The sequence below is a fragment of the Prionailurus viverrinus genome, chromosome X (genome assembly GCF_022837055.1).
Source record: "Prionailurus viverrinus isolate Anna chromosome X, UM_Priviv_1.0, whole genome shotgun sequence".
In the NCBI taxonomy this organism is placed as follows: domain Eukaryota; kingdom Metazoa; phylum Chordata; class Mammalia; order Carnivora; family Felidae; genus Prionailurus; species Prionailurus viverrinus.
The window spans coordinates 66,068,903-66,357,260 of NC_062579.1; the positions used below are offsets into that span (position 1 = coordinate 66,068,903).

The 288,358-nt window shown below is 36.1% G+C and overlaps 1 protein-coding gene across 1 annotated transcript; it reads left to right on the top strand.

Moving 5' to 3' along the window:
- Window positions 1-19,968: 19,968 nt before the first annotated feature.
- KLHL4 (kelch like family member 4) lies at window positions 19,969-192,717 on the top strand. The gene is given in 12 exon segments (XM_047843874.1): window positions 19,969-20,287; window positions 20,290-20,386; window positions 137,843-138,010; window positions 138,395-138,531; window positions 141,400-141,596; window positions 147,585-147,797; window positions 150,910-151,096; window positions 157,383-157,602; window positions 159,471-159,638; window positions 161,392-161,604; window positions 191,000-191,171; window positions 192,658-192,717. Coding segments are annotated over 12 exon segments (2,151 nt in total).
- Window positions 192,718-288,358: the final 95,641 nt, after the last annotated feature.

The following is a 288,358-nucleotide window of genomic DNA, read 5'->3' on the forward strand; positions in this document are numbered from 1 at the left end:
TTGCAGGGCTGGTTTAGTGGTCAGGAACTCCTTTAATTTTTGTTTGCTGGGGAAACTTTTAATCTCTCCTTCTTTTTTGAATGACAGCCTTGTTGGATAAAGAATTCTTGGCTGCATATTTTTCTGATTCAGCACATTGAATTTATCCTGCCATTCCTTTCTGGCCTGCCAAGTTTCTGCGGGTAGGTCTGCTGCAAACCTGATCTGTCTTCCCTTGTAGGTTAAGGACTTTTTCTCCCTTGTTGCTTTCATGATTCTTTCTTTCCTTTGACTATTATATGCCTTGTTGATGGTTGGTTTTTGTTAAATCCTATCAGAGTCGTCTATGCTTCCTGTATTTTGATGTCTGTTTCTTTCCCCAGGTTAGGAAAGTTTTCTGCTATGATTTGTTCACATAACCCTTCTACCCCTTTTTGTCTCTTTTCATCTTCTGGGACCCCTATGATTCTGATGTCCCTTTTCAATGAGTCACTGATTTCTCTAATTCTTACATCATGCTCTTTTTCCTTAGTATCCCTATTTTTTCCTGCTTCATTATTCTCCATAAGTTTGTCCTCTATATCATTGATTCTCTGCTCTGCCTCATCCTTCCTTTCTGCCATGGCATCCATTTGATATTGCAGCTCATTTATATTATTTTTTATTTCACTCTGACTAGCTTTTACTTCTTTTATATCTGCAAAAAGCGATTCTAATCTATTTCAACTCTAGCTAGTATTCTTATTATTGTGATTCTAAATTCTAATTCAGACATCTTGCTTATATCTATGTTAGTTAAGTCCCTGGCTGTTATTTTTTTCCTGCTCTTCTTTTCGGGTGAATTCCTTTGCTTCATTATTTTGAAGGGAGAAAAGTCATGAGGTTAAAAAAATTTAATTAAAATTAAAAAGGATTAAATTTATAAAATTAGGAACAACAATCAAATAAATGATGCTAGATCCTATGTGTGTTTTGGTGGGCATTGAAAGGGGCTTGATAGATTAGAGAACAAATGGGGAAAGAAAGGAAAGAAAAAAGGAAATGTTTTGAAAATTTGAAAAAAATGAATACACTGTAAGAGAATAAAATGAAATGATGGAAGTAAAATAGAATTTGAAAATATTTCCAAAAATTAAAAAATATAGGAGAAAAAATTGAAGAAAAATGTTTTAATAAAAATTCAAAATAAAAATAATTTTTCTCTTTCTGTATTCAAGAAAAAGAAAAGAAACAAAAAAAAGAAAAAAAAAGGGGAAAAAAAGAATATTTAATAGATGGACCAGCAAACAGACTGAAACATGATTGAAATTACTTCCTTTTCCGCTAGAGTTCAAACAATGAAGCACTTTATAGTCTGTAAACTAAGCAGGCAGAAAGAATTGTGTTCCTGGAGAGTGAGGTTGGCCCAGTTGGGCGGGGCTTAATGTAATTGCCCCGTTCTCCACTAGATAACACTGCTTAGCTTACTTGGGTGGATTGTTGTGGTACATGTATGTGTGTATGCGCATGTGTGGGAGGGGTGAAAATGGCATCACCCAGCTACCCTGTCTCTACTATTGGAAGTCTGTGCTCTCCCCAACCAGCAATCGCTCAACTGCCTTTTGTGTCTGGCCTCTGTCCACTCCCCACTTTTACACTGTCCATGACCAATCCCCAGGCAGAATCTCCCTCCTGAGATTTGTCTCAGATGCGGCTGTTTTTCTTGACCCCTTACTTCTGAGGGACTATGGCTTTGACCTGTTCTGACCCTCTGTGGGAGGGTCTCACTGAGCAATGGCCAGGTGCCAGCCACCCCCAGGAACATTTGTGGGATCATGCTGCTGATGATACCTAGAGATTAGGCTTGGTGCCAGCCCATCCCAGAAAAACTTCATGTGATCGTGTAGCAGCAGCATTTCAGGAATTATGGAAAATCACAACACACATCTGGAATCAGGCTTCACCCTTAATGACCTTGTTCCAGCACCAGCAAATATGGTTGTTCTCCTGGGTCTACTGGGGCCTTTACCTTTGGGTGAGCCACACAGCCTCTACCAAATATCCTCCCAGCAGGGAAACGACCTCTCCCTGTGTGCCCTGAAGTCCCCCAGGGGATTTCACTCTGTTCCTGGGGATTTGCCCTTCCCACCTGAGCTCCATCAGTTATTGAGCTGTGGAGTTTCAGACTCTGTGCTCCCCCTGTTTATAGGAGAAGGAATCTAAACCCTCTCCTTTCTCCTTTCTCCTTTTTATTTCAGTTCCTCCAGCTGTTTCCACTTTTACACTTTCTCTCCAGCTGTTTTGGTTGGGGGGGGGCGGTGATTATAGGGAAAAATCTTTTGTAATATGGCCAACAGGACTGATAGATAAATTCCAGTCCCTGCCTGAAGACTCCCCTTCTGGGTTCTTGTTACCACCTTTCTTGCCTCTGGCACCAAATTACTACTAATGAGGAATGCAGAAGTAACAGACTATAAATTGTCCCCTCTGTTGATGTTCTGGGCTCAGACCTCTAGGGAATGATCTCCTCTGAGCCACTGGTATAAAATAAAATGCCTGCTTTCCAATATCTCCGAGTGCTGCTTAGTTCTTCTGGTGGGTGATCCAGACCAGTTTCCATAACAGTGCTTTTCCCATATTCTCCCCCTCTCTCCATCCTCTCTCCACATGCAAAAACAGCTCCCTGTCCTCCGTGGCTTCTCTCCTCCCCAGTTCACCTCTCCGCGCCATGTACCTGCTGACTTCTGTGGTTCAGATTGTTGTGTTATTCCTTAAATCAGTTTTCCAGGTGTGCATGAGAGTTTGGTGTTGATCTGGCTGTATTTCATGGATGCGAGACACAAAAAACTTCAATGTTGTTCACCATCTTGGCTCCCCCTCGAGAGTACTACTATTAAAAAGGGGTCATACACTGTCCAGGGCCTGACACTCCAGGAAGTGTTTCTGGTGTATGCTGTTTGCACTCTGTTGTTGTGCTTACCTGCTCATTCCAACTAGTCAGCTTTCTGAAGCCCCCTTGCTTACAGTGGTGAAGTGTTTGGACCTTTAAATAGGTGTGCTTTGATTTATTTGTTTAAGTAACACTGGGGAAAAAACAAGGGAGCTTGATCCCATAAAAATAGAAAGAAACGTAATAAAAAATAATCAAACAGAGAATCAGAAAACTATAAGGCTGATTCCAGGGGTGGAGGGGAGAGAGAGAAAAAATGCAGAAGAAAAGAGAAAAGAAGGGAAAAAAGAGAATAAAAAAGGCTGATGCACACACACACACACACACAAAGAAGATAAAAAGAAATGACAAAAGCAAATCAGAAAATATAAGCCCGATTCCCAAAAATAAAAGGAACAAAGAGCTAAGAAGAATTTTTAAAAAGTTGTTTGTTGGTGCCTGGGGATGGTGGCAGTGCTAATCTAGAGGACAGACCAGCTGTGGTGGCTCAGTGTCTGTCTTTCACCAGTAAATTAGCAGTTCCCACAAAAGAAGGACATGTTGGTGTATGTGGGTCTTGCTTCCACTGGGGCTGCTGTTGCTCTCTTAAGTCTCACGTGTTGGTGTTGGCAGCAAAATGGCACCACCCCAATCTCTTGTCCTAAGACTGGGGATCTCTATTCCCACTGTTCAAGCAGTCTTCACGGATTAGTGATGGAAGCCAGGTTGCCTTCTCTTGAATTTTTTTCTTTTGCATCTGGCTGTGATTCAGAGCCCAAAGTCTTAAAGGGACCAGAATTTGGCATATGACTGGGATTCAAATCCAAAGTCTTAAAGGACCCAGCACAGCATGGTTCCATTCCCGTCCTCTGGAGTAGAGCCTCTCTACCTGCTGATAAAAGGCCTTTGACTGGCGCCTTCAGGGTATTGTGTCTTTGGGGAGGCAAAAAACCCTCTTCCAAAATTATTTCAGGAAAGTGACTGTTCTCTCCCATTGTGCCCCAGAGATTGCTACACCATATTATGCACTCTTGGGCCAGCTCCCTCCTCCCCAGGAACTCATGACATGGTTCTGCTCTGGAGAAAGTCATGCACTTCCACAACCTCAGAGTTTCAGTTCTAAAAGCTGTTTTTTAAAAAAAGAACTGGGCACTCAATATTCCTCGCTTCTCAGTCTGTGGTCCAGAGAGGTTTTCCTCTTGTGCTAACTCAATACCACACTTTCACAACCCCTCTCTCTTTCTCTTTCTTTCTTTCCCTCCCTTCCGTGGCTCCACCATTTTATCTTCCCCAATTCACATCCATGTCCCTTGTATTTATCCAAGCTGTTTCCCTTAACCTGTGGAGGTCATTCTGCCACTCCTCAGATGTATTTTCTGGGTTTTCCAAGTAAATCTGATCTCAGTACAGCTATGTTTGAGGGATAAGGAAAACCCAGGGTCCCCTACTTCATCATAACTCCTCTTGATACATTAATCCTTTGTCTACTTACTCAACTAGTTAAAGATCCCTATGTGTCTTATTGAGTTGACTATGCATGTTATCCACCAAATTGGCTATCTTTTCACTGTATTCCACACCACAGTCCTTTCTATTCAGTGTTATTGCACATTCAATTTCCTTAGGTTGAAATAATTTTATTCACCCATTAATATTTCTTTATCCTTTAATTCCCAGATTTCTTCCATGCAGATTACCTAAATGATTTCAATCTGCAGTGATTTCTTTCTTTTTTTAAATATAATTTATTGTCAAATTGGCTAACATACAGTGTGTAAAGTGTGCTCTTAGTTTTGGGGGTAGATTCCCATTGTTCATTGCTTATATACAACATCCAGTGCTCATCCCAACAAGTGCCCTGCTCAATGCCGATCACCCATTTTCCCCTACCCCCCATGCTCCATCAACCCTCAGTTTTTTCTCTGTATTTAAGAGTCTCTTATTATTTGCCTTCTTCTCTCTCTGTAACTATGTTTTTCCATTCCCTTCCCCCATGGTCTTCTGTTCGGTTTCTCAAGAGCCACATATCAGTGAAAATGTATGATATCTATCCTTCTCTGACTGACTTATTTCACTCAGCATAATACCTTATAGTTCCCTCCACGTTGCTGCAAATAGCATGATTTCATTATTTCCCATTGCCAAGTAGTATTCCATTGAATATATAAACCACATCTTCTTTATCCATTCCTCAGTTGATGGACATTTAGGTTCTTTCCATAATTTGGCTATTGTTGAACGTACTGCTATAAGCATGGGAGCACATGTGCCACTATGAATCAGCACTCCTGTATCCTTTGGATATATTTCTAGTAGTGATATGGCTGGGTTGTAGGGAAGTTTTATTGTTAAATTTTGAAGAGCCTCCACACTGGCTTCCAGAGTGGCTGCAACAGTTTACATTCCCACCACAGTGCAATAGGGTTCCTGTTTTTTCACATCCTCACCAGCCTCTGTAGTTTCCTGATTTGTTCATTTTAGCCACTCTGACCCATGTAAGGTGATATCTCATTGTAGTTCTGATTTGTATTTCCCTTATAATGAATGATGTTGAGCATCTTTTCAAGTGCCTATTGGCCATCTGGATGTCTTTGCAAAAATGATTATTCATGTATTTTTCCCATTTCTTCACTGGATTATTTGTTTTTCAGGTGTTGAGTTTGGTATGTTCTTTATAGATTTTGGATACTAACCCTTTATCTAATATGTCATTTGCAAATATCTTTTCCCATTTGGTCAGTTGCCTTTTAGTTTTGTTAATTGTTTCCTTTGCAGTACAGAAGTTTTTATCTTGATGAGGTCCCAATAGTTCATTTTTTTATTTTAATTCCCTTGCCTTTGAAGATGTGTCAGGCATAAAATTGCTGCGGATGAGATCAAAGATGTTGTTTCCTTTCTCCTCTAGGATTTTGATGGTTTCCTGTCTCACATTTAGGTCTCTCATCCATTTTGATTTTATTTTAGGGTATGGTGTAAGAAGTAATCTAATTTCATTCTTCTGCATGTTGCTGTCCAGTTCACCCCACAGCATTTGCTAAAGAGACTGTCTTATTTCCCCTGGATATTCTTTTCCTGCTCTACCAAAGATTACATGGCCATACATTTGTGGTTCCAATTCCGGGTTCTCTATCCTATTCCAGTGGTCCATGTGTCTGTTTTGGTGCCAATACCACACTGCCTTGGTGATTACAGCTTTGTAGTAGAGGCTAAAGTCTGAGATTGTGATGCTTCCCACTTTGGTTTTATTCTTCAATATTGCTTTGGTTATTCATAGTCTTTTGTGGTTCCATACAAATTTTAAGATTGTTTGTTCTAGCTTTGAGAAGAATGCCAGTGCAACTTTGATTGTAATTGCATTCAATTTGTAGATTGCTTTGGGAAGTATTGATATGTTAAAAATATTTATTCTTCCAATCCATGAGGATGGAATATTTTTCCATTTCTTTGTGTCTTCTTAAATTTCCTTCATAAGTTTTATATAGTTTTTAGCACACAGAATTTTACATATTTCATTAGGTTTATTCCTACATATTTTATGGTTCTTGGTGCAATTGTAAATGGGATCACTTTCTTTATTTTCCTTTCTGTTGCTTCATTATTGGTGTATATAAATGCAACCAATTTCTGTACCCTGATTTTGTACCCTGTGACTCTCCTGAATTCATGCATCAGTTCTAGCAGCCTTTTGGTGGAGTCTGTAGGGTTTTCCATGTAGAGTATCATGACATCTATGAAAAATGAAAGTTTGACTTCTTCTTTGCCAATTTGGATGAACTTTATTTCATTTTGTTGTCTGATTGCTGATGCTAGGATTTCCAACAGTGTGTTAAACAACAGTGGTGAGAGTGTACATCCCTGTCCTTTTCCTGATCTCAGGGGAAAGCTCTAAGTTTTTCCCCATTAAGGATGATATTAGCTGTGGGCTTTTCATATATGGATTTTATGATGTTGAAGTACATTACTTCTATTCAGACATTCTTGAGGGTTTTTATTAAGAAAGCATGCTGTATTTTGTCAAATGCTTTTTCTGCATCTATTGACAGGATCATATGGTTCTTATCCTTTCTTTTATTAGGTGATGCATCACAATGATCTATTTCTGAATACTGAACCAACCCTGCAGCCCAGGGATGAATCCCACTTGATCATGGTGAATACTTTTTTTATATGTTGTTGAATTTCATTGGCTAGTAACTTGTTGAGAATTTTTGCATCCATGTTCATCAGGGATAGGGCCTATAATTCTCCTTTTTTTGTGGGGTCTCTGTCTGGTTTGGGAATCATGGTAATGTTGGCTTCATAGAATGAGTCTGGATGTTTTCCTTCTTTTTTTTTTTTGAACAGCTTGAGAAGGATAGGTGTTAACTCTTTCTTAAAATCTGGTAGAATTCCCCTGGAAAGCCTTCTGGTCCAGGACTCTTATTTGTTGGGAGATTTTTGATAACTGATTCAATTTCCTCACTAGTTATGGGTCTGTTCAAATTTTCTATTTCTTCCCATTTGAGTTTTGGTAGTGTGTGCGTGTCTAGGAATTTGTCCATTTCTTCCAGGTTATCCAGTTGTTGGCATATAATTTTTCATAGTATTCTCTGATAATTACTTGTATTTATGTGGGATTGGTTGTGATAAATCCATTTTCATTCATGATTTTATCTATTTGAGTCATCTCTCTTTTCTATTTGAGAAGTCTGGCTAGCGGTTTATCAATTTTGTGTATTTTTTCAAAAAAACACACTTAGTTACATTGATCTGTAGTTACTATTAGTTACTCTTTCTTTCTTTCTTTCTTTCTTTTTTTCTTTCTTTCTTTCTTTCTTTCTTTCTTTCTTTCTTTCTTTTTGGATTCTATATAGTTTATTTCTGCTCTGATCTTTATTATGTCTTTTCTTCTGCTGGATTTTGGATTTCTTTATTGTTCTGCTTCTAGTTTATTTAGGTGTGCTATTAGATTTTACATTTGGGGGGCGCCTGGGTCGTTCAGTCAGTTAAGCGTCTGACTTCGGCTCAGGTCATGATCTCACAGCTTGTGAGTTTGAGCCCTGCATTGGGCTCTGTGCTGACAGCTCGGAGCCTGGAGCCTGCTTCAGGTTTTGTGTTTCCCTCTCTCTGCCCCTCCCCCGCTCACACTCTGTCTCTCTCTCTCAAAAAAAAATAAACATTAAAAAAGTTAAAAAAATATTTTATATTTGGCATTTTTCTGGATTTTTTCAGATAGGCCTGGATTGCAGTGTTTTTTTCCTCATAGGACTACCTTTGCTGCATCCCAAAGGGTTTGGACTGTTGTGTTTTCATTTTCATTTGTATATATATATTCGCTAAGATACATCACATACTGGGTTACAACACAGTCCTCAAACAACATAAAAGAATTGAGATCATACCATGCAAACTTTCAGATCACAGTGCTATGAAACTTGAAATCAAAGAACACCCTACTAAAGAATGAGGGGGTGAACCAGGCAATTAAAGAAGAAATAACGAGATATATATATATATATATATATATATATATATATATATATACTTTATCCTCAATGTTTTTGGATGTATTCCAAACTTTTTCCTGTGGTTGTATGTGATCTATCTTCACGAATGGTGTATGTGCACTCAAGAAGAATGTATATTCTGCTGCTTTAGGATGAAAAGTTCTAAATATATCTGTCAAGTCTGTCTGGTCCAGTGTATCATTCAGGGTCATTGTTTATTTATTGTTTTTCTGTCTAGATGGTGTGTCCATTGTTGTAAGTGGAGTATTAAAGTCCCCTGCAATTACCACATTCTTACCAATAAGATTGCTTATGTTTGCAATTAATTGTTTTAGATATTTGGGTGCTTCAGAAATCAGTGAATAAACTGATTCAGTTAACTGTTCAGTCTTCTTGATAGATAGACCCCCTAATTGTGATATAATGCCCTTCTTCATCCCTTGTTACAGCCTTTACTTTAAAACTAGTTTGTCTGATATAAGTATGCTACTCCAGCTTTCTTTTGACTTCCAGTAGCATGATAGATGGTTCTCGATCTTCTCACTTTCAATCTGAAGGTGTCTTCAGGTCTAAAATGTGTCTCTTGTAGACAGAAAATACATGAGTCATGTTTTTTTTAATCCCTTCTGATACCTTATGTCTTTTGATTGGAGTATTTATTCCATTTACATTCAGTGTTATTATTGAATGATATGGGTTTAGAGTCATTGTGTTATCTGTAGGTTTCATGCTTGCAGTGCTGTTTCCGGTGTGTTGTGGTCTTTGCAACATTCACTCACAGAGTCCCCCTTAGGATCTCCTATAGGGCTGGTTTAGTGGTGATGAATTCCTTCAGGTTTTTTTTTGGGGGGGGAACCTTTTGCTCTCCTTGTATTCTGAATGACAGGCTTTTTGAATAAAGGATTCTTGGCTGCAGAGTTTTCCTAATACACATTGAAAATTTCCTGCCATTCCTTTCTGGCCTGCCAAGTTTCAGTAGACAGTTCTCCTACTACCCTTATGCTTCTACCTTTGTTTGTTAAGTCCCATTTATCCCTAGCTGCTTTCAGAATTCTCTCTTTATCTCTGTATTTTGCCAGTTTCACTTTGATATGTCGTGCAGAAGATTGATTCAAGTTACGTATGGAGGGAGTCCTCTATGCCTCATGAATATCCCCAGATTAGGGAAGTTCTCACCTATAATTTGTTCAAGCACACCTTTGGCCCCTTTCTGCCTCTTCTTCTTCTTCTGGAACTCCTATGATATGGATATTGTTCCTTTTCGTTGAGTCACTTAGTTTTCTAATTGTCCCCTAATGATCCAGAATTTTTTATCTCTCTTTTTCTCAGCTTCACCTTTTCCCTTAACTTTATCTTCTATTTCACCTATTATCCCCTCTACCTCTTCTATACTGGCTGTCCAGCTTTAATTTGTTTTGCACCTAATTACAGCATTTTAAAATTCATCATGAGTATTTTTTTAGTTCCCTTATCTCTGAGGCAAAAGATTCTCTGCTGTCTTCTATAATTTTTCAAGCCCAGAGATTAATTTTATGAATATTATTTTAAATTCTTGTTCAGTTTTATTATTTAAATCTGTTTTAATCAATTCTTTAGCTGTCATTTTTTTTCCTGGAATTTCTTTTGAGGAGAATTCTTCCATTCCATTATGTTTCATTATTTTGGCTTGTTTTCTGCCCCTTATGGGTTTTAAAAGCTTTTTATTTGCATGCACCTGTGAGCACTACTATATTAAAGAGGGTTCATATACTGTGCAGGGCCTGGCCTTTCAGGAGGTGTTTTGTAGAGAGTATTATTTTCTCTCTGTTGTGACTTTGGTTAATTTATCTCCCTACTTGTAGTGATGCTTTGGACCCTCTACCAAGTGTGCTTTGATTTGTTCATTGAAGTAGCCCTGGGAAGGAAAGCAAACAAACAAACAAATACACAAAGAAACAAACAAAACAACAACAACAACAAAAATGAAACACCAGTTATAAGTAAACTACAGGGTGTTGACAATGCTGATGGAAGAGGCCTTATCCCATACAAAGAGAAAAATGACAGGGGCAAGGAAAAAGAAAATAAAATAAAAATTTACCAGACAGAGAAACTATACAGCTTAATGAAGGAGGTGTGGAACATGTATGAAGAGAGTACAGTAAATATGTCTGCTTAAACAAACCAACAACCAGAGTAATCAGAGTAGAGAAGAGGGAGATAAGAAGGAGAAAAGGAAGGAAGAATATATCTATATAATAAGAACTTTCTGATAATTAAATCAGGCAGCACAACAGTGCTGGTCTTGAGGAGGGGCTGTCTGGATTGTCCCTGTCAATCCCACTCTTGTAGATTTGCAGTTACCAGGCAAGGAGTGACATGGTTTGGTGTAGGCATGTCCTGCCTCCACTGTGGGCCTGCTGTCTGTTCCCTGAAGCCACACCTTGCTGGTGAAGGGGAGAAAAAAAATGGTGACACCCCAGTCTCTCCTCCACGGACCAGGAATCACAAACCACTCTGTCCAAACCATCCTCACTGTACCGCAGGCAGAAACCAGGCAGTTTGTCCCATTCCACTGACTCCCACGCCTCACTGACACTTGGCTGGGACTTCAACTCTGATGTCTGTAAGGTTCCCACTTTTTCCAATCCAGTTTTGAGGAAGTGCCGCTCCTTTGAGCAGACATATTCCTTCTTCCCACAGCAGTCTGGGGAGGGAATCACTTTCTCCCACTGTGGACTTTGCCTCTGAACTAGTTACTGAGCCTGGGCTGGCTGCCCTTCTTCCCAAGTGCATGAACAGGACAGCCGGCCCCAGTTCAGGGAAAGCCCTGCAGTTAGAGATTGGATCTTTCTCCAACCTGGTCTGTGGTTTTTCTCTTGTCCATATAAATTCCTAAACTTCCCCAGCCCCTCTTTCTCTTCCCCTTGTCTCTGCAGAAGGGAATCCCTCCCCTCTGCTTGCTTTATCTCTCCCAGTTCATAATCACTTACCTATGGCCTATCATGTTTTCCCATTTGGTCCCTGGAAACGTTTCTGTCACTTTGCTGCCTGGGCTCTTGGAGTTCAAAGTCCTTTGGCCTCAACACTTCTTTCTTCGAGAGATGAGCAAACTTAGGAATCCCTTACTTCTCTGCCATGTTGGTCCCTCCCTGTGACTTGTCTATTTTAAGGGAAGTCCACCTCCCTTTCTATTTCTAGTCTCCACTATAGTATTCAATACATATTTATATTCTATCTTTTGTTTTACTCTAATTGTTTCATGTGTGTATTGCATCACTAAGATTTTTTATGCCACTTGGTGGACAAGCCTTGAATTCCAAATTATTATCTCACAACTAAATACACACACACAGACACACACACATGCACACCACATATATATTCATCTTTTTTCCTTTGGAAATGTATTTATGGTGGCCAGAAACAAATATTAAATGATACAATTTTGACATTTAAACATGGGTTCTGTCTAGGTTTAAATCCTAGCTCCTCCATATACTTCTTGTGTGAACCTAGGAGTGATTATCCTTCCTGTGCTTTAATTTCTTCATCTGTAAAAAAGAGATAAAAATATCATCAACTCCATAGTGTTATTTTTAATTGGAATGTTTTTCAGATTTACTCTAAAGTAGTTCTTAATATGAATGAATTTAGACCAGCGATTTTATAATTTTGTTCCCATCTATTTTTTCTTTCTGTTACTCCACCCTTTTGGGGGTTTAATTTGATTTTATTTTTTTAAAGAAATTTACTTTGGGGCACCTGGGTGGCTCAGTTGGTTGAGCATGTGACTTCGGCTCAGTTCATGATCTCACCGTTCATGGATTCAAGTACCACATTGGGCTTTCTTTTGTCAGTTCAGAGCCCATTTTATATCCTCTGCCCCCCCACCTCTGTCTGCCTGTCCCCTGATCACTCTCTCTATATATATAAAATTTAACAAAAAGAAATTCACTTTAATTCATTTGGGAGATTTTTAATTTTTTTCTATATAATTATTGATTTTTTCCATTATTTTTAGTGGTTTCTTCAGGGAGTATGTTATACCTCCTTTCGTCTTATACCACTGGTTGGTGTTAATATTGCCACTTCAAGTAAAATGTAAGAATCTTGCAATTATATGTATCAATACCAAAATCACATCCTTTGATGTGGTTGTCATATGTCTTATAGCTACATATATTGTATATATAAATCCCACAACACAATATACTATATAAATTGTTCTATATTATGGTGATATTATCCTCTTAATTTTATAAATTAAACTATTTTTTAGATTTATATGCTGTTGTCATAAATAATGCAGATCTTCTCTATCTCTATAATTTTTTCCCAATTTTGTCAATGGTACCATCATGAAAAACTATAATATAGTGTTCAGTTTTCATTAATGTAGACAAAATTAAAAAAAGGAGTTCTCTAATTACATGGAAGTCTTGTGATGCTTTTTAAAAGCCAACTCCACCTCATTTTTTGTCCTTAATCTCTAGTATCCGTTAATCTGTTTTCCAAATCTATAATTTTGTCTTCACAGTAACGTTATACAAATAAAATCATACAGTATGTAACGTTTTGGCTTTTTTCCCTCACCACAATTTCCTCGAGGTTCCCCAAAGTTGTTCTGTGTATAGATAATTAATTACCTTTATTGCTGAGTTGCATTCAGTGGTATGGATACACCACAGTCTGTTTAACAATTCACCTGTTGAAATATGTCTGGGTCATTTCCACTTTTTTTAATATTACAGAAGTTGCACTTAATATTTGTGTACAGTGTTGTGTGTGAAAACAAGTTTTATTTTATCTGAAAAAAACTCCCAGTAGTGCAATTTTTAAGCAATATGGTGGTAACATATTTAGTTTTTAAAGAAACTGTCAAACTTCTTCAGAATGTCTCTACTGTACTATCTTACATTCCCACCAGCAGTATGAGTGATCTGCTTTCTCCATATCCTCACAAACACTTGGTGTTTTCACTCTTCCTTACTTTAGTCATTTTGATAGATGTGTCCTCATATTTTGTTGTGTTTTAAATTTGAATTTTCCCACTGGCTAATGATTCTGAACATCTTTTTTCATGTATTTATTTGACCTATCTATGTCCATTTTGTAGAAATGTGTGTTCATGTCTTTCATCCATTTTTTCATTGGATTTTTTATATTGTTGAGTTCTTTATAGATTATAGGTTCTAATTCTTTGTGGGATATGTGGTTTCAAATATTTTCTCTGTAACTTATCTTTTCATTCTTTTATGGAGTACTTTCACAGAGCAAAACTTGTAACTCTGAACAAGTCCAGTTTATCAAATTTGTCTTTTATAGATCATACTTTTGGTGTCAAGTCTACAACTCTTTGTTGAGCATTAGATTCCAAAGACTTTATCCCACTTTTTCCTAAAGTTTTTAGAGTTCCATATTTTATATTTAAGGGTATTATTCATTTTGAGTTACTTTGTGTGTGCAATGTGAGATTTAGGTCAAGGATTTTTTTTTTTAACTATGATAGGTGTACAGTTTCTTGGGCACTATTTGTTGTAAGAATTATCCTTTCCTCATTGAATTGCTTTTAGAAATTTGTCAAAACTCAGTTGGGCATGTTTTTGTGTATCTACTTCTGTATTCTCTAGTTTGTTCCACTGGTCTATCTGTGTGTGACTTTTTGTGCCAATACAACACAATCTGGATTACAGAAGGCTTTACTCTTGGGTATTGCTAGTGTGATTCTTTTTCAAGAAATTTTAGCTATTGTGTTAGTATGCATGTGGTGCTACAACAAAAATACTGCAACTAGATAACTTAAATAGTGGACATTTATTTCTCATAGTTCAGGAAGCTGGGAAGTCCACAATCAAGTTGCCAGTGTAGTTGGCTTCTGGTGACATCCATCTGTCTGCAAACATCTTCTTTCTCACTGTATCTTCACATAGTGGAGAAAAAGTGCACTTATGCCTCTTCCTTTTCATAAAGACAATTGTTCCATCATACAACATCCGCCCTCAAGAACTCATCTAAACCTAATTAACTCCCAAAGTTCTGACCTCCTACTATCATCATATTAAGGTTGGGGCTTCAACATATGAATTTTGGGGGACATAAACATTCATAATAGCTATCCATAATAGCTATTATAGGGACTGTGCCATTCCTTATTAATTTTAGAAGAAGCATATCTATGTCTAGAAAAAACTTTACTGGAGTTGATAAGAATGTCATTAAGCCTGTGTCTGTGTGTTCCTGTGTGTTTGTATAATTGGTCCCACTTAATGTAGCTATGCAGTAAGTCTTAACATTTTGTCTTCATATCTCACTGTGCAGTCTTGTTTTCTCTCCCGTACCCTCAAATAACCTTTTGTACCCTAGAGAGTGTTGCCAAAAAGGAAAATTCTTCCCAGGGTATTATTTTTATACACATTTTTATGAATAAGTAAGTTGTTCTACTTGACATTATAGTTTTTAAATTTATCTCCATAATGACCTATTTGTCTCTTTTTTATTTTCCTTTTCTAATTTTTTAAAATTTATTTATTTTTGAGAGAGTGAGACACAGTGTGAGTGGGGAGGCATGCGAGAAAGTGGGAGACATAGAATCTGAAACAGGCTCCAGGCTCTGAGCTGTCAGCACAGCTTGAATCCACAAAATGCATGCTCATCACCTGAGCCAGTGTGCAGTGCTTAACCAACTAAGCCACCCAGACACCCCTCGTTTATTTTCCTTTTACTGTATATCTAAATGAAATCAGTATTACACTGGAATATGAAAACAGATTTTCTGTTACCATATAGTCATTTGTTATTTGTTTCATTTTTTCTGTTACAATTTTTCAATGAACATTTTTGTACATGTCTCATGCATATTTGTGAGAGTTTCTCTTCACCCAAATTTGGAGTAGAATCCCTGGGTTTTGGGGCACATGTATCTTCAGCTTTATTAGATGTTGGCAAAATGAGTGTACTAATTATTTAAATGTAACTTTTGTTACATAATCTCATACCCTAGCTGATTCTTCATATTTTTAAGAGTTTTTAATTTGTGTAATTTTCATGGATGTAAAATATTTCATTTTTGTTTTTGTTTGACTTTTTATGACCACTCATGATTCTAAACTTTTCTTTATACTTTTATTGTATTTCTGTTTTTCTCTTATCTTTTGTATTTTCTGTTTAGATATCTTGTCTCCTTTTCATATGTTTTTGGATAAACATAATATACTTTGGCAAAGTATTTACAAAGAGTACCAATTTTCTGTACAGGAAACTGTGTGTGTGTGTTTGTGTTTGTGTGTGTGTGTGTGTGTGTGTGCATATCTGTAGAAGTTTTATAGGAATAAAGTTTACATATTAAAACAGAATTCAGAAAAATGTTTTGTAAAAACAGTTTTTTATCTAATATAAACTTATTGCAGTTTTAAAATAAAGGATAAAAAGGTAGCTTTCTTATATTTTGTACTGAATGAGGTTAGCATTTTTTTTCTCCTTGAACAGCACAAAAAGTGCACTTCTCCACATCTCTTGTTATTTTGCTTTGATCATTATAAACTGACAGCCATGCTTATGAGCTTACCTAGAATAAATAAATGTCATAATCTAGGTAAACTGTTAACTCTAAAAAGAATATTTTTACTTTTTTACGAGACAAATGTAACTCCTTTTAATTCTTACAACTCTTAACCACTCTTCTAATCATTCCATTATGTTCTGTCCATACCATTAACTAGCAAACTACTTCAATGTTGAAGCTATGAATTTTCTTGATTTTTCACAATATTTCAAGAGACTTAAGGATATGCCCAAAGAAATTTTTCCAACAATAAAATTTTCTGAAATAATGGTTTTGTAATGAGATTTGCATTTTTTATGTTATTTATTTCTAGATGGCTACAAATACCTTATAGATTAAATTGTTTTTCTTCTCTTCACAATATCTAAAAAAACTAGGGGAAGGGCATATTGTTTTTTACTTTCTTGTACAAAAAGAATACTTGAGGAGCAGGATAGTTTTTATGACTTTGCTCACACTATAAGTAGGGAAAGGAAATGAGAATATGATCAGCTCAAGGATTCTCTATAGATGACTTTGCTACTTACATTTTATATTTTTATTTATTCCAGGAATGTCGCCAAAGACACATTCTGTGACAAGCCTGGGCTTTTCTTTTCAAATGGACTTTCACTTAAAACATCTCAACTATACGCTAGCTATAAGCCTCTTATGGAGCTCATCATTTCTGCATGACCAAGCAGGCACTAATCAGATTTGAAAGAAATAAACACTCTTAAGTCGAGCTCTTAAATTATTATTAACTTCCATATATTACTGTTTGTTCAGCCTTCATGTTAATTGGATTTGTAATTACTTGTGGAAAGTTTCAAGTAAGTTTTTACATTTGTATATACAGTTTGATCAGTCCTCACAATTCTGTTTTTCTTCAAATGCCTCTTTTCTCTTTCTTCTTCTGGGACTACTATAATATGAATGTTATTATGTTTGATGGAGTCATTGTGTTCCCCATGCCTATTCTCATTTTGCACAATTCATTTTTCTCTCTTTTGTTCAGCTTGATTACTTTCCATTACTCTGTCTTCTATGTCACTAATTCATTACTCTCCTTCTTTCCATCCTGCTGTTAATTCCACCAAGCATGCTTCTCATTTTCATTTATTAAACTCCTTATCTCTGCTATGTTATTCCTTACCTTTGTGTTGAGTCTCACTCATGTCCTCCACTCTTTTCTCAAGTTCAATGAATATCCTTATGACCATTGCTTTAAATTTTCAACCAGGCATGTTATTTATATCTGTTTTGCTTAGATTTCTGGCTGTGGCCTTTTCATGTTCTTTCATTTGGGATAAATTTCTCTGTCTCCTCATTTTGTATGTCTCTCTGTGTGTGTTTCTCTGTGTTAAGAAAGTCAGCTGTGTCTTCTGCTCTTGAAAGCAGTGACTTTCTGAAGAAGAGGTTCTGGAATTCCCTCCAGTGCAGTGTCCCCTGTTAACCAGAACCTGGCACTTCGGAAAAGTATCCTATGTTAGTTGATTATGCTTTGCTTATAACAGAGATCTTGATTCCAATAAGTTTACTTGGAATGTTTACTTATCCAGATAACATAAAGGTAATGCATAATTAGTTTCCAGAACTCATTGATTTTGCCTGGGGCTTCTCAGGAAAACTATCTGAGATTCTCTTCAATTATTTATATGCTAAGTACCAGCAAGAGACAACACATTCATGAAGGAGAGATGATAAAAGCTAACATTGAGACTTAAAATGCCTGTAGGAAAATAGATTGAGAAGTTGGAAATGAAGAGTAATCTGTTTGTAAGTTGCATAAAAGTCAACTATTAATGTATATTTATTTTTTAGTGCCGGAACAAACCTATTATATCAGTCAGCGTTCTCCAAAGAAACTGAGCCAATAAGATGTGTGTGTGTGTGTGTGTATGTGTGTGTGTGTTTTCTCTGTATCTGTCATCTATCTATAGAGAGACATTGGTTTATTATAAGGAATTGGATCATATGATTATGGAGGCAGACATGTTCCAAGATATGGATCAGCAAGTTGGAGACCCAGAAGATCCAATGGTATAGTTTCTATCTAATGACTGGCAGGCTTGAGACCCAGAATAGCCAATTGTTCAGTCTGAATCTGAAGTCAGGAAAAAAAAATGATGTCCCAGCTTGAAGACAGGCAAGAAGATTCCTTTTTATTCAGGGAAGTGTGACATTCTGTTTTTGACCTTAAACTGATTGGATGAAACCCACCCACATTAAAGAGGACAATTTACTAAGTATGTCAACTTAAATGTTAAACTTATCCAGAAACAGCCAAAATTATGCTTAACCAAATACGTGGACACCCTGTTGCTCAGCCAAGTTGACACAAATTTACCATTACACATACAAAAACAGAGAGGAAAAGGAAAGTTATAATTAGATTTATAGAAAACTGTAGACAAAATACATACCAAAACTTTGGAAAAGATATTCATTGTTTACAAGATTTTAAAATCCACTGCAAGTAGAAACTTAAAAATGTCTTCACTTTTCCATATTATGTATGAAGAAACTGTGATTAGAAGTTACTTTTCAAGATTATACAGCTCATTACCATAAAGCCAGAACTAAAACCTAAACCTTACAATTGTGATATTCTTTCTAAGAATAAACTGGTATAATTTTCCCTTATCACCTGTACACTACATGGAAGCTGGGTAAAATTCAAACTAAATTTCAAAATGGTATTGGTGAAAGCATTTTTGATACATGATTGTTATAGAAACACTTGCCTTTGTACAATGTAGTGATTCTGATTTAAAGTACTTTGTACACGGTTATTACTGAATTATATGGCAATTCAGAGTTGATTCAAAACATGCCCTTTTTTTATCCTCTCAGAAAGACTTTTTAAACAACAACAACAACAACAAAAAGACCTTGAATACTCCCTGTGAAAGTAAAGAGCATGATAAGGAGGTGTTTATACAGGCATGGGGCCAGAATGGACTATTCATTTTCAATTTTTGGTTACTGAGAGAGGCACCTCTTCTAACTTAACTAGCTTAGAAAACCACTGCTCTCTTCCTTCAGGTGTGGACTTAAATTACTGTTAATACATCCTCTAGTGAAGAGAGGGAAACAAACCATAGGACTCTTAATGATAGAGAACAAACTGAGGGTCGATGGAGGGAGATGAGTAGGAGATGGGCTAGATGGGTGATGGGTATTAAGGTGGGCACTTGTGATGAGCACTTGATGTTGTATGTTAAGTGATAAATCGCTGAATTCTACTTCTGAAACCAATATTGCACTGTATGTTACCTAACTAAAATTTAAATTAAAAAACACATTCTGTAGTGGGGTGTGTGTGCTTTTAGTCATGGGTAACCAACACTGTCCCATGTTTCTGAAACTATTCAGGTTTTTAAGTAAATATTAATGTAAAAACATTCACATTTTTAGATATTATGTAAAAAAGTAACTACAAACCTGCATGAGAGGACTGATGACAAGATGTTCTTCCCTTAATGAGCTACCATTAAAATTTCCATGAGTACCTAAAAAAAAGATCATAATAAATCCCTTGGTACAAATTCTTGTAGGACAAAATAGTGCATTTTCAGAAGTGCACTAATGGGGAATGAATCTGGCAGGGGTGAGTAGAAGGAATCTATAAGGAAGTGAGTTTAAATACTGCTTTTGTTCACTTGCCTGGGTTTAAGCCACAGCTAATATAATTCAGGTAAGGAAGAAGAAGCTGGGTTAGATTTGCAAATCGAGGTGGGAGGGCTGTGAGCATGCAAATCCAGCAGCTGCAGTGTGTTGGGGTAGCTGCTTTCCTGTGCTAAGCTGTTTTACTACTTTAAGATCTGATCTCATCATCCTGTCAGTGTGAATTCCCACCTACTATTAGCTGAAGTTTTCTGCTTCAGTTAGAAAGCTAGAAGTGTTCACAGGACACCACCACAGGTAGTGGGGGAAGGGAGGGAAGCAAGAAAGACTGCTCTCAGCACTTGTGCTTTTGTTAGTTCTACAGAAGAGGCAGGGAAACAGGAGATAACAAAGGCTCCATTTCCTTTCTCTGAGAGAAGGCTTTTGTCTTTCCTCCAGCAACAATGTCAGTGTTTGGCAAAAAAGAATTTGATGTGAAACAGATCCTAAGGCTACACTGGAGGTGGTTTCGTCATCCTTCTCAAGGATCCTCCCACACTGAAAACTGCCTTCAGCAGGAAGGATATGAGCTTAGAGTGACCCTGGTTCAGGGCACATTGAACAACCACTCTCAGGACAGAAACAGACTGAAAAAAAGGAACAATCCTTTCCATCCCAACATACTAACATCAGTGCCAGGATTAGCCCCTGACCATCAAAGAGCCTTTCAGAATTGGCACTCACAAAACCTGATAGAACATTTTCGAGCAAATGAAGCTACTCCTATGCAGTTCCAGAAGGGAATTTGTTTAAAGAAGCCTGAGAAACACTTAAAGATTTGGAGATGATTGCTGCTGATAATACAGAAGATTCTACAGTGAGGTAGGAATTTTCAATTGCATAGTTGAAATCCATAGAATAGGTTAACTCTTCAACTCTTATTTAGTGTTTAAATAAAAGTGCTATAATTATCTCTGAATTTGTATGCAGCCAATCAACGTTTACAAGAACTCCCTTCCTCTAAGTCTATAAAGGAAAAGAGTAATAATTCATAAGTTTTGATAATTAAAGGGAAATATGTTTTAGGGAAATGAGTTTACTTTTCTGATTCCATTCCAATTCTGTTAAGATCTCTGTTTTAGGGCTAAGAGGTATTTATTAAAATTACTAACTTTTTGTAAATATATTCTGTGGCTTGAAGGTTCACATACTTGTGATTCTCTATGCAAGTATAATGAGTTACATGACTAGAAACTCTGACTTTGTGAGGTAGGCCAATTTTGACAAAATAAAAGCTCTAAGTGCTCAGCACATTCTTATCTGTTCTATAGTACATAGTTTCTGTATTTACACTAAATAAATACATTATCTTTATATGAGAGTACAGAACCGCTTCCTTTGGCATTTGAAATTTATTTGAAGTTGTATTTGTTTCATAGATAGTTTATAACCATGAAAATATTTGACATAAAGCAAGTAATGAAATGGTCCTTATATCAGTGAGATCGTAGACTTCGAAATGGAACACGTCAGCTATTTGAGGATATTAAAATGAAATAAGAAGTGATAATAAAGTATAGCTTCAGTATAGTTCATAAAATATTTGATTATGTCTTCATTTTTGTGCCCACTAACTGAAAAAGAGAAAACTACGTTCTGTATGCCAATCTTGTCCAATATAACTGAAAGGGCGGGCCTATGCCGGCCAACTCCATCTTGTTCTGTGTCCTTCACCTTGACCACGCCTCCTCCCCTTGAGTAACCACCCGCTCACCTGCCTAACAGGACTCGGACCCTTCCCCAGCCAATCGGCTGAGGCCACAGCCATTACCTCACCAACTGCACCTAGGCCCCAATAAAACCTTTGTCTTTTTGAAACTCGCTCTCTCTCCCAGGTATCTCACCTCTGCATCGGTGCAGGTAGGAGATTGAGCTCAGCTAGCTCCAATAAAGGCTCTTTTGCTTTTCCATTGGACTCGGCTCCCTGGCGGTATTTGGGGATCACAAATTCCGGGCATAACATTTGGGGGCTCAGCCCGGGATCCCCAAGACCCCCAAGGGACCCCTGACCCGGAGAGCCTGACTGGCCACAGTTAGTGTCTGTTCGTTCCATCTTTTCTGTGTGAGCTAATTTCTGAAATTCTGGTAGTGCCCGACACAGTCTAAGTGGATGCACTGGAGGACCATGGGCCGGGAGTTTCAGAAGACGTTCCGATCCTCCCTTCTGGAGGGACGTGGAATCCCCTCAAAGGTCTGAGACGAAGCAGGTCACTCCCGCTGGTCAGCATGAGGCCGTCATCTAGCTTTCGGTTTTGGAGGGACGTGGAATCCCCTCAAAGGTCTAAGCTAGCTTTCAATTTTGCTTCCATGGAGTTGGAAGACTTTCTAAGGGCCCGCTGTTTGTCTGATTCTGTGTTTCTCTGTTTTGTTCTGTGGACTTACTGGACAGATGTTATGGGACAGACTCAGACTACCCCTCTACCCACCCTCTTGGCTTATGCCCTTCCTAGCCCCGCTCCCTCCAGAGCCAAAACCCATTCTTGCTTTGCAGGGGACAAAGAAGAAGGAAAACAAGAAAAGTCTTACCCAGCCTTCAGCACCCCTCTACCCTGTCCTACAAGGGAGGTACTGAAGAAGAATTAATTTTTCCTCCCCTGTATAACCCATCTAGGATGCCAGAAGAACACCATCCTCCCCCTCCAGGGGAGGCAGACGCTGTTTGAGAGGGGGAGGCGGAAATGCTCCATTGGGAAGCCCTCCCTTTACCAGGCAAAGGGCTCAAGGGGAGCAATCCGCCTCCACTGCCGACTCCACTATTATGCCCCTGCGAGCCACCGGACCCCCAGACGCAGAGGGGAATCAGCCCTGTCACTATTGGCCTTTCGCCACTAGTGACCTCTACAATTGGAAAGCTCAGAGGCCTAAGTTTTCTGAGAAACCGGCAGGGCTTATTGATTTATTAGACTCTGTTCTTTTTACCCATCAGCCCACGTGGGACGATTCCCAGCAGCTTTTGCAGGTCCTGTTCATGGCTGAAGAAAGAGAAAAAATCCTCAATGAGGCCCGAAAACTAGTTCTGGGCGCAGACGGGAATCCCACCACCAACCAGGCTCAGATAGATGCCTCCTTCCCCTTAACTCGGCCCCAGTGGGATTTCAACATGGCAGAAGGTAAGGAGAGGCTCCGGGTCTACCGCCAGACTATAATGGGGGGTCTCCAAATGGCTGCTAGAAACCAACCAATTTGGCCAAGGTAGGAAATGTACAAGAGGGAAAAGATGAATCTCCGGCTGCCTTTTTAGAATGGATCATGGAGGCATTCCGTACCTATACTCCCATGGATCCAGAGGCTCCGGAAAGCAAGGCAGCTGTTATCATGGCCTTTGTAAACCAATCGGCCATAGACATTAGGAGAAAATTACAGAAAATAGATAGACTAGGAGAAAAAAGTCTGCGGGACTTATTGGTGGTAGCCGAAAAGGTATATAATAACCGGGAGCATCCTGAGGACAAGCAGGCTCGCGCCATGGTGGCTGCCAGCAGTAAGCAGACTCGAAACCTGGCCAGAATACTACTAGCTACCACTGCTGACTTCCCCGAGGAACGAGACCACCGTCTCCGGCAGCTGGCAGATGACGCAAGAAAAGGTAAAGAAACCACCAGTGGGGGGAAGCAGAGCCTGCAGAAAGATCAGTGCGCATACTGCAAGGAGATAGGGCATTGGGCCCGAGATTGTCTGAAAAGGCCCGGCGGGAAGGGAAGCAAGACTGATCGAGTAAAAGTCCTAGAGCTAGATGAACTAAGTGATTAGGGGAGTCGGGGTTCGGACCCTCTCCCCGAACCCAGGGTAACTCTTAAAGTGGAGGGGACCCCTGTTGACTTCCTTGTTGACACCAAGCACAACTTTGGGTCCTCCGCACCCCACAAGGAAAACTAGCCAGCAAGAAGTCCTGGGTACAAGGGGCAACTGGTATGAGCCAGTATTCATGGACTACCCGAAGAACTGTAGATTTGGGGACAGGCCGGGTATCCCACTCCTTTATGGTAATACCAGAATGCCCCTACCCGCTGTTAGGATGGGACTTACTGACCAAGATTGGAGCTCAGATAACTTTCAGACAAGGGGGGCCTCAGGTCACCAATGGCAAGGGCCACCCCATCCAGGTCCTGACCATGAAACTGGAGGATGAATACCGCCTCCACCAGGAGGCGCTCCTGAGAGAGGATAATATAGACAGATGGCTACAAGAATTCCCCTCAGTTTGGGCAGAGACAGGGTGGGGGGATAGGACTAGCTGCTCACAGGACCCCGGTCCTGCTAGAGCTCAAGCCAGGAGAAAGTCCGGTAAGGATCAAACAATACCCCATGTCTCAGGAGGCCCGGAAGGGGATCCAGCCACACATCCAGAGACTACGAAGCCTAGGGGTAGTAGTTCCTTGCCAGTCTCCCTGGAACACCCCCCTACTGCTGGCCAAAAAGCCTCACACAAATGACTACCAACCAGTACAAGACCTCCGGGAAGTAAATAAGAGGGTCATGGACATACACCCAACTTTTCCCAACCCATATACTCTCTTGAGCTCCTTGGCGCCCTCCAGGGTCTGGTATACTGTACTAGATTTAAAGGACGCCTTCTTCAGTCTGCCGCTGGCACCCCAGAGCCAACCCTTGTTCGCCTTCGAGTGGCATGATCCGGAGGAGGGCTACAGTGGGCAACTCACCTGGACACGGCTACCTCAGGGATTCAAAAATTCACCCACCATCTTCGACGTAGCACTACAGGAGGACCTGGGTGAGTACAGAAGGGAGCACCATGGCCTCACCCTCCTACAGTACGTAGATGACATCCTGATTGCTGCCGGCATGGCCAAAGACTGTGAGCGAGGGACCCAGGACCTGCTGGCTACCCTGGGGGCTGTAGGGTACCAGGCATCGGCGAAGAAGGCTCAGATATGCAGGGAGAGGGTAAGTTACTTGGGATATATCCTGGAGGGTGGACAGCAGCGGTTACCAGATGCCAGAAAAGAAACTCTCCTAAAGATCCCTACTGCCACCTCCCGAAGAGAAGTAAGGGAATTCTTAGGATCAGCCGGCTACTGCCGCCTCTGGGTTCCAGGTTTTGCTAAGATCACCAGGCCCCTATATGAAGCTACCAAAGAGGGGAAAACATTTAAATGGGCTGAAAAAGAAGAAACTGCCTTTAATCAGTTAAAAAAGGCCCTCCTAAGTGCCCCAGCCCTGGGCCTACCAGACATTACGAAGTCCTTCCACCTCTTTGTAGACGAACATAAGGGAATAGCAAAAGAGGTTCTAACTCAAGCCTTAGGCCCTTGGAACCACCCGGTGGCTTACCTGTCCAAGAAACTAGACTCAGTGGCTGCCGGCTGGCCACCATGCCTAAGAATTATTGCGGCAACAGCACTCCTAGTCAAGGATGCAGACAAACTGACCCTAGGACAGGAGATCTGGATCACGACCCCACACGCCATTGAAGGGGTCCTGAAACAGCCTGCTGATATATGGATGAGCAACACACGTATGAGTCATTACCAGAGCCTCCTACTCAACCCCCCATGAGTGTGGTTCCACCCCAGTGCAGCCCTCAATCCTGCAACCCTGCTGCCCAACCCTGACCTAGGTGCTCCACTACATGTCTGTGCGGGAATCCTGAAACAAGTACATGGATTCCAGATGGACCTGACCAACCGGCCCCTCCCCAATGCCACTTGTTTCACTGATGGTAGCAGCTTTGTGCGGGATGGACACAGGTATGCGGGTGCAGCAGTAGTCACTGAAATGGACACCATATGGGTGGAGGCTCTACCCTCCGGAACGTCAGCCCAGGGAGCAGAGCTCGTCGCCCTTACCAAGGCGCTAACGTTGGGAGCTAGAAAATGGCTTAACAACTACTGGACTTGGGAGACCCAGTTTTACCAGACCTGCCCAAATACTCCCAGGAGGAGTTACAGTGGATCAAGAAACTCCCCATGGCCCAGGAGATAAAGGGATGGTGGTATACACCTAATAAGGAGCTCGTGCTGCCAGACCGTCTTGGAGTCTCAATATTAGAGCACATGCATCGGTCTACTCACATGGGGTCCTGAAAATTAAAAGACTTAATCCGACATGCCGGAATCAAGATTCACCAACAGGACACCAAAATAGAGCAAGTTGTATCTGCCTATAAGACCTGCCAACTCACCAACGCGAGAGCCACATTAAATAAAAAAGAAACCAGGCTCAGAGGCACCAGACAGGGAGACCAATAGGAAGTCGACTTCACTGAGGTCAAACTAGGAAAGTATGGGTATAAATATCTTTTAGTATTTACAGACACCTTCTCTGGCTGGGTGGAGGCATACCCAACCAAGCATGAAACGGCTCAGACGGTGGCTAAGAAGCTACTAGAAGACATCTTACCCAGTTATGGTTTTCCTGCCATGGTAGGATCAGACAATGGACCAACTTTTATCTCGCAGGTAACACAGGCAGTAGCCAAGGCAGTGGGGGCAAACTGGAAATTACATTGTGCTTATAGGCCCCAGAGCTCAGGACAGGTAGAAAGAATGAATAGAACCCTAAAAGAGACCCTTACCAAATTAACCATGGAGACTGGCGGGGACTGGGTGACTCTCCTACCGTATGCCCTTTACTGGATTAGGAACACTCCTTACACTCTGGGTTTTACTCCCTATGAGATCATGTTTAGCAGGCCACCCCTTATTATTCCCAACCTTTAGTTTAAAGATCAAGAACTTTTTCTTTCCTTGAGAGGGCCCCAGAGGGTGCACGAGGACATTTGGCCGTGCCTTCGTGCCATCTACGAGGCTGGCCCGACCCCAACAACTCATCAGTACAGGCCGGGAGACTGGGTCTACGTCAAGAGCCACCACCGAGAGACCCTCGAGCCATGCTGGAAAGGACCCTACATCATGGTGCTGACAACCCCAACTGCTCTCAAAGTAGACGGCATCACGACCGGGGTCCATCACACCCATGTTCAGCCAGCGGACCCCTCCTCGATCCGGAAGGATTTTGTCATGCGATGAGCCGTCAATCGGGACCAACACAACCTGCTCAAGCTCACCCACCTAATATTGGTAACTCTGTTAACTCTGCATGTCATTGCTCATGCTGCCGGGAGTCCCCACGCCCCCCCCCCCCAAACATCACCTGGCAGATCACAGACACCAGCTCGGGGACAATACTTAATCAGACGTCCCAGAGCCACCCCAGGGACACTTGGATCCCAGAACTCTGCGTAAACCTCCAAACTCTGTTCCCCTTATCACCATAAATGCAGCCAGTCCCATGATTGGATCTGTAAGCTACATGACAAGGGGGGAATGAAAGGGCGGGCCTACGCCAGCCAATTCCATCTTGTTCTGTGTCCTTCACCTTGACCACGCCTCCTCCCCTTGAGTAGCCTCCCGCTCACCTGCCTAACAGGACTCGGACCCTTCCCCAGCCAATCGGCTGAGGCCACAGCCATTACCTCACCAACTGCCCCTAGGCCCCAATAAAACCTTTGTCCTTTTGAAACTCACTCTCTCTCCCCGGTATCTCACCACTGCGTCGGTGCAGGTAGGGGATTGAGCTCGAGCTAGCTCGAATAAAGGCTCTTTTTCTTTTCCATCAGACTCGGCTCCCTGGCGGTATTTGGGGATCACGAATTCTGGGCATAACAATAACTTAACCTAGTAGATTTTTACTTTTTTTTTTCTTTTATGCTATCAGATTTTATTTCCCCATATATTGTAGACACAACTGATAATCTTGGCAATGTAATTAAAGTGAAAAAGAACCATAAAAAAATAAGTATTTTTATATATTTTAAATTATGTAACATTTCAACATGAAGCTATGCTTATTGTTCGGAAATAATCTTCGTTTATTTGATGTACTATGTCTCTACATAACTATAGAGGAGAAGGACCAGCAAATTTGCTTCTAGATATGTTTTTCTTTCCATAAAACTGCCTGACAATTCCTTCCTTCCTTATGTAATATCAGTAGAAAAAACAATATAACATTATGACAAATGACAACTGTGAAAAATAATGCCTTTATAGAAACTCAATCTTCTTAGTGAAATATAAACATGCAAAAGACTTTGTGAAATGACTTTAAGTATAATTTTAGGTTGTTTGTGATACAGACACTATAAGAAGTAAAGTGTGTATATATGAATTCCCTAAATAATTTGTGATTATGCAAGAAAATGCTATATAACTGCTGGGATAGCAAGTTGTATTTAGTACAACTAATTGGACTTTAAAAATAATATGTAATATATGCTTTTAGATTCAGCACATTTTTATGAATATGATTTATTATCAAGTTGACTTACCTACCACACCCAGTGCTCATTCCAACGAGTGCCCTGCTCAATACCCATCGCACATTTCCCTCTCCCCCACCCCCCATCAACCCTTAGTTTGTTCTCTGTATTTAATGGTCTCTTGTGGTTTGCCAACCTCTGTCTCTGTTTCTATTATTTCCCCTTTCCTTCCCCCATGGTCTTCTGTTCAGTTTCTCAATCCACATATGAGTGAAAACATATGATATCTGTCTCTCTCTGACTTATTTCACTCAGCATAATACCTTTCAGTTCCATCCACATTGCTGCAAATGGCATGATTTCATTCTTTCTAATTGCCAAGTAGTATTCCATTGAGTATATAAGGCACATCTTCTTTATTCATCAGTTGATGGACATTTAGCCTCTTTCCATAATGTGGCTATTGTTGAAAGCACTGCTATAAACGTTGGGGTACATGTGCTCCTATGCATCAGCACTCCTATATCCTTTGGGTAAATTCCACAGCGCTATTGCTGTGTCATAGGGTAGCACTATTTTTAATTTTTTGAGGAACCTCCACACTGTTTTCCAGAATGGCTGCAACAGTTTGCATTCCCACCAATAGGGCAAGAGGGCTCCTGTTTCTCCACATCCTTGCCAGCATCTGTAGTTTCCTGATTTGTACATTTTAGCCATTCTGACTGGTGTGAGGTGGTATCTGAGCGTGGCTTTGATTTGTATTTCCCTGATGAGGAGTGATGTTGAGCATTTTTTCATGTGTCTATTGGCCATCTGGATGTCTTCTTTGGAAAAGTGTCTATTCATGTCTTCTGCCCATTTCTTCAATGGATTATTTGTATTCTGGGTGTGGAGGTTGGTAAATTCTTTATAGATTTTAGATGATAGCCCTTTGTCCGATATGTCATTTGCAAATATCTTTTCCCATTCTGTTGGTTGCCTTTTAGTTTTGTTGATTGTTTCCTTTGCAGTGCAGAAGCTTTTTATCTTCATGAGGTCCCAATAATTCATTTTTGCTTTTAATTCCCTTGCCTTTGGATATGTGATGAGTAAGATATTGCTCCAGCTAAGGTCAAAGAAGTTGTTGCCTGCTTTCCCTCTAGGGTTTTGATGGTTTCCTGTCTCACATTTAGGTCTCTCATCCATTTTGAGTTAATTTTTGGGTATGGTGTAAGAAAGTGGTCTAGTTTCATCCTTCTGCCTGTTGCTGTCCAGTTCTACCTGCACCATTTGCTAAAGAGACTGTCTTTTTTTTCCATTGGATATTCTTTCCTGCTTTGTCATAGATTACATGGCCATACATTTGTGGGTCCAATTCTGGGTTCTCAATTCTATTTCATTGGTCTATGTGTCTGTTTTTGTGCCAATACCACACTCTCTTGATGATTATAGCTTTGTAGTAGAAGATAAAGTCTGGGATTCTGATGCCTTCTGCTTTGGTTTTCTTCTTCAATATTACTTTGGCTCTTCGGGAGCTGATTCCATTTCCTCTCTGGTTATGGGTCTGTTCAAAATTTCTATTTCTTCCCGTTTGAGTTTTGATAATGTATGGGTGTCTAGGAATTTGTCCATTTCTTCCAGGTTGTCCTGTTTGTTGGCATATAATTTTTCATAGTATTTTCTGATAATTACTTGTATTTCTGTGGGATTTGCTGTGATAATTCCATTTTATTGTGATTGTATCTATTTGGGTCCTCTTTTCTTTTTGAGAAGTCTGGCTAGGGGTTTATCAATTTTGTTTATTTTTTCAAAAAACCAACTCTTAGTTTCATTGATCTGTTCTACTGTTTGTTTCCTTTCCTTTCCTCTCCCCTTTTTTTTTTGAATCTATACAGTTTATTTCTGCTCTGATACTTATTATTTCTTTTCTTCTGCTGGATTTGGGGTTTCTTTGTTGTTCTGCTTCTAGTTCCTTAGGTGTGCTATTAGATTTTATATTTGGGACTTTTCTTGTTTTTTGAGATAGGTCTGGATTGCTGTGTATTTTCCTCATAGGACTACATTTGCTTCATCCCAAAGGGTTTGGACCGTCGTGTTTTCATTTTCATTTGTGTATAGGTATAGATATAGATATAGATAGATAGATATTCTTCTTTCTTCTTTAATTGCCTGGTCGACCCATTCATTCTTTAGTTGGATATTCTTTATCCTCCATGCATTTGGATGTTTTTTAAACTTTTTTTGTGGTTGATTCCAAGTTTTATAGCATTGTGATTGAAAGTGTGCATGGTATGATCTCAATTCTTTTATATTTTTTGAGGGCTGTTTTGTAACCTAGTATGTGATCTATCTTGGAGAATGCTATATGTGCACTCAAGAAGAATGTATATTCTGTTGCTTTGGGATGCAGAGTTCTAAATATATCTGTCAAGTCTATCTGGTCCAGTGTATCATTCAGGGTCATTGTTTATTTATTGTTTTTCTGTCTAGATGGTGTGTCCATTGTTGTAAGTGGAGTATTAAAGTCCCCTGCAATTACCACATTCTTACCAATAAGATTGCTTATGTTTGCAATTAATTGTTTTAGATATTTGGGTGCTTCAGAAATCAGTGAATAAACATTTATAACTGTTCAGTCTTCTTGATAGATAGACCCCCTAATTGTGATATAATGCCCTTCTTCATCCCTTGTTACAGCCTTTACTTTAAAACTAGTTTGTCTGATATAAGTATGCTACTCCAGCTTTCTTTTGACTTCCAGTAGCATGATAGATGGTTCTCGATCTTCTCACTTTCAATCTGAAGGTGTCTTCAGGTCTAAAATGTGTCTCTTGTAGACAGAAAATACATGAGTCATGGTTTTTTTTAATCCCTTCTGATACCTTATGTCTTTTGATTGGAGTATTTATTCCATTTACATTCAGTGTTATTATTGAATGATATGGGTTTAGAGTCATTGTGTTATCTGTAGGTTTCATGCTTGCAGTGATGTTTCTGGTGTGTTGTGGTCTTTGCAACATTCACTCACAGAGTCCCCCTTAGGATCTCCTATAGGGCTGGTTTAGTGGTGATGAATTCCTTCAGGTTTTTTTGTTTGTTTGTTTTGGCGGGGAAACCTTTTGCTCTCCTTGTATTCTGAATGACAGGCTTTTTGAATAAAGGATTCTTGGCTGCAGAATTTTCCTAATCTACACATTGAAAATTTCCTGCCATTCCTTTCTGGCAAGCTAAGTTTCAGTAGATAGGTCCTCTACTACCTTTATGTGTCTACCCTTGTAGGTAAAGACCGATTTATCCCTAGCTGCTTTCAGAATTCTCTCTTTAGCTTTGTATTTTGCCAGTTTCACTATGCTTTGTCATGCAGAAGATCAATTCAAGTTATGTCGCAGGGGAGTTCTCTGTGCCTTCTGGATTTCAATGTCTGTTTCTTTTCCCAGGTTAGGGAAGTTCTCAGCTATGATATGTTCAATCACACCTTTAGCCCCTTTGTCTCTCTCTTCTTCTTCTGGAACTCCTATGATACATATATTGTTCTGTTTCATTGAGTCACTTAGTTCTCTAATTCTCTGCTTGTGATCCAGAATTTTTTTTAATCTGTCTTTTTCTCAGTTTCATCTTTTTTTCATAATTTTATCTTCTATTTCACGTATTCTCCCCTCTACCTCTTTAATTCTGGCTGTCCCACCTTTAGTTTATTTTGCACCTCATTGGCAGCATTTTTTAAATTCATTATGAGCATTTTTTAGTTCCTTGATCTTTGCAGCAATAGATTCTCTGCTGTTCTATGCTTTTTTCAAGCCCCGTGATTAATCTTTTGACTATTACTCTATATTCTTGTCCATTTTTATTGTTTAAATCTGTTTTGATCAGTTCTTTAGCTGTCATTTTTTCTTAGAATTTCTTGTGAGGAGAATTCTTTTGTTTCATCATTTTGACTCATTTTCTGTCCCTAATGGGTTTTAAAAGCTTGTTATGTATCATGCACCTGTGAGAATTATTATATTAAAGAGGGGTCATACATTGTCCAGGGCCAGGCCTTGCAAGATGTGTTTTGTGGAGATTGTTACTTGATCTCTGTTGTTGTGACTTTGGTTACTTCATCTCCCTACTTGTTGTGATGTTTTGACCCCTCCAGTTGGTGTGGGTTGGTTTGTTTGTTGAAGTAGCTCTATGCCTTGTCACGTTGTCCCAGTGTGTCCCTGGAAGATACAATCTCTTCCTCCCATACGCTCAGATTTCAAAGTCCATTAGCTTCAACTCTGCTTTGTTTGTGAGACGAGGGAACTTTGGATCCTCTTACTTCTCCACCATGTTGGCCCTTCCCCCATTCAGCATATTTTCCTTTGATCTCTTTTCACCATGAATTACAATTTTAAGAACTGCTGAAATTGGAGGTTAATATTAAATGCATTTGACTCTGTGGTAGAGAAATTTAAATTATCCTCTGTGACCTCCTGATAAAATTTTTTAAAGATTCCTAAATTGATATTCCAACATGAGTGTATTTTTACAATAAATTAGTTGATAGAAACATGCTGGATAAAATGTCAAATATAAATTGTCACCAAAGAATGTTTTATATATATATATATATAAATTTCTTTTTTATTTTATTTCTGATATGTTTCATGTTCTAAAGAAATGTTCTGTTAAATTTTCTTTGGTTACAGTAGAAAGTTAATATTTTCTTAAATTAAATAGAGTGGTTTTATAGATGTGCCAAGGATATTTTAAACAAAAGAAAAGGTGTTAAGGAAATTATTAATTAAAATATGATGGATTATTAATGTCATATTAGCTATTCTGTATTATGTCTTAAGGAGAGTTTGAGAAGGAACTTTATATGTCTTGATTCTCTCATGCTTCTCTTCAACAAGACTGGGGACACAGGAGGAAAGGTTCCTGAGATATTGGCAAGAGCCTCGCATTCCCTCTTGTGGTAAACAAACAAACATGGCAGTCCGTGTGGAAAATTATCATACTACTACAAGATGGGCTGTGACTTTCTGGGAAAAGTAAGGGTATCTAAGTTATCCTGCTTTCTACAAATATTGCAGAAAATTAAGAGAATGAGCTAAATTATTAAATTGCAGCATAAATGAATAACACACAATTATTCCTAAAACAGATATTAAAAGCAAAGTATTAAAGTTATATGTAAGTTATGAATCACTAAATTGTACACCTGAATCTAATATTACACTATAAGTTAACTAGAATTTAAATAAAAATTTGGAGAAAGAAAAAAAATAGTTATATTAATATCTTGGCTTGATCATTTTAAAGCCCCAAAACGTTCCTATGTAATTGAGTTGTAATTTAGTACTTCATTTAGGAACAGCACTGTATCATGATCACACACTGTTAAGTATGCACATACCAGTATGCTTGTCATTATCATTTTTTGTTCTAGTTGTCTACTAACTCTACATCTTTGCTTCATTATAACTGTGTTGCTCAGTGTTCTTTCTTTCCTTTATTTCATCCCTAGCATTCTAAAAATCGAAACAAATATTTTAACAGTATGTTATAATCAGGCTTCTTATATGACAAATATTCTTATTTTTGTTTTTTAAGTTGTTTTTAGATTCCAATTATGAGTGAAATCACATGGTATTTGTCTTCCTTGATCTAATTTATTTCACTTAGGAAACTCTTTTACACTGCATTGTTCAGTAGAAACTGTTACTTCAAAGGAAAAAATAAGGAACAAACTATAATTTGTAGTTTATAGAAAGTTTATGGTTAAATCCCTTGGCATATGGTTTAGAATGTATGGTATAAGATTATACAAATTTTTAAATTGCTTTATTAAATTTAGAGTATTTTAAAAAATAATTTAAAATTAATGCAATGATTCCAAACCATTTTATAGATGGAATATCTGATTTTAAATCTTGATTTAAATCTTTGCTACTTGCAGCCTCATTCCATGGTCCTCATGTTTCATTTCTAGCAGTGTGGTATTGTGTATATATTTAAGTTAACATTAACTGAAATGTATTATAATTTGGAAAAATTGGGACTCCTTTCAGTGTAAGGATCTAACAATATGTTAGTTCCATGTTCCTTTAAATACCATAATTAAGCATGTCTATAGTTGTTATTTCTGACATTTGAAAGGCAACTATTTCGGGGCGCCTGGGTGGCTCAGTCGGTTGAGCATCAGACTTCGGCTCAGGTCATGATCTCGTGGCCCATGAGTTCAAGCCCCACACCCGGCTCTGTGCTGACAGCTCGGAGCCTAGAGCCTGCTTCGGATTCTGTGTCTCCCTCTCTCTCTGACCCTCCCCTGTTCATGCTCTGTCTCTCTCTGTCTCAAAAATAAATAAACATTAAAAAAATTAAAAAAAAAGAAAGGCAACTATTTCATTTCTGCATTTGGAAATAGAAATGAAAGACTCAATATGTATGGTATTATTTAATATGTGGCTTCAAGAACAACATATTAAGTATATCAACCTGTACCACATTGCCTAAATGTTCAGACACTTACTATTTTAATTTAAAGTTTATCTTTTAAACTTCTATCTATTCTTTCTGATTTTTGTAAAACACCTCCTTGATAGCAATCTTGTTGATGACTTTCCTATGACTTTGTAAGTAAAAATTACTTCCAAAGCTTTATGTATATTAGTGTAAAATTCTTATATTTGAATAATATGAAAAACAAATCAAGGTAGAGGAGTGGGGAACACTAGATCCTTAATAATAAAAACACTCAGATTGAAATATAATGTCCTATAAAATGTATCTGGAACATTTTTTAGTGCCATAAAAGAAGAAAGTCCTCAAAAAATAATGATGAGGCTATGTCATGTCAAAGGACATAGGCGCCAACTATAAAAGTTCCCAATGGCCAAAGCTAGAACAATGTTAGCAAAAAAATAAAATTGTATTTGATTATAAACCAAAATAAAAAAAAATTGTAAGTACATAAATAAATAAATACATAAATAAAAGACAAATGTATTATGCAAAAAAATTCCATACTATTTATGTACATACTCTGCCCTCAAGGAGGTAGAGGTGAATACTGTGTTTTAAGTGTGGGCAGTACATATTGACTTCTTTCTTAAAAGTGATACAGTATAGAACCACTGCAGGGGTGTAGTAATTTTACAAGGAAGAAACCTGACAAATACTACCTGAGCCAGGTAAGCAAGTTTAACATCAAAAGTGCTTAGTAATTTTGACAGTGTGTACACTTGGTATGATGTGATGAGAATGGCACTTCTGTCCTCTCCTCCCACAAAACCCATAACCTCTCCAGCTAATCGTGAGAAAAACATCATACAAATTCTAGTAGAGGAATATTTAAAAAGCACCTGGTCTATAATTTTCAAAATACTAATATCATCAAAAAAGGAAATCTGAGAAACTTTCACAGTTGAGAGGACCCTAAGAAGACATGAAAAATAAATGGGATGTGGAAGAGAAAACAGACCTTAGTTAAAAACTGAGGAAATCTGGGTAAAAAAATGGACTTAAGTTAATAATAATGTGCCACTATTGGTTAATAAATTGTAACAAAATTGCCATACTAATGTAAGTTATTAATAACAATGGAAACTGGGTGTGGGCTTTATGGAGACTATACAATTTTTAGACTATCACAATTTTTCTTTTTTTTTTTTTTATTAAATTTTTTTTTTCAACGTTTATTTATTTTTCGGACAGAGAGAGACAGAGCATGAACGGGGGAGGGTCAGAGAGAGAGGGAGACACAGAATCGGAAACAGGCTCCAGGCTCCGAGCCATCAGCCCAGAGCCCGACGCGGGGCTCAAACTCACGGACCGCGAGATCGTGACCTGGCTGAAGTCGGACGCCTAACCGACTGCGCCACCCAGGCACCCCGACTATCACAATTTTTCTATAAAACAATATTTTAGCAAGTGCTATCTTAGTATGTAGATTCCATAAGTCAATACTAGAAGATTATGTAGTTGTAAGATTTTGTTGTTTGTTTTCTTTAATTTGTTCTTTGTCAACTGATTAAAGGATATTAAATCAAAAGCAGTGGGCTTTTTCCTATACATTGGCAACAACATAATAAACAGTCTAAAGGCAATCCTAGGAAAGAAAGCTAAAATTATGAGAATATCTAAAACCTGTATGCAATTTCTGGCTCTATCCTGATGATATGGACTGTAGTTACTATTTGTTAAAGGATACATACACCCCAATGTTTATAGCAGCATTATCAACAATTGCTAAACTATGGAAACAGACCAAATGTCCATCAGCTAATAAGTGGATAAAGAATATGTGACATATATATAATGAATATTACAGAGCTATTGAAAAGAATGAAATCTTCCCCTTTGCAACAATGTGGTTGGAACTAGAATGTATTATGCTAAGCAAAATAAGTCAGTCAGAAAAAGACAAATACCATATGATTTCACTCATATGTGGAATTTAAGAAACAGAACATATGAACATATGGGAAGATAGGGAAGGGGAGAGAGGGAAACAAACCACAAGAGACTCTTAACAATAGAGATAAAACAGAAGGTTGATGGAAGGAAATGGGTGGGAGATGGACTAGATGAGTGATGGGTATTATGGAGGGCACTTGTTGTGACCAGCACTGAGTATTGTATGTAAGTGATGAATCACTTAATTTTACTCCTGAAACCAATATTGCATGGTATGTTACCTATGAAACTTATATATATATATATATATACATATATATATTACAAATATATATAATATATGTAAACATATACATATATATGCATGTGTGTGTGTACACATATATGTACATAAAATAAAAAATAGAATGAAAAAATCACAGCCCTGGTAGCCAATATATAAGGTTTAAAAGAGAAAAAAGAAAATTAAAAAAAGACTTAAAAAGAACTACCTAAGGAAAAGTAACTAAAAGAGAGAAAATTAAAATCAAGTTTTGTTTTATCTGCTGTTTTAGGATGAAACAGGTATTACTGATATTTTAAAAGAAAAAGCATTATGTAATGTTTTACTCTGAAACACAGTAAAATAACATGGCATTTTCCAAATCAATATATTGACACAAAATTTACAATTGTCTATAATTTGCACTGGAAGAGAGCAAAACCAGTGATCATGTTTCTTAAAACTATCAGACGTGGGGAAGGTAGGAGAAGATGGCAGAGTGGGAGGACCCTAAGTTTATCTTTTCCCCTGGATACATCTGGATATCACTCACATCATTGTGTTTTAATATAATTTATTCACAAATTATTTTCCATACAACACCCAGTGCTCATCGCAAATAGTGCCCTCCTCCAGCCCATCACCCACTTTCCCCTCTCCCTGACCCCCCATCTACCCTTAGTTTGTTCTCAGTCCTTAAGAGTCTCTTATGGTTTCCCTCCCTGCCTCTCCATAACTTTTTGTTTTTTTTTCCCGCCTTTCCCTCCCCCATGGTCTTTGGTTAAGTTTCTCCAGAATCACATGCAAGTGAAAACGTACGGTATTTTCTTTTTCTGCCTGGTTTATTTCACTTAGGATAATACCCTACAGTTCTATCCACATTGCTGCAAATGGCCAGATTTCCATCTTCCTCATTGCCAATTAGTATTCCACTGTATATATAAACCACATCTTCTTTATCCATTCATCAGTTGATGGACATTTAGGCTCTTTCCATAATTTGGCTATTGTTGGAAGTGCTGCTATAAACACTGGGGAACAAGTGCCCCTATGCATCAGAACTTCTGTATCCTTTGGGTAGATTCCAAGCAGTGCTATTGCTGAGTCATAGGGTAGGTCTATTTTTAATTTTTTGAGGCACCTCCACACTGTTTTCCAGAGTGACTCCACCAGTTTGCATTCCCACCAGAAGTGCAAGAGGGTTCCTGTTTATCCACATCCTCGCCAGCACCTAGAGTCTCCTGATTTGTTCATTTTAGCCACTCTGGCATAAGATGGTATCTCACTGTGGTTTTCATTTGTATTTCCCTGATGAGGAGTGATGTTGAGCATCTTTTCATGTGTCTGTTGGCCATCTGGATGTCTTCTTTGGAAAAGTATCTATTCATGTGTTCTGCCCATTTCTTCACTGGATTACTTGTTTTCTGGGTGAGTTCTTTATAGATTTTAGATGCTAGCCCTTATTCCCATACGTCATTTGCAAATATCTTTTCCCATTCTGTCGGTTGCCTTCTATTTTTGTTGATTGTTTACTTTGCACTGCAGAAGCTTTTTATCTTATGAGGTCCCAATAGTTCATTTTTGCTTTGAATTCCCTTGCCTTTGGGGATATGTTGAGTACGAAATTGCTGCAGCTAAGGTCAAAGAGGTTGTTGCCTGCTTTCTCTTCTAGGGTTTTGATGGTTTCCTGTCTCACATTCAGGTCCTTCATCCATTTGGAGTTTATTTTTCTGTATGGTGTAAGAAAGTGGTCTAGTTTCATTCTTCTGCATGTTGCTGTCCAGTTCTCTCAGCACCATTTGTTAAAGAGACTTTTTTCCATTGGATGTTCTTTCCTGCTTTGTCAAAGATTAGTTTGCCATACATTTGTGGGTCCAATTCTGGGTTCTCTATTCTATTCCATTGTGTCTGTTTTTGTGCCAATACCATACTTTCTTGATGATTACAGCTTTGTAGTAAAGGCTAAAGTCTGGGATTGTGTTTTCTCCTGGTTTGGTTTTTTTCTTCTTCAATATTACTTTGGCTATTCGGGGTCTTTTGTAGGTCCATACAAATTTTAGGGCTGTTTGTTTTGGCTTTGAGAAGAATGCTGGTGCAATTTTGATTGGGATTGCATGAATATGTAGATTGCTTTGGGAAGTATTGACATATTAACAATATTTATTCTTCCAATCCATGAGCATGGAATTTTTTTTTTCCATTTCTCGGTATCTTCTTCAAATTCCTTCGTAAGATTTCTATAGTTTTCAGCATACTGATCTTTTACTTCTTTGGTTAGGTTGATTCCTAGGTGTTTTATGTTTCTTGGTGCAATTGTAAATGGGATCCATTTCTTTATTTCTCTTTCTGTTGCTTCATTATTGGTGCATAAAAATGCAACAGATTTCTGTATATTGATTTTCTACCCTGAAACATTGCTGATTTCATGTATTAATTCTAGAAGACTTTTGGTACATTCTGTAGGGTTTTGCATGTAAAGTATCATGACGTCTGTGAAAAGTGAGAGTTTGACTTCATCTTTGCCAATTTGGATGCCTTATATTTCATTTTGTTGTCTGATTTCTGATGCTAGGACTTCCAAATACTATGGTAAACACCAGTGGTGAGAATGGACATCTGTGTCGTGTTCCTGATCTCAGGGGGAAATCTCTCAGTTTTTCCCTGTTGTGGATGATATTACCTGTGGGAGTTTCATGAATGGCTTTTATGATGTTTAAGTATATGCCTTCTATCCCCAACTTTCTTGAGGGTTTTCATCAAGAAAGTATGCTGTATTTTTTCAAATGCTTTTTCTGCATCTATTGACAGAATAATATGGTTCTTATCCATTCTTTTAAGTGATGTATCACATTGATTTATTTGTGAATATTGAACCAGCCCTGCAGCCCAGGAACGAATCCCACTTGATCATGGTGAATAATTCTTTTTATATTCTGTTGAATTTAATTCTTTATAATCTTGTTGAGAATTTTTACATCCATATTCATCAGGGATATTGGCCTGTTGTTCTTTTTATTCATTTTTTGTTCTGGGTCTGTCTGGTTTGTGAATCAAAGTAATGCTGGCTTCATAGAATGAGTCCAGATGTTTTCCTTAGTTTCTATTTTTTGGAACAGCTTGGGAAGGAGACATATTAACTCTGCTTTAAATGTCTGGTAGAATTCTCCATGGAAGCAGCTGGTCCAGGATTCTTATTTGTTGGGAGATTTTTGATGACTGATTCAATTTTTCACTAGTTATGTGTCTTCAAATTTTCTACTTCTTCCCATTTGAGTTTTGGTAGTGTGTGGGTATTTAGGGACTTGTCCATTTCTTCTGGGTTGTCCAGTTTGTTGGCATATTTTTCATAGTATTCCCTGATAATTTCTTGTATTTCTGAGGGATTGTTTGTAATAAATCCATTTTCTTTTGTGATTTTATCTACATGGGTCCTCTCTCTTTTCTTTTTGTGAAATCTGGCTAGATGTTTATCAATTTTGTTCATTTTTGAAAAAAAAAACTCTTGGTTTCATTGATCTGTTCTACTGTTTTTTTTCTTTTTTGGATTCTATAATGTTTATTTCTGCTCTGATTTTTATTATTTCTCCTCTTCTGCTGCGTTTCAGTTGTCTTCGCTGTTCTGCTTTTAGTTCCCTTAGGTGTGCTGTTAGATTATTTATTTGCGATTTTTCTTCTTTCTTGAGATAAGCCTGGATTGCAATGTATTTTCTTCTTAGGACTGCCTTTGCTGCATCCCAAAGGGTTTGGATTGTTGAATTTTCATTTTAATTTATTCTCTAATTGCCTGGTTGACACATTTGTTCTTTAGTAGGATGTTCTTTAACCTCCATTCTTTTGGAGGTTTTCCAGACTTTTTCCTGTGGTTGATTTCAAGTTTCATAGCATAGTGATCTGAAAGTGTGCATGGTATGATGTCAATTCTTTTGTGTTTATTGGGGACTGTTTTGTGACCCAGTATGTGATCTATCTTGGAGAATGTTCCACGTGCACTCAAGAAGAAAGTATATTCTGTTGCTTTGGGATGTAGAGTTCTAAATATATCTGTCAAGTCCATCTGGTTCAGTGTATCATTCACACTATTTTTTCTTTACTGATTCTGTGTCTAGATGATCTGTCCATTGTGGTAAGTGGAGTATTAAATTCCCTTGCAACTACCACATTCTTATCAATAATTTGCTTATGTTTGTGATTAATTGTTTTATATATTTGGGTGCTTTTGAATTCGGTGCATAGACATTTATAATTGTTAGCTCTTCCTGATGGGTAGACCCTATAATTATTATATAATGCCCTTCTTCATCTCTTTTTACGGACTTGACTTTAAAAGTAGTTTGTCTGATATATGTAGGGCTCTGCAGCTTTCTTTTGACTTCCAGTAGGATTATAGATAGTTCTCCATCCCCTCACTTTCAATCTGAAAGTGTCCTCCGGTCTGAAATGATTCTCTTGTAGACAGCAAATAGATTTGTCTTTTTTTTGTATCCATTCTGATAGCCTATGTCTTTTGATTGGAACATTTAGTCCGTTTACATTCAGTGTTATTATTGAAAGATATGGGTTTAGAGTCATTGTGTTATGTGTAGGTTTCATGCTTATAGTGATGTCTCTGGTACTTTGTGGTCCTTGCAACATTATACTCACATAATCACCCTTAAAATCTCTTGTAGGGCTGGTTTAGTGGTTATGAATTCTTTCGGTTTTTGTTTGTTTGGGAAAACCTTTATCTCTCCTTCTATTCTGATTACAGGCTTGCTGGATAAAGGATTCTTGGCTGCATATTTTTCCTGTTCATCACATTGAAGTTTTCCTGCCATTCTTTTCTGGCTTACCAAGTTTCAGTAGCTAGGTCTGCTATTATCCTTATGCTTCTACCTTTGTATGTTAAGGCCCATTTATCCCTAGCTGCTTTCAGAATTCTCTTTATCTTTGTATTTTTCCAGTTTCACTATGATATGTTGTGCAGCAAACCGATTCAAGTTACGTCTTAAGGGAGTTCTCTGTGTCTCACGGATTTCAGTTTCTCTTTCCCAGATTGCGGAAGTTGTCAGCTATGATTTGTTCAAGTACACCTTCAGCCCCTTTCTCTCTCTCTTCTTCTTCTGGAATTCCTATGATATGGACATTGTTCTGTTGAATTGCATCAGTTAGTTCTCTAATTCTCCCCTCATAATCCAAAATTTTTTTATCTCTGTTTTTCTCAACTTCCTCTTTTTCCAATTTTTTAACATTCTCATTCACCTATTCTCTTCTCTGCCTCTTCAATCCAAGCTGTGACTGCCTCCATTGTATTTTGCACCTCATTTATAGCATTTTTAAATTCATCATGACTTTTTTAGTTACTGGATCTCTGCATGTCTCTATGCTGAGATTCTCCTCATGTCTCTATGCTGAGCTTCTCTGATGTCTTCTATGCTTTTTTTCAAGCTCAGCTATTAATCTTATGAATATTATTCTAAATTTTTGTTCAGTTATATTGCTTATATCTGTTTAGATCAATTCTTTAGATGTCACTTCTTCCTGGAATTTCTTTTGAGGGGAATTCTTCTGTTTTGTCCTTTTGGCTGGTTTTCTGTCCCTTATGAGTTTTAACAGCTTGGTATTAGCTCTGCACCTGTGAACACTCACATCATGGTAAACAACCCACAAGATGACCCAAAGATGGGCAGCATGAACTCCACAACCAAAAGTAGAGAAGAGGCTACATCAAGGAAAGTAGGAAAGGTGGATATATGATTTGAGACCTCAACCGACTGTGGCCCTTTATAGACAGGGGGGAGCTGGAAGCACAGTGAAGGTCAAAAAATAGATCTCATATGGAAGACAAACCCCATAATATTTGTCTTTGAAAGTGAGAGGGGATGAATTTCATGAGTTTTTATAACCAGTGAGACTTAAAGCTTGGAATTCTAAAAACTAGTGAGCTTGGCTTTTGCAGAGCTCTGAGAGGCCTAGTAAGTTGAGTCCCTGTTCTTAAGGATGCAACATGCCAAACAGCCTGAGCATATACAACATAGAACCAAATGCCTGGGACACATGGGAGTGAGAGTGATTTACTCATTACACAGCATGTCCCAGAGAGATAGCGATATCAGAGAGACCCAGCGAGGAACAAAAGTGCTAGTGGGGGCCATTTTCCTTTCCCACCCCTCAGGAAAAACACACAGCCACCTGCAGGAATGAGCACTATGCCCATAACCACTACCTAACATGCTTGCACCAAGTCTTGTCCTCCCACCCTTTAGCTGATCAACACTTTCCAGTCACCCTTTCCTCAGTCTCAAGGCTGCCAGGATTCTCCCTCAGAAAACAAGCACGCACCTTACCAACATCCCATCTCTTGACCCATGTTTTTGTGGGGTCTCAATCCTAGTGGCTGCAGTGGTCACAGCAATGCCTATGATGGCAGTAGTGGAAGGTGCAGAAGCCTGAGGTGCACCTTGTAAATTGCATGCACCACCCACACATGCTGTGAAGATCTGCTTAAGCCAACCTATCTTGGCATCAGGGGCTCCAGGTCATTTAGCAAGCAGACCAGATTGTACCTTGTTAAAATGCACTTTACACCTCCTAGGGACCAAACATTGCCCATAAAAGGCAATGAGTTACTGCAGAAAACCAGACTGAAGGAAAAGGCAGCCAGAACACAACAGGGCACACACAACACACACAGGAGTCATTCCCTGAAGCTCCAGTTTCTGGAAGTAGGGAACAGCGCACTGCATGCTGCTATAAGACTTCTTAATAAGACCATTACTTTCAAGATTAGGAAACATAGCTATGTTCCTAACACAGAGAAACAGATAGAGACATAGACAAAATTAGGATATGGGGAAATATGCCACAAATGAAATAATAGGACAAATTTACAGAAACAGACCTAAGCAAAGCAGATATAAGTAATATGCTTGATAGAGAACTTAAAACAATGTTCATAAAGATACTCACTGAAGTTGAAAAAAGAGTAGAAGACATCAGCAAGACCCTTAGGAAGAGACAAAAAAGAATAAATTAGAGATGAAGAACACAATAAATGAAATTAAAACTACACTTGATGGAACAAATAGGCAAGATGAAACAGAGGAATTAATGACCTTGAAGATAGAATAATGGAAAGTAACCAAACTGAGCAAATGAGAAGGAAATTATGCAAATTAAGCATAGTCTTACAGAAATCAGTGACTCCATTAAGAATAATAACATTTGCATGATAGGGATCCTAGAAAATGAAGAAGGATAAAAGGGCGCAGAACTTTTATTTGAAGAAATAATAACTGAAAACCTTTCCAATTTGGGAAAGAAAACAGATATCCAGATCTAGAAGCACAGATATCCCTCCCCCCACAAAAAAAAAAAAAAAAAAAAAAACTCAACACAGGGAGGTCCACACAAAGACACAAGTAATTAAAATGGCAAAAAGTAGTGATGAAGAAAAAAAAATAAAGTAGAAAGGGAAAAGAAGATAGTTACATATAAGGAAAACCACATTGGGCTATAAGCAGGTTCTTTAGCAGAAACTTTGCATTCCAGAAAGGAAAGTATGATATATTAAAAGTGTTGAAAAGGAAAAATCTTAAGCTAAAAACAAACAACAAACAAACAAACAAAAAATAACCCCTCTATCCAGCAAGGCATCATTTATAATAGAAAAGTAGTTAATGAGTTTCTCAGAAAAAAAAAAATGAAAAGGGATTTTCTCAAACAAAAACTACAGGAGTCCATGACCATTACACCAAAATACAAGAAATATTACAGAGGACTATTTGAGTATAAAAATGCAGCTTAAAGGAGAGTATGAAAAATAAGTATATCTGTAAAACAAGGGGATTCACAAAATAAAAAGATATAAAATATCACATAATATACTACCTATTTTATGTAGAGGAGTAAAGTGTTCAAACTTAAGTGACCATCAACTTAGTATACATGTTATATACAAACCTAATGCTAATCACAAATCAAAAACCAGTAAAAGATAAGTATAAAATAAAGAAAGAAGAATCCAAATACACCACTAAAAAACCCCAGCAAACCATGAAAAGCAGCAAGAAAAAAAGGGTAAGAGAAAAACTATAGAAACGAACCACAAAAAGTAACAAATGGCAATAAATACATATCTATTAATAATTTCCTTGAATATAAATAGACTTAATACTCTAATTAAAAGACACAGGGTGACAGAATTAATAACAATAAAAAACAATCTATATACTGTCAATAAGAGACTCATTTTAGACCTAAAGACACCTGCAGATAGAAAGTGAGAGGATGGGGAAACATGTATCATTGAAATGGATGTCAAAAAAAAGTCCAGGTTAACAATACCTATATTTGACAAAATATATTTTAAGACAAAGACTGTAACAAGTGGGGGTGCTTAGGTGGCTCAGTCAGTTAAGTGTCTGACTTCAGCTCAGGTCATGATCTCTCTGCTCTTGAATTCAAGCCCTGTGTTGGGCTCTGTGCTGACAGCTCAGAGCCTGGAGCCTGCTTTGGATTCTGTGTCTCCCTGTCTCTCTGCCTCTCCCCTGCTTGTGCTCTGTCTCCTCTTCAAAAATAAACATTTTTTTAAATAAGAAAATATAAAAGACTGTAACAAGTGATAAAGCAGGACACTATATCATAATAAAAGGGACAATCCAGAAAGAAGATACAATTGTAAATGTTTATGTATCCAACATGAAAGCACCCAAATACATAAAACAGTTAATAACAAACATAAAGGAACTAATAGATAGTAACACAATCATACTAGATTTTTTTAACACCCCACTATCAATGGACAGATCATCTAAACAGAAAATATACAAGGAAACAATTGCCTTTAATGACACAGAGAAACAAATGGATTTAACAGATATATTCAGAACATTCCATCCGAAAAAAACAGAATATACATTATTTTCAGGTGCACATGGATCATTCTTCAGAACAGATCACATATTAGGCCACAAACAAGTCTCAGCAAGTTGAAAACTATTGAAGACATACCATATGCATCTTTTCTGACCACACCACTATGAAACTGGAAATCACCCACAAGAAAAAAAAAATCTGAAAAGACCAAAAATATATGAAGGTTAAATAACATGTTACTAAACAATGAATGGGTTAAGCAAAAAATAAAATAGGCATAAAAAAAGTACCTGGAAATAACAGAAAATGAAAAAAACAGTCCAAAACCTTCACAATACAGCAAAAGCAGTTCTAAGAGGAAAGTATATAGCAACACAACCTTATAAGAAGCAGGAAAAAAATCTCAAAAAACAAACAAACAATAACAACAACAAACAACCTAACCTTACACTTAAAGGATATAAAAACAACAAACAAAAACCCAAAGCAGAAGAAGGAAGGAAATAACAAAGATTGGAGAAAAAATAAATGATAAACAAACAAAAATAAGGCAGATAATGAAACCATGAACTGCTTCTTTGAAAAAAAGTCATTGATAAACCTGCAACCAGACTCATTAAAAAAAGAGAAAGGAATCAAATAAGCTAAGTTACAAATGAAAAAGAAATGCAAACTGACATTAAAATTACAGTTCTAAGAGAATATTAAGAAAAATTATATGGAAAAAAATGGACAAACTTAAAGGAGTGGATATATTCCTAAAAACATGAACTACCAAAATTGAAACAAGAACAAAATGGAAAATTTGAACACCAATTATTTGCATCAAAATTTATCAGTAATCAAAAAAGTGCTATGAAACAAAATTCCAGGACCAGATGGCTTCACAGATGTATTTTACCAAACATTTAAAAAAGATTTAAGAGTTAGTGTCATCTATTCAAGACAATTTTCCAAAGAAGATTTCCAGATAACTAACAGATACATGAAAAGATGAGCAACATCATTCATCATCAGGGAAATGCAAATGAAAACCACAATGAGATACCACCACATCTGTCAGAATGGCACTGTGGTGGGAATGCAAACTGGTGCAACCACTCTGGGGAACAGTATGGAGGTTCCTCAAAAAGTTAAAAGTTGAACTCCCCTACAACCCAGAAATTGCACTAGTAGGTAGTTATCCAAAGGATACAAAAATACTCATTCAAAGGGTACATGCACTACTTTGTTATAGCAGCACTATCAATAATAGCCAAGCTATGGACAGAGCCCGAGTTTCCTTTGCCTGATTAATGGGTAAAGAAAATGTGAGATTACACACACACATACACACACACACACACACACACACTCACACAATGGAATAATAGCCATCAGAAAGAATGAAATCTTACCATTCACAATGATGTGGTTAGAGCTAGAGTGTATTATGCTAAGCGAAATAAGCCAGAGAAAGAGAAATAGCACATGATTCCACTCATATGTGGAATTTAAGAAGAAAAAAAAAGAGAGATGGAAACAAACCATGGGGGACTTTTAAAGACAGAAAACAAACTGAAGGTTGATGGAGGGAGGTGAGTGGGGGATGGACTACATAAGCCATGGGTATTAAGGAGGGCACTTACGATTAAGCACTGGGTATTGCATGTAAGATATGATTCACTTAATCCTACTCCTGAAATAGTATTGCACTGTATATTAATTAAATAGAATTTAAATAAATTTTTTTCCAAAAAAATAAAAAATAAAAATGAAAAATTAATGTATTTTCTCCTCAAACTATTCCAATGAACAGAAGATAAAGAAAACATTAAAAATTCATTCTATGAGACCAGCATTACCCTGATGCCAAAAGCAGATAAAGACATGACATGAAGATGACTACAGACCAATATCTCCTATGAACATCAATGCAAAAATTTTCAACAAAATACTAGTAAGCTAAATCCAACAATACATTAAAAAAGTCATTTATCATGATTAATTGGTATTTCTTTCCAGGATGCAAGGGTTTTTCAATATCTGCAAATTAATGAATGTGATACATCACATCAATAAGAGAAAATATAAAAATCTTATGATCATTTCAATAGAAGCCGTAAAAGCTTTTAACAAAGTACAAAATCCATTCATTATAAAAACCCTCAACCAAGTAGGTTTAGAGGGAATGCACCTCAACATAATAAAGGTCTTGTATGAAAAACCCACAATGAACATCATTGTCAATGGAAAAAACCTGAGGCTTTCTCTCTAAGGTCAGGAACAAGACAAGAATGTCCGCTCTCACCACTTTTATTCAACATAGTACTGGAAGTCCTACCCACAGCAACCAGACAACAAAAAGAAATTGTTAAGGAAGAAGTAAAACTTTCACTCTTTGCAGATGACATGATACTGTATAAAGAAAACCCTAAAGACTCCACCAAAAAATTACTAGATCTAATAAATAATTTCAGTAAATTCACAGGATGCAAAGTCAATGTGCAGAAATCAATTGCACTTCTATACACTAATAATGAAGCATCAGAAAAAAATATTAATAAAACAATCCCATTTGCAATTGCACTTAAAATATTAAGAAACCTGGAAAGAAATCTAACCAAATAGGTGAAAGATGTGTACTCTGAAAACTGTAAAACACTGATGAAAGAAATTGAAGATGACATAAATGGAAAGACATTACATGCTCATTGACTGGAGGAACAAATAATGCTAAAATGTCTATACTACTCAAAGCAATCTACACATTTAATGCAATACTTATGAAATACTGATAGTATTTTTCATAGAACTAGAACAAACAATCCTAAAATTTGTTAGGAACTCTAGAAGATCCCAAATAGTGAAAGCAATCTTGAAAAAGAAAAATAAAGCTGGAGGTGTCACAATTCCAGACTTCAAGTTATGCTACAAAGCTGGAGTAATCAAAATAACATGGTCCTGGAACAATAATGGACATGTAAATCAATGAAGCAGAATAGAAAACCCAAAAATAAGCCCAAAATTATATCATCAACTAATCTTCAACAAAGTGGGAAAGAATATACAATTGGGAAAAGACAGTCTATTCAACAAACGGTATTGAGAAAAGTGGAGAGCTACATGAAAAATAATGAAAGTACACCATACACCATACACAAATATAAACTCAAAATGGATTAAAGACCTAAATGTGAGAAATGAAACCATAAAAATCATAGGGGAGAACACAGGCAGTAACCTCTTTGACACTGGCCATAGAAACTTCCTTCTAGATATTTCTCCTGAGGCAAGGGAATCAAAAACAAAAATAAACTATTGGGACTACATCAAAATAAAAACTACAGCAAAGGAAACAATTAACAAAAGTAATGGCAAGGTATGTAATCAGAGAAGATATTTGTCAATGACATAACTGATAAAGGGTTACTATGCAAAATATATAAAGGCATTATACAACACCCAAAACCCGGACAATCCAATTTATAAAATGGGAAGAAGACAGGAACAGACATTTCTCCAAAGAAGACATACAGATGGTCAATAGACAAATGAAAAGATGCAACCAAAACTACAATGAGATACTCACACCTGTGATCTCACTCTTGTGAGAATGACCAAAATATAAAACATAAGAAACAACAAGTATTGGCAAGTATGTGGAGCAAAAGGAACCCTCCTGGCACTTTTGGTGGGAATGCAAATTGGTGCAGCCACCATGGAGAACACTATGAAGGTTCTTCAAAAAGTTAAAAATAGTTGTACCCTATGGTCCAGCAATAATACTACTGGGTTTTACCCCCAAAATACAGAAACACTAATTCAAACAGATACTTCACCCTTATGTGTATAGTAGAATTATTTACAATAGGCAAATTATGGAAGCAGCCCAAGTGTCCATCAACTGGTGAATGGATAAAGAAAATGGAATACTATTCATCCATAAAAAGGAATGAAATCTTGCCATTTGCAACAATATGGATGGAGCTAGAGAGTATAAAACTAAGCTAGTTTTCTGGCTAGTGCTGATTACATTTGATATAACAACACTAATAAACAACTGAATATGTAACAGTCACATAAAAATTTAGGCAACACAACTATTTAATTTAGTTTGAAGTCTGTTGTAACATTCAACCAGCCAGTTCCTTAACTAAGACTTTGGTATTCATTTACTATTTCCTTCATTCAACATTTGTTAAACCCCTACTGTATGCATTATGCTTTTTAAGGCTCTCTCAGGATTAAAAGATAAATATGTGCTGATTCCCACTAAAAGCTTATAATATTATTGGGGAGATAAAGTGTATTCACTTAAAAGTTTTCTTGGTCATAAAAAAAGGAGTGTATTGCAAAAGAAGTTTTAAGTTGCTTGGTGATTGAGTCCTATATGCATTCAAAGACAAGAAAAAATTCTGATCAGAGCAACCTTAGAATACTTCATGGAGGAGAGATGATTTGAGAAGAATCTTAAGGAATGGATAGCATTTTGATACAGATGGGGAAGAATAAATTCCAGGTAGGAGGAACAATACAGAGTTTCTTCAAAACAGCACTGAAGTGGGGCACATGGGTAGCTTAGTCAAGTAAGTGTCAGACTCTTGATTTCAGCTCAGGTCATGATCTCCTATTTCATGGAATTGGGCCCCATATCGGGCTATGTGCTGAGCATGGAACCTGCTTGGGATTCTCATTCTCTCTCTCTCTCTCTCTCTCTCTCTCTCTTAAATAAAAAAAATAAACATTAAAAAATGACAGTGGAGTATTAAAATTGAAGGTGTGTTCAAAAGATAAATTTCACTTTAGTTGATGTGAATGATATACGTTGGAGAGTAGTACAAAACTAGGTAGGAAATGAAGGTCAGGCCTAGACTCTGTAGGGTTTAAAAAGACAGGATAAGGACTATCTGGACTTTATCTTAGAGTTCAGGGCTTATTAACCCCCAATTATTAGCTGAAATATTTTGTGTCTGTAATAACTTTAGGAACAGATTCTATTTGCTTTTCTCAGATCTCAAATAGTTTTGTTTCACAGGAAGAACAAAGTAATGAATGGTAGCAAAGAAAGCATGTTAATAGGTATAATGCATTAAGGAAAAACATGTGGTGAGAAAAATAGAAAATACAGTACTCAACATGACATGCGGAATATCTACTTAGGGTGTTTAAATCTAAAAAAAAATGACTTTTTATCAATGTCTGCTTGGATGGGATTCCAGGACTCTGGACAGTTCATGGTTATATTTTAACAAGTAATTTTTAATTTTTAAAAATAATTCTAGTTTTATTTTATTTCTATTGTGGTAAGAACACTTAACATGAGATCTACCCTCTCAACAAAATGCACAATAGAGTATTGTTAACTATAGGCACAGTATTGTATAGCTTATGTCTGGAACTTATTCATCTTGTATAACTGAAACCTTATACCTGTTGAACAGCAACTCCCCATTTCCCATTCCCGCCCCCTAGCCACTGGAAACCACCATTCTACTTTGTTTTTATGAGTTTGATTATTTTATGTACCTCATATATGTGAAATCAAGTAATTTTTGTCCTTCTGTGACTAGCTTATTTCACTCAGGATGATGTCCTCCACGTTCATTCATGTTGCATATGGCAGTATATCTCTTTATTCAGGCTCATATTACATTGTGTGTATATACCACATTGTTTTTATGCATTCCTCCACTGATAGACACTTAGGTTATTTCTTTATCTTGGCTATTGTGAATAATGTTGCAATGAACATGGGAGTGCAGACATCTCTTCAAGATATTGATTTTAATATTTCATGTATGGTTAGACATGAGATTTCTGGTTCACATGATAGTTTTATTTTTAATTTTTCAGGGGGAAGCTCCAAAATGATTTCCATAGCAACTGCACCATTTTACATTTCCACCAACATAGTGTAAGTGTTCCAATTTCTCCATATCCTTGCCAACACTTGTTATCTTTTTTTTTAATTGTTAAATTAGCTAACATACAGTGTAGTCTTGGATTCAGGAGTAGATTCCTGTGCTTCATCACTTACATACAACACCCAGTGCTCATCCCAACAAGTGCCCTCCTCAATGCCCATCACCTATTTTCCCCACCACCCCAAACTCCAACCTGCATCAACCTTCAGTTTATTCTCTATATTAAAGAGGCATGAAGTGATATCTCATTATAGTTTTAATTTGTATTTCACTAATGATTATTGCTGTTTAGCACCTTTTCATGTCCACTGGACATTTGTCTGTTTTTGGATAAATTTCTGTTCAAGTACTTTGCCCATTTTTTAATCACATTATTTGTTTGTTTTTGCTATTGACTTGTATGAGTTTCTTTTATAGTTTAGATATTAACCCCTTATTACATAGATGGCTTGTAAATATTTTCTCCTATTTCATAGGTTGCCTTTTCACTCTTGATGATTTCCTTTGCTGTACAGAAGCTTTTTAGTGTGATGTATTCCCACTGGTAAAGTTTTATTTGTGTTGCTTGTATTTTTGGTGTTGCATTCAATAAATCATTTCCAAGACCAATGTCATGAAGCTTTTCTTTTGCTAAGAGTTTTATAGTTTCAGGTCTTACATTTAAATCTTTAATCCTTTGTGAATTGATTTTTGTGTATGGTGTGAGATAATGTCCAATTTCATTCTTTGGCATGTAGATATGAAGTTTTTTCAACATCATTTGTTCAAGAGGCTGTCCCTTTCCCATTGTATATTCTTAACACCCTCATCAAATATTAGTTAACCATATATGCATTTTTTCTGGGCTGTTAATTTTGTTCATTGGTCAATATGTCAGTTTGTGCAAGTACCATACTGTTTTAATTATTTATTGTAGCTTTGTAGTATATTTTGAAATCAGGAAATATAATGCCTCCAGCTTTTTTTCTTCTTTCTCAAAATTTTTTGACTATTTGTTGTTTTCGTTGTACTTCCATATGAATTTTAGGATTTGTTTCTATTTCTGTAAAAAAATGATATTGAAATGGCAATGAATCTGTAGATAGCTTTGGTATTATGGGCATTTTAACAATATATATATATTTTTTCAACCTATTAACATGGAATATCTTTCCTTTTATTTGTGTCTAATTTCTTTCCTTGATGTTTTGTAACAGTTACCATACATTCTTTTACTTTCTGGTCAAGTTTATTCTTAAGTGTTTTATTCTTTTTGATCATTTTGTCAATAAGATTGTTTTTCTAACTTCTTTTTCAAATAGACTGTTGTTAGTGCATAGAGACACAACTGACTTTTATATGTTTGTGGACTTTGTATCCTGCAACTTTACCAAATTAATTTTTCTACTAGTTTCTTTAAGGGATCTTCATGATTATATATCAGATCATGACATCTACAAACACAATGTTTCTTTTTCCTTTTAAAAAATGTATACTTTTTAATTTATTGAGAGTAGGAGGAGGGGCAGAGAGAGAGGAGAGAGAGAATCCTAACCAGGCTCTGCAGTGTCAGTGCGTGGCTTGATCTCACAAATCCTGACATCATAACCTGAGTCAGATTCTTAGCTCATTAAGCCACCCAGGTGCCCCTCCTCTTGGTTCCTCATTTGGATGACTTTTTTTTTCTTCCCGATTACTTTGGCTAAGACTTACAGAAGTATGTTGAATAGAAGTGATGAGAATACACATTCTTTCTTTGTTACTGATCTTAGAGAAAAAAAAATTCACATATATTGTTTCACTGTTGATTATGATGTTAGCTGTGTGCTTTTCATATAACACCTTTATTATGTTGAGGCAAATTCTTTATATACTTTTTTGATTTTGATATTTAAAAACTCTTATTATCACTTTTCTAAAATTTATTGTAATGAATGAGAGATGTTTGTATCATCCATTAACAAGCCACTTGTATTTTTCAAGTTCCATGAAATGATATATTAATCTTATAAAAAAAGAAAAAAATCAGACAAGTTTTAGCATATTCATATTGAGCATAATTACTATTGTATTGAAGAATATAGTACCTTAGCTGGAAGAGAAAACTACTGATTTTGAATGAAAAATTAAATATAAGAACAAAGAAACCCTGCTGTGTTTCCTTAGGATAGTTTCAATAATCTTGAGCTTTCATTATTACATTGTGTATACATGAAGAATACAATATAGACTACATATGCCTGAGAAATAAAACATAATTTTGCAGAACAGTCATGACAGTCAGCATTATTATATATAAAAAAAGGATAGATGTAGAAGATAATCTTATAAAAAAAACTTTAGAGGTATAAAACCATGTATTTTTAATTTTTTTTTATTTGGATAAAGATAGAAGTATAAATGTCAAAACACCTTGGTAAGTCAATAAAGGTGTTCATTTTCTCTGGGGAAGTAAAGTTTAACTATAAAATCTCTAGGTCAGCAAACTTTAAGTACTCTAATCTTGAAGTACTTCTCATTCCAGGTTAACTAGTTAACAAGTATAATACATCAGAAATTTCACCAAGTATAAGCAAAGAATTATCACAAGGGCCAGGCCAGTGTGGTAACACCCATCTCTTTAAAGATGGAGCTTAGACCTTAAATTGACTTGATTTTCCCATTGCTAGTAATAAGCCTATATTATTTTCACCTCTAAAGTGTATCTACAAAAAAAATTTAACAAAGGAAAGTAATGTAAGAGCTTCTCACTGTGTTACAATGAATTAACCCAAATCAGAGTACAAAGGACTAAGAACATTAAAAAGAGATCATTAAATAAAGGGATCTTCAATTGGTAGCTATAGCATGTTTGTCTTGCCAAGACCACAAAACTAGAGGTCTGAATCTGGGATACAGGTGACAGAAAAAAGTAAGAATTTTAAACCAATGTTGGAAAAACACCCCCTGCTAAATTTCTAAGGTTATAAAAGTTATAATGGAGTGATAGAGGTTGACCAGTTTTAGATACTAGTTAAATGGACTATTCCTGGGACAATTCACTTTCCTAATAGTGCTAAATAGGATCTCAGACTTCCTTGTGCTCAAGAATCACCTGAGGAGCTAGTTACTCAGTATCCACCATCAGAAAATTTATTAGTTTTGAAGTGGGATTTAATCTGAATTTTTAAGACTTCTGAACCAAACTTAAAAACAAACACGTGGTCAGCTATAGCAAGCCAAGTTTGTCAAGATTTCTACAGATACTAATATGTTGACCAAGGTAAACATGAGATAATTGAAACAACAAGGCTTTATATAAAGTATAATAAATTATAACATATAATAATATATTATATTTTATATAAAGAATTGTAGATACATTTGAATCTGAGTTACATTGACAAGTTCTCAAATATTGACCAGGAAAATGCTTGAAAAATAGTCAGAAGCATTAATTTAGCTTAGCATCTTCTCATGTGTAGTGAAATTTATTATGTTCTGTGAAAGGATAAAAAAGGAAGAAAACCATATAACCTACCATTAAGGAGTTCATAATCCAGTTGGAATGGAAAACACAACCTCCTGCCACAAAAGTTTTAAAAAATAATTGCAAGACAACATCTCAGTTTTGATTTCCTAGTGTTTGATATAGAACCTATATGACATAATTAAGATGGAAGTTTTAACGATTCAAGACATCTTGAAATTCCAACGTAGAAAGTTTAATCCAAGGATAAAAACAAATTTCAACCACATGAATTCTTTTTTAATATTATCAGTTTTTCTCTCTTTTTGCTTAAAGTTTTTTAATTTACTTATTATGAGAGACAGAGAGAGTGGGGGGGGATATAGAGAGAGAAGAGAGAGAGAGAGAGAGAGAGAGAGAGAGAGAATATCCCAAGCAGGGTCTATGCTGTCAGCACAGAGTCCCGTGTAGGGCTCAATTCCACAAACTGTGAAATAATGACTTGAGCCGAAATCAAGAGTTGGACGCTTAGCTGACTGAGCCACAGAGGCATTCCAATTGTCAATTATTCAAACAAAAAAAAAATGACAGTTTACCATTACTAATGTCCCTCGATGCTTGGTGAGCTTTCTAGAAGGTTGGTCAATAATTAATAATATAACACGGTATCTCTTATAGATATTTATTAAAAATACTGATTACATTCTGCCACACTGACTTCAGATCTACCTCTACTACTTAGTTTTCATAAGTACTTGGCTGCTTTTATTTTACTTTCTCCTTTAGTTTTTTGGTACTTCAGAGTTGCTCTCTTCACCTTCTGGTTTCTTTGCTCTCTTCATGAGCTAATGCATTAAAATTACATAGATTTAAAGTGAAACCCCAAACTGAAAAACAAAAAAAAATTATTGTCATTTTTGAACAAGCTAGAAAGGGGATTAAATATTAAGCCTTTCTTTACAAATTATGTTCTGAATAAGATCATTTAATGTATTAAATAATCGCCTTTCAGAAGCATTTGGATGATCTTAATAATTTGGCTTGCTTAATGATGAAGCAAGTTTGATAGCAATTACATACATATTGCAACATATCAATGTGATTTTTATTTCTATATAAAGTATTGGGTATAAACTTGATCTTGCACATAATCAGAGCAAGTATATATGCTATGATTATTTTCATAACTACTGTGTATACGGAGAAATAGGAAATTTCTTCTTGAATTTTTTCATCTCTTTCAATTGTGTCTAAAATAATTGTATATTTACATACATCTTAGGATTTTACTGTAGAGATGACTTTTTTTCAATATATGGAGTTTAATGTCAAATTGGTTTCCGTACAATACCCAGTGCTCATCCCAAAAGGTGCCCTCCTCAATACCCATCACCCACCCTCCCCTCCCTCCCACCCCCCATCAACCCTCAGTTTGTTCTTAGTTTTTAAGAGTCTCTTATGCTTTGTCTCTCTCCCACTCTAACCTCTTTTTTTTATCCTTCCCCTCCCCCATGGGTTTCTGTTAAGTTTCTCAGGATCCACATAAGAGTGAAACCATATGGTATCTGTCTTTCTCTGTATGGCTTATTTCACTTAGCATCACACTCTCCAGTTCCATCCACGTTGCTAAAAAGGGCCATATTTCATTCTTTCTCATTACCACGTAGTACTCCGTTGTATATATAAACCACAATTTCCTTATCCATTCATCAGTTGATGGACATTTAGGCTCTTTCCATAATTTGGCTATTGTTGAGAGTGCTGCTGTAAACATTGGGGTACAAGTGACCCTATGCATCAGCACTCCTGTATCCCTTGGGTAAATTCCTAGCAGTGCTATTGCTGGATCATAGGGTAGTTCTATTTTTAATTTTTTGAGGAACTTCCACACTGTTTTCCAGAGTGGCTGCACCAATTTGCATTCCCACCAACAGTGCAAGAGGGTTCCCGTTTCTCCACATCCTCGCCAGCATTTATAGTCTCCTGATTTGTTCATTTTGGCCACTCTGGTGTGAGGTGGTATCTGAGTGTGGTTTTGATATGTATATCCCTGATGAGGAGTGACGTTGAACATCTTTTCATGTGCCTGTTGGCCATCCGGATGTCTTCTTTAGAGAAGTGTCTATTCATGTTTTCTGCCCATTTCTTCACTGGGTTATTTGTTTTTCAGGTGTGGAGTTTGGTGAGCTCTTTATAGATTTTGGACAATAGCCCTTTGTCCAATATTTCATTTGCAAATATCTTTTCCAATTCTGTTTGGTTGCCTTTTAGTTTTGGTGATTGTTTCCTTTGCTGTGCAGAAGGTTTTTATCTTCAAAAGGTCTCAGTAGTTCATTTTTGCTTTTAATTCCCTTGCCTTTGGGGATGTGCCAAGTAAGAAATTGCTATGGCTGAGGTCAGAGAGGTGTTTTCCTGCTTTCTCCTCCAGGGTTTTGATGGTTTACTGTCTCACATTCAGGTCATTTATCCATTTTGAGTTTATTTTTGTGAATGGTGTGAGAAAGTGGTCTAGTTTCAACATTCTGCATGTTGCTGTCCAGTTCTCCCAGCACCATTTGTTAAAGAGACTGTCTTTTTTCCATTGGATATTCTTTCCTGCTTTGTCAAAGATGAGTTGGCCACACGTTTGTGGGTCAAGTTCTGTGGTTTCTATTCTATATCAGTGGTCTATGTGTCTGTTTTTGTGCCAATGCCATGCTGACTTGATGATGACAGCTTTATAGTAGAGGCTAAAGTCTGGGATTGTGATGCCTCCTGCTTTGGTCTTCTTCTTTAAAATTACTTTGGCTATTCGGGGCCTTTTGTGGTTCCATATGAATTTTAGGATTGCTTGTTCTAGTTTCGAGAAGAATGCTGGTGCAATTTTGATTGGGATTGCATTGAGTGTGTAGATAGCTTTGGGTAGTGTTGACATTTTGACAATATTTATTCTTCCAATCCATGAGCACGGGATGTTTTTCCATTTCTTTATATCTTCTTCAATTACCTTCATAAGCATTCTATAGTTTTCAGCATACATATCTTGTATATCTTTGGTTAGATTTATTCCTAGGTATTTTATGCTTCTTGTTGCAATTGTGAATGGGGTCAGTTCCTTTATTTGTCTTTCTGTTGCTTCATTGTTAGTGTATAAGAATGCAACTGATTTCTGTACATTGATTTTGTATCCTGCAACTTTGCTAAATTCATGTATCAGTTCTAGCAGACTTTTGGTGGAGTCTATCGGATTTTCCATGTATAATATCATGCCATCTGCAAAAAGTGAAAGATGAACTTCATCTTTGCCAATTTTGATGCTTTCGATTTCCTTTTGTTGTCTGATTGCTGACGCTAGCACTTCCAACACCATGTTAAACAACAGCGGTGAGAGTGGACATCCCTGTCGTGTTCCTGATCTCAGGGAAAAAGATCTCAGTTATTCCCCATTGAGGATGATGTTAGCTGTGGGCTTTTCATAAATGCCTTTGATGATCTTTAAGTATGTTCCTTCTATCCCGATTTTCTTGAGGGTTTTTATTAAGAAAGGATGCTGAATTTTGTCAAAGGCCTTTTCTGCATCGATTGACAGGATCATATGGTTCTTATCTTTTCTTTGATTAAGGTGATGTATCACGTTGATTGATTTGCGAATGTTGAACCAGCCCTGCATCCCAGGAATGAATCCCACTTGATCATGGTGAATAATTTTTTTTATATGCTGTTGAATTCGATTGGCTAGTATCTTATTGAGAATTTTTGCATCCATATTCATCAGGGATATTGGCCTGTAGTTCTGTTTCTTTACTGGGTCTCTGGTTTAGGAATAAAAGTAATACTGGCTTCATAGAATGAGTCTGGAAGTTTTCCTTCCCTTTCTATTTTTTGGAATAGCCTGAGAAGCATAGGTATTATCTCTGTGTTACACGTCTGGTAGATCTCCCCTGGGAAGCCATCTGGTCCTGGACTCTTATTTGTTGGGAGATTTTTGATGACTGATTCATTTTCTTCTTTGGTTATGGGTCTGCTCAAGCTTTCTATTTCCTCCTGATTGAGTTTTGGAAGCGTGTGGGTGTTTAGGAATTTGTCCATTTCTTCCAGGGTGTCCAGTTTTTGGCATATAATTTTTCATAGTATTCCCTGATAATTGCTTGTATCTCTGAGGGATTGGTTGTAATAATTCCATTTTCATTCATTATTTTACCTATTTGGGTCATCTCCCTTTTCTTTTTGAGAAGCCTGGCTAGAGGTTTATCAATTTTGTTTATTTTTTCAGAAAACCAACTCTTGGTTTTGTTGATTGGCTCTACAGTTTTTTTTTTTAGATTTTATATTGTTTATTTCTGCTCCAATCTTTATTATTTCTCTTCTTCTGCTGGCTTTAGGCTGTCTTTGCTGTTCTGCTTCTATTTCCTTTAAGTGTGCTGTTAGATTTTGTATTTGGGATTTTTCTTGTTTGTTGAGATAGGCCTGGATTGCAATGTATTTTCCTCTCAGGACTGCCTTTGCTGCATCCCAAAGCATTTGCATTGTTGTATTTTCATTTTCATTTGTTTCCATATATTTTTTAAATTTCTTCTCTAATTGTCTGGTTGACCCGTTCATTCTTCAGTAGGGTGTTCATTAACCTCTGTGCTTTGGAGGTTTTCCAGACTTTTTCATGTGGTTGATTTCAAGCTTCATAGCATTGTGGTCTGAAAGTATGAATGGTATGATCTCAATTCTTGTATACTTATGAAGGGCTGTTTTGTGATCCAGTGTATGATCTATCTTGGAGAATGTTCCATGTGCACTCAAGAAGAAAGTATATTCTGTTGCTCTGGGATGCAGAGTTCTAAATATATCTGTCAAGTCCATCTGATCCAATGTATCATTCAGGGCCCTTGTTTCTTTATTGACCATGTGTCTAGATGATCTAACCATTTCTGTAAGTGGGGTGTTAAAGTCCCCTGCAATTACCACATTCTTATCAATAAGGTTGCTTATGTTTATGAGTAATTGTTTTATATATTTGGGGGCTCCGGTATTCGACGCATAAACATTTATAATTGTTAGCTCTTCCTGATGGATAGATCCTGTGGTTATTATATAATGCCCTTCTTCATCTCTTGTTACAGCCTTTAATTTAAAGTCTAGTTTGTCTGATATAAGTATGGCTACTCCAGCTTCCTTTTGGCTTCTAGTAGCATGATAAATAGTTCTCCATCCCCTCACTCTCAATCTAAAGGTGTCCTCAGGTCTAAAATGAGTGTCTTGTAGACAGCAAATAGATGGCTCTTGTTTTTTATCCATACTGATACCCTATGTCTTTTGGTTGGTACATTTAGTCCATTTACATTCAGTGTTATTCTAGAAATATATGGGTTTAGAGTCATTGTAATGTCCGTAGGTTTCATGCTTGTAGCGATGTCTCTGGTACTTTGTCTCACAGGATCCCCCTTAGGATCTCTTGTAGGGCTGGTTTAGTGGTGACGAATTCCTTCAGTTTTTGTTTGTTTGGGGAGCCCTTTATCTCTCCTTCTATTCTAAATGACAGACTTGCTGGATAAAGGATTCTGGGCTGCATATTTTTTCTGTTCAACACATTGAAGATCTCCTGCCATTCCTTTCTGGCCTGCCAAGTTTCAGTAGAGAGATCAGTCATGAGTCTTATCAGTCTCCCTTTACATGTTAGAGCACGTTTATCTCTAGCTGCTTTCAGAATTTTCTCTTTATCCTTGTATTTTGCCAGTTTCACTATGATATGTCATGCAGAAGATCGATTCAAGTTACATCTGAAGGGAGATCTCTGTGCCTCTTGGATTTCAATGCCTTTTTCCTTCTCCAGATCCGGGAAGTTCTCAGCTATGATATCTTCAAGTACCCCTTCAGCACCTTTCCCTCTCTCTTCCTCCTCTGGAATCGCAATTATGCATATATTATTTCTCTTTAGTGCATCACTTAGTTCTCTAACTTTCCCCGCATACTTCTGGATTTTTTTATCTCTCTTTTTCTCAGCTTCTTCTTTTTCCATAATTTCATCTTCTACTTCACCTATTCTCTCCTCTGCCTCTTCAGTCCCAGCTGTGCTTGTCTCCATTTTATTTTGCAGCTCATGGATAGCATTTTTAGCTTCTCCTGCTGTTCCTTAGTCCCTTGATCTCTGTAGAAAGAGATTCTCTGCTGTCCTTTATACTCTTTTCAAGCTCAGTGATTAATTTTATGACTATTATTCTAAATTCCCTTTCTGTTATATTGTTTAAATCATTTTTGTTCAGTTCGTTAGCTGTTGTTATTTCCTGGACATTTTCTGAGGGGAATTCTTCCGTGGTGTCATTTTGGTTAGTCCCTGGAGTGGTGCGGGACTGCAGGGCACTTCCCCTGTGCTGTGGTGTATAACCGGAGTTGGTGGGCTGAGCCGCAGTCAGACCTGATGTTTGCCCCCAGCCCACCACTGGGGCCACAGACTGGTGTGTGCCTTCTCTTCCCCTGTCCCAGGGGCGGGATTCACTGTGGGGTGACATGGCCCATCTGGCCTACTTGCACACTGCCAGGCTTGTGGTGCTGGGGATCTTGAGTATTAGCTGGGGTGGATCGGCAGGGTGCACAGGGGCAGGAGGGGCAGGCTCAGCTTGCTTTTCCTTCAGAGATCCGCTTTGGGAGAGGCCCTGCGGCACCAGGAGGGAGTCAGACCCGCCAATGTGATGGAACCGCAGAAGCACAGTTTTGGGTGATTGTGCTGTGCAAGCAAGTTCCCTGGCAGGAACTGGTTCCCTTTGGGATTTTGGCTGGGGGATGGGCAAGGGAGATGGTGCTGGCGAGCACCTTTGTTCCCTGCCAAGCTGAGCTCTGTTGTCTGGGGTTCAACAACTCTCCTTCCCGTTGTCCTCCAGCCCTCCCATTCTCAGAGCAGAACTGTTAGCTTATAACCTTCCAGATGTCAAGTCTCTCTTGCTGTGGGAACACACTCTGTCCGGCCCCTCTGCTTTTGCAAGCCAGACTTGGGGGCTCTGCTTGGCTGGTGGGCCGCCCCTCCATCCCAGCTCCCTCCCGCCAGTCCGTGGAGCGTGCACCGCCTCTCCGCCCTTCCTACCCTCTTCCGTGGGCCTCTCATCTGCGGTTGGCTCCGGAGACTCCGTTCTGCTAGTCTTCTGGTGGTTTTCTGGGTTATTTAGGCAGGTGTAGGTGGAATCTAAGTGATCAGCAAGACACGTGGTGATCCCAGCGTCCTAGAGAGGACTTTTTAAAGAACTGCATAGGTTTCATCTGCTGCTTGTTTTCTATCTCCTTTAGGTTTAAGGTTACATTGTACATTTGAGTCCTTCCTTGCTTCTTGAGATAAGCCTGAATTGCAAATTATTTTCCTCTTATCACTGCCTTTCCTTTGTCCCAAAGGGTTTGGACTGTTGTGTTTTCATTTTCATTTTATTTCATGTATTTTTAAAAAATTTCTTCTTTAATTTCCTGGTTAACCTATTCATTCTTTTGTAGGATGTTTTACCCTTCACGTATTTGAGGGCTTTCCAAATTTTTTTCTTGTTGATTTCAAGTTTCATAGTGTTGTGATTTAAAAATATGTGTGGTATGATCTCAATCTATTTGTGTGTTGAGGGCTGATTTGTGACCCAGTGTGTGATCTATTCTGGAGAATGTTCATCTGCACTCAAGAAGAATGTGTATTCTGCTGCTTTTGGATAAAGTGTTCTGAATATATTTGTTAAGTCCATTTGGTCCAGTGTGTCATTCAAAGCCATTGTTTCCTTGTTGATTTTCTTCTTAGTGATCTGTCCATTGCTGTTAAGGGGGGTATTAAATATTCCTATTTTATGATACTATTATTATTATTATTGAATTTTTATGTTTGTGACTAATCAATTTATATATTTGAGTGCTCACAAACTAGTAGTCTTATGACTGCTTCTTGAATTTCTTCGTCATATATATTGTTTGTATTGTTGTATATATTGATTTGAACAAATCCTTGGCTGTGATTTCTCTTTGATCTTTTCTTTAGGGAGAATTTCTCTATGTTTTCATTTTGACTGTTTCTGTCTTTTGTGTGTTTTAAAAGCTTGTTATGTGTCTTGCACCTGAGAGTACTACTATATTAAAAAAGTTTTATACACTGTCCAGGGCCTGGCACTCCAGGAAGTGTGTCTGGTGTAAGCTGTATTCACTCTGCTGTTGTGTTTTGGTTGCTCTTTCCCAGTGGTCATTCCCCTGAAGAGCTTCTCTATGCTTGCATTGGTGGAGTGTTTGGACTTTTAACTAAGTGTGTTTTAGTTTGTTTGTTAATGTAACTCTGGAAAAAAAAATGAAGGGGGAGCCTGATCCCAAAAGAAGAGTAAAGGGAACAACAACAACAAAACAACAGAGAATCAAAAACTATAAAATTGATTCTAATAAAAAAAAACAAAGGAAAGAAAAGGTTTTTTTAAGGGGAAGAAAAAAAAGAAGGAAAAAGAAAATAATAAAAAAATTGCTTGATCCAAAAAAATAAGAAAAAAGGAAATGTAAAAAACAAACAAGAAACTTGGAGCCTGATTCCATAAGAAAAAAAAAATAGAAGGAAGAAACAAAAAACTGTCAGTGCTGTTTTGAGGCACAATTTTCAATGCACTTGGTGCGTGGTGCATGCTGACTTTGCTGGTCTTCTGGAGGAGAGGCCAGCTGCATTGGCTCTGAGTCATTCTTGCCAAGTTAATAAGCAGTTGTCAGGCACTGGTAGGGGTGTAGGCAGGTCCTGCCTCCACTAGGGTCCTGTGTTGCTTTCTGAATCCCCACTGTGTTGGTGTTGTGGGGGAAATGGTGCCACCCCAACACGTTGTCCCCAGACCAGGGGTCCGCAATCTGTGCTGTTCAGGCAACCCTCACAGAATAGTGAGGGCAGTCAGTTTGCCCTGTGCTATAACAGTAGCCATGCATTGACACTTAGACTGAGAAGACTTGCAGGGCTCCCTCTGCCAGCAAAACAGCAGCAACAGAAAACTGTACATAGTCTTTATTTCATGTTCACCAGGTATAAACATCCAATAATGTTAAAGCATGGGAGGAAAACACAAAGCGCCTCCAGACATAGACCAAACACACATCTGGTGTTTACATGAAAGCATTCAGGGGAAATGTGCAGTTTCAAGGACTGCCAGGCAATTAAGGTGGGTCTGTTCCCTAACTGGCTCCTGAAGGATCATGTAGCTCTGTTCTCATAATACTATTGTGTTTGACAGCTTTGAGACCAGAAAACCACTGATGTTTCAGCAATTACCCCATTAACTTTCCCAGGGCTTACAATACACTCTCTTAAATAATATACACACATAACTCTCCTACATTTTTTTTCTTTGCCACGTGTTTGGGATTCAAAACCTAAAGTCTTAAAGGATCTAGCACTGCATGGATCTGCTCCCCTTCTCTGTAGTAGGGCCTCTCCACCCGCTGATTAAAGTTCTTTGCTGGCACCTGCTGGGTCTTTTGTCTTTGAGGAGGCAATAAACCCTCTTCCAAAAATATTCCAGGAAAGGGAATGTTTTCTCCCAGTGCAACCTGGAGATCTGTACACCATCCTGTGCACTCCATGGCCACCTTCCCTCTCCCCAGAAGCACGCATCACAGCTGCAATCCAGAGAAAGTCACAAATTTCTAAAACCTCAGAGTTTGAGTTCCAAATGCTGTTTGCAAAAAAGAACTGGGACACTCAGTATTCTCACTCCCCAGTTCGTGATCTAGAGAGGTTTTCCTAACTCGAAGCCTCACTTCCTCAAACCCTCTTTCTTTCTCTTCCTTTTGCCTCCCCATGGGCATTTCACTCCCCTCAAAGGCACTGCTATTCCTCCCCCCACCATTCACTTCCACACACCTTACACCTGCCAATCTGTCTTCCTCTAAATATGAAGATTCTTCTACCAGTCTGCAGATCTATTTACTGGTTGTTCGAATGATCCGACCTCAATACAACTGTGTTTGAGGGACAAGGAAAGCCCAGGGTCCCCTTACTTCTCCCTTTAGTATTTTTATGTGTTTCCTTAATTTTTACTGATGCATGCAATACCATCAGTAAAATACCCTGAAGGCTTCTAAAGCACAGAACACATTAAATGCTTTATAAATAGTAGTGAGAATGCTATACATAATGACATAAAACACTATTTATTGAATTTAAGGCTGTTATTTATTTTATTTTTAAAATACCTTTATGTTGAAAACTATGTGAATCACTCCACTTGCTAATACTATGTTACAATGGTATTTCCCAGAAGGCTTGCTTTGATGCTTGTCTGTGATAAAAAGAAATAAAATACATAGACGTCAGTATTTCTGCTATGATTTCTGCTATATAATACTATATTTTCCCTTTCCTACTTCCATCATCTTTAAAAGAAGAATGGCTCTGGAATTTATAAGAACAGTGCTCACATCAATAAGAGAGCCATTAGAGTAACTTACAGATATCTAGATATTTTCCCAGTCTGTTTGCTTTAGTTAGTATGAGGGAACCAAAATATCACTGACTTGATGCAATTTGACTTTCAAAAACAAATCCTTTTGACTACATTGAGACAATATAATAAAACACCAGATGATTTTATTTATAATATTAATTTTAATTCTAAAGAATATTTTTACAGATGATTTTATTTTTATAATTCACATGATTTTCAACGTTAAGTAGAAATTACAGGAATGACTCTATGACCTTCATCTTAAAGTTCCCATAATAGTATTCAACCTACACACACACACACACACACACACACACAAACACACAGACACACACACACACACACACACACACACATTCACACACACTTCCTAGAAAAAATTAAGCTTTTAAAAACCAAGCCCTCTTCTCAGGGTATAATTAATTAAACATAATTTGTATTACTGATAAAATACTTAAATAAAACTTAACTAGCTTAAATATTATGTATGCCTTTCAGATTTTACTTCATTAACTAATCTCATTCTTTTTACTTAATGAAAACAAAAAACAAATGAACAGAACAGGGAGGCTGTGGGGAACTTTATTCTGATATGTATCTTACAATTAATGTCAGGTATTCTAAGAATTAAATAGGAGACTACTTCAGATCAGTTATTTGATAATTTTGTTTAAAAATGCTTTTTGAGGCACCCATTTAACTAGGTGAGTCTGGCATGCTGGAAAGTTACGGTCCTGTATGTAGCTCCAAATAATGTTGGAAATAAAAGAGAGTCTTACTACAGATTCTCATTCTATACTAGGTATAGACATCTAAACTTCTGTGATTTTCCAATGTTTGAGATTTTCTTCCTCCCTTTTCTAGTTGTTCTTTTTCTTTCTTTACTATTTTGATTATTTTCTTTTCCTAGGAGAGGATGAACAGGAGTAAGAATTTCTGTGTGGATGGGAGTTGCATACGGAGTTGTGTGGGGAACAATCTATCATACCTATATAAGTGGATATAAAGTATGACGATTATTGATATTTATTTCTGGAAACTACTATATTTCAATATTTTTTTCTAGGTATGGTAAATTAATTAGCAAAGTAGAAGATTTAGTTAAGGTGACATAAATGGCCTTGAAAAAAGAGTAAATCAACTTTTTGGAGTACTATTACTATAATAAGTATACCTAATTAAAAGAGAGCGATTTTTAGAGGTATTTATTTAGTATATTCATACTGATAACCTTTGGGAAGTCAAAATATGAACTCACTTTATTGCATTTCTTTAAGGAAGAGGTTTATTTTCTGGTAGACTGCTGAAGCTCCATGATAAAATATAAGGTAAAGCCTGAAATTCTGCCACAGTATACTATTCATATGTTTTTGACTATGAGCTTCACTTAATTCTATATCCTTCACTCTCATTCCTTTCCCTTTCTCTTCTTAAATTTTAAGGATTTGTGCAAGAAAACTTGGAAAGAAAAAATACAAAACCACAGATCCCAAGGCTGCACTTAACCTTTTATTTGAATTTTTTTTTACTGAACACTATTGCCCAAAACTTTGACTTTCTCAGATTTTATTAAAGTGCATAGATACTTTAAATACTAAAATAAAACAAACCACAGGAAATTTTTCATTTTATTTTCATATTTTTCAAATAATTATGGCTAAAATATACATTAAAGTTTTAGAAGAGAAGTTCTGCAGAGTAGATACAAGAATTTATAATTTTAATGAGATTAGCAAACTCAAAAATAACCAAGAACATACATATTATTTTTTTCATATATAATGTGTATATATATATATGTATATATAACTTATATGCACATGCATGTATCATGTAATAACATATATATGTTCTTAGTAATGTTAAGACCTTGAGTGATTTTTGGGTTAAACTGTTTTCATGCTGGTTTCTCTGGAATTGTCTTCTCCTGAGGCCTTCTCATCATTATCTATCTGCTGAATTTAATGGAGGGCATTAAGAGAGACAAAACTATTTTTTTCTCAATTTAAATTTTTGTAATTGTTTTTCTTTAAATATGTGCTTCTATTTTTCCCCAAAGTCTCCAGTTCCTTTTATGTCACCTGCACATTTGGAAAGTAGTTTTAGGTCTTTTGCTAAAACATCATGTTCATGGTAATTTCTTTATCTATTTTTTTATGGATGTATCTGATATTCATACTCAATGATTTTTGGGGGGGGCTTCAACAATACTAAATACCCTATTTTTATTATTTTTTCATAATTTGCCAACTCTCTACAAAACATCCAAAATAATGTAGTTATAAAAATATACATGGTTGATTTTTAGATTGAGCTGTGACTGAAAAGCAGCAATGGGAATTTGTCAGTATTGTTTAGTCAGTCAATGGCTGTGAATTTTAAACAGGTATCACGGAAAGCCTCAGACTTAACCTTGTGCATAACAAGACTCTCTTGCTGCTTTGCCGAATTCAAAACAGTTTTCCTCCTATCTCTTGAACTGCCTTATGCTGCCGACTGCAAAAAGAGAATAATTGGTAATTGTTATGGGCAGCAAAGTGTGATTTTGTAGTCTAGGGTTTCTTCTCCCTAAAAGAATCATTATTTTTGCAGTCTACCTCAGTTTGTACTCAATTTGCTCAAAATATTAGAAATGATTTGCTTTACAAAACTAATGGAAATTAAAAAGCACAGTGATGAAATTGTTAATATACTGAAGAAAAAAATAGTTGACACGAGCAATAGAATTTGTCTTCCAATCATGCAAACCGGTTCTATAATGCCCATTGTTTTCTGGAAAATTAAAAGCTATTTATGGCTCCACACCCAACCTAAGTTGTGTGTTTGTGTCCTGGGGCATTTTTCTACCACACCCTGTATAAAAAGGCATGAGAGGGTACACTCTGGAGTCAGAGTATCAGAATTAAAAGACAAATTTTTCTACCTATTTATCTTATGACTTCAAGTGAATTATTCAATCTCTTTGTGCCTCATTTACTCTCATTTTTAAAATGAGAAAACCATGTGCACCTATTCATATGGTTGTGTGGAAGATTAACTGAAGCAATAAATATAAATTTATTGGAACAGTGCCTCACATATAAGTGTTAAGTAAATATTAACATTATCATTTTACAATTTGAACAATTTGCATCATAACTCATTTATCATATGCAGATTGTTGAGCATACTATAGTTTCTTGTATGTGATAAAAACTGCCTCCTAATTATATAGTCATTGCTTAATCATTCAGTTACTTATTTTATAGTAAGTATAAGCCATTGTTATTTTACCAAGGTCTTCATTTCATTTCTCATTTGAGAAGATTTTCACGTGTCTTTATAATTGAGTCAATAACAAACATCTTTTCCACATTTGCTGAACTGGATATCTAGAATGGTAAAGTTTAGCAGGTAACATTTTCTAGTCATCCAAGCAGTGGATGGAATAAGAAATTTAATGGTCCATTTTAATACATGATTGTGCTATTTGGGTTGTTGTAAAATCAAACTAACTAAATATAAAATAAGTACAAAAGTGGCAGCAAATATTTTGGGCTTTTCAATCCATCTCTCTATTGTAACTACTCAACTGACTTTAGTGTGAAAGCAGCCATAAATACCATATAAATGAATGTTACAGTGTTCCGATGAAACCATATTTATGGACATCGTGAAATTACATATAATTTTCCTGTGTCCTTTTGATTTTGTTAATTATTTTAATGTGTAAAATCCATTTCTAGCTCACTAACTATACAAAACAGATGGCTGGCTGAATTTGGCTCACAGGGCATAGTTTGCCAACCTTTGTTCCAGAAGCACTTAATGAAGCATTGAAGGAATGTTTTCTACAACAAACAACCATGAAAATTCTGTTATGTTGACCTTAGCTAAGATACTTTGAGTCTTGCACCTTCCTACTAGCTGTCTCTTGCTCATTTTTTAGAGGTGTTTTATTTTACACTCCTTTTAGATTCAGTTTTGTATGTCAAGATGTGTTCCTTACTGTTAAGCTAAAGTAATTCTGACTGCAAGCTTTTTACACTGATCCAAAACAGTAAATGAAAGTCAAAAAAGCATACTACTGTAAATCCCTTTCATATCTGGAAAACAAAAATTATGTAAAGGTAAAAATTCCCTTAAAACTACTACTTAATTAATACATTCAATATATATTTATAAAGCATAATATATCCAACGTACCTTGACAGAGAGGATGATCTGTAAATCAACTGTTGCTTACATTATAGCAGAGAGCATAACGTATGTATAACAATAACTGTAAAGTAAGATGAAGTGTAATAAATGTTGTAATAATAGCATAACCAGTAAGCCATAGATTATGTTAGTATTTTGTAACTAAATTAGAAAAACTTGCTTACCAAAACTGTACTTTTAGTAATAATAATAATATAAAAAACCTGTACCCTTAGTTCTCATATGCTAGCTACTTATTCATAGAAAGTGTGTGTGTGTGTGTGTGTGTGTGTGTGGCATGTTTATTCCTTTGGTCAATAATTAGGTGTTTAGTAGTTTCATAAAAGCTAGCTTTTTCTCCATACTGGGGAAATACTTATGTTAAGGTAAAGTCCATATACCTAAGGGCAGTGTTGCCCACCAATATTTGCTTTCAAACCCAGTGACAGTAGTTCTTCAGTCTTGTCTCTGGACTCCTCATGGTGGCCCCTTATGTAGGCAGTGTAATTTGAGGAGTACTAGAAAAACACCCCATGGCCCAAATATTCTCCCCTTATTCATCTCACTAATCTCCACATTTATTTTTGGAGATTGCTTTTTCAACACAGTCATTGTCCTCTGTTAAGCCATAAATAGACCTGGCATCTCTTCTGGTTTCAGTTAAGATCAAGTTTATTTACAGGTCTCTGATCCTATATTCCATATGTTGTTAGGTTAATTTTTACCATAATGAAAATAAAGCAAGGATGTATCAAAATTGAATTTTTATGGGTTTTTTTCTTTTTGTTTTTAAGTTTTTTATTTAGGAATAGTTGACACACAGTGTAATATTAGTTTTAGTTGTACAAAATAGTGATTTGACAAATGTAAATATTATGCTATGCTCATGAGAAGGGTAGCTACCTTCAGTCACCATACAATGGCATTACAATATCATTGATTATGTTAAATATGCTGTGACTTTTATTCTTATGTCTTATTTATTCCACAACTGGAAACCTGAATCTTCTATTCACCTAAACCCATTTTGCCAATCCCCTCACCCCTCTTCTTTTCAGAAACCATCAGTTTGTTCTCTATATTTATAGGTCTGAATCTGTTTGTTTATTTATTTATTTATTGAGATTCCATATAGTAGTGAAATAATAAGTAATTTACCTTTCTCACTTATTTAACTTAGCATAATGACCTTTTGTTCCATCCATGTTGTTACACATATCAAGACCTCATCCATTTTTATGGTTGTGTAATATTTCATTATATACGTATATAATGAAAATGTGCTATTTTTTCTCATTTATTTATATAAATCACATTTCTTTGTCCATTCATCTATCAATGGGCATTTATGTTGCCTCAATATCTTGGTTATTGTAAATAATGCTACAGTAAACAGAGGTTACATATGTATTTTTTAGTTAGTGTTTTCATTTTATTTGGGTAAATACCAGCAGTGGAAATATTGTATTATGTGGTATTTCCATTTATAATTTTTTTAGAAACCTCTGTACCATTATCCACAGTGGCTGTACCAATTTACTTTCCCAACAGTAGTGCATTAGGGTTACTTTTTCTCCACATCCTCACTAAAATAAATTCTAAAATTTTATCATATTCTATCCTCTACTTAAATTACCAGAATGTGTTACTATTCTAGAAATACACTTTAGCAAATGAGGGAGTATTTTAATTCAATTTGATTTAAACCTGAGATGGGGTATATTTGGAAATAACCAAAAAGACAGGAGAGAAATTTTATCAAGAACAAATTTAGAAGTTATTGCCAAATTTTAGGGACACCTGGGTGGCTCAGTCAATTGAGTGTCTAAATCTTGGTTTCAGCTCAGGTTATGATCTCATGGTGTGTGGGTTCAAGTCCCATGTCAGTCTGTGCACTGACAGTGCAGAGCCCGCTTGGGATTATCTCTCTCTTCCTCTGTCTCTGCCCCTTCCCCACTCTTGTTCACCCCCTGTCTCTCTCAAAATAATTAAATAAACATAAAAAAGAAATTATCGCCAAATTTTAACAATTAGGAACCTATATTAATATACATTTAACATTGTGCTGCTATTAAAATACAATTATTTTACGTAGGTTTCTCACTGAAGTTATTTAGTTGTGATGAATTGACAACCAATTTACAGAGATATGAATATGTATACTTTTATGGGATTTTTCTAAGATAGTTTTCTGCAGTCACATCATCAAGATAATCTCAGTTGTGTTCTTAATCAAGACTCATGTAGTACCACTATTAATGTAGTGTCCACTTGTTTAAAAGAAAGCCTTTATTTAAATTTAAAAGGGTACAGGAAACAGCAAAAAAAATCAACAAAATAAAAAGACAAGCTATGGAATGGGAGAAAATACCTGCAAGTCATTTATTTGATAAGAAGTTAATAGCCAAAATATATAAAGAACTCATAGGGAAAACTAAGGTGGTGGCATAGTAGGAGGATCCTAGGCTTATTTCATCCCTCAAACATGACTAGACAACTTTAAAATCATTCTGGATATACAAGAAATCAATCTGAGAACTGAAAGAATAAACTGCACAAATAGAGAGAGAGAAGAGGCCACATTATGGAAGGTAGGAAGTATAGAGATGTGGTTTGAAACAGAAATGGATTGTGGTGCTGCAGACAAGAGGGAGCCCTGGTCATGGAGAAAGGCAAGAGAGAGTGGATCAAACAGGGATATGCACAAAGAGAGCACTTACCCAAATCCATTGCCTGGGAAAATTAGAGGGGCTGTTTTTCATGAGTTTTTGTAACCAATGAGGTGCAAAGACCAGAGTTTTAGAGGTCGGCAGCCTTGGCTCAGATGGAGACCTGAGGGCACTGACCTAGTCCTAGACAGGAGGTAAATAAGTAACCCCTGTGCAGACAGCAAAATCTGAAGATCACCTAAGGCACACAGGAAGAGACTTCATTCTTCTTGGAGCACATCTGTGGGAGGTGGCATTCATATAGACACTTCTCTGGAGACAAAAGCTGGAAGGCACCTTATCCATAACCTGCCCTCAGCATAGGCACAGAGATAGCTGCTGAATGCATTTAAACTGGAAACTGACTCTTTAGCCTGTTTTACTCAAATCCCATGCCCCTATGCTCTGGCACTACTTCCCTTCTCCATCAAAGGTGCACCTGTCCAAGAACAGCAAGACTGTCCCACAGAAGACCAGCACAAACCCCTACCACAGTGTGTCCCTAAACTTTGGAGTTTTAAAGTCAAGTCTTAGCTGTGATAGAGCCCAAAGTGCACTGTTCTTCTCTAGGCAGACAAATAACCTGGGATAGATGACATGACAATAGTAATCTGAAAAATTCCATGGATGTACAAAGGGAAATTATTTGATCTTGTAGGAATGCTTCCCTGATAACAGCAAACAAACACCCTTCTCTAGGGACAAAGGAGCTGGCTGTCACCATTTCACTCACTTTCCATTCAATAAAACCAACCTCAGTAAACAGCACAGCTCTAACACTGGCTGCCTAAACTGCGTAACACTAAATATCTTCCCCTTGCACTTTTCTGATACTGTTTCTCTCAAGAAAGTGTGCCTAAGGACTATTGCAGTGGGCGTATCCCCCAGAATATCAGCACAAACTCCCGCAAGCACCACGTTTACTGAACATAGAATTCTCCAAGTTTCCAGTTCTAGTGAAAGTAGTATCAAGTCTCACTTAAGAAACAGACAAATGCACACTGAGTTAAAACTCACCACACTTCCAACTGCAGGCAAGAATTGCCTCTGCAGACAACTGACCTGACTCATAGAGTAACCAAAATACAACAGCAGAGTGCACGCAGCACAAACCAAAGACACACCCTGAGGCACCACGCCCTGGGCACTATATGATTTTTCATAAAGCCATCAGTCTCAGGAGCAGGAAGAATAACAGGGTTTTCTAACACACAAAAGAAGACAGAGACCTAGAAAAAATGCCAAGATGGAGGAAATCTCCCAAATGAAAGAACAAGAAAAGGTCAAGGACAGACATCTAAGTGAAACAGATGTCAGTAATATACGGGATGGTGAATTTAAAGAAAAATCATTAGGATACACACTGGGCTTGAGAAAATAATGGAAGACACTATGGAAACCCTGACTGCAAAGGTACAGTTTTTAAAAAATCAGAAATGAAAAATGCAATAATTGAGATACAAAATAGACTTATGTAATGTCCACAAGGATGGAAGAAGCATATGAATGAATAAATGGTATATAAAATAGAATAATGGAAAATAATGAAGCTGAACAAAAGAGAGAAGAAGCATTAGGAATTGTGGTAATAAATTTAGGGAACTCAGTGACTCCATCAAATATAATAACATTTGTATCATGGGAGTCCCAAATGAAGAAGTGAGAAAGGAGGGAAGACGGCTTATTTGAGGAAATAAGAACTGAAAACTTCCCTAATCTGGAAAAGGAAACAGACCTCCAAATCCAGGAGGCAAAGAGAACTCTTATCAAAATCAACAAAAGCAGACCAACACCAAGACATACTGTAGTCGATTTGTACAATACAGAGACAAAGTAAAAATCCTAAAAGCAACAAGATAAAAGAAGCCCCTAACTAACAAGGGAGGACCTGTAAGACTAGCTGCAGATCTCTCCAAAGAAAGTAGGCAAGTCAGAGGAGTAGAATTATATATTCAACGTGCTGAATGGGAAAAATATGGAGTCAAGAATATGGTATCCAACAAAGCTGTCATTTAGAACAGAAAGAGAGAGAGACTTTCCCAGACAAATAAAAACTAAAAGAGCTTGTGATTACTAAAATAGTCCCTGCCAGAAATATCAAAGGGGACTCTTTGAGTTGGAAAGAAAGACCAAAAGTGACAAAGATCAGAAAGGAACAGAGAAAATCTCCAGAAAAAAATAATAAAACAAATAATAAAATGGCACTAAGTACATATATATCAATAATTATTCTCAATGTAATTGGACTAAACACTCCAATCAAAAGATGTAGGGTTTCAAGATGGATGAAAAAAAGAAAAAAAGATCTACCTACAAAGGACTCATTTTGGACATAAAGACACCTGCTAATTGAAAGTGAGGGGATGGAGAAGCACTTTTTCATACAAATGTAAGTCAAATGAAAGCAAGAGTTTCAATACTTATATAAGACAAAGTATATTTTAAACCAAAGTCTGTAACAAAGGATGAGAAAATACACTGTATCATAATACAGGGGACAATCCAACAAGAAGATATAACATTTGTAAATATTTATGCAACCAATATGGTGGAATCCAAATATATACAATAATTGATAACAAATGTAAAGTAACCATTGATAATAATAAAACTATAGGAGGGGACTTGAATACTCCACTTATAGCAATGGATAGATCATCTAAGCAGAAAATTAACAAGGAAACAATGGCATTGAGTGACACGGTGAACCAGATGGACTTAAAAGATACATTCAGAACATTTCATTTACATTATTTTCAATAGCACATGGGACATTCTCCACAATAGATCACATACGAGGTCACAAGTTAGTCCTCAAGACTTACCAAAAGATGGAGATTATACCAAGTATATTTTCTGACTGCAATGCTATGAAGCTTGAAGTCAACCAAAAGAAAAACATCTGGGAAGACCACAAATATATGGAAGTTAAACATCATGCTACTAAACGATGAATGGGTCAAACAGGAAATCGAAGAAACAAACATACATGGAAATTTTTCAAAATGAAAACACGATGGTCCAAAACATTTGAGATGCAGCAAAAGTGGTCCTAAGGAGGAAGTATATAACAATACAGGCCTATCTCAAGAAACAAGAAAAATCTCAAATAAATAACCCATCTAAAATAGTAAGTAAAGAACAATAAACAAACTAAAGCCAACAGAAGAATGGAAATAACAAAGATTAGAGCAGAAATAAATGATATAGATACAAAAATATATACAAAACAAAACCAAAAATACCTAGGAGAATAGATCATTGAAACCAGGAGCTGGTTATTTAAAGAAAAAAAAAATCAATACATTGATCAACCCCTAACCAGACCTATCAAGAAGAAAAGGAAAAGGACCCAAATAAATACAATCCCTATTGACAGATGAGAAATAACAAATATCACCATAGAAATACAAACAATTATAAGAGAATATTATGAAAAAATATATGACAAAAAATTGGACAACCAGGAAGAAAAGGATAAATTCCTAGAAATATATGAGCTACCAAAACTGATACAGGAAGAAATAGAAAACTTTAACAGACTAGAAAAGAGCAAAGAAATTGAATCGGTAGTCAAAAATATCCAAAGAAAAGTCCAGGGCCAGATAGCTTTACAGGGGAATTCAAACAAACATTTAAAAAAGTGTTAACACCTATTTTTTTCAAACTATTCCAAAAAGCAGAAAAGGAAGGGAAATGTCCAAATTCATTCTATGAAGGAAGTAGTACCCTGATACCAACACCAGACAAAGACTCCACTAAAAACAAAACTATAGGCCAATATCCCTGATGAACATGAATGCAAAAGTTCTTAACAAAATACTAGCATATTGAATCCAAAAGTACATTGAAAGAATCATTCATCATAATCAAATGGGATGTATTCCTGTCCTGCAAGTGTGGTTCAGTATTTACAAATCCATCAATTGGTTACAACAGATGAATATAAGAAAAGATTAGAAACATATACTTGTTTCAATAGATACAGAGAAAGCATTTGACAGAGTAAAACATCCATTCCTCATAAAAAATCTTCAAGAAAGTTGGGATGGAGGGAACATACCTCAACATCATAAAGGCCATATACAAAATAACCCACAAGTAATATCACCTCAATGGGGAAAAACTAATCTTTTCCTCTAAGGTCAGGAAGAAGGCAGGGATGTCTTCTCTCACCATTATTATTTAGCATAGTACTGGAAGTCCTAGCCTCACCAATCAGACAACAAAAATACATGAAAGACATCCAAATTGTCAAGGAAGAAGTCAAACTTTCACTATTCATAGATGACATAATACTCTCTATATATAGAAAATCCAAAAGACTCCACCCAAAATTTGCTAGAACTGATAAACGATTTCAGTAAAGTTGCAGGACACAGAATCAACATATAAAAATCTGTCTCATTTATGTACAGCAATAGTGAGGCAGCAAAAAGAGAAATCAAGGAACTAATCCCATATGCAATTGCATAAAAAAATAATAGTAATAAGACAACATAGGAATCAACCTAACCAAAGAGGTGGAAGATCTGTATTCTGAAAACTAAGAAACAATGATGAAAGAAATGAAGATGACATGAAGACATGGAAAAGAAAACATTCCATATTCATGGATTGGAAGCACAAATATTATTAAAATATGTATACTACACAGAACAATCTACATTTAATACAATTCCTATCAAAATTCCACCAGCATTTTCCACAGAGATAGAAGAATCCTAAAATTTGTCTGGAACCACAAAGGACCCAAATTGCCAAAGCAATCTTGAAAAACAAAAACAAAAACAAAACAGGAGGCATTTGGGCTTCAGGTTTTATTACAAAGCTGTAGTTATCATGGCAGTATGATACTGGCAGAAAAACAGACACATAGATCAATAGAAAAGAACACAAAACTGAGAAATTAACAGTGAATCTTGGACAAAGCAGGGAAGAATATCCAATGGAAAACAAAAACAAAAACAAAAAACAGTCTCTCCTCAAACAAATGGTGTTGGGAAAACTGGACAGTTACATGTGGAAGAATGAAATTGCACTGCTTCCTAACAACACACACAAAAATAAATTCAAAATGGATAGGAGACTCAAATGTGACATAGGAAAGCATCAAAATCCCATAGGACAACACAGCCAGAAACCTCTGATATTGGCTGTACCAACTTCCTACCAGATATGTCATCTAAGACAAGGGAAACAAAAGCAAAAATGAACTATTGGGTTTTCATCAAGGTAAAAATGTTTCTGCACAGAGAAGGAAACAATCAGCAAAACTAAAAGGTGGCCTACAGAATGTGAGAAGAAATTTCAAATGACATATTGTTTAAACGGTTAGTATTCAAAATTTACAAAGAACTTATCAAAGTTAAACTCCCAAAATGAATAATCCAGTTAAAACATGGACAGCAGACATGAATAGACGTTTCCCCAGGGAAGACATACAGACAGATAACAGACATGAAAAGATGCTCAACAAACTCATCTGGAAGATACAAATCAAAACTACAATCAAATATCATCTCACACCTGTCAAAATGACTAAAATTAACAACATAGGAAACAGAAGATGTTGGTGAGGATATGGAGAAATGGGAACCCTTTTACATTGTTGGTGGGAATGCAAACTGGTGCAGTCACTCTGGAAAATCGTAGGGAGGTTCTTCAAAAAGTTTAAAAATAGAAATCTCCTGTGATCCAGCAATTGCAGTACTAGGTATTTATTCAAAGTAAACAAAGGCATTTATTCGAAGTGACACAGGCATCCCAATGTTTATCACAACATTATCCACAATCACCAAATTATGGAAAGAATCCAAATGTCCATTGACTGGTGGATGGATAAATAAGATGTTGTATTTGTATGAATATATATGGAATGGAAGATTGCTAAGACAAAACCAATAATGAAATCTTGCCATTTGCAGCTAAGTGGATGGAGCTAGAGTATTATGCTAAGTGAAATAAGTCAGTCAGGCAAAGACAAATACATGATTTCACTCCTATATGAAATTTAAGAAACAAATCTGATAAACATAGGTGTTAAAAAAGAGAGGCAGACTAAGACACAGACTCTTAAATATAGAGAACAAACTGTATGTTACTGGAGTGGAGGTGGGTGGGAGGGATGTGTTAAATGGGTGATGGGTATTAAGGAGGGCACAAGGTGTGATAAGCACTTTGTATTGTATGTAAGTGAGGAAACACTAAATTATACACCTGAAATTAATATAACACTGTATGTTAACTAACTGTAATTTGAATAAAAATCTGAAAAAATGAACTCATACAATTCAATTGAAAAAATAATAACAATAATAATCATCTGATTTTTCTGAAAATATGCATGGTATGATCTCCATCTTTTTGTACTTGTTGACATTGTTTGTGTCCCAGTATGTGATCTATTCTGCAGAATATTCCATGTGCACTTGAGAAAAATGTGTATTCTGCTACTTTAGGATGAGAAGTTCTGAATATATCTGTTAATTGCATCTGGTACAGTGTGTCATTCAAAACCACTGTTTCGTTGTTGGTGTTCTGTTTATCTATCCATTGTTGTAAGTGGGGTGTTGAAGTCCCTTGCTATTATGGTATTATTATCAATGAGTTTCTGTATGTTTGTGATTAACTGATTTGTATATTTGGGTTCTCCCATGTTGAGGGCATGGATGTTTACAATTGTTAGGTCTTCTTTGTGGATAGACCCTTTAATTATGATATAACATACTTCTTCATCTCTTGTTACAGTCTTTAAGATCTAGATTGTCTGATACAAGTATGGCTACTCCAGGTTTCTTTTGGAGACCATTAGCATGATAGATATTCTCCATTCCCTTACTTTCAACCTGTAGGTGTCTTTAGGTCTAAAATGGGTTTCTTGTGGGGCACCTGGGTGGCGCAGTCAGTTAAGCGTCCGACTTCAGCCAGGTCACGATCTCGCGGTCTGTGAGTTCGAGCCCCGCGTCAGACTCTGGGCTGATGGCTCGGAGTCTGGAGCCTGTTTCCGATTCTGTGTCTCCCTCTCTCTCTGCCCCTCCCCCGTTCATGCTCTGTCTCTCTCTGTCCCAAAAATAAATAAACGTTGAAAAAAAAAATTAAAAAAAATAAATAAAATGGGTTTCTTGTAAACAGAATATAGATGGATCTTGTTTTCTTATCCATTATGTTACCCTATATTTTATGATTTGAGTGTTTAGTCCATTGACACTTAGAGTGAATATTGAAAGATATTAATTTATTGCCATTGTGTTGCTTGTGGAGTTGGAGTTTCTGGTGGTGTTCTCTGGTTCTTTCTAGTCTTAATTGCTTTTGGTCTTTTATGTTTTGTTTATTGTTTTTCTCCTTTCAGAGAGTCCCCCTTAAAATTTCTTGCAGGGCTGGCTTAGTGGTCACAAACTCCACTAGTTTTTTGTTTGTTTTTTTCTGGGAAGCTCTTTATCTCTCTTTCTATTTTGAATGACAGCCTTCTGGATAAAGAATTCTTGGTTGCATATTTTTCTGATTCAGCACATTGAATATATCCTGCCACTCCTTTCTGGCCTGCCAAGTTTCTGTGGTTAGGTATGTTGTGAACCTGATCTGTTTTCCCTTGTAGGTTAAGGACTTTCTTCCCTTGCTGCTTTCATGATTCTCCTTGCCTGAGTATTTTGTGAATTTGATTATGATATGCCTTATTGATGGTCTGTTTTGTTGAATTTAATGGGAGTTCTCTGTGCTTCCTGGATTTTGATGTCTGTGTCTTTCACCAGGTTAGGAAAGTTTTCTGCTATGATTTGCTCACATAAACCTTCTACTCCTTTTTACCTCATCTTCTTGGACCCCTATAATTCAGATATTATTCATTTTTAATTAGTCACTGAGTTATCTAATTCTTATATCATGCTATTTTGCGTTAGTTTCCCTCTTTTTTTCTGGTTCATTATTTTCTATAAATTTGTCTTCTATATTGCTGATTCACTGCTCTGCTTCATCTATCCTTGCTGCTGTGGCATACACTTAAGATTGCATCTCAGTTGTAGCATATTTATTTTCGTCCCAACTAGATTTTACTTCTTTTATCTCTGCAGAAAGGGAGCCGATACTTTTTTCAACCCCAGCTATTATTCTTATTATTGTAATTCTAAATTCTGGTTCATATCTTGTTTATATCTGTGTTCATTAAGTCCCTGGCTGTTATTTTTTTCTGTTCTTACTTTTGGTGTGAATTCCTTCATTTCATCATTTTGGAGGAAGAAAAAGAATTAATAGAATTTAAAAAATAAAAAAAACAAAAACAATACAAAAAGTGAAATAAATGATGATAGATCCTAGGTGAGTTTTGGTCTGGTTGTTGAAAGAAGCTTTATAGAACAGAGGAAAAAGGGAAAGAAACGAGTGGAAAAAAGGGGAAAAAAGAAAACAAAAGTGGAAAATGTTTGAAAATTTAAAAGTATATAATAAAATAGAATAAAATGAAATGATGAAAGTAAAATAGGATAAAAAATTTACAAAAAGATAAAAGTTTAGTAGAAAAAAATTAGAAAAATAATTTCTTTAAAAACGGAAAATAAAATTAAGTATTTTCCCTTTCTGTATTCAAGAATAAGAAAATAAAGGGAGGGGCGCCTGGGTGGCGCAGTCGGTTAAGCGTCCGACTTCAGCCAGGTCACGATCTCGCGGTCCGGGAGTTCGAGCCCCGCGTCGGGCTCTGGGCTGATGGCTCAGAGCCTGGAGCCTGTTTCCGATTCTGTGTCTCCCTCTCTCTCTGCCCCTCCCCCGTTCATGCTCTGTCTCTCTCTGTCCCCAAAATAAATAAACGTTGAAAAAAAAATTTTAAGAAAATAAAGGGAAAAAAAAGAGATGAACCACTGAACAGAATGAAATATAATTGGAATTGCTTTGTTTCCCCTGCAAGTAAAACTGTGAAGCACTTTATAGTCCATAAACTAAGCAGTCAGAGAGACCTATGGTGTTTCTCTAGAGCATGGTTGGAGCAGTTGGACTGGGATTTGTATAATGGCTCTGTTCTCCACTAGATGTGCTGCTTAGCTTACTGGGGTGGATCATTGTGGTGTGTGTATGTGTGTATGTGTGCATGTGCATGCACAAGAGAGGTGAAAATGATTTCACCCAGCTACCCAGTCTGTTATCAGAATTCTGTGCTCTCGCTGATGGACAATCAAGTCCCTCTCCTTTGTCTCTGGCCTCTATCCACTCCCTTCTTGTACTCTGTTCATGGCCAAGTCGTCAGCCTACCAGGCAGCACCTCCTTCCTGAGTTATATCTCAGATGGGACTGTATTTCCAATCCTCTCACTTCTGAGGGCCATGCAGTTTTGACCCACTCAGACCCTCTGGGGAAGGGTCTCCCAATCAATAGCCGTGTTCCTGTTCCCAGGAACATTCATGTGACCACACTGCTGATGCCCAGAGACTGCAGCCAGTGTCAGCCATCCCCAGGAAAAGTTCATGCATTTGTGTAGCAGCAGCATTTCAGCGATTATGGTAAACCACAACACACACGTAGCACCAGGCTTCATGGTCCCTTAACGCCCTTGTTCCAACACCAGCAAACATGGCTGTTCTCTGGGGTCTGCTGGGACCTTTGTGGGAAGCCTACACAGCTTCTACCAAATGTCCTCTCAGCAGGGGAACTGCCTCTCCCTGTGTGGCCTGAGGACTCTTCAGACCTCACAGTCTGTTCCTGGGGATTCACCTTTCCCACCAGAGCTCTGCCAGGTGTCAAGATGTAGAGTTTCAGATTCTGTGCTCCCCTGTTCATTGAGTCTTAAGGGTATCCAAACCATCTTATTTTTCTTTCTTCCTTTCTCCCTTTCTTGTTAATTTCCTTATGGGTGTTTCCACTCTCTCTTTCTCTCCAGCTTCTTCCTGGAGGAGTGGTTTTCTTGTACTCTCCCCACTTGTCTCTTTCTTCTCTCCACAAGCAAAACCAGCTCCCTGCACTCCATGGATTCCCTTGCCCTCTGTTCACCACTCTGTGCCCCATACTTGCCAAGTTCTGTGGTTCAAGTTATGCAGATTGTTGAGTTAATCCTTAGATCAATTTTCTAGGTGTGCAAGATGGTTTAGCGTTGATGTAGCTCCATTTCAGGTATGAAAGACACAAAAATCTTCCAGGCTGCTCTGCCATTTTGGCCTCTCCAATAATTATCTAATTTTTAAATGGGCAGAGGACTTGAATAGATATTTGTCCAAAGACATAAAAATGGCCCACATGTACATGAAAAAATGCTCAAAATAACCAATCATCAGCGAAATGCAAATCAAAATCACATTGAGCCAGCACTTCACACCTGTTAGAATGACTATTATAAGAAATAGAAGAGATATCAGGTGTCGGTGCTAAAGTTGAGAAAAAGCAACCCTCATGCCCTGTTGCTGGAAATGTAAGATCATGGAGCAGTTATGGAAATAAATTTGGCATTTCTCAAAAAATCAAAAATAACATTATTATATGATCTAGCAATCCCACTTCTGGGTATATACCTTAAAGAAATTAAATCTGTATGTTGAAGATAAATCTGCATTCCCATGTTCACTGTGGCATTAGTCACAGTAGCCAAGGCATGGAAACAAGCTAAATGTTCATTTACAGATAAATGGATAAAGAAAATTAAATATGTATGTATGTTTTAGACAGTGTATAAAACTATATATGTGTACACACACATACACACACAAACAATGGAATATTATTCAGCCATAGAAATAGAGGAAACCTGCTATTTGTGACATTCATGAGTGAACCTTGTTTGTGCATTATACTAAGTGACATAAGTAAATAGAGGAGGACAAACACTGTATGATCTCACTTAAATGTGAAATATATAAATCTACAAAAGCCAAACTCATAGGAAATGAGAGTAGATTAATAGATTGGTTGTTTCCAGAGGCTGAGAGGTGGGGAAAATAGTTTGATGTTGATCAAAAGGTGCAAATTTCCACTTATAAGTTGAATAAGTTCTGGGGACCTAATATATAGCATAGTGACTATAGTTAACAGCACTGTATTATATAAAGTTGGTAAGAAAATAGACCTTAAATGTTCTCATCACACAAAAAATAAGTGATAATTATGTGAGGTTATGAAGGTGTTAACTAACCCTCTTGCAGTAATAATTTTGTAGTATATAAGTGTATCTGTCATCATATTAAACACCTTAAGACTACACAATGTTATACACAATTATATCTCAAAATATCTGGGAAATGGTGTCAAAAGAAGAAAATATAAAGATATAACCGATAAGGAGGAAGATAGTCATAAAATAAGCAAGGCATGATCCCACTATCTGAAAATAGAGATGTTGAATGTACTATTTCAAAAAGAGAAAGAGACAGAGAGTAGAAAAGTAGTTGACAGAGACCGGGGTATGGAGGAAATTGAAAGAGGTTGGTAAAAATGTGCAAATGTTCAGCTATAAAATGGATATGGCCTATGGATGTAATTTAACATGGTAATTTTGGTTGATAATACCATATTGTATAATTGAAATTCACTAAGAAAGTATAACTTATATGTCCTTGTCAAAAAATTATGTGTGTGTGTGTGTGTGTGTGTGGTGATAGATATGTGAATTAGAAGGGGGAATTCTTTCATAATGTATATGTATATCAAATCTTTATGATGTGCACTTCAAATATTTTATAATTTTGTAAGTTATACAACAATAAAGCTGAAAAAAGAAATGCTAAATATATTTAATGTTTTATCATACTCTGTATGATTTAGAATTTTAGTATACACCTACCTATTATAATCTAATGCAGTATATCTCATGTATTGCAGAAAGTCCCTAGTGTGTAACTTTTTAATTGTATTTTAAAAATGTTAAGTGCCTTAATTAAATAGGTGACATTTAAAAATGAGCTTTTTATTTCTTATGAGGGTTCAATCAATACCATAAATAAAGGTCAGTTCTCATTGTTTTCTCACGAAATACATTTATTATTTTTCTATTTTACTGATTTTATATATATATATATATATTTGCATCTTAAAAGTTACATAATATCACCACATAGCTGTTCAATGTTATATATTAAGTAGCAAAGGAGTCTACAAAACAATTGCAATTCTATCAATTTAATGAGAGATGATAGCCATGACACAAAAACTAGTTTCATAAATCAATATGGAAAAAGTATCACTGACCAACCCATTAAATCAGAAAAACTTCAGAGATATATACAGAACATTCCATCCCAAAACAACAGACTATGCTTTCTTTTCACGTGCACACGGAATATTCTCCGGAACAGATCAGACATTAGGCCACAAAACAAGGCTCAATCAATTTGAGAAGACTGAAATCATACTATGCATCTTTTCTGACCACAAAAGTATGAAAATAAAAGTCAATCACAAGGAAAAAAATGTAAAGAACACAAACGCATGGACACTAAAAAACATGACACTATATAAATGATGCATCAATGAAACAATCAGAGAAGAAATTGTTTTTAAATATACAGAGATAAATAAAAATAAAAACGCAAGGTTCTAAAATATTTGCGCTGCAGTGAAAGCAGTTCTAAGAAGGAAAATTATAGTGATATAGGCCTACATCAAGAAAAATAATTCAGACAATCTAACCTTAAACTGACAGAAATGGGAAAAGAACAAACAGAGTCGACGGTTGGTAGAAAGAAGGAAATATTAAAGACAGAGAAGAAGTAAATGAAATAGAGACAAAAAATGGGAAAGATAAACTAAGAGCTTATTATTTGAAAAGGTAACCAAAATTTTTAAACCTTTAGACAGATTCATGAAGAAAAAAGAGAACACAATTAAAGAAAATCTGAATATAAACAGACGTTAACAACTGACACCACAGAAATACAAAGGATTATAATAGACTACTATGAAAACCTTTATAACAGCAAAGTGGACAGTCTAGAAGTAATGGGCAAATTCCTAGAAACATTCAATCTTCCAAAACTGAAACAGGAAGAAACAGTAATCTCCACAAAATATTAGTGTTGAAATTTAATCAGTAATCAAAAGAACCCCAATGAACAAAATTCCAAGACCAGATGGATTCACAGGTGAATTCTACCAAATATTAAAGAAGAGTTAGTACCCATTCTCCTCAAACAATTCCAAAAAAATGAAAGAGAAAGGAATTTTTCCAAATGCATTCTATAAGGACAATATTACCCCAATACTAAAACTAGAAAAAGACACCACAAATAAAGAAAACTATAGGCCAACATTCATGATGAACATAGTTACAAAAATCCTCAACAAATTATTAGCAACCTGAATTCAATAACTTATTAAAATGATCATTCTTCTTGATCCTTCTGAGGATGCAAGGATTGCTCAATATTTGCAAATCGATCAACATGATACACCACTTAAAAAAATGAAAGATAGGGGTGCCTGGGTGGCGCAGTCAGTTAAGCATCCAACTTTTGATTCTGGCCCAGGTCATGATTTCACAGTTTGTGGGATCAAGCCCCATGTCAAGCTTGTACTGACAGCATGGAGCTTGCTTGGCATTCTCTTTCATCCTCTCTCTCTGCCCTCCCTTGCTTGCTCTCTCTCTCAAAATAAACTTAAAAAAATGAAGGATGAAAAGCATGATTATCTCAATCGATGCATAAACAGCATTTGACAAAATTAGACAACTATTCATGATAAAAACTCTCAACAAAGTGGGTTTAGAGGGAACATACCTCCACGTAATAATGGTATATATGAAAAACACACAGCTAGCATCATGTTCAATGGTTAAGAACTGAGAGCTTATCCTCTAAGATAAGGAACGAGACAAGGATTTCCACTTCCACCACTTTTATTTACCTTAGTACTGGAAATCCTAACTACACCAATCAGACAAGGGCAGGAAATGAAAGGCATCCAAATTGGTAGGGAAGAATTTAATCTGTTACTATTTGGAGATAACAAGATAGTCTACATTGAAAATATTAAAGACTGCCAAAAAACTGATAGAAGTAATAAATTAATTTAGTTATGTTGGAGGATACAAATTTAATACCCAAAAATCAGTTGCAAATCCATACACTAATAATGAAGTATTACAAAAAAGAAATTAAGAAAACAACTCCATTTACAATTTCACCAAAAAGAGCAAAATACCTAGTAAATAACTGAATCAAGGAAGTGAAAGACAAGTACTCTCCAAACCATAAAATATTGATGAAACAAACTGAAGACAACAGAAACAAATGTAAAGATATCCTATGTTTATGGACTGGAAGAATTAATAAGTACAAAATGTCCATACCACCCAACGTGATATATAAATTCAATGCAATCTTTATTAAAATGTCAAGAGTATTTTTTAAAAAGTAGAACAAATGATACTACAGTTTGTATGGAACTTCAGAACACCCTAAATCTTGAAAAAGAACAGAACTGGAGGTGTCACAATACAAGATTTCAGGATATACTACAAAGCTGTAGTGATTAAAAACAGTACTAGCACAAAAATAGACAATAGATCAATAGAACAGAATGGATATAACAAAAGTAAACCCATACTTATATGGTCAATTATTCTATAACATAGGAGGTAAGAATATACAATGGGGAAAAACAGTCTTCAAAAAATTGCTCTGGGAGAACTGGACAGCATCATGCAAAATAATGAAATGGAAACACTATCTTACACCATAAACAAATATAAATTCATAATGCATTAAAGACCTAAATGTGAGGCCTGAAATATTAAGTCTCATAAAAGAAAACATAAGCAGTAATTTAACATTGTCTGTCACATTTTTCTAGACATGTTTACTAAGGCAAAGGAAACAAAGCAAAAATATTGAGATTACACCAAAATAATAATAAAAAGAAACCTTTTGCATCAGCAAAACAAAAACATAACCTACCAAATGGGAGAAGTTAGTTGCAAATGACATGTCTCTTAAGGGTTTGCTATCCAAAATAAATAAACAAGTCGAAACCAAGAAAAATAATAATAATAATAAAATAATAATTTAAAAAATGGCAGGGGACATGAATAGACATTTTTCCAAAGAACACATACAGATGACCAACAGATACATGAAAAGATATCCGATATCACTAACAATTGGGGAAATGGAAATAAAAACCACAATGAGATAATACCTTAAATCTGTCAGAATGATTAGAACTTAACAAAACAACAAAAGAAATAACAAGTGTTGGTTGGATGTGAAAAACAACAACAACAACAACAACAACAATGCTTGTGCCCTATTGGTAGGAATAAAAATTGGTAACACCAGTATGGAAAACAATATGAAGATTCTGTAAAATATTAAAAATAGAAATATAATTTGATCCAGTAATTCCACTAATGGGTATCTACCCAAAGGAAACAAAAGCACTAATTTTAAAAGATATATACACTCCTATGTTTATTGCAGTATTTACAAAAGCTAAGATATGGAAGCATCCCAAGTGTTTATTGATATATATAAAAATGGATAAAGAAGAAGCAGCACACACACACACACACACACACACACACACACAATGGAATACTATGTTGCCATAAAAGGGGATGCGATCTTCCCATTTGCAATAGCATGAACAGACTTAGAGGGTATTATACTAAGTGAAATAAGTCATATAAAGACAAATACTATATGATTTCAATTACATGTGGAATCTAAAAATCAAAACAAATGAATAAACAAACAAAAATAAGAAACAGACCCATAAACACAGAGAATAAACTGGTTGTTGCTAGAAGGGAGGGGGTTGGAAAATAGGCAAAATGGGTAAAGGAGAATTGGAGATACAGATTTACAGTTATGGAATGAATAAATAATGGGGATGAAAAGTACAGTACAGGGAATGTAGTCAATGGAATTGTAAAAATGTAAGGTGAATGATTGGAACAGGGAAGATGGTGGCATAGGAGGACCCTGGGCTCACCTCCCGTCCTGCTGATCACTTAGATACCACCTACACCTGCCTAAATAACCTAGAAAACCACCAGAGGATTAGCAGAATGGAGTCTCCGGAGCCAAGGGCAGACGAGAGGCCCACAGAGGAGGGTAGGAAGGGTGGAGAGGTGGAGCACGCTCCACGGACTGGCGGGAGGGAGCTGGGACTGAGGGGCAGCCCACCAGCCAAGCAGGGCCCCGAGTCTGGCTTGCAAAAGCGCAGGGCCGGACAGAGTGTGTTCTGACAGCAAGCAAGACTTAGCATCTGGGAGGTCATAAGTTAACAGCTCTGCTGGGAAAGTGGGAAGGCTGGAGGACAAAGGGATGGAGACTTGCTGAGCCCCTGGAGGACAGAGCTCAGTTTGGCGGGGAACAAAGGCTCTAGCCAGTGACATCTCCCTCGCCCATCCCCCAGCCAAACTCCCAAAGGGAACCAGTTCCTGCCAGGGAACTTGCTTGCTCCGCCCAAACACCCAACTTTGTGCTTCTGCGAAGCCACCCCTCCAGCAGCAGGTCTGACTCCTTCACGGTGCCACAGGGTCCCTCCTGAAGTGGATCACCTAAGGAAAAGTGAGTTAAGCCTGCCCCTCCTGCCCCCGTGCAACTTGCCTAGCCACCCCAGCTAATACGCCAGATCCCCTGCACCACAAGCCTGGCAGTGTGCAAGTAGCCCAGATGGGACACGCCACCCCACAGTGAATCCCACCCCTAGGAGAGGGGAAGAGAAGGCACACACCAGTCTGACTGTGGCCCCAGCGGTGGGCTGGGGCCAGACATCAGGTCTGACTGCAGCTCTACCCACCAGCTCCAGTTATACACCACGGCACAGGGGAAATGCCCTGTAGGTCCACACCACTCCAGGGACTATCCAAAATGACCAAACGGAAGAATTCCCCTCAGAAGAACCTCCAGGAAATAACAACAGCTAATAAACTGATCAAAAATGATTTAAACAATATAACAGAAAGTGAATTTAGAATAATAGTCATAAAATTAATCGCTGGGCTTGAAAACAGTATAGAGGACAGCAGAGAATCTCTTGCTACAGAGATCAAGGGACTAAGTCAGGAGGAGCTGAAAAACGCTTTAAAAGAGATGCAGAATAAAATGGAAACATCCACGGCTCGGACTGAAGAGGCAGAGGAGAGAACAGGTGGACTGGAAGATAAAGTTATGGAAAAAGAGGAAGCTGAGAAAAAGAGAGATAAAAAAATCCAGGAGTATGAGGGGAAAATTAGAGAACTAAGTGATACACTAAAAAGAAATAATATACGCATATTTGGTATCCCAGAGGAGGAAGAGAGAGGGAAAGGTGCTGAAGGTGTACTTGAAGAAATCATAGCTGAGAACTTCCCTGAACTGGGGAAGGAAAAAGGCATTGAAATCCAAGAGGCACAGAGAACTCCCTTCAGATGGAACTTGAATCGATCTTCTGCATGACATATCATAGTGAAACTGGCAAAATACAAGGATAAAGAGAAAATTCTGAAAGCAGCAATGGATAAACGTGCCCTCACATATAAAGGGAGACCTATAAGACTCATGACTGATCTCTCTTTTGAAACTTGGCAGGCCAGAAAGGATTGGCACGGAGATGTTCAATGTGATGAACAGAAAAAATATGCAGCCGAGAATCCTTTATCCAGCAAGTCTGTCATTTAGAATAGAAGGAGAGATAAAGGTCTTCCCAAACAACAAAAACTGAAGGAATTCGTCACCACTAAACCAGCCCTACAAGAGATCCAAGGGGGATCCTGTGAGACAAAGTACCAAAGACATCACTACAAGCATAAAACATACAGACATCACAATGACTCTAAACCGTATCTTTCTAGAATAACAATGAATGTAAATGAACTAAATGCGCCAACCAAAAGACATCTATTTGCTGTCTACAAGACACTCATTTTAGACCTGAGGACACCTTTAGATTGAGAGTGAGGGGATGGAGAACTATTTATCATGCTACTGGAAGCCAAAAGAAAGCTGGAGTAGCCATATTTATATCAGACAAACAGACTTGAAATTAAAGCCTGTAACAAGAGATGAAGAAGGGCATTATGTAATGATTACAGGGTCTATCCATCAGGAAGAGCTAACAATTATAAATGTCTATGCGCTGAATACCAGAGCCCCCAAATATATAAAACAATTACTCATAAACATAAGCAACCTTATTGAAAAGAATGTGGTAATTGCAGGGGACTTTAACACCCCATTTACAGAAATGGATAGATCATCTAGACACATGGTCAATAAAGAAACAAGGGCCCTGAATGAGACATTGGATCAGATGGACTTGACAGATATATTTAGAACTCTGCATCCCAAAGCAACAGAATATACTTTCTTCTCGAGTGCACATGGAACATTCTCCAAGATAGATCATATACTGGGTCACAAAACAGCCCTTCATAAGTTTACAAGAATTGAAATTATACCATGCTTACTTTCAGACCACAATGCTATGAAGCTTGAAATCAACCGCAGAAAAAAGTCTGGAAAACCTCCAAAAGCATGGAGGTTAAAGAACACCCTACTAACGAATGAGTGGGTCAACCAGGCAATTAGAGAAGAAATCAAAAAATATATGGAAACAAACGAAAATGAAAATACAACAATCCAAACGCTTTGGGATGCAGTGAAGGCAGTCCTGAGAGGAAAATACATTGCCATCCAGGCCTATCTCAAGAAAAAAGAAAAATCCCAAATACAAAATCTAACAGCACACCTAAAGGAAATAGAGGCAGAACAGCAAAGGCAGACTAAGCCCAGCAGAAGAAGAGAAATAATAAAGATCAGAACAGAAATAAACAATATAGAATCTAAAAAAAACTGTAGAGCAGATCAACGAAACCAAGAGTTGGTTTTTTGGAAAAATAAACAAAATTGACCAACCTGTAGCCAGGCTTCTCAAAAAAAAAAAACAGGTAGATGACCCAAATAGATAAAATTATGAATGAAAATGGATTTATGACAACCAATCCCTCAGAGATACAAACAATTATCAGGGAATACTATGAAAAATTATATGCCAACAAATTGGCCAACCTGGAAGAAATGGACAAATTCCTAAACACCCACACGCTTCCAAAACTCAATCAGGAGGAAACAGAAAGCTTGAACAGACCCATAACCAGCGAAGACATTGAATCGGTTATCAAAAATCTCCCAACAAATAAGAGTCCAGGACCAGATGGCTTCCCAGGGGAGTTCTACCAGACGTTTAAAGCAGAGATAATACCTATCCTTCTCAAGCTATTCCAAAAAATAGAAAGGGAAGGAAAACTTCCAGACTCATTCTATGAAGCCAGCATTACTTTGATTGCTAAACCAGAGACCCAGTAAAAAAAGAGAACTACAGGCCAATATCCCTGATGAATATGGATGCAACAATTCTCAATAAGATACTATCAAATCGTATTCAACAGCATATAAAAAGAATTATTCACCGTGATCAAGTGGGATTCATTCCTGGGATGCAGGGCTGGTTCAACATTTGCAAATCAATCAACGTGATACATCACCTTAATCAAACAAAAGATAAGAACCATATGATCCTGTCAATCGATGCAGAAAAGGCCTTTGACAAAATTTAGCACCCTTTCATAATAAAACCCTTGAGAAAGTCGGGATAGAAGGAACATACTTAAAGATCATAAAAGCCATTTCTGAAAAGCCCACAGCTAACATCATCCGCAATGGGGAAAAACTGAGAGCTTTTTCCCTGAGATCAGGAACACGACAGGGATGCCCACTTTCACTGCTGTTGTTTAACATAGTGTTGGAAGTTCTAGCATCAGCAATCAGACAACAAAAGGTAATCAAAGGCCTCAAAATTGGCAAAGATGAAGTCAAGCTTTCACTTTTTGCACATTACATGAAAAAATCCGTAATGGAAATGGATCCCTAAAGGGAAAATCCGATAGACTCCACCAAAAGTCTGATAGAACTGATACATGAATTTAGCAAAGTTGCAGGATACAAAATCAATGTACAGAAATCATTTGCATTCTTATACACTAACAATGAAGCAACAGAAAGACAAATAAAGAAACTGATCCCATTCACAATTGCACCAAGAAGCATAAAATACCTAGGAATAAATGTAACCAAAGATGTACAAGATATGTATGCTGAAAACTATAGAAAACTTATGAAGTAAATTGAAGAAGATATAAAGAAATGGAAAGACATTCCGTGCTCATGGAGTGGAAGAATAAATATTGTCAAAATGTCAATACTACCCAAAGCTATCTACACATTCAATGCAATCCCAATCAAAATTGCACCAGCATTCTTCTCGAAACTAGAACAAGCAATCCTAAAATTCATATGGAACCACAAAAGGCCCCAAATAGCCAAAGTAATTTTAAAGAAGAAGACCAAAGCAGGAAGCATCAAAATCCTAGACTTTAGCCTCTACTCCAAAGCTGTCATCATCAGGACAGCATGGTATTGGCACAAAAACAGACACATAGGCCACTGGAATAGAATAGAGACCCCAGAACAGACCCCCAAACGTATGGCCAACTAATCTTTGACAAAACAGGAAAGAACATCCAATGGAAAAAAAGACAGTCTCTTTAACAAATGGTTCTGGGAGAACTGGACAGCAACATGCAGAAGGTTGAAACTAGACCACTTTCTCACACCATTCACAAAAATAAACTCAAAATGGATAAAGGACCTGAATGTGAGACAGGAAACCATCAAAACCCTAGAGGAGAAAGCAGGAAAAGACCTCTCTGACCTCAGCCGTAGCAATTTCTTACTTGTCACATCCCCAAAGGCAAGGGAATTCAAAGCAAAAATGAATCTCTGGGACCTTATGAAGATAAAAAGCTTCTGCACAGCAAAGGAAACAACCAACAAAACTAAAAGGCAAGCAACTGAATAGGAAAATATATTTGCAAATGACCTATCAGGCAAAGGGCTAGTATCCAAAATGTATAACGAGCTCATCAAACTCCATACCCGAAAAACAAATAATCCCTTGAAGAAATGGGCAGAAAACGAATAGACACTTCTCTAAAGAAGACATCCAGATGGCCAACAGGCACATGAAAAGATGCTCACTGTCGCTCCTTATCAGGGAAATACAAATCAAAACCACACTCAGGTATCACCTCACGCCAGTCAGAGTGGCCAAAATGAACACATCAGGAGACTATAGATGTTGGAGAGGGTGTGGAGAAACGGGAACCCTCTTGCACTGTTGGTGGGAATGCAAATTGGTGCAGCCACTCTGGAAAACAGTGTGGAGGCCCCTCAGAAAATTAAAGAGACCTACCCTATGACCCAGCAATAGCACTGCTAGGAATTTACCCAAGGGATACAAGAGTACTGATGCATAGGGGCACTTGTACCCCAATGTTTATAGCAGCGCTCTCAACAATAGCCAAATTATGGAAAGAGCCTAAATGTCCATCAGCTGATGAATGGATAAAGAAATTGTGGTTTATATACACAATGGACTACTATGTGGCAATGAGAAAGAACCAAATACGGCCCCTTTTAGCAACGTGGATGGAACTGGAGAGTGTGATGCTAAGTGAAATAAGCCATACAGAGAAAGACAGATACTGTACGTTTTCACTCTTATGTGGATCCTGAGAAACTTAACAGAAACCCATGGCGGAGGGGAAGGAAAAAAAAAAGAAGAAGTTAGAGTGGGAGAGAGGCACAGAATAAGAGAATGTTAAAAACTGAGAACAAACTGAGGGTTGATGGGTGGTGGGAGGGAGGGGAGGGTGGGTGATGGGTATTGAAGAGGACACCTTTTGGGATGAGCAGTGGGTGTTTTATGGAAACCAATTTGACAATAAATTTCATATATTGAAAAAAATAAAAAAAATAAAAAATAAAAATGTAAGGTGACTGATGGTAGCTGCACTTTGGTGAGAATCGCATAAAATGTCGACTTGTTCAATCACTATGTTGTACACTTGAAACTAATGCTATATTGCATGTCAATTATACTTAAACAAAAAATTTTTTAAATTTGACTTCTCTGAGGAAATAAATAACAATCTATGTTTTACAAATGATGGCTAGGCTGTAGTAAAAGAATGAAATTAAAAGATGAAAATGAAAAAGTATGTACTATAAAAAGTACTAAAGGAAATCATGTTTTTGAAGCGCTCAAACATTGTTAAAATTAGTAACACTTTTATTACAATCATGATATTATTTCTGCTGTGATTTTTTCCAAACCAAATCTGTGAACCACCAGATTTTTCACAAGACTGAGGCCAAATGTTTCTCTCTACTGTTAAATTATTTGGCCAACAGGAGGTTTCACAAAACTATGAAATATCTAAAATTCTTCTTAATAAATAAATTTGAGTTTTTTTTATGATCTTGACATCCTTTGTGTTTTGAAAGGAAAATATTTTTTAGAAAAATATTGACTATGCTGGTAAATCACCAAAATAAGAGGTTTAAAGGACATTTTTGATGTAATAGGTTAAAAAAAAACAGTTTAAAAATGGATCATTTAGAAATGAAGTAAAATTGATGGAAAATATGTTTAATATTATAAAACAAAAATGTATGATTGAGTATGAGTTTATTTATAAATTACAATTAAACCCTTAAAGCTCACAAAAATATGATGTATGGCTAATTGAGTATATTTCCAAGAGAGATGAGTTCTGAGATTCAAATATTTACCACAAGGAGCTCCCAAACAGTATTTCACTGTGGCTTCACCATTGCATGTTCACACCAGCAGTGTGTAAGGGTTCCAATTTCTCTACATCATTGCCAATACTTACGTTCTTTTTTTTTTTTTGTCTTTTAATTATAGCCATTCTAGTGTGTATGACGTGATATTTCATTGTGGTTTTTATTAACATTTCCATAATTGTTAATGATATTGAATATCTTTCAATGTGCTTGTTGGCCATTTGTATATCTTCACTGGAGTACTGTCTATTCAAATCATTTGCTTATATATGATTTGGGTTATTTCTGGTGTTTAGTTGTAAGTGTTCTTTATATGTAATTAATACAAATCCCATAGCAATACACAGTATGAAAATATTTTCTCCTATTATGTGGGTTGTCTCTTCAGTTTTTTGATCATGTCTTCAAAGACACCAAATATTTTCATATTTATGAAGTCCAATTTATTATTTCTTTATTTTGTTGTTTCTACTTTTAGTGTCATACCTAAGAATTCATTGTGGAATCTAAGGAAATAAGGATTTACCCTATGTTTTCTTCTATAAGTTTTATAGGTTTAGCTTTTTTCCTTTTTTTTTTTTTTTGTTATTTTTTTGGTATATGGTTTGATGTAAGGGTCCAAATTCATTCTTTTGCATGTGGATATCCAGTTTTCTTCACACCATTTGTTGAGACACTATTATTCTCCCCCACCTATTGAATAGTTTTGGCACCTTTGTCAAAAATAAATTGAGCACAGAAGTATAGGTTTGTTTTTAAATTCTCAATTTTGTTCAATTCGTTTATATTTCTTTTCTTATGTAAGTACAAGACTGTCATGATTACTGTAGCTATGTACTAATATTTGAAATGAGGATATATAAACATTTTGTTATATATATATATATATATATATATATATATAGCATCTATTAACCAACTGGGCTACCCAGGTGCCCCAAGGATAAATTCTAAATTATATCTTTGTCTAAAGTCTTAAGTACCCTCATTCATTATCCTATCTGAGTTACATGAGCTTAATACCCCTGAATATATAGTCATGTATTCCCCACTTCTTTTAGCCTGCTTATGGACAGCTGCTTACCTAACCATTCTCCACATCTTACTTCCTTATCAATGAAATTACCATAAGAATAGAGTTGTAAAGGGGATTAAATGAGTGACTTTACCTGGATTACTTGGAGAAGTAGCTGTCACTTAGGAAGTGATAATTCAGTGTTAACAGGATTGTTATTGATATTGACACTAGCTGGAATTCATTTCAGAATTTAAGGATTTCCTTAACATAAGGAGTTGAAATTATCATACCTGCTCCTCAGCTTTCTGTGACTAAAAAGAATAACATAATTAATTTTCCTGAATTTCTGCTTATATTTCTAGATGGCACAAACATTAACAGACCTTATTGGTCATAAAACCTTTCCAAAGATGCCATGCCAATTCCAGGCCAGGCTTAACTTTTGTCTAACCTTATTCTTTTTGAATTTCTTTTCAATGTTGAAAACATTAGTATCACTTAAATTCAGTGAGAAAAAAATGTGAGTAAAATAAATTTTGATAAATTTTAGGCATACAGAATATATGTGGATAGGGATAAGTAGTGGTTACATCAAGGCAACAGTAATCTGGTTTGGTTCATATTTATTTTAGTGTATGTAGAAATATAGGACACTAGGCTGTGAATATTCTTTCTTAAAAATCTGCATGTAAGACCTTCTATAGAAAGTGGTGGGCTGTCCACATGTGTTATAGTGCATGATACATTCAGCATAGAGCCCTGTGCATGGCAGCTTTCGATAAATATTTGTTGAATTGAATGAATCAGCATTTTACATATTATTTTCCATAAGCATTAAGAAAATGAAATTACTCCCAATATTTGATATCTGGTGCAGAAGAATCATTCCATAGAAAATAACATTAACATTATAATGCTTTCCTTTGTAAACGGTGCGTTCATTCATATCTGATTTCACTATTCTTAGATAATAGAACATTATAGTAATGGGATTCTGATTCCTACACTGTTTTTAAAAGAAATAAAATTATTTTAGATGAATATGGTCTAGTAGGAATATTAATTCAATGTCTATGTGGTAATTATTTGTAATGAGTATATCAAACTGCTATTCTCTGTGCACACTAGAGTTATATTTTTGGTTTATAAATTTTGGGTTTCTAATGTAGTTCAAAACTGTTGTCCATGCAAAATGAACAATGTTTTTAGAATCTCTAAAAGAAAGAGAGTTTTATTCAAACACAAGTCAGGACAGCTGCCCAGGAAACAGGCTCTACAAAGGAATCAAAGTGTTCCAGAGACTGAACAGTTTTCATAGGGTTATATACTTTTTTACATCTTGTAAAAGCCCAAAAGATTATAGAATAGCATACAGACAGGAATCATGAGCTTTATCATAATGGAATGCAGGGAGTAGGAGCATTGATCAATAGCTCAATGACAAGATGGTTTTCCTACTCATTCACAGAACAGATGTATAATGCATGTTTGGGACAATAAATCAGACTTTTTGTTTTGAACAAATTTATATATGCTCATGCTGACATAGAAAGAAATCTAAAATGCTTCTACTATATACTAGGTCTTTAGAGAGTTTTTCTCTCATCATTCCCCCTTTTTTGATTAATAATCGTTTGACAGAAAGCATTGATGATCATTATTTTTCTCTCAATGCAGGATGATTGCTTATCTGCCCCTGGTCCATCATGTCCTTCGATGCTAGGCCCAATGAGACACCTAGGAGTCTATGATAGGGGATCAACTGTATTGCTTTTAATAAGGAATATTATAATTGGTATATATATATTTTTCACTGAAACCAAATTGTCATGCAAATATCATAAATGTGCTTTGTGGTGAGTTCTTGCCTTTGCATTTTTGTAACATTTATAGCATATATACAGAAATACTAATAAAATACAATTAATAACATTTAAAGTAATCAATGGAGAGTAGTTACATAATTAGGAAGACCAGAGAAGAATTTTTTAAAAAATCTATTAAAGGTATTTTGTAATCTTGAATTAATTTGAATTAATTTGAATTAATTTTGAATTATTCAAATTAATTCAAATTAATTCAAGATTACAAAATATATATAAATATATATATAAATATATATATATATAATATTTTATCTACAGTTAGTTGTGCTTTGTGATATGTTTGAGCTGATTGGTTTGATGGTAATTAAATGTTATGTTATTGCATGTAAAGATTTCTCTGCCCAATTAATTTCCATAGATATTACATTGTGTGTTGGGTGTAATTCTATCTTCCTAAACATTTGGTCATCAATATCACTATTAGTATAATTTTTGTTAGCATTGAACAATTCTGAGTTGCAAAGCCAGTATTATACCCTACAGCAGTAGGATTATGATGGAAACTACTCTAGTTACAAAATAAATTGAAGTGTATTACAGAGGTGTTTTGTAATAGGTTTTAAATCTATTACAAAATTTCAAGATTTCCCCCCTCAAATCTTCCTTTCTCTATATACCATATGTTAGTTTATATACATATAGCCGATATAGGCTAATTTGGAATGGGTTCAGGGTCCTATTGTTGTTTAGGGCATAACCATATATTTTGCCTGAATTTGCAGATGTTGGTAGATATTGAAATCAAGGAAGAATCATTGGATAATAATACCAATCTTCCTCCTGTAGGAAGAAGTCTAGTGGTATTTACAATAGTTCCTATTCCAATTATGATGTTGAAAAATGTCATAAGCCTGGTTAGCCATAAGTTTGGGCACCAAGGCAGTATTTGAACATTTATATAAGTTATATAAGTCTTTAATTATTTTCCACAGATTAGGAGAGATGTACATTTTATGTTTCTGCAGTTAATAAAAGAAGGTCTTTGAGCCATGTTTGCAACAGAATCTTTTCTAGGCTGTATGGCAAAGTTAGATATAAGAGGTGATTGAATTCACCAAGCCACTTCCAAAGTAGCATCTTTGATAGATACCCATTTTTTAAATTTTGTCTTAGGCCATTCCATCCATAAAAAGTATGATTTGTGAGTACATTGGTTATTTTGGTATGTTAGACAAACTTCCACTGCTTTCTCCTATTGTACTTGGGTAACATTCTTAATAAGTTATCAACTAAGTTTATAGAGACACAATGGTTGATATGCTGAATGTTGTATATAATGCAGGTTAATATTGAATTAGGTATCACTTCTTGAAAAGATTTTCCTAGTAGAGGTCCTTTATAGTATATATAAGCACCTAAACCTAAAGGAGCATTAGAATATATCCAAAAGATCATAAATATTTTATCTAAGTTATCATCATAATAAAGTATTGGGGTACTTTGAAGTTAGTTAAATCCATGGGTAATTATGATATTTTATGAGGATATAATAAAGGCAGAGGTGAAAGCAAACATGTAGATTTGCTGTTTTTTTTTTCTTTTTAATTTTTAAACATTTTATTTGTTTTTGAGAGACAGAGATAGAGAGCAAGTGAGAGAGAGAGAGAGAGGGAGACACAAAATCCCAAGCATGCTCCCAGTTCTGAACTGTCAGCACAGAGCCTGATGCGGGGCTCAAACCCATGGAACCATGAGATCATAACCTAAGCCGAAGTCGGATGCTTATCTGACTGAGCCACCCAGGCGCTCGTATCTTTTTTTCTTAATTTTAAATTTAATTTTATTTTATCATTTTATTTTTTTCATTTTAAGTTTTTATTTAAATTCTCACTAGCTAACATATAGTGTTTTTGTGTTTTTTTTTTTCCAGCATTACTTTGGCTATTCAGGGTCTATTCTGATTCCATACAAATTTTAGAGTTGTTTGTTCTAGCTCTGTGAATAATGCTGGTGTTATGTTGATAGAGATTGCCTGGAATGTGTAGACTGCTTTGGATAGTATTGACATTTTAACAATATTTGGTCTTCCAATCCAAGAGCATGGAATGTTTCTCCAATTCTTTGTGTCTTTTCTAATTTATTTCATAAACTTCCTATGGTTTTTAGCATATAGGCCTTTTACCTCTTTGGTTAGGTTTATTCCTAGATATCTTATGCAATTGTAAATGGGATCCATTTTTTGATTTCTCTTTATGCTGTTTCATTATTGGTGTATAGAAATGCAACTCATTTCTGTAAGTTGATTTTATATCTTGTACCTTTGCCAAATTCATGTATCACTTCTAGAAGTTTTTTGGTGGGGTCTTTTGGATTTTTGTGTAGTGTATCATGTCATCTGCAAAGAGTGAAATTTTGACTTCTTTTTTGCCAATTTGGATGTATTTTATTTCTGTTGTCTGATTGCTGAGGCTAAGACTTATAGTGCTATGTTGAACAACAGTGGTGAGAGTGGACATACCTATCATGTTTCTGATGTTAGGAGAAAAGCTCTCAGTTTTTCCCCATTGAGGATGATGTTACCTGTGTGTCTTTCATACTTGGCCCTCATAATGTTGAGTTACATTCCTTTTATCCCTACTTTCTTGAGAGTTTATGCTTTGAAAGACACACTGGACCTGATGGATCACTAATAGATTCAGAATGTTCCATCCTAAAGCAACAGAATACATTCTTGAGTGCAAATGGAACGTTCTCCAGAATGAATCACATGCTGGGTCACAAATCAGCCCTCAACAAGTACAAAAATATTGAGATCATACCATGCATATTTTCAGATCACAACACTTTGAAACTTGAAATTATCTACAACAAAAAGTTTTGTAAAGCCCTCAAATACATAGAGGTTATACAGCATTGAACTAAAGAATGAAAGGGTTAACCAGAAATTTAGATAAGAAATAAAAAAATGGGAGAAAGTGAAAATGAAAACACAAGATTCCACACCCTTTGGGATGCAGCTAAGGAAGTCTTAAGAGGAAAGTACTTGCAATTCAGGCCTATCTTAAGAAGCAAGAAAGGTCCCAAAACAGAACCTAACCTCACACCTAAAGGAGGTAGGAAAGGAGCAGCAAATAAAGACTAAAGAGAGAAGAGGGGAAATATTAAAGATTAGTGCAAAAATAAACAATATGGAAACAAACAGTAGAACAAATAAATTAAACTAAAAGCTGTTTTTTGAAAAAATAAGCAAAATAGATAAGCCCATAGCAGACTTATCATAAAGAAAAGAGAGGACCCAAATAGCTAAAATCACAAATGAAAGAGGAAAGATCACAACCAACAAAACAAAAATATAAATAATTATTAGAGAATACCATGAAAAGTGATATGTCAACAAACTGGGCAGTCTGGAAGAAATGGACAAATTCTTACAAACACAACTATGAAAACTGAAACAGGAAGAAATAGAAAATTTGAACGGGACCATACCAACTAGGTAATTGAATCAGTTGTCAAAAATCTCTCAACAAACTAGAGTCCTTGGCCAGATGACTTCTCAGAAGTCTACCAGACATTTATAGAGGCAAAACCTATTATTCTCAAACTGTTCCAAAAAACAGAAATGGAAGGAAAGCTTCCAAACTCCTTCTATGAAGCCAACATTACCTTGATTCCAAAACCATACAAAGACACCCATTAAAAAGGAGAATTACAGACCAATATTTCTGATGAACTTGGGTGGATGCGGAATTCTCAACAAGATACTAGCAAATCAAATTCAACAGTACATTACAATAATTATTTACTATGATCAAGTAGGATTCATTACTGGGCTGCAGGATTGGTTTACTATTCACAAATCAATCAATGTGATTCACTACATTAATAACAACAAAAAAGAACGAAATGATTCTCTCAATAGATGCAGAAAAAGCATTTGAAAAAAATGCAGATTCTTTCTTGATAAAACATATCAGAAGATTTTTAAGCACATGCTTAAATAGGATCACAAATGATAATAAAACTTAATATTTAATTATCTGTTTTGCAAAGATGGCAATAAGAAATTCTACAGAATGTTATATAGTTGTTAGTAAAAAATAGTAAGCAGCTTTTACCTTTTAAGTTATCAAAGAACTGATAAATATAAAACATTAAAACTTTGATTTCTGGGAAGATAAAGAAAAGAAAAAAAACTGTTTACAATTTCATGTTAAGAGGAGACCAACAGTCCAACAAAACTTTGTCTTTTTAACAGAGAGAAAATCCAAATCTCAGTCTTATATTAATGTACTTTTAAAACTCATCCATTCCAATCTTAGTCCTGATCACACATAAAATTATTTTCCAAATATTTCCCTTTATAAACCTACAAGTTTATTTTTTCTATACAGATTTTGTCCTTAGCCTTTTCTCTTTATATTACTTTAAGTTCATTTATTTGTTTGAGAGGTGGGGGGAAAGTGAGAGGGAGAGAGAGAATCCCAAGCAGGCTCCATGCCCAGTGCAGAGACTGATGTGGGGCTCAATTTCATGACCATGAGATCATGACATGAGTGAAAATCAAGAATTGGACGGTTAACAGACTGAGCTACCCAGGTGCCCCTAAACCTACACATTAACTCGTTTTAGTAACTGAGTAGTTTTTCATATAATGGGAACTTGAAAAACTTTTGGGTTAGTCTAGTTTTCTGAGGTTTAGAACTTCCAATTCTTATAAGTACTTGCCTGTAAACCAGTTAAATAGAGCTCTTTTACAAATTAATTTAATTTTATTTTTTGCCATTTATTATTTTATTTATTTTTAGTATGAAATTTATTGTCCAATTGGTTTCCATACAACACCCAGTGCTCATCCCAAAAGGTGATCCTCATCCTCAATACCCATCACCCACTCTCCCCTCCCTCCCACCCCCCATCAACCCTCAGATTTTTCTCAGTTTTTAAGAGTCTCTTATGCTTTGGCTCCCTCCTTCTCTAACCTCTTTTTTCTTATTGTCCTTCCCCTCCCTCATGGTCTTCTGTTAAGTTTCTCAGGATCCACCTAACAGTGAAAACATATGGTATCTTTTTTCTCTGTATGACTTACTTCACTTAGCATAACACTCTCCAGTTCCATCTACATTGCTAAAAAAGGCCATATTTCATACTTTCTCATTGCCACGTAGTACACCATTGTGTATGTAAACCACAATTTCTTTATCCATTCGTCAGTTTATGGACATTTAGGCTCTTTCCATAATTTGGCTATTGTTGAAAGTGCTGCTATAAACATTGGGGTAAAACTGTCCCCATGCATCAGCACTCCTGTATGCCTTGAGTAAATTCCTAGCAGTGCTATTGCTGGGTCATAGGGTAGATCTACTTTTAATTTTTTGAGGAATCTCCACACTGTTTTCCAGAGCGGCTGCACCAATTTGCATTCCCACCAACACTGCAAGAGGGTTCCCGTTTCTCCACATCCTCTCCAGCGTCCATAGTCTCCTCATTTGTTCATTTTGGCCACTCTGACTGGCGTGAGGTGATATCCGAGTGTGGTTTTGATTTGTATTTCCCTGATGAGGAGCGACGTTGAACATCTTTTCATGTGCCTGTTGGCCATCCGGATGTCTTCTTTAGAGAAGTGTCTATTCATGTTTTCTGCCCATTTCTTCACTGGGTTATTTGTTTTTCGGGTGTGGAGTTTGGTGAGCTCTTTATAGATTTTGGATACTAGCCCTTTGTCCGATATGCCATTTGCGAATATCTTTTCCCATTCCGTTGGTTGCCTTTTAGTTTTGTTGGTTGTTTCCTTTGCTGTGCAGAAGCTTTTTATCTTCATAAGGTCTCAGTAATTCACTTTTGCTTTTAATTCCCTTGCCTTTGGGGATGTGTTGAGTAAAAGATTGCTACGGCTGAGGTCAGAGAGGTCTTTTCCTGCTTTCTCCTCTAAGGTTTTGATGGTTTCCTGTCTCACATTCAGGTCCTTTATCCATTTTGAGTTTATTTTTGTGAATGGTGTGAGAAAGTGGTCTAGTTTCAACCTTCTGCATGTTGCTGTCCAGTTCTCCCAGAACCATTTGTTAAAGAGACTTTTTTCCATTGGATGTTCTTTCCTGCTTTGTCAAAGATGAGTTGGCCATACGTTTATGGGTCTAGTTCTGGGGTTTCTATTCTATTCCATTGGTCTATGTGTCTGTTTTGGTGCCAATACCATGCTGTCTTGATGATGACAGCTTTGGAGTAGAGGCTAAAGTCTGGGATTGTGATGCCTCCTGCTTTGGTCTTCTTCTTCAAAATTCCTTTGGCTATTCGGGGCCTTTTGTGGTTCCATATGAATTTTAGGATTGCTTGTTCTAGTTTCGAGAAGAATGCTGGTGCAATTTTGATTGGGATTGCATTGAATGTGTAGATAGCTTTGGGTAGTATTGACATTTCGACAATATTTATTTTTCCAATCCATGAGCAGGGAATGTCTTTCCATTTCTTTAAATCTTCTTCAATTTCCTTCATAAGCTTTCTATAGTTTTTAGCATACAGATCTTTTACATCAAAATTGGCAAAGATGAAGTCAAGCTTTCGGTTTTTGCAGATGACATGATATTATACATGGAAAATCCGATAGACTCCACCAAACGTCTGCTAGAACTGATACAGGAATTCAGCAAAGTTGCCGGATACAAAATCAATGTACAGAAATCAGTTGCATTCTTATACACTAACAATGAAGCAACAGAAAGACAAATAAAGAAACTGATCCCATTCACAATTGCACCAAGAAGCATAAAATACCTAGGAATAAATCTAACCAAAGATGTAAAATAGGGTGTTCTTTAACCTCCATGCTTTTGGAGGTTTTCCAGACTTTTTCCTGTGGTTGATTTCAAGCTTCATAGCATTGTGATCTGAAAGTACGCATGGTATAATTTCAATTCTTGTAAACTTATGAAGGGCTGTTTTGTGACCCAGTATGTGATCTATCTTGGAGAATGTTCCATGTGCACTCGAGAAGAAAGTATATTCTGTTGCTTTAGGATGCAGAGTTCTAAATATATCTGTCAATTCCATCTGATCCAATGTCTCATTCAGGGCCCTTGTTTCTTTATTGACCGTGTGTCTAGATGATCTATCCATTTCTGTAAGTGGGGTGTCAAAGTCCCCTGCAATTACCACATTCTTATCAATAAGGTTGCTTATGTTTATGAGTAATTGTTTTATATATTTAGGGGCTCTGGTATTTGGCGCATAGACATTTATAATTGTTAGCTCTTCCTGATGGATAGACCCTGTAATTATTATATAATGCCCTTCTTCATCTCTTGTTACAGCCTGTAATTTCAAGTCTAGTTTGTCTGATATAAGTATGGCTACTCCAGCTTTCTTTTGGCTTCCAGTAGCATGATAAATAGTTCTCCATCCCCTCACTCTCAATCTAAAGGTGTCCTCAGGTCTAAAATAAGTGTCTTTTAGATAGCAAATAGACGGGTCTTGTTTTTTTATCCATTATGATACCCTATGTCTTTTGGTTGGCGCATTTAGTCCATTTACGTTCAGTGTTATTATAGAAAGATACGGGTTTAGAGTCATTGTAATGTCTGTATGTTTTATGCTTGTAGTGATGTCTCTGGTACTTTGTCTCACAGGGTCCCCCTTAGGATCTCTTGTAGGGCTGGTTTAGTGGTGACAAATTCCTTCAGTTTTTGTTTGTTTAGGAAGACCTTTATCTCTCCTTCTATTCTAAATGACAGACTTGCTGGATAAAGGATTCTCGGCTGCATATTTTTTCTGTCTAGCACACTGAAAATCTCGTGCCAATTCTTTCTGGCCTGCCAAGTTTCAAAAGAGAGATCAGTCATGAGTCTTATAGGTCTCCCTTTATATGTGAGGGCACGTTTACCCCTTGCTGCTTTCAGAATTTTCTCTTTATCCTTGTATTTTGCCAGTTTCAAGATTATATGTCGTGCAGAAGGTGATTCAAGTTCCGTCTGAAGGGAGTTCTCTGTGCCGCTTGGATTTCAATGCCTTTTTCCTTCCCCAGTTCAGGGAAGTTCTCAGGTATTATTTTTTCAAGTACCCCTTCAGCACCTTTCCCTCTCTCTTCCTCCTCTGGGATACCAATTATGCGTATATTATTTCTTTTTAGTGTATCACTTAGTTCTCTAATTTTCCCCTCATACTCCTGGCATATTTTATCTCTCTTTCTCTCAGCTTCCTCTTTTTCCATAACTTTATCTTCTAGTTCACCTGTTCTCTCCTCTGCCTCTTCAATCCGAGCTGTCGTCGTTTCTATTTTGTTTTGCATTTCGTTTAAAGCGCTTTTCAGCTCCTCGTGACTGTTCCTTAGTCCCTTGATCTCTGTAGCAAGAGATTCTCTGCTGTCCTCTATACTGTTTTCAAGCCCAGCGATTAATTTTATGACTATTATTCTAAATTCACTTTCTGTTATATTATTTAAATCCTTTTTGATCAGTTCATTAGCTGTTGTTATTTCCTGGAGATTCTTCTGAGGGGAATTCTTCCGCTTGGTCATTTTGGATAGTCCCTGGAGTGGTGAGGACCTGCATGGCACTTCCCCTGTGCTGTGGTGTATAACTGGAGTTGGTGGGCGGGGCCGCAGTCTGACCTGATGCCTGCCCCCAGCCCACCACTGGGGCCACAGTCAGACTGGTGTGTGCCTTCTCTTCCCCTCTCCTAGGGGCGGGATTCACTGTGGGGTGGCGTGGTCCATCTGGGCTACTTGCACACTGCCAGGCTTGTGATGCTGGGGATCTGGCGTATTAGCTGGGGTGGGTAGGCAAGGTGCACGGGGGTAGGAGGGGCAGGCTTAGCTCGCTTCTCCTTAGGTGATCCACTTCAGGAGGGGCCCCTCTTCCGTGGGCCTCTCGTCTGAGCTTGGCTCCGGAGACTCCACTCTGCTAATCCTCTGGCGGTTTTCTGGCTTATTTAGGCAGGTGTAGGTGGAATCTAAGTGATCAGCAGGACGCGCGGTGAGCCCAGCGTCCTCCTACGCTGCCATCTTCCCTCTCTCCTCCCCAAAATAATTTCTAAAAGAAAATACGAACTGAGCTTTGGAACATTTCAGGCCTGGCCTGGAATGCAGTTTTTACACAAGTGTTTTGTGGTTCAGAAATACGATTTCACAGCTTATCTTCCATTAGATGAAAGTGTTTACGGTGTGTTTGAACCTGGAGTAAGTTCCTGCGGGTGCCCAAGAGCAGGGGCCTCCTCTCTCCTCTCATTAATTTGCTGATGCCTAACTGTACTGACGCAGCAGTGAGATACTGGGGAGAGAGCAATCTAGCAGTTTCTTGTAAAATGATTTAGAGAATAGGAAATTGGAAGCATAAATATTAGTTTGAACTGTGTAAAGAAATGAGAGTCTGAATCAGGCTGAGGGCAACTCATGGAAAAAAAAAACAATAAAGATTTTTGATTGTCATATACTTTAATCTCATTTCACATTTGAAATAAGTCTGCAAAGTCCTATTATTGTCAGTTTTATAGGTAAGGAATCACATATTCAATGGGATTAATTAATTGAGCTAGAGCTTGAACCCAATGGTTTATTCTAAAACTCTTGTTCTTTTTACCACACCAGTCTTAATGAATCACTGTATAGGAAGAAACTACTTGACATGGAAAACAATAATTATGGAGCACAAGAGAGAAGGAGGAATACTGTATAACTCCAAGCTTTAGGGGGAAAAAAAAGAAAATGAGCTAGTGTTTAGGTATACTAAGTTAAAAGTGACAGACAAATGTCCCTGTAGATATGTTACGTTGGCCATTAGAAATATGAATCTATAGCTCAAAAAAGAAGTTAATTATAAAGACTTGAATTCATCTGCATTTGGATGATAGTTGAAATCATAGGAGTTAATGTAATTCCAAGAGCAAAAGTTGAGCTAAAGGTAGAATCTTCCAGATCTTGATATTTAGGAAGTTTGGAGAGTAAGAGAAACCAGTGCTAAAGCTCCCCTCCTACTACAAAGAGAGAGGGAGAGAGAGAGACAGAGACAGAGACAGAGAGAGAGATATTACAAAACTCATGGGAGGAGACATTAAAATGGGAGTGTATAAAAACAGAATGAAGACGAGGAGTTCTGAATCTAGGAAGAGTGACCCATGTATGTGTGCACATACACCATCCATATTAGCATATAAAGAAATTTAACATTAATTTTAATGAAGGGATGCCAGGGTGGCTCAGTGGGTTAAGTGGGTTAAGTGACTCTTGATTTCGTCTCAGGTTAGGTTCTCATGGTTTGTGGGATTAAGCCCCACATCAGTCTCTGTACTGTACTGTACTCCAGAGCTCTTTCTCTGTCTGTCTCTCTCTCAGTGCCTCACCTGCTTGCGCACACTCTTCTCTCTCAAAAAGTAAACATTAAAAAGAAAAGACTTTTAATGGAGTTTCAATACCTGTACTCAGATATGTAGCTTTGGATTAACATTTTCCCAATTATTTCCAATACCCTTAATTTTAGTGTGTGGGACTATTCATTAAGAATATTTCCAGGGGTACCTGGGTGGCTCAGTCAGTTAAGCGTCCGACTTCAGCTCAGGTCATGATCTCGCGGTTCGTTGGTTTGAGCCACGCATCAGGCTCTGTGCTGACAGCTCCGAACCTGGAGCCTGCTTCCGATTCCGTGTCTCCCTCTCTCTCTCTCTCGGTCCATCCCCTGCTCACTCTCTGTCTCTCTCTCAAAAATAAATAGACATTAAGAAAAAGAATATTTCCAATAAGATTTTAAGCTGCATCTCAAAAATAAAATAAAATAAAATAAAATAAAATAAACTGCATTTCTGAGTGCTTAAATCAAGATTTTTACAGTAATCTTTCGACTCCCAATTTATGAGCCCATTTTGAATTTTGAACAGTTCTTTGAAGGATATATGTGACTTATATATTGTACAACATGTTTTTTTGAGAGAGAAAGGGGTGGCACAAGTGTGAGAGGGGCAGAGAGAGGGAGAGAGAAAGAGAATCCCAATGGGGGCGGGGGGGGCAGAGTGAGAGAGAGAGGAAGAGAGAGAGAAGCATGGCTCACCCGAAGCAGGGCTCAAGGTCACCTGATGCTGGGCTTGAACTCATGAACTGTGAGATCATGACCTGCACTGAAGTCTGATGCTTAACTGACTAAACAACACAGATGCCCAAACACTATGCTTGCTTAAAGACATGCTATTTGAATACTTTTCTGTTTATGTAGAGTCTTTTTAAGGCATACAGATAGGAAAAGAGTAGTTTTATTTGGGGCAATCAGTTTTTAAGAATTTTGTTTTGGTTTTTATTTTTCTTTTCACTTATCATTTATACATTATACTTATAATGTTATCCTAAATATATATTCCATAAAATAGAAAAATAGTTTGGGATTTTTTAAATTTCAAGTTTTTATTTAAATTTTAGTTAGTTAACATATATAGTAAAATTGGTTTCAAATGTAGAATTTAGTGATTCATCATTTACATATAAAACCTAGTGCTCATTGCAAGTACCCTCCTTAATACCCATCACCCATTTAGCCTATTCCTCACCCAACTCCTTCCACCAACACTCAGTTTGTTCTATATAGTTAAGAGTATCTTATGGGTTGCTTCTCCCTGTATTATTTGCCTTCCCATATGTTCATCTGTTTTGTTTCTTAAATTCCACATATGAGTGAAATCATATATTATTTGTTTCTCTGACTTATTTCACTTAGCATAATACATTCTAGTTCCATCCATGTCATTGCAAATGACAAGATTTTATTCATTTTGATGGCTAAGTAATATTGTATAGTATAAATAAACCACTTCTTCTTTATTTATTAGTTGATGTGCATTAGGGCTCTTTCCATAATTTGATAATGCTTCTATAAACATTGGAGTACATGGCTCAGAGCCTGGAGCCTGTTTCCGATTCTGTGTCTCCCTCTCTCTGCCCCTCCCCCGTTCATGCTCTGTCTCTCTCTGTCCCAAAAATAAATAAACGTTGAAAAAAAAATTAAAAAAAAAAATTGGAGTGTATGTGCCCCTTCAAATCAAGATTTTTTCATTCTTTAGGTAATAGTAGTGCAAATGCTGTATTATAGGTTACCTTTATTTTTAACGTTTTGAGGAACCTCCATACTATTTTCCAGAGTGGCTGCACCAGTTTGCATTCCCACCAAAAGTGTAAGAGGGTTCCTCTTACTCTCCATACTAGCCAACATCTGTTTTTTCTTATGTTGTTAATTTTAGACATTCTGATAGGCGTTAGGTGGTATCACATTGTGGTTTTGATTGGTATTTCCATGATGATTAATTACGTTGAGCATCTTATCATGTGTCTGTTAGCCATCTGGATGTCTTCTTTGGAAAAATGTCTGTATATGTCTTCTCATTTTTTTTAACTAGAATTTTTATTTTTGTGGAGTTGACTAGGATAAGTTCTTTAGCAAACCCTTTAATAGCTATGTCATTTGCAAATATCTTCCTCCATTCTGTAGACTGCATTTTAGTTTTTGTTGTTTTCTTCACTGTGTAGGTTTTATCTTGATGGAGTCCCAATAGTTCATATTTGCTTTTGTTTCCTTGCCTCTGGAGACCTGTCTACTATGAAGTTGCTGCAGTTGAAATGAAAGAGTTTGCTGCATGTGTTCTCCTGTAGGATTTTGATAGTTTAGGTATCAAATTTAGACCTTTCATCCATTTTGAATTAATTTTTGTGTATGGTATAAAAATGGTCCACTTTTACTCATGCATGTTGCTGTCCAGTTTCTCCAACAACATTTGTTGAAGAAACTGTTTGTTTTTATCCACTGGATATTCTTTCCTGCTTTGTAAATGATTATTTAACCATATAGTTGTGGACCCATTTCTGGGTTTTCTATTCTGTTCCATTGATTTATGTGTCTGTTTTTGGTGCCAGTACCATACTGTCTTGATAACTACAGCTTTGTAATACAGCTTGAAGTCTGCAATTGTAATGCCTCCAGGTTTGCTTTCCTTTTTCAAGATTTATTTAACTATTAGGGTGTTTTTTTGGTTCCATACAAATTTCAAGATTCTGCTTTCTAGTTCTGTGAAAAACGCTGGTGGTATTTTGATAGGGATTGCATTAAATGTGCACATTGCTTTGGGGACTATAGACATTTTAACAATAGTTATTCTTCCATTCCATGAGTATGAATTTTTTTTCCGTTTCTTTTTGCTCTGTTCAATTTCTTTTATAAGCCTTCTCTAGTTTTCAGAGTACAGACCTTTTATTCTTTAGTTAAGTTTATGCCTAGGTATCTTATGGTTTTTGGTGCATTTATAAATGGGATCAATTCCTTTATTTCTCTATCTGCTGCTTCATTATTGATTTGTAGAGAGGCAACAGATTTCTGTATGTTGATTTTATATCTTGGGACTTTGCTGAATTTGTTTATCAGTGCTACCATTATTTTTCGTGGAGTCTTTCACTTTTCTACTTACAGTATCATGTCGTCAATGAATAGTGACAGTTTGACTTTTCCTTGCCAATTTGGATGCCTTTTATTGCCTTCTGTTGTCTAATTACTGAGGTTAAAACTTCCAGTAGTATGTTAAACAACAATGAAATTGGACATCCTTGTCCTGTTCCTGACTATACAGGAAAAGTTCTCAGGGTTGTGTTTTTTTTTTTTTTTTCCTCATTGAGGGCAATATTAGCTGTGAGTCTTTTGTATATAGCTTTTATGATGTTGAGACATATTCCGTCTATCCCTACTTTGTTGAGGGTTTTTATCAAGAATGGTTGCTGGATTTAGTCATTTTTTTTCATCTACCGAGAGGGTCATATGTTTCCAATCCTTTCTTTTATTCATATGGTGTATCATGATGATTGACTTATCAGTAATGAACCACTCCTCCAGCCCAGGAATAAATCTTACTTGATTTATTGAATCAAGTAATCAAATTAATTCAATTTACTTGAATATTTTTTTTAATGTAACGCTGGATTTGATTTTCTGGTATCTTGTTGAGAATTTTTGCATCACTCTTCATTAGGAATATTGGCCTATAGTTCTTTTTTAGTGGATTCTTTGCCTGGTTTTGGAATCAAAATAATGCTGAACTCTTAGGAGGAGTTTGGAAGGTTTTCTTCCATCTCAATTGTTTGGAATAGTTTAAGAATAATAGGTAATAACTCTTCTTTAAATGTCTGGTAGAAATACTGTGGAAAGCCATTTGGCCCTGGAATTTTGTTTTCTGAGAGATTTTTGATTACTGACTCAAGTTATTTGATGATTATGGTTCTGTTAATTTTTTCTATTTCTTCCTGTTTCAGTTGTGGTACTTTGCAGGTTTCTAGGAATTTATCCATTTATTCCAGATATGCTGAGTATGTTGGCATATTATTTTTCATAATGTTCTTTCATAGTTGTTTCTAATTCTGTGTTGTTGATTGTGATGTCTCCTCTTTTATTTGGGATTTTATTTATTTGGGTCCTTTATATGTTTTTTTAAAGAAATCTGGCTAGAGGTGTATCAATTTTATCAATTCTTTCAAAGAACCAGCTCTTAGGTTTCTTGATCTCTTCTACTTTTTTATGTCTGTTTTTATATCATTTATTTCTGCTATAATCGTTATTATTTTCCCTCCTCTGGTGACTTTATTCTTTATTCACTATTTTTCTTGTTGCTCCTTTATTTTTTATTTAAAAAAAAATTTTTAACGTTTTATTTATTTTTGGGACAGAGAGAGACAGAGCATGAACGGGGGAGAGGCAGAGAGAGAGGGAGACACAGAATCGGAAGCAGGCTCCAGGCTCTGAGCCATCAACCCAGAGCCTGACGCGGGGCTCGAACTCACGGACTGCGAGATCATGACCTGAGCTGAAGTCGGACGCTTAACCGACTGAGCCACCCAGGCGCCCGTTGTTGCTCCTTTAGATGTAAGATTAGATTTGTTTTGGGGACTTTTCTTGCTTCTCAATGTAGGCCTGTATTCCTTTATGCATCCCTCATATGGCCCACCTGTGTTGAATCCCAAAGGTATTGGACTGCTGTGTTTTCATTTTCACTTATTTTCATGTATTTTTTTATATCTTCCTTTATTTTCTGGTTAAACTATTTATTCTTTTTTTTATATTTTTAAATGTTTATTTATTTATTTTGAGAGACGGAGTGTGAGTGGTGGAGTGGCAAAGAGAGAGGGAGAGAGAGAATCCCAAGTAGGCTCCACACAATAAGCACAGAAATCGATGAGGGGCTCAATAACACGAACTGTGAGATCATGACCTGAGATGAAATCAACATTCACTTAACCAAATGAGCCATGCAGGCACCCCTAATCTATTTAATTTATCTATTAAATTATCCAGCTATCTATTAAATTATCTAATTTAATCTATATTTATATATTAAAATTATGTATATATTTATATTTTAATATAAATTTTAATATATTTTAAAATTTTCTTTATTTAAATTCAAGTTAGTTAACATAAAGTGTAGTATTGGTTTTAGGAATAGAACCCAATGATTCATCACACACATATACAACCCAGTGCTCATCCCAACCCTTAGTTTTTCACTGTAGTTAAGAATCTCTTATGGTTTGCCCCTCTCTGTTTTTATTTTATATTTCCTTCCCTTCCCCTATGTTCATCTGTTGTGTTTCATAAACTCGACATGTAAGTGAATAATAATATTTGTTTTTCTCTGCCTGACTTATTTTTTTAACATAATGCACTCTAGTTACAACCACATTGTTGCAAATGGCACGATTTCATTCCCTTTGATCAATGAGTAGTATTATATGTGTTATATATTGTCCATTCATCAGTTGATGGACATTGGGACTCTTTCCAAAATTTTATTATTTCTGATAATGCTATTATAAACGTTGGGGTACATGTGCCCCTTCATATCAGCATTTTTGTATCGTTTGGATAAATATCTAGTAATGAAATTTTTGGGTCACGGGTAAGCTATTTTTTTTTAATTTTTTGAGGAGCCTCCATACTGTTTTCAGGGTGGTTGCACCAGTTTGCATTTCTACAAACAGTGGAAAAGAGTTTCCCTTTCTCCAGATCCTCACCAACAACTATTGTTTACTAGGTTATTAATTTTAGCCATTCTGATAGGTGTGAGGTGGAATCTCAATGTGGTTTTGATTTGTATTTCTCTGATGATGAAGTTATGTTGAGCATCTTTCCATGTGTCTGTTAGCCATCTGAATGTCTTCTCAGAAAAAGTGTTTATTCATATCTTCTCACCATTTCTTCACTGGATTATTTGATTTTTTGGGTGTTGAGATTGATAAATTCTTCAGATATTTTATACTAACCCTTTATCTGATATGTCACTTACAAATATCTTCTCCAGTTCCTTTGGTTGCCATTTAATTTTGTTGATAGTTTCCTTCACTGTTCAGAAGATTTTCATTTTGATGAGGTCCCAGTAGTTCATTTTTGTTTCTGTATTCCTTGCCTTGGGAGACATGTCTAGTAAGAAGTTGCTATGCCTGAGGTCAAAGAAGTTGCTTCCTGTATTCTCCTTTAGGATTTTTATGGTTTCCTTCCTCACGTTTAGATCTTTCATGCACTTTGAATTTATTTTTGTGCATGGTGAAAGAAAGCGGTCCAGTTCCATTCTTCTGAATATTGCTGTCCAGGTTTCCCAGGACCATTTGCTAAGGAGACTGTCTCTTTTCCATTGGATGCTCTTTCTTACTTTCTCAAATATTAGTGGCCACACATTTGTGGGCCCATTTCTGGGTTATCTATTCTATTCCATTTACCTATGTGTCTGTTTTTGTGCCAGTATGATACTCTCTTGAGGACTAAAGCTTACAGCTTTCTAATACAGCTTAAAGTCCAGAACTGTGATGCCTCCAGCTTTGTTTTTTATCATTATTTTGGCTGTTTGGGATCTTTAGTGGTTCCACACAAATTTTAGATTTGTTTTTTCCTATCTCTGTGAAGAATGATGGTGTTATTTTGATAGCAATTGCATTGAATGTGCAGATTTCATTGGAAAATATAGACATTTTAGCAATATTTGTTCTTCCAATCCATGAGCATGGAATGTTTTTACATTTCTTTGTGTTTCCTTCAATTTCTTCCATAATATTTCTATAGTTTTCAACATACAGATCTTTTGCCACTTTGGTTAAGTTTATTTCTAGGTACCTTATGGTTTTTGGTGAAATTGTAAATGGGATCTATTCCTTGATTTCTCTTTCAGCTGCTTTATTATAGGTTTATATAAATGCAACTTATTTCTGTATGTTGATTATGTCCTACAACTTTGCTGAAATCTCATATCAGTTTTGGAATATTTTTTCCTGGAGTCTTTTGAGTTTTTGATATAGAGTATGATGGCATCCATGAAGAGTGAAACTTTGAGTTCTTGCTTATTTGGATTCTTTCTATTTCTTTTTGTGGTCTGATGACTGAGGCCAGGACTTCCAGTGCTATGTTGAACAACAGTGGAGAGAATGGAAATCCCTGTTGTGTTCTTCACATTAGGGGAAAAGCTCTCAAGTTTTCCTTGCTGAGGATGATATTAGCTGTGGGTCTTTCATATATGCCCTTTATGATGTTGAAGTATATTCTTTATATCCCTATTTCTTGAGTGTTTTTACCAAGAAAGGATGCTGTATTTTGTCAAATGCTTCTTCTGCATTTATTTAGAGGATCGTATGGTTCTTTGTCCTCTCTTTTATTAATGTAGTGTATTACATTGATTTGTGAATATTGAACCAGCACTGTAGTCCAAGAATAAGTCCTACTTGATCATGGTAATTATTTTAATGTACTGTTGAAATGGATTTGCTAATATCTTGTTGAGAATTTCTGAATCCATGTTCATTCAGGGATATTGGTCTGTAATTCTCCTTTTTTGTGGAGTCATTGGTTTTGGAATTGAGGTAATTCTGGCTACATACAATCACTTTAGAAACTTTCTTCCCATTTCTATTTTTTGGAACAGTTTGGGAATAGGTATTATCTCTTCTTTAAATTTCTGGTAGAATTTCCTAGGGAAGCCATCTCTCCAAGGACTCTTGTTTGTTGGCAGATTTTTGATAACTGATCATTTTATCTGCTGGTTATAGGCCTATTTAAAATGTCTATATTTTCCTGATTTAGTTTTGGTGGTGACTGAGTTTCTAAGAATTTGTCCTTTTCTTCCAGGTTTCCCTGTTTGTTAGAATATAATTTTTCATAATATTCTCTTATAGTTGTTTGTATTTCTGTGGTATTGGTTGTGATTGCTCCTCTTTCATTCATGATTTTCTCTATTTAGGTTCTCTCTTTTCTTTTTGAAAGGTTTGACTAGGAGGTTATCAATTTTGTTTATTCTTTCAAAATACAAGCATTTAGTTTCATTGATCTGTTGTACTGTTATTTTTTGTGTGTGTATTCGTTTGCTATTACATCATTTACTTTTGATCTAATCTTTATTATTTCCCTTCTTCACTGGCTTTAGTCTTTATTTGTTTCTCATTTTCTAGCTCCTTTTGGTGTAAAGTTAGGTTCTGTATTCGGGACCTTTCTTGCTTCTTCAGATAGGTTGAATTGAAATTTACATTCCTTTTAGTAGTGCCATTGATGCTTCTGCAGCTTGCAGTCTCTTCATGGTACTGTTATCAATATACATTTGAGTAATCATTCCTTTGGTGATATTAATCATTACGTGATTGACTGCTTTAACAGTATGGATAGACTCTGTTAGGGGGACCACTGCAACAGAGGCTGTGGCTAAGATGACAACCAATGAGATAAGGAAGGCAATGAGCCATCCAAAAGTCTTTTAGGCTTCCACCTATAAAGGGCTTGGGCTAAATCAGTGAGACAGTTGGACACTTCCCATTGCCTTGTTCGGTTTACTGGTAGCCAAATTTGAGACTGTCTTTTTAAGCTAAACGTATGTGAGACAAAGTTTTAGTAATATTATAATGGATGATATAGGCTGTGTACCAAGCCTGAGGAAGTACTTCAAAAACATAATGTGAGCTGTCAAATGTTATACTGGCCAGCTTGATGGAAATTATGAAAACATAGGGATGAGGTGCACAGATCATGACACTGTCTGGGACATTTTGTGTGGGACTAATATAAAAGGTACCACTATTATTGGCATAATGCCCATGAGAGAGATTGCATAACAAAAAGAGAAGGCTAAAACACCATAAGTTGTAATGCCATGGGCTAGATGAATCTTTGTTTTCAATTCTTATTGGCCCTAAAAGCCTGCCATCAGTCCAATGGATGGAGTTGCTAAGTTCTGAAAACCCAGTAGGTTTGTCTGCTGAAGTTAAGTGTCCTTGAAGACTCCAGTTAATGAGAGTAAGATTTTGAGAAAATTCCTCTTTATGGGAAAGGGCGGTCTGGCAGGGCTGTCAGATGACTCAAGAGCTACTAGGGACCATATATTCTTTATTTGGTAATGATCAATGGAGGGTGGATAGGAAACAATGGTTGAGTTGGATATAGCAAAGGAGGCTACTGAAATGAATGTCAAATCTGCCTTAAGGTCCTTTGTTTCAGGTATGTAGTGAATACATGTCTGTGCTGTGATTTTTAAATATCCAGAAGTGTTCATAGTTGTTACACAAATAGGAGGAAAAGGTGACATAAAAGGAACAGAAGTATTCAGCTTTAACTAATCTCTCCTTTCAGTAATATGGCCTTTAGGCAGAAGCCATTTGCCTTAATCCAAAGACAATCATTACTGGTTAGTGGTGGTTCTGTGTCCCACCATGTAACTGGCTTTAAAAAGGGGGGTCTGTGATATGAGCCCAATACAGTGATGAAAAAACAGTAGCAGTCTGGATAAAGAAAAAGATTAAGCAAATCATTACCTTAGCTGAGTTTTGAAAAACCACAGCTAAATATGTTAAATCTTATTTTTCGGGGGTTGGTGGCACTCTGACATGGAGCATGACTTTGGTGGTATGTTGGTTGAACTTCTTAAGTTGACCCCAGGTGACACAATTTGCCTTGGTCGTTTGTGCTCATGGTCTCCCCTGTTGTCTTTATAAGGACAAATTGGCCATCTGAGGTAGAGGGTTGAGGAGCTGATCCTTCCAACTTATGGTATGGTTTAATCAGAAAGGCAGGTTCCCAGTGAGGTCCTGATGGGAGAAGAATATCCCCTTCCTCATATTATCAGTTCATAAAGCCCTTTCCATGAATAATCGCCTTATATATCATTGAGTAAAACCTTGCCTTCTAGAGTCCAGCTGGGGGATGGTGTAAAATGCCATTTGATAGAGGTAAGAACATGGGAATCACAATTTGAAAAATTTAGGGTGTATAAGACATTATATAGTTAGTTCCAAGGGGAAGCATTATGTAAGTTCCTCCTTTTGCTTTGAAGCATTTGTTTTAAAGTGGTGTGTTTACATTCTATAATAACTTGTCCAGTAGTGTTATATAGTATGCCTGTAATGTGTTGTATATTCCAATTTTGGAAGAATTCCTTTACCATGGAGGAAAGGTATCCAGGCCCATTGTCAGTTTTAATTTGTTGAGGTTTACTGGCTTGTGGAATGCATGTAAAAAATGGTGAATGATATTTTTTGCACTTTCTCTGAATCTTGAAAATGTATCCACAGATATGTAGATATATTTGTGATCACAAATTGGGCATAGTGTGTAATAACAGTTTGTGAAAACTGATTTGCATTTACACCTCTGGGGTTTATTCCCCATCGTTTTCATCCTCTTGATTGCTGTTGATAATCAGGTCAGGTATCAACAATGTGTTTAGCTTGATTAACTAAGATGGAATTGTTTAATAGGAGATTTATATGTTTGATGAAAAATACCATGCAATTGACCAGTTTTAAAAGCCATATTGGGGGAAGATGGTGACGTAGGAGGACACTGAGGTGACCGCGTCCTGTGGATCACTTAGATTCCACCCACACCTTACTAAATAACCCAGAAAATCGCCAGAAGACTAGAAGAACAGATTCTCCGGAGGCAAGCGTAGACGAGAGGCCCACTGAAGAGGGTAGGAAGGGTGGAGAGGCAGCAAGCACTACACGGACTGGAGGGAGGGAGCCGGGGCAGAGGGGCAGCCCGCTGGCAAAGCAGAGCCCCCAAGTCTGCCTTGCAAAAGTGGAGGGGCCAGACGGAGTGTGCTCTGACAGTAAGGGGGACTTAACATCTGGAAGGTTATAAGTTAACAGCTCTGCTCAGAGAATGGGAGGGCTGGAGGACAACGGGAGGGAGAGTTGTTGAGTCCCGGATGAGACAGCACAGCTTGGCAGGGAACAAAGGCGCTCGCCAAAGCCATCTCCTTCGCCCATCCCCCAGCCAAAATCCCAAAGGGAACCAGTTCCTGCCAGGGAACTTGCTTGCACCATGCAAACACCTAAAGCTGTGCTTCTGGGATCCATCCCTCTGGTGGGTCTGACTCCCTCCTGGTGCCACAGGGCACCTCCTGAAGAGGATCTCTGAAGGAAAAGCAAGCTGAGTCTGACCTTCCTGCCCCTGTGCAACTTGCTGATCCACCCCAGCTAATACACCAGATCCCCAGCACCACAAGCCTGGCAGTGTGCAAGTAGCCCAGACGGGCCACGCCACCCCACAGTGAATCCCGCCCCTAGGAGAGGGAAAGAGAAGGCACACACCAGTCTGACTGTGGCCCCAGCAGTGGGCTGGGGGCAGACATCAGGTCTGACTGTGGCCCCGCCCACCAACTCCAGTTATACCCCACAGCACAGGGGAAGTGCCCTGCAGGTCCCCACCACTCCAGGGACTATCTAAAATGACGAAAATGAAGAATTACCCTCAAAAACTGGAAATAACGACAGCTAATGAACTGATCAAAAACGATTTAAACAATATAACAGAAAGTGAATTTAGAAAAATACTCACAAAATTAATCGCTGGGCTTGAAAACAGTATAAAGAGCAGCAGAGAATCTCTTGCTACAGAGATCCAGGGACTAAGTAACAGCAAGGAGGAGCTGAAAAATGCTATTAATGATCTTCAAAATAAAATGGAGACAACCATGGCTCAGATTGAAGAGGCAGAGGAGAGAATAGGTGAACTAGAAGATAAAGTTATGGAAAAAGAAGAAGCTGAGAAAAAGAGAGATAAAAAAAAATCCAGGAGTATGAGGGGAAAATTAGAGAACTAAGTGATGCACTAAAGAGAAATAAAATATGCATAATTGGGATTCCAGAGGAGAACGAGAGAGGGAAAGGTGCTGAAGGTATACTTGAAGAAATCATAGCTGAGAACTTCCATGAACTTGGGAAGGAAAAAGGCATTGAAATCCAAGAGGCACAGAGAACTTCCTTCAGACTTAACTTGAATCGATCTTCTGCACAACATATCATAGTGAAACTGGCAAAATACAAGGATAAAGAGAAAATTCTTAAACCAGCTAGGGATAAAAGTGCTCTAACATATAAAAGGAGACCGATAAGACTCGAGGCGGATCTCTACTGAAATTTGGCAGGACAGAAATAAATGGCAAGAGATCTTCAATGTGATGAACAGAAAAAAATATGCAGCCAAGAATCCTTTATCCAGCAAGTCTGTCATTTAGAATAGAAGGAGAGATAAAGGTCTTCCCAAACAAACAAAAACTGAAGGAATTTGTCACCACTAAACCAGCCCTACAAGAGATCATAAGAGGGATCCTGTGAGACAAAGTACCAGAGACATCACTACAAGCATGAAACCTACAGACATCACAATGATTCTAAACCCATATCTTTCTATAACAACACTGAATATAAATGGACTAAATGCGCCAACCAAAAGACATAGGGTATCAAAATGGATAAAAAAACAAGAGCCATCTATTTGCTGTCTACAAGAGACTCATTTTAGACCTGAGGACACCTTTAGATTGAGAGTGAGGGGATGGAGAACTATTTATCATGCCACTGGAAGGCAAAAGAAAGCTGGAGTAGCCATACTTATATCAGACAAACTAGACTTGAAATTAAAGGCTGTAACAAGAGATGAAGAAGGGCATTATATAATAATCACAGGGTCTATCCATCAGGAAGAGCTAACAATTATAAATGTCTATGTGCCGAATACAGGAGCCCCCAGATATATAAAACAATTACTCACAAACATAAGCAACCTTATTGATAAGAATGTGGTAATTGCAGGAGACTTTAACACTCCACTTACAACAATGGATAGATCATCTAGACACACCGTCAGTAAAGAAACAAGGGCCCTGAATGAGACATTGGATCAGATGGACTTGACAGATATATTTAGAACTCTGCATCCCAAAGCATATAGAATATACTTTCTTCTCGAGTGCACATGGAACATTCTCCAAGATAGATCACATACTGGGTCACAAAACAGCCCTTCATAAGTATACAAGAATTGAAATCATACCATGCATACTTTCAGACCACAATGCTATGAAGCTTGAAATCAACCACAGGAAAAAGTCTGGAAAACCTCCAAAAGCATGGAGGTTAAAGTACACCCTACTGAAGAATGAATGGGTCAACCAGGCAATTAGAGAAGAAATTAAAAAATTTATGGAAACAAACAAAAATGAAAATACAACAATCCAAAAGCTTTGGGATGCAGCAAAGGCAGTCCTGAGAGGAAAATATATTGCAATACAGGCCTATCTCAAGGAACAAGAAAAATCCCAAATACAAAATCTAAGAGCACACCTAAAGGAACTAGAAGCAGAACAGCAAAGGCAGACTAAACCCAGCAAAAGAAGAGAAATAAAGATCAGAGCAGAAATAAACAAGATAGAATCTAAAAAAATGGTAGAGCAGATCAACGAAACCAAGAGTTGGTTTTCTGAAAAAATAAACAAAATGGATAAACCTTTAGCCAGGTTTCACAAAAAGAAAAGGGAGATGACCCAAGTAGATAAAATCATGAATGAAAATGGAATTATTACAACCAATCCCCCAGAGATACAAACAATTATCAGGGAATACTATGAAAAATTATATGCCAACAAATTGGACAACCTGGAAGAAATGGACAAATTCCTAAACACCCACACGTTTACAAAACTCAATCAGGAGGAAAGAGAAAGCTTGAACAGACCCATAACCAGCGAAGACATTGAATCAGTCATCAAAAATCTCCCAACAAATAAGAGTCCAGGACCATATGGCTTCCCAGGGGAGTTCCACCAGACTTTTAAAGCAGAGATAGTACCTATCCTTCTCAAGCTATTCCAAGAAATAGAAAGGGAAGGAAAACTTCCAGACTCATTCTATGAAGCCATAATTACTTGGATTCCTAAACCAGACAGAGACCCATATAAATAGAGAACTACAGGGCAATATCCCTGATGAATATGGATGCAAAAATTATCAATAAGATACTAGCCAATCGAATTCAACAGCATATAAAAAGAATGATTCACCATGATCAAGTGGGATTCATTCCTGGGATGCAGGGCTGGTTCAACATCAGTAAATCAATCAACGTGATACATCACAGTAATCAAAGAAACGTTAAGAATGATATGATCCTGTCAATCAATGTAGTAAAGGCATTTGACAAAATTCAGCATCCCTTCTTAATAAAAACCCTCGACAAAGTCGGGATAGAAGGAACATACTTAAAGATCATAAAAGCCATTTATGAAAAGCCCACAGCTAACATCATCCTCAACGGGGAAAAACTGAGAGCTTTTTCCCTGAGATCAGGAATACGACAGGGATGTCCACTCTCACCGCTGTTGTTTCACATAGTGTTGGAAGTTCTAGCATCAGCAATCAGACAACAAAAGGAAATCAAAGGCATCAAAATTGGCAAAGATGAAGTCAAGCTTTCACTTTTTGCAGATGACATGATATTATACACGGAAAATCCGATAGACTCCACCAGAAGTCTCCAAGAACTGATACATGAATTTACCAAAGTTGCAGGATTCAAAATCAATGTACAGAAATCAGTTGCATTCTTATACACTAACAATGAAGCAACAGAAAGATAAATAAAGAAACTGATCCCATTCACAATGTCACCAAGAAGCATAAAATACCTAGGGATAAATCTAACCAAAGATGTAAAAGATCTGTATGCTGAAAACTGTAGAAAACTTATGAAGGAAATTGAAGGAGATATAAAGAAATGGAAAAACATTCCCTGCTCATCGATTGGAAGAATAAATATTGTCAAAATGTCAATACTACCCAAAGCTATCTACACATTCAATGCAATCCCAATCAAAATTTCACCAGCATTCTTCTCGAAACTGGAACAAGCAATCCTAAAATTACATGGAACCACAAAAGGCCCCGAATAGCCAAAGTAATTTTGAAGAAGACCAAAGCAGGAGGCATCACAATCCCAGACTTTAGCCTCTACTACCAAGCTGTAATCATCAAGACAGCATGGTATTGGCACAAAAACAGGCACATAGACCACTGGAATAGAATAGAAGCCCCAGAACTAGACCCACAAACAATTGGCCAAGTAATCTTTGACAAAGCAGGAAAGAACATCCAATGGAAAAAAGAGTCTCTTTAATAAATGGTGCTGGGAGAACTGGACAGCAACATGCAGAAGGTTGAAACTAGACCACTTTCTCACATCATTCACAAAAATAAACTCAAAATGGATAAAGGACCTGAATGTGAGACAGGAAACCATCACAACCCTAGAGGAGAAAGCAGGAAAAGACCTCTCTGACCTCAGCCGTATCAATCTCTTACTCGACACATCCTCAAAGGCAAGGGAATTAAAAGCAAAAATGAACTACTGGGACTTTATGAAGATAAAAAGCTTCTGCACAGCAAAGGAAACAACCAACAAAACTAAAAGGCAACCAACGGAATGGGAAAAGATATTTGCAATGACATATAGGACAAAGGGCTAGTATCCAAAATCTATAAAGAGCTCACCAAACTCCACACCCGAAAAACAAATAACCCAGTGAAGAAATGGGCAGAAAACATGAAAAGACACTTCTCTAAAGAAGACATCCGGATGGCCAACAGGTACATGAAAAGATGTTCAACGTCGCTCCTTATCAGGGAAATACAAATCAAAACCACACTCAGATATCACCTCACGCCAGTCAGAGTGGCCAAAATGAACAAATCAGGAGACTATAGATGCTGGAGAGGAGGTGGAGAAACGGGAACCCTCTTGCACTGTTGGTGGGAATGCAAATTGGTGCAGCCGCTCTGGAAAGCAGTGTGGAGGTTCCTCAGAAAATTAAAAATAGACCTACCCTATGACCCAGCAATAGCACTGCTAGGAATTTACCAAAGGGATACAGTAGTGGTGATGCCTAGGGGCACTTGTACCCCAATGTTTATAGTAGCACTCTCAATAATAGCCAAATTGTGGAAAGAGCCTAAATGTCCATCAACTGATGAATGGATAAAGAAATTGTGGTTTATATACACAATGGAGTACTACATGGCAATGAGAAAGAATGAAATATGGCCCTTTGTAGCAACGTGGATGGAACTGGAGAGTGTGATTCTAAGTGAAATAAGCCATACAGAGAAATACAGATACCATATGTTTTCACTCTTATGTGGATCCTGAGAAACTTAACAGAAACCCATGGGGGAGGGAAAGGAAAAAAAAAGAGGTTAGAGTGGGAGAGAGCCAATGCATAAGAGACTTTAAAACTGAGAACAAACTGAGGGTTGATGGGGGGTGGGAGGGAGGTGAGGGTGGGTGATGGGTATTGAGCAGGGCACATTTTGGGATGAGCACTGGGTGTTGTATGGAAACCAATTTGACAATAAATTTCATATTTTGAAAAAAAAATAAAAGCCATATTGTAGCCACCAAATTGGTCTGCAATCTCATTTCCTTCTGTTAATGGACCAAGTAAGCCTGTATGTGATCTTGAGTGATAAGATGAAAGTGTTTTCGTTTTTCTAGTAAGGCTTGTAAAGTTAAAAATAACAACAGCAAGGAGGATTGCCTTAATTGCTTAATCGTGGCCTGTTCTATATTCTGTATCACATAAACTACATATTGAGAATCAGCTACAATGTTAATAGATTTGCTAGGAAACTGCTGTAAATGCATAATGACTGCCTTTAATTATGTTCTTCGAGTAGGCATTTGTCCTTTGGAGATTATGCCATTGTTGTTGAAACTAAGTAATGGCAGATTCAGTAGTTTTTCCTGAGCCATCTATAAAAACAGTGATTGCTTGTAAAATTGTCTGTGGAGATATCCTTTTGGTTAAAGTTATATTTAAAAGAAGTAATTGTTGTAATAATTTTTCTTAGAGTAGATAATTTTGCTGAAAAATCTGCCATAGCACTTTGAAATTCCATAGATTTGGTAAAAATCCACTGAAAGCAATTATAAGACACCACAGGATATGTGAAATCAGGATGATATCCCATTAGTCTTAACTACACTTAGCAGATTTTCTACTCTTAGAAACCATAGTCTCCAGTGAAAACTAAGTGGTAACCAATTGTGAACTGTTACACCAGATATTTTTAGATGACAAATTTATGAACCACTTATGCACAAAGCATGTTTACCAACAGATCCAAATAGCCTTAGTTTCTCTGCAATAAGAAATCAGTAATCAATGCTTTAGCATTCCATTCTATTTTTAAAAGACATGAAAGCCCAATGAATTCAATCCCATTTATTATGCAAGTGAAACTTTAATGTTTTAGGTTACCAAAGACTTTGAAAGCTATCTTAAAAATTACCCATGAAAACTATGAGACAGACAAAATTAACCATCATTTTAAGTTATCTTTTTGCTTACAAATTTGAACAGAGATAACATGGCTTACTTGACCTTCAGCAACCCTAGATAGAATAAATTCCATATTAAATGCTGATAACTCTAAAGACGTGTGTATCTTCATTAAACCAACAAACTTAAATTAGTTTAAATACTGAATATGTTTTATTTGGGTCCACTTAAGACAATTTTTTCCCCATTGTCAATTTTTACCTGGAACACTTGTGGAGGAATCGGAAGTGGGTGGTCCAAGGGAGTGCTCTTTGTTCCTTGACATGGAGGATGGGAGAAGGAGCTGATGGTGTCTGAGTCACTAAGGAGCCAGTTATGTAGTCTGCACCTAAGGTGGTGCAGAAACAGAGGAAGGGGAAGGGAAGGCAGAAGAGGTGAGGTACTAGCAGAAGGCAGAGAAATAGGATTCCCAGTACTAAAACTTGTCAGCACAGACAGAACAGCAGACACTAAGTTTTTGTTTTGTTTTGTTTTCCAACAACTAGTGGAATCAGGCAGTCCATGTCAGGCTAGAGAAGACAGGAAAAGGTATACATGTCATGCATAAGATTTTAAAATAATTTATGTAACTACCTTCCAAAGAGGTAGACTATAATGTCTCACTCCTTAAGTGTTGTCTGTATGTGTTGACTACCTTCCAAAGATAACAGGATGGAAAGAGGCAAAAAAAGAGGATCTTTACAGTAAAGAACCTTGACAAACACCATCTCAGCCAGGTGATCAATTTTCACATCAACAGTGGTTCAGCCATGTTGACAGAAAGCACCCTATCTATAATGTGATGAGTATGACATTTTTCCTCTTTAGTCTTCCCCCCCAAAAAATTTATAACCCTTGACTCATTATGAGAAAAAAAGCAAACAAATTCTACTTGCAGGGCATTATATAAAATACCGGTCCAGTATACCTCAACATTTTCAACATCATCAAAAATAAGGAAAGTCTGAGATATTATCACAACCAAGGGGAGCCTAAGGACATAGCTGACTGTGATCTCTGGATGAGACTTTGGAATAGTAAAAGGACACTAAGTAAAATGTGAAGAAATATGAAGTAAGTATGAATTTTGGTCAATAATAATGCATCAGGATTGGTTTATTAATTATTAAAACATTTCTTATTAATGTAAGATATTAATAATAGGGGGAATTGTGTATGGGTATGTAAATTTCTGTTATCATCTCAATTGTTCTGTAAATCTAAAACTGTTCTAAAATATTCCATTTAAAAATAGTTTTTTTGTGGGGCACATGGTGGCTCAGTCAGTTAAGCATCTGATTCTTGTGGTGTCTGGGTGGCTCAGTTGGTTAAGTGTCCAACTTCAGCTCATGTCATGATCTCACAGTTTATGAGCTTGAGCCCGGAGTCAGGCTCTGTGCTGACAGCTCGGGACTTGGAGCCTGTTTTAGTTTCTGTGTCTCCCTCTCTCTCTGCCCCTCCCCTGCTCGCGCTCCATCTCTCTCTCAAAAACAAACCAATATTAAAAAGAAAATCTGACTCTTGACTTCATCTCAGGTCATGATCTCATGCTTCATTAATTCAAGTCCCACATCAGGCTTTGCACTGACAGTGAGGGGCCTGCTTGGGATTCTTTCTCTCCTCTTCATGTCTCTCTCTTTCTCTCTCTCTCTCTCTCTCTCTCTCTCTCACTCAAAATAAATAAATACACTTACAAAATAGTTTTTTGGTATGGTAAAATTTCATTTACAATAATGGTTATTTGCAGCAATGGACTCAGTTCCCCTCCTCATTCTCAAAACTCAATAAATTTAATCATTTTGCCATAGTAAAAAAAAAAGTTAATGTGTAATAATATTTAGTCACTGAAATTTGGCTTGAATACTAAATCAGGGATTGCATGTTCATTGTGTGCAAAAAAATTGTATTATGTGCATCCTTATAAAAATTTTTAACCATAGTATCTTCTTTCAAAGGCTTAAAAAGCTAATTAAAGAATTAAGAGGTAGACCAGAGATTTTCTACCTTGGAACCTTTGACATTTTGGGCTGAGCAGTTGTAGAGGACAGTCCTGTGCATTGTAGGATGTTTACTAGTATCTCTGGTCTCTATCCATTTGATGCCAGTAGCACTCTTCCTTAGTTGTGACAACCAAAAGTAAAGAATTATCTGTACTTCTGAAATTTTTTATAGTCTTATAACTGCTCTAAAAACTGAAGCTTATTAATTAAATGATAGTTTCAGACAAAAAAACTTTAAAGATATTCATGGAAATAACTATATCTTGATAGTTAGGATGAACTCAAGACTTAACATTTATACTGATTATTTCAAGTACAATTTTCTCATGTAGTCATTTGAAAAGCTATGTGACATAAGCATCATTATTGGTAATATTGGTATTAGTATTATTTTCATTCCAATTTTGTAGGAGAAAATTAAAGCTTAGAAAAATAAAGTGACTTGCCCAAGATCACTTAGTTTATATTTACAAGGGCAGGAACTAAACCCAGGCATTTTTATGCTTTTTTTTTTCATTTCAGCATGTTGTCTTCCCTGTCTCCATCTGTAGATACCATACAATAAAGAAAATGGAAGAACATTCTCTAATACATCAGCTTCCATTGTAACATCTGACCTGACATTACAGTATCTAAAATGGAGGAAACAGAATTGTAATTCATGAGCTCTGGGAACTTATTAAAATTGGGTTTTGTTTCAATAGTTTAATTGTTGCTGTTAGGTCATTTGTTTGACTTATTTTATTATATTCTGCTTAGATAATGACCAAGAATAGATTATAATGGTTTTATATATTCAGATTAATATTTGTGTTATATTTTTAATGCCTTAGTTTGATCTACCTATATTTTTTGAGTACTAATTTCTTGTTTCCTGATGAGACACAAGATACAGTTGCCTCTGTCTTTTGAAATCTAACAAAATTGTGTGTGGTTCATATTGATAGGATTTTTAGATTCTAAAAATCTACATTTTAATTATAAACAATATTGCAGATATCTCAAAAATTGATGTCCCAAAGTATACACATCCCAAATTAGTTAGTAATTAAAGATGCTTTATGCCCTTAACCAAATTAGGCTGAAGAAAATTCACAGAATAAAATTATTTCATGGCCAGAACTTCCCAAATTATATTCCTCCTTTAGAATATACCCCTCTTCAATAAATTATGGGGTATACATGAGGAAAGCTAAGATAATATGGCATTGAATATGTGATTGACTCAATGTAAATCAAACCATTACTTGAGCAGAGAAAATATTAGGATGACTGAGTTAAGTGAAACCTGAATTCTTTCTAGTCTATGGTGAAAAATTATTGTTCCTTTCCAAAACAAACAGACACATTTTGTATCAGGCAAGTTTTAAGGCTATTCATACCATGCTACATTAATTATCTATATAATAATGTCACTGAATGTCCCAAAGAGTCTTTAAAGGTTAAGAAGATTCAGAGATGAACCGTTTATTTAAATTAAACAAGGAGAATAATGTCACCCTGGACCAATTGTGTTCAGAGAAACACAGGATGAGTTGGGGGTGGGGGAGCCTAAAACTAATGGTGGTTAGAAAGTGATCCCTGAAAGCAAGAAAGGTAATAAGAAAAGTATTTAAGTGTATTCATCTGACCATTAAATATTTATGCTTCTACTGATTGTAAGCCTCTATATGCTTGTGTTAGTATTTAAACTCCACCATTGTGTGATGCTGAAAAGACATGTAGACCACTTTCATCATTGTAAATTCAACAGTCATCATATTTGCCTAAGTAGTCAAAGGGTACAAACTTCCAGTTAAAGGTGAATGAGCTCTGGGAATCTAATGTACAGCCTGTGACTATGACTATAGTTAACAATACTGTATTGTATACTTGAAAGTTGCTAAGACCATAGATATTTTTAAATATGACAAAATTTTAATTTCCAAGCATAACAAATAAATCTTTTATATGAAAGTTACATAACTTTTCCAGCTCCCTGAAATCTTCCCCCCTCCCACCTCAGTGACTTCTTACTCATCCATTAATACCCAACTTTCATTTTACTTGCCCCTTTCTGTTTTAGTGTGAAGTGATCAGACCATTCTAAGCAAAGAGAAATGTCAGGAGTCCAGCAAACTAATCAGAAAAAGGACGTTAGATCATTGTAGCTGACTTTAATCCTGAAATGGCTGTTCAACACTTTCTCATGACAAAATGTTTCACTGTCCATCACTCCCCATCAGTCATTCTGGGGAAAAGCATCAGATTCCAGGCTATCAAGTGATGTCCCTGAAGCTAGCTGGAGCTGGCTGCAGATGCCCAGAGTTTTGGCATTGGAATTGCCAATGTAGGCATTGTTCTCTCCTCCTGTTCTTAGGCCATGGCATATGGAGACCAGGCAAATGAAGTAGCAACAACGAGAATAACTAAGACTATGGAATGTGAACATGATTCCATATTCTTTTTCTCAAGCATTCTGACCAAGTGACCTAAAGATATATATGAACTCATCCATATTTGTGAAATAAAATACCATTGGAACTAACAATTTATTGAAATTTAATAAAAGCCGTTTCCAAAGAATGTGAATCCTGGGGTAGTGAGGCCATTAATTAATTAGCCCATTTTAGGAGATGTATTATGGATGGATTATGTGTTTTCAATACAGCCCTTCAGCACCAAAATGTTTGATTTTTTTCAACATCGTATCTTTCCTGCTCTCTTCTAGTCTTCCATGAATCCTCTCATGTTTTGTAATTAAAGCCATATTTACCATCATAATCTATAGTCACCTGAGCTCCTTTTGCCCTGAAACCAGGGACATAGGACTGTGTCATTTCTAATGTGCCCTTTAACTTGATGCTAGTAAAAGCAGCAAGCAGTGGTATTTAACATACAAGCACTTCAAATTCTACAAGCAATGTTAAAATAACCACACATCACTTGTGGTTTTTTAAACACAAAATTCTTTTACACTACCTATTAGAAGTAGCAATACATTTTTTTCTCACCATGTTGTCATTATGTTAAGCATTTTTGGAATTTGTCCTTTGTAATTGCCTTAAAATCCATTTGTAACTCACAGGAAATCTGTCTTGCTTTATATTCCAATGTAGGCTTGGCATACAAAAATAGTATTACCGAACTGGATCTCTTACTTACACAGTAGACATGGCCTTATTGATTTTGGTCTCTCTTTTTTTAAAAAAAAATTAAATCCAAGTTAGTTAAAATATAGTGTAATAATGATTTCAAGTATAGAATTTAGTGATTCATCACGTACATATAACACCCAGTGCTCATTCCAACATGTGTCATCCTTAATGCTCCTTGCCCATTTAACCCATCCCCCCACACAACAACCTTCCAGAAACCCTCTGTTTGTTCTCAGTATTAAATAGTCTATTAAGCATTGTCTCCCTCTCTGTTTTTATATTAGTTTTGCTTCCCTTCCCTTATGTTCATGTTTTGTGTGTAAAATTCCACATATGAGTGAAATTATATATTTTCTCTCTCTGACTTATTTCACTTAGAATAATACACTATTGGGGCGCCTGGGTGGCGCAGTCGGTTAAGCGTCCGACTTCAGCCAGGTCACGATCTCGCGGTCCGTGAGTTCGAGCCCCGCGTCGGGCTCTGGGCTGATGGCTCAGAGCCTGGAGCCTGTTTCCGATTCTGTGTCTCCCTCTCTCTCTGCCCCTCCCCCGTTCATGCTCTGTCTCTCTCTGTCCCAAAAATAAATAAACGTTGAAAAAAAAATTAAAAAAAAAAAGAATAATACACTATTGTTGCAAATGGCAACATTTCATTCTTTTTGATCATCAAATAATATTCCATTGTGTTTATATTTTGTATCTTCTTTATCCATTTATCAGTCAATGGACATTTGGGCTTTTTACATACTTTGGCTCCTGTCAATAGTGCTGTTATAAACATTGGAGTACATGTGTCCCCTGGAATCAGCATTTTTGAATGCTTTGGATAAATACCTAGTAGTGAATTTGCTGGGTCGTAGGATAGGTCTATTTTTAATTATTGAGGAAACTCCAAATTGTTGTCCAGAGTGGCTGTACCATTTTGTATTCCCACCAGCAATGCAAAGAAGTTGCTCCTTCTCCACATCATCACCAACAATTGTTGTTGCCTGAGTTAATGTTAGCCTTTCTGACAAGTGTGAGGTTGTATCTCATTGTGGTTTTGATTTGTATTTCCATGATGATAAGTGATGTTGACCATTTTTTCATGTACGTGTTGGCCATCTGGATGTCTTCTTTGCAAAAGTGTCTGTATCTGTCTTTTGACCATTTCTTCACTGGATTATTTGTTTTTGGGGTGTTGATTTTGATATGTTATTTATATAATTTTGATGCTGACCCTTATTCTGATATGTCATTTGCAAATATCTTCTCCCATTCCGTTAGTTGTCTTTTAGTTTTGCTGATTTTGATGAGGTCCCAATATTTCATTTCTTCTTTTGTCTCCCTTGCCTCCAGAGACATGCTGAGTAAGAAGTTGCTAAGGCCAAGGTCAAAGAGGTTGTTGCCTGGTTTCTGCTCTAGTATTTTGATGGCTTCATCCCTTACATTTAGATCTTTCATCTATTTTGAGTTTATTTTTTTGTTTTGTGTGAGAAAATGGTCCAGGTTCATTCTTCTGCATGTTGTTGTCCAGTTTTCCCAAGACCATTTGCTGAAGAGACTCTTTCTTCCATTGGATATTCTTTCCTCCTTTGTCAAAGATTAGTTGGCCATAAATGTGTGGGTCTGATTCTGGGTTCTCTATTCTGTTACATTCATCTATGTGTCTGATTTCATGTCAGTGACATACTGTCTTGATGATTATAGCTTTGTAATATATCTTGAAGTCTGGGATTGTGATGCCTCCAGCTTTGGTTGTCTTTTTCAGGAGTGGTTTGGCTACTCAGGGTCTTTTCTCATTCCATACGAATTCTGGTTTGTGTGCTGCAGGCCTGTGAAGAATACTGGTGTTGTTTTGATAGGGATTGCATTGAATGTGTAGATTGCTTTGGGTAGTATCGACATTGTAACAATGTTTGTTGTTCCAATCCATGAGCATGTAATGTTTTCCATTTATTTATGTCTTCTTCAATTTCTATTAGAAATTTTCTCTAGTTCTCAGTGTGTAGATTTTTCACCTCTTTGGTTAGTTTTATTCCTAGGTATCTTATGTTTTTTGGTGCAATTGTAAATAGGATCCATTCCTTGATTTCTGTTTCTGCTGCTTCATTATTGGTGTATAGAAATGCAACCGATTTCTGTGCATTGATTTTATATCCTGACGCTTTGCTGAATTCATGGATCAGTTCTAGCAGTTTTTGGTGGAATCTTTTGGGTTTTCTGTATAGAGTATCATGTCATCTGAAAAAAGTGAAAGCTTGACTTCCTTCTTGCCGATTTGGAGGGCTTTTATTTCTTTGTTTTGTCTGATTGCTGAGGCTAGGATTTCCAACACTATGTTGAATAACAGTGGTGAAAGTGGACATCCCTGTCATGTTCCTGACCTTAGGGGGAAAGATCTCAGTTTTTCCCCATTGAGGATGATATTAGTGGTGGATGTATTATTCATGGCTTTTATGATCTCCTTCTATCCCTGATTTCCTGATAGTTTTTTTCTTTTATTCCTGAAAAGATGCTATATTTTTTTTCCAGTGCTTTTTCTGCATCTACTGAGATGATAAGGTGGTTCTTATCCTTTCTTTTATTAATGTGATGTGTCACATTGATGGGTTTGTGGATAGTGAACCAGTCCTGCATCCCAGGAATAAGTCCTACTTGATCATGGTGAATAATTCTTCTAATGCATTGTTGGATCCAGTTTGCTAGTATATTGTTGAGAATTTTTGCATCCATGTTCATCAGGGAAATTGGTATGTAGCTCTCCCTTTTAGTGGGGTGTTTGTCTGGTTTTGGAATCAAGGTTATGCTGGTCTCATAGAATGACTTTGGAAGTTTTCCTCTAGTGGTGTTTTTTGTTTTGTTTTGTTTTTATTTATTTTTTTGTTTTGTTTTGTTTTGTTTTGTTTTGTTTTGTTTTTGGTACAGCTTCAAAAGAATACATGTTAAATCTTTCTTTAAATGTTTGGTGAAATTCCCCTGAAAAGCCATCCGGCCCTGGACTCTTGTTTGGTGGGAGGTTTTTATTAATTATTCAATTTCTTTACCGGTTATGAGTCTGTTCAAATTTTCTATTTCTTCCTGTTTCAGTTTTGGTAGCTTATATGTTTCTAAGAATTTGTTCATTTCTTCCAGATTGACCAATGTGTGGCATATAATTGATCATAATATTCTCTTATTATTGTTTGTATTTCTGCATTGTTAGTTGTGATCTTTCTTATTTCATTCGTGATTTCACTTATTTGGGTCGTTTCCTTTTTGCTTTTGATCAGTCTGGCTAGGGGTATGTCAATTTTTGTAATTCTTATGAAGAACCAGCTTCTGGTTTTTTTGATATGTTCTACTATTTTTTTAATTGATTTTTGTTTTTTTCAGTATCATTGAATTCTACTCTAATCTTTATTATTTCCCTTTTTCTGCTAGGTGTGGGCACTATTTGCTGTTATTTTCCCAGCTCTTTTAAGTATAAGATTAGGTTGTGTATTTGAGACCTTTATTCCTTCTTTAAGAAGGCCTGGCTTACTATATACTTCCCTCTTATGACCTCCTTTGCTGCATCTCAGAGGTTTTGGACTGTCATGTTTTCATTTTCATTGTCTTCTAAGTATTTTTTCATTTCCTCTTTAATTTCTTGGTTAACCCATTCATTCTTCAGTAGGTTGGTCTTTAATCTACAAGTATTCATGGTTTTTCCATTGCTTTTCTTGTGGTTTGCTTCACATCTTTGTGGTCTGAAAATATGCACAGTATGATCTTGATCTTTTTGTACTTTTTGAGGGCTGATTTGTTTTCCAGTATGTGGTTTAATATGAAGAATGTTTCATGTGCACTGGAGAAGAATGTGTATTCTGCTCCTTTAGGATAAAATGTTCTGAATATATCTGTTAAGTTCATCTGGTCCACTGGATCATTCAAAGCCATTGTTTCCTTGTTGATTTTCTGCTTAGATTATCTGCTTATTGCTATAACTGGGGTATTGAAGTCCCCTACTATTATGGTATTATTATCAAATATTTTCTTTATGCTTGTGATTAATTGATTTAAATTTTGGGTTTTTCATGTTGGGGACATAAATATTAACAATTGTTAGATCTTTTTGGTTGATACAACCCTTAATTATGATATAATGCCTTTCTTCATTTCTTGTTACAGTCTTTATTTTAAAATCTAGTTTGTCTGATATAAGTATGGCTACTCCACTTTCTCTTGATGACCATTACCATAACAAATATTTTCCACCCCCTTACTTTCAATCTGTAGGTGTCTTTACATCTAAAATGAGTCTCTTGTAAACAGCATATACATGAGTCTAGTTTTCTTATCCATTCTGACACCTTATGTCTTTAGATTGAAGTTCTTAGTCCATTGACATTTAGAGAGAGTACTGAAAGATATGAATTTAGTGCCATCATGTTGTCTGTAGAGTGATGTTCTCTGGTCCTTTATAGTCTTTGTTGCTTTTGTTCTGTTTTGTTTTGTTTTTTTCTTTTGTCCACTCAAAGAGTCCCCCTTAAAATGTATTGCTGGGCTGGTTTAGTGGTCGCAAATTCCTTTAGAGTATGTTTGTCTGGGAAACTTTTGTCTCTCCTATATTGAATGGTAGCCTTGCTGGATAAATAATTATTGTCTCTGGTTTTTTTTTTTTGTTTTTTTTTTGTTTGTTTGTTTGTTTGTTTTTTTGATTCAGTACCTTGAATATATCCTGCCACTCCTTTCTGGCCTGTTGAGTTTCTGTGGATAAGTAAGTTTTCTGTGAATCTGATCTGTCTTCCTTTATAGGTTAAGGATTTTTTCCCTTGCTGCTTTCATAATTATTTCCTTGTCTGTGTATTTTGTGAATTTGGCTATAATATGCTTTGTTGATGGTCAGTTTTTGTGGAATCTAATGTGAGTTCTTTGTGCTTCTTAGATTTTAATGTCTCTGTCCTTCCCCAGATTAGGAAATTTTCTACTATAATTTGCTCCCATAATGCTTCTGCCCCTTTCTTCTCTCTCTTCATATTCTGGGACTCCTATGATTCAGTTGTTATTCCTTTTTAATAAGTCACTGAGTTCTCTAAGTATTGTATTGTGCTCTGTTGCCTTTGTTTCCCTCTTTTATCTGCTTCATTATTTTTCCCAATTTTGTGTTCTATATTGCTGATTCACTGTTCTTCTTCATCTATCCTTGCTGTCGTGGCATCTATTTGATTGCATCTTGGTTACAGTATTTTCAATTTCATCCTAACTAGCTTTTACTTCTTTTATGTCTGCAGAATTGGATTCTATTGTTTTTCAACCCCTAGCTAGTACACTTATTGTCGTGATTGTAAATTCTAATTCAGACATTTTGCTTATATATATGTTTTAAGACCCTGGCTGTCATTTCTCCTGTTCTTTCTTCTGGGGTGAATTCCTTCATTTTGTCATTTTGGAGGAAGAAAAATAAAATGAAAATTAAAAACGTAAAAACAAAGAAATATAATAAAGGAAGCTATATCTTAGGTGTGTTTTGGTCTGCCTGTTGAAAGAAGATTGATAGAACAGAGAAAAAAGGGAAAGAAAAGCAAGTAAAGAAAAAAGTTAATAAATTTAAAAATTAAAAATGTATATAATAAATGGAATAAAACAAAATAAATAAAATGAAATAGAATAAAAATTTTAAAAATTAAAAATTAAAATAAAAACTAATTTAAAAATTAAAAAAAGAAAATAAAAATACATTTTTTTATATCCAAGAAAACAAAAGGAAAAAAAATATTTGAACAAAAACAGAATCAAACAAAATGAAGTTATAAATGAACCAGCAAACAAAATGAAACCCAAATGAGTTTACATCCAGGTTCCCCTAGAAGTTATATTATGAATCACTCTAAAGTCCGTATACTAAGCAGGTGGAAGGTTTTCTGCTGGTTTTCTAGGGGTTATGCTTGGAGGGTGCAATTGGGCAGGCCTCCATGTTATGGCTCTGTTCCCCACTAGGTGGCACTGCTTAGCTTACTGTGGTGGATCAGCGTAGAGTATATGTGCATGCATGAGCATGCTTGTTTGCAGGAGACTATGGAAATCCAGCTCCCTCGTCTCTGCCAGAAGAAATTCACTCTCTCACCTACCTGTGATCAAGCACCCCTCCTTTGTCTCAGACCTCCATCCACTCCCTGCCTATACCCTGTCCTTGTCCATTCCATCAGCCTACCAAGGGGCACCTCCTTCTAGAGTTTTATCTCAGATGGTTTCGCGTTTTGAAACCCCAAACTTCAGAGACCCCTGTGGCTTGTACCCATGTCAACTTTCTGGGGGAGGGTTTCCCTGAGCAATGGACAAGTGCCAGTTCACCCCAGAAAATGTTTGTATAATCATGCAACAGCAGACATTCAGAGATCATGGCAAATCACAAAACACAGCCGACACTAAGTTTCACTGCACTCTGGCATCTTTGTCCCAATACCAGAAAATTTGGCTGCTCTCCAGAGTCTCCTGGGACCTATGCCTTTGGGGAGGCCATATGGTCTTTACCAAATGTTCTCCAAGCAGGGGAACTGCTTCTCCCCATGTGGCATAGAGACCCACCAGACCCCACTCCCTGCTCCTGGGGATTCACCCTGCTTCCTCACCAGAGCACCACAAGCACTGAGCTCTGGAACTTTAGACTCTGAACTCCCCTTTTATAGAATCCTGGTGGTATTGAAACTCTCTCCTTTCTTGCCATCAGTGGTTTTGGGGAACAAATTTCTTGTTCAGTCCCCTGTGAGTGTTTTCATTCTTTCTTTCTGTCCAACTACATTTGGGCAAGTATTTTCACTCTTTCTCTTTTTATCCAACTACTTTTGGACTAGTGTTTTTCCTGCACTCTCCTGACATATGCTGCACTCTCCCCCTTTCTCCATCCTCTCTATGCAAAAACAGCTTCCTACCCTCCACAGCTTTTCTCCCACAGTTCACAGCTTTGTGCCATGTACCTCCTGAGTTCTGTGGCTCAAATTATGCAGATTGTTGTGTTAACCTAAGATCAATTTCCTAGGTGTGCAAAATGTCTTGATGCTGATCTAGCTGTGTCAGGGGCAAGACAAGCTGAGGATCTCCATGCTGCTCCACCATCCTAACTTGAAAGTCTCCTAAGATCATAGGTCTTAAATATTTTAACCACACACATGAAAAATGGTAACTATGTGAGGTGATGGGTGTGTTAATTAACCTTATTGTAGTAATAACTTCACAATACATACATAAATTCATTACATTGTACATCTTAAACACACACAATGTTGTATATTAATTATATCTCAATAAATCCTGAAAAAGTATATATAAGATGGAAATTGTATATTCTCTTGATGTGGCTGACATATTGTAGAGAAATCTCAAGTTTAAGATTCTTCAAGAAATATTTCTGTTGTGTAATGAGTATTCTATGGAGAAGTTTCAGTTCATAATGGAATTTGGAAAATATTTTGAATCATGTCTTTGATTTTGTGCCTAATAACATAATTGTGATACCAATAAAAATCAAAGAAAAAGGCTAGCATTTTGAAGTTTATGTTTGTGCGTATAAAAATTACCACTAGCCCTGCAATGGAACTATACAAATTTATGGTTCCATTACAGGTAAAAATATGAATCATGACACTTCACTTTAATGGGAGGTCAGACAGTAATTATAGTGAAATATTTAAGATTGGAAGGCATATTTAAATTTTATCTAATCCAGCATATTTCTCTTAGAAGTTGATGTGCCAAAATTTGCATTGTACATTTGCATACTCACTAAGAGAATAAACCATACTTTCACTCTTACACCCCTTTTAGATTAGATACATAATATCTTGAAGAAATGAATGTTGATAGATCTGAGGAGCAGTTTCATGCTGTAAATCATGCAGAACAAACTCTTCACAAAATGGAGAACTATCTGAAAGAGAAACAACTGTGTGATGTACTACTTATTATGGGACACCTCCGAATTCCAGCCCATAGGTAAGTATCCTTATGCAGACAGAATATTTTGTTAGTAAAGCACTTGAATGAGAATGAATTTGTCCATTGAAAACAAATTAGAATGCTGAGGAAAGTATCTTTTTATCTTCCTATATTGAAAAAGCATTAGCATATATGATCCATTTCCCTGTGTAATATTTAAAAGAGCCAAACTTTAAAGAAATACATGTAAAACATCACAAATCCTCAAAAGAAAATAAATTTACCTAATTTACCATTCTAATTTCACTATACTTTACTGAACTGTGAAAGATTCATGCAGATAACAAACTCAGCAGTGTTAAAAACTTACTGACTGCATTTCAAGCTTTTCAATGATATACTGGTCTCATTTCAGTTCCTATGAATCATTCCCATTTCCAGGTTGGTTCTCAGTGCAGTGTCCGATTATTTTGCTGCAATGTTTACTAATGATGTATTTGAAGCCAAACAAGAAGAGGTCAGGATGGAAGGAGTTGATCCTAATGCACTTAATTCCTTGGTGCAGTATGCTTACACAGGTAAAGTGGCACATATTAAGTCATTCAATCCTCAAAATAACTCTACATTATATAACTTACATTATTAATATTTCTATTCTGCAAATGAGAAAATTGAAGGATTGACTAGTTAAGTAACTTAATGAAGGTAGTAAGGTGCAAAATCAGGTTTTAAATTCAGTATTATGAAAGAGTAAGAGATAAATAATATAACATAAAATTTTGACCCTGAGAGAATAAATCTATTTTAACACAAAAATACAAGCATATATCTTTCTCTTGAATGTTGTGGATACATTCTCATTTGTAAAAACTAGAGAGGAAGTATAATATTCCAACTCTATATTAGAGATTTAGTCTTTCCTTTGAAATAACAAAGTCATATTTACTCAAACTATAAGGCAAAGGTAATAAGATGAGTTTGGGGGCCAAGAAATATTAATTAATTAATTAATTAATTCCAACTTTATTGAGGAATAATTGAAAAATATAAGTGTCTATATTTAAAGTGTACTATGTGATAATTTGCTATATATATGAAAGTGGAATAATTACTAAGATGAAGATAATTAATAATAATTACCTTAATTATTATTATATTAATTATAGTCATTAATAATTATGTACACATTATCTCAAATTATTAATTGTTTTTGTGGTGAGAATGCTTAAGATATACTCTCAATAATTTTCAAGTACACAGTACCCAATACCATATTATTAACTATAGACACCATGCTGTATGTTATATTCTCAGAATTTATATATCCTATAACTGAAAATTTACACCCTTTGAGATGAACCTCCCTATTTCCCTCTCTCAGCTCCTCCCTGGAGACCAAAACTCTACTTGGCATCCCTAAGGTGCTATATATATATATACATTCAAGTGTTGAAGGATATGTATATTGTTTGGTTGTTTTCATATCTTAGCTATTGCTAATAATACTGTAACAAACATGGAAGTCCATATGTCTCTTAAGATCCTGATTTTATTTCTTTGTACATACAATCAGGAGTGGAGTTGCTGAATGATAAGGTAGTTTTATTTTCCAATTATTTCAGAAAACACCATACTGTTTTCCATAAAGCTGTATCAATCTACATTCCCACAAACAATGTGTAAATACTCACTTTTCTTCTAAGCCTCACCAACATTGGTTATCCCTGCTCTTTTTGATAATAGCCATCCTAATGGGAATGAGTTTTGGTTTACATTTACCTGATAATTAGTGATGTTAAGCATATTTTCATGTCCCTATTGGTTATTTGTAGGTCTTTGGAAAAAATGTCTATTTAGGTTATTTGCTCATTTTTAATTGGATTATTTGCTTTTGTACTATTGTATTCTATGAGTCCTTTATGTATTTTTGTCATTAACCCCTTATCAGATATATGGTTTGCAGTATTTTTCTCTCATTCTGTATATTGCCTTTTCAATATATTTTATATTTCCTTTACTATGCAGAAATTCTTTACTTTGATGAAGTCCCACTTGTTTATTTTAGTTGTAGTTGCCTGTCTTTTGGTATATTATACAAGAAATTATTGCCAAGACCAATGTCAATAAGATTTTTTAGCGTTTCCTTCTATGAGCTTTACAATTTTATTTATTAAGAAATGAATATTCTTAATAACCAGGCCAAGTTTCAATGTATATAGGATGTTAAGCTTTATATCTGGAGCTGAGAATACTTGATAACTTCTCTGAGTCTCATGAGATATGGGCAGGACTTTCCCTTCAAAATCCAGGACAAAAATAAAACAACACAAGAAAGTCTGCTGATGGACCAGATCCTTTTGCAACATATTTAGAGGCTGAACCAAATACAGAGCATCTCACAGCTCTTTTCTTTATGTTTATGCAAACATATAGAACCCATATGAGTGCATTTTGCAGGGAAAACTATCAAAGAATAATTTATAGAACATATCCATAGGAAATTTCATTCTTTATAAGTTACCTATAGCTTGGATGAACAAAAAAAGGAATACAACTTACTAACATAACATTTGCAATAATTTATCAATAATGCTTCCTCCAAAAACTACACACACACACACACACACACACACAGAAAATAGCTAAAATGGCTCTGAATATTTTAAAGATCTCTTCACAGATATTTTTAAACAGAGCCTTTTTTTATATCTGAGAAAATAATCATACAAACATTTATTTATGAACTATTAGCAATATTATTTTTCTTTTGAGACAATGCCAGGTGTCAGTTCCATGCATAATATCTGAGCAAGTTATTCTTATCAATTAATAATGTAGATGCAAAGAAAAAATGGACAGATAACATTAGTGTTCTACTTAGTTACCAAATGTTTTATTTTTTTTTCCATATAAATGTTACCTGTATGGGCAATTGTATGGTCTGTATACAATATAATATAATGCTCCTTGAATCATATTGCTTACAGTTGATATAACATTTATTTTGCTTTTATTAAAAGTTTTTATTTAAGTAATCTCTACCCCCAACATGGGTCTCTAAATCATGACCCCAAGATTAAGAGTCGCATGGTTTTCCAACTGGACCAGTCAGTTGATATAAGATTTAGATGCAGGCCTAAAATTATAAAGAAATAACTAGTTGCTGTTCTTTGCAATAATAGTGTTCACTGTTCATTTGCTACAATTGTATTTGATAATCTAGTCTGGCTCCCTTCAGCCATCTTATTAGTGTTTATACAGACTCCCTTACACATGATGGCCTCAAAAGAGTATTTTGAGACCTCAAAACATATCCCCACAGTGGTTACTGTGGAATAGAAAAGATAGCCCTAGAAATTAGAGAAAATGAAAAATTCAACTAGCTAGCACATTCATGTCTTATATAATGGGACATATAATCATTCTTTACTTTTCAAACCATCTAGGTGTCCTGCATTTAAAAGAAGATACTATTGAAAATTTGCTGACTGCAGCTTGTCTCTTGCAGCTGACTCAAGTCATTGAAGTCTGCTCCAATTTTCTCATAAGGAAGATCCACCCTTCAAACTGCTTAGGGATTCCATCATTTGGAGATGCCCAGGGTTGTACAGAGCTCCTAAGTGTGGCACATAATTACACAATGGTAAAATAATTGTTTCAAATTACCTTGTAGTAATATTATATTAACACAATATCTAACTTACTGATTCGTTTACTAATATATATGTGTACACATGCATATGTGTGTGTTTGTGTATATATAAATGTACAATGTGTGTGTGTGTGTGTGTGTATTACTCTTAGAAGAAAACAGTAAAAAAAAACAAAAAAAACAACTTTCCAAAAACCTTTTCAAAGTAAAGACTATAATGTTGGCATAAAAATAAAAATCAATATAAATTTATATAATTTGCAAATGACTGACATAATGGATATTAGATAAAAATATTTGTCTTGTTGAGCTGCACTCAAGCAAGTTTCTCAATTTTTAAGGTGAAAAGGTTTAATTAAATCTCAAAGCTTGGAGAAATTATGTATGTGTATATATATATTGCAAATATTAAACCAAAGAAGTATATATTTCGTGTAGAATCCACAATATTAAGAAAATATAATGTGCTTGATTTTTTTTTAGTTTTTATGTACATTCCATGTAGTTAATAGAGTGTAATATTAGTTTCAGGTGTACAACTTAGTGATTCAATATGTACATAGAACACCTGGTGTTCATCACAAGTGCACTCCTTAATACCCATCACCTATTTAGCCCATCCCCCAGCCCACCACCCTCTGGTAACCATCAGTTTGTTCTCTATATTTAATAGTCTGTTTCTTTGTTTTCTTCTTTTCTCCCCCATGATTTTTCTTTTTCTTAAATTCCACATATGAGTTAACTCATATGGCATTTGTCTTTCTCTGGCTTATTTCTCTTAGCACAATACTCTATCTCTACCCATGTCATTGCAAATGGTATGATTCCATTCTTTTTTATGGCTGCATAATATTCTATTGTATATAGATACCACTTCTTTATCGATTCATCACATGATGAACATTTGTTTTTGTTTTTTTTTCCCACAACTTGACTAATGTTGGTAATGCTGCTATAAACACTGGGGTGCATGTATCCTTTCAAATTAGTACTTTTGTATTATTTGTATAAGTACCTAGTAGTGCAACTGCTGTATTGTAGTGTAGTTCTATTTTTAACCTTTTGGGATACTGTTTTCCAAGCTGCTTGCACCCGTTTGCATTCCCACTAACAGTGTAAGAGGGTTACCCTTTCTCCACATCCTCACCAGCCCCTGTTTGTTTATCTTGTTGATTTTAGCCATTCTGACAGATGTGAGGTGATATTTCATTGTAGTTTCATTTGTATTTTTCTGATGATGAATGATGTTGAGCATCTTTTCATGTATCTGTTAGCCATCTGGATGTCTTCTTTGGAAAAATGTTTATTCATGTCTTTGAATCATTTTTAATGGGATAATTTGATCTTTTTGTCCCTGTTTTTTTTATAATATTAGAACTTTAGTTTCTAAAATTGTATACATTATGATTTCTAATGAAATATAAGTAACATTCAATAAAAACTAATCAATATATCAATATTATCTGAAAAAGCTTGAGAATTATCAAAATCAGCCAATTTTAAAGAATGAATATTTTATGTCTTAACAAAAACATCTATTTTGGTTAAAAACCATTTGAAGCTCAATCCTTTAACTTAACTGACTTAAAATCATTCTCAATTCAATAAGTAATTCTAATTAACTGAACATATTTGTATGTGTTAATTCTTTACAAGTTCCATGTGATAAGATTGTCTTTATTCAGTCAAGTGACAGTGACATGAAATACAGATGACCTGTAGGGAAGAGGGCAAGAAAAAGTAGTCAAAGTATTTTAAATTACTTTTAATGTTAATAATTCCCTGATGCAGATTAGAAAATTAACTTTTTAACCTCTGAAACAAGGAAAATTCAGGGATCGATCTTTCTGTGAAATTCAACTACATTATAAATATTTCAAGGTAAGAAAATTGCTACAGTTATTTAAGATTTGAAAATAAAAGTGCAAGTAAATAAAATCAAACAATAGTCACATCTAAAAATAAAATTAACATTATAATTTTAAGATTGAGATACAAACAAACAATATTTTGTTAGAATTTAATACAGACGTTAAAAATTTCAACTTTCTAATGTTTGGATTCTCTAAATTTTCTTGGTGAAATTTTCTCCCTCTTTTTTCCCACACCTAGTCATTGTTTAAAATTTGAGTTTTCAAGAGAACTTGGGTAGTTCAGTAGGTTGAGCGACCGACTCTTGATTTCAGCTCAGGTCATGATCTCAGTTTCATGAATTCGAGCCCATGTCCTCTGCACTGACAACATGGACCCTGCTTGAGATTTTTCCCTCTCTTTCTAGCCCTCCCCTGCTCTCTCTCTTTCTGTGTTTCTCAAAAATAATAAATAAAAAAAATTAAAAAATTCCAACATATTTATGAAATAATAGCATTGTGGGGAGAAAAAAATTATAATGGACTGATATTTAATATATGTTATCTAATTGTGCTATTTATATTCATATGTCCTAAATACAAATGCCATATAGTCTATAGGAACAACAGTTATATAGTTTAAAGATTAAACTTACCACAAATTCCAAACATGAAAACTACCTGTTAAATTACTTAAATTATTAAGCTAAGTATTAATTTCCTGTTTGTTATCTTACTCTCACAGACAAAACTTTCTGATAAACAGCTTACATTATTTTTGTTGAACAAAATGAACTTGTCTTCCTTTTTAAATTATGAGACTGAAACTGAGTGTTAAATCAGGATGTGCATAAAAACACAATACTGTTGCCTCATGGAATCAGTGTTAGTTATTTTAGTATCTATTATAAATGAAACAAAGTAGGCAAATGTCTTGCTATAATTATGTTTTTGTAATGCTTTATTGATATTATAAATATAATTTTAATGTTTAAAAGTAATAAACTCTTGGGGCGCCTGGGTGGCTCAGTCGGTTAAGCGTCCGACTTCAGCTCAGGTCACGATCTCGCGGTCCATGAGTTCGAGCCCCGCTTCGGGCTCTGGGCTGATGGCTAAGAGCCTGGAGCCTGTTTCCGATTCTGTGTCTCCCTCTCTCTCTGCCCCTTCCCCGTTCATGCTCTGTCTCTCTCTGTCTCAAAAATAAATAAACGTTAAAAAAAATTTTTAAAAAAAGTAATAAACTCTTAAGACCTAATTACAAATATTTGAATCATAGACTGAAAACAGATGGCCCTTCCTAATGTGAATAGGCCTCATTCAGAAACACCCTCACAGACAATCCCAGAATGTTTGATCCAAAGTTTAGACACTCTTTGGGTAAGTCATGTTGTTATATAAAATTAGCCATCACAATCATATAAATAGTAGTCTGCACTGATGAAAAACTCAGCATGTATGCTATGTTCTTTTAGTAAGTTTTACAACAAAGTAAGTGTCGATTAAAAAATTAATATCAAATCAAATGTACAAAAGAAGACTCGAGAATATGCACAGAAGAAAGTGTTTACCTTGAAATTAAAAACAAAATAATTCCAAAATAAAACAATTTAAATTTCTCTTCAAACTTAACTAAATTTTTCTCTACAATACTGCATATTGCAGTGCTGCATGTAGATCCTTTAAACCAATATATTTATTCTTTATTTACACTAATTTACTATATTGCCAAAAAATTTTCAGTAGTGTCATCAGGCAGCTACCCAGAAACCATAATATATTCTATCATAAACTCTAATTTCTCACTATAAATATAATCATCATATAAACCATTTGAATCATTTCTTAGCTGTGTCAAATACATAATCACATTTTATAGATTTGTCTATGATCCACATTAGCCATTGAGTAGATTTTACATACTGGGCCAATCTCTCTCTCTCTCTCTCTCTCTCTCTCTCTCTCTCTCATTTATTTGCTTTTTTAAATCATTTAAATTTATCTATTTAAATTCAAGTTGGCTAACATATAGTGTATTATTGGTATCAGGAGTAGTACCCAGTGATTCATCACTTACCTATAACACCAGGTGCTCATCCCAACATTACCCATTAATGGATGTCCATTACCATTAAGGATGGACTCATCTTAATGCCCATCACCCATTTAGCACATCTCCCCACCCACCTCCCCTCCAGCAACCCTCAAGTTGTTGTCGGTATTTAAGAGTCTCTTATGGTTTGCCACCCTCTCTGTTTTTATCTTATTCTCTGTTTTTCTTTTCTTTCATTGGAGAGTGGATAGAAAAGAGAATGAGATATGTCTTCCATAATATTGACATATGATATAAGCTCTCAGAGCTAACATCCACTACCAGTAGTAGGTAACCACTACTTTTAAAGTGTTTTATCTCTTTCTCATATCATTCATAAAAGTTATGTCACTTATGAAAGGCAGTTGCAGTGTTGAGCAAAATGGAGAAGACCTGAAGACTTAAGTTTGAGTGTTTATTTACCATTTATTGCACAGACCAAACAATTCACATAGCCTGTTTTCTCATCAGAATAATATCACCTCCCATAAGATTACATTGATGATGACTTAATATTTTTTTGACTTAATGTTTGTGAAAGTGTGATGTGCTGTACAAGTGTATTGTATTATTAGTTGTAGTACTACTTCCATTATTTTGCTGTTGGTGAGAGGATTTTCAACCAGGGACATCTACTACAGTAAAAATAGAAATCCTCTCTTAATTGTTTGCCTTTGTAGCAAGAGGGACCTTCATTTAAATAGGCACGTTAGCTTGGAATTTATGGTATCAGAGCATCCTGATGGGTCTATCAAATGATGGTTTTTGTATGAATAACTTTAATATTTAAGCTAACTCAGTTCCACAATAACTAAATTCTGAGTGGAGCTGAGAGAGTGATTTGATTCAACTAAGATCTCCCCAATTTATTTAGAGGCCGTTTTAAGCTGCTTTCAGAATATCTATCTGTTTTGCAACATAAATTACCAACTAGACATGTTTATTTCCATTTTGGAAGTATATTTTATCACATTTAAAGTTCGAGATTTTTACTATGAAACATGTTAAAAATGATCATTGTGTTGTCATAGAAAAATATCCAACATTATAATTAAGGAAAAATATATTGGTGTTTTGATGAAAAATAATTGAAGCACAGCTACCTGAAATTTGATACTTGATGAAGTAGAACACTGTAACAGAAGAGAGAAATAAGGAATATGTAAAATTTGAAAGCCCCACTCCCCTCCATAAAAAAAAAAAAACTTCATAGGAGTCTCTTTTAGATTGTCCTAAATCTGTATATTGTTATCCATTGTAAAATGTATCTTTGCCTTGTTTAATAAAAGATAATATTTTTCCATAAGAGAAAATAGTTTTTCATCAATCTGTCTCATCTCAAAGGAATTCAGTATGTTGCCCCTCAAATGCACAGCCAGAGCTACCTCTCCCAGGTCTTTTTTTTTTTAATTTTTTTTTAACGTTCATTTATTTTTGAGACAGAGAGAGACAGAGCATGACCAGGGGAGGGTCAGAGAGAGAGGGAGACACAGAATCTGAAACGGGCTCCAGGCTCTGAGCGGTCAGCACAGAGCCCAACGCGGGGCTCGAACTCACGGACCGTGAGATCATGACCTGAGCCGAAGTCGGCCGCTTAACCGACTGAGCCACCCAGGCGCCCCTCCCAGGTCTTTAAGGTAGCCTCCACCTTGAAAATTTCCAGCCTTCCTCTTAAGGTTTTTGGCTAAAGACCAACTGAACACCAATCACTTCTGGAGTCATAAGCTTTTGCCACCTACAACAGGTGGGAGAGAAAAGCACTGGTATCAAATCAGACACTATCCATGCAGCCTGTGAAGAAGTTACAGTCCTTCCTTCCGTTCAATAAATAATTCCTAGTGTAAACACTTGGCTCCTCAGCTTCAGAAGTCTTCCCATGCCCTTTGTCACAGGCAACAATAGTATCTATTTGTTATAAATGTATATATCTGTCTTTCTGGCCTTTTCTGAATTTTAACGAAGTGAAATGTCTTCATATGCTTATTTTGTTTAAGAAGTTTCCAAAGTACAAAGTTTCAGTAGTAGACCTTTCTTTTCTAGGAACACTTCATCGAGGTCATAAAGAACCAAGAATTTCTCCTGCTTCCAGCTAATGAAATTTCAAAACTTCTGTGCAGTGATGACATTAATGTGCCTGATGAAGAAACTATTTTCCACGCTCTAATGCAGTGGGTGAGGTATGATGTGCAGGCTAGGCAAGGAGACCTAGCAATGTTGCTTTCTTTTATCAGACTGCCATTACTTCCACCACAGGTATGGAAATTTACCAAGGTAACATATAGTTCTAAAATACCCCTAGGCCTTAATCCATTCCTTATTCGTCTAATTTTATCTTATTCAGAGGATTTCTGTTAATTGAAGTGTAAAGTATTTGTTTCCTAGAAGGACATATCCAGCTTTTAATTTCACACTATATTTGATGAAGAAAGAAAACAAAGACTAAAATAAACTACAGCTAATCCCTAAATTTTAGTATATTCATTAATTTGTTTCCTCTCTCGCCAAACAGCACTTGTAAGAAGCAGACAAAATGACCAGGCTCTTTTTTTTTTTTTTTCTTTTCCTGCCCACCTTCTAGGCAAGCTGATAATAACCAGTATAATAGCATCCCAGAGTAGAGTCTAAGAAGCAGTTAGAGTCTGGATAATACTAACATGGTTAATTAGCTGCTATGATTGAAAGTACATCATAAAATCTTCATATATACTACAGCATCATTATAATGGCATCCTCATCATGTATGCTGAAGGATTATAGTAAAAATGATTCTAAAAACAAACACCTTTGGATGTGATTCAGGATTGACCTACCTCATACTGAATTTTAGTAAGTGAAGTTTAGTGAGGTTGGAGTGCAGTCTCACTATATACTTCTACATTGGTAATAACCACATTTTTTTCTGTTAACAAATTAATCAATAGAAGATATCAATTATATATCATACATATGAATATATTGCACATATGCATATTTCATATATTATACAGCCTGTGACTAAAGTCATAAAATACCATCCACATTGGAAAGAGGAACATTTAGTGGATCAGTAGTTTCTAATAATTAAAATTAATCAATTTCAACAATTAAATGTTATTAAAAATAGAATATTAATTTCCTGATGATTACTTTTTTTTCTTTTATCTGTTAATTAAATCCATGAAACTACATGTTTACTCTTGAGAATCTATCCATAGGGAATGAAAGGACTTTGACTACCCTTTTGGGTATAGCAAATTTATCCAAAGGGCAGAGCAATAGTAACATTAAAAAGAAAAATGTTGGGGCGCCTGGGTGGCGCAGTCGGTTGAGCGTCCGACTTCAGCCAGGTCACGATCTCGCGGTCCGTGAGTTCGAGCCCCGCGTCAGGCTCTGGGCTGATGGCTCAGAGCCTGGAGCCTGTTTCCGATTCTGTGTCTCCCTCTCTCTCTGCCCCTTCCCCGTTCATGCTCTGTCTCTCTCTGTCCCAAAAATAAATAAACGTTGAAAAAAAAATTTTTTTAAATAAAAAAAAAGAAAAATGTTAAAATATACATGTAATTTTAATTTCTTAAAAGTTTATTTTTGAGAGACAGAGAGAGAGACAGAACATGAGTAGGGGAGGGGCAGAGAGAGAGGTAGACACAGAATCCAAAGCAGGCTCCAGGCTCTGAGATGTGAGCACAGAGCCTGATGCAGGGCTCGAACTCACAAACCACGAGATTATGACCTCAGCCGAAGTCGGATGCTTAACTAAGCCACCCAGATGCCCCAAGATATACATATAATTTTAGACCCAAGGTTCAGAATCATTGGGAATGTTATATTTGTGTGAATGTGTGTACACTTATGTGTGTTACTCTGATGAGAGGATCTGTAATATTTATCAGATTCTCTAAGGCAGTACTTTACTGCTCAAAGTGTCCCTGAACTAGCAGCATAGCATTGCTTGAGAGCTTGTTAGAAACTCAGTTTCTCAGGCCCTCACTACAGATCTACTGAGACAAGTTATGAGAGTGAAGCCAAGGAATCTGTATTTTAATAAGTTCTCCAGATGATTCTTAGATATGCAAAAAATTGACATGACTTGGTATAAAGGATCAGAGCCCCTTAACTTTACAGTGCTTTGTCTATATGGTGTTCTTTCAGCAAACTGCTTAGTTTGGACCTCTCTTACTTTATTTGAATGAGGAGAAATTTCCAGCCCTAACACATAACCAATGGTTTTTGACCTCCCACCCCTGAGTATGTCTTATGCCTAAAATGTATGCTATTGTGAACTTTTCCAAATGATGGTAGTGGTTGGTAATGTCATACAGAATATAGTCCTTCCAAAACAATTTTAATAGTGACTTTAAACACATATTCTAGAAATTAAATATATAAATAAAATGTTGGTAAATCTCTGAAGAATATTTTGAAAAGAAATTACATAGTTCAGTTTTCAAACTGATTTTAAGCAGCATATGGATTAAGGAAATGTCTGGGGTCTCACCAGCTAAATCAAAGTGATCGATCAGAGATTACAGGTGAGATAAGAACTGAGCACTGCAGAACAGGAAAGTTCAGGGAAGCTTTATGGAGTCAGGTTAGCATTTCCAATCTCAAAAACTACTTGCTATTCCTCTCAATGCTCTATGATACTGTAGAGCCAAAACTCCAATGAACCAATATAAATGACCCTTGGTAAAATTCTGAAACAATCTCTTCACTTCTCAACTCATCTCAGGAAAAATATTTTACTTAGCTTTTATCCCATTCAATGAGGGTCTTATTGTCTGCCAGGTAATGATGATTAGAAAGGATTAAACATCTACAATTGCTGATGTATTGGCTACTTACTAACACATATACTTTACTCATGTTCACATGTACATGTATAGATAAAAAGCCATCTGCTTTCAGAATATTTTACAAAAGTCATTTGATGATAAAGATGCAGTCCTTTGTGGGTGATATTACTTTATTTTAACTGGGAATGTTTGTATCAATTTCTCTAAATCTACCAATAAAGTGCCTGCTTATTTAGCTTCATACAGCAGACTGGAAGATGCTTGCTTTGTGTAGACATTGGCCTGCTTTCACTAACCCATTTTATGAGTATCTTTTCACTTTAACTTCTTGAAATTTTATATTTATATATTCAAAAGATGAATAATATGTCAAATAAACCTGAACAGATCAGTAGCTACTGCCATGAGATCGTTAATCATTTGAAATCATAAGTGAACATAAAAATTTACTAAGAATAAAATATGTTACTAACTTAAATTACTAACACTTTTACATTTGAACTAGCTCAAGTTTTCTCCAAAGTTACATAAACAAAAAGATGTTCTTTTTAATGATGGGTTCTTCACTTCATATACCATGCATCATTACTTTTCAGTTACTGGTGGATCTTGAAAACAGCTCCATGTTTACTGGTGATCTTGAGTGTCAGAAGCTCCTAATGGAAGCTATGAAGTATCATCTCTTACCCGAGAGACAACCTATGATGCAAAGTCCTCGGACAAAGCCTAGAAAATCAACTGTGGGGGCACTTTATGCTGTGGGAGGCATGGATGCTATCAAAGGTAACAGGATTGGTTTAGAAAGTATCATTCAAAAAGGAATATATATTCTCAACACCCCGCAAATTATGAAGGTGGCATTAAAGCCATATTTAAATGTGTGCATCTAAAGCTAATTTTCATAAACAGCACACTTCATGTACTTTTGCAACTTTTTTCCTTACCTTAATAGGATATAATCCTTTAATTAGTGTTAGCAAAGCTCTTAATAGGTGCTTTTATTTTATGGCAGTAATTTTTAAATTTGAGTATTTCCTTTGCAATGTAAGATGTTTTCAGGGAAAACTTACTTTCCCTGAAAATAAAGGGAAAGGTTTAGCAAATTCGCATAAAAAGCATATTTGTTTTTTGAAAGAAATAGAAGAGGGGTCTCTAACTCCTTGCTGTCAAGTTCCTGTTAGAGGCTCAAAGACTAGTTACAAAGAATCTTGAAGTGTTGATGCTACAGGACAGACAACGGGTTCTAAACACAGGTTCACCTGCTTGCCACATGAAAATCAGTAGTCAAGAGATAAGTGATGATGGGAAAGGAGAGGTGCTTTATTCAGAATGCCAGCAACTTGAGAAGATGGTGGACTAATGTTCCAAAGACGATAGTCCCAGTCTAAATGAAACCAGAGTGTTTTAAGGAGAAGGTGTTGGAAATCATGGGGGCTATGAGCAAGGACCAGCAGGAGAAGCTGGTGTTCAGGTAGTTAATCATATCAACATAATCCTGAACAGACTTGCTGGCATCAGTGCTGGCTGCTTTCAAAAGTGGTTAGGCCTTATCTTTTGGGGCATTATGGTCCTTCGTTCCTTAAGGCCAAAGGTCTGCAAAATCTTAAGGAATGTAGGTTAGTTCTGTTACAAACCAAGGGACTTAGGTCAACAAACAAGGAGTGCATAAGTTTAAAGTAAGTTAACCCTTAAGACTGATTGGAATGCTGTTAACATTGATAACAAGATTAGCAATTTAAACTTGGAGTAATGATTTTACATAAGAATTTTATCAAAGGGAATAAGGAAAAGTTTCTGAAGCCTTGATGTTTTCCCTGAATCCTCCAAGAACATATTTATCTACATCTCTGTCTTTTTTACTTGATTTCTTAGTCTGTAGACCCATGTTTCCAAAACACCTAGGGAAGGATTTTGTAATTAATACTTAGCTGTGTAGAAATTAAAACCAACCTACTTAAAATCTGCTAAATCATGCATATAAATGTTATTTTGTACCTTGTAGAAAAATAATGCAAAGGTCAAAATTCTTTGCTACTGGAAACCAATTATTTATTTTGAAATATGTAACTGGAAATTGAAAGACAGTATAAGAACTATGCCAATTAATTATAAACTTCTAAAATGAGAGCTTGTAAATGCAATTATTTACAAAGTAGCAAAATAGCTTCACAGAACTAGTGCTCTTCAGAAAATAACAATAAGAGTGAGGTACTATAATTAATTGCAAATTTGATAACTTGATTTTTTTCCCATTATTTGAACAAAATGAATATTAACAGCACTCTATGAGGTGTCTAGTTTGATATTTAAAATTAAAGGGAACTAAAAACAAAATGCAAGCATAATTATACTTAGTTTCTATTTTTAATAGCCTAAACTGCAAAGGGAAAAATTGAACATTTTGTGCTCTTTTTGTCTGATTTTTTATGTGTGTTTCTTCCCTATTTTTGTTACTTTTTCAGCTTCTTGTTTAACTTACAAAGTTTATAAGTTTGTTACAAAATGAATATGTTACAAAAATGGTAATAAGTATCTACAGTTCCTTATCACTTTTAAAGAATGACTGAAATGTGAACCTATAATCTCCTTGATTCTATTACCACGATTTGATATGGAAGGAACTAAGGCCATGGTTTTGAGACTCCATGGGTACCTAGTGTTTGCAGACATAAAAAGTCCTATGGGAAATTGCAGACAACTACAATAATAGTAAAAACTACTATTTTTGAGTACTTGATTGGCATTTTGTAAACATAATTTCTAATTCTCACAATGCTACACGAAGCATTGTAATTTTTCAGATGAAGAAACTGAGGCTCTTAAAGGTTAGATAGCCAACCCAAGGACAAGCATGTAGAAAAACTGAAAGTGGAATTCTTACTTAAATTATATCTTCCTTTTTGCTATACTGCCACTATTTTAGAAGAAAGTTCAACAACAACAAAACTGATGTATCTCTTTGAGGGTCTTAGAATCTACTGAAAAGCCAAGGTGAACACTTAGGGAGAAAAAGAAAAGAAAGAAAGAAAAGTATGAAAACACCTAAATATAGCAAAAAAATTAAAGGGGTAACATTTAAATAAGTCAATATTATATTTCCATTATTTTAAAGCTATAAAAATAATTTAAATGTACATGCTTTCCTTATAGTGTGTTATTTCATTTTTTAAAGATTTTTTCTTAATCATCACCTTTTGATGTCTAGGAAATGCAGTACTTCTTGAATCTTTAATTTTCTTTTTGACTCACACAGTTAACTTGGAATTAGTTGCCAAATATAAGTATCACACAAGTGGCTGGGGTTAAGTAAAATTCTTACCATGTATATTAAAACAACCATCAGAAAGTTGTAAGTATGATCACAGAATCACAATGTAAAAATGGTCAAATGGCAAACTTTGGGCTTTTGTATGTAAAAGTATTCAGTAATGTTCCATTTATTAAAGACAATGAATTCTGACAGGCAGTACGTCATGGGGCAAATCAAAGGCTAATATAATTGTTTTTAGATCATTTTAGAACTAGATGGAGAAAAGTCACTAAATTAGATATGTTCACAATTATAGGAACTAGCATGTTCCCAACAATACTACAAAATTAGGTTGGTTTTGTTTCCTCTTGACCAGATCATAAATGAGGGTTGAATAGGAATTTAGAAATTAATTGAGAAACAATATTTGCAACGTTTTAGGGAAGATCTATATACACAGAAACATTATAAAATGAGCCCTAAGGGGAGACATCAGTAAAAAAAAATCCAATTTGTTTTTCTATAAAACAAGTATAGAGCTGGCATGGTAAGCCAACTTACATTTTGATTAGTTAAAGCAATAGTGGAGGCATGTAAATGGGCTGTAAGAAATCTTCAGAGTTCAAGATACAGAACTACCAGTAGTATATTTTCATAGATAAAAATAAGAGATGTAGGGCATATATATTTTCTATATTTAATGTAATTCCCAGAAAAAATTAACTTGGTATTAAACAGACTTCTACATTCTTTCATTATAAACTTTCTGTATGCACTTGGTAAATGTAGCTTTGCACAATTTCCTGACTAATTACTTGACTATTAATAGCTTCATAATCTTAAGTAGAGAAATGTAACCTTTGTTTCCTAACCTAAATTGGCTTATTGGTAAATTCCAGTAATGAAAAGAGTTTGAAATAAAAAGTTAGAATAGGAAGAAGTGGATAGGAAGACAGATATGGGAAGATTGGAATGAGGAAGTAGAAAAATATGAAAACATTCAGAGAAAATGGACTGGTTGACAGAGTGAAAGTTGATGTGCAATTGTAGATATTCCAGTTTTAACAGTTTCATACAGAAATATTTAGTGTAGAAAATATATTTTTCTAGGTGGTATTTGCCCTCTCAGTAGTAAATGTAGTCAATTGAGCAATTGCTGATCTATAAATCAGAATTCATCCAAATCCACCTTATCAGTGAAAGATGGAGGTATTAAGGAGAAAGGATAATGAGTATCTACATATACAAGTTTCTCTTGTGAAAATTCAAACTTCTGAGACATAAAGGCTTACAGTGCACTATTCATCAGAAAAGATCTAAAATTACAGAAAAGAAATACATGGTCTTCACTAATCCAATATACATAGAAAAACTTTCAGAAGCAGACATAGATACAATATACTTTGCTTAAATTTTGGATTGATATGATCTCATACCATAGCATTATAATTGGCCAGTGGATACATTTCAGATGTAAGCATTTTCATCATAAGTAATGAATTATATTTTCTCCAAAAGTCACTCAGTAGAATAAAAACTGAAAAGTGTTTTTGCTTATTCCTATGGTTGGTTCTATATATTTGGAATGAAATTCCCTAAATCTGTCAAAATCTGTGTAGGTACACTATATCTGTGGATAATAATTCTTTATTTCCAACCTTGGTAATTAATCAGAAACTTCCTTTTTGTGCAAAATCAAATTTTACTAAAATATAGCAGCAGCTCTTTTGAATGACTGGTGAAAAGCATTGCTTAAAGAAATGGACAATTTATTATGTACCTAAAGGAGCTACAAAAAGAACAACAAATGAAGCCTGAATCCAGGAAAGGAAAAAAAAAAGATTAGGGTAGAAATAAATGATATAGAAAATAAAAATCAATAAAATAGATCAATAAAACCAGAAACTGGTTCTTTGAAAAAAATAACAAAATTAAAAAAAACCTCTAGCTAGATTTGTCAAAAAGAAAAGGACCCAAAGAAATCAAGTAACTATTGAGAGATGATAAATAACAACCAACACCACAGAAATACAAACAATTGTGAAAAACTATATGCCAACAAATTGGACAATCTGGAAAAAATGAAAAAAAAAATCCTAGAAACATATAAACTACAAAAATTGAAACAAGAAGAAATAGAAAACTTGAACAGACTGATAACCAGCAAGGAAACTGAATCAGAATCAAAAGGCTCCCAGTATGCAGGGGCGCCTGGGTGTCTGAGTTGGCTAAGCGTCTGACTTCAGCTCAGGTCATGATCTCTTGGTTTGTGAGTTCAAGTCCCACGTCAGGCTCTGTGCTGACAGCTCAGAGCCTGGAGCCTGCATCAGATTCTGTGTCTCCCTCTTTCTCTGCCCCTCTGCCACTCATGCTCTGTCTCTCTCTGTCTCAAAAATAAATTTAAAAAAATTAAAAAAAATAAGGCTCCCAGTAAGCAGAAGTCCAGGGCTGGATGGCTTCATGGGCGAATTCTACCAAACATTTAAAGAAGAGTGAATGCCGATTCTTCTCAAAATATTACAAAAAAATAAAAATAATAATTAAAAAAATAAGGAAAACTTCAAAATTCATTGTATGAGGCTGGCATTACCCTGATACCAAACCAAGAAAAATACTTTGCTAAAAAAGAGAACTAGAGGCCAATATCCATGATGAACATGGATGCAAAAATTCTCAATGAAGTATGAAGTAGTGACGATTTACTATGGCAATAGTGGCAGTATGCTATGGTAGTAAAACGGACATTTTAGCGGTTGAATAGAAAATGAAATTTTATTAACACATAAAATAGGTAGTATCTCAGAATTACATTCTTAAATATAATAATAAATAAATAATAAGTAAGCCTAATCTATTTTAAATTACAATCCTTAATTTTAACATCATGTAAAATTGTATGAATTGGAGGCACCTGGGTGGCTCAGTCAGTTAAGCATCTGACAGGGTTTCAGCTCTGGTCATGATCTCGTGCTTCATGAATTCAAGTCCTGCATCAGGCTCTGCACTGACAGTGCAGAGCCTGCTTGGGATTCTGTCTCCCTCTTTCTTCCCCTCCCATCTCTCTCTCTCTCTCTCTATTTCAAAATAAATAAATAATCAAAAAAAATACCAAAGGCCCATTTATTTATTTTTGAGAGAGAGAGAGAGAGAGAGAGAGAGAGAAAGGGCCAGAAGTAGAGAAAGAGAATTCCAAGCAGGCTCCATGCCCAGAACAGAGCCCAATGCAGGGCTTGATCCCACAACCCAGAGATCATGACCTGAGCCAAAATCAAGAGTCAGGCACTTAACTGACTGAGCAACCCATGTGCCCCCAAAGGCCCATTTAAAAGAAACTTTCACTCCTGTTTCTTTAGTCACTTGTATTTTAAATCAACACAGACACACACACAAAAAAAACCTGAATAAAATAAAAGATCATAATCAATATATTGAATGGCCATAGGTATTTAAAATCATAATGGATGTATAAAGAGTCAGTAATAGATTACAAGATAATTTTTGTTGTAAATTATCATGTTTGACACCTGTATTAGTATTACTAATACCATAACATAGCCAAAGAATCCATTATGAATATACAAGCCATATATATTAAATAAGCTGTTTTATTCTGACTCTTCCATTTGGATCTGCTCGTAGCAAAATATTACCTTGCCTTGTCTGCCAGGTTAGAGAATCATCTGGACTACTTACTTTAATTTGAGTTGCAATCACTGATTCTATGCTATAAATTATAGGTACATAAATATAATGTGAATGATAACAACTAAAATTTTTTTATACAAGCAATTTTTCCACTGTTCAATATCCCTTTAAAAGGTACCACCACAATTGAAAAATATGACCTCAGAACGAACAGCTGGCTACATATTGGCACCATGAGTGGTTGTAGGCTTCAGTTTGGAGTTGCAGTTATTGATAATAAGCTCTATGTCGTGGGAGGAAGAGATGGTTTAAAAACTTTGAATACTGTGGAATGTTTTAATCCAGTTGGAAAAATCTGGACTGTGATGCCTCCCATGTCAACACATAGGCATGGCTTAGGTAAGAACTTAATGTTATATAGTTTCTAAGGAATGCATCCTTAGTAGAGCTTTTTAAAAGTTAAATTCAGCTGCACATTATTGGAGTTTTATTTTATTTTATTTTTTTACTTTAATCCCAGTATAGTTAACATACAGTGTTAGTTTCAGGTGTACAATCCCATACTAACATATATTAGTTTCAGGTGTACTGTTTGGTGATTCAACAATTCCATACATCACACAGCATTCATCACAAGTGCATATTATTGAGATTTAGTCAAACCCTTAGTCAAAATCTCTCCAAAATGCTGAAAAGCTTAAGCAAATGATACTAACCTGTGAAACTTTTTTTTTTCTTTTTTCGGATGTCATACTTGCTAACCCTGTGCCCCTTCAACCAGTATTTTTAAACATAAAAAGTTTTAGAAGGAATACATCATTGAGGAACATAAAACTACAATAGGAAGTTTTCTTCTACACTCAATTTAGAAAAAAAAAAACAAAACAACTTGACTATGGAGAGTCATTGTGCTTCTAATTTGATGAATCCTGTCCCTTCCCATAAGAGGCAAGTCTGTATTTCAGGAAAAGCTTTGGGATGCAGGTTCAAGGCAGGGATGTTTAGAAAAACTGCTTCAGTTGAGAGCAACTCTAAGTTATACTTAAGCCAGAGATTCCAAGAAGTTTAAGAAAGATGGGGTGGAGACTTCTGAAATAGTCTGGAAGCTTTGATTCTCCTGCATATTTGTCATGGTACATCTTTCTCCATTCTAGACTCTATAAATTCTCAATATCATAGAGTTTGTTTAAAAAACAGAATTATTGTCTTTGTTTGTTTTTAAGAACTGACTTCAACAGCTAAAAAGTGGAATTCAGAAATGGTATTGTTTTTTTCCAAAATTGTTTAGAAAATTGTCTATTCATATTATAGACTGTGCAATTATTCAGCTCAACTGTGTCAGTCTGATTCCTAGACATATCTTAGAAACGTATCTTACAGGGGCGCCTGGGTGGCGCAGTCGGTTAAGCGTCTGACTTCAGCCAGGTCACGATCTCCCGGTCGGGGAGTTCGAGCCCCGCGTCGGGCTCTGGGCTGATGGCTCAGAGCCTGGAGCCAGTTTCCGATTCTGTGTCTCCCTCTCTCTCTGCCCCTCCCCCGTTCATGCTCTGTCTCTCTCTGTCCCAAAAATAAATAAACGTTGAAAAAAAAAATTTAAGAAACGTATCTTACAGAGAAATTGAAGCAAGTTTTTAAAATCTAATTGATATTACTAAGAAAGTAAAAGTAATTAAGTTATACCCCTGAGGTGCTGATTGGGACGGTGAAGAAGATGGGGGAAAAGGCCAATTGTGTGAATTCCCATGGAAGTAGTTAGATAGGGACTATTCATAGTATCTAATGGAACAAATTTCTAACTAAACCTCAGAAATCCCTGCTTATTGGGTTATTTCATGGGAATTTTTTAATCACTGTAATAAAAAGCAGGGAATAGAAATACATGACACAGTCTACAATTATAAGAATTATCTAAGATTCAGTACATATATCTCAATCTCATCTATCACTTACAATTTAAAAGATGATGTTGAAATTATGCCAGAAAAAAAATAAGTTTCCTTTTTCTATTGCATCCCTAGAAATGGTGTGTTCTACTACCTCTTTTAACTTCAGTATTACAACGATGATAACCTTCCATGATACAGAGATTATGCCTGAAAGTTCCTTAGGGTTAAGAGGTAATTTTTAGTTTCATATCAAGATTAGTAAATTATTAATGCACACACAAAGTCATTTAAGAAACAAAAACAATTTTTAGCTTTCAAAATAAATAATATCCATTTTGTTTGGTATATCTAAGTGAACCCTCATGCTTTTTTATCTCCTTGGTGTAGCCACACTTGAAGGACCAATGTATGCTGTTGGTGGTCATGATGGATGGAGTTATCTAAATACTATAGAAAGATGGGACCCTGAGGGATGTCAGTGGAATTATGTGGCCAGTATGTCAACTCCTAGAAGCACAGTTGGTGTTATTGCATTAAACAATAAGTGAGCAAATCCAAACATTAATGCTCTTTACTCCCGGCTCATGTGATACAACACTTTAGAGATGTGATCCAAAGCATTGTCAATGACCAGGACATCCTAGTATCCAGTAGTAAAAGGCCTGTGTTGGTACTTTCCCTTCATTATATGGAAAATACTTGTCTAAAATGAACATTTAATTAAATATTCTGCAGTCCTCTGCTACTCAAGTATAGTCCTGTGACCAACAGCATCAGCATTACTTGAGATCTATTTAGAAATTCTGAATTTTAGCCCTACCCTAGACCTCCTGAATCAGAATTGGCATTTTAACAGGATCCTCAAGTGGCCTGTGAGCACATTAAATTTGAGAAGCACTTTTTTAGGCCAACAAGTTCAATTTTACCCTCGAGAAGTTGCCACATTTTACGTCATAACTTTTTATTATTAAAACTTTGGTTAGTCTTGTAATAGGGTAAGTCTTTGTCTTCTTTATCATTCACTGTCCTGAGTGTTCAGGGCTCCCAATTCCAGAATTACACTGAGTCCAATATTTCTGAATCTTTCTGCCTTCCTGATCACTTGTATATGAGAGCAAGGTAACATATTAAAGGTTGCTAAGATCTTGAATTGTTACTCCTTTAAGGTAATTATGTCCTTTCAGATAAGGGACCTTTGGAAACAATAAACAGCACATAGGAGGGACTTAAATGATGACAATTTTAGACACCAGGAGAGATCAGTGGCAGGGGACAACCTTGGTATATGTATTGACTATATATAAAGTCAGTATTTCATCGTACAGCTGGGTCCAGTAGAAATTGCAGCACAGTTTATAGCACCTTGTATCAGAAGTAGGACATGGTTGTAGTTAAGAGGATACCCAGCCTTACAGTGTCTTAGAGCTTAAAATACTCCTGCATCTGATTATCTTTGGCTTGACCTGAATATCAGGTGACTTGGAAACAATCTCCTACAAATTACAGAACAGATTGAAATAATCGAATTTGACTAATTTAATTTTATTTTGTTAACTTGATATTATTTACAACTGAACATGAAGGGCATTTATAGACATATGGCTTAGTAAATGTTTTTCTTCTTTATTGATGAAGGATTAAATTTAAATGGATTAAAAAATACTGCTCATCATAAGAATTGACATTCTACAATTTATGGGAGAAATAATAGCCAATATGCCTCCTTAGAAAAAAATCCAGTTTGTTGATTCTTATTCCCTTTATTATTTATTGTTAGTCTTCCTAGTGACAAATGTTTTTTTTTTAATATTGAATAAAGCAGTTCATAAAATAAAAGGGATTCTAATGCTAATCATTTGAACCTAGCCAAAATTGTAAGGTTACTAGAGTTAGTCTTTGGAAACATCCAACCTTCCCTTTTTGTATTTTAATTTTCCAGATTTATTGAGGTATAATTGACAAATACTGCCAATGCTTTTGATATATCCTTTCTTTCTCTGTCTTCATTTCCCATGGGATGTTTTAATCTATTGTCTCATACTTTCACAAAAATAATAAAGCTGGGGAGGTTTGGAGTAGAGTGGACCTTGGCAAGTGCCTTTTGTTATCTATCCATTCACAAACTCAGGCCATCCATTACAAAATACTAAGGTAGTAGAATATATAGTCATAAACTTGAAATGCTTTGTACAAGTTTTTTTTAATTTTTAATCTATGCACAAATTAAACATGTTTTACACACACACACACACACACACACACACACACACACATACTTCTGTTCTTTTTTTTTCTAGGCTATATGCTATCAGTGGTCGTGATGGAAGTTCCTGCCTCAAATCAATGGAATATTTTGACCCGCACACTAACAAGTGGAGTCTATGTGCTCCAATGTCCAAAAGACGTGGAGGTGTGGGAGATGCAGCATATAATGGATTCTTATATGTTGCTGGGGGTCATGATGCCCCTGCTTCTAACCATTGCTCCAGGCTTTCTGACTGTGTGGAACAGTAAAATGTTTAGATTTATTTATGTATATATGTATTTTGTTATTTATCTATTTTTCAGAAATGAGAAAGATTTTCAGGCTACCAGAAACTAGTCTTCCAAATAAGTGTTAATCCTTTCAGAGAATTAATCTTTTGTGAAATTGCACACTTACTCCTAGACTCAAAGTATTTTGAAGAAAATTTTCAAATGTATTTTATTTCCATCATAAGAAATATATTCTTTAAATATTTTAACATTTATTTATTTTTGAGAGAGAGAGAGAGCGAGAGAGAGAGCGACAGAGCATGAGCAAAGGAGGGACAGAATGAGAGGGGGACACAGAATCTGAAGTAGCATCCAGGCTCTGAGATGTCAGCACAGAGCCTGATGCGGGGCTCAAACTCACAGAGTATGAGATCATGACCTGAGCCAAAGTCAGAGGCTTAACCGAGTGAGCCACTCAACCGCCCCAAGAAATATATTCATTAAAATGTTTTTTATTGTTTGATAGTTACCCTATAAAATAATGAGATAAAAGGATGTAAGAATAAAGAAATTTAATGCCAAATTATATTACTCAAACTATTCACCATCTCAAATCAATATGACTTCACTATTTCAAAAAGTTATATATTGGTCCCCAAAGGATGAAGACTTACCACCACAAAATATACAGAGAGAATTCCCCCAAAAGAGATGTTAATTATACTCTGAAAAATAACTCTATTTCATTAAGTGTTGATTTTTCCAAAGGTAACTTCTTTGAATGGGAGGCATTCATTTGGATAAAATGTGATAGGATTGTTCAACAACTTAGACATATGATTTTTGGTTACAATACACTCCCTTCAAGATAGAAAATATATATGTACACAAACATAATAGGAAAAATTTACCATTTAACCACTTTTAAGTGTTAAGTGGCATTAAGTACATTCACATTGTGAAAATGTTACCATCATTCATATCCAGATCTTTCTTTTGTCTCCTCAAACTGAAACTCTTTACTCATTAAACAAAAAATCTCCATTCCTCCCTAATCTCAGCTACTGGCAACCACCATTTTATCTTCTGTTTCTATGAATTTGACAATTGTAGGAGCCTCATAAAAGTGGAATCATAAGTAGTTATCCTTTTGGGATTGACATATTTTATGAATAACATAATTCTTCCAAGTTCATCCATGTTATACCATTTGTCAGACTTTTATTTCCTTTTAAAGCTGAACAATATTACATTATTTTTTTTAACATTTATTTATTTTTGAGACAGAGAGAGACAGAGCATGAATGGGGGGAGGGCCAGAGAGAGAGGGAGACACAGAATCTGAAGCAGGCTCCAGGCTCTGAGCTGTCAGCACAGAGCCTGATGCGGGGCTCGAACTCACGGACCGTGAGATCGTGACCTGAGCGAAGTCGGACGCTCAACCCACTGAGCCACCCAGGCGCCCCAAAAGCTGAACAATATTACATTATATGTACATATTACGTTTTGTTTTTATTCATTCATTCATCAGTGAACAGGTGGGTTGCTCCCACCTTTTGGCTACTGTGAATATTGCTGCTATGAACATAGGTGTACAAATATGTGGATGATCTCTGGTTTCAATTCTTTTGGGGATATACTAATAAGTGAAAATATTAAATGTTAATAGTATTTTTAATTTTTTGAGGAGTATCCATACTATTTTCAATAGAAGCTTCACTATTTTATATTCCCATCAACAAAGCTAAAGTGTTCTAATTTCTGCACATCATCACCAACACTTGTTATTTTTGTTTTACCTTCTTTTCAATAGTTAGCCCAATGTATTTGAAGTGATATCTCTTCATGGATGTAATTTGAGTTTCCCTAATGATCAGTCATGTTAAGATATATATATCTTATATATATCTTATATATATATATATATATCTTATATATATATATATATATCTTATATATATCTTATATATATATATCTTATATATATCTTTATATATATATATATATATATATATATATATATATATATATAAAATCTGTAGATCACATGGGTGATATTGCCACTTTAACAATATTGAGTCTTCTAATCCAGAAACATTAGGCATATTTCTGTTTATTGGTGTCTAATTTCTTCTTTCCATTGCAGATACATTTTATCTATCTTTCTAGACTAATTGCTCTGACTAGGATTTTCAGTACTATATTGAATAAAAGTGGTAAAATTGTCATCCTGATCTTGAAGGAAAAGTCTTTAGTCTTTCACCACTGAGTATGATGTTAGCCCTGTGTTTTCCATATATGGCCTATATTATGTTGATGTTTTTTTTTCTATTCCCAATTTGGTCAGTGTTGTCATCATAAAAGTAAAATGAATTTTGTCACATACTTTTTTCTGCATCAGTTGAGATGATCATGTGTTTTATTTTCCCCTTCATTCCGTCAATGTGTCAATTGATTGGTTTTAATATAATCACCCATCCTTGCATTCCAGGAATAAATCCTACTTTACTATGATGTCTTATCATTTTAATAGTGCTGAATTCAGTGTGCTAGTATGTTAAAATTTTTTGTATCAGTATTCATTAAAGATACTGTTGTGTAGTTTTCTTATTGTGTCTGGCTTATTGTGTCTGGCTTTCATGTCAGTGTAATGTTTACCTTATAGAATAACCTTAGAAGTGTTACTTCTCCAATATTTTGAAGCATTTGAGAGAGATTGGTGTTAATTCTTCTCTAAATGTTAGAAAGGATTCAACAACAAAGTCATGTGGACTAAGGATTTCTTTTGTTGGACAGTTGTGATTACTCGGTGGGGGACTTGATCTTCTTAAAACTATAGCTCTGTTCAGATTTTCTGTTTCATGATGGATCAATATTGGTACATTGTGTGTTTCTAGAAATGTATCCATTTAATAAAGGTTATGAAAATAGTTGGTGTACAATTGTTCATAACACTCTCTTTAGATCTTTTTTTCTGTAAAATTGGTACTGATATGTTCCCTCTTTTTTCTGTTTATAGATTAAAGGAAGTCATTTCATGTGAAATTGTAATTTGGTATTTGACATTTTTAAATTGTTTTATTTGAGTGTAATTGACACATAATGTTACATTATTTTTAGGCGTACAACATAGGGATTCAACAAATTTGTGCATCATGCTATGTTAACCACAAGTGTAGCTTCCATTGCTATTATAATACTAACACTATTTAATATCATTGGTTATATTTCTTATGCTGTTACTTTTATTCCCATGTCATTCATTCCATAACCAGAAGACTCTATCTCCCACTTCTTTCACAACTCCTTCCACTCTGGCAGCCTTCACTTTGTTCTCTGTATTTACAACTATGACTCTGTTATTTTTGTGGGTTTTTTTTTCATTTTTTCTTCAATTCCACATGAGTGAAATAATAAGGTATTTGCCTTTCACAGTTTGACTTTTTTCACTTAGCATAATAGTCTTAGTCCATCCTTGTTTTCACAAATGGCAAAATTTTATTCTTTCTTTTTTTCTTTTTATGGTTCCACAGTATTCTAGTGTGTGTGTGTGTGTGTGTGTGTGTGTGTGTGTGTGTGTGTATCTTATCTATTTATCTATTGATGGACATTTAGGATGCTTCCATATTGGCTATTGTAAATAATTCTGCAATAAACATAGGGATGCATATAACTTTTTGAATTAAGATTTTTGTTTTCCTTGTGTAATTACACACAGTAGTAGAATTACTGGATCATATGTAATTAATATTTTTGAAGTTTTGAGGAATTTTCATACTGTTTTCCACAGTGACTACACCAATTTACATTCACAACAATAGTCTGTCAGGCTCATTTTCTTCCACATCCTCACCAACACTTGCTACTTCTTGTCTTTTTATTTTAGCCATTCAGAAAGGTGTAAGGTTATAGCTCACTGTGATTTTGATTTCCATTTCCTTGATGATTACTAACGTTGAGCATCTTTTCAAGTGGCTGTTGAATATATGAATGTCTTTTTTGGAAAAAAATAATGTCTATTCAGGTGCTTTGCCCATTTTTAAATCATATTGTTTACTTTCTGCGTTGAGCTATAAGAGTTCTTTATATGTTTGGGATATTAACTGCTTTTCAGGTATATCATTTGCAAATAACTTCTACTATTCAGTAGATTGTTTTTTGGTTTTGTTGATTGTTTCCTTAGCAGTGAAAAAGCTTTTTATTCTGACGTGTTCTTTTGGTTTATTTTTGCCTTTGTTTTCCTTGTTTCAGGAACTCTATCTAGGAAAATGTTATTAAGTCTGATGTCTGAGAAATTACTATCTGTGTTCTTTTTTAGGAGTTTTATGGCTTCAGGTATCACATTTAGGTCTTTATTCCTTTTTGAATTTAATTGGTGTATGGTGTTGGAAAGTGGTTCAGTTCCATTCTTTTAAAAATACCTGTGCAGTTTTCATATGACTTCTTAGAGAGACCCTTTTCCCATTGTATATTCTTGCATTTTTGTCATAGACTAATTGACCACATAATAGTAGATTTGTGTCTGAATTTTCTTTCCTGAACCATTGTCCTATGTGTCTATTTCTGTGCCACTACCATACTATTTTGATGACTGTAGTTTTGTATTACATCTTGAAATCTGGCATTTTGTGATACATACAACTTTGTTATTCTTTCTTCAGATTGCTTTGGCTACTTGGGTCTTTTGTGCTTCCATACAAATTTTAGAATTTTTTATTTTATTGTATGAAAAAATGCTTTTCACTGTTACAGTGATTAAATATCTATATATATCACTTTGGAAAATATGGACATTTAAAAATATTAATTTTTCCAATCCATGAGCATGGACTACCTTTCCATTTGTTGTGTAGTTTTCAATTTATCTCATCAATTTTATTTTATTTTGTTAAGTTTTTACTTCAATTCTAGATAGTTAACATATATAGTAAAATTGGGTTCAGTTGTAGAATTTAGGGTTTCGCCACTTACATATAACATACGGTGCTAATCACAACAAGCATCCTCCTTTTTTTTTAACACTTCCAAACTCACTTTATTTTTTTATGTTAAATATAATTTATTGTCAAATTGGTTTCCATACAACACCCAGTGTTCATCCCAACAGGTGCCCTCCTCAATGCCCATCACCCACTTTCCCCTCTCCCCCACCACCATCAGCCCTCAGTTTGTTCTCAGTATTTAAGAGTCTCTTATGGTTTCCCTCCCTCTTTTTCTGTAACTTTTTTTCTTCACCTTCCCCACCCCCATGGTCTTCTGTTAAGTTTCTCAGGATCCACATGAGTGAAAACACATGGCATCTGTCTTTCTCTGCCTGACTCATTTCACTTAGCATAAAACCCTCCAGCTCCATCCACATTGCTGCAAATGGCCAGATTTCATTGTTTCTCATTGCCAAGAAGTATTCCATTGTATACATAAACCACATATTCTTTATCCATTTATCAGTTGATGGCCATTTAGGCTCTTTCCGTAGTTTGGCTACTGAAAGTGCTGTTATAAACATTGGGGTACATGTGCCCCTATGCATCAACACTCCTGTATCCCTTGGATAAACTCCTAGCAGTGCCATTTCTGGGTCATAGGGTAGATCCATTTCTAATTTTTTAAGGAAACTTCACACTGTTTTCCAGAGTGACTGCACCAGTTTGCATTCCCACCAACAGTGCAAGAGGGTTCCCATTTCTCCACATCCTCTCCAGCATCTATAGTCTCCTGATTTGTTCATTTTAGCCACTCTGACTGATGTGAGGTGATATCTGAGTGTGGTTTTGATTTGTATTTCCCTGATGAGGAGTGACGTTGAGCATTTTTTCATGTGCCTGTTGGCCATCTGGATGTCTTCTTTAGAAAAGTGTCTATTCATATCTGGTGCCCATTTCTTAACTGGATTATTTGTTTTTCAGGTGTGGAGTTTGGTGAGTTCTTTATAGATTTTGGATTATAACCATTTATCTGATATGTCATTTGCAAATATCCTTTCCCATTCCGTTGGTTGTCTTTTAGTTCTGTTGATTGTTTCCCTTGCACTGAAGAAGCTTTTTATCTTGATGAGGTCCCAATAGTTAATTCCTTCTTTTAATTCCCTTGCCCTTGGAAATGTGTCATGTAAGAAATTTCTGAGGCTGAGGTCAGAGACGTTTTTTTCCTGGTTTCTCCTCTAAGGTTTTGATGGTTTCCTGTCTCACATTCAGGTCCTTCATCCATTTTGAGTTTATTTTTGTGAATGGTGTAAGAAAGTGGTCTAGTTTCATTCTTATGCAACAAGCATCCTCCTTAATGCCCATCACCCATTTGCCCACCCACCACCCAACTCCCTCCATCAACCCTCAGTTTGTTCTCTATAGCTAAAAGTCTCTTATGGTTTGCTTCCCTTCTCTCTTTTATTTGCTTCTACATGTTCATCTGTTTTCTTAATTTCCACATATGATTGAATTCATGTGGTATTTTACTTTCTATGACTGACTTATTTTGCTTAGCATAATACACTCTAGCTTTAGCCACATCATTACAAATGCCAATATTTCATTCTTTTTGATGGCTGAGTAACATCACACTGTATGTATCTACCCCATTATCTGTATCCATTCATCAGTCAATGAACATATGGGCTCTTTCCATAGTTTGGCTGTTGTTGATAAATCTTCTATAAACATCAAGGTGTATGTGCCTATTTGAATAAGTATCTTTTTATCCTTTGTGTAAATACCTAGCAGTGAAACTGCTGGTTCATAGGGAGGTTCTGTTTTTAACTTTTTGAGAAACCTCCATACTGTTTTCCAGAGTGGCTGCACCAGTTTTCATTTCCACCAAAAGAGTAAGAGGGTTCCTCTTTCTTCACATCCTTGCCAACATCAGTTGTTTCCTGTGTTGTTAATGTTAGCTTTTCTGACAGGTCCTGGCCTCTTATAATGACTTTGTACATTTTCTTTCCTTTTCTATTTTGGAATAGGTTGAAAATAGGTATTAACTTGTATTTAAATGTTTGGTAGAAAACCCCTATGAAAACATCTGTCCCTGGATTTTAGTTTGCTAGGAATTCTTTTTTTATTAGTGATTCAATTCATTTGCTGGTTGCAAGATTATTCAAGTAACAGAAAGTATTTCTTCCTGTTTCAGTTTTGGTAGTTCATATGTTTGTAGGCATTTATCCATTTCTTTGATTGCACAATTATTTAACATATAGTTTTTCATAATGTTCTCTTATAATTGTAGTTCTGTGGAGTTGGTTGTGATCCCTCTTCTTTTTTTTAATTGGTACCAATATGTGAATTTATTTTATTTATTTTATTTTAATGTCTTAATATGCAATAATTTTACAAATAGGGACCACTTTCCCTAACCTATTAACATGCTTTACCAGCTGATCTTTCTCCTATAAGTTAAATAGAAGACTTGCTTTTTAATAATTCCTTGGCATAAGTTATAATTTGCTTTAATCAACAGTTAAGTGCTTATTTATAAACATTTGTGTGCATTCATATGCATGAAATATGTTTGATTGATAAAGATTTCTTAGTTGACTTCCAAAAGTTCCTTGTTCTGTGAGTACACAGATGATATTAGTAGGGAACTAACATGTAAGTGTCAGACATATTACTGATATACTCTAGCCAGAAGAGAAATTTTCACCAAATCCTTACTTTTCCTAATGTGAACACATTAATAAAAGAGATTTGATGCTTAGTATTTCTTCTGTAAGCAAGTGTTTTCTTCTCAGTGAATTGGTGTGTTGCTTGGAGTGGGTAAACATCAATGAAGAGTTGCTAGTGTCAGTTTAATTAGCTTTTTTTTTTAGTTATTCAGGCTTGAGATCTATATTGTCTATAAGTTTAAATGCACTGTTATTAATCTCTTTCCAAGAGTATCCATCCCAGATGTGTGTTTTTTTTTTCTAGAGACCCCTTTAAAAAGTCTTTGTTCATGTGGTTAAAGAATATTGCATTTATCCCATCAGTTATTTGTGCACAGAACAAATGAGGAAGGGAGGACAATTTTGATTTAGAATGCTTCATTAGGGCAGAATTTGTGTTGTTTCACTCTAAGCAGTAATAAAGTATTTTATGTGCTAAGCACTGTGCTGAGCACTTGATTCTAACTGCTACTCTGGGTAGTTGGGGGTATATACTGTAGATGGAGAAAAACTGACTCAAGCTGACATTGATCCATCACTCATGATACCAGTAGTGGTAAATTTTCTTTTCACCTGTACGGTGATTATCCTTTCATAGCAGAGGCATTACTGGTCTCTAAAATCTGGAGTACTCCAGAGATGTATTCCATGAACACAGAACAACATACGTTGTGCAAGATGTTGATTGGTGTAATATATAAGAAAAAAGAGGTTTTTAGCCAAAAATTGGGTAACACTTAGTTAAGGTATGTTCACCAATTTTCTTTACTTTAACACTTTCCAGAACTACTAAACATCTGTGTTTCTTTTTATCTTATTTTATTTTATTTTGTTTTATTTTATTTATTTCCTTTAAATTTACATCCAAGTTAGTTAGCATATAGTGCAACAATGATTTCAGGAGTAGATTCCTTAGTGCCCGTTACCCATTTAGCCCATCCCCCCTCCCACAACCCCTCCAGTAACCTTCTGTTTGTTCTCCATATTTAAGAGTCTGTTAAGTTTTTGTCCCCCTCCTTATGTTTTTTTATTATTTTTTCTTTGCTTCCCTTATGTTCATGTTTTGTATCTTAAAATCCTCATATGAGTGAAGTCATATGATATTTGTCTTTCTCTAACTAAGTTCACTTAGCACAATACTCTCCAGTTCCATTCCACGGAGTTGTGAATGGGAAAGTTTTATTCTTTTTGATTGTCAAGTAATACTCCATTGTGTGTGTGTGTGTGTATATATATATATATATATACCACATCTTCTTTATCCATTCATCCATCGATGGACATTTGGGATCTTTCCTTGTTTTGGCTATTGTTGATAGCGCTGCTATAAGCAGTTTGGTGCATTTGTCCCTTCGAAACTGAATACATGTATCCCCTCGATAAATACCTAGTAGTGCAATTACTGGATCCTAGGGTAGTTCTATTTTTAATTTTTTGAGGAACCTTCATACTATTTTCCAGAGAGGCTGCCCATTTTGCATTGCCAACAACAATACAAAAGAGATCCTCTTTCTCTGCATCCTCGCCAACATCTGTTGTTGCCTGAGTTGTTAATGTTAGCTGTTCTGACAGGTGTAAGGTGATATCTCATTGTGGTTTTGATTTGTATTTCCCTGATGATGAATGATGTTGAGCATTGTTTCATGTGTCAGTTGACCATCTGGATGTCTTCTTTGGAGAAGTGTCTATTCATGTCTTTTGCCCATTTCTTCACTGGATTATTTGTTTTTTGGGTGTTGAATTTGATCAGTTCTTTACAGATTTTGGATACTAACCCTTTATCTGATATGTTATTGCAAATATCTTCTACCATTCTGTTGGTTGCCTTCTGGTTTTGCTGATTGTTTCCTTTGCTATGCAGAAGCTTTTTATTTTGATGAGGTCCCAGTAGTTCATTTTTGTTTTTGTTTCCCTTGCCTCTGGAGATGTGTTGACTAAGAAGTTGATGCAGCAAGGTCAAAGTGGTTTTTGCCTGCTTTCTGCTCGAGGATTTTGATGGCTTCCTGTCTTTCATTTAGGTCTCTCATCCATTTTGAGTTTATTTTTGTGTATGGTGTAAGAAAGTGGTCCAGGTTCATTCTTCTGCATGTCGCTGTCCAGTTTTCCCAGCACCACTTGTTGAAGAGACTGTCTTTATTCCATTGGATATTCTTTCCTGCTTTGTCAAAGGTTAGTTGGACATACGTTTGTGGGTCCATTTCTGGGTTCTTGATTCTGTTCCATTGATCTGTGTGTCTGTTTTTGTGCCAGTACCATACTGTCTTGATGATTACAGCTTTGTAGTATAGCTTGAAGTCTGGGATTGTGATGCCTCCTACTTTGTTTTTCTTTTTCAAGATTACTTTTGCTATTCTGGGTGTTTTCTGGTTCCATAGAAATTTTAGGATTGTTTGTTCTAGCTCTGTGAAGAAAGCTGGTGTTATTTTGATAGGTATTGCCTTGAATATGTAGATTGATTTGGGTAGTATTGAAATTTTAAGAATATTTGTTTTTCCAATCCAGGAACATGGAATCTTTTTTCCTTTTTTGTGTGTGTCTTCTTAAATTTCTTTCATAATATTTCTATAGTTTTCAGTGTATAAAGTTTTCACCTCTTTGGTTAGGTTTGTTCCTAGGAAATTTACGGGTTTTGGTGCAATTGTAAATGGGATTGATTCCTTTATTTCTTTTTCTGTTGCTTCATTGTTGGTGTCTAGGAATGCAACCAATTTCTGTGCATTGATTTTATATCCTTCCACTTTGCTGAATTCAAGGATCAGTTCTACCAGTTTTTTGGTTGAATCTTTTGTTTTTCATATGGAGTATCATGTTATCTGCAAAGAATGAAAGTTTGACCTCCTCCTGGCTGATTTGGATGCCTTTTATTTCTTTGTGTTGTCTGATTGCTGAGGCTAAGACTTCCAATATTATGCTAAATAACAGTGGGGAGAGTGGACATCCCCATCTTGTTCCTGACCTCAGGGGGAAAGCTCTCAGTTTTTCCCCATTGAGGATGATATCAGCATTGTGTCTTTCATATATGGCTTTTATGATCTCCAGATATGATCCTTCTATCCCTACTTTCTTAAGGGTTTTTAATCAAGAATGGATGTTGTATTTTGTCAAATGCTTTCTCTGCATCTATTGAGAAGACCATGTGGTTCTTGTCCTTTCTTTTAGTGATGTGATTAAACACATTGATTTTTTTTGAGATATTGAACAAGCGCTACCTCCCCAGTGAATAATTTTTTAATGTATTGTTGGATCCAGTTGGCTAATATCTTATTGAGGATTTTTGCACCCATATTCATCAAGGAAATTTGTCTCTACTTCTTGTTTTAGTGGCGTTTTTTTCTGGTTTTGGGATCAAGGTAATGCTGGCTTCATAAAGAGTTTGGAAGTTTTCCTTCCATTTCTATGTTTTTAACTTTTTGGTTAGCCCATTTATTCTTTAGTAAGATGTTCTTCAGTCTCCAAGTATTTCTTAACTTTCCAAATTTTTTCTGGTGGTTGATTTCGAGTTTCATAGTGTTGTGGTCTGAAAATATGCCCGGTATGATTTTGGTCTCTTTGTACTTACTTAGGGCTGGTTTGTGTCCCAGTATATGGTCTATTCAGGAGAACGTTCCATGTGCACTGGAGAAGAATGTATATTCTGCTGCTTTAGGATGAAATGTTCTCAATATATCTGTTAAGTCCATCTGGTCCAGTGTGTCATTCAAAAACACTGTTTCCTTGTTGATTTTTTGATTAGATGATCTGTCCATTGCTTTGAGTGGGGCGTTGAAGTTTCCTACTATTATGGTATTACTATCAATGAGTTTCTTTATGTTTGTGATTAATTGATTTATATATTTGGGTGTTCCACATTTGGCACATAAATGTTTACAATTGTTAGGTCTTTTTGGTCTAGAGACCCCTTAATTATGATATAATGCCCTTCTGCATCTCTTGATACAGTCTTTATTTTAAAGTCTAGATTGCCTGATATAAGCATAGCTACTCTGGCTTTCTTTTGTTGACCATTAGCATGATAAATGGTTCTTCATCCCATTATTTTCAATCTGAAGGTGTCTTTAGGTCTACAGTGGGTCTCTTGTAAACAGCATATAGATGGTTCTTGTTTTCTTATCCATTCTGTTACCCTATGTCTTTTGATTGGAGCATGGAGTCTATTGATGTTTAGAGTGAGTACTGAAAGATATGAATTTATTGCAGTTATGATGTTTGTAGAGTTGGAGTTTCTGGTGGTGTTCTCTGGTCCTTTCTAATCTTTGTTGCTTTTGATATATATATACACACACACACACACACACACACACATCTTTTCTCCCTTCAGAGAGTCCCCCTTAAAATTTCTTGCAGGGCTTGTTTAGTGGTCAAGAATTCCTTTAATTTTTGTTTGTCTGGGAACCTTTTTATCTCTCCTATTTTGAATGACAGCCTTGCTGGAAAAAGAGTTCTTGGCTGCATATTTTCTTGATTCATCACTGTGAATACATCCTGCCACTCCTTTCGGGCCTGTCAAGTTTCCATGGAAAGGTCTGCTGCAAACCTGATATATCTTCCCTTGTAGGTTAGGGACATTTTTTTTTTCCCTTGCTGCTTTCATGATTCTCTCTTTGCCTGAGTATTTTGTGAATTTGACTATGATATGCCTTGTTGATGGCCAGTTTTTGCTGAATCTAATGGGGGTCCTCTGTGCTTCCTGGATTTTGATGTCTGTATCTTTCCCCAGGTTAGGAAAGTCTTCCACTATGATTTTCTAACATAACCCTTCTACCCCTATTTCTCTCTCTTCTTCTTCTGTGACCCCTATGATTCTGATGTTGTTCCTTTTTAATGAGTCACTAATTTCTCTAATTCTTAAATTGTGCTCTTTTGCCTTAATCTTCCTCTTTTTTTCTGCTTCATTATTCTCTATAAGTTTATCCTCTACATCACTGATTCTCTGTTCTGCTTCATGCATCCTTGCTGCTGCTGCATTCATCCATGATTGCAGCTCAGTTATAGCATTTTTAATTTCATTCTGGCTATTTTTCCTTCTTTTATCTATGCAGAAAGGGACTCTAATCTATTTACGACTCCAGCTAGTATTCTTATTATCATGATTCTAAATTCTGACTCAGACATCTTGCTTGTATCTGTATTGGTTAAATCCCTGGCTGTCGTTTCTTCATGCTCTTTCTTTTGGGGTTAATTGCTTCATTTTGTCATTCTGAAGGGAGAAAAGGAATTAATGAGTCAGAAAAATTGAAATTAAAACAATTAAAATTAAAAAAGATTAAAATTAAACACACACACACACATACACACAAATCGAATAGATGATGCGAGATCCTAGGTGTGTTTTGGTCTAGGTGTTGAAAGTGGTTTACAGACTAGAGAAAAAAAAAAGGAGGGGGGAGAAAAAAAAGAAAAGGAAGGAAAATAAAAAAAAAGGAAATTGTTTGAGAATTTGAAAAAAAATGAATACAGTGAAGTAGACCAAAAAGAGATGATGGGGTAATATAGAATTTGAAAAAAATATATATAAAGAAGAGTAAAGAATATAGTAGAAAAATTAAAGAAATTATTTTTAATAAAAATTAAAAATAAATATGATTTTTTTTCTTTTTCTGTATTCAAGATAAAAGAAAAGAATCAAAAAAGAGAAAATGATTAAAAAAAGAAAAAAAAAGAAAAAAGGAAATCCTATGAAAATTTGAAAAAGTGAGTACACGGTGGTAAACTAAAATAAAATGATGCAAGTAAAAAAGAATTTGAACAAGTACATAAAAACAAAAATATATTAAATAATTAAATAAAATATTTTAATATAAATTGAAAATAAAAATGAAGTTTTTCTCTTTCTGCATTCAAGAAAAGAAATGAAACGAAAAAGGGAAAAAAGGAAAAAGAAAGAAAAAAAGGAAACTGAAGCTTTGGAAAGGTGAATACACTGAGGTAGACTCAAATAAAATGATGGAAGTAAAATAGAATTTGAGCAAAGTAAACAAAAGTAAAAAATATAGTAATAAAAATTAAAGAAATATATTTTTACTAAAAATTGAAAATAAAAATGAATTTTTTCTCTTTCTGTATAAAGAAAAAGAAAAGAAATGTAAAAGAGAAAAAAAGAAAATTGAATAGAGGAACCCTCTAACAGATTGAAGTAGGACTGAAATTACTTTGTTTTCCCTAGAAGTCAGTCTATGTAGTACTTATAGTCCATAAACTAAGTCAGTGGTGGGTGAAATTTGTGTTCTTGAGGAATGAAGTTGGCCCAGTTGGGCAGGGCTCAGTTTAACTGTACTTCTCCCCACTAGATGGCGCCGTTAGCCTACTGGGATGGATTGTTGCAGAGTTCCTGGGTGTGTATGGCCATGTGTGGGAGTGGTGAAAATGGCGCCACCCAGCTACCCAGTCTGTTCTCCGGATCAGCAATTGTGCACCTGTCCTCTGTCTTCAGCTTTGGTCCACTCCCTGCTCTTTCACTCTCCATGACCAGGCCCCAAGCAGTACTTCTCTCCTGAGTTTTGTCTCAATTGCTGCTGTTTTCCCCGGTCCCTTACTTCTGAAGGACTGCTGCTTTGACCTGTTCTGCCCCTCTGTGGGAGGGTTCTCACTGAGCAATGGCCGAATGAGCAATGGCTGAATGCTGGCTGCACCCAGAAACACTTGCTGGACCCTGCTGCTGCTGGTGCCTGAGACTGTGGCCAGGTGCCAGCCCACCCCAGTAAAAGTTCACGAGATAGTGTAGCAGCAGTGTTTCAGGGATTATGGAAAATCACAACATACGTCTGGCACCCTTAAGGACCTTGTTCCAGCACCAGCAAATGTGGCCATTTTCTGGGATCTGCTGGGACCAGGTGGCTTCAACATCTCTATCAAATGTCCTTCAAGTAGTGGAACCGCTTTTCCCCGTGTGGCCCAAGAACCACCCGGACCCCACTTTGTTCCTGGGGATTTGCCCTTCCCACCAGAGCACCGCCAGGTATCGAGCTGTGGAATTGCAGACTCTGCGCTCCCCTTGTTTACAGTCTTAATGGAATTTAAACCCTCTCCTTTCTCCTTTCTCCTTTCTCCTTTCTCCTTTCTCCACTTTTAGTTTAGTCCCTGCGGCTGTTTCCAATTTTCCACTTTCTCTCCAGCTGCTTTTGGGGAGGGGTGCTTTTCCCGTATTCTTCCCCCCCGTCCCTAGTCTCCATCCTCTCTCCACCCGCAAAAGTGGTTCCCTGCCCTCTGCAGCTTCTCGCTCCCCAAATTCACGTCTACGTGTCTTGTACCTGCTGAATTCTGTGGTTCAGTTTGTGCAGATTGTTGTGTTAATCCTCCAGTTTTTTCTAGGTGTGTTGGATGGTTTAGTGTTGGTCTGGATGTTTTTCATGGATGCAAGACACACAAAAATTTCCATGTTGTTCCTCCATCTTGGCTCCTCTCTGTTTTCTTTTTTTAAGCCTTCTACCAAGATATACCCTTTAATAAGGGAATTTAATCCATTGGCATTTAAAGTGATTACTTAGAAATAATTACTATTGCCATTTTGTTATTTGTTTTTATATATCTCATAGCTATTTTGTCCCTCCTTTCCTCTCTTCCTGCCTTCATTGTGTTCAGTTGATTTTTCATAGTGACGTCTTGATGCCCCTCTCAATTCCTTTTTGTATATTCTATAATATTTCTTTTGTGATCATCATTGGGATTACAAATAACATTCTAAAAGTTTACCAATCTTTTTAAAATTGACACCAAATTAACTTCAGTTGCATAAAAATACTCTAATCTTTTTTTTTTTTAAATTTTTTTTCAACGTTTATTTATTTTTGGGACAGAGAGAGACAGAGCATGAATGGGCGAGGGGTAGAGAGAGAGGGAGACACAGAATCGGAAACAGGCTCCAGGCTCTGAGCCATCAGCCCAGAGCCCGACGCGGGGCTCGAACTCACGGACCGCGAGGTCGTGACCTGGCTGAAGTCGGACGCTTAACCGACTGCGCCACCCAGGCGCCCCAAAAATACTCTAATCTTTACAGCTCTGCCTTCTCCCCTGTTTTGTTATTGATATAACAAATTCTGTCTTTATATATTGTGTACCGATTAACATAGCTTTATGATTATCTTCATGCTTTTGTTTTTTACAATCTGTAGAAGAATAAAAAGTAGAGATACAAACCAAAATTAAAATAATATCTAGTTTTATTAATAACTAGCCGATGTTTTTACTTGTACCAGTTAACTTTATATATTCATATATACGTATTCTATAAATATAAATATTTATTCATATATTCATATGACTCTGAGTTATTGTTTAGTAATTTTTTATTACAACTTGAAGAACCAACTTTAGAATTTCCTTTAGGACAGATTTACTAGAAGTAAACTCATTTACCAATAGCTTATCTGGGAGTGTCTTAATATTTCCCTCTTTTTTGAAGAACAGTTTTGCCAGATATAGAATTCTCAGTTGACAGGATTTTTCTTTCAGTACTTTCAATATACATTCCTACAGTTTTCTGCTAAAAAATTTGCTCGTAATCTTATTGAGGATGCTTGCATGTCAAAAATTGATTTTGTCTTGCTGCTTTCAAGATTCTTTTTGTGTTTGATGTTCAACAATTTGATTATATTATCCCAGTGTGGGTCTGTTTATATTTGTTCTGCTTGAAGTTCACTTAGATTCTTGGATTTGTAGATTCCTGTTTTATTCACATTTGGGAAGATTTAAGCTATTATTTCTTCAAATATTATTTCTTCCTCTTCCACTCTCTTCTTCTGGGACTTCCAAAATGCCTATGTTGATCCAATTGATGTTGTCTCATACGTCTGTTAGACTCTGTTAACTTTTCTGTATTTTTTGCTCCCTAGACTTCATAATTTTAAATGATGTGTCTTCAGGTTAACTTATTTGTTCTTCTTCCTGCCTGAGTTTCCTACTGACTCCCTCTAGTGCTTTTTTTTTTTTTTTTTTTTTTTTTTTTTTTTTTTTTTTTGGATTCAGTGATTTTATTTTTCAGCTGTAGATTTTCTGTTTGGTTCTTCATCATAATTTATTTTCCTTTGTTAACATCCTCATTTTGTTGGGTTATAATTTTCCTGATTTCTTTTAGTTTTCTTTTAGTTCCAGATCTTTTAGTTTCCTTTAGTCTGTCTTTCTTTTAGCTCTTTGAACATATATATGATAGTGGACTTAATGTCTTTATCTTGTATGTCAGATACCTGTGTTTTACAGGGAGGTTTTCCAGAGATTTCTTTTGTGTTTTTTTAAATGAAACTCATTTTCCTGTTTATTTGTATTTTTTGTGATCTTTTATATAAAATTGGGCATTGGAAATTACATACCTTTCCAGTCTCTGAAGACTGGCTCCATGCATGGGAAAACCATCACTAATTGGCAGGTCATCTTCTGTGCCTGGGATCAACCCAGTATGAAGATGTGAGGTCTTTTCAGACATTTCTTGGATGTGTGTTTCCTCAACTTTTGTATGTGTGTGTGCCTGTGTGTGTTTTGATTCTCTGTGTATATGGCAGTTTTTAAATGTCTTATTTTCCTTAAGAGTTTAAGCCATGCTGCTTCTTAAGCTTTAGCTGTTCTCTTGTAATCTTCAATCAGTTATCTTTTTCCCAAGTTGTGTATATATCGGTAATATCCCTACATGTTTCACAAGCCATGTGTTCTACAACTTCCCATGAATTTTCTTAACCTGAGATCTGGGCTGTGTCACTTTTGACTCTCTGATATCTGAATTATGTAACAGAGAATAATCTGTCTTTCAGCAACCAGACAGGTTAGATTCTTGCATATTAGGTCTGTTATTTTCTCTCTGGTTCAAGGAAAGGAACTGGGATCAGGTCACTGCTTTCTACAAACCATGATGTCATTTGCTGGGAGGGTTGGGGGCAAGGACAAGTGAAAATATCACAAACTGCCTACTGATTTGAATGAAGCTTTTTCTTGACTGAGAATTTATTTGGCTGTGGATCTTTGAATGATTTCCAGAACTCCTATAGTTATTTCAGCTAATATCCGTTTATTTCATGTTTCTGTGACAGCATGAGATCCTAGAGCTTCTTAGTCTACCAGCTTGCTGACATAACTCACTAGTGATGCAACATTAGAAACAATATAAAAATCACATGACAATCACTTTGGGTTACCTGCATATTTGAAAGATAAAGCTGAACTTGTTATGTTCTTTATTTATATACAGAAGTACAATAAAGAAATTATATGTAATTACAAATGAAAAGGACCTTGAAAATCTAGTACATCCTTATCACCATACAGAAGTGGAAGTTGAAACCCTCTTTGGTTAAATGAAAAATAGTGGCAAAAAAGATTTTGTAAACTTTGGAAACTAATCATATTTGACTTTCCATTTCAATATGCAACCAAAAGCTCAGTATATTACACTCAGGAAAAATGATATAATTAAACCTCAAGCCAATAACTTCTACTTTTGTAATGAAGAATTTTGGCATGTGTACCAAATTTTAAGCTTTTACTATGCACGTGCATGTGTGTGTGTGTGTGTGTGTGTGTGTGTGTGTGTGAAGGGGAATTGTGTTTCTCTTTTAGAAAGACCAAAAATATATAGTAGAATAAATATTTGTTTAAAATCCACTGTAAGATTCCATTGTGTATATAAATTACAATTTCTTTATCCATTCATCAGTTGATGGGCATTTAGGCTCTTTCCATAATTTGGCTATTGTTGAAAGCATTGCTATAAACATTGGGGTACAAGTGCCCTATGCATCAGCATTCTGTATCTCTTGGGTAAATTCCTAGCAGTGCTATTGCTGGGGCATAGGTTAGATTTATGGATAAAGAAATTGTGGTTTATATACACAATGGAATACTACAAGGTGATGACAAAGAATGAAATATGGCCTTTTGTAGCAACATAGATGGAACTGGAGAGTTTTATGCTAAGTTAAATAAGTCATACAGAGAAAAATAGGTACCATATGTTTTCACTTGTATGTAGATTCTGAGAAACTTAACAGAAGACCATGGGGGAGGAGAAGGGAAAAGAAAGTTAGAGAGGGAGGGAGCCAAAACATAAGAGGCTGTTAAAAACTGAGAACAAACTGAGGGTTGATGGGGGATGGGAGGGTGCAGAGAGTGGGTGAGGGGTATTGAGGTGGGCACTTGTTGGAATGAGCACTGCGTGTTGTATAGAAACCAATTTGACAGTAAATTTCATATTAAAAAATAAAATAAAATCTACTGTAAGAAATTGAGAAAAGAATAGTTTCTATTGAAATTTTATTTTATTATTAATTGATCAATTTATTTATTTAAATTTTATTTTTTTTCAAGTTTTTATTAAATTCCAGTTAGTTAACATATAGTACAATATTAGTTTCAGGTATAGAACTTAGCAATTCATCATTTACAACACCCAGTGCTCATCACAAGTGCCCTCCTTAACACTCATCACCTATTTAATTGCCTAGATAATTTTTTGATGCCTTCTATAGACCAAAGTGTAGAGAGCATACAACTCACAAAAGATTTGGTACAAATCCACCTGTCAGAAAATATATACACACATTCAAAACCTCACACTTGTATCCATAAAAAGTAAGTGTAGTTTTCATTTTAAGTAATGGTACCTAGACACCAGATTCTATTTTTATGCCTGTGAAAATATTTGAGTTTTTAAAACATAGAATAACTATAGCCTCCTCTTTATATAAACTAATGATATTGGAAAAGACTAGATCATAAGCAGACAATATCAGGAATTACTATATTTGAGAAAATGCAACTTTATTAAAAGTAGAAACAAATTCATGTAAAACAAATTATGCTATTTTAAGTTTCCAGTAATACTTAAAACTGTATTGGAGTTATACATTCATGAGAAGGTGAAGCCAAAGGGTGGCCATATTCTCCATATTGATATAGAGAATTTATGTCCTTTACCAAAATATTAAAAGTAACCTAGAAGAGTTTTATACAAAATAACACAGTACTGTACAAAATTACATTTAACAAATAAAAAGTCATGAAGGTTTGTTACTATGAAAATCAGACCTGCCTTCACAAAGTTTCTTCTTAATTAAAAATTAAATCATGTAAATTTATAGACAGAAATAATATTCTAAGCACTTATAATAGCAATTTTATTGTAAGAAATCCAAATTAGTAAGAGATTTTTATTTATATTAGAATCCATGCTTTGTTCTATTGCAGCCTTGGAGGCTTCTTATTGAATCTTCTTATTGAATCTTGGTGGTATAACTTGTGTTGCATTTGCTTGGTTCTTTGTATCTAAATGCATATGTGTACAAAACAAAGTTTGGTAGAAAAATATGTATTTAATAAGAAAAATTCTAGAATACATAAAATAATTTTTTAATGTTTATTTATTTTTGAGAGAGAGGAGGGGGAGACAAAAAGAGAGGAAGACAGAATATCCAAAGTGGGCTCCGCACTGACAGCAGAGAGCCCAATGTAAAATTAACTTTATAATTTCTTAAAGTGTCTATATTTATTTAAATAGGCATCCACACATGCAACTAGAAAAATAGAAACTCAATTCATATTTTATATGAAAAAGTTCATAGTGCAGACTACAAAACTAAATATTCAACAAACATATCCTAATACTTAAATGTTTAATCTTATTTACTGACATAGTTAAATTTCCAAACATATTTATTTTTAAAAAATCAGATTTATTAAAAAAATAATGGAAAAAAAGAGCACTTCCCATATACCAAAAAAATGTATAGTATACTAGTTAAAAGTATTAAGTTTGGAGTCAGAACAATCTGAGTTCAAATCCCAGGTCTACTATTTACAAATTATGTGACCTTGACCCAGTTAGTTTACATCCACTAACATCAGTTTCCTCATGTGAAAAATTAAAAGGATGATTATAGCGTCAACATCAGAAAGCATAATATGATAAATAATAAGGCAGTAAGCACACTTCCTGGCACCTGTTAAGTACTCAGTAGAAGTTATCTGATGGTATTGTATTTGTTTCTATTGTTTTTGTAATGATTATTATTGTTATTACAATTATTATCCCCTTATTGGTGTTTTCTTTCAAAAGACCTTAAGAAAATGGCAAGTGTTAAATTATAATTTTCAAAAAATTATACTTATGGCTTTCATACAAAAATAAAATTAACATGGGTCAGGATTTTATGATTCGTTAACTAATGAGGCAATTTATACAATGTTAAAACTGAATCTTTCAAAGAATCTTTTTTTTAATATATGAAATTTATTGTCAAATTGGTTTCCATACAACACCCAGTGCTCATCCCAAAAGGTGCCCTCCTCAATACCCATCACCCACCCTCACCTCCCTCCCACCCCCCATCAACCCTCAGTTTCTTCTCAGTTTATAACAGTCTCTTATGCTTTGGCTCTCTCCCACTCTAACCTCTTTTTTTTTTTTTTTACTTCCCCTCCCCCATGGGTTTCTGTGAAGTTTCTCAGGATCCACATAAGAGTGAAACCATATGGTATCTGTCTTTCTCTGTATGGCTTATTTCACTTAGCATCACACTCTCCAGTTCCATCCACGTTGCTACAAAAAGCCATATTTCATTTTTTCTCATTGCCACGTAGTATTCCATTGTGTATATAAACCACAATTTCTTTATCCATTCATCAGTTGATGGACATTTAGGCTCTTTCCATAATTTGGCTATTGTTGAGAGTGCTGCTATAAACATTGGGGTACAAGTGGCCCTATGCATCAGTACTCCTGTATCCCTTGGATAAATTCCTAGCAGTGCTATTGCTGGGTCATAGGGTAGGTCTATTTTTAATTTTCTGAGGAACCTCCACACAGCTTTCCAGAGCGACTGCACCAATTTGCATTCCCACCAACAGTGCAAGAGGGTTCCTGTTTCTCCACATCCTCGCCAGCATCTATAGTCTCCTGATTTGTTCATTTTGGCCACTCTGACTGGCGTGAGGTGATATCTGAGTGTGGTTTTGATTTGTATTTCCCTGATAAGGAGCAATGCTGAACATCTTTTCATGTGCCTGTTGGCCATCCAGATGTCTTCTTTAGAGAAGTGTCTATTTATGTTTTTTGCCCATTTCTTCACTGGGTTATTTGTTTGTCGGGTGTGGAGTTTGGTGAGCTCTTTATAGATTTTGGATACTAGCCCTTTGTCCGATATGTCATTTGCAAATATCTTTTCCCATTCTGTTGGTTGCTTTTTAGTTTTGTTGGTTGTTTCCTTTGCTGTGCAGAAGCTTTTTATCTTCATAAGGTCCCAGTAATTCACTTTTGCTTTTAATTCCCTTGCCTTAGGGGATGTGTCCAGTAAGAGATTGCTACAGCTGATGTCAGAGAGGTCTTTTCCTGCTTTCTCCTCTAAGGTTTTGATGGTTTCCTGTCTCACATTCAGGTCCTTTATCCATTTTGAGTTTATTTTTGTGAATGGTGTGAGAAAGTGATCTAGTATCAACCTTCTGCATGTTGCTGTCCAGTTCTCCCAGCACCACTTGTTAAAGAGACTGTATTTTTTCCATTGGATGTTCTTTCCTGCTTTGTCAAAGATGAGTTGGCCATACGTTTGTGGGTCTAGTTCTGGGGTTTCTATTCTATTCCATTGGTCTATGTGTCTGTTTTTGTGCCAATACCATGCTGTCTTGATGATGACAGCTTTGTAGTAGAGGCTAAAGTCTGGGATTGTGATGCCTCCTGCTTTGGTCTTCTTGAAAATTACTTTGGCTATTCGGGGCCTTTTGTGGTTCTGTATGAATTTTAGGATTGCTTGTTCTAGTTTCGAGAAGAATGCTGGTGGAATTTTGATTGGGATTGCATTGAATGTGTAGATAGCTTTGGGTAGTATTGACATTTTGACAATATTTATTCTTCCAATCCATGAGCAGGAAATGTCTTTCCATTTCTTTAAATCTTCTTCAATTACCTTCATAAGATTCTATAGTTTTCAGCATACAGATCTTGTTCATCTTTGGTTCGATTTATTCCTAGGTATTGTATGCTTCTTGGTGCAATTGTGAATGGGATCAGTTTCTTTATTTGTCTTTCTGTGGCTTCATTGTTTCAGATAAGAATGTGACTGATTTCTGTACATTGGTTTTGTATCCTGCAACTTTGCTGAATTCCTGTATCAGTTCTAGCAGACTTTTGGTGGAGTCTATCGGATTTTCCATGTATAATATCATGTCATCTGCAAAAAGCAAAAGCTTGACTTCATCTTTGCCAATTTTGATGCCTTTGATTTCCTTTTGTTGTCTGATTGCTGATGCTAGAATGTCCAGCACTATGTTAAACAACAGCGGTGAGAGTGGGCATCCCTGTCGTGTTCCTGATCTCAGGGAAAAACCTCTCAGTGTTTCCCCGTTGAGGATGATGTTAGCTGTGGGCTTTTCATAAATGGCTTTTATGATCTTTAAGTATGTTCCTTCTATCCCGACTTTCTCAAGGGTTTTTATTAAGAAAGGGTGCTGGATTTTGTCAAAGGCTTTTCTGCATCGATGGACAGGATCATATGGTTCTTCTCTTTTCTTTTATTAATGTGATGTATCACGTTGATTGATTTGCGAATGTTGAACCAGCCCTGCATCCCAGGAATGAATCCCACTTGGTCATGGTGAATAATTCTTTTTATATGCCGTTGAATTCGATTTGCTAGTATCTTATTGAGAATTTTTGCATCCATATTCATCAGGGATATTGGCCTGTAGTTCTCTTTTTTTACTGGGTCTCTGGTTTAGGAATCAAAGTAATACTGGCTTCATAGAATGAGTCTGGAAGTTTTCCTTCCCCTTCTATTTCTTGGAATAGCTTGAGAAGGATAGGTATTATCTCTGCTTTAAACGTCTGGTAGAACTCCCCTGGGAAGCCATCTGGTCCTGGACTCTTATTTGTTGGGAGATTTTTGATAACCGATTCAATGTCTTTGCTGGTTATGGGTGTGTTCAAGCTTTCCATTTCCTCCTGATTGAGTTTTGGAAGAGTGTGGGTGTTTAGGAATTTGTCCATTTTTTCCAGGTTGTCCAGTTTTTGGCATATAATTTTTCGTAGTATTCCCTGATAATTGTTTTTATCTTGAGGGATTGGTTGTAATAATTCCATTTACATTCATGATTTTATCTATTTGGGTCATCTCCCTTTTCTTCTTGAGAAGCCTGACTAGAGGTTTGTCAATTTTGTTTATTTTTTCAAAAAACCAACTCTTGGTTTCGTTGATCTGCTCTACAGTTTTTTTTAGATTGTATATTGTTTATTTCTGCTCTGATCTTTATGATTTCTCTTCTTCTGCTGGGTTTAGGCTGCCTTTGCTGTTCTGCTTCTAGTTCCTTTAGGTGTGCTGTTAGATTTTGTATTTGGGATTTTTCTTGTTTCTTGAGATAGGCCTGGATTGCAATGTATTTTCCTCTCAGGACTGCCTTCGCTGCATCCCAAAGCATTTGGATTGTTGTATTTTCATTTTCGTTTGTTTCCATATATTTTTTTAATTTCTTCTCTAATTGCCTGGTTGACCCACTCATTCGTTAGTAGGGTGTTCTTTAACCTCCATGCTTTTGGAGGTTTTCCAGACTTTTTCCTGTGATTGATTTCAAGCTTCATAGCATTGTGGTCTGAAAGTATGCATGGTATGATCTCAATTCTTGTAAACTTATGAAGGGCTGTTTTGTGACCCAGTATATGGTCTATCTTGGAGAATGTTCCATGTGCACTCGAGAAGAAAGTGTATTCTGTTGCTTTGGGATGCAGAGTTCTAAATATATCTGTCAAGTCCATCTGATCCAATGTATCATTCAGGGCTCTTGTTTCTTTATTGACCGTGTGTCTAGATGATCTAACCATTTCTGTAAGTGGGGTGTTAAAGTCCCCTGCAATTACCACATTCTTATCAATAAGGTTGCTTATGTTTATGAGTAATTGTTTTATATATTTGGGGGCTCCGGTATTCGGCGCATAAACATTTATAATTGTTAGCTCTTCCTGATGGATAGACCCTGTAACTATTATATAATGTCCTTCTTCATCTCTCGTTACAGCTTTTATTTCAAGTCTAGTTTGTCTGATATAAGTATGGCTACTCCAGCTTTCTTTTGGCTTCCAGTAGCATGATAAATAGTTCTCCATCCCCTCACTCTCAATCTAAAGGTGTCCTCAGGTCTAAAATGAGTCTCTTGTAGACAGCAAATAGATGGGTCTTGTTTTTTTATCCATTCTGATACACTATTTCTTTTGGTTGGCGCATTTAATCCATTTACATTCAGTGTTATTATAGAAAGATATGGGTTTAGAGTCATTGTGATGTCTGTATGTTTTACGCTTGTAGTGATGTCTCTGGTACTTTGTCTCACAGGGTCCCTCTTAGGATCTCTTGTAGGGCTGGTTTAGTGGTGACAAATTCCTTCAGTTTTTGTTTGTTTCGGAAGACCTTTATCTCTCCTTCTATTCTTTGTTTTTAATTTTTTTTCAAGGTTTTTTTTTTATTTATTTTTGGGACAGAGAGAGACAGAGCATGAACGGCGGAGGGGCAGTGAGAGAGGGAGACATAGAATCGGAAACAGGCTCCAGGCTCCGAGCCATCAGCCCAGAGCCTGATACGGGGCTCGAACTCATGGACCGTGAGATCGTGACCTGGCTGAAGTCGGATGCTTAACCGACTGCGCCACCCAGGCGCCCCTCTCTCCTTGTATTCTAAATTACAGACCCGCTGGATAAAGGATTCTCGGCTGCATATTTTTTCTGTTTAGCACACTGATGATCTCGTGCCAATTCTTTCTGGCCTGCCAAATTTCAAAAGAGCGATCAGTCACGAGTCTTATAGGTCTCCCTTTATATGTGAGGGCACGTTTATCCCTTGCTTCTTTCAGAATTTTCTCTTTATCCTTGTATTTTGCCAGTTTCACTATGATATGTCGTGCAGAAGATCGATTCAAGTTATGTCTGAAGGGAGTTTTCTGTGCGTCTTGGATTTCAATGCCTTTTTCCTTCCCCAGATCAGGGAAGTTCTCACCTATAATTTCTTCAAGTACCCCTTCAGCACCTTTCCCTCTCTCTTCCTCCTCTGGGATACAAATTATGCGTATATTATTTCTTTTTAGTGTATCACTTAGTTCTCTAATTTTCCCCTCATTCTCCTGGATGTTTTTATCTCTCTTTCTGTCAGCTTCTTCTTTTTCCATAACTTTATCTTCTAGTTCACCTATTCTCTCCTCTGCCTCTTCAATCCGAGCTGTCGTCGTTTCTATTTTGTTTTGCATTTCGTTTAAAGCGCTTTTTAGCTCCTCGTGACTGTTTCTTAGTCCCTTGATCTCTGTAGCAAGAGATTCTCTGCTGTCCTCTATACTGTTTTCAAGTCCAGCGATTACTTTTATGATTATTATTCTAAATTCACTTTCTGTTATATTATTTAAATCCTTTTTGATCAGTTCATTAGCTGTTGTTATTTCCTGGACATTCTTCTGAGGGGAATTCTTCCGCTTGGTCATTTTGGATAGTCCCTGGAGTGGTGAGGACCTGCAGGGCACTTCCCCTGTGCTGTGGTGTATAACTGGAGTTGGTGGGCTGGGCCGCAGACTGGCCTGATGCCTGCCCCCAGCCCACCGCTGGGGCCACAGTCAGACTGGTGTGTGCCTTCTCTTCCCCTCTCCTAGGGGCGGGATTCACTGTGGGGTGGCGTGGCCCATCTGGGCTACTTGCACACTGCCAGGCTTGAGATGCTGGGGATCTGGCGTATTAGCTGGGGTGGGTAGGCAAGGTGCACGGGGGCAGGAGGGGCAGGCTTAGCTCGCTTCTCCTTAGGTGATCCACTTCAGGAGGGGCCCTGTGGCAGCAGGAGGGAGTCAGATCCACTGCTGGAGGTTTAGCTCAGCAGAAGCACAGAGTTGGGTGTTTGGGCGGAGCAAGCAAGTTCCCTGGCAGGAACTGGTTCCCTTTGTGATTTTGGCTGGGGAATGGGCGGGGGGATGGCGCTGGTGGGCGCCTTTGTTCCCCACCAAACTGAGCTCTGTCATCTGGGGGGCTCAGCAGCTCTCCCTCCCTTTGTCCTCCAGCCTTCCCGCTTTCGGAGCAGAGCTGTTAACTTATGACCTCCCAGACGCTAAGTCGCGCTTGCTGTGGGAACACAGTCCGTCAGGCCCCTCTGCTTTTGCCAGCCAGACTCGGGGGCTCTGCTTGGCCGGCGAGCTGCCCCTCTGCCCCGGCTCCCTCCCACCAGTCCGTGGAGCACGCACTGCCTCCCGTCCTTCCTACCCTCTTCCGTGGGTCTCTCGTCTGCTCTTGGCTCTGGAGACTCTGTTCTGCTAATCCTCTGGAGGTTTTCTGGGTTATTTACACAGGTGTAGGTGGAATCTAAGTGATCAGCAGGATGCGCGGTGAGCCGAGGGTCCTCCTACGCCACCATCTTCCCTCTCTCCTCGCCAAAATAATTTCTAAAAGAAAATACTCCAGAGTAATTAACAGGCGTTTTCTACCCAAGGAATGGAACAAATAGGAAGTTCAGGTTCTAAGGAGCTGCCTTGTTTGTGCCAGTGGCCCCACGCTAGCTCTTTATTAATTGTACCACCTGGGATGCTGATAGGGAACTGAGCTTTGGAACATTTCAGGCCTGGCATGGAATGCAGTTTTTACACAAGTGTCTTGTGGTTCAGAAATCCGATTTCACAGCTTATCTTCCGTTAGATGAAAGTGTTTACGGTGTGTCTGGAGCTGGAATAAGTTCCTGCGGGTGCCCAAGAGCAGGGGCCTCCTCTCTACTCTCATTAATTTGCTGATGCCTAACTGCACTGATGCAGAGGTGAGATATCTGGGAGAGAGGGCTCAAAGAATCTTTGAAGAAAAGACATAAAGACAATTAATAATACTGAAAAAAATATTAATAGACAAGGAAGTAGTTAATATCTTATAGAGAGTAAAATACAATCATTGGGGGTCATTTCTACCTGATGGAAATTAATTCTATCTCTATCAGGCAAAATTCATTTATATTGTCATGTATAAGAATCACAAGAAAACGCAGCTTTCTACAACTTAACACCTACAGAGTTATAAAATAGTCCTGTTAGTAGAAAGCCAATCAAAAGTTCATGTTCTGTGAAATTTGATCATCCTCATTTTTATGTCTGAGACAATTTTCCTGACACTGTTTTCAACACCTAAAACACTGTTGGCCTATTAATACCTTAGGAGTCTCATTCAATTATTTAAGGTAATCATTTAAATTTTTCTAAAATCATCACATAAACATGGTGGTTGATTCAGGGATTACTATTTCTATAATGATGATCAGAAAATTGAGGCAAAGAAGTCAAGCAAATGATTCCTAATTTCTCTAAGTGTAAGAATAAATCCATGATTAATTGTCTTTATTTCAGGCTCCATTTTTTTTCTACTAGAATATATACACGTATATTCAAAGTGAGGAGAGATAGAAAAACAAAAACAAAAAGGGATAATTGTGATGTTATTTAATTTGAAAGTGATATAGTGGCTAAACATTTACTTTAATAACTTTTCCTGTGTGCCTTTATAGATAGTAACCATAGTGCAAATGTGTTTTCTTCAGAAGATTCAGCATTACCCCAATCCCTCATGTTAAATCCAGATTTGCCAGATTTTTTAGCATTATCATGCACATACAGGAAAGTCAGGTTTGGATGCAAATGTGTAAAGAAACCCTTCTGTGAGCCTTGGTTCCCCATTCATTTATATGTGTACTCTGTTAGTTGACTGCAACATCAATTAACAATAGCAAATATGTTGAAAATTTTGTTTAACTAAAGCATACAGTTGTGGATTTTCTGGTTCTAGGTTTTATTATAACATCAAAATTGAAGATGTTGTTACATGACACTCAGCAATATGTATGAGACATGAAAGATATTTTAATTATTGCTGATTACAGATATTATTAAAAATATTACTGGATGTGAGACCAAGTTCAAATGGAACCTGAGATTAGATAATTTAGAGTATAATTAAATACATGAAAACAGAAATGAAAGGGGAAATAAAAATATAAGAAAATTAGTAGAAGGTAATAAATAAAAATGTCTTCTGTAAAATACACCTTTTTCATTGAGTTTTGTACCTAGGCCAATACAAAATCAGAGAACATTTCCATGTATAATTATATAATTTTTCTTTCATTGTTTATTCCTTTTGAATTTTAGTGTTGTGCATTTTTTAAAAGGCTTAAAATTTTACGAAAGAATTCCTGGAGAAGATTTTATTACTTACTGAATTCTCTTTCATTTTGCTCACAGAAAAGTTTTGGAGATAAAGAATTAGCTTCAGATTAAAATGGAAAAAAACCTTCTGTTACAATAAATAGGAATATTCATGGGGGGAAAATATAGGATAAGACTATGGCCATTCTAACTACAAACAGTATTAAAACTATTTTACTACAGTCTACAAAACAAAAAAGACAATTATATTCAGATTTATTTGAAATGTGAGCTTTCATATGATAAGATCAGGCATCTCACATATAACTTTTGAGAAACAAAGGGTAAGAGAAAAACAAAAGCTCTCCAAATAGCATACTAAAAAAAAGAGGGGGCATTTTTCATATAATGTTAAGATACTAATATATGAAATTTCCTCATAGAGAATCTGAGTACTGATCAAAGAAATACATAGTATTTTGGAAAGAAAATACATTTTTATATGCTTGAGTGATCTCTTGTGGATGAATAGAATTTTTTCATGTATTTATTTTAACACTTATTGGTCGAAGTAAACTTGATATTTATAAGGTGCTTTTAATTCCTTATATTGGATAAGTATACATTTTATGAATGCTTATTATTTTTAACACTATTGGACTTCCCTTTTCAATTGTCTTCCTAAACTTCTTAAGGTATGATCCAAAAAATGATTCATGGTCAACTGTGGCACCTCTGAGTGTTCCTCGAGATGCCGTTGCTGTATGTCCCCTTGGAGGTAAACTCTATGTGGTTGGAGGATATGATGGTCATACTTATTTGAACACTGTTGAGTCATATGATGCACAGAAAGATGAATGGAAAGAGGTACTATCATTGAAAGTATGGAAATTAGTACATTTCAGGTTTTAATAAAAGTTTAAAAAATATACTTTAGAATTAATTTCATCCTTTTCTTCTCTAGGGCCTACCCAGAATATTTTAGTAAAATTTGCAGTATTTTCTTTATCTGTGCTATAGAGAAACAGTCGATCTAATTTGTCATGAACAGGATCCATCAGTACTTATATGAAAGGGGACAGCACATTCTCTTGACTTTATGGGCTCATTCCTTTCACAAAAAAGTGAATCAGATCCAATAATTCAAAAGCTTTACTCTGAATTTTTATGTATGTATTACGACTTGAGAACTCAAGAGCAATGTCCTTGTCTACAAATATCTGCTCCTTCTTATTGGCTGTTGCCCATGGGAAATTTGTTTTCAGTTCCACTTTTATACATTCTATAAACTGCAACAATTTTCAGCTTAATCAGTCATTCAAGGAATTTAGTGCATGATGAGAAACTGGAATTAAACCCTCTCAAGAATGCTAGGCATCAAACAGAAGAAATTCTAAGGAGAGTATAAGAAGGCCCTGAAAGGATATCTTGGGGATTCTAAAGGCAAACTTGATATTTTTGACATTTTTTCTAGTGATAACTATGAATTTATTCCAAAATATCTAGTGGTGTTCTATTAATTAAATGATAGCTTAATAAAAAAATTAGAGTATGATTAATTTTTCATCATTTCCACAGACAAACATTGTATTTTATCTAACTTCACCTTTCCTTACACTGACTTCTTGCTGCTCTGTAGTGTATGTAGTAAGTTGGTTACTGTTGTAAATAAATATGTGTTAATATAATGATAGTTGATAATGGCTTTCTGTCTCTTTTCTCCAACAACATGATTCATTAAGACCCTCAGGAACATTCAAATTTGGCCATGTAGGTAGCTTCTTACTTTATCAATGCTCAGGACCAGCTAGGAATGGCAGAGAATTTTTTTTTAGCAAACAAGGAGTTGTTAGATCAAATACAATAATCAAAATGTTTGTATAAGCTTGTGGAATTTAATTTTCTGGAAATTATTGACCAGTAGCTAAGAGATCTAGATTCTATTCCTGGATTTTCACTCTTTCATTGTGTGACTTTGGAAAGAGTGAAAGAGAGCTAATGGATAATGGAATTATAACCATTATCTGCCAAATTATTTTTATCCATTGTCTCACTTAATCGTAACAAAAAACTTGAAGGATGAGAATTATTAGCTGTAACTTTTCAAATGAGAAAATCATAACCCCAAATCAACTGCTTCTAAAACTTAGGTCTACATAATTTAAATAATATACTCTTTCCACCATATTGGACAACTATCTGGACTGCATTTTCCATCTTTATGCCAGGGCAATGTTGGACCAGAATAGCTAAGGACTTGTTCAACTCCAACATGTTGTATTATATATATTATGCTGAGGACAAAGTTCATTAAAATGGTAATTTCTTTTCTTGATTTTGTTTTCTGTGTTAGGAAATTCCTGTCAACACTGGAAGAGGTGGTGCATGTGTTGTGGTAGTGAAGCTGCCATAAAGCTATCTTTATCAATAGGATGGAAACTGGTCATTTCAAGAAATGGAATAGGCAGAAGAGAGGAAGAAGAAATATATTCTTTCCTTCAATTATTAGTCAAACATGAAAATTATTGTATCATTTTAGTATGTACTTATAATTGATCTCATTTGAAAAGTCAAAGCAAGTTTTCAAACATGAATTACATATAGGTGTTAAGTGTGTTGTTGCAGCTGATAACATGGAAATCCAATAGCCTAGGTTTAGCCTCCTTACTAAAATTTTTAAGGGAAATCAACAGAGGCCAAGGTATGAAGGGTTGTGAAAGCATTAGTAATTTTGAAGTTAAGAATATGAGAAGTTAAAAACATTTTTTTTTATTTCAAAAAGTGAAAGGTACTCTATTACCTGAACTATATAAAAGAGAACATCTAAAGTTTAGAATATTAAGTCTGGCTTTCAGTAAGATATCATTCCCTTATTCAAAAAAATCCCAAATAGATAAATTACACCTCATATTTATAAACAGGAAAACGTTTACTAGGTTGAAGCTAAAAAATAACTCATTTACATAATTTGTTATGCTGATCACAGTATATTAAAAATTTCACAGACTTCCTCTTTTACAGTACCATTTTCCAAAACACACATACAGATTTAGTATTCTTTAACATATTGTCTTATTAAATTACCAGTAAAATATTATTGTAATTTCATATATGCAATCTATATAATAAAATAGTGAGTATTTATTGTATTGATACAAACTGTGACTTCAGCTTTAGAGTGTCAGGGCCTTTTCTATATAGAAAGTAATACTCTTAAACATATCGTGAACTATGTAAATAAATATCATTAAGTTAAACAAGTCTTCAAAAGCAAAACAAGTTTTAAAGTGCAGTAAAATTGAGAATATGTTCTACAATATTAACACATGGGAACACCAAAACGTTCAATATTCATGGTTAACTCTATAATTACCTTTTATGTACGAATACTTGGTTTCTGTTAATATTATATTCATCCAGAAGAAAATGTTAAGGGTATACGTACCATAAAAAAACTTAAAATTAAAGAAAAAATAGCTAGTTGGTTAGTATTTTACCTTTAAATTCTTATTTCCATTTATCCCATGATAGAAATATTTAAGATAAAATGCTGAACAAAACTATATGAAAGTAACTTTTCAAGTAAACATGTGATTTTAGAATTTATGTAATATGTTGTTTTTAACAGGCTTTATATTGTAGTGTGTGAAACCAACAAATAAAACACAGAGAGATGTTTATAACATGTACTACTAATTTTTAAGTTTTAAAAAAGAGCAACATAAGTTGCACAAATATATATATTTTTTTTCACAAATTGAATTTAAATAAAATCTATTTCCTCTGGTTATAGTGTGACTTTAGATTATGTGAAGTGCAGCTTAAATTTAGTTTTTTATATTTATCATCACAATAACTAAAATATTTAAATATAAAAATAAGGTTTCCCTCCTTTGTTTCTTATTGCTGCCACTGTCTTTAATTATAGAGGTCTATAGACATCTTCAGTTCCAGGGTTGTAGAGATGGAGACATAGAGATGCTTTAAAACTAAACACACACACACACACACACACACACACACAGAGCTCTGTTTAATTGTTAAATTCATAAAATTCATACCTTATCCAAATCAGTGCAGATATTGACTTATGTAAACCTTTATTCCTAGAGCAAAGTCTGGCCTGTCAAGTTAAATTCAAGAGGAAATTTTTCCAATGGGAAAGAAAAGAAGAAAGGACTTATGTCTATCAAAGCCTAGCTTTCCAATGCTCCAGTGACACCTAGATGGCACCAATAGGGAGACCGTGTCTACAGTCATGCCTGGTCTGGCAAGCAGAGATTGAATACTATTTTTTTGTTGGTCCAATAGGCTTGCTTCATTTTTATCAGGTATATCAGGCATTGACTAGAAGGAGGTGTATATATACACACATACACAATTCACCGTAGGGCTACTGTTGCACAGCTATATTTGAGTATTTGAAAATTGTGCTTAGGCCACTATGGCTTAGCTGGATTACCAAAGTCTAAGCAAATCTGAGCAGTTAGAATGGAGAGCTACATACGCTCAAGGCACTATAACATAACTGTGCTTGCCTCAGTCAAATCTACTTGGGAAAAGGAGTTAAATGGGAAAGCCCCTTGTTACTATGGTGTAGTAGAGACAACATACCAGGCTGGTTTAAGCTAACAAGGATGAGAGACAGAGTTTGTTTATATATTCTCTCAAGGAGTGGAAGGGATGACACATTTAAGCAGTGTACTCATATTGGAAAGACAATGTTGGTTCTTGATTTTTTTTGTAATGAGTATGACCTTGTGCAGGATCTCCCACTCTGCAGCCATGAGCCTGTATCAAGATTACTTTATAGACAACAGCCATCAGCTACTTTACCTGTATTTCCACAGGGCATGCATGAACTTCTAAATACTTTCCATACCACACAGGAGCTTAAGGAGAGTAGGACTCTAAACTTGACTCATTCCCTTGCTTATGTCATCCATCAACTTGACTCAGATGTGGTTTCTGACCCGTTTCGATATGGAGGGAACACTGAAAGGAGGTCTCTGCCTAAAGGCCCAATTAAGGTATGGAACAAAAATTCCTCTGATTTCAGATTTTCCCTTAAGTTCTATAAGAAGATTCCTACCCTGAAAACTTAGTCCAGAAAGGAAAAAAGACCATAAAACAAATGTTTTATCACTTGTTGTCATTCTGTCCTCTTTCTCTTACCACAGTCACCTGAGGTAGAGGGATAGGTTTTCCAGTTACTTTTCCTTTTTTGTAATGGACTTCTTTTATATCATATCCCTCTTGCTGGAGACAGTAAACCCCAACCTGAAGGATGGAAAGAATATCTCCTCTCTATTCTGTTGAAGAAACTACATGAACCTGGCTTTCTTTGTGTCAAAGGAAACTTATAAAATGTTTTTTATAACTTTTCTTCCTCTCTTGACAATACTTGTTTTTCAAGATTGTAACCTGATACAGATTAGGGAAAAATCCTATTTTATAGGCTAAATGTTTACTATTGACTACCTCCTTTTTTAATTCCTGTTACAATCCTAATCTCCTCCCTTACACACACACACATATAAACATAGAACATAAACAATGAGGGAAATGGCACACATAGAAAAATATGAAGTATTTCATACATTAATAAATGTTAAATGGTAAAGTTATGTTACTATCTTCAAAAATAGTATTCCAGTGTCACATTTATTAAGAACATACTGTGTTGGGCCTCCTTGATGGCTCAGCCTGTAAGCATTCAGCTCTTGATTTAGGCTCAGGTCATGATCTCATGGTTGTGAGATTGAGCCCCACATTAGCTTCCTGCTGGGTGCAGAGCTTCTCTCTCTCCTTTTTCCTCTTCCTCTTCCCCTCTCACACATGCATGTATATGTTCCTCTTCAAAAAAAAAAAATGTGTCTTAGACTAGTGGTATATATATATAAATTTGGGCTAAGTTTATGAAATCTCTACCAAATCCAGGCCTATATAATTTAGATTATATCCCAAGTAATGGAGAATCAGATTTTGGTTGCCTCTCCTCTACAAATACCATCTGAATATTCCAAGTTCACATTTCATCTAAGGTCGTGAAGACCCTCACACAAGCATCCCAGAGCCATATAAGAAATTCAGTATCTATCTGAGTGATGTAATTCTATCTAGATCATAACTAATTAGACCTTACCAGAATTGGAACACATAGGGGTTCTGACCATCAGAGAACAACCAGTCTTATTTAAAAATATGCCTAAAATGACAAAATCATAAGGAGATCTTTGAGAAAAGTTATGTCATCAAATTGGTGGCATAGGAATTTCTATGGCTTGTTCTTCTTCCCACCCCCAACATCAATTCGAACAACTATTCATATGTGAAAATATCTTCACAAGAGCAAAGATTCCAGGTGAGTGATAACAGCACCTGGTTAAAGCACAGAAATAAGAATGGACACATTGAGGAGCATATGAAAGATACATTCACACAACCACATGAGCCCTCACCCAAGCCCAGGCATTCCATCATGGAGAGAGACACCTTCCCCATGGGAAAAGGAGAATAAAGTGAGCACCGAATTTTAGCATGGACCCAGGGTGGACCCACCACAGCACCAGGCCAACTCTTGCAGCTCTCAGTGGTGTCCTGCAGGTTCCTACAAACACAAGCCCCCCACCTACCCTGACGCTTGTTGACCTCAGCAGCTGCTGGCAGTTCCACTAGCCCCAAATGGTGTCCTTGGCACCAAGCCCCCAGCAAGATCCAGGGAACCCAGACCTCAGCTCATACCAGTGCTTGCCTACTCTAGTGGCCTTAGGCAGCTCACACAGCCCCAGGCAGCTTTCACTGCAGGACTTACGGTGGGATCCCACAAACTGAGGCTCTGCTCACCTCCTTATTTGCTAACTTCAGCACCCCCAGGAAGATCCTTTGGCACCAGGCTTCCTGAGGGCTCCCAGAAGCACAGCCTCCAATCTCACCTTAGTGCCTACTGGATCTGGTGGCCCCAAATGGTGTTCTTGGCACAAAGTTCTTGGTGAGCTCCCATGAAGCCAGTCCTAGGATCACTTTGGCACTTGACTATTTCAGTTTGCCAAAGTAGTTCCCATGACAAGGCTTCTAGCAGGTTAACACAAGCCCAGGCCTCTGGCTGACCCTGGTGCTTGCCTACTTCAACAGCCACAGGCACCTTGCATGACTCCAGGTGGCTTACAGTGCAGGACTAAAATCAGGCTCTTGGTAACCCAGGCCCCTGTTGCACCCAGGTGCCTGACAGATCTGGTGGTCCTTGGTGGCTCCTGTGACACCCAGGTTCCCAATGGACTCCCAGAAACCCAAGTCCCCAGATCACCCTAGAACCTTATTTAGTGGCCCAAGATATGTCTTTGGCACCAGGAACCAGGTGGAATGCTGTGAATCCAGGCCCCCATCTCACCCTAGCACCTGCCAGCTCAGGTAAGCTCAGGTGGCTCCTGCTTCACCAGGTGGTCTCTTTGGCACCTGGATCCCAGTAGGACCCTACAAATCTAGGCTCCCAGATCATCCTGACACCTGTTGACTCCACTGGCACCGTGTAACTCCCACAGACCCAGGTGGATTCTATATAGTACCAGGCTTCCAGCAGGACATCCATGAAGCCAAGTCTTCAACTCACACTAGTGCCTGTCAGCTTCAGCAGCCCCAGGCAGCTCCCTGATTCCAGATGAGTTCCTCAGCTTCAGGTTCTCAGAAAGCACCTGCAAACTCAAGCTTCTGGCCCATGAGGGACTTGGCCAGCTCGAGCATTCCCAGGTGATCAGTGGCTACAAGTGATTCTGCACTCCCATCAGCTTCCTCAGTTCCAGGCTCCTAGAGCACTTCCATTAACAGAGGTCCCCGCTCAACTCTGTTGCTTGCTGGTTTCCATGATCCTAGGTAACTCCAGTTGCCCAGGACTCTGGCCCACTGTGGCATCTGCTGAATACTCTTACAAAAGGTTCCCTATAGCTTCCCATGAACACAGGTTACCAACTTACCCCAGCACTAGCAGGTTCCTGTCGCCTTGGACAGCTCCTGTGGCAACAGGCTTCCAACAAGCTCCAGCAAGTTCCCAGAATATTTCAGCACTGGCTAACTCTTGCTGCCCTGGATTACTCCTGCGGCTTCAGGCTCCCAAACAATGGTTGCAACCCAGGCTCTGGGGGGCACCTGCAAACCTAGAGGCTTAACAAGGCTCAGTACCAAAATGACAACCCTATCCCAGGCTTTCAACCAACCCAAACACCAATGAACCCAAGGTTTCCAGCAAAGAGGATGGAACACTGCCAAACTCATTTAATGAGGCCAGAATTATCCTGATACAAAAAAAAAAAGTGAGAACACAAAGAATAAAAAGGTTGCCTCCCTCTCTGATTTTAGGTGAGTTTCCCTCCCTTCCCCTATGTTCATCTGTTGTGTTTCTTAAATTCCACATATGAGTGAAATAATATATTTATCTGTCCCTGTCTGACTTATTTCACTTATCATAACTTATCATAATACATTCTAATTCCATCATGTTGCTGCAAATGGCAAGATTTCATTCTTTTTGATAACTGAGTAATATTCCTATATATATATATATATACACACATATATATGTATATGCCACATCTTCTTTATCTATTCATCATTCAATGGACATTTGAGCTCTTTCCATAATTTGGTTATTATTGATAGTGCTGCTACAAACTTTGGGGTGCATTTGCCCCTTTGAATCACCATTTTTCTATCCTTTGGATAAATGCATAGTAGTGCAATTGCTGGGTCGTAGGTAGCTCTGTTTTTAATTTTTTGAGGAACTCCCATATTATTTTCCAGAGTGGCTGCACCAGTTTCCATTCTCACCAGGAGTGCAAAATGGTTCTCTTTTCTCCACATTATCACCTACATCTGTTGTCTCTTAAGTTGTTAATTTTAGCCATTGTGTCAGGTGTGAGGTAGTATCTCATTGGGGTTTTGATTTGTATTTCCTTCATGATGAGTGATGTTGAGCATCTTTTTATGCGTCTCTTAGCCATCTGAATATCTTCTTTGAAAAACTGTTCACGTTTTTGCCTATTTCTTCACTGAATTATTTGTTTTGGGGGTGTTGAGTTTGATAACTTCTTTATAACATATATTTTGGATCTTTATCTTATATATTCCGGGTACTAACTATTTAATATGTCATTTGCAAATATCTTCTCCCATTCTGTCACTTGCCTTTTAGTTTTGTTGATTGTTTCCTTTGCTGTGCAGTACCATTTTATTCTGATGAAGTCCCAACAGTTCATTTTCACTTTTGTTTCCCTTGCTTCAGGAGACATGTCTAATAAGAAGTTGCTGTGGCTGAGATCAAAAAGTTGTTCCCTGTTGTCTCCTCTAGGATTCTGATTAGGTTTCCTGTCTTACATTTATGTCTTTCATCCATTTTGAGTTTATTTTTGTGTATGGTGTAAGAAAGTGATCCAGGTTCATTCTTCAGCATGTTGCTATTCAGTTCCCCCAACATTTGCTGAAGAGACTGTCTTTTTTCTATACCATTCTTTCCTGATGAAAATCTTTCAAAAAAGTAGGGATAGAAGGAACATACCTCAAGATCACAAAGGCCATATATGAAAGACCCACAGCTAATATCATCCTCAATGAGGAAAAACTGAGAGCTTTTCCCCTAAGCTCAGGAACACAACATGGATATCCATTCTCACCACTGTTTCTCAGCATTCCGTGGGGAGTCCTAGCCTCAGCAATCAGAAAACAAAAAGTAATAAAAGGCATCCAAATTGCAAAGGAAGAAGTCAAACTGTCACTCTTTGTAGATGACATGATACTGTACATGAAAAATGAAAAAGACTACAGCCAAAAAAATGCTAGAATACATACATGAGTTCAGCAAAGTTGCAGGATATAAAATCAAAGCACAGAAATCAACTGCATTTCTAAATACCAATAAAGAAGAAGCAGAAAGAGAAATTAAGGAATCAATTCCATTTACAATTGCTCCAAAAACTGTAAAACCTGGGAATAAACTTAACCAAAGAGGTGAAAGATCTGTATGCTGAAAACTATAGAAAGTTTATGAATGAAATTGAAGAAGACACAAAGAAATGGAAAACATTGTATGCTCATGGATTATAAGAACAAACATTGTTAAAATGTTTATACCACACAAAGCAATCTGCACATTCAACGCAATTCCTATTAACATAACACCAGCATTCTTCACAGAGCTAGAACAAACAACTCTAAACTTTGTATGGAACCACAGAAGACACAGAATAGCCAAAATAATGTTGAAAAAGAAAACCAAAGCTTGAGGCATTACAATTCTGGACTTCAAGCTGTATTATAAACCTTTAATTCTCAAGACATTTCGGTACTAGTGCAAAAACAGACCCATGGATCAATTGTACAGAATAGAGAACCCAGAAATGGACCCACAAATGTATGGCCAACTAATCTTTGACAAAGCAGGAATGCACATTCTTTTATTTTTTTAATTTTTTTTAATTTTTTTAATATATGAAATTTATTGTCAAATTGGTTTCCATACAACAACCAGTGCTCATCCCAAAAGATGCCCTCTTCAATACCCATCACCTAACCTACACTCCCTCCCACCCCCATCAACCCTCAGTTTGTTCTCAGTTTTTAACAGTCTCTTATGCTTTGGCTCTCTCCCACTCTAACCTCTTTTTTTTTTATTCCCCTCCCCCATGGGTTTCTGTAAGTTTCTCAGGATCCACATAAGAGTGAAACCATATGGTATCTGTCTTTCTCTGTATGGCTTATTTCACTTAGCATCACACTCTCCAGTTCCATCCACGTGGAGAGCCATATTTCATTGTTTCTCACATTGTTTTAATGTGCACGTGGAATATCCTCCAAAATAGATGATATGTTATCCCACAAAAAATTCAATAAATTTAAAAAGCTTTAAATAATACCGTGAATATTTGCTGATCACAACAGTATGAAACTGTAAATAAGCCACACCAAAAAAAAAAAAGCTAGAAAAACACAAGCATGTGGGGACTAAACAACATGATGGTAAGCAACCAATGGGTCAATAAAGCAAACAAAGAAAAAGAAAAAATGATGGAGAAAATTTAAAATAAAAAAGCCACTGGTCCAAAATCTTTTGGACACAGTTAAAACAGTTCTAAGTTGGAAGTATACATACTTGCACATGACTACCTCAAGAAACAAAACAAAACTGAAATAATCAATCTAACATTACACCTAAAGGAGCTAGAAAAGAACAAACAAATCCAAAGTTTAGTGAGAGAAGAGATAATAAATATCACAGCAGCCTTAACTGACATAGAGAAAAAACAAAAACAGAAAAAAAATCAATGAAACCAAACGATGCTTTTTTAAAAGATGAACAAAATTGACAAACTTAAGCAGACTCATAAATTTAAAAATATAATGGTCTCAGATAAATAAAGTCATAAACAAGAGAGTAGAAGTAACAAATGCCACCACTGAAACCCCAAAATTATATGTCAACCAACTGGACAACCTAGAAGAAATTGATAAATTTCTAGAAACATATCATCTTCTAAAACTAAGCCAGGAAGAAATACATAATTTGAACAGACCAATTACTGGTAACAAAATTAATTGGTAATAAAAACATTATCAAAAAATAAAAGTCCAGGTCCAGATGGAGTCACAGGTGAATTCTACCAGACATTTAAATAATAGTTAACACATTTGTCTTCAAACTATTCCAAAAATAGAAGACAAAGGAAAGCTTCCAGACCCATTCTATCAGGCCAACATTACCCTGATACCAAAACCAGACAGTAAAATCATAAATACAACAAAAACAACAGACAAACTACAGGCAAATATCTCTGATGAACACAAATGTAAACATCCTTAAGAAAATATCAGCAAACACCATGTGACTATATATTTCATATATCATTAACCATAATCAGGTAACATTTATATCCAGAACATAAGAATAATTCAGTATCCTCAAACCAAACATTGTCATATGCCACAACAAAACAAATGATGAAAATAATGTGATCATCTCATTTAAATCATTTTTAAAGCATGAAGACAAAACATTTAACAAGATTCAAAATCCATTCGTGATAAATATTCTGAAAAAAGTGGGATTACAGGGAAAATACCTCAAGATAATAAAGGTATATATGATAAGCCCGCACTGCCATAATATTCGATGGTGGAATCCTAAGAACTTTCCCTCTCTGGTCAGTAACAAGACAAGGATGTTCACTCTTAGTTTTATTCAACATAATACTGGAACTTCAAGTCACAGCAATCAAACAAAAACAAAAACAAAAATGAATAGGCATCCTTATTGCTTCTGAAGAAGTTAAACTGTCAGCATTTGCAGACAACATGAATGCTATATATAGAAAATTCTATAGTCTCCACCAAAGAACTACCAGATAATACAAGAATTCGGTATGTTGCAGGATACAAAATTAATACCCAGAAATCTGTAACATCTCCATACACTAATAATGAGGTAGCAGTAAAAGAAATTAAGAAAACAACACCATTTACAATTGCGTCAATTTACAATTGTGTAAACTTAACCAAAAAGGTGAAAGACCTCTACTCTGGAAAACATACAATATTGATGGGAAAAAAAATGAAGATGGCACAAATGGAAAAATATTCATGGAAGAAATAATGTTGTTAAAATGTCCATATTACCCAAAGCAATCTATAGCTTCAATACAATCCTTATCAAAATACCAACAGCATTTTCCACAAAACTATAACAAATAATACTAAAAGTTATATGAAAGCACAAAACACCCTGAGTATCTGAAGCAATCTTTAGAAAGGAGAACAAAGTTGAAGGTATTACAATCCCAGATTTCAAGATACTCTACAAAGCTGCAGTAATCAAAACAGTATGGAACAGGCACAAAAACTGACACATAGATAAAGGAAAGAGAACAGAGAGCCCAGAAATAAACCAAGAATTATATAGTCAATTAATTTATGACAAAGGAGGCAAGAATATACAATGGACATACATGATGTTAGGAAAACTGGACAGCTACATGTAAAATAATAAAACAGGATCACTGATCACACCATACACAGGATCACTTCATACACAAAATTAACTCAAAATGAATTTTAGACCTAAATGAGAGATTTGAAACCATAAAAATCTAGAAGAGAGCACAGGCCGTAATTTTCATGACATAGGCCATAGCAACATTTTTCTAGATATGTCTCCTAAGGCAAGGGAAACAAAAGCACAAATAAACTATGGGACTACATCAAAATAAAAAGGTTTTTCACAGCCAAGGAAACCATCACCAAAACAAAAAGGCAATCTAATGAATGAATAAAGATATTTGCAAATGACGTATCTTATAAAGGAGTAATATCCAAAACATATAAAGAACTTATACAAGTCAACACAAAAAAACTGATCTAATTAAGAAATGGAAAAAGGACCTGAATAGACATTTTTTTCCCCAAAGAACACATCCAGATGGCCAATAAACACATGAAAAGGTGTTCACCATAACTCATCATCATGGAAATGCAAATCAAAATTAAAATGACTTATCACCTTATATCAGTTGGAATTGCTAAATCAGAATGACAAGACATAACAAATGTTAGTGAAGATGTGGATAAAAATGAAAACTCATGCACTGTTGTTGAGAATGTCAATTGATGTAGCCACTGTGAAAAACAATATGGAGGTTCCTCAAAAAAACCCAAAATTTAGTTATCTGATCTAATGATTCTATTGGGTACTTACTAAAAGCAAATAAAAATAATTAAAAATGTATATGCACCTGTATGTTTATTGCAGCATTATTTACAATAGCCAAGATATGGAAGCAACCTAAGTGATCATAGTTAGACAAATGGATAAGGAAAACGTGATACACACATACACACACAAATTGAATTTTACACAGTCATTAAAAAAGGATGATATTATGCCATTTGAGACAACATAGAAGGACCTACAGGATATTATGATAAATAAAATGAGTTAGAATGAGGAGGATAAATTCCATTTGATTCCAATCATAAATGAAAATTAAAAGAATCCATATTAAAAAAAAAAGGAGAATCAGACTTATAATTACAAAGAACAAAGTGATGGTTGCCAGAGATGGGGCAAACCTAGGTAAAATAGGTGAAAGGGAGAGGAAAATACAGGTTTGCAGTTATTGAACAAATACATTAAGGGAAAAAGCACAGCATAAGAAATACAATCAATGATATTGTAATAGCGATGTAAGGGGATAGATGGTAGCTACACTTGTGGTGAACATAGCATAATGTATAAATACGTCAAATGACTAAATTGCACACCGGAAACCAATGTAACATTGTGTGTCCACTATACTCAAATAAAAAAAATCATATTTTTACCGTTCTCAGATGAAACAAACACGAATCCAAATTCAAATAGTTTTCATAAATCATTTTTAAACACATAATTCTCTCTGCTCTGAAATAAATTTTATTAAAGTCAATTAATACAATTAAAAAACAATAGTGGGTACTTGCATGAACACAAATATATATACCAATGACATAGACTAAAGATCTCAGAAATAAACCCAACTACATATGGTGAAATTGTTTTTGACAAGGGTGCCAAGACAATTCAGCAGAAAAAGGACATTCTTTTCTACATATTTTGCTGGGGTAACATATGAAGTTTGACCTTTTTCTTACACCATACACAAAAATTAGCTCAAAATAGATCAAATACCTAAATGTAAGAGCTAAATCTATAAAATTCTTAGAAAAAAATACATAGGATAACAGCTTCTTGACATGGGATTTGGTAATGATTTATTGGATATAACACCAAAAGCACAGCAGTAAACGAAAGAGAGATAAATTGTACTTCATCAAATTTAAAAAGGTTTTGCCTGCAAAGGCACTATGTTTTTAATGATTATTTGTTTTTGAGACAGAGAGAGACAGAGCATGAGCGGACGAGGGGTAGAGAGAGAGAGGGAGACACAGAACCTGAAGCAGTCTCCAGGCTCTGAGCTGTCAGCACAGAGCCCCACATGGGGCTTGAACTCATGAGCTGTGAGATCATGACCCGAGCCAAAGTCGGATGCTTAACCGACTGAGCCACATAGGCACCCCTCAAAGGCAATATGAAGAGTCAAAAGTCAATACGCAGAATGAGTGAAAGTATTTGTAAGTCATATGTCTAATAACAGATTGCTTTTCAAAAAATATTAAAAATTCTACAAGTGAACTACTGAAAACAATCCAATTAAAAATGTACAAGGACTTGAATAGATATTTCTGCAAAGATGATATAGAATGGCCATAAAAAACACACGAGAGTGCTCAATATTACTTACTAATCATTAGATAAATTCAAATAAAAAATAAAATATTATATACCAATTTATGCTCATTATGATGGCTATTATTCAAAATATATAAAAGAACAAGTATTGGTGAAAATTCAGATACATTGGAGCCATTTTGCATTGCTTGAAAGGAATGTAAAATGGTACAGGCACTGTAGAAAACAGTATGGTTGTTTCTCCAAAAATCAAACATACAAATATCATAGGACTTGGCAGTTCCATTCCTAGGCATATATCCAAAAGAACTGAAAGCAAGGACTTAAACAGATATGTATACACTCTTGTTTACAGTAACATTACTCACAATAAACAAAATGTGGAAGCATTCCAAGTAACCACCAATGGATTAATTGGTAAAATGCTATACATACATACAATGAATATTGCTGAGCCTTAGAAATAGAAATTTTGACACATGATATAATATAAATTAACCTTAGAGATGTTATGGTAGGTGAAGTAAGTTTGTCCCATAAGGGACAAGTATTTAATGATTCTACTTATATACAGTGCATTGATCAGTCAATCTCATAGAGACAGAAAGTAGAGTGGCAGTTTTGAGGATCTGGTCAGAGCAGGGAATAAAGAGTTACTGTTTGGCTCACATAGAGCTTTGGTTTGAGAAGAGAAAAAAGTCCTTCAGAAAGATGATGACAATGGTTGCACAATAATGTGAATATACATAATGTTACTGAACAGGATACTCAATAATGGTTAAAAAGGAAAATATTTCTTTTGTTTATTTTACCTAGATTTATGAAAACCTAAAAATTCTCTCTTATTAGAGCCTTGCCTCATGAAGTACTTAGCATTTTATAATCTACATTAAATTAAACTGCAATAATTGAGTGGTACTTTATAAATGCTCTTAAATTGTTTATTTTTGATATCAAGGTTTTATTTAAATTTCAGTTACTTAACATATGTGGTAAAATTGGTTTGAGGCATACAATTCAGTAATTCATCACTTACATATAACACCCAGTGCTCATCACAACATGTACGCTCCTTAATACTCATCACCCATTTAGCCCACCACCCTGCCCATTTTTCCTCCATTAACCCTCTGTTTGTTCTCTATAGTTAACAGTCACTTATGGTTTGAGTCCTTATCTATTTTTTCCCATACCTTATGTTCACTTGTTTTCTTTTTAAAAATCCACATGTGAATGAAATCATATAGTACTTGCCTTTCTCTGACTGACTTATTTCACTAACCATAATACACTCTAGCTCCATCCACATCATTGCAAATGGCAAGATTTCATTCTTTTTGATGGATGACTAATATTACATTATCTATCTATCATCTATCTATCTATCTATCTATCATCTATCTATCATCTATCTATCTGCCACATCTTCTGTATCCATTAATCAGTCAATGGACAATAGAGCTCTTTCCATAGTTTGGCTATTGTTGATAATGCTGCTATAAACATCAGGGTTCATGTGCCCCTTCAATCAGTATTTTTGTATGTTTTGGGTAAATACCTAGTAATGAAATTGCTGGTTATAGAGTAGGTCTAGTTTTAACTTTTTGAGGAAACTCCATTATTTTCCAGATTGGCTACACCAGTTTGTAATCTCAGTAACAGTGTAAGAGGGTTCCCCTTTCTCCACATCCTCACCAACATCTCTTGTTTCCTGTGTTATTAATTTTAGCCATTCTGACAGGTGTGAGGTGGTATCTCATTGTGTTTTTGACTTTGTATTTCCCTGATGATGAATGATACTGAGAATGTTTTCAAGTTTCTGTTAGCCATCTCTGTATGTCTTTGGGATAATGTCTCTTCATTTATTCTGCTCATTTCTTAACTGTATTATTTATTTTTGGGGTGTTGAGTTTGAGTAGTTATTTATAGGTTTTGGAGACTAACCCTTTATCAGATATATCATTTGTAAATATCTTCCCCCATTCCTTAAGGTGACTTTTAGTTTTATTGATTGTTTTCTTCACTATTCAGAAGCTTTTTATCTTGATGAAGTCCCAATAGCTGATTGTTGCTTTTGTTTCCCTTGACTCTGGAGACATGTATATTAAGAAGTTGCTATGGCTGAGGTCAAAGCAGTTGCAGCCTGTATTCTCCTCTAGGATTGTGATGGCTTCCTGTCTCACATTTAGGTATTTGATCCATTTGAATTCATTGTTGTGTATGGTGTAGGAAAGCGGTCCTGTTTCATCCCTCTGCATGTCGTTGTCCAGTTTTTCCAACAGAATTTGTTGAAGAGACTGCCTTTTTTTCCATTAGATATTTTTTTACTGCTTTGCCAAAATGTAGTTTATGATATAGTTGTGGGTCATTTCTGGGTTTTCTAGTCTATTCAATTGATCTATTTGATTGTTTCTGTGCCAGTACCATACTGTCTTGATGACTAGCTTTGTAATACAGCTTGAAGTCAAGAATTGTGATGACTTCAGCTTGTTTATCTTTTTTTTAAATAATTATTTTAATTTATTTATGTGTTTATTTATTTTGAGATAGAGAAATAAAGAGGGAGAGAGAGAGCAGGGGAGGGGAAGAGACAGAGTGGGGGAGAGAATCCCTAGCAAACTCTATGCTGTCAGTGCAGAGACTGACACAGAGCCCAATCTCACAAATTGTGACATCATGACCTGAGCCGATATCAAGAGGATACTCAACTGACTGAGCCACCCAGGCGTCCCCAGCTTTATTTTCCTTTTTCAAGATTCTTTTGGCTATTTGAGGGCTTTTGTGGTTCCTTAAAATTTTTAAGATTGTTTGTTCTAGTTCTGTGAAAATTGCTGGTGCTATTATGATAGGGAGTGCAGGGAATGTGTAGTTTGCTTTGGGTAGTATAGGCATTTTAACACTTGTTATTCCAATCAATGAGCATGGAATGTTTTTCTATTTCTTTGTGTCTTCTTTGATTTCTTTCATAAGGGTTGTAGTTTTCAGAGTACAGATCTTTCACCTCTTTGATCAGGCTTATTCCTAGATTTCTTATGGTTTTGGTGTAATTATAAATTGGATTGATTCCTTGATTTCCTTTTCTGCTGGTTCATTGCTGGTGTGTAGTTATGCAACAGGTTTATTTTTTGTTTTTTAATGTTTTATTTATTATTTTTGAGAGAGAGAGAGAGAGAGAGAGAGACAGCCTGCAAGTATGGGAGGGGCAGAGAGAGAGAAGGAGACACAGAGTCTGAAACAGTCTCCAGGCTCTGAGCTATCAGAGCTCATTCTATATGCTGCAACTTTGCTGAATTCGTGTATCAGTTTTAGTAATTTTTTGGTGTAATATATTGGGTTTATACATAGAGTATCATATTTTCTGCAAATAGTGAAAATTTGACTTCTTCCTTGCTATTTTAGATGTCTTTTATTTCTTGTTGTCTGATGACTGAAGTGAAGACTTCCAGTACTATGTAAGTAACAATGGTGAGAGAGGACATCCCTGTCTTGTTCCTGACTGTGGAGAAAAAGCTCTAGGTTTACCCCATTATGGATGGCATTAACTGTGGGTCTTTTGTATATGGCCTTATTATGTTGAGGTATTTTTCTCCATCCCTATTTTTTGAGAATTTTTATCAAGAATGGATGCTATATTTTGTTAAATGCTTTTTCTGCATCATATGGTTCTTATCCTTTCTTTTATTATTGTGGTATATGACAATTATTAAACCATTCTTGTACCCCAGGAATAAATCCCACTTGATCATGGTGAATCATTTTAATGTACTATTGGATTTGATTTGCTATCATCTTGTTGAGAATTTTTGCATCCCCAAGTACATCAGGGATATTGGCCTATAATTCTCCTTTTTAGTGTAGTCTCGTTTTGGAATCACAGTAATGCTTGCCTCATAGAACAAGAATGAAATATTTCATTCTATTTCTATTTTTTGGAAATGTTTGAGAAGAATAAGTATTAACTCTACTTTAAATGTTTGGAATAATTCCCCTGGGAAGCCTTCTGGCCATGGACTTTTGCTTGTTGGGACATTTTTTTTTTTGATTACTGACTTAATTTTTTGCTGGTTATGGGATTGTTCGAATTTTTAATTTCTTCCTATTTCTGTTTTGGTCGTTCATATTTTTAGGAATTTCCCTTATTTTCAGATTGATGAGTTTGGTGGAATGTAATTTTTCATAATATTCTTTCATAATTGTACTACTACAAACAGTTGTGTTGTTGTGATCTCTTTTTTCATTTATGATTGTATTTGTGTCCTTTCTTTTTTTTTCTTTTTGATAAGTCTGGCTAGGAGTTTATCAATTTTATTAATTCTTTCAAAAAAAACAACTCTTAATTTCATTGATCTTCTCTATTGTGTTGTTGTTGTTGTTTGTATCTATATCATTTACTTCTTCTCTAGCCTTTATTATTTCCCTTCTCTGGCTTTAGGCTTTATTTGCTATTATTTTTCAAGCTCCTTTAGGTGTAAGGTTAGGTTGTATATTTGAGACCTCTTGCTTCTTGAAGTAAGCCTGCATTGCAATATTCTTCCCTTTTATAAATGACTTTTCTGTATCACAAACTTTTTTTAATGTTTGTTTATTTTTGAGAGAGAGTGCGAGTGAGGGAGTGGGGGTGGGCAAGGGAGAGGGGGAGACACAGAACCTGAAGCAAGCTCCAGGCTCTGATCTGTCAGCACACAGCCCAACACGGGGCTCAGACCCACAAACCATGAGATCAAGACCCAAGCCAAAGTCAGTTGCTTAACCAACTGAGCCACCCAGGCATACCCCCAAAAATTTTGGACTGTCATGTTTTCATTTTCGTTTGCTTCCATGTAATTTTTTTTATTTTTTTCTTTAATTTCTTGGTTAACCCATTCATTATTTAGTGGGCTGTTCTTGAACCTCCATGTATTTGTGATCTTTCCAAATTTTTTCTTGTGTTTGACTTCTCATAGCATTGTGGTTGGAAAATATGTATGGTGTGATCTCAATCTTTTTGTCCTTGTTGAGGGCTGATTTGTGACCCAGTGTGTGATTCACTCCGAAGAATGTTCTATGTGCACTCAAGAAGAATGTTTATTCTGTTGCTTTAGGATGGAATGTTCTGAAAATATCCATGATCCATCTGGTCCAGTGTGTCATTCAAAGCCATTGTTTCCTTGTTCATTTTTTGCCTAGATGATCTATCCATTGTTGTAAGTAGGGTGTTAAAGTCTCCTACTATTTTTCTATTATTATCAATGAGTTTATGTTTGTTACTAATTAATTCATATATTTGGGTGTTCTAAGTTGGGGGCATAGATATTTACAATTTTTATATCTTCTCATTTGATATACCCCTATAAATGTTCTTAACTTTTAAAACGTGTTTTACCCAGTGCACTTTGTGATTCATTATACATGCTTTGAAAGTATCACAACTCCTACCATCAAGTATAAAAAGTGGATATCTGGGTTGTTGTAATACATGAAGTTTATATTTTGTAGACATTGAAAAGTACTTAATATTCCAAATGTCACAGAATTGTAGACTGATTATTTTGAGGATACGTGTGTAGAATATGTATTTAATTATTTACCATTGTAAACATCTATTGAAATATCTTGATACTTAAAATTACAAATCTATTGAAAGCTGCATATCTCACCTTTGGACTGACAACAGATAGCAGTGCTATTTAAATTACAATTTTACCTATTTTCCATGTCATTCTCTTTTAGAATGTAAGATGTGCATAAGGCTATCCTTAAAACAAATATGTGCCAACATGCAAACAGTTTGGAAGTGTATGTTTAGACAATAAATGCACACACACACACACACACAATGTTTTAAAAGTAATGACAGGTAATACCATTTTACTTCAGCATTCAGAAAAATATTTGTACAATATATTTTGTAAACAGATATATACTTTTGCATTTTGTGCTTTGGTTTTAAATATTTTATAACATGAAAGAGTAAAAATAGGATGCATCACTTGCATACCTATTTTAACAGTAGAGATATGTATTTTGCCATTTTTCAAAGGATAGATTTTGCTTTACTTTTAGTGCCCTTTAATGAGTTGTGTATTCTAATCCCCTGCTCCCCAGAAACCACATTTGTTCTGTTAAAAGTTATAATAAGGAGACAGAAAATTCAAATATTTATAAGGAGCACTTGAAGAAGATACTGGTGCATAGTTCAGAATATTTTTGAGCAAAAATCTGTAAAATAATGGCAAGTTTTACTTTACTAGGTTTATACTTCTGTAAATTCTTTAAAAATTTTCCGTCTACAAAGGCTAATCAATGTAATTTTCTCCTCTGATTCTATAGAAATTGAAAATGATGGGGGATACAATCTCATAACAGGTCTTACCCTAAACAGGGGAGTGGACAATTAGTTATTAATCTTGACACCACACAGGACACAATATTTTACCAAATCTTGCTTTTAATCTTTCTCTCACATATATAGAGGTTTGGAGGTTTCCCTTAATATTTATAGCATACAATTCTCTCATACCCATCTTCTTCTTCCTGTACTTCCATTTTTGATGCTGTCAATACTCATTCATCCAGAAGACACATATTGAATGTCTATTAAATACTAAACAGTGTTTTAGGCATTAAGGATAATAGGCAGAGGAGATATACAGCCTTTGCTCTTCAAAGGCTGATAATCTAGAGGGAAAAAAAACATAATGATGTACTCTGTCAGTACTATCATTCTGGGTCTGCAAAGATTTCCTCAGGATAGTTCAGACTATCCTGGGAAGATGGCAGCGTAGGAGGATGCTGGGCTCACCGAGGGTCCTGCTGATCACTTAGATTCCACCTACACCTGACTAAATAACCTAGAAAACACCAGAAGACTAGCAGAACAAAGTCTCTGGAGCCAAGTGCAGACGAGAGGCCCACGGAAGAGGGTAGGAAGGGCAGCGGGGCGGTGCGCACTACAGGGACTGGCGGGAGGGAGCTGGGGCAGAGGGGCAGCCCACCGGCAAAGCAGAGCCCCCTAGTCTGGCTTGCAAAAGTGGAGGGGCCCGGCGGAGTGTGTTCTGATAGTAAGAGGGACATGACATCTGGAAGGTTATAAGCTAACAGCTCTGCTCAGAGAACGGGAGGGCTGGAGGACAATGGAAGGGAGAGTTGTTGAACCACGTGCGACAGAGCTCAGCCTGGCAGGGAACAAAGGCGCTCGCCAGTGCCATCTCCCTCGCCCATCCCCCAGCCAAAATCCCAAAGGGACCCAGTTTCTACCAGGGAACTTGCTTGCACCGTGCAAACAACCAAGGCTGTACTTCTGCATATCCATCACTCTGGTGGGTCTGACTCCTCCCACTGATGCAGGGCCCCTCCTGAAGCGGATCTCCGAAGGAAAAGCGAGCTAAGCCTGTCCCTCCCGCCCCTGTGCACCCTGCCGATCCACCCCAGCTAATAAGCCAGATCCCCAGCACCACAAGCCTGGCAGTGTGCAAGTAGCCTTGACGGCCCATGCCACCCCACAGTGAATCCAGCCCCTAGCAGAGGGGAAGAGAAGGCACACACCAGTCTGACTGTGACCCCAGCCGTGGGCTGGGGGCAGACATCAGGTCTGACTGCGGCCCCGCCCACCAACTCCAGTTATACACCACAGCACAGGGGAAGTGCCCTGCAGGTCCTCACCACGCCAGGGACTATCCAAAATGACCAAGCGGAAGAATTCCCCTCAGAAGAATCTCCAGGAAATAACAACACCTAATGAGCTGATCAAAAAGGATTTAAATAATATAATAGAAAGTGAATTTAGAATAATAGTCATAAAATTAATCGCTGGGCTTGAAAACAGTATAGAGGACAGCAGAAATCTCTTGCTACAAAGGTCAAGGGACTAAGGAACAGTCACGAGGAGCTGAAAAACGCTTTCAATGAAATGCAAAACAAAATGGAGACAACTACGGCTAGGATTGAAGAGACAAAGGACAGAATAAGTGAGCTAGAAGATAAAATTATGGAAAAAGAAGAAGCTGAGAAAAAGAGATATAAAAACATCCAGGAGTATGAGGGGAAAATTAGAGAACTAAGTGATACACTAAAAAGAAATAATATACGCATAATTGGTATCCCAGAGGAGGAAGAGAGAGGGAAAGGTGCTGAAGGGGTACTTGAAGAAATCATAGCTGAGAACTTCCCTGATCTGGGGAAGGAAAAATCCTTTGAAATCCAAGAGGCACAGAGAACTCCCTTCAGACATAACTTGAATTGATCTTCTGCACGACATATCATAATGAAACTGGCAAAATACAAGGATAAAGAGAAAATTCTAAAAGCAGCAAGGGATAAACATGCCCTAACATAAAAAGGGAGACCTATAAGACTCGTGACTGATCTCTGTTTTGAAACTTGGCAGGGCAGAAAGGCATGGCAGGAGATCTTCAATGTGATGAACAGAAAAAAATATGCAGCCGAGAATCCTTTATCCAGCAAGTCTGTCATTTAGAATAGAAGAAGAGATAAAGGTCTTCCCAAACAAACACAAACTGAAGGAATTCATCACCACTAAACCAGCCCTACAAGAGATCCTAAGGGGAACCTGTGAGACAAAGTACCAGAGACATTGCTACAAGCATGAAAACTACGGACATCACAATGACTCTAAACCCATATCTTTCTATAATAACACTGAATGTAAATGGACTAAATGTGCCAACCAAAAGACATGGGGTATCAGAATGGATAAAAAAACCAAGACCCATCTATTTCCTGTCCACAAAAGACTCATTTTCGACCTGAAGCCACCTTCAGACTGAGAGTGAGGGGATGGAGAACTATTTTTTATGCCACTGGAAGGCAAAAGAAAGCTGGAGTAGCCATACTTATATTAGAAATCTAGACTTTAAATTAAAGGTGGTAACAAGATGAAGAAGGGCATTATATAATAATCAAAGGGTCTATCCATCAGGAAGAGCTAACAGTTATAAATGTCTATGCACCGAATACCGGAGCCCCCAAATATATAAAAAATTACTCACAAACATAAGCAATCTTATTGATAAGAATGTGGTAATTGCAGGGGACTTTAACACTCCACTAACAGCAATGGATAGATCATCTAGACACACCATCAATAAAGAAACAAGGGCCCTGAACGATACATTGGATCAGATGGACTTGACAGATATATTTAGAACTCCGCATCCCAAAGCAACAGAATATACTTTCTTCTCAAGTGCATATGGAAGCTTCTCCAATATATATCACATACTGGGTCACAAAACAGCCCTTCATAAGTATACAAGAACTGAAATTATACCATGCATACATTCAGACCACAATGCAATGAAGCTTGAAATCAACCACAGGAAAAAGTCTGGAAAACCCCAAAAGCATGGAGGTTAAAGAACACCCTACTGAAGAATGAATGGGTCAAACAGCCATTTAGAGAAGAAATTTAAAAAATATATGGAAACAAATGAAAATGAAAATAAAACAATCCAAATGCTTTGGGATGCAGCGAAGGCAGTCCTGAGAGGAAAATACATTGCAATCCAGGCCTATCTCAAGAAACAAGAAAAATCCCATATACAAAATCTAACAGCACACCTAAAGGAACTAGAAGCAGAACAGCAAAGACAGTCTACATCCAGCAGAAGAAGAGAAATAATAAAGATCAGAGCAGAAATAAACAATATAGAATCTAAAAAAACGGTAGAGCAGATCAACGAAACCAAGAGTTGGTTATTTGAAAAAATGAACAAAATTGACAAACCTCTAGCCAGGCTTCTCAAAAAGAAAAGGGAGATGACACAAATAGATAAAATCATGAATGAAAATGGAATTATTACAACCAATCCCTCAGAAATACAAGAAATTATCAGGGAATACTATGAAAAATTATATTCCAACAAACTGGACAACCTGGAAAAAATGGACAAATTCCTGAACACCCACACTCTTCCAAAACTCAATCAGGAGGAAATAGAACGCTTGAACACCCATAACCAGCTAAGAAATTGAATCAGTTATCAAAAATCTCCCAACAAATAAGATTCCAAGACCAGATGGCTTCCCTGGGGCATTCTACCAGACATTTAAAGCAGAGATAATACCTATCCTTCTCAAGCTATTCCAAGAAATAGAAAGGGAAGGAAAACTTCCAGACTCATTCTACGAAGTCAGTATTACTTTGATTCCTAAACCAGACAGAGACCCAGTAAAAAAAGAGAACTACAGGCCAGTATCCCTGATGAATATGGATGCAAAAATTCTCAATAAAATACTAGCCAATCGAATTCAACAGCATATAAAAAGAATTGTTCACCAGGATCAAGTCGGATTCATTCCTGGGATGCAGGGCTGGTTCAACATTCGCAAGTCAAACAATGTGATACATCACATTAATAAAAGAAAAGATAAGAACCATATGATCCTGCCCATCGATGCAGAAAAGCCTTTGACAAAATCCAGCACCCTTTCTTAATAAAAACCCTTGAGAAAGTCGGGATAGAAGGAACATACTTAAAGATCATAAAAGCCATTTATGAAAAGTCCACAGCTAACATCATCCTCAATGGGGAAAAACTGAGAGCTTTTTCCCTGAGATCAGGAACACGACAAGGGATGTCCACTCTCACCGCTGTTGTTTAACATAGTGTTGGAAGTGTTAGCATCAGCAATCAGACAACCAAAGGAAATCAAAGGCATCAAAATTGGCAAAGATGAAGACAAGCTTTCACTTTTTGCAGATGACATGATATTATACATGGAAAATCCAATAGACACCACCAGAAGTCTGCTAGAACTGATACATGAATTTAGCAAAGTTGCAGGGTACAAAATCAATGTACAGAAATCAGAAACAGAAATGCAACTGATTATACACTAATTCTTATACACTAATAATGAAGCAACAGAAAGACAAAGAAACTGATCCCATTCACAATTGCACCAAGAAGCATAAAATACCTAGGAATAAATCTAACCAAAGATGTACAAGATCTGTATGCTGAAAACTATAGAAAGCTTATGAAGGAAATTGAAGAAGATATAAAGAAATAGAAAAACAATATAACAGAAAGAGAATTTAGAATAATAGTCATAAAATTAATCGCTGGGCTTGAAAACAGTATAGAGGACAGCAGAGAATCTCTTGCTACAAAGGTCAAGGGACTAAGGAACAGTCACGAGGAGCTGAAAAACGCTTTAAACGAAATGCAAAATAAAATGGAAACGACGACGGCTCAGATTGAAGAGGCAGAGGAGAGAATAGGTGAACTAGAAGATAAAGTTATGGAAAAAGAGGAAGCTGAGAGAAAGAGAGATAAAATATGCCAGGAGTATGAGGGGAAAATTAGAGAACTAAGTGATACACTAAAAAGAAATAATATAGGCATAATTGGTATCCCAGAGGAGGAAGAGAGAGGGAAAGGTGCTGAAGGTGTACTTGAAGAAATCATAGCTGAGAACTTCCCTGAACTGGGGAAGGAAAAAGGCATTGAAATCCAAGAGGCACAGAGAACTCCCTTCAGATGGAACTTGAATCGATCTTCTGCATGACATATCATAGTGAAACTGGCAAAATACAAGGATAAAGAGAAAATTCTGAAAGCAGCAAGGGATAAACATGCCCTAACATAAAAAGGGAGACCTATAAGACTCATGACTGATCTCTGTTTTGAAACTTGGCAGGGCAGAAAGGCATGGCAGGAGATCTTCAATGTGATGAACAGAAAAAAATATGCAGCCGAGAATCCTTTATCCAGCAAGTCTGTCATTTAGAATAGAAGAAGAGATAAAGGTCTTCCCAAACAAACACAAACTGAAGGAATTCATCACCACTAAACCAGCCCTACAAGAGATCCTAAGGGGAATCCTGTGAGACAAAGTACAAGAGACATCCCTACAAGCATAAAACATAAAGACATCACAATGACTCTAAACCCGCATGTTTCTATAATAACACTGAATGTAAATAGATTAAATGCCCAACCAAAAGACATAGTGTATCAGAATGGATAAAAAAATAAGACCCATCTATTTGCTGTCTACAAGAGACTCATTTTAGACCTGAGGACACCTTTAGATTGAGAGTGAGGGGATGGAGAACTATTTATCATGCTACTGGAAGCCAAAAGAAAGCTGGAGTAGCCATATTTATATCAGACAAACTAGACTTGAAATTAAAGGCTGTAACAAGAGATGAAGAAGGGCATTATATACTAATCACAGGGTCTATCCATCAGGAAGAGCTAACAATTATAAATGTCTATGCGTCGAATACAGGAGCCCCCAAATATATAAAACAATTACTCATAAACATAAGCAACCTTATTGAGAAGAATGTGGTAATTGCAGGGGACTTTAACACTCCACTTACAGCAATGGACAGATCATCTAGACACACGGTCAATAAAGAAACAAGAGCCCTGAAAGATACATTGGATCAGAAGGACATGACAGATATATTTAGAGCTCTGCATCCCAAAGCAACAGAATATACTTTCTTCTCGAGTGCACATGGAACATTCTCTAAGATAGACCATATACTGGGTCACAAAACATCCCTTCATAAGTTTACAAGAATTGAAATTATACCATGCATAGTTTCAGACCACAATGCTATGAAGCTTGATATCAACCACAGGAAAAAGTCTGGGAAACCTCCAAAAGCATGGAGGTTAAAGAACACCCTACTAAAGAATTAGTCGGTAAACCAGGCAATTAGAGAAGAAATTAAAAAATATATGGAAACAAACGAAAATGAAAATACAACAATCCAGACGCTTTGGGATGCAGCGAAGGGAGTCCTGAGAAGAAAATAAATCACAATCCAGGCCTATCTCAAGAAACAAGAAAAATCCAAATTACAAAATCTAACAGCACACTTAAACGAACTAGAAGCAGAACAGCAAAGGCAGACTAAACCCAGCAGAAGAAGAGAAATAATAAAGATCAGAGCAGAAATAAACAAGATAGAATCTAAAACAACTGTAGAGCAGATCAACGAAACCAAGAATTGGTTATTTGAAAAAATGAACAAAATTGACAAACCTCTAGCCAGGCATCTCAAAAATAAAATGGAGATGACCCAAATAGATAAAATCATGAATGAAAATGGAATTATTACAACCAATCCCTCAGAGATACAAACAATTATCAGGGAATACTATGACAATTATATGCCAACAAATTGGACAACCTGGAAGAAATGGACAAATTCCTAAACACCCACACTCTTCCAAAACTCAATCAGGAGGAAAGAGAAAGCTTGAACAGACCCATAACCAGCGAAGACATTGAATCGGTTATCAAAAATCTCCCAACAAATAAGAGTCCAGGACCAGATGGCTTCCCAGGGGAGTTCTACCAGACGTTTAAAGCAGACATAATACCTATCCTTCTCAAGCCATTCCAAGAAATAGAAAGGGAAGGAAAACTTCCAGACTGATTCTATGAAGCCAGCATTACCTTGATTGCTAAACCAGACACAGACCCAGTAAAAAAAGAGAACTACAGGCCAATATCCCTGATGAATATGGATGCAAAAATTCTCAATAAGATACTAGCAAATCGAATTCAACGGCATATAAAAAGAATTATTCACCATGACCAAGTGGGATTCATTCCTGGGATGCAGGGCTGGTTCAACATTAGTAAATCAATCAACGTGATACATCACATTAATAAAAAAAAAAGAGAAGAACCATATGATCCTGTCAATCGATGCAGAAAAGGCCTTTGACAAAATCCAGCACCCTTTCTTAATAAAAACCCTTGAGACAGTTGGGATAGAAGGAACATACTTAAAGGTCATAAAAGCCATTTATGAAAAGTCCACAGCTAACATCATCCTCAATGGGGAAAAACTGAGATCTTTTTCCCTGAGATCAGGAACACGACAGGGTTGCCCACTCTCACCACTGTTGTTTAACATAGTGTTGGAAGTTCTAGCATCAGCAATCAGACAACAAAAGGAAATCAAAGGCATCCAAATTGGCAAAGATGAAGTCAAGCTTTCGCTTTTTGCAGGTGACATGATATTATACATGTAAAATCCAATAGACTCCACCAAAAGTCTGCTAGAACTGATACATGAATTCAGCAAAGTTGCAGGATACAAAACCAATGTACAGAAATCAGTTGCATTCTTATACACTAACAATGAAGGAACAGAAAGACAAATAAAGAAACTGATCCCATTCACAATTGCACCAAGAAGCATAAAATATCTAGGAATAGATCTAACCAAAGATGTAAAAGATCTGTATGCTGAAAACTATAGAAAGCTTATGAAGGCAGTTGAAGAAGATATAAAGAAATGGAAAGACATTCCTTGCTCATGGATTGGAAGACTATATTGTCAAAATGTCAATACTACCCAAAGCTATCTACACATTCATTGCAATCCCAATCAAAATTGCACCAGCATTTTTCTAGAAACTAGAACAAGCAATCCTAAAATTCATATGGAACCACAAAAGGCCCCGAAGAGCCAAAGTAATTTTGAAGAAGAAGACCAAAGCAGGAGGCCCACAATCCCAGACTTTAGCCTCTACTACAAAGCTGTCATCATCAAGACAGCATGGTATTGGCACAGAAACAGACACATAGACCACTGGAATAGAATAGAAACCCCAGAACCAGACCCACAAATGTATGGTCAACTCATCTTTGACAAAGCAGGAAAGAACAGCCAATGGAAAAAAGACAGCCTCTTTAACAAATGGTGCTGGGAGAACTGGACAGCAACATGCAGAAAATTGAAACTAGACCACTTTCTCACACCATTCACAAAAATAAATTCAAAATGTATAAAGGACCTGAATGTGAGATAGGAAACCATCAAAACCCCAGAGGAGAAAGCAGGAAAAGACCTCTCTGACCTCAGCCGTAGCAATCTCTTACTCGACACATCCCCTAAGGCAAGGGAATTAAAAGCAAAAGTGAATTACTGGGACCTTCTGACGATAAAAAGCTTCTGCACAGCAAAGGAAACAACCAACAAAACTAAAAGGCAACCAACGGAATGGGAAATGATATTTGCAAATGACATATCGGACAAAGGGCTATTGTCCAAAATCTATAAAGAGCTCACCAAACTCCACACCCGAAAAACAAATAACCCAGTGAAGAAATGGGCAGAAAACATGAATAGACACTTTTCTAAAGAAGACATCCGGATGGCCAACAGGCACATGAAAAAATCCTCAACGTCGCTCCTCATCAGGGAAATACAAATCAAAACCACACTCAGATATCACCTCACGCCAATCAGAGTGGCCAAAATGAAAAAATCAGGAGACTATAGATGCTGGCGAGGATGTGGAGAAACGGGAACCCTCTTGCACTGTTGGTGGGAATGCAAATGGTGCAGCTGCTCTGGAAAGCAGTGTGGAGGTTCCTCAGAAAATTAAAAATAGACCTACCCTATGACCCAGCAATAGCACTGCTAGGAATTTACCCAAGGGATACAGGAGTACTGATGCATAGGGCCACTTGTACCCCAATGCTTATAGCAGCATTCTCAACAATAGCCATATTGTGGAAAGAGGCTAAATGTCCATCAACTCATGAAAGGATAAAGAAATTGTGGTTTATATACACAATGGAATACTACGTGGCAATGAGAAAGAATGAAATATGGCCTTTTGTAGCAACGTGGATGGAAGTGGAGAGTGTGATGCTAAGTGAAATAAGCCATACAGAGAAAGACAGATACCATATGGTTTCACTCTTATGTGGATCTTGAGAAACTTAACAGAAACCCATGGGGGAGGACAAGGAAAAAAAAAAAGAGGTTAGAGTGGGAGAGAGCCAAAGCATAAGAGACTTTTAAAAACTGAGAACAAACTGAGGGTTGATGGGGGGTGGGAGGGAGGGGAGGGTGGGTGATGGGTATTGAGTAGGGTACATTTTGGGATGAGCACTGGGTGTTGTATGGAAACCAATTTGACAATAAATTTCATATATTGAAAAAAAAGAAAAAAATTTTCAAAAAATTTTAAATAAATAAATAAATAAATAAATAATGTGGTAATTGCAGGAGACGTTAACAGTCCACTTACAGAAATGGATAGATCATCTAGACACACAGTCAATAAAGAAACAAGGGCCCTGAATGATTGATTGGATCACATGGACCTGACAGATATATTTAGAACTCTGCATCCCAAAGCAACAGAATATACTTTCTTCTCGAGTGCACATGGAACATTCTTCAGGATAGATCATATACTGGGTCACAAAACAGCCCTTCATAAGTATACAAGAATTGAAATTATACCATGCATACTTTCAGACCACAATGCTATGAAGCTTGAAATCAACCACAGGAGAAAGTCTGGAAAACCTCCAAAAGTAAGGAGGTTAAAGAACACCCTACTAAAGAATGAATGGGTCACCAGGGCATTAGAGAAGAAATTTAAAAAAATATATGGAAAAAAACGAAAATGAAAATACAACAATCCAGACGCTTTGGGATGCAGCGAAGGCAGTCCTGAGAGGAAAATACATTGCAATCCAGGCCTATCTCAAGAAACAAGAAAAATCCCAAATACAAAATCTAACAGCACACCTAAAGGAAATAGAAGCAGAACAGCAAAGGCAGCCTAAACCCAGCAGAAGAAGAGAAATAATAAAGATCAGAGCAGAAATAAACAAGATAGAATCTAAAAAAACTGTAGAGCAGATCAACGAAACCAAGAGTTGTTTTTTTGAAAAAAACAAAATTGACAAACCTCTAGCCAGGCTTCTCAAAAAGAAAAGGGAGATGACCCAAATAGATAAAATTATGAATGAAAATTGAATTACCACAACCAATCCCTCAGAAATACAAGAAATTATCAGGGAATACTATGAAAAATTATATGCCAATAAATTGGACAACCTGGAAGAAATGGACAAATTCCTAAACACCCATACGCTTCCAACACTCAATCAGGAGGAAAGAGAAAGCTTGAACAGACCCATAACCAGCGAAGAAATTGAATCGGTTATCAAAAATCTCCCAACAAATAAGAGTCCAGGAGCAGATGGCTTCCCAGGGGAGTTCTACCAGACATTTAAAGCAGAAATAATACCTATCCTTCTCAAGCTATTCCAAGAAATAGAAAGGGAAGGAAAACTTCCAGACTGATTCTATGAAGCCAGCATTACCTTGATTGCTAAACCAGACACAGACCCAGTAAAAAAAGAGAACTACAGGCCAATATCCCTGATGAATATGGATGCAAAAATTCTCAATAAGATACTAGCAAATCGAATTCAACAGCATATAAAAAGAATTATTCACCATGACCAAGTGGGATTCATTCCTGGGATGCAGGGCTGGTTCAACATTCGCAAATCAATCAACGTGATACATCACATTAATAAAAGAAATTTGAAGAACCATATGATCCTGTCAATCGATAAGTATCTTTAATAACATTTTATCATAAAATACAAAAAAGAATACATAAGAAAATAAAGTCACATTAGTTTACCAAAAGTAATGACTGGTATTATTTATTTAAACTTTATATATGGTTATACTGTATATATGGTTCCATATCTTACTTTTCATGTCTCACCGCCTATACTTAAAGTCATTTTAAATTAAATTTACTAACATTTTTGGTTTGCATTACTAAGCTATTACACTCTGAGATCTCAAAGAATGCCTTTGTACTATGAGCCTTGATAAGTGTTAATTTTAAATTATGGCATTTCAAATATATTATGTGTGAAAATAATACATTGTTTTATTATTACCCACTACCTTATGGACAGAAAACCAGTTTTTGGAGTTGCTGTATCAAAAATTTTAAAATACAGAAAAGGAATATAATTTTGGAATTACACATCTATTTATTAAAAAGTACCTGAGTTAAAAAAAAAGTTCCTGAATTCATGTATGCATTTTTTCCTATTCAGTAGGTTTTTTTAAGTCCATAACAAAATTTTAGTTTCTCATTCAACTAAGAGAAGTTATTATTTTTACAATGTTCACAGGTACAAGAGGAGTACATCTCCAAGAATTTAAAATAAAATACTGATGAAAAAAATTTCAAAGTACTGCATTTATAGATTAAGAATAACATCACTGTTAAATATAGGGTCATTTTTAAAAATATCTCTGGTTTTGGGGGTCAGAACATGGTAAAATGTACTAGAAATTTTAGCTTCTGTTTTGCTGAGAGATAGAAAGTTGAGATGAAGTTAAGTTCATCATACTGGACCAACAGTAGTTGGCCCAAAGTAGTGCCAAAAATCCTCTGGAACAGGAGGTAGAATGTACCAAAAAGAGGGTAATAGGAAGTGGTTTAACTAAGCTGCAGAACTAACTTGGGAAAACAAGATGAATTTGCAACAAAAGATAGGTAAAAACAAGAGGGCTGACCAGATCAATATCTAGACTGGTTGGAACTTGGGTTTACAAGTGAGTGGAAAGGTCTTGCATTTATACTTGCATGCACACACACACACACACGCACACACACAAACACACACACACACACAGGGGCTCCTGATTTCATTCCTCTCCTAAACTCCACACGCGCACACACACACACAGAGGCAGTGCTAAAGGCTATAATTTACGATTCATTTAAAGATGTTTTCAATGGAAAAGAAATAAGGGGGGTTATTATTTTGGCACTTATATGTCAATTTCTTTACCAGAGAGATTATGAATATGCTTAGAATAAAAGGCAAATATCGTAGCAGATTTTGCTGGACATGTAATTCTGTTAATTTTCTCTGGATTCCATTACCAAGAGGAGAAAAGAGGTACAGCTTTTTTAGAAAGTGTTTGCAAGCCTGCAAATTAATACATCTTTCCTGCTTGTGAAAGCAGGATATTCATCCTTCAATATACCTGCCACTATGAGTCCTATCCTGATGGGATTTAGTTTCCTCTGAAACCACCCAGGGATTAACAACATATATTCTGCCTTATGTTAAATTTTTTATATGTCTGTTTTATCCCCACTATGAGCTTCACAAGGACAAAAACTTTGTCTCTCTCTCTCTCTCTCTCTATATATATATATATGTTTTTGTTTTTATTTATTTTTTTTGTATCTGGTGGATTTCTAATATTCTCTTATTGGAAACCTTACTATCTTCCCTCAATATTCTTCTCACAGTTTTAATATTGATTCTCTGTCATCAATGGTGAAGGAATCCTACACTACAAATTATCTTAAACAGTGGTTCTCAACCATTTGGATGCATCAGAAATGTTTGGAGGACTTCTTAAACACAGTTTGCTGGTCCCCACACCTAGAGTTTCTGACTTTGTAGAGCTGGGGTAAGACTGAGATTTTTCATTTTTAACATATCTCCATTTGTTCCTGCTTCTAGTGTTAGGGAGCTCCATTTTGGCAACACTATCCTCTAGGAGTTGGCAAACTATTGCCTCAGGCCAAATCCTGTCCTCAGCTTTTTCCTCCACTTCCTTAAGGTTATTTTTATAACTATTTACTGATGTATAATTCATAGACCATATAATTCATGCAGCCGAAGTGTGCAGTTCAATGAGTTTTGTTAAATTCACAGATTTGTGCAACCATCACAATTTTAGAACAGATTCAACCTCCCAAAAAGAAACCTGTACCCATTAGCAGTCATTCCCCATTTGCCCTACCCCCAGTACACTTCAGCCTGTTTTTGTATGACTGAGAGCTGATAATGCTATTTTAAATTTTTAGATTATAAATAAAAAGCAAAGGTAAACATGTGACAGAGACCTTATTTTGCCTGCATAGATATTTACCATCTAACCATTTACAGAAGAAAATTTGTTTACTCATTTAGACATAGACTATACCACTATCAAATGTAAAAATCCAACATCTCAAAAGTCAGACACTAATAAGGAAGCAGAGGAAAATTCCTTTTCACAATAGCCTAAGACATACCTCCCGTCTCAGTTCCATGATTGATCTATCAGAGGCAATAATAAATGAATTATGAGAAAGACAGATTACCAAGATGACAACAATACCAGTTAAATAAACTTATTGGTGAAGAAGCTCTAAGAGACAATGTGATGAGGAAGGGGCTCCTGATTTCATTCTTCTCCTAAACTGTCTGATTTTTTATCATCAGCTCCTGATATTTCTGAGCCTCAGTTCTTGCTTTTTATTCAAAGGGAGGTAGGTGTGTATTATTTATATATCTTCATTATTGTCCTCACAAGTTTGTTCTGAGAATAAAATAGTGGATCTTAAAATGCCTTATAAGTATAAAATATAAAAGTATAAAGTTAGTGTTATTATTGGTCAGCCTCCTTAATTCGTTTTAAAAAAAACTAGGGTTGCCAAACAGAGTATTTGCATGGCACATACTTATGTAAAAACATTATTAAGTATTCATCTGAAATTCATATTTAACTGGTTTTCTTTATTTTTATTTGACATTTAATAGAAACTCTGTTATTTAATAACAGTCTTATTTGTACAGTATATTATGTGCTTTGGAAAATACCATTCATCATTTAAATAAATAAATAAATAAATAAATAAATAAATAAATATTTGCAGTGATGGTCACATAATTAATTATCCTTATGGTACATAAAAAGAAAATTAGGCTTAGTGAAGTTAAATTACTTGGTAAAAGTAATGCAAAATGTATGCATGTGTCAAGTGTTGGAATCAGGTTTTATGAATCTGAATACTAGGAGTTCTTGAAATCTGTGTTTCTTAATCCTTTTGGAGTCAAGAATTTCTGTCAAAGTGTACAAAATTTTGAGAAGCAATTAGGAATTAAGTAATTACTTAAGTTTTTTTTAAATTTAATGTTTATTTAATTTTGAGAGAGAGAGGGAGAGACAGACTGTGAGCACGGGAGGGGCAAAAGAATCCAAAGCAGATTCCAGGCTCTGAGCTGTCAGCACAGAGCTAGACACGGGGCCCGATCTCACGAGCTGTGAGATCACGACCTGAGCTGAAATCAGCTGCCCAACCGGCTGAGTTACCCAGGCACCCCATTACTTAAGTTTTTAAAGTAACTAAAGTAAAAAGTAAAAAATTAATTTTTAAAAGTTTTGTTTGGTATATGATGAAGAAAGTATGTTCAGGTTAATTTAGTCCAAACATTTTATTAAAGTATTCATTAAAATATACTTTTATTTTTTAATGTCTATTTATTTTGAGAGAGGGAGAGAGAGCGAGAGAAGGGGCAGCAAGAGAGGAGAGAGAGAATCCCAAGCAGGTTCTGTACTGTCAGCGAATAGACTGACACAGAGCTCAATCCTATGAACCATAAGATCATGACCTGAGCTGAAACTGAGTCCAATGCTTACCTGTGTAATATAGGTGCCCCCAAATATACTTTTAAACTATGATACATTTAAAAAGAAGTTTCACCTATTTCCATTTAACAAGGACTTATGACAACGATGGAAAATTGTCTCCTGTCTCTTCTTTTGAAATGGAAACTAGTTTTTAGCTGGACACGTGGTTTCTCAGATTAAATACTACATCTCTCGGCCTCCCTTGGGCTAAGTGTGGCCTTATAACTGTTTTTAAAGGAAAGAATCATGCCTTTTCTTTGCCTCTGACTCATTCCTGCTGGCTGAATTTAGATGTGATAATAAACCTTTTGCATCATGAAGTGGAAGCTACCTGATAATAATGGGAGAGCAGTAAGCTAGAAGGAGCTGGTGTGAAGCCAACGTATCCTTGAGCTGTTTACTTTTAGTCTTCTTTTGCATGAGATAGACATAAACTTCTATATCATTTAGGATGCCACTGCTGCTAAATAAGGAAGTTGATGACTAAGGGCTCATCCTACAAATTTCATTAGCCAGATGGATGCCTTAAAGCTTGCATCTTTTTGTCTAGTAAATTCACTTTCAAATTATACTTCGTGTGAATGCATCTGATTAGAAGAATGAAATAACATCTGTGTTGTAAGGAGTATGGAAAATGTAATTTTTAGCTTTCCACTCTCTGCAGTGTAGCAAAGGAAATAAATTAGGAGAAGGTTGGAATGAAAATGAACAAGCTAATTCACAGTATTCACCATGTCCACTGTTTTAATTTGCATTACTTCTGTAAGTATGAATGTGATTTCTTGAAAAATAAACTCATGTTTGTTTTTGGAAATTAATGTAACTTATCAAACAGACAGAAAATTCACTCTATGCTATGCACAGAGTTAATAGATAAAATTGTTTTATAATTTGATGTTTAATGGTTATGTATCTGACATCTTAAGGAAATCTATTATTTTTTAGAATCATGTTTTATTTCCAAATTACAAGATTATAAGATTACAAGTGTAGGCTTTTAGCTTGGTAGCTATTGTGTTATGGTGGGAGTCACTTCTATTTCAATTTAATAAAATAATGAGAAGGGATATAATTTTAGTTTTCAATATACTTTTACTTTTGTGGTGTTGATTTTAAATTGCTAAAGATACATTTATGCTTCATGTATGATTTTGATGAGATTAATGTATTTTTGTATCTGATGAAGGTCATGTTGAATTACATGGATTATCAATTTTTTATTCTGATTCACTACTAATGTTCTTTATCTTATAAATTAAATATATGAATAATAAGCAAAATAATTGAAAATTATATAATAGCTAAAATCATCATGAAAGCTAGCAAGGTCCAGCTGAATGATTTTAAAAAAAGTGAAGAGGATTTCTAGTAGTATGCTAAATAACAGTGGTGAAAGTGGACATCCACTCATTTGTGGAATTTAACAAAACAAATAAGCAAAGGGAAATGAGAGAGAGAGAGAGGGAAACCAAGAAACAGACTCTTATCTATAAAAAAATTACTGATGGTTAACAGAAGACAAGTGGGTAAGGATTAAATAGGCGATGGGTATTAAGGAGTGCACTTCTTGTGATGATCACCAAGTGTTGTATATAAGTGTTGAATCACTGTATTGCACACCTGAAACTAATACTACACTGTATGATAATTAACTGGAATTTAAATAAAAACTTTAAAAAAGTGAAGAAGTACCCATGAAAATGGTTACTTACATCCACTAACTACTGTATATACTTAATAATAGATTCAGAGTTCTCTCAGGTTTAAAGAAGAAACTAGTTCAAATAACAATTTTATTGACGGGGTGGGGAGTGCTGAGAAGATGACAAAGTAGGAGGACCCTAAGCTCACCTTATCCACATTTACAACTAGATATCACTCATATCCAAGTCAATAAATGGGAAAGCAATCCAAAGAGTGTCAGAACAGACACCCCCTCTAAATGTACAGAAGAAGCTTCATCAGAGAGTCTAGGGAGGACAGAAATCTTGGTCTGAAGCTGTCCACAGGAGGGACGGAGCTGTGGCCAAAGAGAGGGGAAAGCACAAGGGAGCTCACACAGGGGGGAAAACAAATCCCCATAACATTTGACCTTAAAAACCAGAGAGTCTGAATTATCTGAGTTTGTATAACCAGTGGGACTTGCATCCAGGAGCTTTACTAGTAGTTGACTCAACACTGAGTTGGGTGGGTGACTTAATAGCTGGGTCTCCACCCTTAAAGAAACAACAGCCCAAGAAGAGGCAACATAGAAGTGAAAACTTACACAGTGGGAGGGATATCTGTTTATACTGATTTCAGAACATGCTGGGGGATTTCTCCAGGAAGAAAGGAGCTGGGGGACACCATTTTCCTCCCCCACTTCCCAGCACAAACACAGGACCATCTGCAGAAGGCAGCCCTGCACAGACACTTGCTACCTATGTTGCTAACACTGTGCCCCACCCACAAGTTCTAATGAGGACTGGCCCACTCCAAGCTTCCTAGACTCAACCCAGAGCTCAGTGCAATTTTTGCTAAAGCTACACACACCTTGCCCAGCAGCTGCCTCTGTGCAACACATGCCTGTGGCCAAGCTTTGGGAGATTTGCCTAGGACTAGTGGCTCAGTGTAAATTCTAATAATGTCATATCTGAGCCCTGCCCAGTTGCCAATCACAGAGACATCACACACCTCAAGCTGCCACCAGCACCACCATGCACTGTGCCCCTGGTAGTCATCCAGATGTGGGGATCTGGCCTAGACTTAGTGAAAATTTTCTACCACTGTGGGCCCACCCCCAAACCAAGCCCTTATGCTGTCATGGCCCCACAGAGCTGGCCTGTCTGGATCTCACAAACATCACAGACTGTAAGCACAGCACAAAAGAGGCAAAGAGTCAGTGCAATAGTCTGGACTTAAAGGAAAAATGATTCACACACCATAGCAGGATGCAAGCAATATACATAGGAGATTCCCCTGAAGTGCAATGTTCTGGTGAATGGGGAACGCTGCACTGCAGGGCAATATAGAACCTCGTCTTCATAAAGCCACAGCTGTCAAGAGCAGAAGACATAGCTGACTTCACTAACAAACAGAAACAGACAAAGAAAGGTAGATAAAATGAGGAGACAGAGAAATAAGTTCCAAATAAAAGAACAGGACAAAATCATAGTAAGAGATCTAAGTGAAAGAGAAGTAAGTTATATGCCTGACCCAGAATTTAAAGTTATGATCATAAAGAGACACACTGGACTTCAGAAACAGGTGGATGACATCAGTGAGACACTTGAAAAAGTGATAAAAAATAACATACCAAAGACAAAGAACTCAATAAATAAAGTAAAAATACAACAGATGTAATAAATAGCAGGTTACAGGAAGCAGAAGACTGTATCAGTGAAATGGAGGATAGAGTAATAGGAAAGCAATCATGCTGAACAGGTAAGAGACAAATAGTGCATAATGATAATAAACTTAGAGAACTCAGTGACTCCATAAAGTGTACCAAAATTCAAATTGTAAAGATCACAAAGGAGAGAGAAAGGGAGAAGAAAATGTATGTGAAGAAATAATAGCTGAAAACATCCTGAATCTGGGAAGGTAAACAGATATGCACATACAGGATACAGAGATCCCCCAACAGATTCAAACCAAGGAGGTCCACATCAAGACACATAGTAATTAAAATGTGTAAAACAGTATTTATAAAGAATTTTTAAGTTTTCAAGAGAAAAGAAGACAGTTACATACAAAGAAAACTCCGTAAGGCTATCAGCTGATTTCTCAGCAGATTTTTTTGCAGGCCAGTAGGGAGTGATAGGTTGTATTGAACGTACTGAGTGGGAAAAATCTGCAGCTAAGAATATTTTACCTAGAAAGCCTATCCTTTGTTCAGAATGGAAGGAGACATAAAAAGTTTCCCAGACAAACAAAATTCATGACGACTAAACCACTCCTACAAGAAATGTTAAGAGTTACTCTGTGAGTGGAGAATAAAAACTATTAAGTAAGAATAAAAAAAATAGGAAGGACAAAATAAATGGATGTCAAAAATGGTATCAAATATATGAAATGTGGAGGGGAAAGGAGTAAAAAATGAGTTCAAAATAAGCAAACATCAGCTTTAATATAGGCTACTATATGCAGAAGGTGTTATATATAAACCAAATGGTAACCAAAAATAAAAAAAAAAACCAACAACAAATAGATATACAAAAAAAAGAGTAAAGGACCCAAATATTTTATGATAGAAAATAAGCAAACTGTGAAAGAAAGAGAAAAAAAAGATCAGAGAATAATTACCAAAAACAACCACAAAACAAGCAATAAAATGACAATAAACATATATCTACCAATAATAACTTTCAACGTAAATGAACTCAACTCTCCAATCAAAAGACACAGGGTGACACAGTGAATAAAAAAGACCCATCTATATGCTGTCTATAAGAGAACCATTTCAGATCTAAAGACACCTGCAGATTGAAAGTCAAGGGATGCAGAAATATTTATCATGCAAATGGATGTCAAAAGAAAGCCAGGGTAGCATTACTTATATTTTACAAAATAAACTTTTAAATAAAGTCTGTAATAAGGAATTAAGATGGTGGAGTCGTAGTGGGACCCTACGCTTTCCTCATCTCTTGAACCCAGCCAGATAAATATTAAATCATTCTGAACACCCAAGAAATCTATCTGAGGACTGAGATCAAACTACATATATAGAGAAAGAAAAATAGCCACATCATAAAAGTAGGAGCTATGAAGAGTTGATTTTGGGGAGAAAATATTGCAGGTTCTGCAGAGGGGAGGGAGCCCTGATCATGGAGAGAGAAGAAATTAAAAAGAATACATGGAAGCAAATGAAAATGAAAACATGACATTGCAAAGCCTTTGGGATGTAGCCAAGGTGGTCATCAGAGGGAAGTATATAGCAGTACAGCCCTATGCAAGTACCAAGAAAAGTCTCAAATACACTGATTATCCTTTCATCTAAAGGAGCTAGAAAAGGACAGAATTTAAATCCTAAAGCCAGGAAACGAAGAGAATTAATAAAGATTAGAGCATAAATAGTATAAAAGGAAACAAACAAAAAACAATAGAACACATTGACAAATCTAAGAGCTAGTTTGTTGAAAGAATTAATAAAATTGATAACCTCCTAGCCAGACTTATAAAACAAAAACAAAAACCCAAATAAATAAAATCAGGATGAAAGAGAGAGATCACAGCCAACACCACAAAACACAAACAATTCTAAGATAATGTTATGAAAAATTAGATGCCAACATATGGAAAATCTGGAAGAAATGATATCCTAGAAAAATATAAAATACCAAAACTGAAACATGATGAAATAGAAAATTTGAACAGATCCATAGCTAACAAAAAAAATTGAATCAGTAATCAAGGATCTCCCAAGAAAACAAGAGCACAGGGTAAGATGGCATCCAAGAGCAATTCTACCAGACATTTAAAGAATTAATATCTCTTCTTCTGTAACTGTTCCAAAAAATAGAAATGGAAGATAAACTTCCAAACTCATTCTATGAGGTAAGCATTACCGTGGTTCCAAAACCAGACAAACACTCCAACAAAAAGAGAGTAACAGACCAATATCCTTGATGAACCTGGATGCAAAAATTCTCAAGAAGTTACTAGCAAATTAAACACAACAGTATATTAAAAGAACTATTCACTACAACCAAGTGGGATTTATTCTAGGGCTTCAGGGTGTGTTCAACATGCAAAAATCAATCGACATGATAATAAAATAAATTAATAAAAGAAAATTAGAGAAAATATGAGAAAAGAAAAGATGAGAACCATATGATCCTCTCAATAGTAGCAGAAAATGCATTTGACAAAATACAGCATTCATTCTTGATAAAAAACCCTCAATAAAGTGTGCATAGATGGAACATACTTCAACCTCATAAAGGCCATATACAAAAGACCCACAGCTAATATCATCATCAATGGGGAAAATCTGAGAACTTTTCTTTTATGTTCAGAAACAAGACAGGGATATCCATTCTCACCATTGTTATTGAACATAGTATTAGAAATCTCACGGGGCACCTGGGTGGCTCAGTTGGTTAAGCGGCTGACTTCAGCTCAGGTCATGATCTCGCGGTCCATGAGTTCGAGCCCGGCGTCGGGTTCTGTGTTGATAGCTCAAAGCCTGAAGCCTGTTTCAGATTCTGTGTCTCCCTCTCTCTGACCCTCCCCCGTTCATGCTCTGTCTCTCTCTGTCTCAAAAATAAAAATAAACGTTAAAAAAATTAAAAAAGAAATCTCAGCCTCAGCAATCAGACAACAAAAAGAAACAAAAGGCATCCAAATTGGCAAAGAAGACGTAAAACTTTCATTACTCACAGACAACATGATAAACTATGTAGAAAACCCAAAAGACAAGACCAATAACTACTACAACTGATACCCGAATTCAATAATGTTTAAGGATGTAAAATCAATGTATACAAATTTGTTGCACTTGTACACACTAACAATGAAAAAACAGAAAAAGTAATCAAGGAATCAATCCAATTTAAAAATGTACCCTAAACCATCAGATACTTAGGAATAAACATTATCAAAGAGATAAGAGACTTGTACTCTGAAAAATGTAAAACATTTATAAAATAAATTGAAGAGGATACAAAGAAATGGAAAAACATTCCATACTTAGGGATTGGAAGAACAAATGTTTATACTACACTAAGCAATCTACACATTTAATGCAAAATGTTTCAAAATTACAGTAGCAGTTTTCAAAGAACTTTAACAAACAATGCTAAAATTTGTAGGGAATCACAAAAGACACTGAATACTCAAAGTAATCATGAAAAAGAAAAGCTAAGCTTCAGGCATCATGATTCTGGACTTTAAGTGTATTACGAAGCTGTAGTCATCAATACACTATGGTACTGGCACAAAAACAGACACATAGATCAATTGAACAGAACCCAGAAATAGACCTGCAAATGTATGGTCAATTAACTTCAATAAAGCAGTAAAAGGTATCGAATGGAAAAAAGACTGTCTCTTTAGCAATTGTGCTGGGAAAACTGGACAGAAACATGCATAAAAATGGAACTGGTACATTTGCCTACACGATACACAAAAATAAATTAAAAATGGATGAAAAACCTAAATGTGAGACAAAAAAACATCTAAATCCTAGAGAAGAACACAGACAGCAACCTCATTGACGTCAGCCATAGAAACTTCTTACCAGACACATGGCCAGAGGTAAGGGAAACAAAAACAAAAATGAACTATTGGACTTCATGAAGATAAAAAGCTACTGAATAGTGAAGGAAATAATCAACAAAACTTCAGAAATGGGAACCTTCAGAATGGAACAAAATATTTACAAATGACCTATCTGATAAGATGTGAGTATACAAAATCTACAAAGAACTTATAAATCTCAACAACCAAAAAATAAATATTCCAGTTAAGAAATGTACAAAACACATGAACAGATATTTTCCAAAGAAGATATACAAATGGCTAACAGACATATGAAAACATGTTCAACTACACTCATAATCAGGGAAATATAAATCAAAATCATGATGAGATACCACCTCATATCTGTCAAAATGTATAAAATGAACAACACAAAAAGCCACAGATGTTGGCAAAGATGCAGAGAAAGAACTCTCTTAAACTTCAGGTGGGAATTCAAACTGGTGCAGCCACTCTGGAAAACAGTGTGGAGTTTCCTCAGAAAGTTAAAAATAGAGCTAGACTATGACCCAACAATTGCACTACTAAGTATTTAGTCAAAGAATACAAAAATGCCGATTCAAAGTGGAACATGCACCTCAATGTTTATAGCAGTATTACCAACAATAGCCAAACTATGGAAAGAGCCCAAATCTTCATCAACTGATAGATGAATGGATAAAGAAGATGTGGTATATATATGCAATGGTTTATTACTCAACCATCAAAAATAATAAGATATTTCCATTTGCAATGACATAGATGGAGCTAGAGTGTATCATGCTAAGTGAAATAAGTTAGAGAAAAACAAATAACATATGATTTCACTAATATGTGTGATTTAAGAAACAAAACAAATCAACACATGGGAAGTGAAAAAAACGGACAGGGAAGCAAACCATGAGTCTCAACTATAGAGAACAAACTGAGGGTTGATGGAGGGAGGTGGTTTTGGGATGGGCTAAATTGGTAATGGATATTAAGATGGGCAGTTGTTATTTTGAGTGCTGGGCATAATATACAATTGATAAATCACTAAAGTCTACTTCTGAAACCAATATTACACTATATGTTTAAAAAACTAGAATTTAAATATACATACATACATAAAACAAAGACTGTAAAGAGACAAAGATTCCCTCAAGTTATTTACATATATATGTGTAAATTTATAAGTGTATATATATATATATATATATAATAAAATAAGATAGTCCAAGAGGAAAATATAGCAATTGTAACTATATATGCACCCAACATGAGAGCACCCTTATACATAAAACAGTTATTTAGAAACCTAAAGGAACCAATTGATAACAATGCCATAGTAGTATGGGACTTTAAAACCCATGTACATTGATAGACACATCATCCAAACAGAAAAACAACAAAGAAAGAGGGGCTTTCAATGATACACAAGAACACACGTGTTTAATGGATATATTTAGAATACTCCATCCTAAAAAAGCAAAATACCCATTCTTTTCAAGTGCACAGAGAATACTCTATAAATTATCACATATTAAGCCATAAAACAAGCCATAGCCAACTGAAAAAGATCAAAGTCATACATACATCTTTTCTAAACACAACACAATAAAACTTGAAGTCAACGATAAGAAAAAAATCTGAAAAGACCACAAATCCATGGACTTTAAATATCCTGTTATTAAACAATGACTTGGTCATCTTAAAAAGAAAAGACTATGTCAAATAATACCTAAAAACAAATTAAATTAAAAAATTTAAATGGAAACACAATTTTCATAAACCTATGGGATATAGCAAAATCAATTCTATGAGGGAAGTTTATACAATATAGTCCTACCTTAAGAAGCAAGAGAAATCTTAAATAAATAACCTTACATTACACCTAATGGAGCTAGAAAGATGGAAATATTAAAGACTAAAGAATAAATCAATGATATGAAACTAAAAAAGCTATAGACAGATCAATGAAACCAGGAACTGGTTCTTCGGAAAATAAAATAAAATAAAATTGATAAACTTTTAGCCAGGCTCATCTCACACACACACACACACACACACACACACACACACACTAGAAAGGGCTCAGATACACAAAATCACCAATGAAAGAAGAGAAATAACAATCAACATCACAGAAATACAATTATAAGAGAATATTATAAGAGACAATATGGCAGCAAATTAGACAACATAGAAGAAATGGATAAACTTCTAGGAACATATAACTTACTAAAACCAAACCAGAAGAAAGAGAAAATTTGAGCAGACCAATTACCGGCAAGAAGACTGAATCAATAGTCAGACTCCCAACACACAAAAGCCTAGAACCAGATGGCTTAATAGGCAAATGGTACCAAACATTTGAAGAAGAGTTCATACCTACTGTACTCAAAAGCTATTCCAAAAATAGAAGAAGGAATACTTCCAAATTCATTCTGTGGGCTATCACCCTAATATTAAAACCAGATCAGAAAAGTGCACCACAAAAAGGAAAATTCCAGGACAACATCCCTGAATAATATAGATGCAAAATCCCTAAACAAAATACTGGCAAATCATACCCAACAATACCCTAAAATGTCATTCACCACAACCATGTGGGAATTATTCAGGTAGCTAATCAACCAATGGGTTACATCACATCAATAATAGACAATATAAAACTCATATGGTCATTTCAATACATATAGAAAAAAATATTTGACAAACTATAATATCAGTTCATGATAAAAGCCCTCAACAAAGTAGGGTTGGAGGGAACATACTTCAAAATAATAAAGGCCATATATGAAAAACCCATATCATTCTCAATGGGGGAAAAACATGAGCTTTCCCACTAAAGTTAGGAAAAAGACAAGGATATCCACTCTCACCCCTTTTATTCAACGTAGTGCTGGAAGTCCTAGCCACAGCTATCAGACAACAAAAAGAAATAAAAGGCATCAAAATCTGCAAGGAAAAAGTAAAATTTTCATAATTTTCAGTTGACATAATAATCTATATAGAAAACCCAAAAAACTTCACCACTAAACTGCTTAGGCATGACAAAGGAGTTCAGTAAAGTCACAGGATACAATATCAATGTACAGAAATGTCTTTAATTTCCATACTAATAATGAAGCAGCAGAAAAATAAAGAACCAATCTTATTTGCAATTGCATCAAAACAGTAAGATACATAGGAATACAATTAACCAAAGGGGTGAAAGACCTGTACTCTGAAAACTATAAAACACTGATGAAAGAAATTGATAATGAAAAAAGAAATTTAAAGGTACTCCATGTTCATGGGTTGTAAGAATACTGTTAAAATGTCTATAATACCCAAAGCAACCCACACGTTGCATATAATCCCTATCAAAATACCAAAAGAATTTTTCACAGAACTAGAACAAACAATCCTAAAATTTATATGGAACATTAAATTGCCTACATAGCCAAAGAAATCTTAGTAAGAAAAGCAAATCTTTTTGAGGAATCACATTCCAGACTTCAAGTTATATTACTAAGCTTTGGTAAACAAAACAATATGCTACTGGTACAAAAATAGGTACATAAGTCAATGTAACAGATTAGAAAACCCAGAAATTAACCCCCAATTTTATGGTTAATTTATCTTTGACAAAGCAGCTAAGAATATATCCAAAGGGAAAAAAGACAGTCTTTTCAACAAATGGTGTTGAGAAAACTGGACAGCAACATGCCAAAAAACCTTTTTTTCACCAAAAACAAAAGTAAATTCAAAATGGACTAGATACCTAAATGGGAGACCTGAAACCATAAAAATCCCAGAAAAGAGCACAGGCAGTAACTTCTCTGACATTGTCCATAGCAACAGTTTTCTAGATATGCCATCTAATTAAAGGGAAACAAAAGCAAAAACAGAGCATTGGGACTTCATTGAAACAAATAGCTTCTGAACAGCAAAAGAAACAATCAATAAAACTAAAAGGCAACTTACAAAATAGAAGAAGTTATTTGCATATTACATATCCAATTAAGGCTTAGTATCCAAAATGTATAAAGAACTTTTACAACTCAACACCCACTCAAAGAACAAAAAACCCAGTTAAGAAATGGGAAGAAGACATGAATAGACATTTTGGCAAAGAAGACATACAGATAGCTAGCAGACACATGAAAAGATGCTCACCTATCACAATTGCTAACATTAACAACACAGGAAACAACAGATGTTGGTGAGGATGTGGAGAAAGGGGAATCATTTTATACTGTTAGTAGGAATGGAAACTGGTGAAGCCACTCTGGAAAATAGTATGTAAGATCCTTAAAAAGTTAAAAATATTACTACCTTAAGATATATCAATAGCAATACTGGGAATTCAAGGAATATAAAAAGACTAATTCAAAGGGATATATGCACCCCTATATTTATAGCATCATTATGTACAATAGCCAAGATACAGAAGAACCCCAAGTGTTTAATCAATTGATTAATGAAAAAGAAGAAGTTGTATTATTCAGCCATGAAACAGCATGAAATCCTGTTATTTGCAATGACATGGATGGAGCTAAAGAGTATAATGCTAAGTGACATAAATCAATCAGAGAAAGACAAAACCATATGATTTCACTCATGTGCAGAATTTAAGAATTTTTAAAAATGAGGAAAATATAAAAGATATAGAGGTAAAGGAAGAAACAGACTTTTAAGTATAGAAAACCAAATCATGATTCTCAGAGGGAAGGTGGGTGGGGGATGGTTGAAGTAAATGATGAGAATTATGTAGTGCCATTGTGATGAGCACTGGGTGGTGTATAGAATTTTAGAATCACTATATCGTATACCTGAAACTAATATATCACTGTATTTTAACTATACTGGAATTTAAAGTAAAATAAAATAAAATAATAAAATAATAAAATAATAAAATAAAATAAAATAAAATAAAATGAAAAAATTCTTTACAAATCCAGTAATCTTAAGGTCTCCTTGGAATGGATGTGTTTTGATATATTTTTAAAACTACTATTCTTAGATTCCATACAAATTTTAGGATTATTTGTTCTAGCTTTGTGAAGAATGCTGGTGATATTTGGATAGGGATTGCACTGAATATGTAGATTGCTTTGGGGAATATCGACATTTTCACAATATTTATTCTTCCTATCCAGGAGCAAAGAATATTTTTCCATTTTTTTGTGTTTTTCTTTCATAAGCTTTCTATAGTTTTCAGTGTATAGATTTTTCACCTCTTTGGTTAGATTTATCCCTAGGTATTTTATGGATTTTGGTGCTATTGTAAATGGGATTGATTCATTATTTCTCTTTCTGTTCCTTCATTGTTGGTGTATAGGAATGAAACCAATTTCTGTGCATTGATTTTACATCCTGCAACTTTGATAAATTCATGAGTCTGATATAGCAGTTTTGTATGGAACCAGAAAAGACCCAATTAGCCAAAGCAATCTTGAAAAAGAAAACCAAAGTAGGAGGCATCACAATCTCGTACTTCAAGCTATACTCCAAAGCTGTAATCATCAAGACAGTATGGTACTGGCACAAAAACAGACACACAGATCAATGGAACATAATCGAGAACCCAGAAATGGAACCACAAACGTATGTCCAACTAACCTTTGACAAAGCAGGAAAGAATATCCAATGGAATAAAGACAGTCTCTTCAACAAATGGTGCTGGGAAAACTGGACAGCGACATGCAGAAGAATGAACCTGGACCACTTTCTTACACCATACACAAAAATAAACTCAAAATGGATAAGACACCTAAATGAAATACAGGAAGCCATCAAAATCCTCGAGCAGAAAGCAGGCAAAAAACACTTTGATCTTGCCTGTAGTAACTTCTTAGTCAACACCTCTCCGGAGGCAAGGGAAACAAAAGCAAAAATGAACTACTGGGACCTCATCAAAATAAAAAGCTTCTGCATAGCAAAGGAAACAATCAGCAAAACCAGAAGGCAACCGACAGAATGGTACAAGATATTTACAATAACATATCAGATAAAGGGTTGGTATCCAAAATCTGTAAAGAACTGATCAAATTCAACACCCAAAAAACAAATAATCCAGTGAAGAAATGGGCAAAAGACATGAATAGACACTTCTCCAAAGAAGACATCCAGATGGTCAACTGACACATGAAAGAATGCTCAACATCACTCATAATCAGGGAAATACAAATCAAAACCACAATGAGATATCACTTTACACCTGTCAGAATGGCTAACATTAACAACTCAGGCAACAACAGATGTTGGCGAGGATGCGGAGAACGAAGGTCTCTTTTGCATTGTTGATAGGAATGGAAGCTGGGTCAGCCACTCTGGAAGACAGTATGGAGGTTCCTCAAAAAATTAAAAATAGTACTACCCTATGACCCAGCAATTGCACTACTAGATATTTCTCGAAGTGATACACGTATGCTGTTTCAAAGGGACACATGCACCCCAATGTTTATAGCAGCACTATCAACAATAGCCAAAGTATGGAAAGATCCCAAATGTCCATCGATGGATGAATGGATAAAGAAGATGTGGTATATATACATACAATGGAGTATTACTCAGCAATCAAAAGGAATGAAACGTTGTCATTTGCAACTACGTGGATGGAACTGAAGGGTATTATGCTAAGCGAAATTAGTCAGAGAAAGACAAATATCATATGACTTCACTCATATGACGACTTTAAGACACAGAACAGATGGACATAAGGTAAGGGAAACAAAATAATATAAAAACAGGGAGGGGGACAAAACAGAAGGGACTCATAAATATGGACAACAAACAGAGGGTTACTGGAGGTGTTGTGGGAGGGGAATGAGCTAAATGGGTAAGGGGCATTAAGAAATCTACTCCTGAAATCATTGTTGCACTATATGCTAACTAATTTGGGTGTAAATTAAAAAGATAAAATTTAAAAAAAACAAAACAAAACTCCTAGTCTTACATATTTAGGTTGATCCCATTTTCTTTTTTTGTTTTTAATTTTTTTAATGTTTATTTATTTATTTTTGAGACAGAGGGAGACAGAGGGAGACAGAGTGCGAGTGGGGGAGGGGCAAAGAGGGATACACAGAATCTGAAACAGGCTCCAGGCTCTGAGCTGTCAGCACACACCCTGATGTGGGGCTTGAACCCTTGAACCGTGAGATTATGACCTGAGCCCAAGTCGGATGCTTAACCGACAGCCACCCAGGCGTCCTTGTTGATCCCATTTTCTTAAAAGCAATCATGTAATAAACCCATCCCATCATCTGGATGAAATGTAACCTTGAAAAATAAATAATAATTTTACTTATTTGCTCTTTAAAATTAAAATTAAAATAGACACCTTAACCTCTTTAGAACATAATATAGACATCTTCATTTTCTTTTGTTACATGAATATCTGGAACGCACTTTAGACATGTAACATTAATACACAGATTATATTGCAATATTTTTCAATCTGTAGGCAACTTTTAATTTCATGAATGTTTGTTTTTTATTCGGAAACAGCAAACATATTGTCCAAATAATATTGCTCATAAATAACCATCTTGATTTTTTTCATTGTGCCTTGTTTTACTTAGCTATAATGATTTTAAAACCAGAAAAAATTGATAATTTGCTTGTATATCCTTTTTAGGAATTTGTAGAATATAAATTCATACACATAGAAACTAGGTAAGATTATGTTTTATATATGAACATAATGCTTACACAAAACTGCAGCTAATTTATGGCAAAAATGGGTTCAGTAAGTGTGCTAGGCACCATAATTTCTAAAACAACCTAATACCTTTCTGTGAGTACTGCTTTTGATGTTTCTAATTAATTTTTTGAATTCACACAACCTGATTTCTTCATCAATGTTTACCATGTTGGAAGAAATGAAATATGGTTTTGTATATATTTGGAAAAATGAAATACTATGGTTCTCTGTCATTTTGTTGAAGAATGTCTCCATGTAATGACACACCCCTTTTATGACTCAACTAATATTTCAGGAGAATTGAAAGCATTAAGGATTATCTTTCTTCCTCATGTAAAAGAAAGATGTAAAATAATTGCAGTGTGTATAACATTTTTATGGGTCAAAGTTTACAAATTTCATGAAGAAACATACATGTAAAGAAGATGTTGTTTCATAATTTTTTCCGGAGTATTGATACTTTGTGAAGGTTTTTATATCTAAAATATGCTCCGGATATAGTTGCAAAATATAATAAGATGCATCTTTTTTCTAAAAATTAATATTTACCAATCAAGCTGTTTTTTTGAAATAAGCATTTTGAGGGAAAAATATAGCTTTATTGTATGAGATCCTGTAGCTCACAGTCCCTATTTAAATATTTCTTCTCGTTTTCATCACTCAATTCTTATTTTCACTCACTTTGACATTTAATTTATAATCTGTATTACTCTTTGGAAGCATTTCTTCAAGAGCAAGTCACCAACAAACTAAGCTATTCAGATTATTTCTGACACAATAAAAATAATTTATGTTAGAATTTGGTAAGTGTATATGGCAACTAACCAATTTTATGATGAAGTGACTTTAAATTCAAATTCCTTGAAACAAATTATTGATACAGTTACCCAGGTAACCCAAAAATGTAATCAGATAGAAAATGGTGGGTTCGGGGTGCCTGGGTGCGCAGTCGGTTAAGCGTCCGACTTCAGCCAGGTCACGATCTTGCGGTCCGTGAGTTCGAGCCCTGCATCGGGCTCTGGGCTGATGGCTCAGAGCCTGGAGCCTGCTTCCGATTCTGTGTCTCCCTCTCTCTCTGCCCCTCCCCCGTTCATGCTCTGTCTCTCTGTGTCCCAAAAATAAATAAACGTTGAAAAAAAATTAAAAAAAAAAAAAAGAAAATGGTGGGTTGGAATAAGAAGACTCCCAGTGAATGGATAAGAACATTAAGAAAAAATAATAAATTTTTGAGATAAACAAGTTAAATTATAATAAAGAAAAAAAATATTTGAGGGGTTCTGAAAACAAGATAAAAAACAACTTTCACTTCCATTTATAAACTATTGATATTTTTGTTGTTGGCTTCAGTGATTTCAAATTAGAAGCTTTCATTTTTAATAAAAATTAAGGTAGAGTATATAGGAAAAATATTTTTTAATTAGTGTTTATAACAATATGGCTAAAAGGCTATTGGAATTCACAACCCTCATAAATAAAATGAAGCTAGTAAGAATATAAAATAATTCTCAGTAAGCTTTTTGTTGTCTCAATCCTCAAATTCTATGAGATAATTTTTGTTAATATACTCATTTATAAAGTGCTTCTACTATCCTCCTCTGACATTTCATCTTTCCTGAATTAGGGCTGAAATTTTTGCTGTTTTCTAAATGCAAAATTGTTTAAAAATATTTTAAATTTATTTGACAACCTCAAAAGGAAAGATCCAGGTTCTTAAAATATAAATTGAATAGCTATAACATTTCTTATGTAGGTTAAATTAGAACCAATTGATACCCTAAATTTCACATATGGCTTAGTTTGAAAAATTCAGTTGACTTATAAAAAGTAACTTTGATTCCTAAGTGCTGTCTAGTGATATTATAAAATGTCCATTTAGGAGGAATCAATGAGTTTACAGCAAAAGATATGTAAAATTGAATAGAGGTGTCTACTTGTTTCTCTACATTTATTGTCAGTACCTTTTCCTGGAATCACATGAGGGTGGTGAAGCTTTCAACAGATTTCCATTTATCTATGGTTTGCCATTAAACAGTGTAATTTTATGTCAAAACAATATATGTTCAAGTCTGATATAAATTATGCTCTTTGTCTTGGATATAATAAAATGTTTTTCATCATTCAAATTTGAGAGTTAGTCACTAAGTTTCTTACTTTATTTAGCCTAGGACTGCCCTTTAACTCTTAAATGATAGAACTACTTTTCCATCAAATACAAATTGTGTAAATCCTCTTATTGAGAACATGCTTGTTTTACTGACATAAAAATATGAATATTGTTATTAGATTAGCTGAAAAACTTAACTAGGATAATCTTATTTATTAAAATACAATGTCTTCTAATAATAATTATATTATATGACTTATGTTTACGTAGTTGTTCCAAGTGAGACTGGAAAGGCAAAAGGAACTGTTTTGTCTATTTCTAGGAATATGGACAATAATATACCTTTTTTTGGGTACTTCTGGGAAAGATGGCTGAGTAGGAGGACCCTAAGCTCATCTAGTACCATGGATATAACTAGATAACATTTAAATCAGTATGAATAACCCAGAAAATGACCCACAGACTATCAGAACAAACTCCACAAATAAAGGTAGGCAAGAGGTCACATTGAAGAAGGTATAAGGTATGGAGATACGGTTTGGTAGTGAAACAAACCATGGCCATACACAGTTGGGAGGGAGCTGGTGATGGGAAGAAGGGTGAAAAACAGAGGATCACACCAGGAAGCCCACACAAGGAAGTTCAATCCCCATATTTGGCTTTGAAAGCAAGAAGGGTCGAATTTCATGAGTTCTTACAATCAGCCATACTTAAAGCTTTAAAACTTTAAAAACCAGTAGGATTAGCTCTGGAAGAGCCTGGAGGACTTTAGAAACCTGAGTCCCCATCCTTAAAGAGAAGCATGACAATAAGCAGATGAAATACAGCTTGGTTTCAGCAGTTTTAAAAACACTGGTGGTGAGGTCGGCGTCAAGATGGCGGCTTAGGAGGACGCTGGGCTCACCGCACGTCCTGCTGATCACTTAGATTCCATCTACATCTGCCTAAATAACCCAGAAAACCGCCAGAGGATTAGCAGAACGGAGTCGCCGGAGCCAAACGCAGACGAGAGGCCCACGGAAGAGGGTAGGAAGGGCGGCGAGGCGGTGCGCGCTCCACGGACTGGCGGGAGGGAGCCGGGGCGGAGGGGCGGCTCGCCGGCCAAGCACAGACACCGAGTCTGGCTTGCAAAAGCGGAGGGGCCTGACGGACTGTGTTCCCACAACAAGCGCGACTTAGCGTCTGGGAGGTCATAAGTTAACAGCTCTGCTCGGAAAGCGGGAAGGCTGGAGGACAAAGGGAGGGAGAGCTGCTGAGCCCCCTGACAACAGAGCTCAGTTTGGTGGGGAACAAAGGCGCTCGCCAGCGCCATCTCCCCCGCCCATCCCCCAGCCGAAATCCCAAAGAGAACCTGTTCCTGCCGGGGAACTTGCTCGCTCCGCGCAAACACCCAACTCTGCGCTTCGGCGGAGCCAAACCTCCGGCAGCGGATCTGACTCCCTCCCGCTGCCACAGGGCCCCTCCTGAAGTGGATCACCTAAGGAGAAGCGATCTAAGCCTGCCCCTCCTGCCCCCGAGCACCTTGCCTACCCACCCCAGCTAATACGCCAGATCCCCAGCATCACAAGCCTGGCACGGTGCAAGTAGCCCAGACGAGCCACACCACCCCACAGTGAATCCCGCCCCTAGGAGAGGGGAAGAGAAGGCACACACCAGTCTGACCGTGGCCCCAGTGGTGGGCTGGGGACAGACATCAGGTCTGACTGCGGCCCCGCCCACCAACTCCAGTTATACACTACAGCACAGGGGAAGTGCCCTGCAGGTCCGCACCACTCCAGGGACTATCCAAAATGACCAAGCGGAAGAACTCCCCTCAGAAGAATCTCCAGGAAATAACAACAGCTAATGAGCTGATCAAAAAGGATTTAAATAATATAACAGAAAGTGAATTTAGAATAATAGTCATAAAATTAATCGCTGGGCTTGAAAACAGTATACAGGACAGCAGAGAATCTCTTGCTACAGAGATCAAGGGACTAAGGAACAGTCACGAGGAGCTGAAAAACGCTTTAAACGAAATGCATAACAAAATGGAAACCACCACAGCTCGGCTTGAAGAGGCAGAGGAGAGAATAGGTGAACTAGAAGATAAAGTTATGGAAAAAGAGGAAGCTGAGAAAAAGAGAGATAAAAAAATCCAGGAGTATGAGGGGAAAATTAGAGAATTAAGTGATACACTAAAAAGAAATAATATACGCATAATTGGTATCCCAGAGGAGGAAGAGAGAGGGAAAGGTGCTGAAGGGGTACTTGAAGAAATAATAGCTGAGAACTTCCCTGAACTGGGGAAGGAAAAAGGCATTGAAATCCAAGAGGCACAGAGAACTCCCTTCAGACGTAACTTGAATCGATCTTCTGCACGACATATCATAGTGAAACTGGCAAAATACAAGGATAAAGAGAAAATTCTGAAAGCAGCAAGGGGTAAACGTGCCCTCACATATAAAGGGAGACCTATAAGACTCGTGACTGATCTCTCTTTTGAAACTTGGCAGGCCAGAAAGAATTGGCACGAGATTTTCAGGGTGCTAGACAGAAAAAATATGCAGCCGAGAATCCTTTATCCAGCAAGTCTGTCATTTAGAATAGAAGGAGAGATAAAGGTCTTCCCAAACAAACAAAAACTGAAGGAATTTGTCACCACTAAACCAGTCCTACAAGAGATCCTAAGGGGGACCCTGTGAGACAAAGTCCCAGAGACATCACTACAAGCATAAAACATACAGACATCACAATGACTCTAAACCCGTATCTTTCTATAATAACACTGAATGTAAATGGATTAAATGCGCCAACCAAAAGACATAGGGTATCAGAATGGATAAAAAAACAAGACCCATCTATTTGCTGTCTACAAGAGACTCATTTTAGACCTGAGGACACCTTTAGATTGAGAGTGAGGGGATGGAGAACTATTTATCATGCTACTGGAAGCCAAAAGAAAGCTGGAGTAGCCATACTTATATCAGACAAACTAGACTTTAAATTAAAGGCTGTAACAAGAGATGAAGAAGGACATTATATAATAGTTACAGGGTCTATCCATCAGGAAGAGCTAACAATTATAAATGTCTATGCACCGAATACCGGAGCCCCCAAATATATAAAAAATTACTCATAAACATAAGCAACCTTATTGATAAGAATGTGGTAATTGCAGGGGACTTTAATACACCACTTACAGAAATGGATAGATCATCTAGACACACGGTCAATAAAGAAACAAGGGCCCTGAATGAGACATTGGATCAGATGGACTTGACAGATATATTTAGAACTCTGCATCCCAAAGCAACAGAATATACTTTCTTCTCGAGTGCACATGGAACATTCTCCAAGATAGATCATATACTGGGTCACAAAACAGCCCTTCATAAGTTTACAAGAATTGAAATTATACCATGCTTACTTTCAGACCACAATGCTATGAAGCTTGAAATCAACCACAGAAAAAAGTCTGGAAAGCCTCCAAAAGCATGGAGGTTAAAGAACACCCTACTAACGAATGAGTGGGTCAACCAGGCAATTAGAGAAGAAATTAAAAAATATATGGAAACAAATGAAAATGAAAATACAACAATCCAAAAGCTTTGGGACGCAGCAAAGGCAGTCCTGAGAGGAAAATACATTGCAATCCAGGCCTATCTCAAGAAACAAGAAAAATCCCAAATACAAAATCTAACAGCACACCTAAAGGAACTAGAAGCAGAACAGCAAAGGCAGCCTAAGCCCAGCAGAAGAAGAGAAATAATAAAGATCAGGGCAGAAATAAACAATATAGAAACTAAAAAAACTGTAGAGCAGATCAACGAAACCAAGAGTTGGTTTTTTGAAAAAATAAACAAAATTGACAAACCTCTAGCCAGGCTTCTCAAAAAGAAAAGGGAGATGACCCAAATAGATAAAATCATGAATGACAATGGAATTATTACAACCAATCCCTCAGAGATACAAACAATTATCAGGGAATACTATGAAAAATTATATGCCAACAAACTGGACAACCTGGAAGAAATGGACAAATTCCTGAACACCCACACTCTTCCAAAACTCAATCAGGAGGAAATAGAAAGCTTGAACAGACCCATAACCAGCGAAGAAATTGAATCGGTTATCAAAAATCTCCCAACAAATAAGAGTCCAGGAGCAGAGGGCTTCCCAGGGGAGTTCTACCAGACGTTTAAAGCAGAGATAATACCTATCCTTCTCAAGCTATTCCAAGAAATAGAAAGGGAAGGAAAACTTCCAGACTCATTCTATGAAGCCAGTATTACTTTGATTCCTAAACCAGACAGAGACCCAGTAAAAAAAGAGAACTACAGGCCAATATCCCTGATGAATATGGATGCAAAAATTCTCAATAAGGTACTAGCAAATCGAATTCAACGGCATATAAAAAGAATTATTCACCATGATCAAGTGGGATTCATTCCTGGGATGCAGGGCTGGTTCAACATTCGCAAATCAATCAACGTGATACATCACATTAACAAAAAAAAAGAGAAGAACCATATGATCCTGTCAATCGATGCAGAAAAGGCATTTGACAAAATTCAGCACCCTTTCTTAATAAAAACCCTTGAGAAAGTCGGGATAGAAGGAACATACTTAAACATCATAAAAGCCTTTTATGAAAAGCCCACAGCTAACATCATCCTCAACGGGGAAAAACTGAGAGCTTTTTCCCTGAGATCAGGAACACGACAAGGATGCCCACTCTCACCGCTGCTGTTTAACATAGTGCTGGAAGTTCTAGCATCAGCAATCAGACAACAAAAGGAAATCAAAGGCATCAAAATTGGCAAAGATGAAGTCAAGCTTTCGCTTTTTGCAGATGACATGATATTATACATGGAAAATCCGATAGACTCCACCAAAAGTCTGCTAGAACTGATACAGGAATTCAGCAAAGTTGCAGGATACAAAATCAATGTACAGAAATCAGTTGCATTCTTATACACTAACAATGAAGCAACAGAAAGACAAATAAAGAAACTGATCCCATTCACAATTGCACCAAGAAGCATAAAATACCTAGGAATAAATCTAACCAAAGATGTAAAGGATCTGTATGCTGAAAATTATAGAAAGCTTATGAAGGAAATTGAAGAAGATTTAAAGAAATGGAAAGACATTCCCTGCTCATGGATTGGAAAAATAAATATTGTCAAAATGTCAATACTACCCAAAGCTATCTACACATTCAATGCAATCCCAATCAAAATTGCACCAGCATTCTTCTCGAAACTAGAACAAGCAATCCTAAAATTCATATGGAACCACAAAAGGCCCCGAATAGCCAAAGGAATTATGAAGAAGAAGACCAAAGCAGGAGGCATCACAATCCCAGACTTTAGCCTCTACTACAAAGCTGTCATCATCAAGACAGCATGGTATTGGCACCAAAACAGACACATAGACCAATGGAATAGAATAGAAACCCCAGAACTAGACCCACAAACGTATGGCCAACTCATCTTTGACAAAGCAGGAAAGAACATCCAATGGAAAAAAGACAGCCTCTTTAACAAATGGTGCTGGGAGAACTGGACAGCAACATGCAGAAGGTTGAAACTAGACCACTTTCTCACACCATTCACAAAAATAAACTCAAAATGGATAAAGGACCTAAATGTGAGACAGGAAACCATCAAAACCTTAGAGGAGAAAGCAGGAAAAGACCTCTCTGACCTCAGCCGTAGCAATCTCTTACTGGACACATCCCCAAAGGCAAGGGAATTAAAAGCAAAAGTGAATTACTGGGACCTTATGAAGATAAAAAGCTTCTGCACAGCCAAGGAAACAACCAACAAAACTAAAAGGCAACCAACGGAATGGGAAAAGATATTCGCAAATGACATATCGGACAAAGGGCTAGTATCCAAAATCTATAAAGAGCTCACCAAACTCCACACCCGAAAAACAAATAACCCAGTGAAGAAATGGGCAGAAAACATGAATAGACACTTCTCTAAAAAAGACATCCGGATGGCCAACAGGCACATGAAAAGATGTTCAGCATTGCTCCTTATCAGGGAAATACAAATCAAAACCACACTCAGGTATCACCTCACGCCAGTCAGAGTGGCCAAAATGAACAAATCCGGAGACTATAGATGCTGGAGAGGATGTGGAGAAACGGGAACCCTCTTGCACTGTTGGTGGGAATGCAAATTGGTGCAGCCGCTCTGGAAAGCAGTGTGGAGGTTCCTCAGAAAATTAAAAATAGACCTACCCTATGACCCAGCAATAGCACTGCTAGGAATTTATCCAAGGGATACAGGAGCGCTGATGCATAGGGCCACGTGTACCCCAATGTTCATAGCAGCACTCTCAACAATAGCCAAATTATGGAAAGAGCCTAAATGTCCATCAACTGATGAATGGATAAAGAAATTGTGGTTTATATACACAATGGAATATTACGTGGCAATGAGAAAAAATGAAATATGGCCTTTCGTAGCAACGTGGATGGAACTGGAGAGTGTGATGCTGAGTGAAATAAGCCATACAGAGAAAGACAGATACCATATGGTTTCACTCTTATGTGGATCCTGAGAAACTTCACAGGAACCCATGGGGGAGGGGAAGGAAAAAAAAAAAAAAAGAGGTTAGAATGGGAGAGAGCCAAAGCATAAGAGACTTAAAAACTGAGTACAAACTGAGGGTTGATGGGGGGTGGGAGGGAGGAGAGGGTGGGTGATGGGTATTGAGGAGGGCACCTTTTGGGATGAGCACTGGGTGTTGTATGGAAACCAATTTGTCAATAAATTTCATAAAAAAAAAAAATAAATAAAATAAAATAAAAAAAAAATAAAAAAAAAAATAAAAAAAAAAAAAAAGACAAGATTTCACGTTTTTTGATGGCTGAGTAATATTCCATCATATATATATATATATGTGACATATATAAAAATGTCATATATATAACATACAATATATATGTCATATATATATTAAATATATAATGTCATATAATAAATTCCATTATATATTTATATTTACATGTCATTAGTAAATGGACATTTGGGCTGTTTCCATAGCTTGGCTATTGTTGATAGTGCTGCTATAAATATCTTGATGCATGTACCCCTTCAAATCTATATTTTTATATAGGTCGAGTAAAAACCAGTAGTGCAATTGCTGTGTATTGTAGGCTACTACTACTTTTACATTTTTGAGGAACCTCATTACTATTCTCCAGAGGGGCTTCAGCAGTTTGCATTCCCACCAACAGTTCAAGAGGGTCCCCCTTTCTCTGGATCCCGCCAACAATTGTCGTATGTTGTTAATGCTAGCATTAACATTCTGACAGGTGTAATGTGATATCTCAGTGTGGTTTTGATTTGTATTTTCTTGATGATGAGTGATGTTGAGAATCTTGTCATGTGTCTGTTAGCCATCTGAAAATCTTCTTTGGAAAACCGTCTATTCATGTTTTCTGCCCATTCTTAAACTGGATTATTTGTTTTGGGAGTATTGAGTTTGATAATTTCTTTATGGATTTTGGATACTATTTATCTTTTATGTCATTTGCAAATATTTTCCAATTCCATAGCTGCCTTTTAGTTTTGTTGATTGTCTCCTTCGCTGTGCAGTAGACTTCTATATCGATGAGGTCTCAATAGTTTAGTTTTGCTTTAATTTCCCTTGCCTCTAGAAACACGTCTAGTAAGAGGTTGCTGTGGCCAAGGTCAAAGAGGTTGCTGCCTGTTTTCTCCAGTTAGTTTTTTATGGTTTCATGTCTCACATCTAGGTTTTTTGTTCATTTTGAATTTATTTTCATTTATGGTGGAAGAAAATGGTCCAGCTTCCTTGTTATGCATGTTGCTGTCTAGTTTTCCCAACATCATCTATTGAAGAGACTGTCCTTTTTCCATTGGATATTCTTTCCTGCTTCGTGAAGATGAATTGATCATATAGTTGTGGATCCAGTTCTGGGTTTTCTATTCTGTTCCATTGATCTATGTGTCTGTTTTTGTACAAATACCATAGTGTCTTGATGACTACAACTTTATAATATAGCTTGAAATTCCTAATTGTGATGCCTCCAGTGTTTGTTTTTTTTTTTCAGGACTGCTTTGGCTATCTGGGGTCTTTTGTGTTTCCATACAAATTTTAAGATTTTTTTTCTAGCTCTTTAAAAAATAATGGTGTTATATTTATGGGGATTGTATTAAATTAATAGTTTGCTTTTGGTAGTATAGACATTTTAACAATGTTTGATCTTCCAATCCATGAGCATGTAATGTTTTTCCATTTCCTTGTGTCATCTTCAATTCCTTTCATAAGCTTTTTATAGTTTTCAGAGTACAGATATTTTACCTTTTTAGTTAGGTTTATTCCTAGGTATGTTATTGTTTTTGGTACAGTTGCAAATGGGATTGATTCCTTGATTTATTTTTCTGCTGGTTTGTTATTAGTGTTTAGAAATGCAAGAGATGTCTGCATGTTGGTTATATATCCTGTGACTTTGCTTCATTCGTGTATTATTTCTAGCAATTTTTGGTGGAGTATTTTCGGTTTTCTATTTAGAGAATTATATCTGCAAATAGTGAAAGTTTGACTTTTTCCTTGTTAATATGGATGGCTTTTATTTCTTTTTGTTTTCTGATTTCTCAGGCTAAGAATTCCAGTAGTATGTTAAATAGTAATAATGAAAGTGGACAACCTTGTCCTGTTCCTTGCTGTAGAGGAAAAGCTCTCATTTTTTCCCCACTGACGATGATGTTAGCTGTGGTTATTTCATATACGGCCATTAAGATGTTGAGGCTCTATCTATACCTATATTGTTGAGGGATTTTTATCAAGAATGAATGCTGTGTTTTGTCAAATGCTTTTTATACATCTATTGAGAAGATAATATTGTTCTTATCATTGCTTGTATTAATGTGGTGTATCATGTTGATTGATTTGAGAATACTGAAGCAAATATGTGGCTCAGGGATAAATCCCACTTGACTGTGGTGAATAATTCTTTTAATGTAATGTTACATTTGATTTGCTGGTATCTTGCTGAGAATTTTTGCATCCATCTTCATCAGGGATATTGGCCTATAATTCTCCTTTTTAGGAGGTGTTTGTCTGGTTTTGCAATCAAGGTAATGCTGGCCTTGTAGAATGAGTTTGCAAGTTCTCTCTCTGTTTGTATGTTTTGTTTTGTTTTGTTTTGTTTTGTTTTGTTTTGTTTTGTTTTGTTTTTGAACAGTGTGGGAAAAATAGGTATTAACTAGTCTTTAAGTGTCTGGTAGAATTCCATTCGGAAGGCATTGGCCCTGAACTTTTTTAGTTGGGAGATTTTTTATTACTGTTCCAATTTCTTTGTTGGTTATTAGTCTGTTCAATTTTTTTTATTTGTTACTGTTTCAGTTTTGGTAGTTTGTAAGTTTCTAGGAATTTATCTGTTTTTCCAGGTTGCCCAGTTTGTTGGCATATAATTTTTCATTATATTCTCTTATAATTGTTGGTATTTCTGTAGTGTTTATGCTCTTTCCCTTTCATTGGTGGTTTTTATTTTTTTGGTTTCTCTCTCTCTCTCTCTCTCTCTCTCTCTCTCTCTCTTTCTCAGCTGGCTAGGGATTTATCAATTTTATTCATTCTTTTAAAGATCCAGCTTTTAGTTTCTTTGATCTGATCTACTGTGCCTTTTTTGTTTCTATATCATTTATATCTGCTCTACTTTTTATTGCTTCCTTTCTTCTGCTGACTTTAGATTTTATTTGCTGTTGCTCTTATAGGCCCATTAGGTATAAGTTTATGTTGTGTATTTGAGACCATTCTTGCTTCTTGAGGTACATCTGTATTGCAATATACTTCCTTCTTAGTACTGCCATTGCTGCCTCCCAAATATTTTGGACTGTAGTGTCTACATTACATTTGCTTCATTTGCTTTCATGTACTTTTTAATTTTCTTTTTAATTTCCTAGTTAACCCATCTATTATTTCAAATAATGTTCTCCTCCAAGTATTTGTAGTCTTTCCAAATCTTTTTGTTGTGATTGACTTCAAGTTTTATATCACTGTAGTATGAATATGTGCATGGTATGATTTTGATCTTTTTGTACTTGAGGACTGATGTGTGACCTCCAGAATGTGATCTATTCTGGAGAATGATCCATGTGCACTTGAGAAGAATGTATATTTTCTGCTTTAGAGTGAAATCTTTTGAATATATCTGTTAAGGCCATCCAGTCCAGTGTGTCATTCAAAGCCATTGTTTCATTTTTAATCTTCTGCTTAGATGACCCTTCCATTGCTCTAAGTGGGATGTTAAAGTCTCCTACTACTATTGTTTTATTGTCAGTTTCTTTTTGTTTGTTATTAATTGATTTATATATTTGTGTCCTTCCAATTTGGAGGCAAAAATATTTACAATTGTTATTTTTTTTATGGATAGACTCCTTAATTATGATAAAATGCCCTTCATCATCTCCTTTTACAGTATTTGGTTTAAAATCCAGTTTGTCTGATATAAGTATGGCTAATCTGGCTTTCTCTTGGCATCCATTAGCATGATAGATGGTTCTTCATGCCCTCACTTTCAATCTGGAGGTGTCATTAGGTCTAAAATGAGTCTCCTTTAGGCATCATATAGATGGATCTGGCTTTTTTTTTTCTCCCTTTTTAAAAAAAAATGTTATCCATTCTGATACCCTATGTGTTTTCTTTGGAGAATTTAGTACATTAACATGCAGGTTGAGTTTAATTCCATAGTGTTACCTGCAAAGTTGGTGTTTCTGGTTATGTTCTCTTCTCCTGTCTAGTATTTGTTGCTTTTGGTCTTTTTTTCTTGCTTAGTATTTATTTCTTGCAGGTATGGTTTTGTAGTTACCAACTCCTTTACTTTTTATTTGTCTGGGAAACTATCTCTCTATCTTTTCTTAATGGCAGCATTGCTGGATAGAGTGTTCTTGGCTGCATATATTTCCCATTTAGCACATTGATTATATCCTACCACTCCATTCTAGTCTGCCATTTCTGTGGATAGATCTTCTGGGAACTTAATCTGTCATCCCTTGTAGGTTAAGGACTTTTTTTCCTTGCTGCTTTCAGGATTCTTTTCTTGTCTGTGTGTTTTGTGAATTTGACTATGATATGCCTTGGTGATGTATGGCTTTTGTTGAATTTAATAGGAATTCTCTGTGCTTCTTGGATTTTGATGTCTGTGTCCATCCCCAGATTAATGAAGTTTTAAGCTATAATTTGCTCAAATAAACCTTCTGCCCCTTTTTCTTTCTCTTCATCTTCTCGGACTCCTATGATATGCATGTTATTTTTTTAATAAGTCACTGAGCTCCCTAAGTCTGCCTTCATGATCCATTACCTTTCTTCCCTCTTCTTTTCAGTATCATTATTTTCCATAATTTTATCTTATGTATCACTAATTCATTCCTCTGCTTCTTCCATACTCGCTGTCATGGAATCCATTTGAGTTTGTGTCTCAGTTATAGCATTTTTAATTTCAGCCTGATGGGATTTTAACCTTTTAATCTTTGCAGGAAAGGATTCTTTAATCTCTTTTATGCTTTTTAAAAGTCTAGATAGAAGCCTTATAATTGTTGTTTTAAAATTCTAGTTCAGACATCTTATATATATCTGTATTCATTATATTGATGACCATCATTTTTTTTTCTGTCTTTCTTTTAGGATGAATTCCTCCATCTTGTCATCTGGAGGAAGAAAAAGATAATAAAATAAAGTACAAAGTTTATATGAAAAAATTAAAAAAATAAAATGTTTTTGTCTGCTATATACGTGAAGCTTTATGTCAAAAAGAAAAAAAAAGAGGGAACTAAGAAAAAAATAAAAATAAATTAAAAATAAAATAAATTAAAAATAAAATGAAATAAAGAAATTTGGTCTTTCTGTATCCAGGGAGAAAAAAACAAAAACAAAAGCAGAAGCAAAAAACAAACAAACAAACAAACAACAAACACATGAACAAACAAACAAAAAAACCCAAATGAATCTAGATTCACTTTCCCCTAGAGCTGAAACTTCAGCACTCCATTTTCAGTAGACTCAAAGTGTGGAAGGGATTTGTGCTGCCTTCTGTGGGAAGGGCCTGCTGCTCTGATTCTCAGCCAACTTGCCCTAGTGGAGATGGGCCTGGAGGGCACAGTGGGGCAGGGCTTGGTGTAAAGGTGTCATTCTCTACTTGATGGTTCTGTTTACCTCCCTGTGGCTGATCAATGTTGATGGGTTAATGGTGAAAATGGCTTCACTCTGCTTTCTAGTCTCTGGAGTGACAAGTTCACATTCTCACAGATGCCCTCACAGATGTGTGACAATCACCTCTCCTATGTCCCTGGCTTCCTTCAGCTCCCCATCTTCACCTTATCTGTGTCTGAGCTGTCTGCCTGCCAACTGGCATCTCTCTACTGAGTTTTATCTCAGGCAAGGCTGTTTCAAAACTCCACACTTCAGAGACCCCCGAGGCTCTGACTGTGCTGATCATCTGGGAGAGGGTATTGCTGCACTATATCCAGTACTATCTTGTCCCAGAAAATGTTCACACAACTTTACAGCAGCAGTGGGTCAGTTTATGGTAAATCGCAACACACAGCTGTTGCCAGGGTTTTCCCAGGCACTGTTCCCACTGTTCCTATACCAGTGAATGGGGGACAGATCTATGGCACTCGCTGGGTCTTTTGCCCATAGAGAGGCTGTATTGCCTCTCCAGATGCACTCAAAGCAGGGGAACTACTCCTCCCCATGCAACCCAGGGGATCCTCAGACTGCACTGCCTACTCCTGGGGCTCTGCCCTGCTTCCCCTTCAGAGCACTGTCAGACACAGAACTCTGAAACATCAGACTTCGTGTTCCACTGTTTATATAAAAATAACTGGTCGTACTGAAATGCACTTCTTCCCATTAAATAGCTTTAAGAAACAGATTACTTGTGCAGTTCCTTGTGTATATTTTCATCTTTCTCTCTCTTTCTCTCTAGCTACTTTCGTGGGGACTGCTTTTCTTGCATGAACCCAACACACTGTTCAATATCCCCACCTCTTTCTGCTTCACAAAAAGGGCTCCCTTCCCTCTATGGTACCATGGATTTCTTCTTCCGCAATTCACCTCTCCCCCCCCCATACCTTCCATGTTCTCTGTCTCTCAAAATTATGTAGATTGTTCTGTTCATCCTCAGATTGATTTCCTGGGTATCCAAAAGGGTTTGATATTGATATAGCTGTATTCCAGGGATGAGACAAGCCCAAGGTCCCCTTACGACTCCACCATATTAACTGCTCCCTTTTACTACTCTTTGAATTTGAATTCCAATCATTAGACCCTGAATATATTCTCCACTACATTTCTCCTACTTACTTAGCAGAACTACAACACTCATTTAATACATTGCCTAATGTAAAAAGCCTGCATTCAGGCAACTGCATGTTGCTGGAGGAAAACAATACTTTGTGTTCCAAAATTAAATTCATGACTATGAATTTAGTGGGTACTAAAGGCTGACAAGTAATCATAGGGTATTTCCATGATCTGTTCATTCTTCCATTCTCCTAGATAATTGTTTCATACTTTCTTTTCTCTCCACAAACTTCCAAACCACCTATACATCTTCATTCTCATCTGCTAACCTTGCTTCCTACTTCATAGAGAAAATTGAAGAAATCAGAAGACATTTTCCATAGGATCTTACCACCCCACTTACCTAAATACCTGAATCTCTGCCTAGACAGTATGCTTTCTTTTGTGTTACTTAGTGCAATGCCCATGCTCCTAGCTAAGGCCAGCCTCTTCACTGGCATATGATTCCATACCCCCTTAGCTACTAACGGATATTCTTCCAGAAATTCTTCCATTCTCTAACCACATAATTATCAGGGAAAAAATGTTGCTATTTCTTTCATCCTACCAAAACAAAAAACTTCTTAGTTACACTTCCTTCTCCAGATATTGTTGCATTCCTTTCCTTCCCTTTATAAGAAAATCCTTTGAAAATTTATGTACAGGGTTTTTTTTCATAATTCTTCTACTTAAATTCTTTTTTATTCTTGCTTATTTTTTTTTAATTTTTTTTAACGTTTTTATTTATTTTTGGGACAGAGAGAGACAGAGCATGAATGGGGGAGGGGCAGAGAGAGAGGGAGACACAGAATCGGAAACAGGCTCCAGGCTCCGAGCCATCAGCCCAGAGCCTGACGCGGGGCTCGAACTCATGGACCGCGAGATCGTCACCTGGCTGAAGTCGGACGCTTAACCGACTGCGCCACCCAGGCGCCCCTTGCTTATTTTATTTTTAAAGTTTTATATTGAAATAAAATGTACACAAAAGTTGCAGGCATTACACAAATAATTCCCATATACCTATCAGCCAGATTCATATTCTCCAAATTTATCTTGGAACCACACCATTAATATTTTTGCTATCACCACACTGAACTATTCTTGTTAAGGTTATTAGTGAGAATGCGCCATGCTGTATATAATGGTAATTTTTAGGGCCTCATCATGCCTTATATGTCAGTTGCATTTTACAGAGTTAAACATTCCTCTCTCCATGTAATACTTTCTTCACGTAGTGTTTAGGACACTCAATTCATGTGCTACCTGATAGGTGCTTTTTCCTCAGTCTCCTTTGCTTATACACCATAATCTTCTTGACATTTTATTACTGGAGTACCCCAGAAATCTGTCTTTGGACCTCTTCTTTTCTACACACTTTTTCTAGGTAATCTCATCCAGTGTAATGACCTTAAATACCATCTATTATATAATAATTTGTGTGGTGTTTGTTCTAATTCTTGGGAATGAACCTCTAAAGTGTTGGAATTTTCTAAATTGTAGAACTGTCTGTGTTATTAGGGCACCTGGGTGGCTCAGTCAGTTGAGTGTCTGACTTTGGCTCAGGTCATGATTTCACAGTTTATGGGTTTGAGCCCCACGTTGGCCTCTGTGCTGACAGCTCAGAGCCTGGATCCTGCTTTGGATTCTGTGTCTCTGTCTATCTCTTCCCCTCCCTGGCTCATGCTCTCTCTCTCTCTCTCTCTCTCTCTGTCTCTCATCTCTCTCTTTCAAAAGTAAATAAACATTAAAAAAATTAGAAGTGCCTGTGTTATCATGGTAGGCCAAGACAATTTATGTTAATGAGGTCATTCATTGTGGGCCCCAAGTTAATACTAATGAGATTAATCAGAATGGGAGCAGGCCACACCAAAAAGAACAACTTTAGGACTAGAGAGTTGAGATATTGAACCATATGATATTAGCCTTACCTACCTGTTTGGTGAGAGGAGTAAAGTTATAGGTTGTGTTCAATCACATGGTCATTGAGTCAATAAGTCATGCCTAATTTTTAATTTTATTGACATTCCAATGGAATTCTGGACAATGAGTATAAACTTCCTTTTTGGTAAAAACATTGATGTACTGGAAGGTGACTGATTTTGTGGGGAGAAGGCATGGAATACTGTGATCAGGACTCTCCCAGACATTGCCATAAGTGTCTCTTTATTTGGCTGGTTCTGATTTTTAATCTTCATACTAAACTGCAATTGTAAGTATAGCAGTTTCCTGTGTTCTGTGAGTTGTTCTAGCAAATTATCAAACCTTGAGGCAGCATGGGAATTCCCAAATTTTTAGCCAGTTGTTCAGAGTGTGAGTGGCCTGGGGATCTCTGAAATTATGGCTGGCATTGGACATGAGGAAAGCTTTGTTGAGAACTGTGCCTTTAAACTGTGTGGTCTGTGATAAATCCAGTATGTTATTTCCAGAACTGAATTTTAGTACTGACCCCATCAATATGTTGACAAGCTTTAGGTTTCTATTACCAGCCTGGAAATCTCCCTAAACCACATTCACATATCTGGTAAATTAGTAGAAGATTCAATTGGATGTCTACCACAACTGAATTTTAGTAAGTTCAAAGCTAAGTCTCATTTTCTCCACAAGACTTGATTCACTAAAATCCTCTCCTATTCTAGTTAGTGGTCATTCCATTTTGCCTACTGTTCAGAGAAAAAATATATATTACTTAATAATATAATATTAATAAGTTAACATAATTACTTTGCTCAAAACCATGTAAAGGTTTACCCAATGACTAATCCCTGGAACAGCCTACTAGGCTCTGCACTATCTGGCCCATCCACTGTCTCTGACCTTATGTCTTGAAATCTCTCATTTTTTCCTCATACCATTATAGCCACATAGGCTTCTTATCAATCTTTTGAAAATTACAGTCTTGGTACTTCTTCAGGGATGTCTGTTCTTTCTGCTTAGAATTTTATCCACACAATTTGTTCCTTTATCACCTTCAAGACTTTACTTGAATATCATCTTTATAGGCAGACCTTCCCTAAACAGGAAATTAAAACTTACACAACCAACTCTCTGTCTCCTTCTTTACTCTATTTTTGTCTTTATATCATGTATCACTAATATTCTGCATATTTATTTTATTTCCTGTACTTCTCCAGTAGAATGTAAGCTCCATTATGACAGAAATTTTTGTTATAACAGTACTCATCATATCATAGATACTAATAAATATTTGTTGAATACGTGATTGAATTGCTAAAGAGTTTATTTTCCAAGCAAATAGATGAGATGCTATTTGGCAAGTACAGTGGAGAATTTATCCAGTATAAAAAATAGCTTAAGTTGAATCTTAATATTTCAAGTTGTACCTGCAATGTTGAAAATGTTGAAAAATTAAAAGTAGATTAATAATGAACAATTTTAAATTATACTTACCTTTATGAGAAATATGGTGTTGATTTACTTCTACTTTAAGAAATAATGTTCCACCAATGCAACATGATAATCAAAGCAATCAAGTCTGTTTATTTGGCTACATTCAAGTAGCAGGGGTTTTTTTTTGTTGTTGTTGTTGTTCTTTGTTTGTTTGTTTGCCGTATAATAGCAAATTTTCAAACATGTATCCATACTATTAAATGGATAATGCTATTTAGCTGTTAGAAGTTCTAGATAACCTAATACTTAAAGTATTCTAACCAAGTTTTCCTCTTAAGAGTAAACAGATGTTCAAAATTCCAGTAGAATACAGAGGAGTAAAAAACCATAGACTCATCTCATCATTTGAACACAACTAGATGACTACCAAATCATTTGAAATACCCCAGAAATCAACCTGAAGACAGACAAACTCCACAACTAAAGGGAGAGAGGAAGCCACATCAAAGAAAGTAGGAAAAGCAGAGACATGGTTTAGGGGAGAAATGGATCACAGGTGCTGTGGAGGGGACAGAGTCATGGTTGTAGACAAAGGTGAGAGAGAAAGGAGCCCACGAGAGAATACAAAAGAAAATTTTCCCCATAGGAATTCTCTGGGAAAATGAGAAGGGCTGGTTTTCCTGAGTTCTGGCAACTATGGGCCTTAAAGATGAGTTTTAAAGGTCAACATGCTTGGCTAGGGTAGAGTCATGAGGGTACTGCCCTACTCCTGAAGAGAAGGCAGGCAAACTCCCCAGGGAAAGAAGCAAAGACACAGCAATCTGAAGAATTCCTGGGGCACAAGGGAGATTATTCACTCCTCTTGGCCTATATCCCTGAAAAGCAGCATTTACCAACATACTTCTCTTGGAAAAAAAAAACAACGTGCCTCTTGGCACCATTTCCCTGCCCTGCAACTCAACATAAACACAGAGCTACATGCTGGAAGCAGCTTAGCACGTACACTGGCTACCTACCTTGCTTACACCAAGTCTCAAGTAATGCCTTGCTCAGTCAAGTTTTCCTGAGTCTCAGTGTGGCATGGCCCCACCCCAGAAAACCAGCACAAAGCCCTCCCCACACCACATCTCTAAAGCCTGGACTTTTTAAGTCAGCATGCTTGGCTGCAATAAAGCCTAGAAAAGGAGCTCCTAGAGAGAACACAAGCAAAAAAACCTGGAGGTAAACAGTGTAAAAACAGCAATCTGTAAAACACCTTAGGTACTCAGCGGGGAGATTATTAGCTCTTGTCAGAGAGCTTCCCTGAAAGGAAGCTTTTAGGGAGACATGTTTCATGGGACAAAGGACCTGGTTTGCGCCATTTCCCTCCTATGCTAGTGGACAGAACGACTTGTAGTAAGCAATACAGCACTCACACTAGCTGCCTAACCTGCTTACACCAAGTCCCTCACCCTTGTGCTCTGGCAGGACTGCTCCTCTCAGTCAAGATTGGATCAGTCCCAGTGCAGTAGGCCCATTCCACCAAGACCAGCAGAAACCCCTGTCCACATGATAATCCTCACCAGAGAGGTCTGAAGTGCTTTAATTCTAGTTGAAGTAGTGTCAGGTCTCATTTAACTAGCAGATCAGAACACACCTACTTAAAAGTTGCCATATTGTGGCCAAAGACCAAACATTGCCCAACTACAGGCAAGGAGAGACTCTGCAGACAATGGGCCTGAAGAATAGAGTAGACAAAATTCAATAGTGAAGTGCATGCAGCACACATCAGAGACACTCCCTGAAGTGTCAGGCTCTGATTATGACCTCTTCTTCATAAAGCCATTATCCTCAGGAGCAGGAAGCATAACAGACTTTTCTAGCATATAGAAGAATGCAGAAGCTTAGATAAAAATGTCAAGATGGAGGAATTCTTCCCAATGAAAAAACAAGGTAAAGTCATGGCCAGAGATCTAAGTGAAACAGATATAAGTAACATGCCTGATTAGGAATTTGAAGGAACAATCATAAGGCTACTCACTGGGCTTCAGAAAAGAGTGTAAGACTTCAGGGAGACTGTTACCACAGAAATAAAAGAGTTTAAAAAGAGTCAGAAATGAGAAATGTTATAGCTGAGGATGGAAACAGGCTTGATTTAATGAACAACAGGCTGGTTGGAAAAAGTAGAGAAATGAAAATGTGAACAAAAGGGAGCATGAGAACATGATAATAGACATAAGGAACTTGGTGACTACATCAAATGCAATAGCATTCGTATTATAGGAGTCACAGAAGAAAAAGAGAGAGAGAATGGACAGAAAATGTATTTGAGGAAATAATAGTGAAAAAACTTACTTAATCTGGAAAAAGAAGCAAGTATGCTTGCTTGCATTCTTGATCTATGAATTGCAGAGAACTCCCATCAAAATAAACAAAAGCAGGTCGGTACCAAGATGTATTGTAATTAAATTTGTAAAATATAACAATAAAGAAAAAGATCAGAAAACCAGCAGGACAAAAGAAGTCCCTAAGTTACAAAAGGAGTCGAATAAGGCTAGCTGCATATCTCTCTACAGAAACTTGGCAAGCCAGAAGAAAGTGGCATGACAAATTTCAAGTGTTGAATGGGAATAATCTGCAGCTTGCCTTTAGTTTATATTTCTTCTGCTGCCATTAAACAGGCTCTATTGAGCAAGACTATCATTCGGAATACAAGGAGAGAAAAAGAGTTTCCCAGACAAACAAAAGCTAAAGCAGTTTGTGACCAGTAAACCAGCCCTGCAAGAAATATTAAAGGGAAACCTTTGAGTGGGGACAAAAAGACCAAAAGCAAACAAGACTTCAAAAGAACAGAGAAAATCTTCAGAAACAAGAACAGAGCAATTAATTAAATGACACTAAATGCATACTTATCAATACTTTCTCTGAATGTAAATGTACAAAATGCTCTAATCAAAATCACAAGTTTTAAGAATGGATGATAAAAAAACAAAAAACAAACAAACAAAAACAAGATACATCTATAAGCTGCATACAAGAACTAAAGACATCGGTTGGGGCACCCAGTGTCTAGTTGGTTAAGTGTCCAACTTCAGCTCAGGTCATGACCTCGCAGTTCATGAGTTGGGCCCTGCATCAGGCTCCATGCAGACAGTGTGGAACCTGGAGCCTGCTTCAAGTTCTGTGTCTCCCTCCATGTCTGCCCTCTCCCTGCTTCCACTCTCTCTCTCTCTCTCTCTCAAAAGTAAATAAACATTAAAAATTAAAAAAAAGAACTAAAGTTGAAAATGAGGGGATGGAGAAATATTTATCATGCAAATGAACGTCAAAAGCAAGCCAGAGTAGCAATACTTATATCTGACAAAGTAGACTTTAAACCAAAGTCTGTAACAAGAGATGAAGAAGGCACTGTATCATAATAAAAGGGGTAATACAACAAGATCTAAAAATTGTAAATATATGTGTACCTAAGAAGGGAAAACACAAATATATATTTTAAAAAAGTAATAATAAAAACAAAACAACTCATTGATAATAATACAATAACACTAGGGGATTTTAACACCTCGATTACATCAATGGTTAGATGATCTAAAGAGAAATTCTACAAGAAAAAAATGTCTTTGAATGACACACTGGGCCATATAAACCACAGATATATTCAGACCATTCCATCTTAAAGCAACAGAACATGCGTTATTTTCAAGTGCACATAGGAGATACTCCAGAACAGATTACATAGTAGGTCACAAATCAGGCTTCAACAAATACAAAATGATTGAGATCATACCATGCATATTTCCTGACCACAACACTATGAAACGCAAAGTGTATCAGAAGAAAAAATATGGAAAGACCACAAATACATGGATGTTAAACAACATGCTACTGAGTAATGGATGGGTCAACCAGGAAATGAGAGACATTTTGAAAAATACATGCAAACAAATGAAAATGAAAGCACAATGGTTGAAAACTTTGGGGTGCAGCAAAAGTGGTAGGTACTAAGAAGGAAGTATATGCAGGCCTACCTCAAGAAAAATCTCAAATAAACAACCCTATACCTAAAGGAGCTATAAAAAGAGCAACAAAAGAATCCTAAAGACATCAGAAGAAATACAAACTAAAACAAACAAACAAACACAAATAAAACAAAACAAAACAAAAATCAAAAACCAAAAAACAGTAGAGCAAATCAATGAAATCACAGGTGGTTCTTTAAAACATTAATAAAATTTATAACCCCCTACCTAGACTTACCAAAAAGAAAATAGAAAGGACCCAAATAAATAAAATCAAGTGAGAGGGGAGAAATAACAACCAACACCACAGAAATACAAACAATGATAAGATAATATTATGAAAAACTATATGCCAAGGAATTTGGACAACCTGGAAGAAATGGATAAACTCTTAGAAACATATAAGCTGCCAAAACTGAAACAGAAGGAAATAGAAAACTTGAACATTTCAATAACCAGCAAAGAAAATTAATCAGCTAAAAAAAAAAAAATCTCCCAACATACAAAAGTCCAGGGCAAGACGGCTTCACAGTCTTGCTTTACCAAGCATGTAAAGAACAGTTAATAGATATAAATCTCAAACTATTCCAAATAATAGAAAAAGACTGGAAATTTCCAAGTGAGGTCAGCATTTCCCTGATACCAAAGCCAGGTAAACATTCTACAAAAAAGGAAAGAAAAAAGAAAAAAAAAAAGAAATTATAGGCCAATATCCCTGGTGAATATAGATATAGATATAAAAACTCTCAATAAAATATTAGCAAACTAAATCCAACACTACATTAAAAGAATATTTCACCACAATCAAGTAGGATATATTCCTAGGCTGCAGAGGTAGTTCAATATTTGCAAGTCAATCAACATGGTGCAATACATTAATACAATAAAGTATAAGAATGATATGATCTTTACAATAGATGCAGAAAAAGAATTTGACCATATACAGCATCGTTTCATAAAGAAATACCTCAACAAAGTAGGGTTAGAGGAAACATACATGAATATAATAAAGCCCATATACAAATATATGGGCTTATATAATCCTCAATGTGGAAAAACTGAGAGCTTTTTCTCTACAGACAGGGATGTCCACTCTCACCACTGTTATTTAATCTAGTATTGGAAGTCCTACCCACAGCCAGCAGACAACAAAAAGAAATAAAGCACATCCAAATCAGCAAGGAAGAAGTCAAAGTTTCATTATTTGAAGATGGCATTGTACTCTAAGTAGAAACAAAAAATTGTTAACTGATACAAGAATTCAGTAGCGTCACAGGATACAAAATAAACATAAAGAAATTGTTAAATTTCTATACACCAAAATGAAGCAGCAAAAAGAGAAATCAAGGAATAAATCCCATTTACAATTGCACCAAAACAATAGGAGAGGTGGCTGGGTGACTCGGTTGGGCAGCAAACTTAGGCTCAGGTCATGATCTCACAGCTTGTGAGTTCAAGCCCCTCATCGAGCTGTATGCTGACAGTTCAGAGCCTGGAGCCTGCTTCAGATTCTGTCTCTCTCTCTCTGCCCCTTCCCTGCTCATGCTCTGTGTCTCTCTCTCTCAAAAATAAATAAAACATTAAAAATTTTTAAACAAAAACATAGAATACCTAGGAGTAAACCTAACCAAAGAGGTAAAAGCTCTGTACTCTGAAAACTATTAAAAGCTTATGAACGAAATTGAAGATGATACAAAGAAGTGGAAAAAATATTCCATACTCATGGATTGGATGAAAAAATATTGTTAAAATGTCTATACTACCCAAATCAATCCACACATTTAATGCAATCTCTGTCAAGATGCCAACAGCATATTTCCCAGAACTGGAACAGACAATGGTAAAATTTGTATGAAATCGCAAAAGACACTTAGGAGCCTATACAACGTTGAAAAGGAGCGCATAGATAGAAGCATCACAATTCTGAACTTCAAATTATATTGCAAAGCTGTAGTAATCAGAACAACATGGTACTAGCACAAAAGTAGACATATAGATCAATAGAACAGATAAGAAAACTGAGAACTGGTCCCACAAATATATAATCAGTTAATTTTCAACAAAGCAGGAAAGAATATACAATAGAAAAGTGACAGTCTCTTCAACAGATGGTGTTGAGAATACTGGACAACATTCAAAATAATGAATCTAGACCTCTTTCTTACATGATACACAAAAGTAAATCGAAAATGAGTTATATAGCAAGGTGTGACACAGGAAATCATTAAAATCTTAGTGGAGAACAAAGACTGTAGCAAGTTCTTACTAGATATGTTTCCTGAGGCAAAGGAAACAAAGGCAAAAATAAACTGTTGGGAGCTCATCAAAATAAAAAGCTTCTACACATCAAAGAAAACAATCAACAAAACTAAAAAAGCAAATTTCAGAATAGAAATAGATATTTGCAAATGACACAAAGGGTTAGTATCCAAAATATATAAATATCTTATCAAACTCAACACCCAAAAAAACAAACCATGCATGTTTTTAAAAAATGGGCAGATGAGATGAACAGACATTTTTCTGAAAAAGACATACCAATGGCCAACAGGCCCATGAAAAGATGTTTAACATCACTCATCATTAGGGAAATACATAACAAAACTACAGTGAGATATCTCCTCACACTTGTAAGCATGGCTAAAATCAGCAACACAAGAATCAACAGGTGTTGGTAAGGATGCAGAGACAAGGGAAGCCTCCTACACTATTGGTGGGAAAACAAACTGGTGTGGTCACTTTCAAAAACAGTATGAAGGTTCTTCAAAAAGTTAAAAATAGAACTACTCTGGGATCCAGCAATTGCACTGCTAGGTATTTATCCAAAGAATACAAAAATACTTATTTGAAGGGATACATGCACCCCAAGGTTTATAGTAACATTATCTACAACAGTAAACATTGTGGAAATAACCCAAATATCCAACGACTAATGAATGTATAAAGAAGAGGTGGTATATATACACACGTTGGAATACTACTCAGCCTTAAAAAAGAATGAAATCTTTCCATTTCCAATCAGGTAGATGCTGCTGGAGAGTATTATGCTAAGCGAAATAAGTCAGAGAAAGACAAATACTATATGACTTCTCTCATATGTCAAATTTAAGAAAAAATAATGATCTTAGGGCAACAAAAGAGGGAAGCAAACTAAGAAACACACCCTCAAGTATAGAGAACTGATGGTTACCAGAGGGTGGGTGGGTGGGCAGATGGGCGAAACAGTTGATGGGTATTAAGGAGTGCACTTGATGGGTGAGCATCGGGTGTTGTATGGGATGTTGAATCACTAAATTGTACACCTGAAACTAATATTACACTGTATATTAAGTAATTAGAATTTAAATAACTTTAAACCATGGGGGAAAAACACAGTAAACATGTTTTTGTGAAGACATTGCCAAAGTGTCAATAATATTCTTTCAAAATATTTATATCATTTTGTTACACTGTCTTTGATGTCCTCATAGAGTGCATACTGAAGTTTATATATATAATGTTATTATAACAGTCTAAATAATAAGATAGTCTGAAATTTTTAATTAAATAGTACTATTTTCTAACTTAATAATCATTTTGTTCACTCTAAAATCCAATGTCCTTTCCTAAATTTAGAGGAAACATGAACAATGACATAACATTAAATTCAAGTTTCCATATCTTTTAAGCATTTTCACATTAACTCAGTAGGATCGTGACTAGCGTTTGTTGGGAAAAGTTGGGAAAAATATAAAGGAAACCATGTAGAAAAGATGTATTCCAGAATGTACCTATATCAAATACCACAGGGCAAATAAACCTTTATTTTGGCCAACTAAAATCATCCTATGTGTTTAATACATATTTTTTGTGGCTAACATATAGCAATTCAAAAGTCAAAATTTCTTAAAATTTTCAGCAATTATGAATTAATTGGCTTCCTTCAAGAATTGAGAAGTGGGCTTGAAGTAAATACACCTTTTGATTTCCAGTCTATCACGAATGAGGTGAAAATTAATCTTCATTCAGTTTGAAAGTACTGATTTCAATACGATTTACACACTGGAATGGGCCTTTTTTATCTTACCCTGTGACAGCTATTGTCCATTGTTCCCAGACTCTCTTTTTCATCATTTTATTTACAGGCTTAGTTTATCCTTGATGCACACACATGCAATACTCTTCCAGGGAATTATGGGCATGCTTCTTTATTTCCAATATGTGAGAAGGACTAAAATAAGTGATCCTGTGAATTATAGCCTTGTGGTAAAATTCACTTTGCGTGCATGTTCTTTTTATATTTTTTAGTTGTATGCTGCCCTTGTGTTCTGTTTTGTTCTTCTACTTGACAAATTTTAAACTTCAAATTTTTCATGTACTACCAAAAATTGAACTTTACTAATAAATTCAAGTATCAGTGTTTAAAAATGTTTCATCTCTCTCAAGGCTAAGTGTTGATTACATTCCATGTAACCAAAATAAAGGGTTCAAATCTCACTAAAGTTCTATATCATGAAGAAATTGGACAAAGATATATAAAATCAGTTATATTTTGTTTAGAATTGCATAAGATACATGTAATAAAAAATATAGACATCTGATTATAGAATGGAAGAAAAATGTGTTTTACAGTAAACAGAATTCTATGCTTGAGTACTTGAGTTTAAACTGTACGTTTCTGATATTTATTAACAGAATGACATTTGACAAAAGACTTTTCCAGTCTTTTTATCTTTTTCAATAAAGCAGGAATTGTAATATACATCTTACAGAATAATCCTGAGAACTAATTTAGTTTATGTCCCATTACACACAAATGAAGATTTTAAAACTGAGTTGCAAGTAAAGTTGAATATTTTTTTATACATAAACTAACTTTTATAATGAAATGAATAATAGTTGATTTTAATAAAATAATATTTTCATATCTGTTATTTGGGGAGAAGATTGATATTTCTAGTTTTCTCATTCACAAGTGTTTATATAACAAGGCTTGAAGATGGACAGCTTTTGCACAAATCCTCATTATTCCTTAATAGAGTGAACACAAGTAGAATAGCCATTTTATTAATTAGTTAGTCAAACGTTTATTTAGTATTTATAATGTACACAGCAATTCTCCCAATATTACAGAAAACATATAAGCATTTGAAGTTTGATTAGATAACCATAAATATGTAGATAAAATTCTCACGCAGATTACTTAATTATCACCTAATTATGAAGTCCAAATCACATATTTCTTTTTAATTTTTTTTTATTTGAGTATAGTTGACACACAATGTTAAATTAGCTTCAGTTATACAACATGGTGATTCAACATCTCTATGTTATGCTATTCTTACCACAGATGTAGCTATCATCTGTCACCATACAACACTATTACATCGTTGACTATATTCCCTGTGTTATATGTTTTATTCCTGTGACTTATGCATTCCATAACTGGAGGCCTGTATCTCCCACTCCCTTTCATCCATTTCTTTTTAATTTAATTAATTAATTAATTTATAAAATTTACTTCCAAGTTAGTTAACATATAGTGCAATAATGATTTCAGGAGTAGATTCCGGTGATTTATCCCCTGTATATAACACCCAGTGCCCATCCCAACAAGTGTCTTCCTTAATGCCCCTTACCCACTTAGTCCACCCCCACCCCAACCTGTTCAGAAACCCTCACTTTGTTCCTTGTATTTAATAGTCTCTTCTGTTTTGTCCCCCTCCTTCTTTTTATACTATTTTTGTCTCCCTCCCCTTATATTCATGTTTTGTATCTTAAATTTCACATATCAGTGAAGTCATATATTTATCTCTCTCTGACTGACTAATCCTGCTTACCATAATACCTCTAGTTCCATCCACTTAGTTGCAAATGGCAAGATTTCATTCTTCTTGATTGCTGAGTAATACTTCATTTTCTTTATCCATTTATCTGTCAGTGGACATTTGGGATCTTTCCATACTTTGGCCATTGGTGATACTGCTGTTATAAATATTGGGGTGCATGTGCCCTTTGAGACAGCACACCTGTATCCCTTCGATAAATACCTAGTAGTGCAGTAGCTGGGTCATAGGGTAGTTCTATTTTTAATTTTTTTTTATTTCTTTTATTTTTAATTTTTTAAACATTTTGTTTATTTTTGAGAGAGGGAGAGAGAAAGAGACAGAGCACAAGTGGGGGAGAGTCAGAGAGGGAGGGAGACACAGAATCTGAAGCAAGCTCCAGGCTCTAAGTTGTCAGAACAGAGGCTGATGTGGGGCTTGAACTCACAAACCGTGAGATCATGACTTGAGCCGAAGTCAGACGCTTAACCGACTGAGCCGAAGTCAGACGCTTAACCGACTGAGCCACCCAGGCGCCCCATGTTTTTAATTTTTTTGAGGAACCTCTATACTGTTTTCAAGAGTGGCTATATCAGTTTGCATTTCCACCATTAGTGAAAAAGGTTTTCTCTTTCTCCACATCCTAGCCCAAATCTGTTGTTGACTGAGTTGTTAATTTTAGCCGTTTTGACAGTTGTGAGGTGGTATTTCATTGAGGTTTTAATTTGTATTTCCCTGATGATGAGTGATGGTGAGCATTTTTTCATCTGTCTGTTAGTCACCTGGATGTCTTCTTATAAAAAGTGTCTATTCATGTCTTTTGCCCATTTCTTCACTAGATTATTTGGTTTTTGGTTGTTGAGTTGAACAAGTTCTTTATAGATTTTAGATGCTAATCCTTTATCTGATATGTCATTTGCAAATACCTTATCCCATTCCATTGGTTGACTTTTAGTTTTGCTGACTGTCTCCTTCACTGTGCAGAAGCCTATTATCTTGATGAGGTCCCAATAGCTAATTTTTGCTTTTGCTTTCCTTGCCTCTGGAGATGTGTTGAGTACAAAGTTGCTTCAGTAGAGGTTGAAGAAGTTTTTGCTTGCTTTCTCCTCAAGGATTTTGATGGCTTTCTGTTTTACGTTTAAGTCTTTCATCCATTTTGAGTATAGTTTTGTGTATGGTGTAAGAAATGTGGTCCAGGTTCATTTTTCTGCATGTTGCTGTCCAGTTTTCCCAGCACCATATGCTGAAGAGACTGTCTTTATTCCATTGCATATTCTTTCCTGCTTTGTCAAAGATTAGTTGCCATATATTTGTAGGTACATTTCTGGGTTCTCTATTCTGTTCCATTGATCCATGGGTCTGATTTTGGGCCACTACCATACTGTCTTGGTTTACAGCTTTGTAATAATACATCTTGAAGTCCTGGATTGTGATACCTCCAGCTTTGGTTTTCTTTTTCGGGATTGCTTCGGCTATTCGGGGCCTTTTCTGGTGCCATACAAATTTTAAGATTGTTTGTTGCAGTTCTGTGAAGAATGCTGGTGTTATTTTGACAGCAATTGCTTCAAATATGTAGATTTCCTTGGGTAGTATTGACATTTTAACAATATTTGTTCTTCCAATCCAGGAGCATGGAATATTTTTCCAATTTTTTGTGTCTTCTTCAATCTCTTTCGTAAGCTTTCTATAGTTTTCAGTGTATAGATTTTTCACCTCATTGGTTAGGTTTATTCCTAGGTATTTTATGGTTTTTGTTGCAATTGTAAATGGGCTCAATTCCTTGATTTATGTTTCTGTTGATTCATTATTGGTGTATAAGACTGCAACTCATTTCTCTGCATTGATTTATATCCTACAAATTTGCTGAATTCATGGATCAGTTCTAGGAGTTTTTTGGCAGAATCTTTTGGGTTTCCCATACAGAATATCATGTCATCTACAAAGAGTGCAAGTTTGATCTCCTCCTGGCTGATTTGGATGCCTTTTATACCTTTGTGTTGTCTGATTGCTGAGGCTAAGACTTCCAATACTATGTTGAATAACAGTGGTGAGGTTGGACATCCCTGTCTTGTTCCTGACCTTATGGGGAAAGCTTTCTGTTTTTCCCCATTGAATATGATATTAGCAGTGGCTCTTTCACATATGGCTTTTATGATCTTGAGGTATGATCCTTCTATCCTTACATTCTTGAGGGTTTTTATCAAGAAGTAATCCCTATCAAAATAACACCAGCATTCTTCACCGAGCTGGAACAAACAATCCTAAAATTTGTATGGAACCGGAAAAGACCACGAATAGCCTAAGCAAACTTGAAAAAGAAAACCAAAGCTGGAGGTATCACATTCCTGTACTTCAGGCAGTATTACAACTCTGTAATCATCAGGACAGTATGTTACTGGCACAAAAACAGACACTCAGATCAATGGAACAGAATAGAGGACCCAGAAATGGACTCACAACCGTATGGCAAATTAATCTTTGACAAAGCAGGAAATAATATCCAATGGAATAAAGACAGTCTCTTCAGCAAATGGTGCTGGAAAAACTGGACAGTGACATGCAGAAAAATGAACCTTGACTGCTTTCTTATACCATACACAAAAATAAACTCAAAATGGATGAAAAGCCTAAATGTAAGACAGGAAGCCATCAAAACCCCTGAGGAGAAAGCAGGCAAAGATTTCTTCAACCTCTACTGCAGCAAATTCTTACTCAACACCTCTTCAGAGGTAAGGAAAACAAAAGCAAAAGTGAACAATTAAGACCTCACCAAAATAAAAAGCTTCTGCACAACTAAGGAAATAATCAGCCAACCTAAAAGGCAATTGACTTGATGGGAGAAGATAGTTGCAAAAGACATATTAGATAAAGGGTTAGTATCCAAAATCTATAAAGAACTTACAAAACTCAACAACTAAAAAACAAATAATCCAGTAAAGAAATGGACAAAAGACATGAATAGACACTTCTCCAAAGAAGAAATCCAGATGGCCAACCGACACATGAAAACATGCTCAACATCACTCAACATCAGGGAAATATGAATCTAAACCACATTGAGATACCACTTCACATCTGTCAGAATGGCTAACATTAACAACTCAGGCAAAAACAGATTTTGGTGAGGATGCAGAGAAAGAGGATCTCTTTTGCACTTCTGGTGGGAATGCAAACTGGTACAGCCACTCTGGGAAACAGTGTGGAGGCTCGTCAAAAACTTAAAAATAGAACTACCCTAGGACCCAGCAATTGCACTACTAGGTATTTATCCAAAGGATACAGGTGTGCTGTTTTGAAAACACACATGCAATCCAATGTTTATACCAGAACTATCAACAATAGCCAAAGTATGAAAAGAGCCCAAATGTCCATCAATGGATGGATGGATAAAGAAGATGTATGCATATACAATGGAGTATTACTCAGCAATCAAAAAGAATGAAATATTGCCATTTGCAACTATGTGGAATGAACCAGAGGGTATTATGCTAAAGGAAATTAGTCAGTCAGATAAAGACAAATATCATATGACTTCACTCATATGAGGAATTTAAGATACAAAAGAGATGAACATAACAGAAGGGAAGCAAACAATAAAAACAGGGAGGAGGACAAAACATAAGAGACTCTTAAATATAGAGAAAAAACAGAGGGTTGGTGAAAAGGTTGTGGGAGGGTGGATGGGCTAAATCGGTAAGGGACATTAAAGAATCTACTCCAGAATTCATTGTTGCACTATATGCTAAGTAACTTGCATGTAAAATAAAAATTAAAAAATAAAAAAAAAATAAATTTAAAAAAACATAAAGAAGAATACAGGGATGCTCAATCTCACCACTTGTATTCAAAATGATATTGGCAGTCCTAGACAAAGCAAATAAGCAAGAAAAAGAAATAAAAGACAGCCACATTCCAAAAGAACAGGTGAAATCCTACCTGTTTGCAGATGGTGTGATCATATATATCAAGAACCTTTAAATCTGTGGTTAAAAATTGCTAGAAGCAGTAAATAATTTCAGTTAAGTATAAAGAGACAAAATCAACATGACATAATCAGTTACATTTCCATACTCTAACCATGAAAAATCTCAAATGGAAAGGAGGAAAATAATCAATTCCAAAGGGTGGAAAGCTATTTCTTTTTTTTTTTAATTTTTAAATATTGATTTACTTTTGAGACAGAAAGAGACAGAGCTTGAGCAGTAGAGGGGCAGTGAGAGAGGGGAAGATGCAGAATCTGAAGCAGGCTCCAGGCTCTGAGTTGTCAGCACAGAGCCCAATGCAGGGCTTGAAATTATTCACCTCGAGATCATGACCTGAGCCGAAGTCAGACGTCCAACTGGCTGAGCCATCCAGGTGCCCTGGAAAGCTGTTTCTTTATACTAATAACAAACTATTAGAGCAATTAAGAAAGCAATCTCATTTACAACTGCATCAAAAAGGATAAAATGCCTAATTTTAACCAAGTGGGTGAAAGATCTGTACACTAAAAACTATGACATTAATGAAAGAAAATGAGGATGACACAAATAAATGGAAAGATATTCCATACTCATGATTTGGAAGAACTATTATTGCTAAAATCTACATACTACACAAAGTAATGTACAGATTTAATACAATCACTATCAAAATTCCAATGAAACTTTTTATAAAAATAAAATAATCCTAAAATTTGCAAGGAACCATAAAAGACCCCAAATAGCCAGAGCAATCTTGTCAAAGAACAATGCTCTATTTTTCTCTATAGTTAAGAGTCTCTTATGGTTTGCTTCCCTCTCCTTTTTTCCTTTCCCCTACGCTCATCTTTTTTGTTTCTTAAATTCCACATATGAGTGAAATAATATGGTATTTGCCTTTATCTGACTGACTTATTTTGCTTAACATAAATGCACTCTAGCTCCATCCATCTCATTGCAAATGACAAGATTCCATTCTTTTTGATGGCTGAGCTGGAAGTATCACAACTCCAGATTTCAAGATATACTTCTAAGCTGTGTTCATCAAAACAATATGGTACTAGTACAAAAATAGACGCATAGATCAATGGAATAGAATAGAGAGACTCAAAATACACTCATGTATATATGCTCAAGTTATGTATGAGAAATAAGCCAAGAACACATTATGGAGAAAAGACAGTCTTGTCATTAAATGTTGTTGGGAAGATGGAGAGGCACATTCATAAGAATGAAAAAGGATTACTTACCTCAGGCATAAAAATTTGCTCAGAATAGATGAAATATTTTAATGTAAGACCTGAACAACAAAATTCCTAGAAAAATACATAGGCAGTAAGCTCGTTGGAATTGGTTTTGGCAATGCTTTTTATTTTACTTATTTTGTATTTAATTTTAAAAGCAAAGACAACAAAACCAAAGCTAAATAAGTGGAACTACATCAAATAAACATTTTTGTGCAGCATAGGAAGCCATTAAAACAACTAAAAGGCAATTTACTGAAAGAGAAAATGTCTGCAAATCATATATCTGATAAGCAGTTAATATCCAAATATATGGTGAAGTCATACAACTCAATTGAAAAACAAAACAAAACATAAACAAAAAAACCTTAGAGAATCCAATTTAAAATTGAACAGATATGAATAGATATTTTTTTTCCCAAAGAAAACATACAGAAGGCCAACAGATACATGAAAGGGAGCTCAAAGTCACTAATCCTGACGGAAATGCAAATCAAAACCACATGAGATATCACATCACATCTGTTAGAATGTCTATTATCTATTATCATAAAGACAAGAAATAAATACTTTTGTTAAGAATGAAGAGAGAAGGTAATCACTGTGCACTTTTCGGGGGAACATACGATGGTCAAGCAGCTATGGAAAACCATAGGAAGGTTCCTCAAACTATTAAAAATAGAGGAATTCCAGAGAAGACAGTGGAGTAGGAGGATCCTAAGCTCACCTTGACCCATGGATAAAACTAGATAACATCCACATTGGTGTAAAAAACCCAGAAAACAACACAAACACTAGCAGAACAGACTCTTTACAGCTAAATATAGAGAGGAAGCTACATCAAACAGGGTAGAATGGGCAGAGACACACTTGGGCAATAAAGGGACCAGAAGGACTGTCCATGGAAAGGACAGATACCATGAAATCAGAAGGGATAAAGAAAGACTGTCAGACCAGAGAGCCTGCAAAAGGAAGATTAATCACTGTATCATTTGGCTTTGAAAACCATGCAGGCATAATTTCAGGAGTTCACACAATCAGAAGGGATTACTACCTGGAATTTTAAAAATCCTCAGGCTCCACTCTGGGAGACCCTGAAGGATGAACGGAAACAGTCCTTATGCTCAGCACAGCACAAAACCTCAGTGAGATGCAACACAAAAGCAGCAGTATTAACTACTTATTTAAATGCTATTTAGTTAACACACAGTGTAATATTAATTTTGGTGTACAGTATAGTGATTCAACACTTCCACACAATACCCAGTGCTCATCATAAGTGTATTCCTTCATATCCATCACCTTTTTTAACCTATGCCCCTGCCTACCTCCCCTCTGGTAATGAGAAGTATGTTTATCCATAGTTAAGACTCTGTTTTATGTTCTCTCTCTTTTTTCCCCTTTATTCATTTTTTTGTTTACTTCCACATAGAGTGAAGTCATATGGTATTTGTTTTTCTCTGATGGACTTATTTCACTTAGCAAAGTACTCTTTATCTCCATCCATGCCCTTGCAAATAGAAAGATTCCATTAATTTTTATGGCTGAGAAATATTCCATTGTATATATACACAACTTCTTCTCTATTCATTCATTGGTTGATAGACACTTGAGCCATTTCTATATTTGGCTATTGTAGATAATACTGCTATAAACATTGGGGTACATGTATCCCTTTGAATTAGTATTTTTGTATCCATTGGGTAAGTACCTCATAGTACAATTTCTGGATCATAGAACAGTTCTATTTTAAACTTTTTGAGGAATCTCCGTACTGTTATCCTAAGTGGTTGCACCAGTTTGCATTCCCACAAACAGTACAAGAGGGTTCCCCTTTCTCCACATAGTTGCCAAAACATGTTGTCCCTTTTAGCCATAATGTGACGTGATATCATTGTAGTTTTGATTTGCATTTCTTTGATGATCATAGATGTTGAGCATCTTTCCATGTGTTTGTTGGTCATGTGTTTTCTTTCTTTGGAAAAGTGTCTATTCAGATCTTCTGCCCACTTTGTAATTGGATTATTTGTTTTGGGCATGTTGAGTTTTATAAGTTCTTTATATATTTTGGATACATACCCTTTATAAGATATGCCATTTGTGAATATATTCTCTCATTTTGTAGGTTGCCTTTCAATTGTGTTGATTGTTTCCCTTGTAGTGCAGAAGTTTTTTTTTTTTTTTTCATGCAGTCCAATAGGTTATTTTTGCTTTTGTTTGCTTTGCCTCAGGAGACATAGAGAGAAGTTGCTATGGCTGATGTCAAATACATTACTGAATATGTTTTCTTCCAGGATTTTTATGGTTTCACATGTTATATTTAGGTCCTTCCTCCACTTTGAATTTATTTTTGTGTGTGGTGTAAGAAAGTGGTCCAGCTTCATTCTTCTGCATTTTGTTGTCCAGTATTCCCAACACCATTTGTTGAAGAGACTATATTTTTCCATTGGACATTCTTTCTCACTTTGTTGAAGATTAATTAACTATATCATTCTGGATTAATTTTCTATTCGGTGTTATTGACCTAAGTGTGTATTTTTGTGCCAGTAACATACTGTCTTCCTCACTACTGCTTTGTAATATAACTTGAAGTCTGCAGTTTTTATGTCCAGCTTTACATTTATTTTGCAAGTATACTCTGGCTGTTCCAGGTCTTTTGTGATTCCATACAAATTTTAGGATGGTTTGTTCTAGCTCTGTGAAAAACGTTGTTGGCATTTTGATAGGGATTGTATTAAATTTGTAGGTTGCCTTGGGTACTACAAACATTTTAACAATATTCATTCTTCCAATCCAGGATAATGGTATGCTTTTTTTTCATTTATTTTGTCATCCTCAATTTATTTCATAAGTGTCTTGAAGTTTTCAGAGTACAGGACATTCTCCTCTTTGGTTAGGTTTATTTCTAACTACCTTATTTTTTTGTGCAATTTTAAAAGGGATTGATTCCTTAGTTTCTTTTTCTGCTGGTTCATTATTGGTGTATAGAAATGCAACACATTTCTGTGCATTGGTTTTATAGTCTCCTACATTACTCAATTCATTTATCATTTCTAGAAGGTTTTCTTTGGGTAGAATATATCAGATTTTCTATATATAGTATCATGTTATCTATAAATAGTAAAAGTTTGACTTCTTCATTGCTGATTTAGATTTATTTTAATTCTTTTTAAAAATTTTTTAATGTTTATATATTTTTGAGAATGAGCGAGAGAGACAGAGCACAAGTGGGGGAGGGGCAGAGAGACACGGAGACACAGAATCCAAAGCAGGCTTCAGGCTCTGAGCTGTCAGCACAGAGCCCAATGTGGGGCTCAAACTCAAAAACCGCGAGATCATGACCTGAGCCCAAGTTGGATGCTTAACTGACTGAGCCACCCAGGCGCCCCTAGATTTATTTTAATTCTTTGTTGTTCTTTGATTGCTGTGGCTAGGAATTCCAGTACTATGTTAAATAAAACAGTGCTTGGAGTGGACATCACTGTCTTATTGCTGACTCTAGAGGAAAACCTCTCATTTTTCCCCAGTTATGTTTTTATGTGTGGATTTTTCATACACAACTATTATTATGCTGGGGTATGTTCCCGCTAAACCTACTTTGTGAAGGGTTTTTATCATGAATGAATGTTGTAATTTGTCAAATGCTTTTCCTGCATCTATTGAAATGATCATATGGTTCCTCTCCTTTATTTTATTATTGTGGTATATCATGTTGATTGGTTTGTGAATACTCAGCCAACTTTGCAACATGCAAATTAATCCCAATTGAGTGTGGTGAATGATTATATTTGCTGTATTATTAGATTCAGTCTGATACTATTTTATTGAGAATTTTTGTATCTCTGTTCACCAGGGGTGTTAGAACTAGTTTTCTTTAGTGGTTTCTTTTTCTGGTTTTTGTATAATGGTAATGGCAGCTTCGTGCAATGAATTTGAAAGGTTTTTTTTTTTCCTTTTATATTTTTTGGAATAGTTTGAGAAGAATAGATATTACATTTTCTTTAAATTTTTAAATATTTATTTTTGAGAGAGAGAGAGACAATGTGGCAGGGTAGGGTAGATAGAGCGGGAGACACAGAATCTGAAGTAGGATCCAGGCTCTGAACTGTCTGTACGGAGCCGGAGGCAGGGCTCAAACCCATGAACCATGAGATCATGACCTGAGCCGAATTCAGATGCTTAACCAACTGAGCCACCCAGGTGCCCTGATATTAGCTTTTCTTTAAATGTTTGGTAGAATTCCCCTGTGAAGCCATCTGGTCCTGGACTTCTGTTTGTTGGGAGCTTTTCATTATTGATTCAGTTTCTTTCCAGTTATCAGTCTGTTCAAGCTTTCCATTTATTCCTGGTCAAGTTTTGATAGTTTATATGTTTCTAGGAATTCATCCATGTATTCCAGGTTGTCCAATTTGTTGTCACATAGTTTTTCATAATATTCTCTTATAATTTTTATATGTTGCTGATGCTTATTGTTATTTCTCCTCTCTCATTTATGATTAATTTATTTTGGCCCTTTCTTTTTTCTTTTGATAAGTCTGGGTATAGTTTTATAATTTTTATTTTCTTAGAAAAAACAGCTTCTGGTTTCATCGATCTGTTTTTTTTTCTTGTTTTTTAATTTAAAATCAACTTAGTTAACATATAGTGTAGTATTGGTTTCAGGAGTAGAATTTACTGATTCATCATTTACATATAACACCCAGTGCTCACCCCAAAAAGTGTCCTCTTTAATGCCCATCGCCCATTTAACCCACACTCCCACTCACCTCCCCTCCAGCAACTCAGTTTGTTCTCTGTATTTAAGTCTTTTATGGTTTGCCTCCCTCTCTGTTTTCATCTTATTTTATTTTTCCTTCCCTTCCCCTACATTTATCTGTTTTATTTCTTAAATTGCACATATTATTGAAATCATATATTTGTATTTCTCTGACTTATTTTGCTTAGCATAATTCATTCTAGTTCCATCCACATTTCTTTTTTTTTTATTGGTGAGTATATTCCATTATATATGTATAAATATTAATATAAATATACACACACATACCACGTCTTCTTTATCCATTTATCAGTCGATGGACATTTTGGGTCTTTGCATAACTTGGCTATTGTTGATAGCACTACTATAAACATTGGGGTGCATGTGCCCCTTCAAATCAGCATTTTTGGGGGCGCCTGGGTGGCGCAGTTGGTTAAGCGTCCGACTTCAGCCAGGTCACGATCTCGCGGTCCGTGAGTTCGAGCCCCGCATCAGGCTCTGGGCTGATGGCTCGGAGCCTGGAGCCTGTTTCCAATTCTGTGTCTCCCTCTCTCTCTGCCCCTCCCCCGTTCATGCTCTGTCTCGCTCTGTCCCAAAAATAAATAAAAAACGTTGAAAAAAAAATTAAAAAAAATCAGCATTTTTGTACCCTTTGGATAAATACTTAAGTACAGTTGCTGGGTCATAGGATAGTTCTACTTTTAACCTTTTTAAAAAAAATATATAAATTATCATCAAGTTGGCTAACATACAGTGTATACAGTGTGCTCTTGGTTTTTGGGGTATATTCCTGTGATTCATCACTTACGTACAACACCCAGTGCTCATCCCAACAAGTGCCTTCCTCAATGCCCATCACCCATTTTCCCCTCTCACTCACCCCACCAGCATCCCTTAGTTTGTTCTCTGTATTTAAGAGTCTCTTATGGTTTGCCTCCCTCCCTCTCTGTAACTATTTTCCCCTTCCCTTCCTGCATGGTCTTCTGTTTAGTTTCTCAGGTTCTACATATGAGAGAAGACATATCATATCTGTTTTTCTCTGATTGACTTATTCCCCTTGGCATAATACCCTCCAGTTCCATCCACGTTGCTGCAAATGACAGAATTTCATTCTTTCTCATTGCCAAGTAGTATTCCATTGTATATATAAACCACCAATTTTTATCCATTCATCAGCTGATGGACATTTAGGCTCTTTCCATAATTTGGCTATTGTTGAAAGCACTGCTATAATCATTGGGTTACATGTGCCCCTATGAATCATCACTCCTCTATCCTTTGGATAAATTCCTAGTAGTGCTATTGCTGGGTTGTAGGGTAGTTCTATTTTTAATTTTTTGAAGAACCTCCATACTGTTTTCCAGAGCAGGTGCACCAGTTTGTATTCCCACCAACAGTGCAAGAGGTTTCTCTTTCTCCACATCCTCACCAGCATCTGTTGTTTCTTGAGTTGTTAATTTTAGCCATTCTTACAGGTGTGAGGTGGTATCTCATTGTGGTTTTTATTTTGTATTTCTCTGATGATGAGTGATGTTGAGCATCTTTTCATGTGACTGTTAGCCATCTGGATGTCTTCTTTGGAAAGTGTGTATTTATGTCTTCTGCCCATTTCTTCACTGGATTAATTGGTTTTGGGTGTTGAGTTTGAAATATATATATATAGTTTATATGTCATTTATTTCTGCTTGAATCTTTATTACTTATATCCTTTTCCTGGATTTAAGCTCCCTTTGTTGTTATTTGTCTAGCACCTTTTATTGTAAGGTTAGTTTGTTTATTTCATATTTTTTCTTGCTTCTTGGATGAGGTCTGTATTGGTGTAAATTTCCCTCTTAGGACAACTGTTATTACATCCTAAAGGTTTTGAACTGTTGTGTTTTCATTTTCTTTTGTGTCCATGTATTTTCATAATTTCTCCTTTGATTTCCTGAATGACTCATTAATTGCTTAGTAGTATGTTATTTAACTTCCATGTATTTGTAGTCTTTCCATATTTTCCTTGTGATTGATTTCTAGTTTCATACTACTCTTTATAGGAAAGGTAAATGGTATGATTTCAATCTTTTTGTGTTTCTTGAGGCCTGTTTTGTAGCCTAATATGTGGTCTATTCTGAAGAATGTTCCATGTGCACTTGAAACGAAGGTGTATTCTGATCTTTCAGGATGGAATGTTCTGAATATATATATCTGTTAAGTCCATCTGTTCCAGGTTGCCATTCAAAAGCATTCTTTTCTTGTTGATATTATGTTTAGATGATCTGTCCATTGATGTAAGTGGACATTAAAATCTCCTACTAGTATTGTATTATTACCAATTAGTTCTTTTATGTTTGTTATTGATTATTTTATATATTTTGATTCTTCTATATTGGGTGCATAAATATTTACAATTTTCGTGTTCTCGATGGATTGTACCTCTTGTGATTATATAGTGTCTTTTTTTTGGTCTCTTGTTACACTCTTTGTTTTAGAGTCCTGTTTATCAGATATAAGTATTGTTGTTATGACTTTCTTTGACATCTATTTGCATGATAAATATTTCTCAATCCTCTCACTTTCAACTTGCAGCTGTCTCTAGGTCTAAATTGTGTCTCTAATAGGCAGTATATAGATGGGTCTTGCCTTTTTTTTTGAGAGAGAGAGAGAGCACGAGTGGGGAGAGGCACAGAGGGAGACAGAGAGAGAGAGAGAGTCTTAAGAATCCATGCTCAACATGGAGCCTGTTGTGGAACTTGATCCCACGACCCTGGGATCATGTCCTGTATCAAAATCAAGAGTTACATGTCACACATTCAACTGACTGAGCCATCCAAGTGTGCTGGGTCTTGTTTTTTGTTTGTTTGTTTGTTTTATCATCCATTCTGACACCCTCTGTCCATTTAGTCCATTTGCATTCAGAGTAATTATTAGATAATAATTACATTGATAGACATGTTTTTATTTCCATTTTATTACTTGTTTTGCCACTGTTTCTGGAGACTTTCTCTGATCCTTTTTTGTCTTTGTCAGTATTGGTCTCCATTTTTCACTCAGTGTGTCCCCTTTAATATTTCTTGCAGGACTGGTTTAATGGTCATGAAATCATTTACTTTTTATTCAGAAAACTCTTTATCTCTTTCTATCCTTAATGATAGCCTTGCTAGATAGAGTTTCTTGGCTGCATTTTTTTTTTTTTTCATTCAGCACTTTGAATACATCATATCACCTCTTCTGGCTTTCCAAATTTCTGTTGAATGCTGTACAGCTAGCCTAATTGGTCTTCCCTTGTATGTTAAGGACTTCTGTTGTCTTATTGCTTTTAAGATTTTTTTCTTGGGGCGCCTGGGTGGCACAGTCGGTTAAGCGTCCGACTTCAGCCAGGTCACGATCTCGCGGTCCGTGAGTTCGAGCCCCGCATTGGGCTCTGGGCTGATGGCTCAGAGCGTGGAGCCTGTTTCCGATTCTGTGTCTCCCTCTCTCTCTGCCCCTCCCCCATTCATGCTCTGTCTCTCTCTGTCCCAAAAATAAAAAAATAAACGTTAAAAAAAAGATTTTTTTCTTAATCACTGTATTTTGCTACTTTTAGTAAAATATGTCTTGGTGTTGGCCTACTTTTGTTGGTTATGATGGGAGTTCTCTATACCTCCTGAATCCGGATGTCTGTTTCCTTTTCCAGATTAGGTAAGATTTTAGTTATTATTTATTCAAACAAATTTTCTGCTCCCTTCTCTATCTTCTTATGAGATTCCTATAATATGAATGCTACTACATTTGACAGAATCACTGAGTTCCCTACATCTATTCTCTTGTTACATATTTCTTTTTTCTCTCTTGTTCAGCTTCATTACTTTCCAGCATTTTGCTTTCTATGTCACTAATTCATTCTTCTGCTTCTTCCAGTGTGCTGTTGATTCTATGAAACCTGTTTATCTCACTTATTGCATTCTTCATCTCTGATTTATTCATCTTTAACTTTTTAATCTCTGTGGTAAGGGTATCACTAATGTCTTCTATTATTTTCTTAATTTTAGGGAGTATCCTTATGATTGTCCTTATAAATTCTTAAGTGTATTACTTATACCTGTTTCACTTAGGTCTCTATCTTTGGCCTTATTTTGCTCTTTCATTTTGGATAAATTCATTCATCTCTTAATTTTGTGTAATACTCGACTTTCTTCTTTGTATTAGAAAAGCCAGTTATGTCTCCTGCTCCTGAAAGTAATGGCCTTATGAAGAAGAGTTCATGTACTGCTCAGTGCCTGACACTTTGGGGTGTTTCTCTTTTGTGTGTTTTCTGCATTCTACTGTGTTTGGGCTGCTCTATCCATTAGGAATGTCATCTCCAGAGGCTCTCCTTGCCTGCTGTGGGAAGCATTTCGTCTCTGGTCTGAATGTGGTGAAATTTAAATAGCTGTGCTCTGGTTTACTTGTCAAATGAGACCTAATATCAACTATACCAGAAGTGAGGCCCTGCTCTACTCTCTGGTCAGCAAACACATCATGGGGCAGGATTTGTGCTGGACTTCTTATGGAGGGGCCTGCAGCACTAGAACTGATGTAAGCTTGTCTGAGAAGGGCAATCGCACCAGAGCACAGGGGAATGAGGCCTATTTATGAAAGTTAGGTAACCAGTGTCAGCACTGTGCTACTTCCCACAGGTGGCTCTTTTTTATGCTGAGGGACGGGGTAGGGAAATGGTCTTAGCCAGCTCCTTTGTTCCTTGTGTGGTATCTCACTGAACACTGCATCTTAGGGAGTGCCCTGAGAAGGGAAGAGAGAATAATGTCCCTGATGTTTTCCCTAGGAGTTCTTCAGTTCTTCAGATCATTGTTTCCAAAGCTCTCTGCCCCAAGTTTAGGTCTGGCCTCTCTCTAGGAGCAGCACAGTGCCCTCAGAGCCCTATTCTAGTCAAGCTCACTGACCTTAAAATTCCAAGCTTTAAGCCCTGCTGGTTGCAAGAACTCAGGAAATTCAGCCTTTATTGTTTTCCAGTCTGATGGCTTTGGGGAAACATTCTTGTATTGCATTCCCCTGTGTGCTTCTCTTTCTCTCTTGCTCTTGTCTGTGACCATGACTCCCTCTCTTCCAAAGCAACAGTTATCCATTTCTCCCCTAAACTACATCTCCATACATTTTACTTCTTCTATTCAGCCTCTTCTTTCCCTTTAGTTGTGGGGCTTTCCTTTCAGTCTTCAGTTTAATTTTTAGTTTGTTTAGTTTGACTTGATTGTTATCTAGTTTTGTTCTTGGGACAAGGTTTGCCTAGGTTCTTCCAACTCTGACACCATCTTCCTCCTAGAAGCAACAGTGTGAAAAATATCTGGGGTATGTGGGACGATGATTTTTTTTACTAATCTCAGAGTATGTCCTGGAGGGTCACGGATTCTTGGGAAACTTCTCCAAGAACAAAAGACCTGGCAAGTATCACTCCTGTCCTCTGACCCACTAGCCTAGATATATGGACATCTGCAGGAAGATCTTCAGCACTAACACTCTATACCTAAGTTGTTAACAGTATGCTCTGATCCAATTTGTTTCTGTAGGTCTGCTGTCACCAACCTGGCCAGCATGGGAAATTTGGGAGGTAGCAGGTCCCCTCACACAGAAGACCAGTACAGTTATTGTTGGCACAATGTGGCTGCCCCTATGGTCTGTACACTTGGCCCTTCCAGCCTTGCAGCAAGAATTTTGTAAAGCAGCTTCAAGTTCCCTCCTGATGCTGATCAGTGAAAATTTTGGGAACACTGTTCATCCCATCCCAAGTTCTCCTGTGAACATAACTCCTTCTATAAGTGCTTGAGCAGAGCCAATCCAAAGTGGTTCCATAAGCCTGGCAGTGTGCAAATAGCACTGAGAGGAGGCAACATCACTCCAAAGTGACTTCTGCCTTGGGGATTGTGGAGGACACACACACACACACACACCAGTCCAATTATATCCCAGATTTGGTTGGAGGTAGACATCTGATCTTATTTCAGACCACAAACCCCAATGATAGAGTCTCAGAGGACAATCCAGGGAAAGCACACTGCAGCTAAGTGATATTAAATCTCTGGAAAACATCTTGTATGACTCAACTCAAGCCAAAGGTGGCTGCAGATGGACTTACCAACACAAGAACCAAACCCTGACAACAATAGGCAAAGAGTTTCTGAAGACTTCTGGGCTATAGGCAACATTGGCTCAGCCACAATACTATGGTGCATGCAACATATGTAAGAGACACCCCTAAAGCTTCAGGTTCTGGAGGACAGGAGACATTGCATTGCAGGGAAGTACAATGCCTCTTATTTATAAGGCCCTATTTTCCAGGGCAGGGGATATAGGTGACTTTCCTAACATATAGTAATAGACACAGAAAGTTAGACAAACTGAGGAAACAAATATATCCCAAATGAAAGAAGTGGAAAAAAATCACATGAAGAAAGCTAAATGAAACAGAGATATATAATATTCTTGGTATATAATTTAAACTAATGGTCATAATATATTAACTGGACTTGATAAAAGAGTGGATGACTTCAGTGAGACCCTTAACAAAGATATAGTAAACATGAAAAAAAATCAGAGATGAAGAACTCAGTGACTGGAATGAAAAGTACACAGAAAGAACAAAGAACAGAGTAGAGGAAGCAAAACAGGTCAGTGACCTGGAGGCCAGAGTCATGGAAAACAATCAAGATGAACAAGAAAGGAAGGGAAAAAATGAAAATAGACATATGGAACTAAGTAACAGCATCAAGCATGATAATATTCATGTTATAGGGATGCCAGAAAGAGAAGAGAGGGAAAAATTATCTGAAGAAGTAATAACGGAAAATTTTCCTAATCTGGGGAAGGGAACAGACATCCAAATCCATGAGGCATGGAGAACCCCTCAACAGAAACAATCTAAACAAGTCCATACCAAGAGTCCTAGTAATTAAAATGGCAAAGAAAGTGGTGCTGAAGAGAGAATTTTAAAAGCAGCAAGAGAAAACAGTTACAAATAAGAGAAACTCTATAAAGTTATCAGCTAATATTTCAGCAGAAAATATATAAGCCTGAATGGAGTGGCATTATATATTCAAATTTCTAAAAGAAAAAAAAATTGCAGCCAAGAAAGTTTTGTCAACAAATACTATCATTGAGAAAAGGAGAGATAAAGAGTTTCCTAGACAAATAAAAAGAAAAAGGATCAATGATCATTAAACAGCACCACAAGAAATGTTAAGGAGAATTCTTTGAGTAGATAAGAAAGATCATAAGTAGGAATAAGATAAGGAGGAAGCACAAAAGCAGTAAAATTAAGTATATCTATAAAAATTAGTCAAGGGATTCACAAAATAAAGGGATGTAAAATATGATACTATATACTAAAATGTGGGGAGTAAAGAGTAAATAATGGGTTCAAACATAAGTGACTATCAACTTAATACAGACTTTTATATGCAGAAAATGTTATATACAAAACCTAATAGTAATGACAAATCAAAAACCAAAAATAGCTGTGCAAAAATAAAGAGAATGGAATCCAAGTTATCATTAAAGAAAGCCAGCAAATCTTTAGAGAAGAGAGAAAGAGAAGAAAGAAACAGAGAATAACTATAAAAACAATCATAAAACAAGTAACAAAATGGAAATAAGTACATACTTGTTAATAATTATCTCAAATTTAAATGGTCTCAATACTCCAATCAAAAGGTAGAGGGTGATAGAATGGATAAAACACAAGACTCATCTATATGCTGCCTACAAGAGACACATTTCAGACCGAAATATACATGCAGATTGAAAGTAAGGGACAGCAAAGCATTTATCATGCAAATGAAAGTGAATATAAAGCCAGAGTAGCAATATTTATACAGGACAAAATAGACTTTAAAACAAAAGTGTAACAAGACACAAAGAAGGACAATTTTAGCCATAAAGGGAATATACCAATAAGAAAATATAATATTACTACTACTACTAATAATAATAAATATTTTTGCACCCAGCATGGAAGCACCCAAATACACAAAGCAGCTAATAACAAACATAAAGAAAATAATCAATAGTAATACAATAACAGTAGGGGACTTGAACACCCTCAACAAGGAAACTGGCTTTGAATGGCACATTGGGCCAGATGGATATAACAGATATATTCAGCACATTCCATTATAAAACAGCAGAATACACC